This window comes from Arctopsyche grandis, chromosome 10 (assembly GCF_051622035.1).
Source record: "Arctopsyche grandis isolate Sample6627 chromosome 10, ASM5162203v2, whole genome shotgun sequence".
Taxonomy (NCBI): Eukaryota; Metazoa; Arthropoda; class Insecta; order Trichoptera; family Hydropsychidae; genus Arctopsyche; species Arctopsyche grandis.
The window spans coordinates 25,566,152-25,854,509 of NC_135364.1; the positions used below are offsets into that span (position 1 = coordinate 25,566,152).

The following is a 288,358-nucleotide window of genomic DNA, read 5'->3' on the forward strand; positions in this document are numbered from 1 at the left end:
TCCATTGTGTAAATCTACAGTATTTTCCTCTAAATTTGTTATGTTAAAAATTGGTTATTATTATTTAATATTATTATTTTTATTCAATCAATCAAAGTACACTCGTCATTACTAGACACCGGACCCACAGCTCGCCCTCCATTGTTTAATTGTTGTAAATGCTTTGTTTAAGGTTCGCGGAACCTTTTTTTTTTGCACTCTAGCTTTATAAATAGAGCTAAACCGCCCCGATTCCTGGAAAAAGCACGGTCTGTATTCGTGGTCTAGTCATTACTAGAGCCCCAATAACCAAGGTGCCACTTATTGTTCAAATGTTGTAAATGCATTGTTAAAGGTTTGCCGAACCTTTTTTACAAAGCATTTACAATAATTAAACAATTAGCGGCACTTTGGCCATCCGTACTCTAGTCATTACAGATCGCTCTAATGCGTGGAGTGTACTATACAAATCAAGAATTTATATATGTATATTTTTTATGTACAATTTTTTTTAATGTTTTATTTTATTTGTTTTATTTATTATTGTTGTTTTATTTTTTCTTTGTGTTTATATCTTTTATGTATTGTCTGGCCACAGTATCATATTGGGGTGACCTGTAAAGACACTGTGGTATACTTGTATATTAAAAATAAATAAATAAATTTTTAATGCGCAATCATTACATAATTAGAAACCATACATGAAATACACGGCCAGATATTTTTATTTTACATACGTACATGTATACGGCCGCAAGAACCATTGAATTAATTTTAAAAATTAATTAAGTACAGAATTAATCCTTTGAGGCATCTATGGATTTTTTAGATTTTGTGCACAATTATTACAATTTTTACACAGAATAAATACAGATGATTATTGAGACATCTATGGATTTAGATTTTGTGCATAATTATTACAAATTATACACATTAATACACAAGATCATGTATTATTGTGTATGTATGTATTAAGTTATGGAAAGGCTTCTTTTCAACGCCATTTATTTATTTATTTTATTTATTTATTTAATATACTTGGGGGAGGCGGCAAAGCCGATAGGCCCAAAGGGTTTGAATAAACATATTTTACAAATTATACATATATGCAATAAAAAAATGAGAAAAATTAAAATACATTAAAAAAAAACAATGTTAAAATAAAATAAAATAAGAGAAGAAAAAAAATATATAAACAAAAAAGATAAAAATACAGAAATATGATTATGGGAAAGAAGAATCACAAAAATCCTTTGGTTTTAAAAAAAGTATCAAGTTTATTCTTAAAAATATTAATATTAATAGAGGTTACTAAATCGTTGGGAAGACTATTCCTAACTGAAACCACTCTGTTAGAAAAGAATGTATCTCTGATCAATTTATTAGGTTTATCTTTTTGTAGTCTAAGCGAGTGACCTCTGAGGTGAGTGTTTGTGTTGAATGAAATAATATTAGACATATGACAATTATAGTGATTATTAAGAATTTTATAGACTTCGATTAAGTCACCTCTAGTTCTTCTCGTCTCCAATGTAGTGAGATTCATTATTTTCAATCTTTCATTATAAGTAAGTGATTTGAGTTCAGAAGGAATCTTTGAAATTCTCCTTTGAACCCTTTCAATACATGTAATATCCTTTTTAAAAATTCAGTATGAAATAAAATAGTATTTTTGAATGAAATAAAACTGTATACCATTCTCCATGTTGTAATTTATGCGTGGAAATTTTTATGACAGCCCTGAATGAAGTCATAATGTTGAAAGAACGCAACGCAAAGAAACTGTCTCTCAGGTGACAGTACGACTGGACACACAGTGGCAAGGTTGTTGAGTGACCGCAAAAAAATCCAGACAAACCTGTCGTCAAAACGCTCTATATAATTTCAGAAACTAGTGTGCAGAAATCGAAATCAATCCGAGAAGATATACCCCATAAATAATAATCGATTTTCATCGGGCGAGTTTTTATGCGCGCGGCTTTTAAGGGTATTACAATATCAACGATACAAAAACCATTTCATTATAAATTAAGCAGTGCCGTCGTTTCCCATTGCACTAATTAAATTTTAATAAAAAAGCGTTTTTCTCTTTGCTTTAAAGCACTAAAGTACATAGGTATGTCGTGGTAATTTCGTATGGGTATGAAACAATTTGTCACAATTGATATAGTGAGCGAGGTTTTATAAAAAGAACCAGTTCCAAAGATCGCTCGACTTTTATTTATGTACGGCTCGTTTTGATGCATGTCTGTAGTGCAGTGCTTCTCAGAATTTTTTTTGCGTATGTCTATAAATACTAGGAACACTCGATAGGTGAAGAAAACGGAAGGCTTCGTAGGAAAAGTATAAAAAAGTGAATTTTTTTCAGTACAACTTCAAAAGTTCAAAAATTGCCCGAAATTATGTGTCAGTATTAAGTCCCACTATCTGACATATCTCTTATTGAGAATCACCTCGCAAACCTAACCTATTTGTTATCTGTTGTGTATATATGTATGTAGGTTTTGTATATGAAAGTTTCACTTTTGTGGTGTATAGTGTAAAATATACGGTCGATTTTTTTGGAGACAATTTAAATGAGTATTTTATCAAACAAATGTACATTTATCTTATGCATTTCATAAACTTTGTGTGAATTAAAAAAAAATATTAATACATTTAAATATATAAATGTAGAATTTAAAAATTATTTCTTATATTTTAAATAAAAACAGCAATTGAAAAAATATAATTTAATTTTAAAACAAAAGAACGCATAAAAAATAAAACAAGCAATAGAACGAAAAATCTATAAAAAATAAAAAAAATTAGTCATCATTTGAAAAATTACAAATTCATTGTATTAATTAGGTCAGAATTTTAATATAAAATGCGGGTATTTGATAAGTTACTCTCACAACAGAAAAAATATAAAGCAACCTAAAATGGATTAAATGCGCATTAACGCTGCGCATCAAAGATCTCACATATAGGATTCGTAACGTCTCAACCGGCAACCATATACATACATACATGTTCTTTAGTCTTAATAACGAGTTAAGAATTTGTGAATTAACTTCAAATCTGTTGTAGTTGAAATCATGGTAGTTTTTCAATCCTAACTATAACTGCGCACTTTTGTTTATTATTAAATAATCGAAATATTTTTTTAAAAATTCATACTGCATTCAAAATATTGCTCAATGTAACATTTTTTGCGTAACAGAAATGTATAGGTCTGTTACCGAGAGTTGGCGCGAACAAATACGCTCGTATATTGTCTTTGAACAGGTGTATAGTTATTTGAACGCTGTGTCTCTTTCGCGCGCTTTTATGTGAGTACGAGAACGCGCCAACTCTCGGTTACAGACTTGTATTTATTAAATGCGCAAATGATTCGTTCTAGGGAACAAAGCTATTTTTTTAAATACACCGATAAATAGTACCCAATTTTTCATCAAAAATATGACACATAATAGATTTTCAGATCAGATATTTTATCCCATTACAAAACTATTCTTAATGGGTTCAATTAAGATTGAATGTTAGGTGTACAGTTAAGCTTGAATTTAATTGGTATGCGAACAAATATTAATTCGAATTCAATTAGTCTTTCCTACAAAATAAACAACCATTTCATCAATTGCGTTCAACATCAATTATCTATAGACCTAGGTATCATCACCACTTGCGACCTAAAATGGTCCTCTCATATTAACTATAATATAATGTGAATAAATGTTACTCATTTTTGTATGTAATAAAACGTGTAGTCAATTTTCAGAAATTAACTATATTATCAAAAATATACATAGTATAAAACTTTTATCGTACCTAAACTAAAATACGCTTTTAGAATATGGAATCCTCATTTCAAAAAATATGTTATATGTATCGAAAGGGTACAAAGGAGAATTAGAAAGATTCCTTCTGAACTTAAGTCACTTTCTTATAACGAAAGATTGAAAAGAATGAATCTCACTACACTGGAGACGAGAAGAATAAGAGGCGACTTAATCGAAGTCTTTAAAATACTAAATAATCATTATGTAGTATGAGTGGTTTCAGTTTGGAATAGTCTTCCCAATGAAATTGTAATTTCTGGTAACCTTAATGTTTTTAAGAATAAGCTTGAATGCATTTTTTAAACTTAAAGGATTACTGTTATTCTTCTTTCCCAATTTCGTATTTCTGTTTCTTGTTTACTTTTTTTCTCTCTTATTTTTATTTTAATACATATTGTCATTTTGAATATATTTTACTTATTTTCAAATTTAATTTACATATATGTATAAATCAAACTCCTTGGGTCTTTCGTCTTTGCCTCCTCCCTCAAGTATATTAAATAAATAAATAAAATTATCAATGCTAGTGAATGTAAAATAGCGTATCTACATATGTATGTTTTGGGAAACACAGATCTAAAATATAAAGAGTAAAAAATCACGCACAAAAACAAAATCGCCGCAATTGATAGGTATGTCGGAATTTTATCCCCACTTAACGAATTCGCTCTATACTTCAATTATTATAATTACAATGCATTTCAAAAGAGAACCTTGTTTATCGCACCACGACAAAGGGATGTGAATTTATAAATATATGTTCACTACAATAGCAAATTATTGTCTATTGATTGACGTGCTATAATTGGAGGAACTGTACGCACAAATAACTCAATCAGGAACACGTCAAACATATTCTATTACATATACATATATAAAATCAGATGACCAAAAACTTTTTAGCACTATTTTTAATATTTAATATTTATCTTTTACTTTATATTATTTACAAAATTAGAATTGTTATCAAAACTGAAACTCGTCAAAGTTGAAAGTGTTATTATTTTGACGGAAATTGGACATACATATGTAAGTAGTATTTATGCTAAAATGATGCTTTAACTATATGACTTATTGTACAATGTAAAAACAAATTTATATAAAATGCAAACGAGGCTTTTTAAAAATAAGCTGCAATTGTCAAAATATTTTGTAATTTGAATCTTTTACAGAATTGCAGAATTACTCAAATGTGTGCGTAGTATTTGAACATGGTACAAGAAAATGTGTCGATTCTAATCGCAGTGCATTTTAAATGGTATCAGAAATGAATATACCAGGGTTGAAGTCTTTTAAAGTGAGTGTGTTTAGATTATATTAAAATTTGTATTCAGTTAAGTTAAATAAAAAATATATCAAAACTTCAAACAAAAAATTGTGACGTTAAAGTACAAAAATATACAACTATTTTCACTTTTTATTTTCAATGAATACGCGGCATATAAAAAATTGTAGTATTTGCCTCGTAGTAAAATGTTCTCGAAAAAGGTTTTCATCTCTAGTGTTTATCTATTTACTTTATCTATGTACGTAGAAGCAATAGATGCAGTTTTGTGATCTTGCGAAAATTCGAACTCGAGATTTTGACTAAATCGAAATCAGAATCGATCACTGATCACGTTTTCATGGTCTATATAAGTTTTTGAACACCGTTCGTCCTATCAAACAGAAACTTAGCATCGGTTACTGAAATTCTTATCGATATCGGAAATGGTACCTCTTCTTATAGGTGTCCTCTTAAGTTTTTGAATTCAATTATCTCCCAAGCCGCCAACCGATTCAGACTGAAATTTTTTTTACATGTAATATAAATTATAAATTTTATATCCTAATATTTTTACTTCAACCGGAAGTAGTACCTTTACTTTAGTTATTTTCCCTTCTGAAGGAGAAAGAATGGAGAGCGTGATTAGATTGATGATTTTGGAGGTTGAATTTGATTTTTGGTTTATGAATCAACAATTATTGTACCAGTAAAACCTTTTTTGATTTTTAAATTAAAATAATCTTGCCAGAAAAATCATCTTAGATATATGTATGTAGGATAAATTATTCGACTTCGGCTGATATTTGAACAACCAAAGCTGTGTTTGATTTTGCAATATTGACAGTTCATGGATTTTCGTTGTATTTTGATGACTTTGGAGGGATTTAATTTTTGGTTTGATGTTTCAATAATTACTGTCAGATACTTATTGGCAAAATCTAACAGGAGATGTCCAATTTGGGTGTTTAAATTCAATCATCCAAGATATTAACAGAATCGAATAAGTTTGTCGAATAAGATCACGACCAACAATTGCTCAACCAGTAATATATGTACACTATGGTTAATTACGCGATACTGTCATCGAATGGATTTTAATGGTCTGTTAACAATATACAATACATAAATTGGTATTAAAATTAATGCATACTATTTATACTATCCACAGAGGTATCCATTAACACCCTTCAAGAAGGTACCAATGTTATTAACACCTCTAATGTTTTCAGGAAGGGCACTATATGTACATATATTTGAACACCTCTGTGGAAAACACCCTTTCTTAACTCTACCTATAGTTAATTTATTCCTATTTCTGGGTTTATTATTATGCATATATCTATTCCTAATTATGTTATTGTTAAAATATCTCTGTAATTTATTATTACTAAGCTTATATACAAATTTCAAAATGCTTACTTTTAGACTATTTCTAATATCCAACCATTTCAATTCATCTAAAATACTCTTAACATTCTTACGTTTCCTCACATTCAAAATTGTACGCAATACCCTATTTTGAACTTTTTTAATTAAGACGTCAATCTAACAGGAAATGGTCGATCTGGATATTTAAATTACAATCGTCAAAATCTTGCCACAAACAATTTCTCAACCATTAAGTTACACTATGGTTAATTACGCGATAGTATCATATATAATGGGTTTTCATTGTATACCAATATACATATGTATACACATAAATATAGAAATATATATTATTTTTATATTATTATTATTATATTTTAAATATTTTTAGACTATCCATGATGGAATTTTTAAAATCGAGAAAAAGAAAAACAGATCAAAATACAATTGATTTTGGAGTTATGTGTATTTTAATTTATTATTATTGATTACTGATTTTTTATTATTGATTATTGATTATTTATAAAGAATCCGATATATGTGTTATGGTTATTGGATTATTAGTCACACTGAGATCGCCCAAAAGACAATTTTTGCCTTGAAAATCGCGAATACGGAATATTTGGCTCTCAAGTTCTCGTTAGTATGATAGTTATCGTTAGTATGATTGACTTTTTGGCTGTCAGATATTCCGTTATAGAGATTTTAGTTACTTTTGGGCGAGCGCTTTGTGACCAATAATCACCGAACCATGTATTATTAATATCTACATTTCTGAACTCGTATTTTTCTGGCTGAAATAACTTAGCATTGATACTGACTTTTTTCTAAAGATACTGTCAATTTTATATAATTTAAATCGTCGACTTAAGAGAGTCTTTAATTAATATTATGTATTAGATTTATTATGAGCATTTATAAGAATTGTAAATAGTTTTTTGAGCTCTTTTTCTTATTATGCTTTACATTAACATTAGAACAATATAATACTATGATTATTAACAAAATTAAATTAATATTGTAAAATAGAAAATGATCAGTAGATCAGTAGCTAATAAGATAGATTTTTTTTTTATTTTGTTAGGAAAATTTATAGTTTTATTAAATTACAAAATTGATAACAAAAAAAAAATTATTAAAAGAAAAACCATTTTAAAAATTTTCGCATATAAGTGAAAGAAAAAGAGAATTTAAACATTAAAAAATAAAAAATAAAAATAACAATAAAGTAAGATAATTAGAAAAAACATAAAAATAAAAAATATTAAAAATAACAATATAATAAAATAATAATATAATAAAAATTCACAATCACAATTACCAATTTACAACAATGTTAAGCATCAAAAAACAAATTCGCAACAATCACTCTAGCTTGGTCTGTATTAATATTTAATAATATCAAAATCACAATTGGTAGAAATGAGTGTATTGATAGTGGAGCTTGCACGTCAGAATAAAACTATAAATATTTAAATATTAGAGATAACGAGAACCTATAGAGCAAATTTTATAAAATATAGAGTGAATTATAGGCGTTTAAACAATTAAAATCTGAAATAGCATATCAAGGCGAAAAGGTTGAAGATAGATTATGGTAGCCTTACGTACCGTCATAAACGTCACCGTATCCGAGATTCTGGATATTTGTTCCGCATTGTATACGATATTTTATCTCCAACGTAATGGCAGACGATACATTAACGTATGTTGATGACCAAAATGAGCAATATGGCAAAGTATGAAAACGATCGGATAAGAGATAAAAATGACCACTGACACGAAAGCCATGTGAAACCTAAAGGAGGTATGTAAAAATGAGCTTCTTTCATAATATTAGAAAATATATTAGGGACGTAAAGGAGCTCATTACACCTGGTCGTTCTACATATTAGGCACACGCAATGATAGTCTACTCAATAAATGAGGACAGTCAATCGAGTCGTAGAGGATGTTCAAAGTTGTTAAGATATCAGCTATATTCCCTCCTTTTGGCAAGTGGAAGCAGATGTTGACACCTAAACGGTGACAGATCCAAAACGGCTACCGATGTACCTCAAGAATCTTTTCCGGATGCGCTCCAATCTGTCCAATCTATTTTAATTAAAATTGTAAAATAGAAAATGATCAGTAGATCAGTAGCTATTCAAATAGATATAAGATGTATTGTGAACATAATTTAGTAATAATAAAAAGTATTTAAAATCAAAAATATAATATTTGTATCCTTGGCGGGGGGATATTTGTACGGGGGTTATTGTCCAGGGGGTTTTTGACCAGGGATACCGACCGGATGCGGTACGCGCCCTGTCGGAAAACTCAACGGGAAAATCTTCGTACATCACGACTCATACATCCGGGGGCGCACGACCGATAACGGCCGCAATCATCATCATCATCATCATCATCATCATCGTCGACGGCCGCTGCTAGAGCGACCGACCGACAATAGCAACAGTGGTAAGAGCGGCATTGCAGTGTATAAGGCAGTGTCTTGCTCAACAGCTCGCAGTCGCGAACGTAGAGCGTTGGTGAGGGCACGCGCCTCGCCGGAAACGCTCCAGTCACACCGGAAGTCTGGAAGTGACGCGCGGAAGTGGACCGGGGAAAACTCACACCCCCTCCCCAGTACACTTAGCGCGTTTTAGTCCACGACTTTTCCGCGAAATCGACCCGACAAGTGCTTCGACAAGTGAAACGAATTTGAGTGTTATTGAAATCTATACACACATATACATACATCAAAAACACGTCAAATTTCATACATGTTCAATCGTCCAGTGTCTCTAGTGTCGAAAATGAACGCCTCTCAGGAGAGGAAAATCGTCTGATAGTGGGAAATTGGGCGCCTCGCTTCAGGTGCAGCTAACTTGCAGCGATGCCCTCTAAAGAGGCTGTGATCACAGTACTTATCACTGCTGTAAGTACTTTGCTAATATTATTACATCATTATGTATTGTAAGTTTCGATACGCCTACGTTTACAGCCTTTTACTTATGACCGTATCGCACCGGTGCAACGCAATGCATTTGAAATGTTATCATGCGAATCGTACGCAGGTTTTGCACTGTTTAGATGATGCAATTTTTAAGTTTGTATTATTTATGATACGCTCTCGATATTATTTATGGTCTCGGGTTTTTTTTCTCGATCAAATGTCAAGCCAATTTAAATGCACTGCATTAGACTCGTACCGTCTTTATCCTTGTTTTGTTTTTAATTGGAAGACCTTTAAAAACATGTTAGTATATATTATAAAACAAACATAGGCGTTGTATTGTATTTTATAATATAAAAAAGAACTTAATCTAACCTAAATCTAATCAAAAGTGACAGCAATGCCCTAGATTAGATGTGAAATTTAATACCTTATAAAATGATCTTCTATAAGGATGTAAAAAGTTGTCTTTTTTTAAATTTGTAGATATTTAAAAGCATGTTAGAATTTATAAGGTATGTTATATAATACGTAAACGAACTTAACCTAACTTTAAACACAATCAAATATGATAACAATCGCGTACACTTAACGTTGTTTACAATTGCAGTTTTGAAGTGAAATAATTCATGTTACATTTTGAAATAATCACAGTGATTGTATTGAATCGTATAATTTTCTTGCCAGTTGGACTTAAGCGTTTCGTTTAAATTACACACCGTTTCAGATAAGTTTAAAAATAAAATAAGACGATTTCGGTCTGAAATAAGACATACGTACGTAGCTATTAAGGCCAACCTTCGTCCTTAATAATGACCCTATATCAAATGTCAATTGATGCAGAAAAAAAATCACCAACGAGTACAGATATTACAAGCAAATAACGAGACATTGCGTTTTAGGAGAAAGGATTTGCATGACATTGAGCCAATAGCAAAACGTTGTCAACTAAGTATGTGATTGCTGCAAAACTAACGTGTAATTTTGATTGACATTCGATTGGATTATCACTAATAGCACGTATAGCTTTTTTAAACAATTCCAATTCAAAAACAACGTATCTATTGACGATAAAATCTGAAGCAATAGCTTAAAAGTGTATTTAAAGTAAGACAAATGGGGATCACGTCGTAATTCATAACTTCGGAAGAGTGTGTAGGATTGAAAAAGAAAAAAATAAATGAAACACTAATCGTAGGTGGATCAAACGGCTTCAGATTGCAATTTATATCCATCTCGAATTAAAAAGATTTTTTTTTTGTTAAATCTGCATACGTTTTTTTGCGTAGAACTGTATCAGTCTGCGATATATAGAGACAACGGTTAAGTTGAAGGCCGTTCAAATTTAATTCTTACATCAAGTGTGCAAGTTTGACGTTATCCTGACTAGTTTTTCGACCTTTCTATTAATGACAGGGTTTTAATTGATGATTTGAATCCGACTATAGCGCGTCGAATAATAAATATATCAGATTAAAGATCGCTTATGATAATGTCATCCATTTTGTTGTACGTTTTGAAAGTTTCGCAGACAACGCGTATCAATTATGAAATCGTACAATTTTGAATAATTTACGTCAGCGATAAGAAACTCTAAATGCATGCATATAAAGCAATATTTAACCCAGTTCGTGACAATAATCGGCTTAGTTATGAAGTTAAATTAGTGACAGCTAACAAAAGAAATTATGCAATCTTTACTGATTTACTATTTGAATTGAACTTATATAAAAAAAACTCATGCTGTATTATGATATTAAAATATTTCGTAGTAAAATCGGTGATAAATTTAACGCTAATGATGTTCTGTTTAATGCATTGTTTTGAAATGAAACATTCGAGTGATTTACATGCCGGAACTGCATTTCAAATGCGGTTATCCGCATCGAATCAAAAATGCATTGGTTTTTTTGCACGGTTTACCTGCGGGTCAAGGTCGAAATATTTACCTCATAAATAATCAGAATTTCCTTATTACTAATAATATGTATATATTTTTTTTAAAATAAAAATACAGAAGCAAATAGCTGTTAAAATTTCAACGTGTCAAAATAAGATTCCTCCACATTAATATGAAAAAAGTTTTAAATTTTTCTTTTTTTATTGTTTTACGTCTGCAAAAAACCTCTTTTGATATGTTGAAAATGCTGTTTCAGGTTTTACGTGTATGTGATAGTAGATATTGACAATGTTTCTGAACAAAGTGAATTTTTTTATTGTTGCTAGCTGAGCGCTCAATGGGTGTGGAATTTTTATCCATGTTTCCGTATTGAAAGTTTAGTATTTTGAAAGGTAATATAAATGAAATCAATTTAGCACACGAAGAGCGACTGTCGTATATTTTAACTTGGTCTAATATTAAAAATATTAAAAAATAGTACAAGCGTCAAAAATCAATTTTTACAGATTGCTAAATACGTGCATATATGTATGTATTTGAAAGCGGCAAAAGTCCACTTTTCTTCATTTCGAGAAATATTTCGCCAAACATTAAATACAATGTTTTACATTTAACACTATTTAAAAATACTGGTGGCCTTTAATACGTTTATTCTGCTTTTCCGAGATTCTGGAAAAACCGAATTAAAATAAAATTTGTGAATTAAGTCAACATAAATAATCTTTTTGGAACTGAAAATTGGACTTTTGCCATTTTTATATATATTAGAAACTTTCTTACTAACACGGCTTCATTATGATACTCATTTGATATTCTGGTTTTTATTAAATTGAAAAAAATAATAAGATTCTTGGTAGCATCTTGCTTTGTTCAAAGATATGTACATACGTAAGCAAACTTGTCAGAGATTCGTTGTATGGAATTTTCGCCTAAGGCGATATTCAAAGATATAAATAAACCCGTCCTTTTATATGTAAATATAGATAGCCAGCAGTATGGCTCGGTGGTTGCATTTATGTTTAGCGCCGAGAGGTTCGATCCCGTGCTAATCTTTAATCGTTTCCCTTTCAGAGTTTGCCAATTTATCTGAATTCATTGTTGAAACGGTTCCTCAAATTGGCAAAAGTCATCCAACTTGCTGTCACAAATATCTGAATTTGATTTATGTACAATATGTAAAGTCTAAATCCATAGATGATGGATTAATTAATTGTTAACTTTGTGTTCTTCAGTCTCTCGAAATACAGCGATTTATGTGATAAAAAATGCTGCAATGTTTGTAATTAATTGTCTAGGAAGGCGCATTTAGGTTTTTCTGTTAGGCCTTCCTGATATATGTATATCTATGTAAAATTAAATTAAAACATTATAATACAGGGAAAGGAATATTCATTTCTTCAAATAGATAATTTGTTAAAATTTACGTACAAGTGCATAGATGTCTAAATCCATAGATGTCTCTATTAATCAATTAATTAATTAATTAATTAATTAAGTAATTGTTAACTTCGTGTTCTCTCGAACTTCGCCTCTCGAAATACAGCGATTTATGTGATAAAAATGCTGCAATGTTTGTAATTAATTGTCTAGGAAGGCGCATTTGGGTTAGGCCTTCCTGGTATACATCTGTATAAAAATAAAATAAAATATAAATTAAAATAGTAGTAACTCATTGATTCAATCAACGATAAGCTTTTGTCATAATAATTCAAATTTATTGCAAATTCGATCATCTCAAGCAACCGAATAAAAACTTTCATTTGACATTACTAGATAAATGTAAACGGCGTTTTAATACAACAATTTCATTAATCGTAAGTTTGAATGTCAACGCTTTTATAGGTTATAGTTCGCACATTATAATAGAATGCACTCTCGTTTCGTTCCATTATTATTATTTCAACTAACCTTGTTTCAATGCAAATGTTATATAATCGAACAGAGACAGTCTCCTTATTGAATAGAGAATGCGCGCTTTGAACTTGTACCAGATGCGCGTTTTACATACAGGCGATAAATCTCGATCATCTCGTTCGATCCCATTCATCACGGACGATTAGAGATGAAAATCCCGACCTTAAATCATCACACGATCTGCATGCAAATTGCGCCGCATTTAAATACCCACCCGCAATGCTCGAATGCAAACAAGATCGCTGACGCATTTGACTGGCAGCAAATGTTAAATGTTGGCAGAATACAATGTATGTAAATTGTCCAATAGAGTTAAATGCGAAAGCTTTTGTGAGAAGATCTCGCAAAAACACTTTAGGATGTTGCGTTGGAAGTATCATTATTGTGTGTACGAAGGAATTCATGCATCCTAATGAGATGGCGAAGCAACCGAGCGAGATGTCCGTTGCATTGGTTTTGAATGTCAGTTGAAAATTAAGGGTTATTTGCGAGAAAATGTTGCTATTAAATAAAATGGGTTTTATATTGGACGTATATTTAAAAAGAGCGGTTTGATTTTTTATTACTTGAAAAACCTATAATAAACTGATGAATTAATTAATTGAAATCGATTTCGTACCGATAAAAATTGGTTTACGATTTAATTGTATTGACTGGATGTTGGGAACTTATGAGCCGATATAGGGTCTAGATTATTTCATGACATTTTTTTTTTTTATTACATTTTATACCAGGAAGGCCTTACAGATAAACCCCCAATGCGCCTTTCTGGCCAATTACAAACAATGCAGCATTTTAATTACACAAGTCGCTGAATTACGAGACACTGAAAAACTCGCAAATCAACGAGACATCTATGAATTGTACATAAATTTTATTGTACATTAATCATAATCAAATAGTGGCGACTTAGTAGGTAGGAAGGTCTTCAGAAAATTTTAATCGGAAACGGTTTTAACATTGAAATCAGAGAAATTGGCAAACTCTGATAGGAAACTATCGACCTGAAGTCACAAATATCCAGGTCTGACCTGCAGCACTCCAGATATACTCTTTCTTTCTTTCTAAAATTCTTTTCAATCGAGGTCAGCTCATGGGATCGATCCCGGCACCTCTCGATGTTAGGCAGAAGCTTAACGACCGAGCTATGCTGCTGGCTATAAGAAATATAGACGAATCGCCCGGCGTTGCTCAAGCGAGCGAAAGTTTGAAATTTTGTGTCACTCCGAGCTACAATTTCTAATTGAGATCAGAAAGTATTTCAAATTTGGTGATTTTCAATTAAAAAAACTGTAGATTTGCATTTTATTTACATTTATAGACTAGACGAATCGCTCAGTATTTCTCGGGTGGCTTGAGGGCGAAAACACACAGCGATGAACGGCACACCATGTGCATGGCTCCCCGCTGTGGGTGGTCTCCTATATTTCTTAAAATATGGGATACACCGTTATCGATCACTGTCAAGCAAGGATACAATTTTACCGAAAACACTTCAGAGGGTAGTTTTGGGGCGGGTCATGCCGGGCGTTCCATGAATATGTGCAAGACACGGCCCATTTTATTCGCATATTTAAAAGTATCTAAAAAAACCACGTGCCACGTGCACCGCTGTGTATTTTCGCCCTAATTTTTCTTTGGCTTTGGGCAAGAACCGTCTAAGGTTTAAATTAAAAATACCGAAATATAGTGTATTATATACATATACATAGCTACAGACTAGTGCACTGGTAGAGCCATTTCATACTAGTAGAGAGGTCGTGGGCTCAAGTCCCGGCCAAATACGCTGCTGGCGAGATCTTGAAGTTATTAAACACAGATCAACCGTTTTCTGTTTTTTTTTCGATTTTTCTAGCTCAATTTATGTGGCGAATCCAATAAATCGGTATCTTCCACCTCACTTTTTCTCATTTGAGCTATTAGAATCTCGAATTTGTTGAATCTTATAAAATGCTACCTACATAATGCATTTCTCGTAAATTTTCTGTTTATCAAAATTTTGTTGATTGTCTATAGATGTCTCATATTATATTTTCATAAAATGTACAAAATTAATCTTACCATATTAGTCGCCTTGGGGTAATATTCCTTTCATGGCATATATGATTTACATATGTAAGTAATAAAATATATACTTTAATTTTCATATTTGAGTTCGATATAAATATTTTATAATTTTTAAATACTAAATAATTTGTACCTATACAAATATATATTTGGAAATGTGGACGAAATTTGATTTAAGATTATTAAGGTTTATGATTTTCCTATTTTTTTACATTGATTGGTTGATAGGATTTTGACATATGTACATACATACATATATACATACATACGTGAAACATTGAAATTAGTGAAACGTAAAATTATGTGCAATAATTTGAATTTATGAAAAAAAGTTAATATAAATATTTAAATTAGATATATGTATGTAATTTGCATTTCTATATAGCAATACATATTATTGAATTGAACTTAACTCAACCTTTAAACTGAATAAACATGGATGAAACAAACAATTTGGCTTTTTATATAAGCGATCACTTCCGGTTAATAAAAATATCATTGATAAAAGTATCATTGTTGCCGATTTTTAATTTGTTAAAAAGATCTATCTAGTATAAAACAATACAATAGGTATTTGATTCATATTTTAAATTTTCTACACTTAGCATATTTATTTCATATTACTTATTAGTTTGGTTACATAGTGATATGGGAAAAATTAGCACAAAGTTTTGGCTACTAATTTATAATATTTATTCATTTATTTTTACATATATACCAGGAAGGCTCGACAGGAAGACCCCAATGCGCCTTCCTGTACAATTAATTACAAACAATGCAGCATTTTATTATTACATAAATCACTGTATTTCCAGAAGCTGAAGAACACGAAATAACAATTAATTAATTAATTGATTACAGAATTAATCCACTGAGACATTTGTGGATTTAGATTTTGTACATATTTTTTACAAATTATACACACAATAAATACAGAAGATTTGTGACAACAGGAAAGATGATTTTTTGCCAATTTTGGGAAATGTTTCAACAATGATCAGATGCAATTGGCAAACTCTGATAAGAGACGATCGATTTGGAGTCACAAATACCCCCAAATCTAACCAGCAGTGTAGCGGATCGAACCCACTGATCACTTGGTGCTAAACCACATTAAGCCACACTGCCACCCAATATATATATATATATATATATATATATATATATATATATATATATATATATATATATAAGCTCTATAAAACACAAAGCACATTTTAGTTGACTTTTTTTCGAAAAACAAAAAAATGCAATAATACATTGTGATTGTGACCGTGAGGTCGTATAAAGTGCCACAATGGTTTGCCAAGAAACGTCGAGAACTGGATTAACTGGTAAATTTATCGGTTGATATAACCCTAGAAGGAGTTGATAGATTGCGTTCTACCCCACAGGAGGACCTCACTCCTTTTTGCCGTGGCATAATTTCCACAAAACGCAAATTAAATCGGACTCCCACAAAGGAATGCCTAATACGCGTCGACTAAATGTCAACTCAATTTTGACGGGATTCCACGCGAACCAACACGCAGATTTCGACGCTCTCAATATCCGCATACTCATACGAGGTATATTTTATGATAAATAATATATAAATTGTATTAAATGTTAACCTGAGCCGGTTATAATGTCCGGCCGCCCTTGGACCACGCCCGCCTCGTCACACTTTCTTGAGATTGTACCGAGCTCAGTGCGTCAGGCTTTACAATAATAATTAAACGGCGGATAAATATTTTATTATTATATTACACATACTCGTATATGTATGTATGTGTATCGATATACCATCGTCCTTGACATTTGATTTATTAATCAGATAAATATGCATTAATCAAGAATCCTCTCGGGCGCGTTGATTAACACGATTGAATAATCCTCGATAGATACTGATCTCTTTTGATGATCTTTATTTTTTATTTTGAAGGTAGGACACATTATCTTTTACAATGTTCATCTCCGGTGAAATTAATAACATTGTGCATTATTGCGGAAAGTCTGCAACATGTCGAAGACAGGCGTGCGACCTTCGTATAGCGAATTAACATTTAATTAATTATCCGTTAATTGAATGTTTGGGGCGTTTCCGATCTTTGGCTTGTCATAAAACAATATTAATGATATTCGAGTGAAATTAATTTCGATCTTAATATTTGTATACCGTGGGATATGTGTACATACATATAATGCGAAACTCGTTTTGTACATTAAATAATAAATAACCAGGTGAAGGGACTGTGCGAAATGATTGGTTGTTCGGTGATGGAAAAAAATGCATGATCAACGGTAGGTAATCATGATTATTATACGATGATAATTGAACGTGATTGTTTTATATCGGCGATCGATAACGTTTACAACGGACGCGGGTGAAAAAAATGTTTCGATTTTTATTTGTACATGATTTTTGACACCGGTGACTTACGCCGGTACATTATTTCTGATTGATTCGATTTGCATGATTGAAATGTGTGAACGGCACGTGTAACTCAATAGAAACTTATTGTAAAAAGTTCAAATAAAACGGAGGCAACTAAACGAAGGTTACCCTTTTCTTTTGCCAGTCCCTTATTTTTTCGGGTTGGACCCATAGATATAGAATAACATCTATATCTATTGTTGCAACTCAACACCTGTTGGGTCTGTGAGATCATCAGACTTTTCAATTAGTCTTTCAGTTTGTAAGTCCCTCTGGGCTACCCCTTGGGTATTTCCTTGTCGGTACGTAAAGCTTATCCTATTCAGGTTTTTCCATAGACATCAAACTCATAAACACGCCACACATGATAACTGTTTCCTCAAGGAAAACTTTTCACGACCTGTAAGAGAAGTGGAAATTATAATATAATAACTATCATAATTATCTGTTAATGCGAGTAGTTATCTTTGATTTAAGTTTGAATGCATTATATTTTTGAAGTAACTTTTAGAACGAATGTTAAACACAAAGTGCTGGTCATTGAAATTGCATCATCTTCAATTATTTAGCGATTTTTTTACTTTATCTATGTATGTATGTACGAAGTAAGAATAGATGAAGTTTTGTGATCATGCGAAAATTCTAAATCGATATTGTGACTGATTCAAACTCAGAATCGATCATTGATCACGTTTTTTACTTTATCTTATTTACGTAGAACAATAGATGAAGTTTTGTGATCAAGTATAAATTCGAACTCGACATTGTGACTGATTCGAACTCAAGTCAATTACTGATCACGTTTTCATGATCTAGTTTTATTTGAAACTATGTTTTTTTACAAAAAAGGTATTATTTATAATATTTTGAACCTATTATATTAAGTTCTTGTGAGTATTTCAAATGACTAACTTAATTTTTTCAGATATATAGTGTTTTGGCTTAATATGGCAAATGTCTTGTTATCTTTGAATAAAATATCTACAATTAAACTTGGGTTACATTGAGTTCTTTTTTTTTTAAATAATAAAGTGGAAGTGTAAATTGTCAGTCAAAAAGACGCCTCTCCAAGAAAATCAGATGTTGCAATGTTTGTATGAACTTTAGAATATGGTTTTGCCTCTAATTTGGAACGAATAAAATATTTAAAGGATAGTTAAATTACAAAAATATAATATAAATAAAGTTATAATAAAATCTTTCTGTTTGCGTAAAAATGTAAAATATTTGGATACTTTATATTAAGATTTATAACCGAGCAAATGCTTTTAATCCAAATGTAATAAAATAATTATGCAAAATTGACTTCTAAAATTGCCTCTCATAAACTGAGTGGTAAATGGAGGCATAAATGAATCGAATCGAATCTGAAGAATTATAGCTCTGAAGCGGTTAAGAGTAGAGATTTGGTGTAAAAGTGGGCGTACAAAATGCGTTGCCGTTGATGATGATATATGCCGATACGGTGCACGGTATGTTTTCGCGCGCAAAAGGTTAATTTTCCAATTTATAAAACCTTCTGTACGATTTTGCCACGTATGTTCGATCGTGTAAAAGATAATTCTTCACAAAGCTTTATTGTTAAAACGTGAATTGTTTCGTTTTTTATATTTATTTTTTTTTTTTCACGTACCGCGTATTATATTATCACTTCATCCTGTTTGAGATCAACATTACAATAAGTATAGCAATTGTATACAAACACGATTGATTTTTTTTTTATAAATACTAGGTACCTACAGACGATTCGCATACAGGTTCTACAGAGAACAATAGTCGATAAAGAAAATTGTCGAGTAAACTTGGGACAATGTTACGGACGATTGATATGTCCGTTCGTTTCGTGCATTCATTTATGTAAAAGTACAGATAAAACAGACAGAGATTAAATGAAACCATTTTCATGAAAGCTTACCTGTATGTAAAATTATACGGTTCACTTTGTCGGCAATCAAAAAAAATACGATTGTAATAAAGATTCACCGGTCCAAAAGCAATATCGATCAAAACCAGTTAGTTAGCCTGATCTACATAGTTAGACGTCCGATTTGCGATTGTTTATCATTGTTGATATCTGTAAATAAATGAACTCAATGAACTTGAAATTAAACTGGAAAATGCGTCGGTGGACTAATTTGCATAAGTTGATTTGTTTTGAACCTATTATAAGCCTCGTATCCGGTAAATCATTTTTACAATAAATTATAACGCAATCCGGATTTCGACCTATCGCCTGTCTGATCCTGTCAACTGTTTAAACCAGATGTCAATTTATTGACTAGAAATAAATATATTTATGGTACAAAGTTTCGAAAATATTTATTTTATAAAACATATACATAATTCCGAATGTGAGAGACTGCATAGCTTTGTATAGAATGAGGACGAAGAATAAACTCAAAGAAGTGTAATTACCGTCAAACTGAAAACCGGAATTTTAATCGGATACGAAGATGACAAAAATGACTGATGAAGTCACTGCATGTATTTTCAGGACTAACGAGAAGTCGTTGCACAAGTAAATTATTACAAAAATGTAACGCAAATAAATATACATGTATTTATGTAAGAATTTTTTCGAAGATGACAAGTAATATGTGGGTTAATATTTGTTTCCATATTGTAAATGCTTACTAAAATGATAAAATAAATATAATAACAATCATCATTATCTACAGCCATTCTCCAGGGCCTCTCCAACGCGCTTCTACTCCTCTATTTTGCGCAACTCTCATCCATCTCACTCCACAGATTTTCCTTATTTCGTCTACCAATCTTCCTTGTGGTCTTCCTTTTACCCTTTTGCATTCTCTCGGGTATTCTAGCACTTCGTATTTTGTCCACCTTTCGTCCATTCCAAGTCCAGTGGCCCGCCCATTACCATTTCAATGTATTTAATCTATCCACTATATCCACAACTCTTGTCATACTGCTCACCCACGAATTCCGTTTCCTGTCTATAATATTTTGTTACATAATATTTTACGTCATCACTGGCGTCATCACTGGCAAAACATTTTTTTCTTCAGGCTATGTATGTACATATTAAATATGTAAATAGTAGCTAGCAGTATGGCTCGGTGGTTCCGTTTCCTGTCTTTCCTCGATATGCCTAGCATACAACGTTCCATACTTTTTTGAGTGCATTGGATTTATGTAGCAACTTGGCGTTCCATATCTAAGTTTCACATCCATACGTCAGCACTGGCAAAACACATTGATCGAAGACTTTTTTCTTCAGGCAGAGTGGCATTTTTTATTTAAAAACAACATTCATTCGTCCAAATGCACTCCATCCTAATTTCATACGTCTCTTTATCTCTTCATCTTTACTACCAGACATGTCTATTATTTGACCTAAATATAAACAATTATTTACTCCTTATGTACAAAACTGCATTCATTCGTAATATACATATTATATAATAATTATAAATAATTAAATGATCGATTGACAAATAATTTATCCATCCATCGAATATACAGCGATGAATGGAAATGAGTAGTCGCAGCAGCAAGAATGTGACTTGACGACACAGAGACATAATAACGTAGGGAGGCCGCTTTCATCCCGAGAATGGCCTCAGAGAAAGGTACGTGCCCTTGCACAAACATTGAACTGCAACTCCTTGGTATAATGGTATCCCAAAAAGAGTGGGTTAGCATTTGTTGTATTGTACTTCTATTTTCTTCATTGTCTCCTGCTTGTATATCCATAGACTTCCCGCACGATTTCAAGATATTGTCCATCCAAAATTATGTTGGGAACAAAATGAGAACCTTGATCGTATCAGAAAACCAAGACAATTGTAACATTTCAACCAAAAACTTGAGAAATCAAAGTATCTATACACTTACAAATGAGTATACATATAATATTTCTTCTGTGTGTAATATTGACGTCAAATCGTCGTATTGAAAATGTGTAAGTCAAAAAAGTAAATGTATATTAAGTATGATAAACATAGTATTGCGAAAACATATAATCAGCAATTGTATATAATAATAGAGCCATAACCTTTGGGACATTTCTGATTAAGTGCACAACATAAATCTCAACGAGTTTGTATAGGCGCCATAAGAAAAATTTCTATATGTAAAAATCTTTTACGCTCAATTTCAATGCTGTAATAAATCACCCGCGACAAATAATTTATGCACGACACTTAAATTTAATGTGTGTTATAAATAAATCATTTCTTAAATTGACTACTAACATTTCTAGCTAATTTAGAGCAATTAAAGCCGCGCGCAAATACGCGTCGTAAGGAAGAGATCGATATATTAATCATGTACCGACAAATCATAAAATATAAAATTGACGTAATAAAGCTCATATTGCAAGGTATAAATTTGAAAAATATTGTGGTAAATTAATCGCATAAAATTAAACAATTTTATGTTACGATTATACGCCATCTGATGGTGCTAACTCGTTTGAAGCGATTCGCGGAAAGCATTTTATCTCGATCTTTAAAGTTCCAAACATTAATTTCAATATAATGTTAACAAATTAACACCGTTGCTTCGGCATGCTATAATTAAATGTAGTTTTATATGCAAACATTTTGTTCAGTAGTCGGAAATCGGCGGTTCTAGAGCCGATTCTTCTGATCACTATAGCTACATACATATAATTAAAAGTAAGCCAATGTCTCCGAATTTAATCATTAACAAAATAATTAGAATCAAATGTCAAATTGACGTGATGACAATTGGCTATCAGATGTACTGTCCCTATTTAACTTCATAGGTTACACAGTTGAACAGTTATGAGTATATACATATTATATAACATTCAAAGATGAATCTCAAAAATGCCTTCTGAACTTTGATCAATTTCATACGATGTGCCATTGAAAAGAATGAATCTCTCCACATTGGAGAAGAGAAAAATGAGAAGTGATCTATTTGAAGCTTACAGAATTATAAATTACCAATACAATTACCCTATGATTAGCCTCCTAACCTAACGTAAAAAAATCCCACAAAATCCACACACAGACACACACCCACATTTTTTCTAGATCATGAAAACGTCATCAGTAATCGATTCTGAGTTCGAATCAGTCAAAATCTCAAGTTACAATTTTCGCATGATCACAAAACTTATGTACATACATATATACATATATCAAAAATTATTTAAAATACTTTCAAGATGAAAACGTTATTTTTTGCTTTTTTTTATAATAAACTTTTATCAGGTTTTGAAACTACATATGAAACATATTTTGATTATTTAAAACACATATTGACGGTCTCCTGTTATCCGATTATCCGATTTATCTAGCTTAATTATTGTGACTGATTCCATAAATCGGTATCCTCCTCCTCAGTTTCTCGCAAATTCAAGTTACATATTAGCATCTCGAATTTGTTAAATCTTATAAATGCTACCTACAAATTGTATTTATCGCCAATTTGCTGTGTATCAAATTTTTTTGATTGTCCATAGATGTCTCTATTGTAAATACTTACAATGTTTGGAAAATTGTAAGTATTTACATAGAAAAATAATCTAACTATATGTATGTGTTCGCATAGGGTAATTCATTACATGGCACGTGATGTATTTATGTAATAAAATTACAAGCTTTCACACTTTCTCATATATATTTTCAATTCGTTAATAGATTATTATGGATTTTAAGTATGATTTAGATGTACATAATATATTCTGTTCTTTGCAAAAAAAATGTTCTCGACCATTGCTTTAGTTGGTTTATTTCGCACGTACAAGACTGCCTTTAATTAAAATCGTGCTTTAGAATAAAGACGACGAAAAAAAAAACACACATGGTTAATCGAAAATATAACACGGATTAAATATGCATATTTCAGAGCTGATATACATATATTATGCAGTTGTCCGACCAGTATTTGGTCATTATGGGAAATTTAATGAAGATCACATTCCGCAGTAAAACAAAAGGATTTTCCACAATTTATGTAAAGCTATAAAATCAGTTGATGTCGGTGAATAAAATTCGTACTATATTCGTTTAGCTTTCAGTGTATTCAGTTCTGTCAGGTTTTAATGAAGTTATTTTAACAGATTTTCCGGTTGATCGGGAATAAATCGATAATTGACCCTTACGCATTAATTTAACGCGGTAGACCTTTTGAAAAGTTGTTGTAAAAGTTTCAAACTGGAATTTTATTTATCGATAAGGGTAATTGCGTAGGTGTGAAATTAAGCTTAAGTTTCAATTAATCACGGCGATTAAGCTTCTTAATAGGGAAGGGGATTTCTCGAAGCGGGTCGCCCTTGCTAAATAAATTACAGGGACGTAGATATCTTTTACAAACAATATTTCAGGATATAAGATCTTATCTGCCGACGTTTTCTTCGGCGATGATAATTTTTTAAATGATAATCGACTTTTAATAGAACAAGTTTTGATGGTTTACTGTAAAACTGCATCGTTGGATTGATTTAAAAATGATCATTGAATTTATATATTTAATTTAAATAAAATTAATGCAAAAATAGACATTCACAAATCAATATTATGTTAATTGAAACTTTTAATTTTAAATTTTACGATATCTACATATGTATCTACTTATATATGTATGTACATATGTACATATATTGTATAATATGTTAGTTAGTACGATCATCAAATTAGTTATACTCACTCATGTAACTCAAAACTCAGTTTAAAGTAGGCTAGGACAGGCTTAAAAAAGGTTTGGAGCCCGGAATTGATGGGCTACCAAAAACATGTGTGTTTTTTATGAAATTTCAAAATTATTATGCAATTCCAAACCTGACGGTATACAAAGTTAGAATACAGGCAATGCCAACTAGTATTTTGTAGATTATTACCTTTTTTCAGAGTAATAAGGAAATAAATGTGCATGTGGGATTAAGAACGCATGTACATATGTATAAAGTTGGCACCCATGAGTAGAATTAATTATGAGGTTGGTTACATGTAACGCAACGGACAGTTCGTTGTGGCGCTCTAAATAATAAAATAAATGCTGTAAATTGCCCAACGAGTCTTATTTTATTCTACCGCATATGTCTTCTGGCAACTAGATCCTACATTTATAGATGTTTCTTTAGTGTCGTGCCCGTTGATATTTCAACGGATGGTCGAGGAAAGGAATCGATACTTGCCAGGCTCGAGGCTTTTGTCGCTAGTGGCTTAGCATGCACATATCTTGCATATCAATTTGCATCGACCACTCACTCCACCTCCTCGCCACCCCCCTTTTCCATCTTCGCATGCTCGCCTGACTGACCACGTACAAATGAGCATGTGTAAGTTTATTCGTCAGTGTTCACGGCACAATATAATAGCCAACGGTGTGGAATAGTAGTTAACATATTATGCTTTCGAGCAAAGTGGTCACGGGTTCGAGTCCCACTAGAGACCGCTGCTGGCCAGACCTTAGTTTGTGACTCCAGGTCGATCGTCTCTTATCAGAGTTTGCCAACGGTTCCTGTAAAATTGGCATTTCTTTTCACATCTCTCTTGCTAATCTTCTTTTCCCATCTCTCTTCAAATTGGCGAATCTAAGATTGCTGCATGGTAAACGGTACATACTCACTTAATTTGCGCGAGCAGGATACAACAGGAACAAGAGGAACATGCTTTTCCTCCCGTATTCTGCGCGCGCACATTAATTCGGGAGAAAAAGCCTGTTCCTCTTGTTCCTGTTGTATCCTGCTCGCGCAAATTAAGTGAGTATGTACTGTTTCCCATGCACCATTTTTTTTTGATTTTTCGACTTAAGATCTTTCGATTTTCGATCTTTGCCTTCCGATATTTGCGTTTTCTGTAATTTAACATTCTGTCTCGTCACGGAGACCGATATTGATTGTATTGTACATATCTGTATAAGTGCACTCGTCATTTTGAAGCGATCTGTAAAGGCAAATGTTCATGTTCTATGAAATCTAATATATAATTTCAAAAGAGACTTTGTATGTAAGTATGTATGTATGTAAGTATTTTTGGTTGGGAAAGTTTCTATGACGACGATTTTTTTTTCGATTCAAATAAATTTAATAAAAAAAAAAAACAAATGAATATTTACTATTAGATTCGGTATGTTTAAGCTTTTTATATTACAAATACTGAGCGAAGCCGGGTAAAAAACTAGTAAAAAAATAAAAATAATATCCCGCATCCTTTCGAACATTTTAATTTTAATTTTTGAAATCTCCATACTTGTCCATGCAAAAAAGCATACATACGTCTTTTCTGACTTTTTTTTTATGTACGAGTATTATATTTTTGAATAAATAAAACATTCCTAATACGAACAGTTATATTACAAATTTAACAGTTATATAACAAAATATAGAAATGAACAAGAATATATTTTCTTTGTACACGATTGATTACACAAATCGTAATGAGGTGTGTACATACGTAATGATGTATATTAAATAGTCGAAATACACATCGTCAATGTTTAAATGATTTTAAAATGAGCTTATACATATATGTATGTTTGTGGGATTTTATTCATATATCAAAATATCACACGCCTCATTATCGAAGTTAACGAGGCCCGCACTTGCATTATCTCGATGACGTTGCGATTAATGCGGCTATCTCCACGGACAATCGGCTCTACGGTGTCTATTTTTATTTGTTTTATTTTTCGCGAAACGCATGATCATAAATCGCGCAAAAACAGTGCAATTATTAATGTCGAGCGTGGAAAAAAAACACGACGTAAAATAAAAAACGCGCGCGCGAGGACATCGGCGAAATCGGCAGCTACTGGAATTCCTCGCGATAAACGCAATTAAAGTTGCCGCTTTGAAACGAACATTTGCATATGTATAGCTCGTTATGCAAGCTCCATATCTGCGTTGAATCCGTTGCCTGAGGTCTGGCTGAGGTTCAAAATCGAGAAAAGTTTATCTGGCTTTTCCGAAATCGACCGCTTTCGAGAGAGCGCCGATGATGTGGTTTCCTATAATGAAAATTCTCGAGAGCAGCATTTCTATGTAATATGTTTGATTGGACTTGCTGTGAAATCGTTCCTATTTGATGTTTTTATTATATCATGTCCTTAGAGCACTCCGTCAAATCAACTGGTGATATTTCCATAATACACAATCACTCAAGGAGATACAATACAAAAGTAATGTAGGATCTGGTTGTCAGGAGACTAGTAAAATGAGACCGTTTGGGGGTGAGCCACAACGAACTAAATTGTTTGACGCGTTACATGTCCAAGATGCCAACATAACCATTATTCAACGCATGCATGCCAATCTAATCAAGAAGATACAATACAAAATTAATGTAGGATCTGGTTGTCAGGAGACTAGTAAAATGAGACTCGTTGGGTGGTTTACAACATTGTTTATTTGACAGAGAGCCACAACGAACTAAATCGTTTGACGCGTTGCATGTCCAAGATGCCAACATAACCATTATTAAACGCATGCATGCCAATCTAATCAAGAAGATACAATACAAAAATAATGTAGGATCTGGTTGTCAGGAGACTAGTAAAATGAGACCGTTGGGTGGTTTACAACATTGTTTATTTGGCGGAAACCCACAACGAACTGAATCCTTTGACGCGTTACATGTCCAAGATGCCAACACAACCATTCTTCAACGCATCCATGCCAATCTAATCAAGAAGATACAATACAAAAATAATGTAGGATCTGGTTGTCAGGAGACTAGTAAAATGAGACCGTTGGGTGGTTTACAACATTGTTTATTTGACGGAGAGCCACAACGATCTAAATTTTTTGACGCGTTACATGTCCAAGATGCCAACACAACCATTCTTTAACGCATCCATGCCAATCTAATCAAGAAGATACAATACAAAAATAATGTAGGATCTGGTTGTCAGGAGACTAGTAAAATGAGACCGTTGGGTGGTTTACAACATTGTTTATTTGACAGAGAGCCACAACGAACTAAATCGTTTGACGCGTTACTTGTACAAGATGAAAACTCAACCATTCTTCAACGCATGCATGCCAATCTAATCAAGAAGATACAATACAAAAATAATGTAGGATCTGGTTGTCAAGAGACTAGTAAAATGAGACCGTTGGGTGGTTTACAACATTGTTTATTTGACAGAGAGCCACAACGAACTAAATCGTTTGACGCGTTACATGTCCAAGATGCCAACACAATCATTCTTCGACGCATGCACGCCGATCTAATCAAGGAGATAGAATAGAAAAATAATGTAGGATCTGGTTTTCAGGAGACTAGTAAAATGCGACTCGTTGGGTGGTTTATAACATTGTTTATTTGGCGGAAAGCCACAACGAACTGAATCGTTTGACGCGTTACTTGTACAAGATGTCAACTCAACCATTCTCCAACGCATGCATGCCAATCTAATAATTTGTTATTATAGGTTAAAAAACAGAATCCCACAATAATTTTATTCAAATGTATTATTTTAATATTTTTCCATGTACCAAATGTTTAATTTGGAGTCGCTCCTTTCTTAGCAATTTTCGTAAAATAGCCCCTTTCAAGACACGTCAGATTGATAATATGTGCATAGTGATGTTCAAAATTGTGTGTTATTGATGTATGTATGTAGATCAGTAACCATTTTCGAACAAAGAGTTGAATAGAGAAAAAAATGCGAAATCAACCAATTCTGTCGCATTTTATTCTAATTTGGTATATATTTTGAAATGTGATGACCAGAAATCGGCGGACAAGTTGCTTTTGACCACAAAAAATGGTTCACTATTGTCAATTACTATTGACTTACAAAGCAAGAGAGCAAAAAAAAGTTGACAATAGAAATTGAACAAAGTTGGTTAGAGCAACTTGTCCATCGATATCTGGTTATGACTAGGGACAAAGCTGACAAGATGATCGACGGTGAAAAAAATGTTTCACTACTGTCAACCGTTTTTTTTGCTGTTCTGCTTTCTCAGACAATGTAGAGGTCTATTGTTATTTTATGGCGGAAACTCGACCGCCAATCTCTAGTGATGACCAAAAATCAGCGCTGGGACGATATTTTTGGCACAAAAATGGTTCACTATTGTCAACCATGCTTTTTTGTTCTACTGCTTTCTAGCGGTCTATTATTATTTGACGAGCACCCAGCCAACGCCTAAGACTACTCATGACTACAGGGCGGCGACTCGCAGATGCTTTTCCAAATAAAATAGACCACTCCATTAGTGCTCAAAGCAAGAGGGAGAAAAAAGCATAGTTTTTCTAAGAAATTAATAATGGTGAACCGTTTTTTGTGTGAAAAAAATCCATCTACCGTCGAAGACTTGTCATGAGAAGTCACCCTAAATCGACACATATGTATGTACATACATATCCAAATACATAAACATATATTAAATTTAGACTAGCTGAATTAGCGGGGAGTGAATGCCGATTTATATAAGCCGTTACACATTTGAGTTAGATAAATTAGAAAACTCTAACAGGAGACGGTCGAACTGGATTAAATAACCATTCAGATTTTGATTAAATAACCATTCAGAAAATTGACTAAATGATTGAACCCACAACCTCTCTACTGGTAAACAATCGCTTAACCAGTGAGTTCCTTTGGATTTTAGTTTATATTAGTGCTTTGCCCGTTGACATTTCAACGAATGATTTTCGAAAGGAATCTTTAACTTTTGTACTTTGTTTTGCCAAAAATAAAAAAAATCTTGAGGTCGAATTTACTCACGACTATAAAACTTCATTTTGTAAACTTCGTATACATGTACATACATATGTATGTACTTAAAATATAAACTTCGTATACATATGCATATGTACATACGTAAATTAAAAAATCCACTTAAGTTTTACAATACACAATAAAGAAGTAAAAAAAAAACTCTACTACTGGTAAGAAGCTACATAGGTTTGTGAATTAATTATCAAGGGAGGGGGTAAGGGAGGAGGAATTGAGGCATTAGGGAGCCTTTTCCATCATTTCATAAAGTGCAACGCTTCGTGACGCTGACGTAACCATCAAAGCGATTTTCTATAATACCGGGTTGACACGATGCGAGTAGCTTGGAACAAATAGCTTGGACGTCCAAAAAGTTCAAAAACGTTTGGATCAACCGTTGCCACGCTGCGAGTAACGTCCAAGCTACTCGCATAATTTCAACCCAGTATAAATAAGTTTGTGAGGTTATTTTTAAAGTTGCAAAAATCATAGCAGCAATGTATTGGAAGTATCACTAATGTGCTCTAAGGACACAATATGTGTGCCTATGTAAAATTAAATAAATTAAATCTTATGACACGTGCATATTAGTGGCAATTTTTTATCGAGTAAGGATAAGTTCAGACGAGATGTGATCTGACATGACAGAAGGTGAGAAAATGATAGTTTGTTGATGGAATCATTGGAGTGTCCTTGTCGCGTCATGTCTCACTACGTCACGTCGATATGCAATACAAATTGATTGATAAAAACCGTCATTATAAAAGTCGTCTCGTTATGAAATTAAGCATAATATGTAATTTCGACTTGAATTGTAATAATCGACGAGAAATGTATGTAATATATACCTACATATATAGTGTGGTATAATAATACGAAAAGACGTATATTATGAAGTGTATAGAAAAGTTTGATTTGAAATCTTATAACTACGATTTTGAATTTCATTTTATTATTAATTTGATCAAATCGATCTTATTATGATTTTTTTCTGAAAATCTGAGCTGAACTGAAATTTCATATACATAAAAGTTTCAGCTTAATGTCAAGTAAAGTAATTCATTTATTGAAGATCAGCCATTATACTATTTTCTTCGACCCTTTAAATACACATGTGTGTCTTTCACGAGATAGTTTAATCCTTGTATCAATATCATGTCAAAATTAACACATATATGTATAAACCAGAAGTGGGATTATTTCCTTTTTAAAACAGTCAAAAATTTTGTTTCCATGTGATTTTTTCCACACTACTGAACTTATCGAGCTAAAAAATTATTAAAAACTTTAACGATTTTAGTAAGATCAACTTTTCTTGCCAATATATAAAATTATTAGTAACGATAATAATTAGAGGTAGGACCGGAAGCGTGTTGGGTCTATTGCTATGGAAAGAGGGCAAACTACAAAGCTAGAGAGCATAAAAAAAAGGTTCATCATAAAAATGAACAAAGCACGGCGAAAAATGAACAATGAACTGCGCAAAGTTGGTCCGCCATTTAATAATAATAGAATTATTCAAAATATAAAAAAAAATCAATAAAAATTGTCAATTTTTTAAAGTATTGGTAATTAAATAGGTACATATACATAAAAACTAATAAAAAATAACTACATTCATAGTGTATGTGTATGAATTTCATACACAAATAAATCTATTTAATAAAAAAAGAGTAAAAAGAAGTATGAGACGGAGGAAATAATCGGTTTTGGCCAAAATAATATTCAACGATTTTATTTATAATGTAATTTAAATTCATGATTTTCATAAAGAAATTATTAAATTTCAATTCATTAGTGAAGTTGCTTCAATAAAATTGAACATTCTAGTTGACACATACCGTAATAAAAAATATAATTAAAAACGGAGTCGGTCGATTTTTTGCGACTCTGATGGCTCCAACTCCACTTAAAACTCTCCGACTCCGACTCCACAGCCTTGGTTTCCATATCCTGGAGAAACTAAATTTCTGGGCCCCGGAAAATCATAGAGTTTTAAGAAAACATGATATATTTTTGCCAATTAGGGCTAAATCAAACGTGCTCATGAACTCCCCCCTCTCGAGAGCTGTTCGACTCCTTAACTTACTGGCACATTACTTGGACCTATTCGATGCCAGTTATGTTGAGTTGGTGGAACACATCCTAAATAGCACGATATAAATTTTTCAATCTTATTTCTTTGTTTTTATTTTGTGTACATATTTTTTACTTGATTTTTATTATTTTTTTATGATGTTTTTTTTTTATTTATGATTTTTATTATTTTTTATGATGTTTTTTTTATAATTTTTATGATTTTTATTATTTGCATTATAATCACATAGACGCTTTGGGGCAACCTGTCAACTCTCTGTGGTATTGATTTTTTTTAAATAAAATAAAATAAAATGTTAGCCCTCTAATGTTTGTTCTGATAGCCGGTATGTGTGTGTCATTACCGAATTTTATATTTGACACTTCTTAATTTCCTCAAATACATATGTATATATGTATGTAGATAAAGTCATGGGCTGGCCACACTTGAATTTTTAAAGTACAAAGCATTTGACTTGCACCGTCTATGAACTGAACATTTTCAAGTGAATGCGTATTATTTTATTTGTTCTTTTGTTTTGTTTTTGTAATTTTCAACGCCGCCATGTTGGACAGTTCGTGGTTCGAGTTTGCGTTCGCGTTGACATAAAAAGAGACATTAACTCGGGGTGAGTGATCTTTTCTCTTGACAGATTTCAAATATTCACCTTTTATCAAGTGTGCGTGTACACCAAATTGTTATTATATGTACGTACCAGTGGCGGATCCAAGAAATTTGCAGGGTGGGGGTCATTTTTATTACACACATTTTTTTTTTAATAAGAAAATCACAAAGACTTAGATTATTATACAAGTAAATTTATTCGCATTTTATGAAATTATTATGTAGATAAGGCCCCCAATTTCAATAGAGTAATAATTTTCAAAAACGCATTTTAAAATTTTCGATTTTACGTTGAATTTGTCAGTGCGCTGAATTGTCGGGCGCTTAGTTGTCGTGCGCCTAGTCGTCTGCACCGAAAGGTCGGCGCTGAGTTGACATGCGCCTAGTCGTCGGGATATCTGTAACATTATCTCGGAAACCGAATTTATACAGTAAAAGCGGAAAATCTCAGTGTAGGCGAAGGATCATGGATCAGCTGCATACACAGAGCTTTTATTCTCATGTAACGCCGTTGAATGTTGGTGGAACGGTGTTCCGGCAACTTTTTATCTCACCATTTTTTTATGTTTCAAACGAATATTCTATATAATATAATCTTTTCCAATAAAAAAGTGATTTCCGGCACATTTTTTTCAAAAAAATCCCTGATTATACACATTTTATACCTGAAGGGCAAAGTGGTCTGCTCACACCACTTTGATTCAATAATGTTACTTTTTGGACCAAAAAGGCGCGTTTGAATTGCGTTTTTAAACGCCGAATGCGAATTTTAATTATTATGTATATCTATATACATATGTATGTATATATGTATATATATACAAATTAATACCTGTCTGTGTGTCTCGAATAGGCTCCCAAACCACTAAACTGATTACGATGGAATTTTCAGGATTTGTTGTATACATGTTCGGGAAGGTTACTGTAAAAAAAATCGCCCAAAAACGGGAACGTAGACGGGAATGAGTGGCATTGCAACGCAATAATTTATAATGTTTTCGTTGCGTTGTTAGGGTAAAATTAGCAAACAATTAAATAATTTCAAATGTGTTTGAAATATTTGCCTGCATTTTTCCGAAAAATGGGAACGAGAACGAGAACGAGAACGGGAACGGGAATTGCATGCGTTATTGTGACTTTAACTCGGGAACGGGAATTGCATGCGCTATTTTTAAATATAAAAAGTTATTATTATTATTATTGTTGTGGCATTGCAACGCATGCCAGGTTCAGCTAGTGTATAATATTATGTAGTCCTTTAAGGTGGTGGCCATTGATCCGCCAGTAATATGTACGTATATATGTATGTTAAACCGAATCCATGAAATTGTCTATTACAAGCATTCGGCAAGAGAATTGCCGAATGCGTGAAAAATGCAAGCACGTTGCCCAGTTCACGGATTCCGTAAATTCTTTGCCGAATGCGTGAACTGGACAGCGTGTTATATTATAACCAAGTGTCAAAGTGACAGCTGAATAAGGATGTTTAATTTAGTTTAATTTACATATTATTATGTATAGTATGACTACATACATATGTTGCACTGTTAAAATATTGATCAAAATGTATACAAATGGCATTAATTTATGTATAAGTCATATGAGATGATCGAAACATATGTATGTAGTCATATTATACATAATAATATGTAAATTAAACTAAATTAAACATCCTCATTCAGCTGTCACTTTGACACTTGTCCACGCTGTCCAGTTCTAAAAAACAACGCCGGAGCGCTGCTGTCTATTTGCCGATTCCATGCTTTGAGCAGACAAATTCTTGCCGGGTACACGCATTCGGCAAAGAATTTGCCGAATCCGCGAACTGGGCAACGTGCTTGCATTTTTCACGCATTCGGCAATTCTCTTGCCGAAAGCGTGTAATAGACAATTTCACGGATTCGGTGTAACATATAGACTGGCCGCGCACTAGGCAGCCAGGCTGCCGCAGCCAATCTAACATACGGTGGCTCATTGGAGCCCGCGCACTAGGCAGCCAAGAATTTCTGGCTGCGGCAGCCAATAGATCGCGTACGATTGCACGGCAGCCAGCTGGCTGCACGCAGCCACAGCGTGCAAGGTAGAACTGACTGGCTAGTATGTGGCTGCCTTCAGTCTCCGCGCACTTGTCGTAGCAGCCAGAAGTATTTTACGCTCCGAAACTAGTTTTAACTTCTTTTTGAAAATGAGTTTCGATACAGAGAAACTAATTCGAGAAATCGAAAATCGTAAGGCAATATGGGATATGTCTTCAGAAGAATATAGAGATCGGGATGTGAAAATACGAAGATGGGAAGAAATCACAAATACAATGTGTGAGGAAAGCTTAGCAGAAAATGAAAATAATGAATTCTCCATTTATTTGCAAGAATGGAGATAATGGACGTCATACAAAGGGCACAACCGCAACCTATGGAAACTCAGCATTTGCAATTTGGTCTGTTTCGCCAAGGCTATGCTGATAATGAACCAGCAACATATAGCCGAAGATATACGACACAATCGAATTATGGAGCAGAAACTTCAGTTAATGGGCAATATCGCTAATACTCGACACCAAACCATGAACAGGAAACCTTCAGCAGTGGGCAATATCGCAATCGTACTACGGCATATAATGAGCGGCTATCACCAACTGATACAAATGTATCAGATACTCAGAATACTGAAATACTTGACTTGTTTCGGGAATCAGAATCATTCCAAGAAATGTAAAAAATAAAAAAAATAAATGCTTCTAAAAATAAACAAAATATATTTGATTTATGTACTCACCTCAAAGTAATTATCAATTTTTCTTCTGGAATTATACAAGCTCGCATACGAGTATTAGTACCCGTAATTGAATTTCTTATTTTGTTCAAGAGGTTATCAAACGATTTCACTGACATTCTTGTAAAGTTAAAAAAAACGTTACGAAGATCCATAAAATAATTATTAAATAAGCCTTTTGAGTGTCGTTCCAGAAGAAGAGGATGAATCCATGACTACCGGCCGTCGACTCTGGCTGCCGAAACTGGCTGCTCAATATTTTGGCTGCGGCCGCCTGGCTGCCTAGTGCGCGGCCAGCCATATAAGCACACTTTAAAGCCAACCAATAAAGTCCTCTACATGAGGCCACCACCCCCCCAACGAATACAGTCTGAGAAACCCTTTCGTCAGAGAACGAGACGGTTGTCCAGCAATATAGCACTAGAACAACCGTACATCACTGTTCTATTAAAAAAACGCAATTTATGTACCCACCAGTACCAGTACGTGCGTATAAGAAATCGGATTGATCGATATCGTGAACGGATCGATCCGCATGCCGCGATGGAACGGGATCGAAGAAGAGCAGGTGAGGCGTGCGGGCCGAAGGGGAACGCATGAGAGGGGAGGAGAGGGGACGAGTGGAGTGGAGTCGAGTCGAGTCGAGTGGTGATGTCGGGGTGCGTTCTGCGCAGGCGCACCTCCTCGAGAACGTGTGCTCCTGATGTTTTGTGCGCATGGCGGCTGCGCGGCTGAACACGCGCACGCGCAATCTCGCCCCTCACACGCGCACCGCGCGTTCCACGCATGCGCCAAACGCACCTCAAGATGCTCTTCGCCAATCGAGATGACATTTCTTCGTCGCCTTGTTGCTTCTTTGCTTCTGCCACTTGTGGGTTTCGTTGCCACTTGTGTACATATGTTTGTTGTGTTGTTTGGGGTTGTTTGCCATGTGAGTTGTTCGATTGCTCTCTGTTTATATGTATGTTCAAATGTGTGCGGTTGTTTGATAGGTTATGTGTTGTGTGTCGCGAAATTTTTCGATGTTTATTTTGCCAAATGTCTAATTTGGACTCGCTGCTTTCTTAGCAATTTTCGGAAAGTAGCCCCTTTCAAGCGTTTATCATGATTATGTGCATAGAGTGCTTATGTTCAAAATTGTGCGTGACTGATGTACATACATATGTACGACTGTATGTAGATTTTCGAACAAAGAGTTAAAGAGAGAAAAAAATGGGAAATCAACCAATTCTGTCGCATTTAATTCTAATTAGGTATGAATTTTGAAATGTGATGACCAGAGATCGGCGTATATGTAAGTTGCTTTTGCCCACAAAAAATGGTTCACTATTGTCAATTAGTGAACCATAGTGACTTAATGCCTTGTTGGAAAATAGTAATTGACAATAGTGAACCAATTTTTGTGCGTAAGGCATCGTCGGCTGCATAGATATTGTTATTCTATATCTATGGTTGACTGCCTATCTCTGGTGATGACTAGTCTTCGGCGGTGGAGCGTGCTTTTTCCAGGAAAGAGGACGTTTTGGGGCTATTTTCCCGGAAACAGGGCAAACTGCAAAGCTGGAGAGCAAAAAAAAGGTTCAGTGCTATAGTGTTATAGTGATGAGTAGTCACCGGAGTCTGAGGGGGCCGTGTATTGTTCAAAGGTTGTAAATGCATTGTTAAAGGTTTGCCAAACAATGGATAGCACTGTAACTATCCTACCTCTAGTGATGAGTAGAGGTAGGATAGTCACAGTACTATCCATTATTCGGCAAACTTTTAACAATGCATTTACAACCTTTGAACAATACACGGCCCCCTCAGGCTCCGGTGACTAGTGATGAGTCATCTGATGACTCATCACTGATGGGCAGAGATCGTTGGCTAGGATTATTTTCAGCACAAAAAATGGTTCACTATTGTCCTACAAAGCAAGAGAGTAAAAAAAGTTAACAATAGTGAACCATTTGTTGTGCTGAAAATAATCCTGTCCGCCGATCTCTGCCCATTGTTCTATTTCCCAGAAAAAAAGGGTTGATTATTATTGTTCTACAAAGCTAGAGAGCAAAACAAAGGTTCACTATAGAAATTGATAGTGGTGAACCCATTTTTTGGGAAAAATCACTCTGGCGCCGATCCTTAGTCATAACCATCACTGGTAACCAGAGACCGACGGGCACGATGGTTGACGGCTAAAATAGTGGTTCACTATTGTAAATTACTATTGCCAACCATTTTTTTGCTCTTCTGAGATGAAATGAGATGAATATGAGTTGTCTGAAACAGAGACGAATGGAAGAGAGGCCTTCATCCAGCAGGAGCTGTAAATGATGATGATTGATGACTATGACTGTTTTATAAATATGTATATATCCATATATTTGATTGAGTTCCATAAATAATAAAAATTTTTTTTTTTAAATAAAATAAAACTAAATAGAAAACAAAAGAATGTATTTTATTTTCTATACATCGAGTCTTACAAAATACAAATCTTTATATTACAATTTTTAGTTTTTTGGTAGAAAAAAAGTTCATCTCACTTCTGCATCTTGTTGCTGGATGTCAATGAAAATTTCCATCTTATACTAAATTGAATTTCAGATAAATACACACATATATTATGATTAGGTTTTGTATTACAAAGTGTACTTCAAAGAATCTAGATTTTTGACGGTTTTCCAAAGGGCTGTATTTGAATAAACCTATCTCTCTATAGCATTTTCACTATTGAACATTTATAAAGCATAAGACGCAAAATTTATCTCAAATAAATTATTTTCCCATCTTTTTCAGGGTTTCTGAGGCATTTTAAATTGAATCTAATATAATTCTTTGTGTATACAAATTCCACTATTTTATATTAGATTTTTAAGCAGAGCTTTATATAATGTGTGTAAACTTTTGAATTTCTTCGTATAATGTCTTTTTGAAAGATTTAATGTCATAAGACTTTTGACGGTAGAACTTTTACCCCATCGTGAATATACTTCAACTTAAAGCCAGTAGCTTTATAAAGTTTTTCTTTGAAACAATAAAATATGTATGTACATATACATACATATATGAGCCGTTATATTTGAAAGTTGCAAAAGTTCAATCTGCGGTTCAAAAAATGGTTGTCACTTATTTTAATTCAATATGTCCAGGAAAGGTAGAACAAACGTATTACAGGCTACCAGTATTTTTAATTATTGTTAAACGTAAAACATTATATTTAATGTTTTGCGGAATATTTCTCGAAATGAAGAAAAGTGGACTTCTGCCACTTTCAAATATAATGGCTTTACAATTAATTGGGGGCTTTGAGATGGATCATAAATTATTATATTTAAAAAACATATCATTTGAATACGATTATTTTTTATATTATATGGTTAAAATATTATTATTATATGGAATTATAGATTTCAACTCGAATTTGAATTTGTATTTGCGTACATATTTTTATAATTATATGGCACATAGTCAAATTACTTAATTGAACAAATTATATATATACCTACATACATATATCATGGCCGTACAAATTTGATTTAATTTGTTTATTTATTTTCTAAACCATTGCAAATGTAAGTTATAATTAAGTTGTTAATGCATGCATTTATTGAATACGCCGAATTTGAAACAGTCGTTTGTCTGGTTTTTTTCCCTCCATATTATATATTTTGAATTTGTTTAACCGTATTTTCTTTCGTGACCTATGATTCGTTTTGCAAAAAAAAAAAAATGAATTGATACAACGGTAGGAGCGGATTTTATTCAGCGTCAAGGACGATTCAAATTTATAGATTGGCTTATTTCGAACAACATATCGAACACAGTTCAGCGTTCTGGAAGCTTTGTTGTACATAAATTTCACAGTCAACACGATGCAACATTGGTCAAAGAGGCAATTTAAATTCTGGCTCGTTTAGAAATTTGAAAATAAGCAGTTGTGCTTATTCATGTGCCGGGTATACTTTCTCGTTACGAGGGTCTCGAGGACCATGAGCGAAGTGGGTAATTGCAAGCAAATTGTTCCCCGAACAGTGCAAATCGTGACGTGCCGTGGAATTTGCAAATTGTGGCCTCAGCGAATGCCGCCATCTAAGAGTGGCATCTTTCGACACTTTCGGTGCTCAGCAGACCAGAGAGACAGTAGACAGAACAGAGCACAATTGTGTGCGAAATCAGTTCTGCAATCGGGGGCGCCAAGGTTCTCCAATGATCATAAATTCACAGTGTTGGACTAATTAAGCCGAAGATACTCAGTGCGTGCATCGAACAAGCCATCTTTGGATTAATTTCGATTGTGTCTGGACTTTTTTTTAGGGCATTCCAGCTCTGCCGCGGTTTATCTCGCACGTACAGGTGGTTTGCACTTTATGGCGAGCCCAGCAACCGGTACTCGGTGTACATATATATTTGTCAAGTTGGAACAGTTTTTGTTGTCGTCTCATTATGTCGGTATGGCGGTAATGATGCTGGCATCGGCGAACATCAATTCATTGTTCGTTTTTAAAGGTTTCGAGTGTTCGATTTGCTCCAGGAGTTTACGGTAGGTCGCGTGGGTCCTCGAAGCGACCCACGCTTTTGTGCCGAAATGATGAATAAAATTTGCATGCGAATGGCTTCGAAGAACGGTACGGCAATCACACGTATGTAGATTCGCGTGCGAACTTCAATTGAAACGGTATAATGTAATCAGGGTTCGAATCTGTATCGATGTTAAGACAACAACGTCCCACTTGTAATTGTGGCAATATTGTATGTGAGGACCTTCACAATGAGCTGACTCATTTGTACTTGATTTAAAACATCGTCTCTCTTGTCTTCTTTTAGTACTTCTTCTATAAACAAGGTTGGAGATAATTATATTCAAATAGATACTAGAGACTTTGCATGAAGAAAAAGATCTTCGATCAATGTGTTTTGTCAGTGATGACGTATGGATGTGAAACTTGGACACTGAACGCCTAGTTGCTACACAAAGTCCAATGCACTCAAAGATGTATGGAACGTTGTATGATAGGCATACCAAGGAAAGACAGGAAACGGAATACGTGAGTGAGAAGTATGACAAGGATTGTGGATATAGTGGATAGAATGAAGATTATTTAAATGGCAATGGGCGGACCACGTGACTAGAAGAATGGATGAAATGTGGACAAAAGAAGTGCTAAAATGGTACACGAGAGAGTGCAAATGGTAAAAGGCAGATCGCAAGGAAAATGGGTAGACGAAATTAGGAAAATATGTGGGGTGAGATGGATGAGAGTTGTGCAAAATAGAGACGATTGGAAGCGTGTTGGAGAGTCCTTCATCCAGCAGTGGATGGTGAATGGCTGTAGATAAAGTTGATGATGATAATGAGATACTAAAGGTCTCATAGATAAAGGTATTTCAAACGTTTACTCTCTGCGTAGTGGTACCTTATTAGGGAAATACATACACATATGTAGTTTATTAGTTTTACTGCTCTCGTATATTATACATGTTTATATATTAACTCACAAAGAAGAACATAATACTAAGTTGAATGGTAGGAATTTCGAAATTATTTCGTGGAAGATTGAACCTTAAATATCAAATTCTTAGACAAAAAGTCATTGCGCTATGACTGTCTGATCTTTAGAAATGTATGACTACAATCTTTCGGATTTAACTATGATACAATCTTAATAAATTTATTCAGATTAAAACAGTTTTCTGTTGTTTTTCGAACGTGCTCTCATCCTTTCACATTTTGACTTCACTTGTGTCTTTTAACTACTTTCGGTCCGGAAAGGGTTATCGACTGTGAAAGGTATTTCAGAAATGCCAATTTTCGTTCTTATAACCATTTTTCACATACATATGTAGCATTAACAAATATATATATTCTATAGAAAAAGATATACTAAATCTTTCAATCAACAGTCAAATACAACCATTGAGCTCACATACTCACATACTCACATACTCACATACACAATTCGTTCTCAGTGAACCTCAATTAGCCATAATAGTCAGCTAAGCATGACGAATAGAATACTAAACCTATAAATTGTTAAAGAATTGTCTTAAATCAGGTATCACAAATGATGGAGGGTGTAAAACTGATTTTAAAAGACGTATAGCAATAGCCAAATATCCAAATCTAGAAGCACAAGTTTAATACCACATTGATGAAGGTTCTTCTAGTTCAAATTTAATTTTGTTCAATATTTCTTATGCCGTTAAATCTGGGACCATTAAGGCCAGAGGAAGAAAAGCTGTAAACTCATTTGAGTTGAGGTGCTGAAGGTGTTTGTTGAAAGTATCATAAGGCAGTCAGAAGAACTAATGAGTCTGTCCTCCAGGAAGCTAGGGCGAAAACACACTGAGTGGTATGGGACGTCATGTGTCCTTGGATTCCCGTTGTGCACGTGCAGTCGCACGTGTAACCGACAAGTTTCTCCTACATTTCTTCAAATATGGGATCCACAGTTATCGATCACTGTCAAGCAAGGATAAAATATCACCGAAAACACTCCAGGGGGTGACTTTTGGGACTGTGTACCATGAATATGGGCTAGGGGTGCTGCGTTTTTTTCGCATGTTTGAAAGTATCTAAAAAAACACGTACCACGTTCCACTCGGTGTGTTTTCGCCCTTAAGATCGCCAATAGACTGTTATTAGTGTGTTTTTAAAGCATCATTGACTTCTGGGGGCGTTAGAAAAGACGACTACTCGTGACTGGACATGTGAAGGGTTCTCGGGGGAGGTTGAGATCCAAGTTGCTACTGGTTCTTGTATGATTAGAGCCATTGGGCTAGCAGAATATAAAGAAGACGGAGACGATCAACGAGATAGCTGATTGTCTTGGAAGATCACGAGCCTCTGCACAGAGGAATAACGACTTAAAAAGAACCTTAATCAGTGAAGATTCACAAGTCAGACACTTTCAAATTTTTGATACGACCTTCCACATAATTTTCACATTTTTAAACCGTATAAGAAAAGCAAGCATTGTGCTATGATAATTTCCATTAAACCATTTTAGAAAGATAAAGATCACGATCAACAAACGTAGGCAATCGAAACACTATTTACGCGTAATCGTTGTTAGCTTTTATGATGCTAGTTATTTTGTGGAATAACGACGTGTCTCATTATGTAGACGAGGCGTCGAACCATTATGTGCAGCTCGAATTATCTCCGATGCATTTTTGCATAATTTACGTGCAATTTTTACACGTTTGCAACGACAGGTGTCGATAGCTCACTCGATCGGCTTCGCCTCGTGCCAAATTTGGCATGTAATTCGCGGTTTCGTTTAACAATTCCGTACACGAGATATATGTATATGTATATGTATGTGTGTGTGTACATTATTGCAATAGCCCAACATGTTCTACATACATATATAAATACTGTCTACATTCGAGATTCGAGAAATAAATCTCCGAGGTTCGGGGGATAATTATAAAGCCATTCATCATACGGCACTGTCGCCGCGTGTGTACGCTTTTTATTTGATTGATCGCTTGCCCCTCGTTGTCGTGTAAACAGGTGGTTTACCACTGTTCGATCGTGTCTGGTTTGGTTTGATTCGAGTCCGTATTCTAATGGTGTGCTGTAGCGAATAAAATCGAAAAATTGAAGACGATTTCTTATTGTTCTCTAATAATAAGGTGAAGGTCGACGCGAGACGTTCCGTTTTAGTATGCGACTGTTGCGGTTCAAGGTTTCGTTAATTTATTGGCTTTTCTGTCGGAGGAAAGGTGCAATTAAAAGTCGGATTCGTCTGCCGAATGCACCTTTTGAATGCGACTCGACTCGTGATGCAACGACAGTGCATTTCAGAATTATTGTGCAACGTTCGTCGAATCCAAAAGGGTATTTAAAACGCTCTCTATTACAGGCCGCGGATATGATCAAACTTTAACGGTTGTGTGGGTGTTTTTTGCCGTGGAATCCTAGCGAATCGAGGTTATTCGATATTAAAACAAAGATGTAAGCTTGCACTTCGATTTACGAGTATTTGTTTTATGCGATTTTAATTTGTTATTGTATTTTTGGAATGTAGCTCATGTGTAGATTGCTCTTGACGATTTTTTTTGTTGTTTTGTTTTTGGATCAGGTTTACCTATGGAAATAAACGGCTTCCTTTACTTTGTATCATTAAGAACCCATCTACATATTATTTTATGTACCTACACATTTCCGGTCACTATTAATGTATTAAAGACCAGACTATTATTTTAAATTGGAAATATTTTGCTTGCTTGGAGAGTTTTTCTTTACTTGACCATACTTTTTTTGACCCAGAACACCATTAAAAAAATAACCTGTTGTTTTCATTTAATTCAATGAGATAAATGGGATTGAAAAAATAACTGTTACCATTGTTTAATTGAGTTGTGAAGGGACGGCAGAATGCCGCGTTCGGATAGTTAGCTGTCACCTCTTCGATTTGATACAGGATTCCGATGTAATTTTTAAAGTGTTCGTTAATGATTTAACTCCTCTAGGTTAATTTTGGAGATATAATCATACTTCAATTTTAGCTAGCCCCCGCACGTCGGAAAATATCAAAGCGATCTAAAAAGTTCTGGAAGTGGTCTAAAATCAGAACAAAAAATTATGGGCAAGAATTTCGTAGAACTAACAGAACGAAGTTAATAAAAAACAATACATTGATTCTGCTTTAAAACGATCCTGTAATGATAATACTTGTATAAAGTTTAAATTATTTGTATATATGAACATATGTAGATTACCATAGACGTATGGAACGCTGTATGATTGGCATAACGAGGAGAGATGGAAAATGGAATAAGTGGGCGAGAAGTATGACAAGAGTAGTGGATATAGTGGATAGAGTGGAGATATTGAAATTGCAATGGGTGGGCCACGTGGCTAGAAGAACGGACGGAAGCCGAAAGGTGGACAAAATAAGTACTAGAATGGTACCCGAGAGAATGCAAAAGGGTAAAAGGAAGACCACAAGGAAGATGGGTAGACGAAATAAGGAAAATGTGTGGAGTGAGATGGATGAGAGTCGCGCATTGGAGAGGCTTTTATCTAGTATTGCTGTGCCTAAAGCCATCATCAGATGTAGATTACATTTTAAATAGATTTTTTGAGCTTAGAAATATCGAGCACAGATATGCAAAAAAGATCTAACCAACAAGAGTAATGTTTTAAAAGTTTGCGCTCGTATTGTAAAATTGTATATTTTTTGCATACATATGTATTTCTGGTTTCCAAAATAGTATTGATTACGTATTGTGGGTTGGATTTTTTTCGCAGAACTAATTCATTCAAATTCATTTCATTAAAAATCGTTCCAGCGTTAATTTATGTAAACGTTTGTTCAGTTTTTTCAATTAATTTTAAAAATTAGCGTACTTTCTATGTTTGCGTAACATACATACATACATGCGATCAGAGAGTTTTAGAATGAGATATAATTATAATAAATAGACAACCCACCTAAAAGAGATAAACATGTATATTTGTGGACATTTTCATATATACTTTTTCCCACGTATACATATGTATTTAATAGTTTCCATCGGTGTATTAAATGGAATTTCTTTATAGTTTAGTGTGTTAAGTACGAAATCGTGTTATAACAAGAATGGGACCATTAACGCTCTCAATCTTAGAAGTATTACATCATATTATACTATGATATCGACAATATTCGCCAATATTTGGGTGGGAACTTGCCCACTTGCCTCGAAACCAGTATCGACTCGGAAAAGCGCTTCAAAAAAGGTAGAATTGAATCGCAACTAGTTTGTTGCGTAATCGACTTCGAACACTTGCGATTGATATACGTCGATATTAAGTTAACGCGTAGATTGATAGATATACAATAGATAGTTGACTAAACACTTGTCATACCACATATTAAATTTTCTATTACACATACATACGTATATGTATGTACTGATTTTCATCGCGGTTGGCCTTCGTCTTTGTTTTATGTAATACGAAATTGGGCAGTCCCACCTATAATGCACAGAATGACGATCGAAAATCTCCAAGTGTAAATAAGACAAAAAATATGAATAGTATAAGTTTATATAACTAATATTATGCATATTAGAAAAGGCTATTTGATAAAATGTTCTCCAAGGTTGACGGTGTCGGCCGTATGAAGTGATTGTTTCAAGGATAAAGGTCACATTTCGCAAACGAGATAAGGTAGTTGCGATTTGTGGGAAAGCTTGCTAATCATCCACTCGTTGACAGTCAGAAATCAGTGCAAAATGGTGCAGATGCCCGTTTTACATAAATTTATTTTATTTTATTTGGTCGTCACGCGCGTCTCTGCTTTCGCAGAGAGATTACGTGCATATTGACACGACGCGACGTGACTTTCATCTAGTAAATTTGTTACTAGAATGACGTCATCGGATTTGGTTGGCAACTTGATATTGCGATGATAGTCAAACATGTCTGTTTTTTAGAAATTTCCGGTTGTGGTATGTATGTATATGGAAAATCGGACGCAATTTAAGGCAAGGTCGCCAATTAGTGACCGAATCAGATGCCAATCATGTAATAATATTGAATGTATTCTAAAATGATTTGACAATCTCAAAAGGCACACATACTATAATATAAACAGTGCTATCTTTTCAATGGACATTCGTTTTTTTTTTTCATATTTCTGTCCCACAAATGTGTATTGTATAAAATGTAAATATGAATTGAAATCATAATCGGACAATGGTGATAACTAAGCTGCGACGCGACAGTGCTATTTTCTAGGAAAGACGGTTTGTTTATTGTCGACCTACAAAGCTAGAGAGCAAAAAAAGGTTAACAATAGGAATTGAAAATAGTGAACCCATTTTGAACGCTGAGTGCCGATCTCTGGTGATAACAATGCGTAGGTATGAGCCGATTTCTGAGGAACAGTTTCGACTAGGGAGTCCAATTAACGTAGTTTCAATTTACCGGTAATCCGATATTTTTTTACAAATTACTGGTTCACCGTTAGTTACCAGATGTTTCAATCTCAAAAATTGATTCCTTTTTTTGTGCTATAAATATCTATATTTTACCAAACGCTAATAAACATTATTTTTTATAAACGAAGATATTGTTGCGTAGGGGTGGGTGGAGGATCCAAATAAAAGGCCAAAGTCGCTTCACAGCATTTATTGGTGATTAAGGAGATACACTCACAGCTAGTACTTCGTCTAGAATATCTTGATATCGCCTAAGTACCCATTTATAAAGTACAGGTCGCTCCATGCATCTTCGACGTCCGGTTACTTCCCTATTGTTTAGGCATGTACCAGGATATGCATTCCCACGACACTCAGTCCCATGCTATCGCTGTCAGTTCTGAGAAGGGACCGGGTGCCGTTACTAAGCCAATTTGGTGGTCATCGTTAAGCCTACTTGCACTTAGCCTGGAGATAATCCTCGAAAACCAATTATAACGGCGGATCCTTTTAGCATATGCTACAATATATTGCTAAAAAAATGTATGAGTGGTAATGAATTATTTATAATTTAATTAATCTTATACATATATAAAACCGAAACGGCGTCTGTAGTTCGTTTCATTTCTGAAGTAAAGTCATTTCTGATTGGCTGGATTGGTCAAAGACGTTTGTGATTGGTCGGTCGTTAAAGAATGTAATTTTTTTTCGATTAAAATAAATTTAATACAAAAACAAACGAAGACGGTATTCTCACTATTAGACTGCATTTTCATTTCAAGTTACTTTTATTATATCCGTGCTAAAACGGAAGAGATCGTCAAAAGTGGAACCGAGCGAAGCCGGGTAGCACCACTAGTAGTTTATAAATGACTAAAAACATATATTTTTTTATTCGTCGCTAAGGAAAATATCAACGAAGAAAACATAGTGTATTCACAACATTCTTCCGATATCTAGATGTGATATTATTTTAAATTTTATTTAATTTGAACAAAAATAGTAATTTCCTTTCTCACAATTTTATTATTTTTCTTCTTCTGGGTAGATTCCTTTCCCAAACTGACTTCTGTTTTATTTCTAATAGCTAACTGAAGCTTTTCTTTTACTGATAACAAACATTTAGTCATAGATGGAACTACTACGTCTAAATGATAAGATTTAATACACCTTTCTTGTAAATCAGTTCTATAATTTCTACTCTTATTTTTATTATTGTATGTAATTTTCTCCTGGATGAAGCACAGAGTCAATGTTGCCAGAAGATAAAATATAGGAGAGGAATGTGATAAAACGCAGCGAATATATTTTGTTGATTTACCGATAAAAATAATAATTTACCGATACATTTTCATTTACCGGTAATGGACTCCCTAGTTTCAACAGTCAAATCAAATAAATCTTATAGGAAACGATCAACTTGGATGTTATGATTATCCAAATATGACCAGCAGCACTATACAGATACTCCAAAACATACATACATATTTTTTAAATTAGGGACATTTCAGTTTAAAGCAGTACATGCTATCCAAGTGTCTTTTTTTTAATTGTAGCCATTTTTAAGTTGATCATTTTATGTTATAATGATTTATTTCCATAGTTTATCACTGTTTCCGTTTCGTAGTGGCGTTTTGCTCGTATTTTTCGGGGTAGCCTCAAATTGTAATTAATCAAAGTGTCATATTGAAAATTCAAAAGAGTCCATTCCCTTCGCAGGGCTGGTTTTATCAAGCAATTTCTTTTTAAATTGGCATAATGCCCCTTTAAATCGTCCAATTTCCACTTCGACCGTTCGCACACTTTAACACGCCCATGATATATTCGCATCGAACTGGTTTTTTTTTTCATTAATTTGCACGTCTTGACAATCAGAAATTTATTTTTTCCCACAGTAAAGTACGTAGTGGTTTCGATGGCATTTATCTTTCTTTCTTTTTAGTTTTTTTTTTTCTCCTTTTTTTGAGGTTTGTGGTAATAAAATGTCTGTTATTGTTCACGTTTTGGCTGTGGTGGAATGATGTCATGGCGTGATGCTGCACTGTAGCAGTAGTAAGCTGGTTCGATGATAAAGTTCAATAACTTGAACTTGAGCTCGAGAATAACGCGCTACCTAAACTGCTGTTCTACTTGAATATATATTGGAGCAACAATTGCTGGATATGTTTATGGTTGGTCGTTGCCTTTTTTGGCATGAAGTCCAGGATCAACTTCTCGGCTGGTGGGTGGAGATGAAATCCGCATTCTCCGAGTCATCAGTCAACTATGACAGTTGACTCACGTCCTGTGCGACTATCTCGTGCCCTCAGGCTCTGCTATGCGAAAGCTCCCTCATAACAATAGTTATATACACACATGTGCAATGGATGGTCGAATTTAAAATTTTTGCTCGTAAATCTAGAAAGTTTCGACGGTGAGTCTTCGTTGTTGACATAAATGGGTATTTTACCTTCGGAGGACGCTCGTAAACAATCTTGCATCTCGTCAGTGCCGTATCTCATGTAAATACTGAAACTTATGTCTCCGGTTCTTCATCTGATCGAACATAAATTCGAGTTTTGCTGCCTGTTGGGACGTTATCGACACCCAAGTTGGCACTAACTAAACTATGGCGTTTCCTTTATCTGATTGTTTGTACGGTACAGGTTAATAATTTCAGAACTTTATATAACCTACGCATTCTTTAGACTTATTACGCCGTATGTCTTTAGAGCTGTTACAAAAATTCAACAAGTATATATTTCGATTTTTGATTTTTAAATGCTTTTTATTATTACTAAATTATGTTCACAATACATCTTATATCTATTTTAATAGCTACTGATGTACTGATCATTTTTTTTTTTACAATTTTAATTTAATTTTGTTAGTAATCATATTATTATATTATTCTATTATTAATGTACAGCATAATAGGAAAAAGAACTCTAAAACCTATTTACAATTCATAACTCTCATTTATATTTTCCCTTCACTAATAGGTTATTAGATAGACCTTGTGAAAACCTATTTAAACCACCCAGTATATAAAAGTGAGAGAATATCATTATGAATTATAACTAGAGGTAGGACCGGAAGCGCGCCGTCTATTGTTCCATTATTGTAAATGCTTTGTAAAAAAGGTTCAGCAAACCTTTAACAATGGATTTACAACATGTGAACAATGAACAGCGCGCTCTGGGTCCGCTCTTTAATTATAACATTTCTTGAATATGCATCATTTAGTATTTAAGTTATATTTAAACGACTTTTATATGTACATTTATCATACATTTAATGTCTTAATTGCATATGCAAAAAGAAGCACAACATACCTAATATGTCTGGTATTCGTATGTACATGCACTTTATAACCTTCTCTTGTAACCGATGCCATGCTATTATGGCGAATCATTTATTACCGGTATTTCCTCGGTAATTGAGTGTTCACACGAGGTGATTCTTCACAACAGGATGTGCTCCCGTAAATTTAAAACATATTGCATTATAATTTAATAGTTAATTTTGACCGCTTAAACGCTCTTTTAATGCGCATTCGATGCACCTAACGTCATCTTTGCGGTTAAAACGAACGCACGATGCTGAAATTTACGACCATCATCATTAGGCAATGTGCCGCGCGATCATTTGTGTTCAATGGCATATAAATATCATTGATAAATTCGTATTGATATCGCAATAATGTCACTGTGTATATATGTATACATACGTCTGATTTTGTATTCATAAATCATGGCCTACATACTATCTATTCCACCGTGCAATAGTGTCGTAGTGCATGTGCCATTGAATGGCCTGCCTAGTGCTCAATTAAACGTTTCGCTATTTTTAATTTTATTCAATTCGATGGTAATTTGATATTGGGCGAATTTAGAAGCAGGACAGCCTTGGGATTATCCGGGTCTAGGTCGTAAACCTATGTACATACATACATAGTACTTACAATCCTGACAGGTTCAAATTCTAACCGGAAATCTTACCACAGGTTTGATTTCTAAAAGGAACCATATTTTAAAGTTTCACAAATGGCGCAATTTTATTATCGTATAAAATTAGTATTACAGATGAAAGTGAATTTTGTTTCATATATTCATGAGTTCAAAGTGCATAGGTTTATCAGTGTTTAGTCGGTATTGATGTACATATGTACGTAAATGTAATGCTTCATAACATCAAATATATGCTAAAGTATGGAAATACATATGTATGTAGGTATGATTGGAGTGACAAAAAGACATGGGAGAAGAAATACGTGGGTGACAAGCAAAGTAGGATATATTTACATATACTGGCCCGAGCTGAAATTCAGCCGATGGACATTAGTCCTAGTGAAATTTTTAATTGTTTAAATTTATTTCTAATTTGAAAAAAGCCAAATGTCCGTCAACTGGATATACAGATAAGCAAGTAAAAAGGTTAAAATGGAAATGTTGTCAGATAAATTGATGGTAAATGAACAAAGGAAGTCTAAGTAGTAATGGTCTATAATGATACAAAAGTAAAAGAAGGGCCAAGTAGATGATCAATTAATTATTTAAAGGAAATTTATTTAACAGACAGAAAATAATAACAGATTTCTTGACAGGCTTTTTGAATTTTACTTATAAAACTATCGAAGCGCTTTGATTTTCAAATGCTTTTTATTATTACTAAATTATGTTCACAATACATCTTATATCTATTTTAATAGCTACTGATCTGCTGATCATTTTCTATTTTACAATTTTAATTTAATTTTGTTAGTAATCATAGTATTATATTATTCTAATGCTAATGTACAGCATAATAAGAAAAAGAGCTCAAACATCTAAATTTTCATAATACATCTAATACATAATATTTATTAAAGACTCTCTAAAGCATAGGTACGTTTGATTTATCCATTTCATTGCCAGCAGTATGAATTAATGGTAGCGTGTATGTTTAGCACCAAGTGATCAGTGGGTTTGATCCGCCATACTGCTGGTTAGATTTGGGGGTATTTGTGACTCCAAATCGATCGTTTCTTATCAGAGCTTGTTAATTTTATCTGATCATTGTTGAAACGGTTCCTCAAAATTGGCAAAAAATCATCTTTCCTTTTGTCACAAATCTTCTGTATTTATTGTGTGTACAATTTGTAAAAATTATGTACAAATCTAAGATCTATGATGTCTCAATGGATTAATTATGTAATTAATTAATTAATTAATTGTTATTTTGTGTTCTTCGACTTTAGGAAATACAGCGATTTATGTAATAATAAAATCCTGCATTGTTTGTAATCAATTGTCCAGGAAGGCGCATTGGGGTCTTCCTGTCAAGCCTTCCTGGTATATATGGTAGCAGTTGATCTTTTGGAGAAGTTTTTTTTCTCATAATCTTGAAGCAGCATGCTGATGCAAGTTCTTTTCACCCATAATAAATAAATCTTAAATTGAGACTTTTTCAATCACTCTTTTATAAGATGAGCAAAAGCCCCTTCGAACATTGCGATCGGCGATTGCATGATAATTTGGAGGCGAACGTTTGAGAACGATCGATACGATCTATGTCATCTCCGTGCGACAATACTGTATTTCTTTTTGGGTCGGTCGCGGCAACAGGTTTCAATTATTAAACGAAATTTAAATAAATCCAAGGCGGTGCTGGCAGTCTCCATCGCCAACGTGAACTGGAGCACTTAACGTCGAAGGTTTGCCGAAGACTTCTCATCAATTTTCAGTGCGCCGTACTCGCGCATAACCCAGCAATTACTCATGAAACCCGAGGGGATTTCTGAAAAAAATTGCAAATAAAATATCCTGCCACCCGCCAGTCTCCTCGTGTTATTACGATAATCTCGATCGCTCGGAGTGGTCATTATTTTGTCATTATTTTCATTTAGTCGACGGCTGAATTGTTGTCACATTTGGACGTAATTGCTGCGGAATTTGTTTTACCATAGTAATAACGCGTAATTCGTTATAGTTTATCCGCGGAATGATACGTTGAAATCGTGGAGGTCTCACGCCCTGGATGAAAATGCTGTTTTATGCACTTTTATTTTTTGAGAGGAATGCATAAGTTGCTCAGTTGGATGGGGCATATTCTGTGGATGATTGAAGAGTAGTTTATTGAATATAATTAAAAGGGAAAACTTCAATAAGTTAGTACAGAAGGATTTGAACAAATCCTAGGAAAGCTGAAGGAACGAGTTCGGTGTTCGATTTGAGCATGATGAAAAAGTGTTTTTATTTATTTTAAAACGTTTCTTATTTTTACAAGGCTTTTAGTTTAGTCTAGCCTTTTTATTAGTTTCTCTAGATGTATGTTGGCACTGCAAAAATTGTGAGCTGCTTTTGAATTACATACTTCCACTATCACGATAGGTGTGATATTCTATCGAAATACGGGGCTAGCTATTAAGTAAGTAAATGTCTCCGAGATGATGCTCGAGGAATTTAATCATTAAAATTTCATCAAAATCATCTGTTCGACCTGATGAGAGCTTGCTATTCAGACGCGCATTCTACGCAACTTCACAGGTAAATCTACATTTATTTATGGATGCAAATGTAGATTCAAATTATACAGATTATTTATATGATGGTTATTAGGATATTATAGTATAGTATTTGATGTCGTATATATAATATCGTTATTCTGTGTGTCTGTCTGTGTATCTGAGATAACGCTCGCCGCACTATAATACTCATTTAGATTCCACATACATATGTATGTCACAGCTAAACCAATGTCAACAAAACGTAACAAACAAATAAATCCAAGGCGGTGCTGGCAGTCTCCATCGCCAACGTGAACTGGAGCACTTAACGTCGAAGGTTTGCCGAAGACTTCTCATCAATTTTCAGTGCGCCGTACTCGCGCATAACCCAGCAATTACTCATGAAACCCGAGGGGATTTCTGAAAAAAATTGCAAATAAAATATCCTGCCACCCGCCAGTCTCCTCGTGTTATTACGATAATCTCGATCGCTCGGAGTGGTCATTATTTTGTCATTATTTTCATTTAGTCGACGGCTGAATTGTTGTCACATTTGGACGTAATTGCTGCGGAATTTGTTTTACCATAGTAATAACGCGTAATTCGTTATAGTTTATCCGCGGAATGATACGTTGAAATCGTGGAGGTCTCACGCCCTGGATGAAAATGCTGTTTTATGCACTTTTATTTTTTGAGAGGAATGCATAAGTTGCTCAGTTGGATGGGGCATATTCTGTGGATGATTGAAGAGTAGTTTATTGAATATAATTAAAAGGGAAAACTTCAATAAGTTAGTACAGAAGGATTTGAACAAATCCTAGGAAAGCTGAAGGAACGAGTTCGGTGTTCGATTTGAGCATGATGAAAAAGTGTTTTTATTTATTTTAAAACGTTTCTTATTTTTACAAGGCTTTTAGTTTAGTCTAGCCTTTTTATTAGTTTCTCTAGATGTATGTTGGCACTGCAAAAATTGTGAGCTGCTTTTGAATTACATACTTCCACTATCACGATAGGTGTGATATTCTATCGAAATACGGGGCTAGCTATTAAGTAAGTAAATGTCTCCGAGATGATGCTCGAGGAATTTAATCATTAAAATTTCATCAAAATCATCTGTTCGACCTGATGAGAGCTTGCTATTCAGACGCGCATTCTACGCAACTTCACAGGTAAATCTACATTTATTTATGGATGCAAATGTAGATTCAAATTATACAGATTATTTATATGATGGTTATTAGGATATTATAGTATAGTATTTGATGTCGTATATATAATATCGTTATTCTGTGTGTCTGTCTGTGTATCTGAGATAACGCTCGCCGCACTATAATACTCATTTAGATTCCACATACATATGTATGTCACAGCTAAACCAATGTCAACAAAACGTACGAGTATAATAACAAAATTAAAAAACTTCTATATATACTGTTTGCTAACAATTTTTCCTCTAAGCTAATAGACAGCGCTATGCTTGAAAATTTATTTAATTAATTAATGTTTCTATTGATGTTTTATATTGTTTATAAATATGTAGATAGGTAGGTAGTTTTTACCATGCTTTTCATATTAAAACAATTAAATATAAATATTAAATTGAATATATTTAAAAGGTATTTGAAAAAAATCGAGCATACACAAGACGGAAATATTAAATTTAATTTTTATTTTGTTTAATAATAACTATGTGATGATATTTCATGTCATTTCATTTCAACAACCATGTGATGATATTTCATTGGGTATAACACTATGTAGTTATATGTAGTAGAGTTTTGTTAAAATGTAAATATTATAGATAGATTAATTTATTCTACTCTAAAGAAAGAAGGAAAAATACTACTCAAAGTTTTTTCATTTCGTAATTAATCTTCATTTGCACACTAAGTATGTAAGCTCGGATAAGCTTTTAGAATACCTACCAGTATATTCCAATGATAAACTTTCGAAAAAGTGCTAATTGTACTTTCAAACTTTGAGATAGTTTTAAGAACTACGTATCTACCCATTACAGATATATTTCGTATTATACATACAATATTAGATCTTTAATAATTTGTGAACTATAAATATTAACAACTACATATTTATTATTTGTGAAACTTATTAGATCTTAATTTAGGTTTGTACCTGTACAATGTAAAGGTAAAGTTAAGTATGCAATTTAGTAGTATCAGTAAACAGAAGCCACAGCATAATGTTGTTTACAGTCATTAACTTTTATGAGCCTGCTTTTATATTGAACAGAAAAGATTCATGAAGTTGTGGCGTACCAAAAAATTACTCAATAAAGCAAAACTACACGCTTGTCGAACTTTACGTTGAAATATAAAATATGTACATGCACATAACTTTTTCTTGAAATTACTTTTCGTATCATCCCTTGCACAGGTCGTACCTATGTATATCATTCTGAATAGACCTCCAGGCGGTAAATCAAAGCTGAAAACACCAACCGATGACGTAGAAGTGCCTTAGAGATAATAAAACAGACAGTTTATGTTTGTAACTTTGCCCATATACGGCAGTTGCAGAAGGATCGTGTTACATCGTATATCTTGTATGGGTTTTGTTCCACACCGCGTTTTCAGCACGAGGGAAGAAGCACTTGCCCACCGCGAATTTACGAACTCGATCGCGATAATAAAGGTGAGACAACTCAGATATTATCTTATTTCAGTATCCAAGACTTGTCGTGTTAAAGATAGCGACGGTCTCTAGAGAACGCGTGCAAAACGGTCACGGTTGCGAATTTCGCTCCTTGCGAATCCTTCAACAAGCCGTATGTTTCAATTTAATACACGCGTTGATCTTTCCGCGTTTGTGATTTTCGATGATCATGAAAATAATGAATATGTATATCAGACTGGTAATTGAACTGAATGCGATCATCGGGTGCTAATGGATTTGTGAATACCTACTTTTATATGCATATTTGCATAGTATTGTTTTACGATCGAAGTTTATAACTTAATAAAAGTTGTTTTCACATTTTGAATTAATGGATTGAGTCGTCTTGTGTAAATTTTCCAGATCATTTATGTAAAGTGAACGTGAATAATTTATTTGTGGTTTTATATATTCTCGTTTTGCATCTTACGTGTGCAATCCGCTTTAGATTAATAAATATGTACATATGTATGAATTTAATCTACTATTTTATGTTTAGGTGAATATTTTATAAGTTACAACTATACGTAGCTTTGTGCAATATGTTACGTATATAAATGATTGAAAAGTGTAACTAAATACATATTAATTTTTATGGCAAAGTCAGTTCAGCCATTGTCTAGAACCAAGTATAAATTTTGTCAAAATTTTGTGAACTATTATTATATACATATACTAGAGTTTTATACATGCTATAAAGTATACTTTGAAGTAAAAAAAGTTAACTTCCATTTGAATTGAGACTGAAATCAAATTAAAAAAAATTAAGGTGTATACACACAAATTGGTATGCGGCACATTTTTTCTACAAGATTTTTACTAGCTTCACTCTTTTACATGGTTCAGTGACACTGTGCGTTAAACATTTATCATTTGATTTTGAACTACTTCCAATTATTAGATCATATCTAACATTGAAGTAAGCAAAAGTCTCTGACATAAAACTAGAGGAGTTTTGATCGAAACGATGACAGCTAGATATCTAAACGCGGCTTTCTAAAGCCTCTCCACAACTTAAATAGTTCTTTAAGTTACTTTTTTCACTTATATTTATTTTTAGATAGTTTTTAAAAAAACCGCTGTTAGGTCAAATCTGTACCATCGCGTCTCTCCGCAAACCCCACACACACGTTGTTTTGGTGATATTTTATCCTTGTATTGACATGTTGGATTTTCCATATTTGAAAAATAAACTTTTCGAAATAATAAAATCGTAGGAATTAGCAATGATATGAAGATACGCCTATCTCAGATAGAAACCATGAGCGCGTCCCGTGTCGCAATTTTGAGTGTGTTTGTTAGTTACCATCTAGATCATAATAGTACTCTAGACACTCACCATCTACTACTGGATGAAAGCCTCTCCAACACGCTTCCACTCGTCTCTGTTTTGCGCAACTTTCATCCATCTTCCCTTTGGTCTTCCTTTTACATCCTCTCGGGTACCATTCTAGCACTTCTTTTGTTCATTCTCATCCCGCCCTTTTCCATTTCAATCTCTTTACTCTATCCACTACCCTTGTCATACTTCTGACCAACGTATTCCACTTTCAGTCTTTCCTCGTTAGACCGAGCATACAGCGTTCCATACTTCTTTAAGTGACCATCAAGAAATATTTGACCCAAAATTCCGACAAAACAGTCCACAAATATAATAATATAATACATAAAGTCCAAGATTTAAAAAACCTAATAAACATAATAGTGGAAATTTATGCCAAAAATGTCTTAAGCTAAACTGTTTATAATCTACTAATATTCAATATATTTTTTCAATACGAGCTGTTTTATTTTGAACTATTTTGTTGTGGACTATTGTATTCAATAAGAAACTTTTTTAACGTCGTTTAAAGGTATATTTAAAGACCCAAAGAGTGGTATTATTAACTAACAAACCGAATCCAATCTTGAATAGATTAGCTTGTAAAACTACTTTCAAATCATTGTGTTGTTTGGTTTGTAAGTTTTTTATACATCGTAAACACAATATGATATTGTCATGTTGAGACACTTTAGCATTTTATTATAATATAATATGTATATAATAAATAAAATGAACACAGTTTCGAAAGATGCGAACAAACCGCCAAGGAAACTCTCCGATGCGATATAATTTTATGCAAATAATAACATTTCCTCATCCACATTGTCCAAGTGTAAGAAACAGCCGAGATGCTTTACTCGCGGTCGTAAATTTCGTTTAAAATAAAATTTTATCTGCCGTTTAACTCAATCGTAACGCATTACTTCCTCGGAAACTGAAAATACAATCATTACGAGTGCGCGCGAATCGTAATTACCCCTTTGGAGTACTAATTTATGCACCTTTCGAGTAAAAAAATATTATAATCTGCATCAACGGAATGCACCTGCACACTCACTGCAGATCCAATATGGAGCTCGTAATTAACGCTATGGACTTTTCTTTCGCGTCTCTTTATGTCTTTTCGACCACTGTTTATAAACGAATTAACATATAATGCCCGGCCCGGGAGTCATGTCGCCGTCAACGTGCACAATTTATTTATTTAATAATTTATAAGCGAAATGCAACGCTCATGCTGGGCTATTATAAATGCACCATTCGCCGAATCTGTTGTGACTCGATCGTTGTCGTTGTATATTAGTGTGGTGTTTGCGATAATTTTTGTTGAAGTCGAAAATTTAACATGGCGATTGATTCAGGTCGAATTTTAGGTTGATTTTCCCGATTGGATCGATTTTATTTTGACTTAAAATAAAATCAATACAATCAAATAAATTAAAGCTTTTAAATAAAACAAATTTTTCTTATTAAATACATAGTCAGCAGCGTGGATCGGTGGTTGCGTTGATACTAAGCACCGAGCGGAGCCGGGTTCGATCCCGTGAGCTGACCTCGATTGAAAAGAATTTATTCCGAGTATAATCTGAAATGCTGCTGGTCAGACTTGGATATTTATGACTACTAGTCGATTGTTTCCTATCAGAGTTTGCCAATTTAACTGATTTCATTCTTTATTTTATTTTATTTTATTTTTACATATATACCAGGAAAGCCTTACAGGTAAATCCCAATGTGCCTTCCTGGCCAATTACAAATTACAATTACGATTAAAAATGCAGCATTTTTATTACAAGTCGTTGAATTACGAGACACTGAAAAACTCGTAAATTAACGAGACATCTATCTATTGTACATACATCAATCATACTTGAAATAGTGGTGACATAGTAGGTAGGGAGGATTTTTAGCCAATTTTTTTTCCGGGAACCGTTTTAACAATGAAATCAGAGAAAATTGGCAAACTCTGATAGGAAACGATCAACCTGGAGTCACAAATCCAGGTCTGAGCAACAGCATACTCTGAAAAATTCATTTTCATTCGAGGCCCGGGTCCAGGGATCGAACCCGGCACCTCTCGACGCTAAGCAGAAGCTAAACGACCGAGCAATGCTGCTGGCTAAGTTGTTGAAGCGGTTCCTCCATCAAATTGGCAAAAGCCATATTACCTACTATGTCCCAACTATTTCAATATTATTTCAAAAATTTATTGTCTATGTATGTATAACATAGATGTCTCGCTTATTCTTATATATGTATGTATGTAGGACATATTTGAATTATGCTTATATGTTTGGTCACAGTGACGCATTAGTAATTAATAAATAAATCATATGTCCCATGACATGAATTGCCCTAAGGTGACACGTATGGTTAAATTATTTTTGTAGATATCATAGTAGATAGGATGGTTTTTGCTAGTTTGATGGATGAACCGCTACAACACTGAAATCAGATAAATTGGCAACATCCGATAGGAAACTATCGACTTGGAGTCACAAATATCCGAGTCTGACCAGCAGCATTAAAGATTATACTCGGAATAAATTATTTTCAATCGATGTCAGTTCACGGGATCGGACCCGGTCACCTCTCAGTGCTTAGTATCAATGCAGCCACCGAACCATGCTGCTGGCTAATGTAGTAGATTTATGTACGTTTTCGATGCAAAAACTGAGATAGTTTTAAATCAATTCGTTCATACCAAAATAAAAAAAAATAAACGTAGTATAAATAAAGCTCATAAATTATCGTATAAGCCCATAAAAAAATGTGAAAAACTGCATCGAAATTAAAAAGCGCATAATTGACATGCCATTTGAAAATCTTGCTTATGTGGAAACATTTGAAAGTGTTATAAATGAGAGAAGATATATATCTGAATTTGAATTCAGATATTCAATTCGGACATAAAATTAATAGACTTAAAAAAATAGTAATCATACGTCTTACAAAAGTCAAATCAAATCAAGGTTGATGCTTCCGCATAGTATAATTTTCCTTTTGCACTACAAAACTATGTATAAAACTAGGTTCAAATTACGCGATGCAGTTTAAATTCCGATTAGTGCAAACCAAGTCGGATATTGACTCTTTAATTATACGATACTGCGATGAGTAAGTGACGCATTAGTTTTTATGGCGTTTGTAAAGGTTAAGGCGTTCGAACGTCAAATTATGTATAATTCATATACAATTAACCGTGTCAGTCATGCCAATGATTCAGCATGATCTAATCTAAATTTTATCGGGATAATATTCGGGTATTTATGTATGTGTATCGTTCGAAATGATAGACGCGTGACTAATGGAAATCAATGAGAAATTAACGAATAAATTTGTACGTGATCGTTTATTATACATACATTTACGAAGGATGTTATCGAAATGATGTAATTTTTGAGCTTTGAATGTTATGTTGATTTTTTTTCGTCGTTGTTGTTGTTATTGAGCTTCGGTAGTTTTGTCTATCGCGGCTAATTAATATTTAAACGTAAAATCTTTACAAATACCCTGTGGCCGAATGGCGATTATTATGGTTCGCTCTTGACAACTGGACCAAATAAAAGATCGCGCTTTAAATGTCATCGCAAAACAACTTCGTTGTGATATTTGCCTCAGATAAATGTGCTTCAATGTCATCGTACGTGTCCACATTTACGTATCGAGGTGAGTTCAGGTAATTTGTCATCTACGGACACACCTCGCGCCAGCCCTGAATAAATTAATTTTATAGATTAACTCTCTAATCTTCTGGATGGAAATAGTGTCATCTGTGTAGGAAGATCGTGATGGGTTTGAATAAAATTATATTATTACTAGTTGTAATAATATAATTTTATACTATTATACTATAACCCTTTGATATTTCGACGGGTGGTTTCGGAAATGAAACTGATACAGGAATTAAAATAAAGTTATGTGACAGCGCAATTGTAATATGACACCAATTCCATACATTTTTAGTCATGTCTATCACATATAAATATTTTTCTCAAAATATGATAAGTCCGATGAATTATCATCGCATGAGCCAGCAGCATAGTTCGGTCGTTAAGCTTCTGCTTAGCGTCGAGAGGCGCCGGGTTCGATCCCATGAGCTGACCTCGATTGAAAAGAATTTTTCTGAGTATATCTGTAGTGCTGCTGGTCAGACCTGGATATTTGTGACCCAGGTCGATCGATCGTTTCCTATAAGAGTTTTCCAATTTCTTTGATTTCATTGTTGAAACGGTTCCCGATTAAAATTGGCTAAAAACCTTCCTACCTACTATGTCACCACTGTTTGAGTATGATTATTGTACAATAAAATGTATGTAAAATTCATAGATGTCTCATTAATTTGCGAGTTTTTCAGTGTCTCATAATTCAGCGACGTATAATAAAAAAAAAGCTGCAATGTTTGTAATTGGCCAGGAAGGCGCATTGAGATTTACCTGTAAGGCCTTCCTGGTATACATAAAATGTAATAATAAAAAAATATATACATGTAGCATAATAAGTTATTCAATAAAAAAAATTAAAAGAATTATGTCGGTCATGTGTTCGATTCGCATCGCGTTCGTATTTTTTTAAAATGTCTTTAAAATATAATTAACTAGTGGTTTTACCCGGCTTTGCTCGGTGTTTTTAATATAAACCGCTTAAACATGACTCATATTATAGTAAACATATTATTAAATTTATTGGAATACCTTTATTTTATATAAATTTATTTGAATATTCATTTGTTTTTTGTATTAAATTGACTGTCACGATCAAACAAACATATATACTAAGTCTCTTTCAAAATTATATGTATACCAGAATCCAGCGCCAGTGCCCCGGGGGCGAAGGCCCGTCCCCTGTCCCCATGTCGTCATGGATACTTTGACTTGTTTACAAAGTTTCCAACGAATGTTACATAATACATACATACAAAGTCTCTTTCGAAATTATATATTAGATTTAATATACATATATTTAATTGTTTAATATGAAAAAGATGGTTCAAATCTCGATAAATCAAATTACCGTTATGTATTTATTTATGGCGGGACGTAAGCAATTTCTATTATAGGTCTGTTACTGAGAGTTGGCGCGAACAAATGCGCTTGTGTAGTGTCTGTGAATAGGTGTATAGCATGCTGTCACACTGCATTCAATGAAAAGACGCTGTGTCTCTTTCGCGCGCATGTGCGTGAGTATGAGAACGCGCCAACTATCAGTAACAGACCTGTAATATAGTGATATACCCGATGGAAATTTAATCAGGTGTAGGTGTACATATAAGTAAAAACTACCTACATGTAAAACAATATAAAACACCAATAGAAAAATTAATTATTTAATTTCCATTGAATGGCGCTAAATGCTCGTGTGACTATTTTCTTCGAGGAAACATTGGTAGCAAACAGTATATATACAGATTCGTTTTAATGTTCGTAGATTTTCTTGGGAGTGTTTTAACTGTGACGTACATATACATATACATACATTTATGCCGAATTGAAACGACTATTATACTACGGCGAGCGTTATCGCAAACACACAGACACACAGAATAGTGCAATTATATATACGGTGATATATATGATTATTATATTATGTGTATTTAAAATGACCCGTAAGAAGATATGATAAAATTTGATCTAAATACTTGTTTATAAAGTGTATGTGATGAAGTTGTATTGAATTAAATATTGTATGGGCGTTGCCTTTTTATTTTTATTTTTTGAAAATCTAATCATCATATATTAATTTGAATTAAATTGTATCTATGCATGTATGCATCGAGTCGTCGTAAACTATGCAACAAATTTTATCGAGGCCGAGATACATACTACATACATATATTTGTTCTGACAACAACAAGTTTCGTTGTAATAATTTTTATTTTAATATTTTTATTTTATTTAAAAAAATAAATAAAATGACCTTGACCTATTTCACATTATCTCTTCATAATATATACATAGTATTAATTGATCGATTGGTTACATAAAAGTCATAAGAAAATCCCCAAAAATACAAAAACACTATTATTTAGTTTAAATAATGATACTGTGTCACTTATTTGATATAGTTTAATGGTGTTGCTAATATAATATTTCGATAACCAGAAGCTTCATATGAAATTACTATAAAAACTAAGTCAAAAATATCGTTTATATTGCACCACATTCTCGTTTATCTCAAAGCTTGAATTACTACATGTTCGGCGAATCTTCAATTTACACGCTTAATTAGTTTTGCCAAAGTTACCGTGTTAATTAAATCATATATTGAACTTCATCTAATCTACCAACAGCATGATTAGTGGTTACCGTGCTTTCTACGTATCACGGGTTCATTCATTCCTAGATCATTCACAGTTCATCAACAAGGACCCAACTTCTATAAGTTCGAAATATATATTGTATATTCAAAACTCTATATGTATATAAATCTCTTGGATTCCTACTCCGCCCAACAAAACCATTTATTGATCCTTATGTAATTAAATTACTTTATTTTTCCCTTGTAAGATCTCACCTTGAATTTGCCTCAATTATCTGATCACCCTTTTATTTATCCCATATTAATTTTACTGACCAAAATTTATTAAATCCTTGCGCTACCGTTTTCCTACCTACGCCCATACTAATTACTGTTTCCGATATTTTAAAAATCCTATTCTTTAACAATCTTTCTGTCGGGCGACGACTCACTGATGCTACATTCTTTTTTAAGATCCTAAATGGTTTCCTTGATTGTTTCGATTTACTGAGTGAGGTTGGTTTCAGGATCCCAGTTAGGTATTCTAGACACGTTGCACTCTTATCACTTAATCCTTTCAAAATCACATTCCCTACAATATTCCTATCTACAGCGTGTTTATCGTATGCTTAACGGGGAGCTGAATGAAGTTCATCAATTCAGGACTGCCATCAGGAGAGTCTTGATTGATTGATCCATGACTATTTCTATTTCTATTATATATTCTTTATCCAATTATATTATACCACTTTATGTATAATTATGCATTTTCCAATTTAGTGATATTTTAGTTTTTATTATTTTCTTTTCCATTTGTTTGTCTATATGTACTAGATATATTATGTATTTTGTAAAAGTCTATAATTGGGCTCAGGTGCTATTTTGTTATATTTATTCTTTAATTTTATGAATTTTTACATCTGAGGCCTGTTGATTTTTCAATAAATAAAATTTAGACACAAAGAGGTGCACACGAATTCACCCATTTTATTATTTTATCTATCAATAGACGATGAGCAAAATCTAACAACCAGAAGTAGAGCTTTTGTCTCACTGAAATGTTAAGTTTGCCATACGTTAACGCTCAAATATAATCAAACAGTATATTCATTGTTTTATTAATACAATGTTTTTCAATTTCAATGCGCATATGATGTACATATTGTTTTAACACTATCAGATATGAAACATTCAAGCTGAATTTCATGTACATATACATACATACATATATGCTCGAACGTTTTTTGATTGATCATACAGGCAAGTACTTACTATTTTTAAATTTTTTGCACAACAACGTATCAAATCAACTTGGGATGGTATTTTTTTTTTTATTATTTATCCGTGTGAACCACCGTATAACAGGTCTTCGAGCGGGTATTCGCGCTCATCGAACGGCCACACGTCCGGCCGAGATATGCAATGGCATATGGGCCGGGCAAAAAAAATTGTTATCATTTAGTTTTGAGACGAGTTGGACGTTTTTTGTTATTAATTGAAATATTGCGAAGCGGTCGACCTTGCCGGGCCACCGCACAATTGCCTCAGATCGAGAACACTTAGAAAACGGGTTCAATTATTCAGAAGTGAGGCGCCTGAACGGCGTGTGGTTTGAGCACGCGCCGCCTATGTGATCCGAAGTGGATGTGGACAACCTTTTTAGATCCAATCTCCTCTTATGCCCGTGCAGACTGCTCGTTAGCCCTTCCGTGAGATGAGAGGTTGCGAGATAAAAGCGTACGCCTTGTCGTCGTGAGCTTTTCCGGGCGTTTTCTTTCATTGCGTCAGCTGGGAATTTTCAATGGGTCTTTTTATTATTTCGCTGTTTTCTGTTTTTTTTTTTAATCCACAGATTGCTTCCTCTATTCTTTGTATTCGTATAAACCTACATACAGCAGCAGTCACATAAAACGGAACGCTTAAGCGAAACATGTTTTTGCGTGAAATTTCGGTAATCTTATATAAAACCAAAACTGAAAGTTATTTAAATGATAGATTGTATCATAGTGCATTCGTGTAACACCAAACGTGAAAATAAAAAGTGATAAAGATGAGTTGGGGAGAAATTTAATGGAGGGCAGATTTTACGACCGTGCGTTGACTTCACGGTTAAATGAAATTTGAAATGAAAATAGCACTATACATATACATTTTTAATTTTATTACAGTCACATATTATTATTTACAACTTATAAAAAAGAAATTAATATTTTTTAGCGGCTCCTTTCGATTTTATAACTTCTTTTATTCGGTTTGGCATAGAATCTACTAAAGTTTTTAAATTTTCGATTGGGAGGTCTTCGTACCATATCTTTTCTATTATTTCTTTCAACGATTTAAGAGTAGAAACATTGTTCTTCCTTATCCTGTACTTGATACACATCCATAAATTTTCGATTGGATTTAAATCGGGACTATTGTCAGGTCATGGTAGTGTCTTTACACCCATTTCTTGTAAATAGTCCCGAATTTAAAAAAAAGTAAAAAAAAAAATTCAGTTTTTTGATTGAAATTTTATAATTTATATTCAATGCTATCAAATAAAATGAATACTCACCAATTTAGCTCGATGACAAGGGGCAGAGTCATCTTGAAAAATTATATCATCGGAATATGAAAGGTGGTTTTCCATCGATGGGACAAAGCTTTCTTCTAAAATTTTTTTATATTTTTTTCCATCGATGGCACCTTGTAGAAACTCCAATTGTCCAATGTTATGGTACGAAAAGCATCCCCAGACCATTTGACTTGGAAGATCCTTAACAGTTTTAAGGGTACAATTTTCATTATACCTTTCGCCAACTTTCCTTCGGACATACGGAAAACCATCAGGACTATAGAGGTTAAACTTTGATTCGTCGGAAAGTTTCACTCGTTGGCAATCTGATGGACTCCAATTTTCATGTGCTTTCGCCCATTCCAATCGATTGTTTTTCATTCTCTTGGTTAGTAATGGGTTTTTTTGCAGCTTTCCGACCGTACAGTCCAGCTTCTCTGAGTCGCCTTCTTACTGTTGAGTCGCTGATTTCCATGGAAAATTGTGAAGATGCATCTGTTCTTAATTCTACAGCAGTTTTGAATCGCTGCTGTAAAGATAATCTGGTTATTACACGGTCTTGCCTCTCCGATGTGCATCTTTTCAGTCCGGTCCCCTTCTTACGATCAAAACTTCCAGATTCTCTTTTTTTTTTCCAGTAATCTCGAAACAGTCGATATAGAACATCCCATTTTCTTGGAAATTGACCGAAAGGAAAATCCTGAACTCGCCAATGTCGCGATTTTTACACTCTTCTGCAATGATAACTGAGCTCGTTTTTCATGTTGACGTGTTAAAATTCGAATTTGATGCTTTCTCCTCGAAAACCCACACTAAACTGAACTCAAATCTTAGAAAACAATCATATTTAGAATATTTGGTCGTTAAAAACCCTACACATAAAGGGATAATCCTTTAATGGCCTCGAAGTCGTAAAATTCACAAGCGTTCCGTTTTATGTGACTGCCGGTGTATGTATATATATATACATTTATAGAGCCAACAGCATAGCTCGGTCGTTAAGCTTCTGCCTAACACCGGGTTCGATCCCATGAGCTGACCTCGATTGAAAATAGTTTTTTTGAGTATATCTTCAGTGCTGCTGGTGAGACCTGGATATTTGTGACTCCGGGTTGATCGATCGTTTCCTATCACAGTTTGCCAATTTCTCTGATTTCATTGTTGAAACGGTTCCCGATTAAAATTTGCTAAAGACCTTCCTATCTACAATTCATAGATGTCTTGTTAATTTGCGAGTTTTTCAATGTCTCGTAATTCAGCGACTTGTGTAATTAAAATGCTGCATTTTTTGTAATTGGCCAGGAAGGCGCATTGGGGTTTACCTGTACGGCCTTCCTGGTATAAAAAATGTAATATATATATATATATATATATATATATATATATATATATATATATATATATATATATATATATATATATATTTTAAAATTAAAAATGCCAAAATGTCACTTTGACCGAAGGAAAAGATCTTCAATCGATGTGTTTTGCCAGTTATGACGTGTGGATGTCAAACTTGGATATTGAATGCCAAGATGCTACACAAAGGCCCATGCACTTATTAGATGTATGAAACGTTGTATGCTTGGCATAGTGAGGAAAGACAGGAAATTGAATTTGTGGGTGAGAAGTATTACAAGGGTTGTAAATATAGTGAATATAGTTAAGAGATTGAAATGGCAATGGGCGAGCCACGCGACTTAATGTTGTTGTGTAGTAAACAGTATGGACAAATATGCATGTGCAAATGCATTATAAATTGAGCGTAAATTGTCGGAAATTACTCTAACCCATTTATCTGGTAGTCTGCGCTCATCATTGTTTTCATGATTGATTGTGATTTATGAGTGAAATTTTGATTAACTCTCTTCCATTTGGGCCTTAAAGGGATGTTTTGTATTTGTAGTTGTTTCTTACATATTTATTGAAACTGGCTGTAGGTGCAAGGCATTCCTTATGCTATATTTTATTTGATATTTTTACTTTATCTGTTATTATTAAATGCTATTTTTTATGTTTATGTATGGATGTATTTATGTTTATGTTCAAATGTATTTTTTTATGTATAATTGATGAGTATATTATTTTCGTTATGTATTAATTTATGTTTAATTGTTATTTTGTTTTTTTTTTGTGCTATATTTTTTGACCATTGTGGCGCTTTAGGAATTCCTGTTATGCCTCAATGGTCTGTTTAGAATAAAATAAATAAATAAATCATTTATTATATCAACAAATTTAAATCATATCACATATCTATAATACACATATCTATTTTCGAAACAATTTTTTAGTTAGTTTAGACAATTAAAGTTAATTTTTTTTCTATTTTTTTTATCATGTTTTTCTGTTTTTGCTTTTTTCTTTTTATTTTATATTTTAATTGTTTTATATTTGTATTTTACTTATTTCATCTTTGCTTTTTTCTTTATCAAATGTAGGCCATTGTGGCGCATTAGGTTCTTCCTGTAATGTCACAATGGTCCAAAACTATAAATAAATAAAATATACCAGTTTAAAGAAAAGTGGACTTATGCCACTTTCGAATATAACGTTTCATATTACATACATATGAAATACAGCATGTTTGTATGTATGAAATTAAATAAAAAAATATGTACAAAGGCGTTTCAACTTATCTAAACAGATAGATTATTGCTTAATTTTTAAGAAACTTTAATGCAGGCTTTAAGCAGAATTATTTTCAGTTATACATATACATACATACATATATAGATAATATATGTACATTTTCTGTATATTAATTTTAAATTAAACTTACTTGATTGTGATAATAACCGTTTGCTGCGTGTACATAGCGAAAAATCGAGTTTTAATGCGCTTTAAGCTCGCATAATTAAAAAGCGACTTTAAAAGAGGCTTTGCTCTTCGACTTCCTTTAATTTTTTTATTATTTCATTTATTTCTGTTTCTCACTTGGAGATATATCTATTAGCGAGGCGAACGGTGTATGCACGCTCTCGCCAGATACATCTAAATGTCAGTGGCGGCGACTTCGCGGAATTAATTAGTGCATCGGCATAATTAACGAGGGGCGATCACGCGACCAGTCCGGCCCACAACTTATCTCAACAAATTACAACGTTTAAATTAAAAGTGAGGGAGAAAAGGCCGCTAACGAGCGTCAAACGGACGGACGAGCTTTCGCGGCTCGCCGAAAGCTCCCTTTGCACATAAATTACACCAATTAGACTTAATTGATTCGATTTGCGCTTTTCGTCTCACGTGCCAGTACGATGGTGCACTTAATATTCTGCCAGATTAATATTCGAGGTGATAATCTTTTCGATTTGACTTCAATGACGCATAAACTCGTCAACCGTCGCGTAGCGTCGTTTCCGGAAGAGAAAATTTAGCATTGGTATGTTTGTATGTATGTGTTGTTGGAAAAAAAAATGGAGCCTTTTTTGATGAATTAATCAAGTCGGATCGGTCGGTATGGTAATCTAATAATATACAGTACTTAGCGTTTTATTTGCTTAACGGTTGTGTGCGTACATATTAGTATTTACGACTTTCGTCAATAAAATAGACATCTGTACTTTTAAGAAGCAATTACACGGCCATAATATATCATAGCGATCGGCGATTCGCCTTTTTTTTGAGGTTCACCTCGATCCAATGTTTCGTCATAAAATGTTTCTCAAACTTTTCGTAGGGCTATGTCCAAGTATTAAATATGTATGTATATTATATTATTTATTTACATACTAGTTGAACCCGGCATGCGTTGCAATGCTAGAATAAGGCATGCAATTCCCGTTCCCGTTCCCGTTTCAAGTGATGGTTGGAGCTCTACTAATGTTTCTTCAACGTCGTGTATTCGTAAACCAACTGGTAATGTGGTTGCCAACGAACACATTTCCTTGATTACACAATGGCGCTTTAACCTTTCGAGTCGGTAAAATCGTAATTACGAATATTATTATTAAGAGGTTTTTTCCCGTTTTTTTTTCACAGGAAGCTTCCCGGACATGCATACAATAAATCATGAAAGTTTGATCGTAATCGGTTGAGTAGTTTAGGAGCCTATACGAGAAAGACAGACAGACAGACAAACAGACATTCAATTTTATATATGTATGTACATCATTGATGTATAATACACTAGATGGGCCCTGACGTGTGATTTTGGTCGGAGATCTTGTCTTCACTAACTGAGGGGTGCGGGGGGTTTAACTAGCGGGGAAGTTGGGAAAAAAAAGGTTTTATTCCCTACGACGCAGCGGTACCTACCTACCTACTGAGAGAAACTATGCATGCGTCATGTATTTTGCATGCGCCAAAATGGAGACTAGTATAAAGCGTGAGGGCGGATCTATGTGTATTATATATCACTGTGACCAGATATACATACATATAAGTATAACACAAATACTATATTCCTATACATACAAGTGTAGTGCCAGTTGATTTTGGAAGGGAATTTATACACGAATTAAAATATATAAATATAATTTAAGGTAATCTGTAGGCGCGCGCACGTATTCATAGTAAAAAGCTGAGTGCGTGCATTATACGCTCGCCGATCTAGCACTTTTGGCACCCGTTTTAAATGATAAATTACACGTCTTCGTGGATGTGTGTATGTGTGTACGCCCCCGCGCATGTGACGCTGACGTCACCTGTTCCAACGCTCGCTCGGCCGGCGCTCAATATCAGGAGCACATGTCAGACTATCAGGTCTGTACTTCCCTGCGTCTTTTCGATACAATCGGTCGTTACGCCACATCCCTATAGCGGATTCTTAAAATGCACCCATTGGTCGGAATGTATCGTCGTTGCTCTAATTGGTCAAACGCTTAAGTCCACGTGGACCATTTTGCGCCTCATTTATTTATTTTATTAAATATCTCTAGGCACAACATATAGGTACTCCTGGCATTCTAAATTTTTTTTTTTGAAATCTCCATACTGGTCGACGCGTCCGCCACATACCCACAAATATACTTAATCACGTCGGTTTTTATTTTTAAAAAATCAATACCACATTGTCTGTATTCTATACATTTCTTCAAATATGGGATTCACCGTTAACGATCATTGTTAAGCAAGGATAAATATAAGGATAAAATATCATCGAAAGCTCACTCCAGGGGGTGACTTTTGGGACTGGGTACCATGTATGTATATGGGCTAGGGGTGCTATTTTGGATGTTTAAAAGTATCTTAAGAAAAACATTTTGATGTACCTGTTGGATAAAGTGGAAATTTATATATTTATTATTTATTTTTTACATATATACCAAGAAGGCCTTACAGGTAACCTCAATGCGCCTTCCTGGCCAATTACAAACATTGCAGCTTTTTTTTATTATACTTCACTGAATTATGAGACACTGAAAAACTCGCAAATTAATGAGACATCTATGAATTGTACATTAATCAATCTCAAATAGTGGTGACATAGTAGGTAGGAAGGATTTTTAGCCAATTTTACCGGGAACCGTTTCAACAATGAAATCAGAGAAAATTGGCAAACTCTGATAGGAAACGATCGACCTGGAGTCACAAATATCCAAGTCTGACCAGCAGCATTACTCGGAAAAAATATTTTTCAATCGAGGTCAGCTCATGGGATCGAACCCGGCGCCTCTCGACGCAAAGCAGAAGCTTAACGACCGAGCTATGCTGCTGGCTATGTACATATGTGTCTATGTATATGTATTTAAATTGTCAAAATAATAGTACGAACATCACAGTTGGAGAAGCGTTGTATATAGAGCATTGTGAGCGAAAACGAAACGTATTTAAATAATTGTACGTATGCGTAATAGACGCATATGAATAATTAACGGCATTCCTATGTTGATTTTTGTCTATGCTGAATTTAATTACAGAATATGGACTATTGATTTAGATGGCCGTATAGCCAATCAATTCCAATGATAACGTGTGTCGAATTTGACTTGACAGACCTCTCGAGGAAATTGCGCATATATCGATTCATAATAAACCATCGCACTTTAAATATACATACGTACATACTTACATAGACGAACATTTTTCCATCGATAGTCAAATATTATATGTGCAAAAAAATAAACAAATAAACGAAATCGAAGGCAACCGACAGGTGTTTCGAAATGTCACGAGTGAACGGTACATCCTTAGTCGTCGATACACAATAATAATTCGGCAATGGGGAATCCGAGGGTATTTTTTTTTTCGAATTTCGATTTCAAACTTGTATTGTAAAGTGTGGGCGCGAGTGCAAATTCATAGTATGCAAATTAGGCGAGAATTTGTAGGATGCGCTTCGTGAGAACCGCCATCGATCATTTTAAATGTATTCAGGTGTTTGTTGTTGAATACAATAAGTATAGTAAATTACAGAGAAGTTGGCCATCTGATGGATTTTATTATCGTACTTGACCTATATGTACTATCGTTTAAAATCAAGCCAGTCTTATATATGTACATATATGCATGCAACAAAGTGCATTGCATTGTAGAGTGGCTGATTCATAATAATTGTGTGGAATGTCATACTTTTATTACAGTCGATATTTCCTGAACTTTTGTTCTTTGATTTATTTATATTTGTAGGGTTTTTCCCGTCTGTAATTTTCCTGTTATACTAAAAAATTCAATCCCATTCGGTCGATGTGGAAAAAAATGAAACAAATCACGGATCGTTTGACTTTATACCTGATGTTTTTCGTTTAAAATTAAACCATAAAATCGCTATGCAGATCGTATAAATTTTAAAATAATGATTACTATTGCAACATCTTCAAATGAAAATTTGCATAAATTTCTCGTAAACGTTGTTAGTTTCGTCCGGTTTGCACGGAATTTCCTCAATTTCGATAGACAATAATCGATTTATTTAATATTTGCAATCTATATACATATATTATATTGTATTTGAAATGATTGGATATGCAAATATGAATGCTATATTTATGCATTGTCGTACAGGGTTGCCAAAATTAATTATGTTGATCTTTAAATATGTTTTAATTGATGTTATTGTGTTGTATTGGATATTTTTTTATATACATAGTGTTCTATTCTGTCTTGTGGTGAGTCAAATCTGGATTTTCTCGTTTTTTTTAAGCGCGTCTATTTCAGACTTTTTATACGATGAACTGTCCTGAAGGTTGGTGAACTATCAAGGACGTATGCGGATTCCGCTTCTCATTATTTTTTTCCCTTTTTTCAATTAAACCATTTGCAGAATTTTATAATGGCCAATTTCCGTTTCGGATCGTTTCATTTATGTAACATAACCAACAGGAAAAATCGCATACGCTCGAAAGAGCTTAAAGCTCAAATCGGTATATATTATACACAAGTAGGGATTCTAAAAATACCAAAATTTGTCTCTTCCGGTATTAAAGAAAAAAATTGCCCATATCGACCGTACCGTACCGACTATACCGTACCTACATATATCTACCGGTATTGATTTATTTAAGCTATTATTGTAATAAAATATTACAAAACTTACTGTCGGTTAATCATTAATTATTTCTATGAATTACTTTAAATAATTCTCAATTAATTGCTTTCTTAATAACAGAAAACCAGCAGAATAGACTATTGGTTAGTATATAATGCTTTGAACAGAGTTCAAATCCCACTGGTTTCTGCTGGCCAGACCTTGGATTTTTGACTCCAGGTCAATCAGAGTTTGCCTGTTTTGTCTGATTTTCATTGAAATGGTTCCAAAAAATTGGCAAACTTACCCATTTTCTCGCAAATCTTGAGTTTTCAGCAATCTCGAGTTTTGCTGAGTTGTATAAAATGCTGCCAATTTACAAATTTGACCGGGCTTACTACAAATGATTGCAAACCACCCGGTTGCATGCTCATTTCATTGAATTTTAGCTGTTTGAATTTCAGCATGTACGAAAGACGAGATATTCATGGGGTTGCGCAAATGACATTTCGATGTACATTGTTGATTGGCAATTCTTAAAATTGAGTTGGATCTTTCTGGCAAGTTTAAAATGGCAAAAGCCGAGACAAAAGTATGAAATGAGCATGCGCCCGCTTCTATGTGGATGTTAATTGATATGTATTTACTGAATTGTTTAAAATGTTGCAAATGTACAAATTTGACCATATATGTCTCTTTGGATATTAACTGATATGTACTTTGTATAATATTAATAATATTTGTATCAAATGTACAATGTTTCTGGCCAGGAAGGTTCATTGGGGTTACCTGCTAGGCCTTCCTGGTATAAATTAAAATATATAATAAATAGTAGGTATTGTAGGATGGATTTTCCAATTAGACGAAGAACCATTTCAACAATGACATCAAATAAATGATCTCCAAGTCTGACCAGCAGTACTGCTGCAATACACGGAATAAATTATTTTCAATTGAGGTCAACACAGGGCTTGAATTTGGCAAAATGTCGATGGTTAGCATTATTGGGACATTTTAGCATGCTGCTGCAGCATACCAAATTGCTACCCCAACGCCATTACACAGGAGATAAAATGTTTCCAACCAAATTATAGGAATAATTTAGAATAAAGTTATGTACTTTGTATAATACTAATAATATTTGTATAAAATGTACAATTTTTCTGGACAGGAAGGTGTTAGGCCTTAAAAAAAAACATTAAGAAGATTAGATTAGCAACGATTCAAAATGTTATTGTTGAATTTCAACGGTGCTTCTATGCCTTTTTGGTATTTTTTATCCTCTGATTAATATTGTCGTTGCGTAGAGGCGATTTTCTTACGTCGATTTGAACTAGACAATAGCATTCCGAGATGCAAAATCTATCATTAGTCGCATATTGTGCCACGATGGGATTTTGTAATAAGTAATTCCTATAGAATCGGCTTATGGCGGTCCATTATTAAAACGCCACCATAATTTATGAGCCCGTGAACATATCAAGTTAAGAAATTAGCGTCGAATGCAAACTACGTACATATATCCGCAGAGAATCGTGAATTATTCGAGTGGGACATTTAAAATGGTATATGTGACAGTTTTAATACGAATTATGTATATTCAAACTATCGTATGAAAAATATCGAACCTTACATTTCGCGATAAATTCCGAGCGCATTCTTTAGAGTTTCGTATTGAATTTGAGGAAATGCTAAAAAATAAGGTCGATTGTCAAAAAGACAATAATGTAATAATTACGAGTCTCAAACTATAATTTACAGTACAATTAGAAATTTGTTATTGACGTGTATCCGCTTTAGTATGATAGTTCTATGAATGTAAGGTCAAACGCTGTCTATTGTAAACTGGCATGTACGTTAATTTGAATTATTGCCGAATGTTCTTTATTTAACGAAATGCATATTTGGATGTTAAAATATTGATAGGAATTTATAATGTGATTGTTCGATTTTATTTTAAGTTTAAGTTTGGACCATTGTGGCATTACAGGAAACCCTAATGCGCCATAATGGTCGAAAAAATACAGAGAAATGAGAAAAATAAAAATATATACACAGACAAAAAATACATTTATAAATAAAAATAAATTCGGTAATGAAGACATTGAATTAAATTCAACAATGAATTGAAGAATTTTATAGAGTGACATTTCTTCTTTCGAATATGTTTGGTTAAGATATTTAATTTCGTGAAGCACATCCATTCCTGATATATGTACATATATGTACATATATGTGTATATATATATATATATATATATATATATATATATATATATATATACATATGTTTCAGCGGTATTTTATATAAGATACAATTCCAAATTACCATTTGTACTGACGACAGTTTGCTGTTTTACAAGTTTTATTCGTCTGTCGTTGATCTTTGACAGTCAACTTCCTGCGTTCCTTGTAAATTATAATATTTTACTATCAGCATTGTTAATTCGAGTAGAAAATTTAAGTTAAATATATATAGAACGTTTTATAAGTTGAAAGAAATTATTCTATTTATTTCTAAAAAAATAAAAATAAAAATAGGGGCGCCTCGTAGCGCTCCTTGTCTATGGCGCCCTAGACACGTGCCTAGTCTGTTGCACCTTTGAGCCAGCCCTGCTTGCATTTATAGCCAGCACCAATATATACGAACCAGTTGCAAATACAAAGCATCCCTGCAAGAACCAAATGTGAGAGATAATATCAAAATTCCGCTAATACATTTCATTCAATTATGAAAATAATGATGAGCGCAAGCTACCAGACAAACGGTTAAATTTATTTCAGATAACCTACGCTCACTGAGGTGGAAAATATCACATTCAAGCTCATCAGCAATGATTTCATTCGGTTAGTTCATGGAATATATGTACGTACATAGGTAGGTTTTATAGTCGATTTGTATTTGAAACTTTCGACACGATTCGAGTGAGCCTTTTATCCCTTTCACTACATAGTCAGGTTTATTGCAATGATTAATACGGAATTCGAACTCAAATTGATATATTCGCAAGGGTATTCTGATCATTGATATCACCACCGAACGAACAGTGGGTTGGTGACAGTTGAAAAATGGGATTGGCAGAATATATTACACATATTCACGGTGCTAAATCATCGTGCGAATCTTATATCATAATCTGGAACGGTAACAAGTAACAACGCCGAAGGGCACACACACTTGTAGTTTCATTTTTCAGTCTTATTATTTATTATTTGAGTACACGCGATTTTCGTATAAAGTTACGGCTGTTGGAAGGATTCACTCGACATGTATAATCATCAACTTTCGTTCAATTCGAGTGCTCTGATATCAATTTTCTCGCACTAATTGATCGCTGCCTTGCAGCGTTCGTTTAACGCGTTGATTAAATTGCTCTCGTGTGTCATATATAACTTGTTGACGATGCAAATATCGTATATTTCACTTTATATTAACAGCGAGTTAATAATATATTTACACTATTCGAACTTTAGAGAAATTAAAAAATTCGTGCGTAATGTATTGTAACGTACGCCGCGGATTAAGCGAATAGAATCCCAGAGACTATGTGACCGTCCAAGGGTTATCTGTTAACGGATTAACTAAGTGCTTGCACTTAGGATCAACGGATATCTGTTAACGGATTAACTAAGTGCTTGCACTTACTTCCAGGATTATATCTGGACTCTAAGTGCATTTAGGCTAAACAATGACCGTTATTAGTCCTTTCTCAAAATCGGTACGGGGAGACCTAATGTCGTGGAAATACATATCCGAATACGTGACTATACAATAGGTAAACAGATTAGACGTCCTGAGAGATCTACCCTTTATAAGGCGGTACGTAGGCGATATCAGGTCATTCTGGACTGAGCACTTCCAGTGCGTGTATCTCCTTAATCATCAATAAATGCTGTGAAACGACTGTTGGCCTTTTACTTGGATCCTCCACCCACCCCTACGCAACAGTATTATATGTACATACATTCAGAAGGTAAATTGACTTGTTGAAAACCTTTGAGCAACAAAAAGTCACGTTTTTGAGTTACCAGAGCGTAAACTAATTAATATTTACTAAGTTTGACCCACTAAAATCGAATACGATAATGATTTTTGTTGGTTAGTTCTGGTTTACGAGATATGAGCGCTTAAAAAATGCATAATTTTTTGGCCGTTGCGGTCATTAAATCAAAACCTAGTGTTTCTGTGTCCAAAATGAGTACTGGAATCAATTGTCAGGTGTTTTTCTATTGAGTGTGATATTTCATTGCTTTAAACTAGATTTTTTGATTTAGATTTCATTAGATTTTTTGTTCCGATATTCGTAAATTATTATTTATTTTTTGCCTAAATGAGAACCATTATATGTATAGGTAGTCTGATTTCGCTGTTTAATCCGATTTTATGCACAAAAAAATCAAAACCTTCCATATAGACAAATCGATGGTGTTTGAATGACGTCATACACAGGACGTATGAATGCAAATCGTGCAATCTTATGTCATTGAATTCTCAAAAAGTGTATTTACACATACACGGTTTGTTTTGTGAGAAGCAAGTTTATATTTTGGAGACCGAAAGGCTCAATACAATACATATTTTGAATTGAAATACCAATATTTACGGTTCACTTAATACGCCACGCTTTTCTTACATAGAACCTGTCGAATGGCATTTATTGTAAAATTTGAAAGTACGTCGTATATTATTATATTATCGTTGCATATAGCCGAGACGTGACCGAAGTTTTTACTCTGATTATCTCCGATCGTACTTTCCAATTTGGGCAGATGAAATTTCGCAAACGTGCCAGAACCCCCCTATTTTGAATATTTGATTTGAAATTATGAATTACTCAGCGTTTTAAAGCCATGAGAATAAACCGCATTTCCATAGAAACACTCGCAACACGTTGCCTAATATTTTATGTATTTGAATGGAATCTTAAAACAACGTTATACGCTTCGTGTCGATTTATCAAACCTTAAGAACAAATCTATATTTATTTTATTTAGAAAAAAAATGGTAGCAATCAATCATAGATATGCCACAAACTGACTACGGAAGAAAACATACATTGATTTTCCGACGTATCTACGTTATTCCTTTTGGAAAACATTTTCATGAAAATTATTACAAAGTATACAACAAAAATTGGAATAAAACTTGGCATTGATCTATCACGAATCTGCCTTTCATATAATATAGTAATAATAAAACAAACCAAAAATAAGGGATTAATTGCATGCGTGTTGTATCTATGTAGTATGTATGTTGTTAAAGATAAGTTCCGACTTTTATGAATCTCAATATAAATAAATAATTACGGTATTTTAAGGACAAGGATAATCAAAATGAACTTAACGAATAATAATACCTGACTCATATAGTTGAACGTCAAATAATACGGTTCAAAAAGTTAACCTTTTCGCATAATAAACATACGATTACTTATCCGTTCGACAGCTTCGCACAGCAGACATGATTGAATTTCGCTATATAAACAGACGTTACTTAATTGAGACGTGGATTCCATAATTATGCACCACTGACATAATTTATGACGTTATTACTGTGGGGAAAATTCGCGAAAGGAATACTTTGTTACCGATCGAAACGCGAAGCTCGCTTTCGGGCTCGTACATTGTAATTATTCCTTCAGACCGTCATTGAACGGTTTGATGTTTTTATCGTCGATTTCAAAAGTGCATACTGAAACAAGCTATGTAAGAAGAGGTATGTAAAAAATAGATTTCGACCATAGTAATAATATAGTCAATGTGTCCGAGTCGATTATGTGAGTATCCTTCGAGTACATATTTTGTTGTTGGTCTTATCGTGATTGCTGCGAGTCACGACGTGTGCAATAAACCTGCCGTTGAGGGTGCTTAAAATCTATTTTTAAGTCACTGTCCGTTTTGTTCACATTTATATCAAATGAATAAAAATAAAAATAAAACTGCAAATGGAACTTCCTTCGCCTTTTACATATAATAATGCAAGTCGTAAATTATTCGAATGGACCGCGATAAAACACGCACGATGTTCCGCTAATTCAAAATGTGATACCGAATTAAGATTGTTTATTGTTTTTACATATCTTCATTTTATTGGGAACATATTTTTAAATCCTTCCTGCAGAAAGATTTTTAATTTAGGTCTACGGCTTTAAGAGGGCTGGACCTCAGCGCCTTGTCCATACAAACGTATTAGACTTCTCCCTTCCTCAATTATGCCACTAGAGAAATTATTTTTTTAATATGCTATGGATATCCACCATAGGCATGGTTCTATTAATTGATTAATCAAGAAAATAAAAAATAGAACAATGCGAATTCAAACAAACATCATCCACAGAGACATATATGGAGAAATTTTTGCAGGATTTTATTATACAAATCGGCGAATCTCAAGACGTTGAATAATTTGAGATTTTTGTATATGTAATAAAAATTCTGCAATGTTTGTAATTAATTGTCTAGGAAGGTTAGGCCTTCCTGGTATCTATGTATCTATGTAAAATAAAAAATACGTATGTACCCATTATTCTTATATGTGCAATCTTCTTCCAGTTACATATTTTACATGTATTTAATATCTAAAATACATCTATGTACAACTTACTTTCAATGCTCAACCCCTTCTATTTAGAAGTACCAATTTTTATCATTGTCATAAAATACATATATTCTACTCTTTCTATCGTCGTTTTTCTCATAATATAGTCCAATTTTGAATATCTGCCCTATCTTCTTCAACAATAACAAAAAAGTGATCAATAGCTTCTTTAACATGTTTAAAACATCCTATCAATGATCTCTCAATACATCTCCATCCTTTTATGTTTCCAAAAAATACTAAACAACCCAGGTTATCATCCATACTAGAGTCAATGTATCTAAAATTGTTTATATATATTGTAAGTATCGCATTTTTGATCCCCAGTTATTTATTCCGACCTCGAATCTGATGTATATAAGTATGGAAAATTATCTAGTATATAAATATATATTTAAAATAATCTTTATGATGATATTAAAATATGCAGAGCATTCCTTAGAAAAGGAAAACACACACACACAATAATGTCAATGTATTCCAGCGATATCGATCGCAATATATAACAATCGAACACGTGTAAGACGTCCACATAAATCTCAATCGGAAAATTGTACGTCACATATGTAACATATTAACGCGACACGATGTAAATTTATAATATCGACATTTTATCATTATTGAAATATATGCGTTACGAAATGTTATTATTTATGTCGCTATTATTGTCGTCGAGAACAAAAGATACAAAGATATACAACAAAGTGACATTTTTCCCCCGACGACGATATCGTATCCAATTATGCGTCTAGATCTGATCGTTACATTCATTCACCATTTTAAATATTCAATAATAAAAAGTAATGGATTACATACATACATTGTACACACGTCGATAGTTATCGTCTGGTGACCTTTGTCGAGATAGTAAAGCTAATAAATCTAGACATGTAAGCGTACAATAGCAGTTTTGATTGAACATTAAGATTTGAACGGTGTAACGGTCCTATTATGTGTACCTATCAAAACATTGACAACGGGATTTTTTGTCGTTGAATCTGACCTACATTAATTTAAATCGATTTTTATCCAGGGTTTAATTTATTGTTATATTATACACAAACAAATGCTAGTATGTATGGGGAAAAACTAGCTCGATTCGTATTGGGTGACGTTTTTCGATACTAATGAGTTATTGTTTTCGTAGCAACGGGGAGCCTGTTATACAGGGTATATTAAAATTAAAGTGAATTAAGATTGAGATTGATCGATTAATTAACTAATTATTTTGATAGGCTCACATGTGGAGTATAAATTATAAAACTCGTTCATTGAGTTATTTATTGGGATTTTTTTTCATGTTGATTATGTTAATGTCAACTAATTATGTATTATTGATGCGTTTTTTTTAAGAAAAGTGCATTTTTAACAGTGGATAGATCAATATAGAATATATATATTATATATCGATGAGTGGATATGATTCGTCTTCCGATTAGTTGTACAGCTCATTGAGATGATTTATCGCTGGTAGATTATTGACGTACGATACAATCATCTGATATTATTGTTTGTCAAATATTAAAAAGCAGGAACGGTTTTAAATATTAAACAGACTTGTTTTTATTATGATTGAGACGTTTTTGTATTTTTTTTTGCTGATTTTTGTATAATCAATTGTAAACGTTTGCTTCCGAAATGAGTTTTAAAACTAATGTTGGGTGAATTATATTTTGATTCGGTGTATAAAAAACAAATAATCACACCCATCTATAGTTGAGATGAATTTTATGCATATTCTACATTAATATGTATGTATATTCTAAAATTAAAATGAGATATTAATGATTTAAGCTTATTGAAAAACCAAAAAAAAATATATATATATATATATATATAAATGAGTGAATCATTTTTATATTTTTTCAATCGAACATGTACACTCGCCTTAACGAATCGCTCCAAAGCGACGAGTGTACTAATACAGATATAGTACAATAGTACAATCAATACAAGCATTTTATAAAATGCGAATTCATACAAAAATCATTCACAGTGACATCTATGGAGAAATTTTTGCAACATTTTACTATCTAAAGTGGCGAGCCTCAAGATGCTGAATAACTTGAGATTTGCAAGAGAGATTGGAAAGGAGATGCCAATTTACATGAATCGTTTCAAAGAAAATCAGAAAAATTGTAAACTCTGATAGGAAACGATCGGCCTAGAGTCATAAACCAAGGTCTGGCCAGCAGCAATTAGTGGCTTTCGAACCCGTGACTACTCTACTCGAAAGCATAATATACTAACCACTAGTCCACGATGCTGGTTGGACTAATAAAACTAAAAAATCTATTTGAACTTTTGATCATTTTTATATTTACTTTTTGAAATCTCCATACTTGTCCGTGCAAAAAAGCATACATGTGTACTGTAAATAGGTTTTTGAGCTCTTTTTCCTATTATGCTGTACATTAACATTAGAATAATATAATACTATGATTACTAACAAAATTAAATTAAAATTGTTAAATAGAAAATGATCAGTAGATCAGTAGCTATCGAAATAGATATAAGATGTATTGTGAACATAATTTAGTAATAATAAAAAGCATTTAAAAATCAAAATCAAATACACATGTACGTCTATTCTGACTTTTTTTATGTCTAAGTATTGTACTTTTTAATACATAAAACATTCCTAATACCACAGATAATATTACAGATTTAACAGTTATATATTTGTAAGTAGTTTTTTTCATATGAAAATCCTTTAGACGTATTAAAAAGTTTATGTTATATCCTAATTGGTTTTCAATACGTACTAGGAATTGAACGTTTATCTACGTATTTTTTGTGTAAAAATTTCGATGTACATAATTTGATAGCAAAAGGTTTAAAATAAGTTTAAATAAACACTTAGCTATCGTTAGGTTGATATAAAAAAAAAACGAGTGAAAGGATTCAACATGAATCTAAACTGCACACAATGCCAAGCAAATATAATACATAGCAGTAAGAAGAATAAATTGCATTATATTGCACGTAGCAATATAATGCTATTTACAATACAATATAATTCATACGAGCAGCGAATGGTAGTTGGTCCCAAGTCGGCAATAATCTCTGGAATTACTCGGATTACAGACCGGGTATTCATACTGTAATGGTACGTTGCTCTATTTACCATAAAGGGGACACAAGCATACCATAGTTAACGACAATTTCGTATGTTAACGACCGAGATGTGCTCGATTTGCCCGACGATTCACCCTCGTCAACTTCAAACGTGAGCGTTGCAATCTGGAAGTGCAACGAGTGCATCTTCAGTGTGCTCGTTGCAGCCGTAGAGGCATTTGAATGGGGCTTCGTCGCTATGACTGACAAGGTATGTAAATTATGAATATTCGACGGTAATAGAATAAATAAAATGCATTGTTCGTTTGAGGATGCATTTTCCGTTCTATTGAAAAGATCCTTATGCACTCGTAAATATGTATATGTATGTATGTATTATATTATATATACGTTGGTGGTTAAATGTGAACTTTGTTGTGCTAAACACGCCCATGCAATTAATAAGGGCGGTTGCAGTATTCATTTCATCGTATTAAATTTATGAACTGGTGTTCAAATCGAGAATATGGATCTGTCAATTGATTTTTTCGCACGCTATATATGATGATGACCTTTTGCATTCTGAATTGATTAAATATAGGGAATTTTGTTCCGGAAAATCTCATTAATAAAAAAAAAGTATTTTAAAAACAAACCTCTTTTTTAGTTTTGTATATAATATTAAAATATATAAATTATTATTTTGAATAAAAATACCAATAATTTTATTTTACTACCGCCATCTATGTATAAAACTAAAGACTACATAGACGTCACCCAGATTTCAAATTTACAAACTTCAAACGCGTCTTAAACGATATTTTATCTCTATCATAATGGAGGAGGATCCATTTACTTATATTGATGACCAAAATGAGCAATATGGCAAAGTATGAAAACGATCGGATAAGAGGCAAATTTTTATCTGAATTGTAATCGGAAGTGAAACGTAAAGGAGGTTTGTACAAATGGGTGCGATTCAACTGTACATTGAGAAAAATACTTTTTATCTTAAAATAAATGTTTGTGCATTTAAAATTTGCATTATTTTCGGTGCATTAAACAATCTCGTATTGTGCATCGCATAAAATATTTTGGCATTATAAAGTCATCATTCACAAATATAATAATAACTTTTTATTCCAGGCGAAAGGGAGGATAGTGCAATCCCCAACGCCCATATAAATAATATATATGTATATAGAAAATAAAAAAACGTTATTGAAAAATAGTAAAGGAAAATAAATAAATAAATATATAAAAAATAATAATAAATGATAATAAAATAATAATAATAATAAGACCAATCAATTGGATATATGAAGACGTAGAGAGGCCGCTCCCACCCTAAGAATGGCCTCAAAGTGAAACGATCATTCGAAAAAATAGATTTTAGGTCATAGGTGTCGAAGGTCGCAAGCCGAAGAGTAAAAAAGAAAGAATCCTGTAGAGAGAAGCGTTTGTCGTTGTAGGTTCGTATTTTGGTATTCGCGACGTTGCCGATACAGTTCATTTGTCATTTTAATGCACATTTCATCCGCTTTTTAAGTAGCAAATACTTTTTCTCACTGATCAAAGCACAGTTTCTAATGCAATCTGTATCCGTCATTTAGAAATGCATACAATCCGATAAATAATTTGCATCTAAATGTCGAGATTTACCCATAGTGATTTGAAATCTGACAATGATTTGATGAACTTGGTTATTTTTAGTGATGCGACGGGTTACAGTTTCCTGTATCATTTCAAAATAATTAAAGCGAATTTAAAAAAAACCTTTTTACAGCATTGTAAATTTTCATCTCGACGCATAGCCGCATACCGTAATGAGAGCTTGTAAAATTGCGGAATTTTATCGGCACACATAGCGTTTTATGTCCGTACTTGGTATAAAATTAGGTTTGCGACAGTTTTAAACTCGAGTTTACCTTTAATAAAAAGTGACTTTATTCGAATACGAGGCATTGAGTTTGGCAAGCTAATTTACCACTCTTAGTGTCACTTTTCGAAGGAATATTGCGGACATAAAACGAAATATTCCGATTTTACGGTCGATGAATTTTCCCACCCATTCGCGAGGTGTAAAATGTCTTTACATACAGTGCTTACTGGAAATCGCTCGGTTTACTTTTATAACTCTTACTGCTATTGAATTCAATTATTTTTAATTGGAAATTTAATTAAAAACACTATTGCTACTGCTGTTTCGATTTAAATACAGCACAGTATTTATACTTCAACTTTTAAAACCTTTGAAACAGTGGTTATGAAAAGAAGAAATCTATCCAAAGTACGTCTACACGAAGTATTGGATCTATTATTTATTGCCCATTGCTAAATATAATACAAATCTTTCGTAAAGTTCACTATTTCGTTTACCAATACTAAATACTATTTAGTCCTTGAAATACCCGTTAATACCAGAAATATCTATTGGATAACCGTAATAAATTGTCCAACTAACTGTGCAAAATATTTTACTTAGGAAGACAAAGAAATAAGACTAAACAACGTTTTTATACATACATATGTACCATCATAATTTCTAAGCATTCATATTTTTTTATTCATTTATCCATCCGTAATTTCAAAACACCCGGTGAAATGTATCAAAAATTAAAAATTTTACATGATTTTTTATTATTATTATTAATTTATGATTTAACACAATATAACTAACTAACACATACTATATTTTCAAATTGAGCTCTCTCTTTTTAACATAAAAAATCCCATCAAATTAAAACCATAAAGTATACATATAATATGTGTCTGAAGAAGATAAGACTATCTCGAATTACTATATTTTATTACAAAATCGAACTTTTAACGAACACGATATAGGAATATATGTACATATGTACGTATTTATCATAAAATATATGTACATATATAGCCTGAAGAAAAAAGTGTTTTGCCACTGATGACTAGAGGTAGGATAGTCACAGGGCTATCCATTGTTCGGCAAACCTTTAACAATGCATTTACAACCTTTGAACAATACACGGCCCCCTCAGGCTCCGGTGACTACTGATGACGTATGGATGTGAAATTTCGTCATTGATTGCCAAAATATTATGCAAAGTTCAATACAGTCAAAGAAGTATGGAACACTGTATGTTGGTAGTGATAGAAAATGGAATACGTGGGTGAGACGTACGACAAGGGTAGTTGATATAGTGGAGAGAGTGAAGATATTAAAAGGGCACGATTCAACTGTACATTGAGAATAACGTATATTGATGACCAAAATGAGCAATATTGCAAAGTATGAAAACGATCGGATAAGAGATATAAAAAATGACCCCTTACACGAAAACCATGTGAACTGTATAAGAGGTAAGTAAAAATACTTCGTATCTTCAAAAAATGTTTGACAACTGTCAACTGTCAAAAGTGTTTACTTTGGTTTACGTATTACGTATGAATATGAATGATGATGTCAGGTCGCAAAGCAAAAAAAAAATAAGGAATCCAGTAGAGAGAAGGGTTGGTCGTTGTCGGTTCGTATTTTGGTCATTGTAATACACAATTAAGTAACAAACATCCGCTTTTTAAGTAGCAGACATTTTTTTCAATGATCAAAGCAAAGTTTCTAATGCAATCTGTATACGTCATTTAGAAATGCACACAAATTTTTTGTACAGAATGTACAGAGCCTTTTTTTAATGTATAAACATTTTTTACATACCTCCTTTACGTTTCACTTACGATTACAATTCAGGAAAAAGTTTGCCTCTTATCCGATCGTTTTCATATTTTGCCATATTGCTCATTTTGGTCATCAATATAAGTAAATGGATCCTCCGCCATTACGATGGTGCAAAAATATCGTGTAAGACGCGTTTGAAATTTGAATTTCTGAATAGTGACCGACGTCTATCCAGTTATTAGTTTTAAACATAGAATCAAAATAAAATTATTGGTATTTTTATTCAAAATAATAATTTTATATACAAATTATAGAAGGGGTATGTTTTTAAAAAACTTTTTTATTATTATTTTAAATGCACATTTATTGTATAAAATTGACGTTTAAATTGTTCCCCATATTAAAACGGCAATGGGCGAGAGAATTTAATATGGTGAAAATATGGCTGCAAGGAAGATATATGTGGATGAAGTGCATGGCTGTAAAATGATGATAGGAATATAAGATAATATTTTTTTGTGATAAAAATGACTTCTGATATATTTGTACACAATAGTGCAAAACAGCGTATATATAGAAGATAATGATTAAGTAGTGCGAATTGCTTTATAATTACGCGGTGAAATGAGAACAAGACCCTGTGAGATTTATTTAGCGATAGTGCGACTTCGTTTCGCGGTGCACTTGTTGCGTTTCCATTTATCACTACTCTATTTCACCTGACGTCTTCCACCTGTATAGAATAAGTAGCTGCAGGTTCCCTTTTACGTGTGTATGGTCAAAACGTTCATAAACAATGCGAACCGATAATGTAAATAACGTTAATGGTTATTTTTGCCCGGGAAAAATCTCGCACCGACACGCGCGTGCATCGAACCGCAAACGTCCATTACATTAATCTCGAAAGAATGGCGAGGAATTTTTCACCGTGGAGCGAAAATTGATAAGGGGCTGCAGAATGAAACTGCAGAATAATCAGTAATGGCAGATCGTAAATCGTGAAATTAAAATGGCATTAACGGAGACGGACGAGCTCGCGGTTTGGTTTCGCTTTCGAAGGTTCAATACTCGTACTGAATCCCAAGTGTTTGTTTATACAAGGTGGCTCGTATGCCATTGTTTCGTTCTAATTATTAGTTTTTATTACACTTTCAATTGATTTTCGATGATATTTTATCTTTCTGGTGAAAAGTATAGCATATTTATAATACAATTTCAAAGTGTTCACTTCACGAAGGCTCATTTTAAATAAGAGATTTGGCTTAAAATGTATAGGAAGCAAATATTATGTATGTACGTGAAAATTAGATGTTTATTATAAATCATATATGTATATAATATCGCTATTCTGTGTGTGTATCTGTGTAGGATAACGCTCACCGTACTATAATAGTCGTTTCGATTCGATATACATACATATTGTACGTCACAGCTAAACCACTGCGAATAAAACGTACGATATATAATATCGAAAGAAAAAAACTTCTATATATGTATATGTATATACTGTTTACTACCAATGTTTCCTCTAGATTAATAGACGGCACTAAGCAGAGAAATTTTATAATAATAGAAGATCCCTTATGAATAAATAATTGTTTTCAATATTAAGCGGTACGTCTCTATAAATACGCTACAACGCACGGAATACAATCGGATCAATTTACTTATAAAAATGTATCCCATGTTGTTTATTGTGTGTTTTTGAATGCATTGTGCAATTTTTACCGATGCTTGTGCCCATCTTGCGAGTAATATAAACAAACAGAGAAGTTTTTAGCGGATGTGAGTCGAGCACCAAGCATCAAATTCGACTGATGCTAAAATTATTTAGGATTATCTGTGGACAATCGTCACTTGACAACAATATGACGCCTAAAGCCACTTCTATTAATATAATATAGCATTTCTCTGGCGCTAAGTCTCTGAGCCTTTAGCGCCATCTATTGACAATTTATTTAATTAATTAATTTTTCTATATTGTTTATGTGTAGGTATGTAGGTAAGTAGATTTTACCTTTTTTTTCATATTAAATATAAATATATTTAAAAGGTATTTAAAAAAAAACGACCGTGTGCGGATCGAACACAGCACCGACACATTTATTTTTTTTTATTTTTTATTTAATAACTTATTATGCCAACACCCACGGGATGATATTTCATCGGGTACAACACTAGTATAATATAATAGTGGTTTTACCCGGCTTCGCTCGGTATTTCTAATATAAACCGCTTAAACGTGGCTAATTTAATAGAAAACATAAAATGTATTTGAATAGAAAAAATAATTTAACGTCAGCCAATCATAAATAAGAATTGGGAATCGGAAATGAAATAGGAATCGGGAATCAGAACTGAAAAAAAAATCCGGAACCAGAACTGAAAAAAGAATACGGATCTGGAACTGAAATTGGAATTGGATATCGGAAATTAAATCGGAACTGAAATTTTGTCGACTTACCGGTAAACGGTTATACCGGTGTTGCAATCCCTAAAACGTATAATATAAAGGTTTATATTATACGTTATCTATTTTTTTATCTTTTGGGAATATAAAGTAAAATAAAATGGGCGTAAAAATATTAAAATTTTCATCTCAATATTGATGATGATTTCAACTATTCAGTAAGAAAAAAGTATAAAACTTTCACTGAAGAAATGATTAGAATACTTTTAAGCTATGCGCAATTCGAATTTCAAGTCGCAGATCATTTTGTCAACGCTCTATCATTGCTTTATATAATTATACGTTTGTAGAAATTTGTCAAAATGTTAACATTATATAGTAAGTGTGAATATTCGCCATTTGTATCTGTGCCAAAATTTTGCTCTAAATAAGTCGTTGTCTGCTTCAGATGCCAAATCCGTAACTTAAGCCGTATAATTCCCAAAATATTACACGATTAAACTGAACTAACATTGACAATATTGTTTTGTCGTCAGTTATGCAATCAACGGTTTCAATTTGGAACCACTAAATTTAGTATACTATTATACATAACTAGCGGCACTCTAACATACACATGTATCATAGATAACAATAAAAGCTTTATGTTTTGTTTAAACATTTACTAAACGGCTTGTGTTGACTTAAATATGCAAAAATAGACGCTTACAATAAAACTTACAGACCACCTTGTGTTGTATCAAAGTACGTGAGGAGTCGCAAAGTTCGCGCTCGTGCCACTGCAGTCAGCAAATGCTATCGATTTTTAAGCTCCTTTCCTTCTGATGATTTTAATGATGCATTATTATTATCGCAGTCGTCGTGAGAGGCAGTGAATTTGACCCTTGCGTAAGACGTCTGACTGCATTGTGGATTATAATGAGACCTAGACCTTTGGTGGCACCACCACACCCACCAGTCCAGTATTGCAGCTCATTCCTGCGCCAAGACCATACATCATTTGGCGCCAACCGAACACCTCCGACATCTCAAATGGACCAGGCTTATCATTTAAATCAAAATTCACATCGATCGATTAAAAATGTACCTGTTCGTCGGCGCGAGCGTTGCATTCTTGAGACACCACTTCGATGACCTTTACCCGTACTCGGAAATCGGTATTGAATCGGCATGATGTATGAAGAATTCAAATATACACATCCTAAAGTTTTGTATGAAAGACTCTATTGTGTAAACATTTTATACATATATTGTACATGCATAAAAAAACGTTGGAGGCTTGTCGTAAAGTCTGACACCTCTCACATACACATAGAATGATCTTTGCTTTTTGAAATAATTCACAGTCGAAAACAGAAGCCTCAGCTATTTAAAACATGTGGGTTAAGTCACTCATCAACTTCCTTGTTCGATCAAAAAAATTAAGTTCAGTCGTGACCGGTGCTGTTATATCATTAATTGTGTCGAATCTTAGTCATGGGGCTTTTATCGAGGCTTTGCGTTGCAATTCGGCCGAACTAATGCATAATACAGGAAATTTAAGCTTCAAAATCACGTCAATGGAAATTCGGCATCAAGGATTATAAATATGAAAATTTTGCAAACATGTAACGGATATCGAGACGAACAATCGACAATTTCACCTTGGAAGCACACACATATTGTAATATGTATGTAATGTCACGCCCAAAATGTTGAGTCAGTCCCACAGTCCAAAACAATTATAATTGTGCGGTCTAAATAATATCGCCCCGCAGAATTGGTATTGACAAATCTAGAATTCGTATAAATAAATGATTGAATCGAATCATTCCGTACGAAAAAATGAAATTGTATCACGTACGCAATCGTTTTTCAATATCAACGCTCTGTTCGTGTTCAATTGCTTAAATTGTTCCGAATGCTAATTTAAATAGTTGTAATTTGACTTGTTTTATATGCTTTGTAACACTCACAAAAAATGATTGGGTATGTTGAATGGTTTAGCTTTCAATTACATAGTTTAGATATTGAACATGCTAAGATACATGTTGATATCAAACTCTATAACACCGTAGAGATGTGTTGATATTTATGACGCAATAACATGTATTATTCAATGGCATATTAAATCATTGAAAATTGCAAGATTTCTATGTTTGAAATGGATGCAAATGAAATCAATATTCTATGATTTAAATTTAATTACTAGAAAAATTATCTTTCAGTTCAAATTTTTTAGCTGATTTTGAATCACTTCCAATCTTCCAATCGCTTTGATCTTTTACCGATATATAAGCTCTCATTATAGCAAATGTGTCATTAAAGCAAATGTGCAAAGATATGATGCTAGTGGAATTTAACCATCGACTAATATGTACATTAGAATCGTCTGTCAGTAAATTTTTTCAAACTATCTTAACCACCAACATACATCAGTGGTTATCATGTAATGTTTTTGATTGTGTGGTCACGGGTTCTATTCCTGGCTTTGTTGCTTGTTAGACCTTTGATATTTGATTTCCATCGTTTCCTATCAGAGTTTGTCTATTTATTTGATTTCATTGGAATCGGTTGCAATAAATTGGCAATCCTGTCCTATTTCACTGCAAAAATTTGTTCATAGTCCTCTATGATGATTGTATATATTGACTAATGACTAACGTCTTATGAGGATTTATAGGTATATTCCAATTAAAGTTCAATTTAGAGTGAGCATGATTTTCTTGGAGATATTTGATTCTGAAACTATTCAATAACTCTATGTTTTTTTTCTCGAGATGTAGAATAATTGGCGTAAATTTTTTTATAAATAAAATTTAGCTCAAATGCTTGTATATTGTTTAAACTGTATAGTTTTTTATTGAAGCATAGTTTAAAAAAATACTGCAGAATTGATTTGTATGCATTAAGTTTAAAATCTCTTCGTCAGTTATTGATTTTTGGGTGCTAGTTAATTAAACTTTAATTTTGACAATATATTCACAAATATATGACACGAAAACTAATTATTCATTATAAGTTAATAATAAATTATTCCATCACTCAACAAATATGTACATATATGTATTGCATATGAGAAAAATTAATATCATTGTAATTAATTTATTTACACTTTAAATCACCAAATCACACAAATTCGTCAGTGCTTTTTTTAATCTTGTTTGTATTTTTCTTTTAGTAAAATTAGTTTTTGTTTAGTTAGGGTGTACCAAGTGAATAGTATATATTTTAAAATTAAAAGTATTTGAAATAAATATAAGGTGTACCTTGTGAATACCATATGTATGTATATCTATAATTTAATCCGAATTAAAGTACATAGATTGTTCATGTACATATATAGATTTTTTTTTTAAATATTGTTACAGTTACAGTTCCATACATAAAGTAAAATTAATTATAAAAAATGCTTCCGTTACTTATAACCGTCCAACTATGTAGTTAACAATGTGTAATTATCATCACACTGTTTTTGTTAAAAATAATAATTAAATACGCTTTAACACCATTGAAGTAATTGATTTAGCACATGCAGTCAAGGAACAGATTTTACCGGTAAGATAATTTAATAATAATTCACAAAACGTGCCAACAATTTTAAATTTTGCTCCATATGCAATTAAGTCATTATTTCAATCGCCTAATTTTATTTTTCATATTTAGCATATGCCACAGGTAAACAGGGATTGATTGGATCAAAATGTGAATCTACGAGAGTAATGAAAATGTGTAATATGAATCAGACACATGTTTCGAGACAAGACAATCGAACAGGTTTAAGGGAAACAGGATGCTGGCGCTGACAAGGTTACACGAGATATATCTTTAAAAAGATTGATTGTGTAAAAAAATTTTAATTTTCGTACATAATAAATCATTTTTTTGCCAATCGCGTATTACGCATTAAATTTTCAACTAATAGTGGGTTGTTGATTGATATTTTCAATTTAAATCAATTGCATTTATATATGTATGTCGAAATAAGGTTTTTAATAGCCATAAATACGTAACGTATAAAATGGATAAGAAATCCGTAAATGCTCATTAAGGAATATAATAATTAATAATTTAAAAAAAATTACAATAACATCCATATTTTAAATATATTTTAAACAATTTTGGTTCAATATTTTATGTACATTAATTGAACTTCTCAGTATATGGTTATGTAAGTTATAAATTTTTAACTATACTGTGTATTCAAAATCAACGGCTCTCAACCATTTTGTTACTAACCAATAAATGAGCCGTTATATTTGAAAGTGGCAATTCCACTTTTTTTCACTTCGAGAAATATTTCGCAAAACATTAAATATAATGTTTTACGTTTAACAATTTATAAAAAATTGGTTTCTTGTAAGACGTTTATTCTTCTTTTCCAAGATTCTGGACATATCAAATTAAAAGAAGTGATACCAATATGTGAATTAAGTCAAACAGAAATAGTGTTTTTGGAACTGAAAATTGGACTTGTGCCACTTTTCAATATACCCCCCCCTCTCTCATTTTAAATCTATTTTGCTTATATTATTTATAAACATATGTGGGATTTAGTTTTCTAGTCTAGAAAAATGCACGTATGAATGACTAGGTTGGCACGCTTGAGTAGAATAAATAGTGAGGTGGTAACATGTACATAATACGACGCTTAGATCGTTGCGGCGCTCCGAGTAGTAGACATTGTCTTAAAACCACTCAATGAGTCTCATTTTACACTACCGCCTAGGTCTCCTGGTAATCACATCCTACACACGACTGTCACGTGGACCTGTACCTGAAGGGTTTCTGAGATCAGAGTGATAGACGTAGTTATATGTAGTTTAATGTTCTTGATCCGTCAGCCTGCCAGCTCCGAATGAAGCACAGACTAAAACTACCTAATATTTATACCCCAGCGTTTTATTTATACACCTAATATTTATACATCGCTATCGCATTCACCCCCCACTCGACCCCTGATGGCTAATTACATTTCGTTTCAGTTTCGCATTGCATTTTGGTCAAGAAATACAACATTTTTCGTGCGTTTAGCAGTCAGTAGAATTTAACTTTTATATTTTGAGTTCGTGTTTTAAAATATTTACATAAATACAATTTTAATATAAAATACGTAAGTTGTTGATATTATCAATTTATTTATGGAATACGTATATATTTTATATTAATGGAAATTTATATTTTTTAGACGATAAAAGTAATTGCCAACGTCATGTTATGGACAGCAAAACTTACAGTAATATTATGTAAGACCTTGCATTGAATTATATTTTAATAATATTATATAGTTAAATAAGAAATAACTTAATAACAATAAATAATCTATTTTACGTCCTTACAATGTTACAATACATTGCACGAATGCGACAGCGTGTTTGGTTCTCATAAGTAGACTGCGGATAGAGACCGTGCTTTTTCCTGGAATCGGGGCGGTTTGGCTCTATTTACAAAGCTAGAGACAAAAAAAAGGTTGGGCGAACCTTTAACAAAGCATTTACAACAGTTGAACAATAAACGGCGCGCTGTGTGTCCGGTATCTACTCATAAGTCGCACGCTACGGTTCGGTGATTACTGGTCACAAAGTCACTAAAATCTGACAGTCGAAAAGTCCATCATACTAACGATAACTATCATACTAACGAGAACTTGAGTGCCAAATATTGTGTATTCGCGATTTTCATGGCAAAAATTGTCTTTGTGACCACCGCAATGTGACGAATAGTCCAATTACCCACACTACATTAATCGAATCGAGTGTTTGAGTATCTATACATAGGTATAAGGTAACATAGGGCCACATGTTGAGAGCCGCTGTTTCTAAGCACTTCACCGATAATTTTATAGTTCAAGAAAAAAGCTTGTACAATTAAACCTGTCTATCAGCAGACTTATCATATGCAAATGGATGCGACTGAAATCGAATGCACTTGTGTGCATCGTTAGCCACGCGGTCAATTTAATAACGTGATATGCAAAAGTGATCCATTTACCATCCAACGCCTCATCAAGGTTTATTGTCGGTGTGAGAAAACGATTGCGAAATCTGCATACCTTCGAGGGTATTTAAGGGCTGGAATTTGACCTCTGGGAGAACTGCTTCGTGTCCGAAATGCCATTTCGACGTCGAACGAACGTGTTCACTTGCATACTGCGACACGTCGGGGAATCTCCACAAACGACCTCATGCTGCTCCGGAAGATCACCTCTCAGATACCGACGATATCGTCTCCGTGCACGAAGAAACGTTCCCGGCAAATAAAAGTGTCATTTTTCAAGTAATTGGCGTCTGCGAGGGAGAGAGCGATCCGAGATAACTCTATTTAGCGGTAGCCGTTCCGTATTTATGAGGTTCGGGGTCGAACACGAAACGCTCGTCTCCAATAAATTCAGGATCAGATCGGATACTTCAGACCCTCGGGCGACTTTGCTGGTAAATACCGGCTGTCTGAGAAATGGCGTACGTGAATACGATATTACTAGGTCTTTACATGTTTGAAAGTATTATACCTATAGTACGTCTGTATGTAGAAGTTCTACAGAACATAAATTGATGGATGTCCTTGGGTTGTTCCTTAACCCTCCCTCACCGACGTGGGGTATGCAAGTGCCTCAATTTTTACTATTTTCGTAATAACTATGTAGTATTCTTTATATTTCTTGTATTCCTAGAATGAACTACAAGAAATTTATTTTAATAGATTTTGTTTGATTTAGAAAAGGGGTACATCGTAAAAAAATACATGTATATATTTCTACGTTCCAAAGTATGATTTAATGGTGGTAGCGATAAGTCATGTTTTTGACTGTTCGCTTGCATATTCTTGTTGATCGATGAATCAATGCGAGAGAAAGAGACAGCTATATTGTGGTAAGCTGTTGTTTTCGTCGCTTTTGGTGCGTGGCTATTGAGTCATGCAGTCGCCTGTTGGCCTTACCTATGTGCGTTTGCATGTCGATGGTTGTCGCTATTTTTTAATACAAAAATAGTCAAAAACATGCTATAGGACTAAAACTTTTTTATGTTGACGTATGAAATGATTGATAAGATAAGATTGATAAGATTGAACCCATTTGTATTGAAAAAAAGCTGTATTTTGATTTAAAAATACTGGGGTCTTACTCGACCCCGGTTCGGGACACTCGTTCGATCTTGACGCTCCGTCTTTCAAAGGTTAAATGGTTAAATCATTATTGGACATTTTATTTGAAACATATTTATTGTATTTTATTTTATTTTACATTAATTTATACCAGGATGGCCTAACAACTAACCCCAATATGCCTTCTTGGACATTGTAAATTTGATACAAATATTATTAGTATGATACAAAGTACATAAATACATTTCAATTAACATCCACAGTCATCTATGGAAATTCGAGATTGTCAAAATCTCGTTAATATTTTGTCCACCTTTCGTCCATTCTTCTAGCCAAGTGGCCTGCCCATTGCCATTTAAATATCTTCACTCTATCCACCATATCCACTACTCTTGTCACACTTCTCACCCACGTATTCCGTTTCTTGTCTTTCCTCATTATGCCAACCATACAGCGTTCCTTACTTCTTTTAGTGCATTGGACTTTGTGTAGCATCTTGGCGTTAAATGTCCAAGTTTCGCATTCATACTTCATCACTTGTAAAACGCAATGACCGAAAATCTTTTTATTCAGGAAGAGTGGCATTTTTGATTTAAAAACAACATTCATTCGTCCAAATGTACTCCATCCTAATTTCATACGTCTCTTTATTTCTTCTACATAACAAAAATTCTATTGATAACTAGCTTACCTCGATAAAATAAACGAATTTTTGTTATTAATCTACAAGAATAGCCAAAATACGATTTTTCTAAGTGGAATTTTATTTAATTCTCATATAAAGACAATTTAATACATTATCTCTATTAATTCAATTCAGATTCGTGTAAATACGAGTAAATACTAGTACGAGCTTTTAGCTCGCAATTTTACCGATTTAAAATTCAGCACACTTCCAATTAACTCTTTTAAACGAAAACAAAAAATAGTGTGGCCAGAACACTATCTCAATACACATCTTTCAATAGAAAATACTCAATATAAAATAGTATTAACAGTGGGAAAAAATCCCAAGTGAAAATACGTACTTTTGACTTTTGATTTGAACTGGTCGACTACTTAGATATATTTTAAAGCTGAAAAATACTAAAAATGAAAGATAAAATACCCAATTAAAGATAACAATATTCATTTTGAACAAGAAATTGACAGATTTTGAGACATCGACCGAACAACAGCAAGATATAGAAAAATCGCGCGATTTAAAAAACACATATGTATATCTCTGAATCTCGAGCAAATTAACATTTTTTATTACCAGATTCGTATTCACTGGGCATATATCTATAAGAAAAGTCATATTTCGTCTCTGTACCAAAAAAAAAATCGTCATTTGTCGAACAGTGTTATTTGGCCTAAATATTCTGGACACATCGTATTAAAATAAGTGATAACAATTTGTGAATTAGTTCAAACAGAAATAATGCTTTTAGAGCTGAAAATTGGGCTTTCAAATAATACGGCTCATATATGTATGTATTCATTTTACATTTGCATACAAAATTTCTATTGTATAAATTCAATTGTAAATCGCGCTAAGCATTCAACGTTAATTCGCTATTCATCTCCAGGGATGGAACCTTTGATAATAATCCAACCCGACGAATTCGATTAAACACCATTTTCCGAGGCTTTGATCCGTGACAGGACCCTGTCAAATCGCTTAATCAGTTGTAAAACTCAAACCCGTATTATTTTACAGGCTCGACCCCGATTATTCATTTAGCGAAGCACCGGAATCAAAAGTAGTTCGGGCGGGGAATATTTTCGATAATATATCACAATGGAGACTTGCGGTCGAACAGGACGCATTTTTTCGGATTAATGTGCTCGGCTGGGTGTGATCTACTCGGCTGTGGTTTAAGATACGATCTGGGTTTTTGTTTGAGAGCTAGGCTGGCATAATTTCGGAATGTGACATGTGGCTGAGAAACCAGCCAGCCTCAATCCTGACCTTTCACCGGAAGAACAACCAACACCCAGCGTGTTCCAATGGCATTGACAGTGATAATTCTCCCAAATTTATACGGCTTGTCAGCAAACGCGATGAAGAATGATGGTGCCGCTCACCAAAAATCATTGTAACAATTTTCTTGACGCGAGATATTTTTTCTGTTATTATTTTTCATTGGTTCTGCTGTTTTTTTTCCACTTGAAGATAGTCGTGATTTTATAACACATAAAGGAAATTCATCATGCGAATGATCTAAGTTTTTGATATCATACTCAGTTTCGCCTAATGAGACCTTGATTTCGATGGAAAAAATTAGGCGCACATACCAAAGCGGCGAATTTCATTATTTTATAGTACAATTCCCATACTGTAAGACGTAAAAGAACATTTTTTTTATTATATTTTGCTTTTTATTGTTCGTAAATTATGTTCAACGTACATCTTAGATCTATTCCATAATAATAGCTACTGATCTAGTGATCATTATCTGTACTTTACACATTATTTTGTATTGTTATTATTTATGGTATCATCGCATTTCAATGTTAGTGTATTAGCATCACAGGAAAAAAAAATCAAAAGCATATGTATATTATTTTTAACTAAAGACTACAGATAATATTACGAGCGTCGAGTCAACGTTGTGTGTTTGCCCCTTTTATAAATACAATAAATGTCTGGTTTATTAATAAATATATGCGAAGATCTGTCGGGTAATATATTGGACAATCTATCGGACAATCTGTTGGGCAATTGCAGTCACAATTGCAACGATGAAATAATAGGTAGCAGGTAGCAAACTTTTTAGCTTGATTAGGATTTTATTTTATACATACATATATATGTATAAGGAAGGCCTAACAGGTAAACTCCAATGCGTCATGGCTAATTAAAAACAAAACAATTTCACAGAGCATCATAGAGACATCTATGGACAAATTCGACAAACATTTTTATATATCAGCAAATTTGAGATGCTATAAACTCGATAGGGCAGTCTGCCAATTTTTTGAATCGTTTCAATGAAATCAGATAAATTGGCAAACTCTGACAAGAAATAATCGACCTAGAGTCACATATCCAAGGTCTGGCCAGCAACACCCGGCCAGGGAATGAACCTGTGACCACTGGTTTAACTGCATTTTTATATGATCTCAAAATGTCATTTAAGCTACATATATAATATACAAGAATTGATAATTTGTTTAATCCTTGAAAAACTTTTTATCCAATTAATCGAGATGATATAATTTGTCGCAACAAGTTGGAAGAAGAATTGCATCGTCTATATTTGGGCTCGTGAATACTCGTGGATACTTTTATACAATACATAACTTAATTTGACAAACAAAAAAAACAGTATTTCATTGTTGCTGTTGCTTACTATTTATTATATAAGCTTGTAGTTTGTATAAAAGAGCATTAAATTGTGAGTGTCAAAAAAAAATAATCATGAAGTCTTTACATTACAATACTATAATACAAACTTACGTTCAATTGTTGTTTTTTTTTTTTTTCAATTATAATCACGGCTATTGTTGTTATTACATATTAGTTTGAAAATTTAATTTTTGAATATTATTTGTCAAAAAAAAAATGTGCCGCGACCAAAATAAGTTTTGTAAATTGCTATTACTTAATAACGTCCGCGATTAATTTTATTTCTCAATGAATCGTATCTTTGGAATGCCGCCTCCGTTGCTAATATAATATATTATAATGTCGTGGTAAAATACATACTACTATATTTAAATTTCAACGTACATACATACGTGGTATCCAGCTAGACTACAACATAAATTCAATTGGCGCCTCCATTCTGCTGCATCGTCAGGATTCAATTTGTTTATCCCTGTCGAGATGTGTACTTTCATGCTGGTTCGAACCATTCCGTTGCATTGCTGCATTCCATTAATCATCGTTTCTGTTTGTTTTTCAGGTTGCAGTGTTTGCGATGATCAATAGAATAACTCCGGTCGGTGCTCTGCCACTTCAGCGAGATGCAGCAGAAGACATAATAACTGGACAAGAGTTCCTCACTCTTTTAGGTAGCCATTCAAACAAAGAACATTTAGTTTACGATATCAATAAGAAAGAAGCACCCAGAATACACGCTCAAGACGGCGAACTGTCAAATTTGCACGACGATGTAATATTGAGCGATTCGCAAGACCGTCATACGCCGATCAGCCGAAACTCCAGAAGCAACAAAGAGGAGTCCAGGGAGAATAGTTTAAAAAATGAACCGATCCCCATCAAAAAGGAGGACATTTCAGACGACGACGACTTGCACTTTGCCGGCTCTAGTTATTACAGAGAAAACGAAAACAACGAACGACTAAAGAATACCTATTCGTCTAGTGCTATTCCATCGCACTTTGACGATGACACTCCGAAGATCATTGGGGTGCGTGTAACATCATCCGTGGCTGTCGGTCGTGGGAACAAATCGCCCAGAATATTGATCAACCAAGACGTATCAGATCTGCCCAACGCTGACGAAATCAGAAAAAAATCCAAGATAATAGAAGCCGAAAACAAATACTCGAACGACAGCCCCACAACTTGGAGACCTCCTGCGCTACGATTCTTAAACCATGAGTATTACAAAGGTGCTTCGTCAAACAGGCATTCGATTTCAACCCTACCAGGACCATTAGGAGGTGCTAATGAAGACTACATCCAACAGCAGAAAGAAAGGGAACTAGCTAGAAAGAAGCCAGAAGTCGTACATCCTTATCAAAGATCAATAATATACCACGGCAATTCTAGAGATTCGCAAAGACCCCGTTCATTCTCATACAGTTCAGTCATTAACACTTTTGGCGATTCCAAACTGACTACGGTGAATGATTGGATCTCTTCGACCAAAGCTGATTCAGTCGCTACCGAGGCAACAGCCGGTTATGTCACTATTATAAACCACAACGGCGATAACAGAGTAGATGCCATCAAGGAGATAGTAGATACAGACATAGATCTGAAGAGCGGTAGCGAAGTCAAGGCTTCGAAGATCAACGCACCTGCCCAAATCATTCCAAGTTTGCCTATAGTGTACGGTGAGCCGGCTAAGATTTATTCAGAACCAGCTAAAATTTACAGCGAGCCAGCTAAAATTTACGGCAAGCCAGAGGAGATATATTCAGAGCCTGCGAAGGTGTACAGCGAACCGGCAAAAAACTACGGGGAACCATCAAAGGTGTACAGCGAACCGGCCAAAGTGTACGGAGAGCCGGCTAAAATATACGGAGAACCGTCGAAAGTTTACAGCCAACCTGCTGCCATATACCACTCGTTGCCGACTGTAGTCAACAAGCATGAGAGTCAAAGTAGCAAAACGGGTGAAACTAGTTTTGAGCAAAACGCGCCGGGAGCTGGAAGCGAATCTGACAATGCAAACTCGAGCCAAAACCAAACCAACGATACTAAAGCACCGCAAACTAGAGGAAGAAGTCGTGGGTCTGGCGAGCAGAATTATGAAGTCGACGAGTCAATCAGTGTGATGACCAATGGTAGGACGCATGGCGTTCAGGACAAAGCTGATGAAGATGGACAGAAAGTAGGCTACGTTGTCGAGGGTAATAACTATAGAAAGTACAGAGTTGAAAAACGTACTCCTGATGGGTTCATCGTTGGGGAGTATGGAGTTGTGAGTCACGACGATGGAAGCTTAAGAGGAGTTCGTTATACAGCTGATGGAACCACCAACCCTCGGCTCATACACGACGCACTGATGAAATTCCTCTCGTTATAAATAATTTGAAATGCCAACCTTTGATGCCATGATAATACTCAATTATCTTTAATTGAAACAAGTCATAATTTATAGTTTGATTTTATTATTAAATATATGTATACGATGAAATTTGTATTAAGGTAAAGTTGGCCCAACTGATAGAGAGATTTGTATGCAAACAAAATGGCGGACATGTCTTTAGTGATTCGTTTGTCGTAGCTGCTTCACAGCGACTTGCAACTTGTCAGCCAGCAGATTTAAGTTTTGTTCACAACCAGTGCCGGCCTTACACCCTCGGGCATTTTTTTCTAAACACCCTTTCGCCTTTAGCACTCTAATCTAAAATTTTGTATGGCTTTTGGCGCTCTAATTTTAAATTTTAGAGCGCCATTGGCGCATCGTGTGGCGCCCTAACTTATTTGGCACCACACGATGCGCCCCCCCCCTAAAACCGATACTGTTCACAACATAATATAATTGGTCTGGTGATCATATTTGCAATGGTTGTTGTCTTTCAATGACTTAAAATACTATTAAATAAAGAACCACACATTGTAATTAGACCGAAAAATCTTCAAGTCAGTGTTTACTTTCACATAAGGGTTCATTTGCATGTTTTGTTCATAGCGAGGAATTAAAAAAAAAGAAAAACAACTCTAAAAAAGTATTATTTAACTAAACGGAAAAGCTTATGTTCATCGTGCATTCGTTTTGGATTGTCGAGCTTTATATTTTGAGTAATTTATTGTATTTTTTTAAAATATTATTTACTTTGTGTAATTGTGAAAAATCAATGCGTTGGTTTTTATTGATGGTTTTACTTATATTGAGTAAATTTAATTACAAGGAATTGTGTAAAACAGTAAAATGTCAAAATATGTTTATTATCGATCGATAGTTGAACACAATATATTATATATATTCTAAGTTTTATTAGATAATATGTATTTTTCATTAAGTCTGGCCTAATCTACAAACTCATTTGAATCGTAAAGCCTAAAGCGTAGATTCCAAATGTTGTTTGTAGTAATTAGACACATTTTTATGAAGAATAATGTAATGTTAAGATGCGCAAATTCGGCCAAAATTCATCGGCCATTTTGTGAACTTCTGATTGTGAGTATTATTCAAAATGAAAGTTGTTAAGTCGTGCTTAATAATATCTATACATACTTTAGATCCTACTGCTTATTGAATCTTCTTTGTGAATTGTTTTAATTTTAAGCTATCCGTAGTATTGAAATTATATAAATGATCATTTTTGTATTACAAATTACAAAATTCATCACCGACACTCGAAATTGTTCAATTAGGACAGGAATAGTTTTGAAGCATATCTTTGACAAATAAAAGACTTTCGATTGTGTTATTGTATTTATTGAATCTTTCGGTATATTTATTTGAAATTAAATTTTTAAACATTTGCTTTTTATGTATGTATCTATATAATCCAGAAATAGTTAAATCTACCGTACCCAAGTATGCTTATGTTTCAGTCTTGAGATTTGGGTAGAGTGTGATTATAATAGTTACAATATATCTACATGTAAAAATTAATACAAATTTCACATCATTAAGTGGCAGTTTGAATTTTATTGTTTTCTTCAACGGGATAAATAATCAAAATTAATCCACTAATAATATAAAATTTGTTTATGCATACATATAAACGTTCGCATGAAGTTACAGACAATGCAATGGTGTAATTACAGATGACTCAAGATTTTTATATTATAATATTTAATATTATTTCGTTATTACACGTACATCGTTGTATAAATTTAAACATTTACATTTAACAAAATCTATGTATGTAGAATTTCAACATTTACGAATATTATTCAACGCTTTTCAGTTGATTATTATTACATATATTAGTGCTGGGTCAAACATGACATTTAATTTTCCTTATTATGAAGTAAAACGCAGTGCAGTTTTAATGCAAAAATATTATATATTGATACACATTTATTATATATATTCAAAATATTAGTTATTTTAATAAATACATGTATACTACGTATAAACTTTTTGAATGTATAGTAAACAATGGAAATTTTAAACTATATAATAAGTAAACAACAATTCAAATATGCAATAACATGTTTTTTTCTTAATGTATGTAATTGCAAAATTTTACAATAAACAACACTTCTTTCATGCAACATTTTGTGACTATTATTTTTATTCAACTTGAGAGTATTAAATATGTATACAATGATATTGAAATTTTTGTATAATGTAAGTATTCATCTAATATTAAACCGCAATGTTTTATAACAAATGATATTATTTGACTAATATGAAAACTTTTGAACATTCTACTATTTTTTTTCATATGAAGAACACAAGTTGTTATTCACAATTTATTTTTTAATGAAATTTTATATTAAAATTGTATCATTGGAATGTCTTATTTACACAAAATGCATTAATTTTAATTCAAAACTCATTACCGCAATTGTACCTATATATTTAATAATTAACTTCAGTAAAACTTAATTTTTTTCAACACTGCATAAGCCATTACATTAAAAATATAAGGAACATTATCATAATTTATAATATATTATACATAAATAACACCATAACATTGGTCATTAACAATGAATTAATTATCTCTAATGCAAATAACTTTTTATAGTGATTCGTAACCATCAACAAAATATGGATACATTTGAAAGTGCTAAAAGTATTCCACTTAAAATTATGGCTAATCTCAAACAAAACAAAACATTTTGTAAATCTTAATATTTTTGACATGTAATTAATTACGTCCTTTATAATTATACACCGGACACTTTAATAGAAGCTTATAAACTTATATATTACATAAGAATAATGTTTGTTTCAATATAATTGAATAGCCTTAATCCGAGTAAACTTTTCAAGTTCAAACAAAGTTGGTCAATAATATATAGAGATTGATAAAACTAGTAAATGTTTTAATGCTTATTCACTAGCAACTACATACAACGAAATGAGAAAGAATCCAAATATCACTCATATTAATCCTAAAACTTATAATATTATCACATTGATCAAACAAAGCAAAGCATTAATCACAAACAGAATTCTTTCGAAATACAATGGAAATCATCGGAGAAAAAATCGACACAGCCGGAAACGAAACTTTGAATTCAATCATAATTTTCAGACTCCTGTTGGACGAGTTTGAATCTTCGAGGGCTTTTCACACACATAGAACCATGACCATCAAACGAAATGCGACCTTTCATCTGAAGATACTTTTTAATGTAACGGCACACCAACTTAGTCGGACGTTGTTGCCATTCATCCAACACCTCTTTGGGAGCACATACCTGAGTAAAATAGATTGTTTAAGAATAAGATACAATTCAAAACTGTATGTAGTGTAAGTATCTATAATATAAATAACAAAAAAATTGAGATTTCCATACCTGATCACCTTTCAACCGATCCAAAAGTGTGACACAAACAATTGCAGCTTTTATACCAGCATGATGAGTGAGTGCAGCAAATGACAACGATTCCATTTCAATATTGATAACACCTGCTTTGTGGATGCGTTCTAAGTATTCCAATTTGTCCGTTTCGCTAAAGTCACAAAAGGCTCCGTCGATTCTTCCTTGACCTAAAATCATTTATAAAACACTCTTTGATATCTTGTAACGTCTATTGAAATCAATCACTTGAAACATTCATAACAGAATAATTCACCTTCATAAAAGTCATAAGTGCACATGGTCTTGCCGGAAACTGTATCGTACGGGTCATCGGAGTCGGACAAAGCCTTCAACTCTTTGACTAAACGACGATCCAGCTTAGATGGACGCTTCACGCTTTTACCCAAGACCAACTACAGATCAAAATATAATAAAATTAAAAATGATCCGGTCAATATACATATGTATAGGTATATGAATCAACGAAACGAATTTTCACAGCATTTAGGAATGATCATTCAATTGTAATATAAACCCACCAAATCAAGATAGCCATTAAGAGCACCATCCACAGCTTCTTCAGATATGACAACTTGGCCTCCTTCTAATCCAATTCCTCCGCATGTTCCGATGCGGAAGAAAATAGGATCCTTAGCACGTGCGTGATACATTAATTTGATGACTTCGTGAAGGAGAATACCTACTGATGGTATGCCCATTCCATGCTAAAGATCACAAAAGAAAAATTGATAAAATAGGGTGACTTACATATATAATAACACTTTTGAGGACATATTTTACTCACGCTGACACACAGAACGGGACCAACTTTGTACATCGAATATCTGTATGAATATTGACTGATGTCCAATAGAGTAGTTCCACATGGTAATTTGTGGCCAATTTCTTCCATGATGTGATATGCAAATTCTTTCATTCGTTTGGGTGTACCACCCATGCATACAAACTAAAAGTTTGAATAAAATAGTCACTAAAAGTATCTTATAAAATTACTATTCACGAAAATGAAACCAAAAGTACCTTAACGTCACCAAACATTTCGACCAAGTCGTGAGAACCACTCCCGAGTGCTAGATGGTATAGAATATCCTGGTCCATTAATTCTATGTTAGGATTGCGCAATCTGACGGTTCCATCTGGATATCTAATTGTGAACGACAGTTGTAATTAATATTGGATAATGCCACTTGAATTTAACTCGACTGCTATCTTCCATCCATTGCGTAATTGTGAGTAAATGAATATTCAATCAGCCAGTTTAAACTGGTTCGGAGCAAAAAAAGACAATGTCGCTTCACTAAGATAAACATTTATTCAAATGGTATATCAATTTGCGTAATTGCAAATAATGGCTCAAGTGGGAAAGGGCAGCTGTATTACAATATAAGACGGACAAGAAAAATATGAATTGAGATCGTTTGCATCCAATCAAGTTCATGACTGCACAATAAATACATATTTTAGCAGATATCCCGTGTCACCTGAATATATGTATGTATATAAAAGTTTTGCATGTTTAGTTTTAAGTACCTAATCAAAGTCATGAAGAATGCATTGATATATTTATAAAAATTAAGCTTCATATATTTTATTTCATACAAACATACAAATATAATGAAGATTTTTTAAATGGACAGTCGCGCTCACATAAAATGCGACACTCGTTATTTTACCGTGTTTTTGGGCAGTAAAAATATGATCCCTTTATGTATTGGGTTTTTAACGATCACATCTTTTGAATACGATTGTTTTCTAAAGTTTGGGTTCAGTTTCGTGGGTGATTTCGTCGTGTTAGCATCAAAATCGAATACGAAGTAATCAATATGAACAAACGAAAAATAATAATTGGAGCAAAAAGTGAAAATCGTGACTTCGGCAAGCACTGGATAATCATCTCGGTCAATTTTCAATAAAATGGGATGTTCTTTAAGTAATGTTTCAAGATTATTGAAAAAAAAAATAGAATCCATTATTATTAGAATTCGCTCGCAAGAAGAGAACCGTACTGAAACGGTTCACTTAAATGCTGCGTTTTATGTGAGCGTGACTGTACACGTGATACAAAAAGTAATAGTCGTGACTTTGGCAAGCACTGGATAATCATCTCGGTCAGTAAATATGTATGTCACAGTGAAATTACATCACATAAAATGCAGCAGTCGTTATTTTACCCTATTTTTGGCTAATAAAAATATTATCCCTTTATTTATTGGGTTTTTAACGATCACATCGTGTTAACATCAAAATCGAATACGAACTAATGAATATGAACAAACGCACCCAATTATCATTGTAACAGTAAGTGAAAATTGCAACTTTAGCGAGCACTGGATTATCATCGCGGTCAATTTCTGATAAAACGGGATGCTCTTTAACTAGTGTTTCAAGATTATTGAAAAAAAAAATCGAATTTGGAACCTTAGCTTGTAAAAAGGGGATCTTACTGAAAAGGTTTACTTAAATGCTGCGTTTTATGTGAGCGCGACTGTACATAAAAATAATAATAAGTCTTATTATATGTATTGGAAAAAAAAAGTTTTTTTTAAATTATAAACAATATAAATTATGCAATCTTTTATCATTATTAAACGATTTTAATAAGCTAACCGATGTAAGATTTGCATTTAAATCAACTTGGTTAAGTTACGATCAAAACAGCTTTTTGTTCAATATATGATGTTTTCACAGCAAAAAAGTATTTTTGAATAATATTTACATATGTATAATTACTGCAGTACAGTAATTGCGTCAGAGTATAAAATAAACAATATAGCAATGTCAAACTTATTATAATATAATATAATATTATATATAGAACAACTAGTTGTCAAACTGATTATATTATATTTTGCTAGATTAGCCTTCATATTTTTGATGCCGATTTGTTTTTATTGGTATTCCAACAAGTCTTATGATGAAAATAGCATAGTATGTATGTATATATTTTCTTTTGAAGCCGCATATTCTTTCTACATCGTGTCATATGTACATCCCCAAAGGAAAATATCAAATATATCCCACAAAATACGGTTCACTTTGAGACATAATACAGATATACACATGCATATATTATACATCAAACAAAGTAGTCCCAACTTTGTTGGAAATATATATTTTTTTGTTATTTCAATACAAGTTTTCTACTGATTCGTTTCCTTAAAAGGAGAAAAAACCAAAGAAAAATCGACGGCGGCTATGACAACGATGCATATTTAATGGAATAAAAAAAATGTTTGTCACCAAAACGAAGGTCACACTTATGAATTAATTGCAAAATAATAATTCGATTCACAAAAAAAAAAAATAAACACTTAAGATAAGCAGCCAAATATTTAGTTAAATTCTCACTTCAAAACTGTAGGTAAACATTAAAATACATATTGATCATATATTTATACTAGTGTTGTACCCGATGAAATATCATAGAATGGGTGTTGGAATATTAAGTTATTAAATAAAAAAAAAATTAAAAGAAACGTGTCGGTCCTGTGTTTGATCCGCAAGCAGTCGAATTTTTTTCAAATACTATTTAAATATATTTAATTTAATATTTATACTTAATTATTTAATATTTATACTTAATTATTCAATATAAAACATCAATAGAAAAATTAATTAATTAAATAAACTTTCAATACATGGCGGTAAACGCTCAGAGACTTAGTGCCGTATTTGCCTAGAGGAAAAATTGGTAACAAACACTATATATATGGTTCGGTGATTACTGGTCACAAAGTCACTAAAATCTCTATAACGGAACATCTAGCAGCCGAAAAGTTCATCATACTAACGAGAACTTGAGTGCCAAATATTGTGTACAAGTGTTTTTCTTTTCGTATACGTATTGTATAAATATCTACATATAAACAACTAGTGTTTTTATCCGGCTTCGCTCGGTATTTTTAATATAAACCGCTTAAAAATGGCCAATCTATGTAATAGTGAACATTTTATTGAATTTGTTTGAATAGTTTTATTTTATTGAAATTTATTGGAATATTCATTTGTTATTTTCTACGAAGCAAAAATAGTTACATACAAAGTTTCTTTCGAAATTATATAAACAATATAAAAACCAATAGAAAAATTAATAAATTGATTAATAAATTAAATAAATTTTCAAAAGATGGCGCTAAGACTTAGCGCTGTCTATTAGCTTAGTGGAAATATTCGTAGTTAACAGTATGTATGTATGTATATAGAAGTTTTTTCTTTTGTTATTACATTCGTATGTTTTGTTGGCAGAGTTTTAGCTGTTACGTACATATGTATGTATGTCAAATCGAAACGACTATTATACTAAGGCGAGCTTTATCACAGAATAGCACTATTTTATATATGATATGTTACAATTTGAAAATAGCTGTATAATTTATTATTTTATAGATGAAATGAGATTGCTTTTGCTAAAATAAGTAAGTATAGTAGTGATTGATCAAAGTAATAAACTTCACAATCAACTTAATTGTTTCAATATCGGACTATAAAAGATTTAATGGTTCAACTTCAGCCTGAAGGTATTTTTATTACATAAATCACTGTATTTCGAGAGACTGAATAACACCAAAGTAACAATTAATTAATTATTAAATTAATTAATTAATCCATTAAGACATCTATGGATTTAGACTAGTACATACATTTTTACATATTGTACATAAATCAAATTCAGATATTTTGTGACAGCTGGTAGGATGATTTTTGCCAATTTGGGGAACCGTTTCAACAATGAAGATCAAATAAGTCCACGTCGATCGTTTCTTATCAGAGTTTGCCAATTTTATCTGATGATTGTTGAAACGGTTCCTTAAAATTGGAAAAAAATATGCCTACCTGTTATCACAAATCTTCTGTATTATGTATGTATGTGTCACAGAGAAATTATATGTCAAGTGAAAATATATTTTCAATGACGTTTCAGTGAAATCATAAACAGTTACATTTTCAGGGTTGGTTTTATTAATTTAATATTAGATTGTTAGGTTTGGTATTATTATTAAGGGTTAGGATTGGTTAGGTTAGGTTAGGTTAGGTTAGGTTAGGTTACAGAGTTGGCCCTATTAATTTAAGATTGGGTTGTTACGGTTAAATTTATGCAGTTAAACGTTGTATATTCATTGTTTGATACATTTGAATTGGTGAAAATATATTTTCACTTGAAATATGCTTTCACTGTAGCATATGTTCTATTTGTAAAAAGTCTCAATGGATTAATTCTTTAATTAATTTAATTAATTTTTAATTTCATGTACCTCAGCTTCTCGAAATATATACAGTGATTTGTGTAATAAAAATGCTGCATTGTTTGTAACTAATTGGCCAGGAAGGCGCATTGGAGTCTTCCTGTATTTATATATCTATGTAAAATAACATAAAATAAACGCAAACAAAGAGCCATACCGCTAGTATAATATATACACCACTTATAAAACTATTCGAACAATTCCTCACAGTACTTACATACATACATATATCACACAAATTAACACTTCAAAGCAATAATTTCAATAGTAATGTGTATAAAACAATATATAAACCTGCACGACACGTTTCCATTTTCAGTAGTATGGTTGCTATCATCACCATTTTGCATCATGTTCATTTCGCAGCCATTGTAGTGAACGACATCATGATCCAACTCCATAGAATTACAAGTGCAAGGCATCGTAGATACTATTATGAGGATATAATACTATACTATATATATAATAGTAGGAAACGACAAACACACACGAAGACTAATCGACGACTGGAAACGAGTTGGCCATTTGCCCCTCCTTTTATAGACGCTTAGCAAACGGCTTATGTTTATTTTGAATTCGCATGACGTGGTTTGTTTGCACAATATTTTGGCAGATAATAGCGAGACACACCTCCACGGAGAACTACACATGTACGTCACCGTTAGAATTTAGCATAGTTGTTTGGTTGTGAGCAGTTAGAAAGTATATGATGAAATATCTTGAAATGTGTGTGTGTGTGTGTTGACGTTTTAAGGACGTTTAATTGAATTTCCTCGATCGTTCCGTTTGGCATCTTGTAATTGAGGCTTGAAATGGACCACTTGGAATTCTGTTTATGCGAGCTATTACTTGCACAAGTCTGCGTCAAGATTGATTTAGATTGAAAAATTAATATCATCATATATATGTATATAAGGTTAATTGGATTATTAGTCACATTGCGATCGCCCAAAAGACAATTTTTGCTATGAAAATCGCGTATACGGAATATTTAGCACTCGAGTTCTCGTTAGTGTGATAGTTATCGTTAGTTTGATGAACTTTTCGGCGGCCACATTTTCCGTTATAGAGATTTTAGTGACTTTTGAGCGAGAGCTTTGTGACCAATAATCACCGAACCATATATTGTAGTATAAGGGATAATATTTTTGGCACGCCTGTAAAATATACTACATGACATATGTCAAAACGACATTTAATGTTAAATTAACATCTCTAAAATAGCTCGCAAGATCCAATTGGGGTCCACCCAGCAAATCAAAGTCAAATGGGTTGTCAGCAACAAAAATAAAATTTTACGTTTCAGTGAAACCATAACCAGGTACATTTTCGTTGGGTATAGTTCAGGGAAATCATATCCAATTACATTTTCACTGGCCCCTATCAGTGAAATTATAATTTTTGACAGTTGAATGATAGTGCGTCGCCCCGCTCTTGTCCATTCCCACTCTCCTCATGGTCACTCACACATCGTAATATCCATCCAAACACATCGTAATATCATAGCAGCCAATACTTATTTATTTAAGGGTTAGGTTAGATTAGGTTAAGTTGGGGTTGGCTCTATTTATTTAAGATTAGGTTGTTATTATTTATTATTTTATCAAATATTATTTTTTTACTGGCAACCCATTTGACGTTTGATTTGCCGAATCTGTCGAGCGAGATATTTTAGAGTGGGGCACTCATTGTAGTTGCATGGCGAAATGTTTTAGAGATGGTCATTCGCATTATTGTCGTGATAAGTACCTGATTTGTCTGGAAATAGGGCTATTTTGCCGGGTAATGGTACCCTATATATAATATAGCTATTATGTGTGTCCGTGTGTCTCTGTATCTGTGCATCTGCGATAACGCTGGCCGTACTATAATAGTCGTTTAAAAAAGAACTAACATATGTACATACGTCATAGCTAAATCGCTGTCAACAAAATGTATGAATATGTACAAAATGTCTGCCACTGTAATGACACAATAAAATAAACCACTGCCAATAAGTACACGAATATAATAACAAAAGAAAAAAGCTTATATATATTAATTGGATTATTAGTCACATTGCGGTGGTCACATTAAAATCGCGAATACACAATATTTGGCACACAAGTTCTCGTTAGTATGATAGTTATCGTTAGTATGATGAACTTTTCGGCTGCCAGATGTTCCGTTATAGAGATTTTAGTGACTTTGTGACCAGTAATCACCGAACCATATACATATATACTGTTTGTTACCAATTTTTCCTCTAGACAAATACGGCGCTAAGTCTCTGAGCGTTTAACGCCATCTTTTGAAAGTTTATTTAAACAATTAATTTTTCTATTGGTGTTTAATATTGTTTCTATGTAGGTAGATAGGTAGTTTTTACCATTTTTTTTTCATATTGAACAATTAAATATAAATATATTTAAAAAGTATTTGAAAAAAATTAGACCGCGTGCGGATCGAATACACATTTCCTTTAATTTTTTATTATTTTATAATTTAATATGCCAACACCCATGCGAAGATATTACATCGTTTACAACACTAGTTATACAATAATATGTTGGGTATTAAATTAAGTAAATGAATGTATGTAAATTTATTTAATACATTTTTCCTCTGTAAAATGAACAAAAAAATATCTAAAATCAAGTTTATATATATATATATATATATATATATATATATATATATATATATATATATATATATATATATATATATATATATATCTAAGAAGATCTAATCTATTATATGTTTACATATACATCTAAGAAGATGTAATCAAAGTTCTATATAATGATCAAAACTTAACAATTGAAAACCGTTTTAAACGGTCGTTTGCAACAGCTGTTGCTAACACCTGTCCAAAAACTGTATAGAAATGCATTCGTTGCATAGTGAGATAAAAAAACCGCATTCACATATGTATGTACAATACATATATGTATATATGAGTGGAGTTATCGATGACTTAGATATGTACACATCATATGCAAACACTTTCTTCAAATATTTGGCGAATGCAAACGATAAATGTAAACATACCTGTCTAGCATTCGCAATTGTGAAAAAAATACATGTACACAAAATCCATCCGAGTAACCTTGATCGTGATTTTCGATTCCCATTCCACGGCATTTTATCCAAACAACGGACAAAAATATCCACTAGTGATTGTTGTATTATGTAAACCCACGTTTGGATGCAGCGAAACCGGACTTATCCGGATTTCAATGCTAAATGGAATTATATATATAGGCACACGCAATAGAAATCGATATTTATGTACAAGCTAGAAAACATATACTGATTTGTTGTGGTTAAAATCATGATAGAATTTAGCATTATGATAAAAATTGACCGTGATGTGAGTTGAATAAATATTATGTACGTACATTGGGTATGTTAATTGAAAATGTCACGTTGTCTTCTTTGGAATTTCCATTTTTTTTTTGTTATTTCTCGATAATGTTTGAATATGCCAAGTTGTACCTGGTACACACCTTACGTATATTAAATTTTTCTATAAATATTTATATTTGTACTGCTTTGAAAGATATGTATATCAGAAGCAGATGCTGCTTACAATTTCCAGGCATTGAAAAAAAAGCATACATAAAATCTTCATTATATTTGTATGTTTGTATGAAATAAAATCTATCAAGCTTTATTTTTATAAATATATAAATGGATTCTTCGTGACCCTGATTAGGTTCTTATAACTAAACATACAAAACCTTGGTTTGTGACTTCAGGTCGATCGCTTCCTATCATAGTTTGTCAATTTATCTGCTTTTCAATGAAACGGTTCCAAAAAATTGACAACCTTTACCCATTTATCGCAATTTTCAAGTTGGTGTTCGATTCGTATGAAAATGTCACAAATTTGTTCATAAATTTTCGGCATATAGAAATTTGACGATTTATATAAAAAAAATTATCCATAGATGCTTTGTTAAAATTATTCTAAAAATTGTATATCGATATTTGTAATTGGCCAGGAAGGCGCATTGAGGTTTACCTGTCAGGCCTTCCTGGTATATGTATATACATATTTATGTAAAATATATAAATATGTATGTCACAGTGAAATTACATCACATAAAATGCAGCACTCATTGTTTTACCCTGTTTTTGGGTAGTCAAAATATTATCCCTTTATGTATTGGGTTTTTAACGATCACATCTTTTGAATATGATTGTTTTCTAAGATTTGGGTTCAGTTTTGTGGGTAATTTCGTCGTGCTAACATTAAAATAGAATACGAAGTAATCAATATGAACAAACGCACCCAATTATCATTGGAGCAAAAAGTGAAAATCGTGACTTTGGCAAGGACTTGATTATCATCGCGGTCAATTTCCAATAAAATGGGATGTTCTTTAACTACTATTTTAAGATCATTGAAATACAAAATCGAATCCATAACCTTAGCTCGTAAGAAGGGAACCGTACTGAAACGGTTTACTTAAATGCTGCGTTTTATGTGAGCGCGACTGTACATGTACATATTGTGACGTTTTTGTATGAAAAATAATAAAAACTGTTGTTATATGTATTTATTTTATTTATTTATATAATTTTAGCTATCTAGCTAATTTAAAAATACATTCTTAAGAGGGCTGTACACCCGAAACCTTAATTTTGTTACCGTTCCTTTCTTTGATATATATATTGAGTGTATGTATATATTGAGTGAATGCGACAATATATATATCAATATATATATTGAGTGAATGCGACAGTAGCGCTTCGACCAGATAAAACGTGTTTTAAATTGACAAAATCGAGGTTTCGTATTCTACTATTTTCTCCTCCCAAACTGGACCAATATTTAAAAAAATTTCATCATCGGTATGAGAAAGATATTTTCTGTGCATCTATCAGCGTATTTTTTTTAAAATCGACCGTTAAATAACCACGCTAGACTCTTTTCGTGGGTTTAAAAAAGAGGCGATTTTATAGATGTTTGGCGGCTCCTAGCTCCTATAAAAAATAATTAATCAAAAAAATAAAACGATAGATGCACCCCAATGGTGGATATCCATAGCATATTAAAAAATAATTTCTCTAGTGCCATAATTGAGGTAGGGAGAAGTATAGTACGTTTGTATGGACAAGGCGCTGCTGTCCAGCCCTCTTAATTACTTAACTCTAAAAATATTGCAAAATAAAAATGAAAATCAGATAAATTGACAAACTCTGATAGGAAACAATCGACGAGGAGTCACAAACCAAGGCCTGGCCGGACGCAACCAGTGGAACTCGAACCTGTGACCACTATGTTCGAAAGCATATATGCTAATCACTAGTCTGCTGGTTTATAATATTGAAATATTAAAAATGCAAACTTTAAATATTTAGACTCAGTCGTTAAAATCACTTCTACATACATATAGGGCATAAGTTTTGATGGATAAAATGACCCTGAGCTGATGCAATGGTACTGCATATTAATCATCGAACGAAAATATGTTCGTTACAGCTCTTTGCCCTATAAATATGAATCAACAGTTTCATATATTTTACTCATAAGCTCAGATTAGATTAACGGATTATAAACAGCCGAAGCGGAAAGGGCAGAAACAGTTTTTCCACTTAAACTAAAGCGTCATAGATAAAAATACCCGAGATAAGGGGATACACACAAACATTAATGTAATGCAAATGGTGCTTTTCCGCAATGTTTGAATTGGTCTTCATTATGGCTATGAAAGTTCACGGTCATCTCCACAATGATTTATGTAAGTGTCTAATTAATTTCGAATATTACGCAGTGAGTCACAAATGTTTTGAATTTTTTTCGTCAGTATTCGGTGATGACATAATTGATCTTTTCATTGTTCGATGAACTCTGCGTACTCTGGGTGATGTTTTCGACTAATATATATATATACTATATATACATATTATACATATGTATGTATGTAGTAAGTTCAATTTATGTCAACGATGTTGAGTGGATGACTGTTTATTTGTTTAAATTAGTGCTATTGTAAACTTTCATTGAACGATTCTCTCTTCAGTGAATCGGTTATTTATTGGATACTTTATTTCACATAAATGCTATTGAATAATTGATATTCAATTCACAATTTACATTAGCATAAATCATTCTCTATTAACTGTTTAAAACTCTTCTGCCTATTGCTATTGAAAAACATATCAACTACCATAGACCAATGTGCTTAGATCAGTTGGCTAAATATGGGATTTAAGATGATTAATTTTTTTTATTTGTTACTATAATCCATTGCTGGATGCATATATGTATATGCATATGCACATACATATAATTGAAAAGATGAAATGATAATATTTTTAGCCCGAATTGCAGCAATTAAGTCTAAATAAATAGAAATGCTAGACTTTGAAGATAGTAAGTCATTGAAAATCTTGAAGGTTATTCTGGATATGCATAAATTTGATTAAAAAAAGTAGACTAAGCCTAGTAATTCATGACTTTATTACTTTTTGTCAGCATTTGTCCGTTTGATAAGGATAAAATAAATTAAAATGTAAAATGTGAAACACATATTATTACTCATTTAGATATTATTACTATTTAAGAATTGTAAATAGGTTTTTGAGCTCTTTTTCCGATTACGCTGTACATTAACATTAGAATAATACAATACTATGATTACTAACAAAATTAAATTATTATTGTAAAATATAAATTGATCAGTAGATCAGTAGCTATTAAAATAGATATAAGATGTATTGTGAACATAATTTAGTAATACTAAAAATCATTTGAAAATCAATACATATATTTATTTAAAGTTTGTACTAAATAAATATATGTATTCTTAATGCGCCACAGTGAGCGAAAATATGTATAAAAGAGAAGAAACAATAATCGTAAGGCGAAGTAAGAAGAGGTATGTAAAAAATATATTAACTATGTAGAAATTAAATAGCAGCAAAACAGTATAATAATAGTTAAATATAGCAGAAAAATTGGGAATGTCTTGCATCAACAGTCAGTACAAATGTATTAAAACCAGCTGTGAATAAAAAACATCTCAGTGAGTCCCAAATAGAAATTCAATCATAAATTACGATAAAATTATGAAAATAATGATGAGTGCAGACTACCAGACTCATAGGTTAAAATAATATGTAAATATCACATTCAGGCACGTCAGCAACGATTTTATCAATAAGTCGGATAGTTCTTGGAATTCGAGACATCCGATAAAGAGCTGTGCGGGCAGGAGGTACAACCACCAAATGACGTTGTCTAACACGCAAATAATTACTATAGACATAAAGTCCCAACTGTTGTCCCAACGAATAAACGAGAAGTTTCTCTGAAGTTCAAGGGAATTGTACCAAAGCATGCACAAAAAGAAAGGAGTAGGGTAGAGATATGAGTAATACCCATCCTTTTTGCTATGTAGGAAACAGACATGTTTTTTGCACTGTGTTAATCACTAGAGAGTAATTTTCTTCTTGCGGACTCCACACAATAGCATTATACTATAGATTACTTCTCACAAGCGAGTTGAAACATATGGATTCATTCACACATTTTCCCTATTTAGTAAATCAATTTGATTCGTGGACTTTTGTGGCTTTTAATCGAACACTTTTCGTGTATATATTTCGTCAATTATTATCTAGCCACATGTCCTATCTATGTATGAATGTATTTCCATCTCAACATCCTTACTTGATCCATTATTTAAAATGATCTTTTCCTAGCCAAATTTGATGCTATTGATGATTCAATTTAATAATCCAAATACAACTGCTTGGCAGTGGTGATATCGTTATAAGAAGGATGTGTTTCGCTATAGGAGCCATCAGCCATCCAATAAAGCTGTGTGCGGGAAGTGGAAGCAGACCAAATTCTGATGTATACCACACCAATTGTCATTTGAGACATAAATTCGCAACCATTTCAGCAATGAGAGGCATGATGTATTATTACGTAGGAGCAATGCCGGCCTTACACCCAATGGCGCCCTCGGACAATATTTTCTAAACACCCTTAGAAAGACTTTTTGCCTTTGGCGCTCTAATCTAAAATTTTGAATGTTTTTTGGCGCTCTAATTTTAAACTTTAAAGCGCATTTGGCGCATCGTTCGGCGCCCTAACTTATTTGGCGCCCTCGGGAGCCGTCTGACCTAGCCCTCCCCTAAAACCGGCACTGCGTAGGAGCTAGAGAATAAATCATATATGTATAAGAGATATATTTGGAACTATTCCCTGGGATGCCCACTAGAAATACATATATATTGTATTCACACTATTTACTTTATAAGCTTTTTTGAATTTATTAATCATTTAAGAATATCTATCTAGCTTCAAATTGACTCCAGACAATAGCAATCAAGTTTGCTTCTCGCTATTGTCTGTTTAGCACCCCCTTTTTGAAGTACAAGGGCTGGAGAATAGCTGATCAGCTCAAGATAAAACTGTCAGCAACTGTCATGTATCTACAAATTTATATGACACATTTTATATATGTACGTACTTTGGATGAAAACAACACGATGTTATTTATTTCCAAGAATAGTTCATATCAGTTGGAAATTCCAACAGTTATCTCGAAATTAGTTTTTTACTTATTCCTGAATTGAAGGAAATTTTTACTTATTCCTAGTTAAACGAAATAGAGTGTATGGTTTTCTCTCCATTTTTATATTTGAAATGATTATATTTTGAAATTTTAATAACTTTTCAATGTTATCAAAACACTGCGGTATTTTGATATACATATATATATACATTCATATATGCAAGGAATAAGTATTTATCAATATCAATTTGACTTTGGTAAATTTGACATTGATAAAAATTGGAATTTTATCACATATGATGCATTTTTTAAAAATTAAGCAATGCCTATAAATATGGATCACATATTTTTTGTATTGATAAATTGCTGCAATTACGTATGTATGTAGATAAATTACATATCGAGATGAGATATTTCATGATAGATTCAGAGGTCAAGCCTTTTGGAAAAAACTGACATACGTGTGCAAATATATTACTATGTATATGCAAATGCGTAATACAATATCGATATTTGGTCGTAAAAAATAAGGGTGCAATATCAATAGCGACACAGTTTCAACCAAGTGTACATATATATCTTGTTGGCCTACATTGTTGCGTAGAACTATTTAAATGCGGCTAAGCATATTGCACACAGCTGGCCAGGCGTGGTAAACCTTTTCAAGGCGAATAGAAATTGCCAATAAATAACAGGAGCCACTGGTGGTCTAATAATTGCCAATTATTGGCATTTTTCGAAGCTATCTGCCGTTCTAAAAATATACTGATAAAATATTTTATTAATGTGACCTTATACGATTTGATATCACACTAAATTAACACTTACCGCACGGTGATGGATTGCGAGTGATTCGTACTTAATTTTATTTTATTTCACTGAATATACTTAATTCAGGGTCTTCATATTTGGTGTATTCCTCAGCAAAACCTCTATGATTCAAATTATGTCATTAGGAAATAAAATCTTTGATCAATATCAACAGAAATGATTATTTTCGCGGGAAGCTCCTTGTGCACGTGCAGATGCGAGAGAGAGAGAGAGAGGGCGAAAACACACAGCGGTGCACGTGGCACGTGGTTTTTTTATATACTCGAAAACATGCGAAAAAAATGGGCCGTGCGTTGCACATATTCATAGAACGCCCAGCACGCCCAGCACGCCCCGGCCCAAAATTTATTTATTTATTTATTCTAAACACACCATTGTGGCATAACAGGAGTTCCTAAAGCGCAACAATGGTCAAAAAATATAACAAAAAAAAATAAATAAATAACAATTAAACATAAACATAAATACATCCATACATAAACATAAAAAATAGCATTTAATAATAACAGATAAAGTAAAAATATCAAATAAAATATAGCATAAGGAATGCCTTGCACCTACAGCCAGTTTCAATAAATATGTAAGAAACAACTACAAATACAAAACATCCCTGTAAGGCCCAAATGGAAGAGAGTTAATCAAAATTTCACTCATAAATCACAATCAATCATGAAAATAATGATGAGCGCAGACTACCAGATAAATGGGTTAGAGTAATTTCCGACAATTTACGCTCACTAAGGTGGAAAATATCACATTCAGTCTCGGCAGCAACGATTTCATTAAGAAGTCGGATAGCTCTTGGAATAGGAGCCATTCGAAAAAGGACTGTGCGGGCAGGAGGTACAGCCAGCAAATGATGATGTCTACCACGCACATAGTGATTAGGGACATAAAGTCCCAACTGCTCCAGCAACAACGGGCATGACGTATTACCACGTAAGAGCAGGAGAACGAAACGAATTAATGAGAAGTTTCTCCGAAGTTCAAGGGAATTATACCCAAGCATGCCCAAAAGGAAAGGAGTGGGGTAGAGATATGGGTAATACCTATATTCTTTCCTATATAGGAAACGAATAAATGCTTTTTGCACTTTCTCAATCATCAGAGAGTAATTTGCTTCATGCGGATTCCACACAATCGCATTATACTCTAGCTTACTTCTCACAAGCGAATGACCCTCTGGGGTGTTTTCGGTAAAATTGTACCCTTGTATTTATACTTGCTTGACAGTGATCGATAACGGTGTATTCCATATTTGAAGAAATGTAGGAGACCATCCATAGCGGGGAGCCATGCACACGATGTGCCGTTCATCGCTGTGTGTTTTCGCCCAGAGGGAATTCAGTACGTGCCGCGCTTAACGGTTAGCGTGAGAATGATATCCGCCTTGGAATGACGGCTCTGCTTCAGCCATTATTTTAAAGCTATATTCAAATAGATGTCGAATGAAACTTGTAGCTGTCAAAAATGTTTGACATCTAGAACAGCATTAAAACGTTGCTATGTACATATAATCTCCGTTTCAACTATATTTTATTTTATTGCAAACATACATACGAGTATGTACATCATATGTGCCATGATAGGAATTATTCAATGGACATATGTATAATGTATGTATAAGATTATTTTTGTACATAAGTACTTACAATTTTTCAAACATAACCAGCAGCATGGACTAGTGTTTAGCATATCTTGCTATGGTCAGTGTGGTTACGAGTTCGAGTCACATTGGTTGCTGTTTGCCAGACTTTGGTTTGTGACCAGGTCGGTCGTTTCCTATTAGAGTTTTCCAATTTTTATGATTTGCATTGAAACGATTCCTGAAAAATTGGCTCTCCCTCCCCATTTCTCTCGCAAAATCTTGAATTCTCTCCATAGATGTCTCTGTGGATGGTTATTGCATAAAAAAATCGTATTGTTGTATAAATATTCGTTGATCGTATTTTATACGATGTTTGCAATGCACTTGCCATGTTTGACCATAGATTATTTATTAATTTATAATTATGTATTAATATATAATTTAGTGTGTTTATTCTATTATGACGAGTGTACAAAAATTGATCGATTAAAATAAAATAACAGTAAATATGTATGTAAAATTTAATATAATAGAGACATCTATGGAAAATCAAAAAAAAAATTGATACACAGCTAATTTGCGAGAAATACATTATGTAGGTAGCATTTTAAGTTTGTTAAGATTTAACGAATTCGAGATGCTAATAACTTAAATTTGCAAGAAACTGAGGGGTAGGCACCGATTAATTGGATCCGTCACAACAATTAAGCTAAAAAAATCAGGAAACTCTTACAGGACACTTTGTGTTTTAATATCCAAAAGATCTCGCCAGCAGCGTATTTTGCCGGGACGTACAAAATGTACTATGTAAAAACACGTACATAGAGGATGGGACAAATGATTGAAAATACTCAAACGTATGCATTTTAATCTGTAGACGAACAAACTAGTTCGTTTGTCGATTGGTTTTGTTGTGTACACAATGACTGACCAGATTGGTTCGTGTACATACGAACAAATTAGTATGTCCATAAACGAATGCAATGCACAATCGGACTGTAACATATATACATATGTGCGTATACTTAATAATGTTAGTATAAAAACTTCATCATATTTATTTTTAAGATTGGAATGAAGTACTGAACATTGATTGATACAAGTGGCTCGCACACGTGGAAGCTTTGGTTGAAATAAATATACTTCAAAGAGGAGGTGCTGAGCCATCTTAAGTGTGTTAATATAGGGGATATAATTGCGCAATTTGTATTATGAGAAACATTTCATGCGAAAAGTGCTCGTCGAGCTCTCGGTCTCACGGTTGGTTACCGTAGTCTACGTATCGATTGCGAGAGCAGTCTGGCAACCCTGTTTCTCTCGCACACGCCCTGCCATTGTGCGGTACATTGGTGAGGGTAGGACTGGGGTATGGGCAGAGGGTTAGGGGGGGTTAGTTATCTAACGAACCCTATGCCTACCCACACCCTGACCCTGCACACCCCCTGCTAACGTGTAAATAAGTCCTCATTTTTGGCACCAGAAAGAGGTCACGCGACTTTGCAGATGGGTTGGGTACCCGAAACTCTGGCCTGAAAGGTCAAATAAGTATGCACCTTTGTTTCACTTCATATAATAGTCGTAAATGTGGGTACGTGTGTAAAGATTTTTCGGTAGATAGGATTCTACCTACCACCATTGTCATATCCGGAGACCCTACGACAGACTCTGTGAGAGACAAATCTTTTGACTTTGTTTCCGAGTGTCTTTTGTTAAATTAATTTGTCGCCGAAACTAATTCTCCTCGTTGCGTATTTATTTATTTATTTATATATTAGCTACAGTGACATTTCAGAATACTCTAACGCGTCACTGTGTGACCAGACATATAAGCATAATACAAACACTATATATAAAATTAGCGGCTTGCGAGATAATTTGATTCAAAAACTAAAAAAAAACACCTATAAGGAGAGGTACCATTTCCGGTCAACTTAAAAATTTGAAAAAAATTTAAGTCGTGTCGATAAAAATTTCAGTAACAGATACTAAGTTTCAGTTCGATGAGACTAACGGTGTTCAAAAAATCCCCAAAATACACAGACATGTGAAAACGTGATCAGTGATCGATTCTGAGTTCAAATCAGCCAAAATATCGAGTTAGAATTTTTGCATGATCGCAAAACTTCATATTTTGTTACTACGTACATAGGTAAAGTAAAAATAGTGAGACATCTATGTTATCGATGCTAAATTTTTGAAATCATGTTCAAATAATGGTGACATATGTAGTGGGTAGGAATGGTTTTTGCCAATTTGTCGGTGGCTCCCAAAAATGAAAAGTTCAACAATGAAATCAGATAAATTGACAAGCTCTGATAGGAAACGATTGACCCGACTATACATTGTATATTCATGGTTTGACCAGCAACACCAGGTATGGGAACGAACCCGCGACCCCTCAGTTAAAAGCATGTTGCTGGTTAAATATATAAATGAATGCATACTTGTTTGTTTGTCCGCTGTGCAAATCCACAATTATCGATTTAGTAATAACAAATTTGACATACTCTTTTGAATAGTAGTGTAATTTGGACCGTAGATGGTTTTAAGAAGGGTTCAGGGCATGGAACTATTGAAATTTTTTGAAAAAAAATCATTTCTTATTCATCCATTTAATAAACGTCATGAAATTCAGCTATTAATACATAAACAAATCGTAAACCATTGTTAGAAAAAGTATTGCGGCTAAATGTTCAATTTATATAAACAGGATAACCTAGTGGTAAGAACAAACTCAAAAGTGCGGCACGGAACGCGTGGATGGACTTCAATTGCGAGAGGCGTATCTTCATGTCATTATTAATTCGTACGATCTTACATTTCAACAAGTTTTTCCTATATTTCATCAAATATGTGAATTTTATATATACCAGGAAGGCTTGGCAAGAAGATCCCAATGCGCTTTCCTGAACAATTAATTACAAACAATGCAGCATTTTATTATTACATAAATCACTCTATTTCCAGAAGCTGAAGAACACGAAATAACAATTAATTACAGAATTAATTCATTGAGACATCTATGGACTTAGATTTTGTACATAATTTTTACAAATTATACACACAATAAATACAGAAGATATGTGACAACAGGAAAGATGATTTTTTGCCAATTTTGAGGAATCGTTTCAATAATGATCAGATAAAATTGGCAAACTCCGATAAGAAACGATCGGTTTGGGGTCAGAAATACCCCCAAATCTAACCAGCAGTATTGCGGATTGAACACACTGATCACTTGGTGCTAAACATACACGCTACCATTAAGCCATACTGCTGGCTTAATGGTAGCTACTACATATGTCAATATATGGATAAAATATCATCAAAAACACTCTAGGGGGTGAGGTTTGCGAAGGGACGCGACGGTGCAGATTTGGCCGACCAGCGTTTTTTTCATGTACCTCTCCGTGTGTCTAATCGATTTTATTTTTGGTGATCTTTGGTGATCAGAAATTTGGTGATGAATAATTCCGTGAAGTGAATGGAATCTGGGAAATCGTTACGACGGGCAAATTTGTCGGTAGATAATTCCGTGAAGTGAATGGCCACATTAATTTTCCGACCCTTAAAGTTAGAGGGTCGGAAAAAGCTACCTGTTGGTTTCGTCTTTGAAGTATCTTATCGCTAAAGTAGTATTCATGACATAACAAAGTTAGAATTTATAATTTGAAAGGGGACGTCCTTCAGTTGACTTTCACTTGGAAGCAAATACTCCAGAGGACGAAGTCATAATAAGATGTAAAAGGTTGTATTACGTTTTAGTCTGACTTGTTGGCTTTTATTATGCTGTATATAAATTAAATTCCAAAACAGTACGTTTAATATTAATTTGAATAAAAATAAATGAACACTTTTTACATTTTGCATTAAAAATTTTAATGTTTATATGGGTGTAAAAAACACAATGAAAAACTGAAATAAAGCCAGTTCAAAAATGTTTTTAATGTAGGTTTTTAATAGAGTTTGGGAAAAAATATAAAAACACTATTAAGTGCATGAGTTTATGACGGCTAGATCAATTAGGAAAAACTACATTTTATATGTATAAGAATACAATTATTAAATATTTATTTATTTATATTGGAGTCTGACCACCTATGAAATAAGATCACTCGGTTGTATAAATATTCAACATTTCTTATTATTTTAAGTAAATTTTAATATTATTCATTTCAGATATTCAGATCACATGAAAAAATAGTCTAATAAAACTCTCAAATGAGGCCCTCAAACCTGCGTAAATAAATGTTATTAAATCAATGCTGTATTTTGCACAAATATTCGTCTAAAAAGGTCTCAAATTTATCGAATACATACATATTAGTATGACAGTTAAGTCAATCAATTTTTACATACCTCCTTTACGTTTCACTTACGATTACGATTCAGGAAAAAAATTGCCTCTTGTCCGATCGTTTCTATACTTTGCCATATTGCTCATTTTGGTCATCAATATAAGTAAATGGATCCTCCGCCATTACGATGGTGCAAAAATATCGTGTAAGACGCGTTTGAAATTTGAATTTCTGAAAATTGCCTGACGTCTATCCAGTATTTAGTTTTAAACATAGATGGCGGTAGTAAAATAAAATTATTACAAGGTTTTTATTAGTTTCACTTCGTCAGTTAGTCTGACAAAGTTACTAAACTCTTCTAATCGCTTTGAAACTTTGCCATTTTGCGAGGTTTGGCCACCGATAGAGATTTGGTAAATATAATCGTAATAAACACGTTTAAGAACCCAAAAATTTTGGAGACGGTGACAGCTAACCCATTGCCAATAGCCTTGTTTGTTTGACTTTCCGCCCCCCACTCGTTTTGTCAGATTTTAATTGTTTAAACGCTTATAAATTTATCTTTTTCACACCATATCTTATAACATTTGCATTGTAGGCTTTCATTATCTGTCATGTATTTTTTACTTCACTAATAGATTGTATAATGAATGATAGAAACGTGTTTTTATAAAATTGAAATGGCCGATGCGGTGTTCATACTTAGGCCAAGGCTTTCTCGCCGCTTGTCTAACGTTTAAGTTATACAATAAATGTTAAAATGTTTATATTATAATGTTGTACACATGTTCGTGTTACGGCCAAATGTCCCATGCTACATTCTGACATTTTTCAGACTGGATTGATCTATTGAATGATTTCGACTTTCTGGTTTGATTTTGGACTAAGAGAATCTATTCGGAACTTTTATCATACATATGTATATATCGTTTATATTACACACGTATTGTGTTTGAGAATTGTTGAATCAACAAAATGTATGTGTAAGAAAACAGTATTGTTTTCAATCGTAATAAATATGCAAAGTTTATGATATACGGTTTCATTTGAATCATTGCGATAATATAAAATATAATCTGCAGTGTTAATTATAAGAATATATACCTAGAGTTTTTAAAACCGGCAGAATTAATCCAGAGAAAACAGAATGAATGGACGTAGTTTTGTATAATGAACTTGATTACCTCATTTAATAAGTTTTAGACCCAACTTCATGAATTTTTTGTGCGGTATAAAAGCAAACTCACAAAATTTAACGCCAGTAAACAACAGTATATTTTTGCATATTTTTACAAAAACGACATGCGAAATTGCAGATTTTTTAAAATTACTCACATCAGTCTGTTTTTTTAGACAAAACTCTACATATCAAATTTTTGCCACTTCCGAGTAGGCGTTCTGTTGCGATTTTTTTCACACAATTCACATGATATTATGCGATTTATTTTTTATGTCAATATGTTAAATAAGACTGTAATCACTCTAGAATATTTTTTGATTATGTGTAAAATTGTAAATATAAAGTGTGCATACATTTGAAATCATGCGACCGTCTTCAACGTATTTCCGGCAGTTTATTATACCGTCGTTGATTACCATCGTATTACTAAATTTAACAAATTTTCTTTTGCTATATCAAATTGTGCATAAGTTCAATAATCTATTATGAATTTATCAATTTTTTAACATTTTATTTACCATATATTTTATACAACATTGTAGTATAAGTAAGAGGAAGTTAAATTGTTACATCAAATAAAATACGTTTTTTTTAATATCTATTTTAATGTTTTGAAACAACAATACTCTGAAGGTGGAAAATTTAGATAACATTACATTTTCTATTATAAAGCGAACCGTTATTGACAATGTTGACTATTTTTTTTTTATTGAAACGGTATTTTTAACAGCTTTTCGACTCCGAAAATAGATGCCGTCTTTGGATTCATTTGCAATGTATTTATGCATTATAAATATCCGCATTATATAAGATTCACGTATACATGTTTACTTTAAGCTAAATTGTGTTGTGACGCAAATATCAAGGATGTTAATAAGCGGTTGAAATTTCAGAGCCATCATAATTCGCGACACGTTCGCCCCGTATTGCCTAAATGAAAAATTACGATGAATTTTCGCATAATTTTCCAGTTTTCTCGACGCCCACGGACATATTGATCCAACGTGTAAAATTAGCAACCTAACGAGGAAAAACTGGAGCACAGCCAGTTTAAATTTTATCCGTACAAGTTGATCATTTCGACCTTCGAAATGCACAAGTGTTGAGAAACGGCGATTGAAAATGCGGTTCAGTGAACGTACGGAATTTGAAAACGTGACACCTAAACGCTTAATACATGTTCAATGTCGATGTATTTTCTATATGATTTTCCACGGAGCCTTTGCAATTACTCCATTCATAAAATTTACGTTCATTCATACAATTGCACGCAAACAATTGTCTGTACGGTAATATAGATAAAATGGTTTGTATTAATATTACGGAGAATTATAATATGATGAGTGTTTGCGCGTGAAAGTATAATATATACATAATTTTACGGTTATGTATGATAAATACCGGTGTTTATATAATAGTGGAAAGCTGTGACTGGAGAAATTTTCCTTTGTATGTTGTTATTAGATTTTAAAGCTCATTAACGTTATTATGTGTACTGAGTGAGCATTTAACACGGTTTTAAAACGTTCAAAGGAAGTTGGTTGATTTTATCATAATATTTACACTAATGACGGTATGTTTTGATATATGTATGTAAGTATACTAAAAATAGTCAGTGTTTGTTGTTGGTGAGATAATTTTTAAGCTGATTAGTAAAAAAATTAAGATTTAAATTGAAAAATGAACAAATTTTGCGACGTAAGAAGTTTCAGATTTTTGCATGCTTTTTTCAATATATTTATAGCAGTCAGTAAACATATTTGTTTTATTTGTGATATGTACGTATTTCAGCTTATAAAAATAAAGAATATTAGTTTTAACAAATCAAATTTGAGCTGTTATAGAAGTATTGAACTACACTTCGTAAATAACAAAGAAGACTATTCTTTAGACCGGAGAAAAAAGCGTGAATTTTGGATTTCCATCAATAGACCTAATGGAAAATTATCTTCTTATTCGAATAATTTTATACAAATTTTTTTATTGATTTTATTCAATGTCCTGTGCCTTCACCCAATCAATTTATCTCGACGAAAATTTCGAAATCGGGCTTTTTTCATATATAATATCTCTTTTTATATAACATTTTAGATTTTTTTAGTATTTAAAAAAAATAAACAGTTAACAGTAATCTATTTTAGTATAAATCAGTCATTTGTGATTACTAGTTTTGGCTGATTGATGAGAATAAGTCGCCGTTTTGACCGAAAGTCCCCATACAAAGTGCGCCGCGCTCGCAATGGGTGTTTGTATGGGGGAAGCGTTTTTTTCTTCAGAAAATCGTAATTTCTTTAATGTTCTCGTGATTAATTTGAAATTTAAAGTCGTTAAAGGCTTCCTTGGGTTTATATTTTTAATATGAATACAAAACATTACGAATTTTATGATATATAAGGGGGCCAAAATGACCTGTTTTGTCGTAATTCATGACATTTTGCGTCAAAATAGGTCATTTCGGTCTCCTTATATTCCGAAAAATTCGTAAATTTTTGGGGTATTTTTGTATTCAAATTGAAGGTATATACTGTAGGAAACCCTATACAAATACCCATCGCGATGTGCTTTGTATGGAGACTTTGTATGGCGGGCGAAACGGCAATTTGAATTCTCGATGATTTTTTTTTAACTAACATTCCTTTGATAAGACAATAATTTCCCACTAAGTCTATCGATGAAAATTCATGTTTTTTGCACCAGCCTAATACACATACATTTACAGCTTAATTTTTTCGTAGAATTTAAGCTACAAATTAAATTTTCTTAGATTATCTGATTAATAAATTAAATTGCGTAGTGTGAAAGGAATTCCGATTGTTTTCAAGAAAAATAAACTATTTTGGATAGTAGTGATAATTTTCTATACATAGCCAGCAGTTTGGCTTAATGGTAGCGTATATATTTAGCACCACTGCGGTCGAAGGTTCGAGTCCTCGTCAAACTGCTAGTTAAGTTTGGGGGTATTGTGACTCCAAATCGATCGTTTCTCTATCAGAGTTTGCCAATTTTATCTGATCATTGTTGAAACGGTTCCTGAAAATTGGTATTAGTTCATTTCCTGTTGTCACAAAATCTGTGTGTATAATTTGTAAAAATTATCCACAGTAATCTGAAATCTATAGATATCTCTATAGACATCTTTATAGTTTCGTGTTTATTATATGTATAAAAATTGTAATAATAATTGTACACAAAAATCTAAAAATAATTCATAGATGTCTCTATGATTATTATTTCTGTACTGATTAATTGTTATATGCTATGTATTCTGATTGTATATGTATTATTGTATTTCTGACCGTTATCGTAAACTCGTCGCATTGGAGCGATCTGTAATGACGAGTGTATATTGATTGTAACAATAAAATAAAAGAATAAAATATATAAAATCTTATCCATAAATATGTAGTTAAAAATTTACTAAAAAAAACTTTTGATCCACAGTATATTTGGTGATAATATAATTATGTACAAATTAATTTATGTATAGCAATATTCTCGCTGCGCAGAAATTTAATCTTCTCTGTATTATTAAAACCCTCGCTTTACAAAATACAAAGCGACAATTTCATAAATGAAAGTATGTAGAGCGTCTAATGCATTTATAAAGTAATTTCAAAACGAACGAAACCAAAATAAAATAAATAAACCTTGTTCAAATTTTATTTCCATCACGATTTTATTCATATACTATACATACATAGGCAAAGAATACGAGTAACAAGAAATTAAAGCAAACTCGAAGTTCATAAACCGACCGTTGCAAACTTTGACGTTGAAAGTTTTAACTCAAAACTTTATAAAATACGTGTATAAAATACAAACATTTCGAATCGGCGAGGAAAGTTTCTCTTTCGTATACATATGTAGGTAAATATAATACACCGAGCAAATATCCAAGTGCTTAACGAAACGGACATTTTATAAATCAATCGATCAAATGGTAGTAAATGGATAATGGCCCGAATTTTCATTATTCTAATGGGGGTTTTCGAGTGGTGACGCAGAAAAGGGTCGCGTCTGTTGGAATTTTCCGAAACGGCGTGTTCTGACACAGAAATTTTCCAGCACAAGTAATTTTCCGGTCGAGCAATTTCTCTGTTGCAATGGCGTCTGTCCATCTGTCTGTCTGTGGCTGATATCCGGTTTGACACCTTTGTCTAACGTCAAACGAAAGCCGTAAATAATAAGCCTTGCAATTTCTCGTCTATTGAGACAATAGATATGCATCGTATCATTGATATGTCTGGAAAGCGTTTGAAAATTATCGACGGGAAAGTTTCATATATAATTCAACGCAAATTGAACGACGCTGTCAAGTTTATTTTTCATAAATAAGTGAATTGAATTGAACTAAGTGAATTGTCCGTTTCGTTCGAACCGTTTCATTTACGTATTTGCTTTGGATTCGAATGAAATTAAAATGCGGTGAACAAATTACTTCAAAGGAAATTTTATACTACAAGGAAAATTCTACCTTTTTCCTTATTTGCGATATAAATACGTAATTTTTCATTATTTATTCATGTCAATATCGGACACATGTATAAATGTATATTATACAATGAACAATATATATGATTATATCTCAAAAATCTAATATAAAACATGTAACATTTATGGTTGAAGTATTGATCAAATTGAGTTATTGACTTAAGGTATGGTTTGTACATAAGAAGTGTGTTTTTTTGAACAAAATTTTTGCAGATAGTATATATATAGATACACTTAAGATATTGCGAATTGGAAATTAATCTACGAAAGAATAAATAAAACTGATAAGGAATTTAGTAAAAAATCAATCCGCTCTTTTGAGTTTTTTTTATGTATGAAGAATTTACCGTTTTTAGTATTGTATTATCATTGATTTAAAATCATCGAATTCTTTCAATTTTTTTCAGGAAGCATGAATAAAACCAATACTATATTTATATTTATTTAAATATTGCATATCATTGAAAAATGAAAAGAAAGAAACGATTTAAGTAAGAGTCTAAAAAAACGTACCACATAAAATAAATTCTTTGTGACATTGAAAAATGTTTAGATATCTTTTAAAGCGATTTAAATTGTTAAAAATTGTTATATAGATACACATAAATGAAGATTAAAGAATTCTAAAACAAATACGCGTAATCAATACTAAGATTAAATCAAAATTTAGCACGAAAAGTTTCAGTTCTTCGAAATTAGTCATCGAATTTTTTAAAATAACAATCCTCTATAATTCGCTTTATTATTGATTCTATCATATTTACATAACATTATTGTCGATACAGTTTATCTAGATTTCCGTTGATTGAGCAAAAATAAACGTACAAATATGATTAAGCGAACATAACAAGCAATTGTAATTATCATCATTATGCAATACATTCCCATTTGATAAGCCCAAAGATTAAACAGTTCTTTGTTACGGTCATGAAAACCGTTGAACAGGTCAGTGAGAGCATTACGTAATGTTGTTTGTTGTCTGTTGAACGAACACGTTCCCCAGGTTGTTATTACTACAAAAAGTATAAAAGAAAATACAATTTAATACTCACTCATCGCGAACTTCATCATTGTCGAACGACATGGTTGGAAGTCTGTAGCAGTCTATTTTGTACGAATGCGCAAAAAAACGAAGATAAAATTATCTAAAGTAATAGACACACTAGCCAATGATACGCTGAACAAATAAGTATACAGTTCAGATATGAAATTCGCAACGGTAAAGTTTTGTGTTACGGGAAAATATTGTTATTGTATAGGTTGACTTCGTCGATATGTCGTGTGAGAAGGATGGGCGTGCTGTTTGTCGCGTGACAGACGAAAACGTCGTCGGGAAAATCGATTTTCCGACTTGGGGTAGTACGAGCGCGTGCACCCTGGTCGGGAAATTCGTCGAGACTGGACCGCGGGGGGTGATTTTTCCCGGAAAAGTGTCGGCAGCCCTTACGGCTCGGCGCAAGCGTGAGAGGTCGCTTCGTACCGCCACTCGAATAACGAGTTTGCCTCGTTAAAACCGAGACTATAAATATAAAACGGCAATTGTATTTTTGACGCCAGTTTTAAACTAGCTCAAATTGACACCGAAACTGCGAACTTCCGTAATGAATTTACTCCCAGTGTAAATATCATCAACACTCAACTCCTTATCGAAATAATAACTTTGTAGTTATGACGTACAAATATCCAATTATGTTATGAACATTTGAGAAAAAGGCTTAATCGTTCTCAGTTGTCTTTTTATATAATATTAGGTCACAACACGTGATAGGTTATCTCGTCATAATTTTGTAAATTTATGTATATATGTTCATCGGTTCAAAGCGTGTACAAATTTTTTATGTTTAAAGTTAAGATGTTTGTATAATATACATATAATTGATCTAGAGATATGCAGTTTGTATTTAATCAACTTTAATTGAACTAAACCACTTCAAAATACGCATATATAAATTATTAAGTCAATAACCTTTTATTTGAAGGTTAATAAGTCTGTATTTATATATCATATTGGTGATATTAATATAATAGATTTTTAATTTTATAACACTGTTCGACACGAAAAATGGTTTAGAGACGAGATATGACTTTTCTTATAGATTTATGACCAGTAAACACGAATCTGGTAATAAAAAAAATGTTGATTGGTTCGAGATTCGGAGATATACATACATGTGTTTTTTAAATCGCGCGATTTTTTTTTTATATATTAGTGTTGTTAGGTCGATGTCTCAAAATATGTCAATTTTCTGTTCAAAATGAATATTGAAATCTATAGTCAGGTATTTAATCTTCCATTTTTAGTAATTTTAAGCTTTCAAATATCTCTAAGTAGTCGTTCAGTTTAAATCAAAAGTCAAAAGTACGCATTTTCACTTGGGATTTTTTCCCACTGTTAATACTATTTTATATTGAGTTTTTTCTATCGAAACATGTTTATTGGGATAGTGTTATGACCACATTATTTTTTGATTTCGTTTAAAATGGTTAATTGGAAGTGTGCTGAATTTTAAAACGTTAAAATTTCCAACTAAAAACTTTTACTATTATTTACACGAATCTGAATTAATAGGGATAATATATTAAATTATCTTTATACGAGAATTAATTAAAATTCCACTTAAAGTCTTACCTCGATAAAGTAAACGACTACAGATTCCAATACCCATTTTGAACAGGAAATTGACATATTTTGAGACGAAGACCTAACAGCAATAAGATATAGAAAAATCGCGCGATTTAAAAAACACATATATCTCCAAATCTCGAGCCAATCAACATTTTTTATTACCAGATTCGTGTTTACTGGGCATATATCTATAAGAAAAGTCATATCTCGTCTCTGAACCAAAAAAAAGTCGTCATTTATCGAACAGTGTAATCAAACTGTACCTTAATTTTCCGCCAGAGATTTATTCTGTATATTACTTGGTCTGCAGCCAACTTTTTCATTTTTTATTATGGAAAAAAATGCTGAAAAGCGTTAGAAACTTGTTGATATCATATGTATGAAGTTCATTGTATGGAAAACGACATCGTTTTTAATCTTTGAAGATTTAATAGACGCTTCTAAGAAAAACTTCGATTAGTTAGTTGTTGTGTTATTGCATACATACATATGTATGTAGTTATATAAATAACTGCCGTTATATTTGAAAGTGTTATAAGTCGACTTTTCTTCACTTCGTGAAATATTTCGCAAAACATTAAATATAATGTTTTGTATTTAATAATATTTAAAAATACTGGAGGCCTGTAATACGTTTATTCTGCATTTTCGAGACTATGAACATATCGAATTAAAAGAAATGATAACAATTTGTGAATTAATTCAAACAGAAAAAGTGTTTTTGTAATTGAAAATAAGACTTTAAAATTTAACGGCTGACATATAAATATGTAAACTTGTATACTTGTATCAGGTAATTCAATACAAACACTTCGTCAGGTACTTTTGAATTTAAGCAGCATAAAACAGCATAGCTTTCAACATGTATGTAAGTGTTGGATGAGGCCTTTACGTATAATGTTTCTTCATTTTAGGTATTCAATTCCAAAATAAAAATTTCACGTATTATATTGTATGTTAAAAGGATCATATTTCGTAGCAATATACGCAAGTGTAATATTAATTACTTCTTAACAGCCGTATCAATGCCAAGTGTGAATATGATCATTGTTTCAAACACGACAATAAAGTGGTGCTAATGCGTCAAAAACCTCGTTTTCGTTTCTAGATGTTTCGCATTTAAGACAAATATTATAACAATGAACGTCTAGAGAGAAAAAGAAAAATAGAACGACAAACCTATTCGACCAAGAACTTCGATTGCCTAAAAATCAATCGTTTTGCTATAAAAACTGACCACTCTTTTCATTTGGCATCAGTCGCATTCGAGAATAGTTGAGTTCAGTAACAATAAAAAACACAAGCCAGTCAATTATAAAAATATTTAAAATGGCTAAAAGTACAACGATTCAAATTTTGGCACTTTGTTTCACCCTCGTGTCTTTTGTGATATCGAGATCGGTGGAAGCCAATGAAGAGCTACCAGCCAACTACAATTTCCACTATCAGAAATCTGGAGAGATGTTGAAGGCAGCATCTTCAAACGGGCCGTATTCCAGGTACGAAGTTGTGGAAAGTGCTTACAATCCTGATGATTACGCCGAAGCCGAATCAGCCAACTTTGGAACATACGACGTGGGAAGTTCAGGACAATTCGTAGGCAACGGATTCCAACAAGGAATAGGTGGCTTCCAGCAAGGACTTCAAGGAGGACTGCAATCAGGACATGGATTCGGAGGTGGATTGAATCAATTCGGAAGAATCGGAGCTGGAAATGGATTCGGAGGATATTCAGGAGGTGTTGGTTATTCAGGAGGTGCTGGTTATTCAGGAGGTGCTGGTTATTCAGGAGGTGCTGGATCTAGTTTAGGAGGAGGTGGTTACATTGGACAACAGGGAGGACTTTACTCTGGAGGCCACGGTGGAGGATTAGTCCAGGGTCCTTATTTAACTGGTGGATCTCTCGGTCATCAGGGTGGTGTTCAAGTCTCTGGTGGATATGTTGATAAGAATCAATTCGAATCGGCTAAGAAGAACGTCGGAGATGAAAACTTGGAAAAGGTCAGCGCAAATGCTGGAAGTACCGCAAATCAGGGCAGTCAAGGATTCAACCAAGGAGCAGCTGCTCAGAGCAGTGCCAAAGGAGATTCAGGATATTACAAAGACGAAACTGCAAATAAAAATCTAGCAGATGATGGAAAACAATATCAAGGAGCTACCAATTTTGATAAAGCAGGTAGGATTAATTATCTTCAACTTATTGTATTGGTGTTTGTTTAGTTGTCCGCTATTTAGAGTTGACCTTAAACTCTTATATCGTGTACTTTCAAATTTGCGCCATATTCTAAGTATTCTTGAACCAATTTATTAAGTGTGAATAATCAATTTGGCGCTGTTTCATTTTGACTCAATTTTTTTGTAATATTTAGGTAAAAATGGAGAAACTGAAAACAACCAAAAGAGTTACAAGAAAGGTCATGTAACGAAAGGTTTCAAATCATCCCACAAAAAAGACGAAGAAGAAAAGACAGAGACCTTCTATGACGAAGCGCACGATGAAGCTGATCGCAAGAAGTTTGGTGAAAATCAAGGATCATTCGGCGAAAACTCACAGGCGTCATTCAAGGGAGCTCAAGAGAAGGAAATTTTGGATTCAAAGGCCCAAGGAAAGGAAGGACACTTCAACAGTAACAATAAAATCGACGACACTAGTGCCAAGAAGGTAAAATTCATACTTGATATTGTGATGTATTGAATATTGGTATTAAAATGTGTTTCTTTCCTATCAGGACGAATTTGGACAAAAAGTTTACAAGGATAATGCTGAACAATTACACAAAGTGAATGGGTTGGGAGCTCAAACAATATTAGGTCAGCAAGAATCGTCTGGAGAGTTCCATAGCAAAAAGCCTTACGGTATTCTGCCGATACATGCTAATAAATGAAGCAATTATAACATCTGAAATTTGTGAACCAATGAAACGGAACGATATACATATAGCTATGTTTAGTATTATTATTATATTTAAGACTTTTGTACATTTGCATGACGAAAAATAAAATAAAAACTTTTAAAAGAAGCTTAGACTTTTGTTTTTGTTTCATAATATGATATAAAGTTTCATTGTTGCAAAGATGGAAAGCTTTTGTTTGAAACTTTGCTTTGAATCTGGTTTTTTTGTGTCGTATTTAAGTTATTTTGTTTTGTTTGCATTGAATGAGATTATAAAAGACATTTTAAAGTAATATGATATTGCATTTTAAATTTTGATTGAATTTCCATGTTACCATTTCAAAGCAGACACATGAACATTTTTAAATTGAACTATAGATGTCTCATTTATTTTAAAGTGAAATTGAAATAAAACATTGCATTAAATTTTAATATTTATTTATTTTAAATTATAAATTATTTAATATACAATCGGGTGAATTGTAGTTTATGGTTTGAATGTATGGTTTTTTTTATTTAATTTATATTTTATTGAAGAAACACACCACTTTTAGAAATTTTACCTAAAAATAAAATCGGTAGATGTCACTATAAAAACCAGACATTTATCAATTAATTAATATAATACATTTTCAATACTGCAATTTCATTTGTAATTTGTATTATATACAAAGAAAATGAACATATTTTTTCTATGAGAAAGCTTCGAAGAATGTTCGTTCAATTTTAGTACCCAGAATACGACTACCAAAGCAACACATAGTAATTACGAACGAAAAGCTCGAACAATAATTCATCAATTGTGCGATCAGATGAGATTCTTTTTATCTTCTTTTACGTTCTTGATATTGTTTTCGGTATTTTCGTATGTGGCGCCATTTGCGCTCGCGTTAGAACTCGCTCCGTTCTCCTTGTCACAAAGAGCTTTTCCGGCATGACTTTTCTTTGTTGACAAATTGCGGTCGTTTTCACATTTTTCGCTATCTGCGATCTGAGACTTGGGCGACACTGCTTCTTCTACTGCGAACGTCGCTTTATTATCGTTCACGTTTATTTCCATCGTTTCATTATCGTTGTCGCCGCTTTTGCTGACAGTGTCGTTAGCAGCGCACAAGCCTCCATACGTTGACGCCATGGGAACCTGAAAAGCAATATCAAAATATTACACACAATACGCTCGGCACATAATAAAGAAAAAAACATATTACGTTCGAAACTACGACAGAAATTTGAAATTCGCCGAGCGCTCTCGCAGGAAATGGAACCTTTTGTACTGCGGAATTGTCGATCATTTCAATGCATATATTCTGAAAGTTTCTTCGTTTCACATCTGCATGCAATCATCATATATATAATATCGTGATTTTGTGTGTCTGTGTAAGATAACGCTCGCCGTGCTATAATAGTCGTTTCGATTCGACATATGTACATATTATATATAGCCAGCAGTTTGGCTTAGTGGTAGCGTATATATTTAGCACCACTGAGGTCAAAGGTTTGAGTCCTCGCCACTGCTGGTTAGATTTGGGGGTTTTGTGACTCCAAATCGATCGTTTCTCTATCAGAGTTTGCCAATTTTATCTGATCATTGCTGAAACGGTTCCTGAAAATTGGTATTAGATCTAATCCTGTTGTCACAAAATCTGCCTGTGTATAATTTGTAATAATTATACACAGTTATCTGAAATCTATAGATATCTCTATAATTTCGTATTTATTATATGTATAAAAATTGTATACAAAAAAAAATCTAAAAATATCCATAATAATCCATAGATGTCTCTATGATTATTATTTCTGATTAATTGTTATATGCTATATATTCTGATTGTATATGTATGTATTACTGTATTTCTGATTGTTTATGTATTCTGTATTTCGTTAACAAAATCTGTAAATCTGTTGAGCAAATCTGTAATGGCGAGTGTATATTGATTTGTAACAATAAAATAAAATAAAATATGTACGTCACAGCTTAACCACTGCCAAATCGTATACGAATATAATAAAAAAAAAAAAAATATATATATATATATACTGTTTGTTACCAATCTTTAAGTCTCTGAGCGTTTACCGCCATCTATTGAAAATTTATTTAATTAATTAATTTTTCTATTGGTTTATTATATTGTTTACATGTAGGTAGGTAGGTAGTTTTATTTATTTATAGCAAATTTCTAATGAATATATAACAAAAGTAGCAACTATAATACAACATAATAACAAAAATACTATAATTAACAAAAATAACTATAATTAGTAACCATAACATAATATTATAATGCCAAACATTGCATTTACTTATAAAATTACATCTTCTACAGAGGTATCCAATAACACCCTTCAAGAAATCATCAACGTTATTACCATTTTTTTTAATTAAATATATTTATTTGAATTTAATAACTTAATATGCCAACACTCATGCGATGATATTTCATCGGGTACAACACTAGTCATTTATATATATATTTTTAAATCTCCATACTTATCCACGCGTCCGCCACATACATACCTACATACTAACATACACACATGACGTCCGTTTATATATATGTATGTATTATACGAGTGTTATGCCCGTTGATTTCAACGGGTGGTTTCAGAACGGAATTGAAACACGAATTAAAATAAAGTTATATATTATATATATAAATATAATGTAAGATAATTAATATTAATCGTAATGAAAAATGCGCGCATTACTCGCTCACAAATCCAACCCATTCGAAATGATGAATGAATGTGTGTGTATGTGTGCGTGTGACACCTGTCGCTCGGCCTGACGTCGCACATGCCTGTCGTCGCTCGACCTGACGTCACATGACACTCCACAACCCCTCACTTCCCCGCGTCTCCTCAACCACTTGACTCTGATTGGCTGTGTGTCCACGGTTTGGCACATACCCACATACAACGCGTCTGTATTTTATATATATTATTATATTATACAATAAATTTATTTTAATTATATTCCCAAAAATTTTCATCAATCATTTATTTGATTTGCAAAATACATTTTGACTGTTCCTAAATATAACTCATCAATTTGTGAGTGGTGTCTATTGGTATGAAGGTTTACTTCAGGTTTACGTTTTGCCTGAAGCATAATAATGTGCGGTTCAACTTCAAACGAATCAAAATGAGCATGCGGTTTCATGCAAAATTCGGCCGAACAACTTACTTCATATTTAATTATATGCTGTATTATAACGGCTATTTTCAAATATTTACCGCCATAAAATTTTCGAAAGTACGCTTTGATGTGTTTCGTATTTAAATTTCGAATTTAATATATTTCAATATGAGCGCCGTACACTGTTAACATTTTTAATTGAGAATTTCCCTTTAATATTCAAAAAGCCCTATATAATGTATTTAATATTCACTTTCTTGCGATTATTACGCGTTTTGCATTAATCAGCACTTTTAAATTAAACTTCTTCGGATATAAGGCTTTCGCCGAATATGTAAAATATTTGTTATTAAATTTTTTATAATGAATTCAAATATTTCATCCATTTAAAATCCTTCAAGCTGACATATAAAATATATGGAAATTTATATGAAACATTAAAATTTCAAGCACCGTAATGAAAATAAATCATTTGTATTTTTAGATGATATAACATTCTATATATGATCCGTTATATTTGAAAGTGGCATAAGGCCACTTTTCTTCATTTCGAGAAATATTTCGTACACTCGTCGCTTTGGATCGATTTGCAGAGTCGAGTATACATATTCGTTTTTTACATATATAGATGTTTGTGGGTATGCGGCGAGTGCTTCGACAAACATAGAGACTAATAAAAATATTTTAGAATTTTCAAGAGTTATTATATCGATTCCGATTCTGATTCTGGTTCTAGTTTCGATTCCGTTTCAGGTTCCAGTTTCAGTTTCGGTTCCGGTTCCGGTTTTGATTCCGGTTCCAATTTCAATTCCGGTTTTGGTTCCGATAAAGATTCCAGTTCCAGTTCTTATTTAGATTCCTATTTCAGTTCCGATTTCCGATTACTATTTTAATTCCGATTCCTGATTCCGATTTCAGTTCTGATTCCCGACTACTATTTCAGTTACGGTTACGTTTCCGCTCCCTATTTCAATTTCGATTTCCGGTTCTTATTTAAGTTCCGATTCCCGGTTCCTATTTATTTATATGTATATACGGTCAAGAAAAAATGACCATTTTACATAAAGAAAAAGGAGAAATAAAAAAAAAAATTACAATGATATACAATAAAATTAGTAAAAAATAAATAAGAATAATGTACACATAAATACATACACACCTACATATATGCACATACACTCGCATACATATGTACATATATATTTCAGTTTATATTCCCGATATATATGTATTTCAGTTCCGGCTCCGATTCCGATTCAAATTTCAATTCCGGTTCCCGATTTTTATTTCAGTTCCGATTCTAATTTCGGTTACGACTTCAATATTGACTTTGGTTCCGATTTCATTTCCAATTTCAGTTACGATTACGATTACGACGACAATTGTTGTAGTTTGTTATTTAAATTATACATACAACTTTATGTTAATGCATGTATCAATTTGTCTTTTGTCGAAACTATACATTGAAATATCAACGGGCACAACACTAGTCTTATAAATTAGTAACATTGGTTGAAGCCTTCTTCGAGATGAGAAAATACACCGTTTTATTAAACGATTTTGAATCATTAAACCACCGTATATAATATATAATATTCAAATATGCTTTCACATTATAACCATAGCCTTTGAGTGTAAAATACAACATAATTGGTGTTCAAAGAAAACATGTCGGCGCCAATTAATATAATTGAATTTACATTGCTAATTGAATCACACACGATACTCCCTGAATAGTCTGTGTACTTACTAAAGTAATTATGTATATTATACGTACCATGCTGACTGCAGTGTGTGATGAAGATCTAGGGCAACGATTGGGTCGCATAGGTCCAGAAGTAGGTGTAGGGCCATATATGAACCTAATTCGAACACCCATAGCAGCTGCAATTATAACACCACTAGCCAATAAAGCTTGAAGGGTAGCAACCCACAGTGAAGTATCACTCGTCACACTGAAAATCAGACAGTTTTTAACCGAGAATGATGTCAAGAACTTGTGGAGGTGGACCTTCATAGAAGGAAGCATCTTCTAGATGCTAGTAAGCTACCTGTCTCCGTGCTGTTGTCTCCTCAGTATAGTCCTCAATGCAAGCATAAGCAGTGCAAAGTGCAGTGAACAAGCAACGGTCCAGAGTATGCGATCGATCCATGCTCCTCCCCTGCGTCCTCCAGCATTGTGGTGAACACTTCTGTGTATGCTCCAAGCTGAAACGTGTAATGTGTTCTTGTCAAAAGGCTCATTTGCGACATTTCAAGCAATTTCGCCGAATCGAATTTGGACCGTTTAGCCAATTTTTCGTCTGTGCGAGTCTTCAGACGACGGCAAAATGCCCGGAATCTCATTAAGGTGGGTCTCTTTTGATGGGACAAAGGCGAGGATACGAAAGTTCGTGCACAGTTCGAATTTCAAGTAATTCGAATAAAGGATAGTAGCACTCGAAGCGAATCAACCCTCTACCCTCAAAGGCAGAGTGTTAAAAGCTCGCCAGAAGCTTTTCACTGTTCGCTGAAAGGCAACCGTTAAATATGCAATAAAGCAATACTCAGTGAGTAGTTGCTCAAAGAATGAAAATCGATTCGTTCTCATGTACGTGCGTTTAATACAGGGTGGGGCCGAAACCATTAGTTGACAATCATCGCTTTAGAACTTACCACACTGTAATGGATAGCGAGTGACAAGGACTTACATATATTGTATTTCATATTTTCAAATATAATGCATATATTTTCCACCTCACTGAGCGTAGGTTATTGGACACGATTTTAACTTTTTTTGTCTGGTAGCATGCGCTCATCACTATTTTCATAATTGAATGTGATGTAAGAGTGGATATTTGATCTTCTCTGTTTGCGGCTGGTTCTTATTTATTTTTATTTTTTATTACATTTTATACCAGGAAGGCTTTACAGGTAAACCCCCCATGTACCTTCCTGGCCAATTACAAACAATACAGCATTTTTATTATACAAGTCACTGAGTTACAAGAAACTCGCAAATTAACGAGACATCTATGAATTGTACATAAATTTTATTGTACACTAATTACATATACTCAAATAGTGGTGACTTAGCCAAATTTTAATCGGGAACCGTTTCAACAATGAAATCATAGAAAATTGGCAAACTCTGATTGGAAACGATCGACCTGGAGTCACAAATATCCAGGTCTGACCAGCAGCACTACAGATATACTCAAATCAAATAATAAAATACAAGGAGGGAATGTCCTGCACCTATAGCCTAACACCGAGAGGCGCCGGGCTCGATCCCATGAGCTGACCTCGATTGAAAATAATTTATTCATTATTTATATAGTGCTGCTAATCAGACTTAGATATATGTGACTCCAAGTTGATCGTTTCCTATCAGAGTTTGCCAATATGTCTGATTTCGTTATTGAAAAGGTTCCACATCAAATTGGCAAAAACCACGCTCTATTTGAATATGATTTGTCACCACTATTTAAATATGATTTGAAAATTTTAAATCTATTAATTTATATATGTATGTATACGTTTAATACCACGAATGTCGCTCAGGGAAAATCCGAAATGGCATAATTGGAAAATATAAAATTGGTTCAACCAGCAATGCTACCTTTATCAAGTATTAAATTATAAATTATATATATTTTTCTCCGACTCTTAGACTGTATTCGTTGGGGGGGTGGTGGCCTCATGTTGAGGGTTTTAAGGGTCAAATTCCTTGACCTTTAAAGCGGGCTTAGAATATATTTTTATTTGTTTTATTTTCATTATTTTGAATAGAGTTGTGTTTTTAAATTTATTATAATAATTTTATCATGCTATTGTTGCGTAGGGGTGGGTGGAGGATTAAAATAAAAGGCCAAAGTCGCTTCACAGCATTTATTGGGTAATTAAGGTGATCCACGCACTGCCAGTGCTCCTTCCAGAATGCCTTCATATGGCTTAAGTACCTGCTTATAAAGGACAAGTCGCTCAGTGCATCTTCCTCGACACGTTTGTTTACCTATTGTTATAGTCACGTACTAGATATGCAGTCCCACGGTTTTCGGCACGCAGTTACACGCTTTCACGCTGTCAGTTCTGAGAACTCAAGTGGGAAGTGGCTGGGTGCCGTTACCGACCACTAAGTCCATTCAGGGGTCTCTATTGTTATCCGACAGCATTTAAGCTTGGAGATAATCCTCGAAAACCAATTATAACGGCGGCTCCTTTTAGCATATGCTACACTATTGTATACTATTCATTAACAAATTTAGACTGTTGTTTATTTGTCCGTTGCCCACTAGTTTGTCGCCCAGTTGTAGCATTTGTGGTTTGTTTGGTTTTATTTTCCTAGTAAATATTTACTTCTCGGTTAACGTGTTCGCTTTCAAGATACTAATCGTCTAATTTGTTTCCGCCTCACCCTATTTACGTATGTATATGTATGTTCACGAGTTTTTTTTTATAACGTTGTAGGTTTTACTACTTAGTAAAAGCAGATCATTAGTGGGATCGTTAACCTTTTTCTCGACTGGATTACGCAGTTTGTAAAAATATAGTACCTGCTGCCAGAACGGTGATGGACCCAGCTGGAACACCCAAGCTTAAGTTAAAATGTTGCCGTTCTTCTATAGCTGCCACACTGCCCATCACCACAGCTGCGATTCCGCATACTATCTGTAAAAATAATTTAATGTAATATCATTACTTAATATTGCTAATTGAAAAGGAAAATGTTTTTCACTAACTTTCAACGAGGCGTACTAATGGTTAATTGAGAGACTTAATGAGTTTTACAGGCAACGTTTCAAAGAGTCAATTAGTAGAGGTCAAATCAATATATCACTTCTATGAAAATATTATATGGTATAATTAAAATGGAGAGTAAAAATGTATATACGTACATAAAAGAGAAAATCTTAAAATTTAATCAATGAAAATTTTTACGTATGAATTTTTTTTCTATGTACATATACATATAAGTAAGTTCAAACATAACATATATGTACACTCAAACCAGCAGCGTGGTCTAGTGGTGAGTATTGAATTTTTTCGTGCTCGGTGTCACGGGTTCGATTCCCACTAAGAGTCTCGTTGTTGGCCAGACCTTGGTTTGTCGAGGTCGATCGTTTCTTATCAGAATTTTCCAATTTTTCTGATTTTCATTGAAATTCATTGGGTTCATGTCCGAGCCATATACGCTGTTGGCGAGATCTTGTTGTTATTAAAACACAGATCGACCGTCTCTCGTGATAAATTTTTCCAATTTTTCTAGCATAATTATTATGACAGATATAATAAATTGGTATCCTCCCCCTTCAGTTTCTCACAAATTCGAGTTATTAGCATCTCGAATTTGTTAAATCTTAAAAATGATACCCATGGCACATACATGTACATATAACCAGCAGCGTGGTCTAGTGGTGAGTATTGAATTATTTCATGATTGATGTCACGGGTTCGATTCCCACTAAGAGTATCGTTGTTGGTCAGAGCTTGGTTTGTCGAGGTCAATCGTTTCTTATCAGAATTTGTCAATTTTTCTGATTTTCATTGAAACGATTCCTGTAAAATTAGCTTTTCCTTCCCAATTTTCTGTTGCAAACCTTATGTTATTGTTTTATCTCAGGTTTCGCCAGATTTTTCACCATGGATTTCTCTGTGGTTGTTTATCGAATTTAAAAATTCGTATTGTTACATGAAAAATGTTATTAATCGTATTTATACGATGTTCATAATATCTGACCATAGATGTCAGGTATTGTTTCGATTTACATGTGTATGTATGTAATAATTGTGTATTTAGATGTCTAGTTGATTATGAGTTTTCAATGTCTTGTAATAAATTAGCCATAGTGACGACCTGGAGCTAATCTGTAATGTCACTATGGCGAAATTGTAAAAAATAAATAAATATGTAATAAAAAAAAATACATATATATAATCTACGGCCTTAATATTGTGTTGTTATGTACATTTATACTGCCAGTATTGTAATACGCAGATCGTGAAGTACAAACATAAACAATATATTTCGAGTATTCTTGAATCGCTCCATGTCAGTTTTATACCAATTCGAAAACATGTATACATATATAGATTATGTAAATGTCGAATCGTTCCAGTCACAACTGCTGTGAATGAAACTTAATTCAAACCCAATTCAATTTGCTCCTCTTGTAGCAGAACCCATATCGTCGACAAAACTTGTCTCGCTATCTTATTTCGTATTGCGATCATAGAATAGTATCCCTCTCGCAGTGACACGAGTATTGAATTTTTTCGTGCTCGATGTCACGGGCTCGATTCCCACTAAGAGTCTCGTTGTTGGCCAGACCTTGGATTGTCGAGGTCAATCGTTTCTTATCAGAATTTGCCAATTTTTCTGATGTTCATTGAAACGGTTCCTGTAAAATTGGCTTTTCCATCCCAATTTTCTGTTGCAAACCTTGAGTTATTGTTATATCTCAGGTTTTGCCAGATTTCTCACCATAGTTGTCTCTGTGGTTGTTTATCGAATCTAAAAATTCGTATTGTTACATGAAAAATGTTATTAATCGTATTTATACGATGTTTGTAATATCTGACCATAGATGTCAGGTATTGTTTCCATTTACATGTGTATATATGTAATAATTATGTATTTAGATGTCTCGTTAATTGTGAATTTTCAATGTCTTGCAATAAATCAGCCAAAGTGACGACCTGGAGCCAATCTGTAATGTCACTATGGCGAAATTGTAAAATAAATAAATAAGATTTGCCCAACACAAAACATTGAATTGTGTTCTTACCATAAAACTCCTCACTACTTTGTTCAATATGCACCAATAAAGAATAAAGACTGTTTAAATCTATATGAGAAGTATGGGAACTGTAAAAATATCAGTAACAAATATATTTTTAACTACATATAAATATAAAATAAATTTAAAATAACCAATAATATTATTATAATAATACCATACACATATTATACGACAAGAGATGCTGAGAATAAAATAGTGGGCAAAATAGAACCAGATGGCCTTGAATGCTATTCAAGAAGCTGCAGAAGAATGCAATATAATAAATGTCTGACAGATGAAGCGAAATATAATAGCTTGAACGGAATTTGATTGGAGAGAAATGTATATACTAGACGATGAATAGTTGATGAAACAAATTACAGAGTAGCAACTGCTATTAACTAGTGTGATTGACAGTGGTAAATTGAATACGTCTTCAAAGTTTAACTACACATATTCACTGTACCTACATATGTATATGTTATTGTCTGAGGCTTTGAACAAAGCTCAACTCACAATTACAAGTTTGCTTTGTTCGAAAACTCCATAAATTGAGAGATCAAGACTGAATTCTCAGTATAAAAGAGTACATTCGTAGAAATTGACTCCTTCAATAAACGATTTAAAGTCGAAATAAAAATCAATCTTGAAGTTTTAAGTGAATACGAACTTTCCTTTATTAAATCAATAAAACTTTTTTTCGGAGTGCGGCAAGCTCCTCCAACAGAACTAATTAATTTATCCGTGCTCTTGACGTTTCTGCCAACAATGAAAGAGAAATGTGAAAGCTTTCCTTTCGCCCAGGTGGTATATCGCGGTCGTTTATAAGTCCTCTGTGAAAGGGACCGAGCATGAAAGAAAAGCACACGAGCGTGCAAAAATTTATGTACGATCGTGCAGTGACTGGTTATTTAGTAAGTTCTCGTCTCGAAAAAATAAAAATAATAAATGCCATCTTTGACGTAGTTAACCGAGACGAAGTTGACGTAAGTTTTCGCATTAAACGTGCATATATTGCAAACCTGCACGACTCGCAATCTCAGAACGAGAGCAAAAGGATAATCTCCTTTTGTATGGGGTCCTCCACCTCTGGAGCCGTTGCTGCCACCACTCGTCTCCACACTTGCCGTAGAACCTTTCCTCCAGCTCATGTCTCTGGAAAGATTGAAAATTTGCATACAGTATGTAGTGTGGAACTTTTTATACATCATCTCTTCTTAACCATAGATCCTTTCAAGCCCCGTGTAAAGATTTCAGGGGGTTCATGATCAGTGGTTGGTAAATATCAAATCATTATTTTCATAGCTTCAATCTGAAATTTAGTATTCATTTAACCCTGCCTCACCGAAGTGCCCCAATTTTTACGTTTTTTGTAATAACTACATATGTGATTTTCAAAGCTATAATAACCCGTATATTTCTTGTATTCCTTGAATGAACTACAAGAAATTTATTGTAATAGATTTTGTATGATTTAGAAAAGGGGTACATCGTAAAAAAATACATTTATACATTTCTACGTTCCAAAGTATGATTTAAAGGCGGTAGCGATAAGTCATATTTTTGACTGTTTGACGCTTGCATATTCTTGTTGATTGATGAATCAATGCGAGAGAAAGAGACAGCTATATTTTCGTAAGCTGTTGTTTTCGTCGATTTTGGCTCGTGGTTATTGAGTCATGCAGTCGCCTGTTGGCCTTACCTATGTGCGTTTGCGTGTTGATACTTGTCGTTTTTTTTTTAATACAAAAATAGTCATAGGACTAAAACTGTTTTATGTTGATGTATAAAATGATTAATAAGATATATATTGAACCCATTTGTATTGAGGAAGCGGTATTTTGATTAAAAAATAGTGGGGTTTTACTCGACCCCGATTCGGGACACTCGTTCGATGTCGACGCTCCGTCCTTCAAAGGTTAATATTTTTATTATTATTTTACATAGATATATTTTATATACCAGGAAGGCTTGACAGGAAGACTCCAATGCGCCTACAATTAATTACAAACAATGCAGCATTTTTACTAGCCTCTTATTAGCTCACTTTTAATTTTTTCGTCTGACAAAATTTGGGTTCGTATCCGATCGTTTTCAAACATTGCCATTTTGCTCGGTTTGGTTATCAATATATATAGAAATCGAATCCGCCATTATGATGGTGAAAAATAATCGTAATAGACACGTTTGAAAATACTTCATTATCGTTCTCGGTGACGTCTATTATCCACATTGCCGTATTTATCCATACTCTGCCAATCGTTTTTTTTCTCTTTTCGCCACCCTCTCGTTATGTCAGATTTTAATTGTTTAAACGCCTATAAGTTTTTCTTTTTTCACTCTATATTTTATAAAATTTGCACAATAGGCTCTCTTTATTTCTCTTATATATTTTTACTTCACTCGTAGGATATATAATGAGTGTTAATGAATTTTAAATATCGTGGTGTTAAGTTGAATAGCGTGGTGTTTCGACCAAAAGTCGAATGACGTTTATATTATGTATATCTCATTTCTATGCGCGTGCCGACAAATCCGACAAAATGACCTGTATGAAGTAACCTGATCCTTATCAGGTTACTCCATACAGGTTTACATATTATTAGTTATACTAAATTACATATCATCAAATACGATGGTATTTTTGAACAGTGCGGTTTTTTTATTGGGGTATTTATCGGCCTGGCAAATAAAAATAAGCCCCTCTCTAAAATAGCTCACACGAAAGATTCGGTTTTCGCCCGGCAAATCAAACGTCAAATGGGTTGCCAGTAACAAAAATATATACCGACCCTAACAACCTAATCTTAAATTAATAGGGCCAACCCTAACTTAACCTAACCTAACCTAACCCTTAAATAAATAAGATATTACGATTACGTTTGATGTTTGATTTGCTGGATGAAAGCCGATTCTGTCGTGTGAGCTATTTTAAAAATGTTAATTTGACATTAAATGTTAAATTAAAATTAAATGCCAAAAATATTATATAAAATATTAATAGACTATAATTTGAAAACGCACTATCACTATTGACGTTTTTTTTCCTCACGCGGTTTTTTTAACATTTGAATTGAATTTAATTTGGCTTCAATATTTTTTTAATATATGTATAACAGGCTTAAAGCTGAGTTTTAGGGCTATTATCATCTGAATGCGCTTTTGTGTATTATATTAATGTGGTCTAACAAATCTATATGTACATATGTACCACCTAAATGAGTCTGCCTCTCAAACATGTCATAAATCACTGGCTCTGAACCCTGCTTCACTTTATATAATACATATGTACATGTACATTTATTATTTACTATGTACATATGTATAATATATGTGCTCACGGATTATTAATCTACGTATGCTAAAGAAAATGTATTTATGACTGGGCTTGAATAGAAATTTCGTTATACAAAATTCTGTACAGCGAAAATTGACTTCGGAAAATTGACGTTCGGATTTAAAAATAATTTTTTTATATACATATGGTAGATGTGAATTTTGTGAATTTAATAAAAGTGAATGAAGCAACCCACTGAGACCCATAATCAACAGTAATAATGATAAAAACGACAAATTATACACGACAAGTTGGCGTTACGTTATCCAGATGTCAAAATTAATATAAACATGGCATACCTTAGCTGGCAGCAGTTAGTTTAATACGGGAATGAGTCAAATTTCGATGAGTTTATGCATTTTATTTTTTAACCTACTTTACAGGTGTGGACGATGTCATATTTTTTTATAAAGAAATACCAAAAAAAGTTTTAAATATATATTTAAATAGTGTTGTATATTATTTTGATTTTTAAATGCTTTTTATTATTACTAAATTATGTTCACAATACATATTATATGTATTTTAATAGCTTCTGATCTACCGATCAGTTTCTATTTTACAATTTTAATTTAATTTTGCTAGTAATCATAGTATTATATTATTCTAATGTTAATGTACAGCATAATAGGAAAAAGAGCTCAAAAACCTATTTGCAATTCTTATAATACATCTAATACATAATACTAACTAAATATAATAAAGTCGACGATCTATATAGTGTTGTATATGAGAGTATACATTCGTATTAGTTTCAGCAGGAAGTGCTAAGTTTTTAACTTTTCCATTTAAAGCTTCGTATAGTATGTATTTTAATGTGATTTTAAATGTATATGTACGTAATTCCAAACAAAGAAAACTAATTGGATTAAATTTATTTGCGAAATTGTGTATCCTTTATGTGCTCTTCGATGTGTGTTATTTAGGTTAATTACATGGATACTCGTTGGGAAAACAAATTTTTGTATCAGTATTTTCTTTGATAAAATGTGACGTTTATTTGAATATATAAAAATGAAAGCACAATAAATTTAGAGTAACTATCTGGGTATTGTACCCACGTAGTTTTGCATAATAGATTCAACTCTTATAATTACTATTTGACATTCAACATCAGTATATTACGGTCGTATTATCATTGTCTAGTATATTCTATTACTAAATTTTGTTTATTATATTGAATTCAATGTTATACAAACAAAACATTTATGACGGTTAGATCAATTAGGAAAAACTACATTGTATAAGAATGCAATTATCAAATATTTATTTATTTATATTTGAGTCTGACCACCTATGAAATAAGATCACTCAGATGTATAAATATTCCACATTTCTAATTATTTTTAGTAAATTTTAATCTTGTTTATTTCAGATATTCAGATCACACGAAAAAATACTCCAATAAAACTCTCAAATGAGGCCCTTAAACCTGCGTAAATAAATCTTATAAAATCACAGCTGCATTATGCACAAATATTCGTCTAAAAAGATCTCAAATTTTTCGAATACATATGTATATGTAAGTATGACAATAAAGTCAATCAATTTTTACAAGGTTTTTAATAGTTTAACTTCGCCAATCAGTCGAAGGGATTTCAATTGTTTTCGCTGGTTCGATGGTGAAATATAATTGTAATAAACACGTTTAAGAACCCAAAAATTAATTTAAAGCACATATACACCATGAATCCTGTATATATGTTTATTGAAACTAATATTTTTAATAGAAATTCAGTTATTTCAATTGAAATATATTTAACAAAACGTAAAATAAATCGTCGTTTTGCAAAGTATAACAATACAAATCCCAACACAGACAAAACAAAGATAAAACTTCATGACTGCGGGGAAAATTTTCATCGGATTTCATCTCAGCTTGTTCCACTTCCATGCATCGGACGATTCGTAAAATGTTGTATATGAAATTAAATAAGAAAAGCCGCCTGTCTCTGTTTGCTGTTCACTCGGAGGCAAACAAATATCTCGGGTATATTTTACGAGGCGTTTCGCATATTTTCAGCCTCTTTTATCTATGTACTACCGCAAACCGTTCGCTGGCGAGCTTTTCCTCTCGCGAATTTTCCGACCAGCCACCGAGAGCGCCATTTTCCCGTGGTCACCGCTCTAGAAACCGAGAATAGATTTGATGAGAGCTTTTTCGCGAAGCCATAAAACTTCGTCGGACATATACGGAGCAATAAAACATCAGTGTAAACGTTTCGCATAAAACAATGCGCAATTATTACCAAAACGCTCTCCCGTGCTGAATAATTGTAGCAAAAAAATAAAAGTGAATAGAGACAGAGCTGCTCCGTTGAACTTTTCTCATAAATATTATCCGGAAACTTTCCGAAAATATAATATTTCAGAATTGTGCGTAGAGCAGCACCTGTCCTATGTATTTTATCATCCCTCAGTGGAATTGCCGTAAACATCGCAAACAACTTTCGTTGTTCGAGTGAACTCCTCGAGTAGGTATTATATAATATAATAGTAAACTAATTCGTTTATTACTGAAATTTGTCTAATTCTCTATACATTTATTTTGTTGTATATGAGTTTTGATAATATTCTCGGATGTTTGCGAGAGTAAACGTGACGAAAAAGATACTATTAAATCCGGATATGAAAGCCGGGGCAAATCTTCAAAGAGGAAATTGCTTTTTATTACAGATAATCTCAAGTGTTGAGTGCTTTCGTTTATTGAATTTCATTTTTGTTTTGATGGCTTCAACTTTTATTTGAAAATATGTACATATATTATGACGTGTCTATTTATATTTTTTTATGTCGTATATAAAATTGTGTTTTAAAAATCGTCAATTTATATGCTCGTTATCACATGCTTCAAACCATGTAAAATTATAAAAGCATATTTTTTATGTTTATCTTCATAATAAATGAAATATATTATACGAAAATAACTCTGGACGAAAGAAAAATTGATGAAATTTCAATAACTGAGCTATTTGCCTGAAGGGAAAAACGAATTGATCTAATTTAGCTAGATAAAGTACCCAGCACAGGTTCAGTTAAAATTAAACTTTGACAAATTGCTAAATAAATTGGAGTTCTAATGAAGGTAAATCGTATTATGAGAGTTAGATATTGTTGATCTTAAAATGTATATCTAAATCTAAATCTGCCTAATAATATATATAAATATGTACCTTTTATAAAGATTGCTTCAAGAAAAGTAGCATTGGTTCTGAAATAAGTAGAATAGATCTGGAGAAGATGTAGCCTCATCTTCATTGATATATTCACCTTTTTTAAACAATATAAGAGCAAACTTATACAATTTAACAATCAAAATCATCATCACATCTGGAATTTTCTCTAACACGTTTCAATTTTGTTTAATTCTGAGCAACACTCATCCATTGGACCTCTATCCACCCATATTTTTTTCTCGTTTTTTTCATCCATTTAACTTGTAGCCTTTTTTCTCCTCTCGCACTCTCTTGGGTAGCATTCGAGGACTTTCTCCTAGTCCAAGCTTTTATTTTCATTTTCACTTGAATATTTTCACGCCTTCTTCTATATAAGATACTCAACTGTTTCAACATACATACAACGTTCTACTATTCTATAAATGCATTCTGCTTTATTGTATTTTGGACTGCAAAACAAATCGTAAATTATGTACCGGAGATCTGGGCTATTTCACTAGACTATGTATAGTGTTTGTACATTACTATAAAACGTGTGAGTAGCACACATGGGTCGACCAAATGATGTGAATAACATCCACAATAATACTATAGTCACATATTAACCTTAGGAAGTACGAATTTGCACTAGGCAAAATGAGGTTTTCAACTAGTACTCATGGGAATGCGAGAAAAGGGTCACAAACGAGATAAACGAGACTTGTTCAGTACGTGAAAGAACTATAGTCGCGTTTGAAAAGGATTTTGTCCAGCGACTGTATGTAATTTATAAACCATTCCATAGCATTAAATTAGACTCACTACATATATTTTTATTACATTACATATGTACGTATGAAAACTCGTGTCACTGCGAGAGGGATACTATTCGATGATCGCAATACGAAATAAGATAGCGAGACAAGTTTTGTCGACGATATGGGTTCTGCTACAAGAGGAGCAAATTGAATTGGGTTTGAATTAAGTTTCATTCACAGCAGTTGTGACTGGAACGATTCGACATTTACATAATCTATATATGTATATGTACATGTTTTCGAGTTGGTATAAAACTGACATGGAGCGATTCAAGAATACTCGAAATATATTGTTTATGTTTGTACTTCACGATCTGCGTATTACAATACTGGCTGTATAAATGTACATAACAACACAATATTAAAGCCGTAGATTATATACATGTATATTTTTTATTACATATTTATTTATTTTTTACAATTTCGCCATAGTGACATTACAGATTAGCTCCAGGTCGTCACTATGTCTTATTCATTACAAGACATTGAAAACTCATAATTAACGAGACATCTAAATACACAATTATTACATACATACACATGTAAATCGAAACAATACCTGACATCTATTGTCAGATATTACAAACATCGTATAAATACGATTAATAACATTTTTCATGTAACAATACGAATTTTTAAATTCGATAAACAACCACAGAGAAATCCATGGTGAGAAATCTGGCGAAACCTGAGATAAAACAATAACATAAGGTTTGCAACAGAAAATTGGGAAGGAAAAGCTAATTTTACAGGAATCGTTTCAATGAAAATCAGAAAAATTGACAAATTCTGATAAGAAACGATTGACCTCGACAAACCAAGGTCTCGCCAACAACGATACTCTTAGTGGGAATCGAACCCGTGACATCAAGCATGAAATAATTCAATACTCACCACTAGATCACGCTGCTGGTTATATGTACATGTATGTGCCATGGGTATAATTTTTAAGATTTAACAAATTCGAGATGCTAATAACTCGAATTTGTGAGAAACTGAGGGGGGAGGATACCAATTTATTATATCTGTCATAATAATTATGCTAGAAAAATTGGAAAAATTTATCACGAGACGGTCGATCTGTGTTTTAGTAACAACAAGATCTCGCCAACAGCGTATATGGGTCGGATATGAACCCATGACCTCTCTACTGGTATGAAAAAGCTCTATCAGTGCACTTAACTGTTAAACAATTAAATATAGACTACATATTAGCCAGCAGCATAGCTCGGACGTTAAGCTTCTGCTTACCGTCAAGAAGGTGCCGGGTTCTATCCCTGAATGAAAATGAAAATGAGTATGCTGTTGGTCAGACCTGGATTTGTGACTCCAGGTTGATCGTTTCCTATCAGAGTTTGCCAATTTTCTCTGATTTCATTGTTGAAACGGTTCCCGGAAAAAAAATTGGCTAAAAATCCTTCCTACCTACTATGTCACCACTATTTGAAATTTGATGGATGTACAATAAAAATTTATGTACAATTCATAGATGTCTCGTTAATTTGCGAGTTTTTTCAGTGTCTCGCAATTTAACGACTTATAATAAAAAAAATGCTGCATTTGTATTTGTAATTGGCCAGGAAGGCGCATTGGGATTTTCCTGTAAGGCCTTCCTGGTATATATGTAAAATAAAAATAAAATAAAATAAATAAATATTATTGAATAAAAAAATCTTCCTTTAAATCATGACGAATCTATTGATTATAAAAAACATACGCATATACAAATTTGATATTTCACTTTTCACAGTAGAGTTGTTGACTGGCAATTGAATTATTTTAACTTTGTTGAAAAAATATATTTTTCTTATAAAGTACGTCTCAAATTTTTATTTTTTACTTTATCTGTATATAATATAATTCTGAAATATTGACTGATATTTTTAAGCCTATATTATCAATAATAAGCAAAATAATGTATGTGTATTGGTGTTTCTTCTTTCGGGTATGTATGTACATATAGAATAAAAATACATCAAAAATTATATATCAATCCTTAAGGGGTATAGTTATTATTAAATTTATTGGAGATGCTTAAAAACGTTCTCTATTTTTAGACATAAATATTCTACATAAAGTTTATTTTTTATGCAAACATTTATTCTCTTAAATATTGTAAGCAGTACATTTCAAAAAATAATGATACCTTGTTAACTCACTTTTGATTGGAGGATGCTGGGTAGATCGGTTGATTTCTGTGACTAAATAATAAATAGCTACATATAAGTGTAGACCGTTATGGATTTATAAACTCATTATAATAAATTATGTATATTTAAAGTAAGAAGCTTCTTCATATAATATAAATATCTTCAATATTTTCAAAGATTAATACATCTCACTGTTTGTTGAGATTAAAATGAGGATTCGACTGATTAAAGCCGGGATAAAAATACTCGAAAAAAGACTGGAAAAATCTATGCGTTTACTATATATGTATATATTACTTCCCGGAGTTTGTTTTTATACCATTTCGTTGAACTCTTTCATCTGAATTTTTCGATAATATATCTTTCAAGACAGAGCGAAATATTCTTACAAAAAAAAGCGTAATGATTTATACGAATATTTTTATGAATACGCAATAAAAAAACTCTTTGATTTTTCTAGACGGGTAATCTATCGATTTTGCAAGTCTACGAAACGGCTTTCGGATCAATTGAAAAGCTCTAACGGTGTTTTGCAACTGTACAAAGACACAACGCAAACATTTTCCTAGAAATAGCCTTGCTATTAAACGGTACAAGTTTGAGTTTCCACACTAATAATCCCCACATATGTATGTTAGGAGATCGCCGTTGACTTTTTTTAGTGCTTAATACTTTTATCCTTATAGGCTTGACTATAATATTTTAATATTTTATACATAATACACACACACTCCTCAATAAAAGAAAAAATACATCAAAAGTGAACTTAAAACGAAAAATAAATGATTTTTTTTGGAATATGAGTACCACTTTAATGTTCGTCTGATCATTCTAATCGCTGAGCGAAGTATATTACAATACCTGCCACTAAATTACTTATACATTTTTGTATATGTGTACGTTTATCTTTGATCGTGGGATCACGCTATTAATAAAGATAACGTATCATACATAGTATACCATGAAAATTCTATATATATATATGTAATTATGTGGATTCGTTCCTATCAATGGAAAATTTATTACGAATGCAGCATGTGGTTCGTTCCTCGTTTGAAATACATTTATTTCTATTTATCTACGTTGCAACGAATGCTGGAGACCATTGTGCAAGATAAGCGTAAAAGAAAATGAGGAAAATACGCCAAGTACGTCGTAAAAGACGTGTGCGGTGATGTTTGATGAAAAGCTCCAGCTGAAATTCTATTGACGTTAAAAATAATCCAACAGTCTATTTATGGACATAAATATTAATAAAAGCTTTTGGTATGTTCATAATATAGCTACTGGTACATTTACTATTATCTATTTTATAATCTTTTTATACATTCATAGTACATATGTAGCCACAGTGTAGTTCACTGTAGAGCACTGCTACTCAAACTTTTTCAGCTGGCGGACCAGTATATATTTTTCAGTAATTCTCACGGCCCAGCATCTTTTTTCAAAATTAAAAGGTTATGTCATCTGATGGATGATGAATTATTTTATTTAGTTACTAGAGAAATTTATAAAATACTATATATTTAAAAAATCTAAATTGATAAATAGTTGATTGAAAACTTGTAAACAAATAAAAATAAAATAAATATGTAATATTTGGCACTAGAGTTCTTGTTAGTATGATAGTTATCGTTAGTATGATGGATTCTTCGGCTGTTGATGTACCAGATGTTCCGTTATAGAGATTTTAGTGACTTTTGGGCGAGGGCTTTGAGACCAATAATCACCGAACCCTAATATATACATATATGTTAGATACAATACAATAATACAATGAATACTAGAATTTCTTTTAATACATTGCAAATTCATACAAACATCATCCACAGTGACATCTATAGAGAAATTTTTGCAGCATTTTATTATAGAAATTGGTGAACCTGAAGACGCTAAATAACTTGAGATTTTCAATAGAGATTGGAAATGAAATTCCAATTTACAGGAACTGTTCCACTGAAAATTAGAAAAATTAACAAACTTTGATAGGAAACGATTAATCTGGAGTCACATATCCAAGATCTGGCCAGCAGCAACCGGGGGGAATGAACCTGTGACAACTTTGTTCGAAAGCATTGTATGCTAACCTATGCTAATCTATGCTGCTGGTTAAAATTGTACTCAATTTTTTGGAAATGTTAGTACGCATGTGTGTCGATTTGGGGTAATTAATTTCATGGCAACTACATCTGATAAAGAATAGAAACATATGTAATAAAATAAAATTCAATATGATAATGCAGCGTGGACGTGTAGAGGGGTATCTGAGATCGAAGTGAAAGACGCAGCAGTAGTTAGTCCTTGATCCGTAGGCCTGCCAGCTCCGAATGAAGCACGGACCGAACCCGCCGAATATTTATACCTATTTGGTACTTTCCGTACACAGATCATTGGTCGATGGGTCGCGAGACCTACATATATTGCTCGTTTATTCGCCAAGGTCTTTTTGGCGCGAACGCGAGATCAGTAAACCAGTGGTCGACGAGCAGCAACCTAATCTCTAAATTAGATGACTGAATCTACATATATGTATGTATATATAAAATTGTTTGTCTGTTTGTCTGTTTGTCTGTTTGTCTGTTTGTCTGTTTGTCTGTTTGTCTGTTTGTCTGTTTGTCTGTCTGTCTATCTCATATAGGCTCCTAAACCACTCAACCGATTACGATGGAACTTTCAGAATTTCTTGTATGCATACTGGGAAGCTTACTGTGAAAAAAAAAGTCTTAATAATAGTATTCGTAATTACCATTTTACCGACTCGAAAGTTTGAAGCGCCATTGTGTAGTCAAAGAAATGTGTCCGTTGGTAACCACGATACCAGTTGGTTTATGACGAAACGGCTTAGAAGAAACGTTAGTTGAGCTCCAGCCATTACTTGAAACGGGAACGGGAACGGGAATTGCATGCGTTATTGTGGCATTGCAACGCATGCCGGGTTCAGCTTGTATAACATAAAAGTAATCTGATAATTTGTATACTTGAAATTAATTACACAGACTTTTCATTGATTTCTTAGTGTGATTATTGGTGATCTTGTCATAGTTTAATTTGCTTAATTTGTTAGTGACTAAAACTTTTGAAATTTTGTTATTAGAGTTTTTATTTATTTAGCACCTGAACCTGGCATGCGTTGCAATGCCACAATAACGCGTGCAATTCCCGTTCCCGTTCACGTTCCACAGCCATTCAATTTTATATATACATAGGTATAGATATATTTGTTGACGTGGGCCATCCGCTGTGTGTTTGTGGTACAGCCCTGAATGGTCAGTACATTCAAGTGCGAGGTAGGCGTGGCGCGATTATTGTTACACTCGCGGCGTGATGCGTTGAAGGCGGGATGGATAGCTTTACTTTCGCGTCAGTAAAATCGTAATTACGAATATTATTATCAAGAGGATTTTTCCCGTTTTTTTTATCACAGTAATCTTCCCGTAAATGCATACAACAAATCCTAAAAGTTCCATCTTAATCGGTCCAGTGGTTTAGGAGCCTATACGAGACACACACACACAGCCATTCAATTTTATATATACAGATTTTTGAATTTTTAGATATTCGTGTACCCAGTGTTGAATGCATAAGCATATGTATAATATTTTGTAAAATAATCTTAAAAGCATAAGCGATATTTTTGGTCGACTTTTAAAGGTTTCCTGTCACATTCACCGCCACTTGAGAGGCTTTTACGTTCCTTTGTCATTCTTTTATATACATATATTACTATGTACACGCAGTGTAAGAATACCCAAATTGCCATCAATTTTATGGGGATCGTATCTCAGCTGTGACAAAGAAGTTTTATATAATTTTTTCGACACAACAAGAAATTAAATAAAATTGCTTATTGCAAAAGCCGTATAAGACAGCGTTTCTATGCCGATAGTTATAGTGGCTTATATATATAAAAATGGGTTTAGGGGCTCCTGAGTTTTACAGCCGCAGACAAGCCTTTATTGCCACATTGTGTCGACACGATAAGCCGTTGACAAAAGTCCCTGCCTGCAGAGAATTCGACATGTAAGATTTTCAGGATAAAACATCGAAGCAGAGGCAATCTCATACGTGCTCGAGTAACAAGCATCGATACAATTTTTTTTTACGCAAACACTCACAAAAACCTCAAAATCAAATTTTACACGATCGAAAACAACCCTTGTCATTTGTGAGATTTTCCTCTCGGATTTTCCTCTCGCATTTCGTCTGCGGCGATAAACAAAGGATTATATGAGGCGTGCAATTAAATATATTGGAGCGAGTGAACGTTTGATTAAAATTGAGCGCGGTCGTTTGAAGAGATCGCTTGAATAGTCATATTTACTTTCAGTTTATATCAGCTATGACGAACCTTTTGGGGATTATATACCAAAAAAGCTAACAGCAATAACCAAAACTATCTATTCATATTATACAGCAGTAGGGGAGAGTGGTGTACTTGTGGACAATTTTCGCTTTTTCACTCATAGCTCAGCAACTTTATTGTTTTATGCAAACTTTTTAATGTCATTAGATAGGTTGAATATTCAAGATTAAAATTAAAAAAGAAAAATTAATGATAGAATAACACTTTTTTATTTTTTGCAAAAATAATAGAGACAAAAAAATTGTCCAAAGGTTCAACACTATGTTGAACCTATGGACAGTGTATGTTGTACCTTTGGACAGATATGATAATTTATACAAAGTAAACTATTTCATCCAATGTTGAAATTCTCAACGTCTACATTAAATTCCAACTGTGATTTGAGTCTCCCAGACTGGCCTACCACTCGAGGAGGAGGCAATTTCCCAGAAATTTCCTCTTGACAAATATTATAAATTTTGTCATCGACCACAAGAAATCTGTTTGTCGATATTTTCTTGTAATACTTAATTTCAATATCATTTTCGATTGGATAATACATAACTTCAGCAACATAATACTTGAAAGTCTTTTTGGTTGTTAATTTCACAAGAACCTCTAACCTTAACCTCTGGACGCGTCCAGAAGTACAACCAAATAAATGTCCAAAGGTACAACAAAACTAAATATTCAACTAATATTAAAATACACTTCTTTGTGGTTCCGTTCTAACACAGATATCGTCGTTACCAAATAGTTAAATAACCACTATACAAAACTAAATGCATATCTTGTATGAAAAGTTATTTTAATAAATATGAAAAAACAAACAGTTCGAAATTAAATAGGAAAAATCAATAGGAAAAACATCTGACTATTGATTCCAATACTCACTTTGAGGACAACAATACTAGATTTTGAGTTAAAGACCGCAAAAGCCAAAAAACTGTAAAAATCGCGCATTTTTTTAAACGCTCATATCTCGTAGACGATCAACAACCAACAAAAATCATTATCATATTCAAATTCAGTGGGTCAAAGTTAGTAAAGATTGGCTAGTCTTCGCTCTGGTAACTTGATTTTTTGAAAAACGTGATTTTTTGTTGCTCAGTGTTATTGGTGATTCAGGAGATCCACGCACTGCCCGTGCTCCGTCCAGAATGCCTTCATATGGCTTAAGTACCTGCTTATAAAGGGCAGATCGCTCACTGTATCTTCGACTTCGTCCTATTGTTTAGGCACGTACCCGGATATGCAGTCTCACGGTCCAAGGCACTCAGTCCCACGCTATCGCGCTGTCAGTTCTAATCCATCCATTTAGTTCATTCGGGAGTTTTGATTAATAGCCGAATGTACTTAAGCCTGGAGATAATCCTCGAAATCAATTATCTCAAACGGTCGCACAGTGTCAAGGATGCGCCGTCTCACGCTGGTTCGGGTTCTGGGAAAAGCGGGGTGCTACTCGGCCTAATCCGATCCGAAAAATAATACATAAGAGAAAATGAACAAAGATGTAAAAATCAAATATAAAATCTTCAAATCCTATTCTTAGTTTCACATATGTATATGTATGAACATTCTAATGGAAATTTTATATCTTTACAGTATATTAAATTCAGTTTTTTGTCGAAATTTCTCAAAATCGAATACTGAAACTGATATACAGCCTTTGCCGCAATATTAGCTTAAATTATTATAAAAGCTGTTGTTTCTATTTCCATTTTTAATGGTCTTCGTATGACAATAGTCATTTGCCAAAGGTTTGCCACATGTGTACTAGATATTACATATGTTTGTATTATATATACAGATGGGTTTAGAAATTGTCAACATGTTGTAAACCGCAAATCATTGTAAACCGCAAATCATATTAGTCAGTATTACAATAAAAATCTTTGGAAAATAATTTGAAATCAAATTGAGATATTGAAAATGTATTTACATATGTTTCATTTTACAAAATAAGTCTTCTTATCTGCGAATTATTTGTTTGGGGCGTTTAAAATGAGGTCTGAAAATATACATATGTATATGTGAGCGTAAACAAATCTAATATTATACACATGTTTACATCGAAAATATTTATGTATTATGTTTACAAGATATATGTATATAAAACGAAACAATAATATGCGAAGTTATGTCGTTCTTAAATGTGAAATCGACTAGAACAAAGTCTGATTGTTTCTTTTTATATATTTTTATCTACAAACATACACATACGGACTACGGAGGCTGAACAGATATTCCTGCTATTTTTTACAGACGAAATGTCATCGTGAAAATTGGTTTTTCTTCTAAGAAAATAAACAATAATTTAAAATACTCATACAATTTTGAAATATCTACGAAGGAAACAAATGAATGGTTTTCAATTTGTTTTTCTTGACAATTCAATTATTTTAGTTTTACATTTTTCAGTGAGTCAGTTTATTCAAGTGCTGTTTTCAATAGTTTTCATTGAAGAAGATAGTTTTTGAAGAGTTTGTTGAAGTTCCAATGACAAGTACATATGTACGTACTGGCCGAATTAAAGGTTTGAAATTATAACTTACAAATTTGAAACGGTTTATTAACGATTTTCCATAGGATATACGATATATATTATAACGAAAAAAAAAATACAATTTCTTCAATAGAAATTTGACAAAGAAAGCTCAGCCCGTCTATAAAATATCATTTATATTTTCAATGTATTGAAATCAAACTGGACCATCTTATTCACATCCTTTCGGTGGATTTTCACCAAAGCGTTGTGATCTCATCATTTATGTATAGGCACATATAGTATTCATGTTTCTTTTACATTTTATATTTTATGGGAAAGCCGACCAAACTTTATCATATTATATAATATGTATAACTTAACGAATTAGGCATACATATAAAGATACTAAAAACAAATATATACCATTTGTATATATGTCCATATCTGCATTAATGATACGTTAAAATAAAATTTATATTTCACCATGATGCAATTACGACTTTTACCCCTGAGTCACATCTACATATGGTATTAAACATGTGTAAATTTAAAATCATATTCAAATAATGGTGACATACATATACATATGTACGTATGTAGTAGGTAGGATGGTTTTAGAAAATTTGATGAGGAACCTAGATCTTGAACCCAGGAATCTTTCGGTAGTTATTATTAACGTAACTTCCGAGGTATACTGATATTAATTACTTACACAAGTTAGTTCTTTTAGGTAAAACATCCACGACAATTGCTTCAAATTATTTAAGGCGTTCAGTGATATACATATGTACATATGTATAGAGGTATTTTATTTAGATTTTAGATTTTAGATGTATTTTATTTAAATATATTTCTTATCTAAGCATATTGAATAGGAGTTGCTATTTTAGTATCTATGTACCTTAGCATACGATCTACCTTGGAATAGCAGTCGACTATTTCTTTATATTTGTATTGTAGCAACGACCTGTTTATTATCATTTTTGTTTTTTCCTGCCGCCCCATAATGTTGTCGAAGCATTTCTATCAACATATCTTCAGCAGCTAAGAAAATACCGACCCTAACAACCTAATCTTAAATGAATAGGGCCAACCCTAACTTAACCTAACTTAACCTGACCCTTAAATAAATAGGTGTTGGCTGCTAAGATATGTTTTTTTTAGTTTTATTTCGTCAATATTTTCACAAAAAAAACTTATCTTAGCAGCCAACACTTATTTATTTTAGGGTCAGGTTAGGTTAGGTTAGGTTAAGTTAGGGTTGGCCCTATTCATTTAAGATTAGGTTGTTAGGGTTGGTATTATTCAGTCTTACTGTCACACGCGACAATTGAGACAGTGAGACCGCATTTTAAAGTAAAAACGTGACGGTAGACCGCATACTAAAGTAGCATCGAATAGCATTGTTTGTTTTTTTTTATTGAAACGCTGCTTACTTTTTCGTGTGGTCTTTAATATAAGCCGTATGCAAATTTGAAATCATGCGACCGTTCTCATCGTATTTTTTCAGCTTTCAAATACTTTCAGCTTTAAATACCCAGATAGAAGCTGGGTCGGCGACTATCACATCACAGTCATGAAAATATAATTTTCCTGCAGCGCGCATATATAATATTTTGCGTGATAAATTTGCATAAGCCTTGTCAACTTTTCGCCATATCAAAAACCAACGAGGGTAAAAAATGTCGTCTACATACACAGGCCAATATATAAATTATCGAATTCGAGCCGAAATAGCCTATTAGGGATATCGGAAATCTGCGGTTCAACTGCCAATTCGAAATTGCGATAAATTTTGTGTACTGCGGCTAACCGGGAAAACCGCATAGCTAACAATTTGGCGAACGCCGCTTGCTCCTGATCGACTCGACTTTTTGCATCTCGACAAAGATGAAGTTATCGCAAACGAGTGGGCGACTAAGCTCTACGTATGTTCGTTTGCATAAAGCAATATCGACGGGTATCAACCATTCGGGTTTGAGTGTTTTGTTTATTTTACCGTTTATTTTTGTGTAATAGGATCGAACGTGCCGTGCCGTTTGTGTGTTGAACGTGTTTTTCCTCTCTCGGTTTGTTTATCACGTTTTGTCTCTTGGCAATAGAGAGTGTTTAGAAAAATGTAACGAGCTCTCTGTATATATGTTAGTATGTATGTGTGTGTGTGTGTTTGTAGAATTGGCAATATACGAGAGACATTTATGAATATTGCGAAAGCTACACAGTGCCCGTTTAATAGTAATTAATTTGGTAGCTGGGAATGTATCCCCGAAAGTCTAATAAGTCTGGTCTCGGACGTGCCATTTCGCCCCCTATACTCTGTAAGTCCGTAATTAACCATTATTACTAATTTACTTACTCGTTAAGTACCAGTGTTGAGACCGAGTGAAGGCGGATGCTTTCAAAGGACGCCTAAATGCTAACCTTGCGTATTCAAATTTCAGAGTAAATAAATTTTGCGATGTGAACTATGTATGTACATATGTATATGTATTGTTGTGTGCTCTGTTCAAAGTTTCTATAGCTCGAATTTCAGGTGTTGTAAAACTTTGTTTCGCCTTGCATTTATACATATGTAAATTTTTTTTTATAGCAGACCATACGGAGAATTTTTGATTTTTAAATGCTTTTTATTAGTAATAAATTATGTTCATAATACATCTTATATATATATTTTAATAGCTACTGTTCTACTGATCATTTTCTGTTTTACAATTTAAATTTAATTTTGTTAGTTATCATAGTATTATATTATTCTAATGTTAATGTACATTATAATAGGAAAAAGAGCTCAAAAACCTATTTACAATTTTTATAAATGCTCATAATACATCTAATACATAATATTAATTGAAGATTCTCTAAAGCCGATGACCTAAAGCAGATTGTGTTCAGGTAATCTGTGTGTTATACCTGAAGGGTATAGACATTTTGTTGTAATCACCGAGACTCTTTACAAGTGTTTTAGTATGGTTATTAGTGATTCGTTGTCATATAATCTACTGGTTAGTTTGTTTATAATGTCTGTATCAAACGGAATATTATTTATGGAATGCAGTTTTTTCAAATGCGTATTATGGGTGTATTATAAATAAGTTTTAGGGATTTATTTTGTATTATTTGGAGCTTGGAAAGGTTAGTATTCGAGGCGTTTATGGAGAATAGTGTAGATAATAAGCAAGAAACAATATATGTAGATAATAAGCAAGCTAGAGTATAATGCGATTGCGTGGAATCCGCATGAAGCAATTTACTCTCCAATGATTGAGAAAGTGTAAAAAGCATTTCTTCGTTTCCTATATTGGAAAGAGAATGGGGTATTAACCATATCTCTACTCTTCTCCTTTCTTTTTGGGCATGCTTGGGTATAATTTCCTTAATTCACTTTGGAGAAACTTCTAATTATTTCGTTTTGTTCTCTAGCTCCTATTTGGTAAAACGTCATGTCATGCCTGTCGTTGCTGGAACAGTTGGGACTTTATGTCTCTAATAATTATGTGCTTGGTTGACATCATCAATTTGTGGTTTTACCTCCTGCTTGCACAGTTCTTTATCGAATGGCTCATTCTAAGAGTTATCTGACTTCTCAATGAAATCGTTGCTGCTGAGTCTGAATGTGATATTTTCCACCTCGGCAAACTTAGGTTATCGGAGATTATTTTAACCTATTTGTCTGGTAGCCTGCACTCATCATTATTTTCATAATTTAATGTGATATATGAGTGGAGTTTTGATATTGTCTCTTCCATTTGGGTCTCGCAGGTGTGTTTTGTTTTTGCGGCTAGTCGTTATATATTGGTGCTGGCGATACGTGCAAGACATTTCCTACTTTGTATTTTATTATTTATTTAACACTAGCGGTTTTACCCGTCATCACTCGGTATGTGTAATATAAACCGCTTAGACAAGGATAATCTAATAGTAAACACTTTGTTGCATTTATTTGAATGGTTTTATTCAATTTAAATTTATTTGAATATATTCATTTGTTTTGTATTAAATTTAACGTCACAGATTCTACCACCCAAACCTTACATACATTAAACCTTACATAATAACATACACACAAATTCTTTTTCGAAATTATATATTAGATTTACATATTATATATATGTATATATCGTCAGTAGATAGTAAGCAATAGTTTTCTGTATTTTAAAATATTGTTTATTTTTTACAGAAATGTATTTATGATATGAATGATTATATGTATAAAATTAAATTTATAGTTTTATAAGTCTGTTTGAAGCTGGTTACTTTCATTGTTTGAAATAGTCTTTAAGAGGAAATGTTTCATTACGTAGAAGAATCGAAGCATATAATAGAGGATTCACTTTGTATTAAGTATTATATTATGATCGAGAAAGGCAGTTACTTTTGCATTATGGAATACTTTAAGACTTGTTTGAAACTTGTTTGTTCAGTAAAATCTTTATACAATTAATATACATATTAAAGATATAAATGATTGATGAACTACTCTTATTTATTATTTTCAAATTAATTATAATTTTATTTAAGAAATAATGAGTTTTTCCTACAATGTACATATGTACATTGTAAATTGAATAATGTTCATGAAATAATATTATTTCGCAACAAACATTCCATCTAAATTTAAAGCTTATTTAATCAAAAGGGATCACAGGGGTGTGTAAATTGGAGAAATGTTCGCCGACGAGTATCTCTCTAAAAGGGAAAAGCCCAAATTAAATGAGTGCGAATAAGAGTGAATTCGTTTATTGAATTATACGGCTTCGTTTATTGAATTCTAGGAATTTTCTAACCCAATATTCAACAACTTGTTTCATTTTACCTACTGATTTACATATAATTAATTTTTGAAGCATTTGCTTATGTAGTGTTTTGAAGTATAAATTTGTGTATACATATTGAATATTCATAAAACATTAAGACAGTATTTTCTTTGAAGGCGAAAAAGAGGGGGGTGGGGATTCTGAAAATTTAATTTATTTATATGTACTTATATTATATAAACAAATCGTAAGAGGTTAAGTGGAAGGTATCGAACATTTCAAAACAACTTTTCGTTATATTCGATCCATTGTTTGAAAAATAAATTAACAAAGCATTACCCGTCGTGCATTGGGTGCCAGAAAACTTAAGGGCTTTCGCATGTCAGGCCGTGTTATAAGACGTCGACGGGGTCGTAAAGGTGTTAAGCCGTGTTAGATAACGTGGACGCGTTGCTAACGCTGAAGTATGTAAGAACTTAACCCTTTATATGCCCGAAGGGACGAAGAGGACTCTTGTAAAGTGGGTCTGAGCAATTATGCCCGCGGTAATAAAACTTAAGCGGGTCGTCGACTCGGGCAATTTTCCCCGGAAAATTCGGCGCTCTTGCACACGCCCCACAACGCAAAAGTATAATGGAGCCGAAGGATTAAAAGCGAAATAAACATACGCCCATTAGAGGTTTAGGCGAATGTAAATTTGACCGTGGTCTTTGTTTAACGATTCACAACGAGCCAATCGTCAAATGACCGTTTGATATTTGATCTGGGGTGCTTGTGTAATCCTATCGATATATGTGTGTATGTATTTGAACTCGAGAGCTTGATTGTCCCTTGCATATATATTTTACTAAATTTAAAAGAAAAAAATCGGATGTGACCAACCTATGACTTTATCTATGTATTTGAGGAATATAAGAAGGTCACAAAACAAAATTCGATATTGAACCGTACAGACACATTCACACATTCCGGCAGCATTATGAAATACTATGAGAGCATTTTCGATACAAATTGAGCGCAAATGTATGGAAACTTGCACAAGATAAAAGTTCTACTTCTGCTTGTCGGATTTTGTTCAACATTTTTTTATTACTTAAAATCACTGTAATTATTATATACATTAAATATCAAGAAAATAAAAAGGATTTAAAAGGTCAAAATAAAATAATGAAATATTGTTTAAAAAAAAATACTACTTGCTTACGAATTCTGACCGAAACCTTATCAGATCTAAGTTAGAACATAAAAAATACAAATATAAATTTTCAGATTGATACGTTCAGGGGAGTGGACAGAATTTTTGACCTTTCTAAGGGGAAGAAATCCCACTTCCGGTTTATTAATTTTTATTTTTATCACATTGATACAAGAATTATAGTTGAATTTTTTCGTGAAGAGCACGCATCTTTAAGGGGTCGAAAAAAATAGTGGAAGAAAAATCGAACAAGAGTAAACTGCCACTTCTGGTTGATGGATGATTCCCAAATTTTATATAATACATAACTTGGTATTAAGCTTAAAATTTTAGTTATGAAATTTCAGTTCAATAAACCAAATGTTTCTGAGAAAAACATAATAAACCTCGAAAACGTAATCAGTGATCGATTATGAGTTCGAATCGGTCAAAATCTCGAGTTCGAATTTTCGCATGATCACAAAACTTCATCTCTTGTTACTACGCACATAGATAAAGTAAGAAGTAACTACGAAAGTATTATTTTGTTTATTTTAATGAATTTTCTATTATGCCATATTTACTTTATCTAAGTGTTAAGAATTGTTACTTTGATAAAATTCGATATTTTACATACATTTTCGAGCTACTTAATTAAAATTTTGCAAACATAAATATTTCCGATGACAATACAATTTTACATCAAACTTTGAGTCTATTTTAAATTCAAAAATTTCATTTCAGACCCAAATATGTATTTATTAATCATGCACTCTCAATATCTCAGATAGGTATAAATACATATACGTAGGTATTCTATATGTAACATTACATGTATCACGGTTAATGTCCCCGTCATCGTGTCATGTGTCGAAAGTTGACGTCGGTGTTCGGTAAACATCATCATTGACGAGGACACATCCAATTTGGTATTGTAGGGATACCAAATTGTATATATAATATATCGATACATATGTATGTACATATATATGTATATATATATATATATATATATATATATATATATATATATATATATATATATATATATATATATATATATATATATATATATATATATAAGAATATCTTGTTGTTATACCCATATATGTGTATTCTATTCTATTGACAAAGTCTCGAGAGTGTAATAAACGTGTATATTACGTACTATAATATAATATATGTGCATATGCATACGTATTATATTTGAACTGGTGCCACAATAAGTCAAGTGTAATTACACGTCGGTCATAAATCAGGACCATCATCGAGAATATAATATTGCACGTAAATAATAATAGTGCGTGTTCAATTTAATATATAATAGACGTAGGTTTATGGTGTTATCATATTCGCGAAAATGTTGGTAATAAACACAGCGTGTAGCTAACTATCTCTCTAAGGGTAAATTTAATAAAATTTAGGCACAAATTTAGAGTTTAATATTAAATAATATATACATATATATATATTTTTTTTTGGAGTTCAGATAAGTTGTCGTCGTATAAATTTCATTTTATGAGTTTTGGTATTAAAAAAAAAGGAAAATGGGCGAACAAAGTCCTCTCCAACTTGCCTTTAGATTCAAAGAGAATTCAATCGAGTTTTCCTCGTAGTAGAAAATCATATTTATTTTTGTTTTATTTAGTACTCGAGTCCAAAACGTATCTAGCTGACTGGAAAAGGAGAATATTGTTTTTTTCTGCTACTTTAAGTATGGAACAATAAAGTGTGAATATATGTAATATGTCACAAAAAAAGGGCTTCAAGATTTTCAATTGATTCTGACTAAATTGTTCTTTTAAAATTTATTGCAATCCCTTTTAGGGGACGCTATGGTTGAGTGATTTTCATTGTAATTCACAATAGCCAGTTTCCTTTGAAAGGGGTTTCAATTGACATCACAATGATGTGATTCTGTTCAGTGTGCGAAGTATTTTAAAATTCATATATGCGAGCCAAAAAAGAGCTTCAGGTACAATTCGGTGGGAAATATTCTTCGATGGAAAAATAAACATCTCTTCGAATGGAATTTTGCGATAGTGAAATTAACGTATTTCCATTCGAGAGCATCCGGTTGAATGCGGTGACAGCTTCCGGTCGCGTTGAAATGTACACAACCTCCCGGAGACTGCTTTTCCGGAAAACGAACGGATGAAAATGGATTTTCCTGAACGTGATAGTAAAATCTTTCAGCATGTACCTCCATTTATTACAATAAAATATAAATAACTTCTTAGATATATGCAAATATGTATGTATGTACGTATGTAAATATGTATGTACATATATATTTATTTATTTATAATAATAATAACAATAATGATGACCAGATACATATATGCACATATGAAATTGAATTAACAGTATTATATCAAAAATATTTTAAATGTTTTAGTAGTTATTTTGAAAATAAAATTCATTCAAAAAATGCTACATTTCAAAGGTAGCCAATGTAGACTTTTATGTTTAAAATAATTACTTGAACATGAAAAAAACTACGATTTAGTGAAAAAATCGCTTTCTCCATATAAACACCCAATTTGAGCGTGTCATCCTTTGTATGGAGACCTTTGAGCGAAACGGCGACTTTGAATTCTCACTAATTTGTCAAAACTTATCATAATCGACCCAAACTTCAATAGGAACACACTTCAAACACACTTCTATAGGTAAATATTGAGTGTTTATTTTTTTTTAATTCTAAAAAAATTAAAACTATTTTCGAAAAAGAGATTTTTACTATTTTAAAAAAATTTTGTCGAGATAAATCTATTAGTTTATTCGACAAAAATTCTATTGATAGTTTTCAACTAGGTCCATCGATGAATATCCAAAATTCATGTTTTACGCTCCGGCCTAATAATATTTTACCCTTTAACACTAAACTATAATTGTATACTGCTTAGTTCTGACTGAAAATTTGTCAGAACTAAGCAGTATGCAATTATATAAAAGGAATTATTTTATGGTTTATATATGTAATTAAGCTTTAGCAATGTAAGCTTTAGCCAGAAGTGTGGCTCGGTAGTTGTGTTGATACTGAGCACCGAGTTCGATCCCACGAGCTGACTGCGATCGAAAATAATTTATTCCGAGTATAATCTTTAATGCTGCAGATCAGACTTGGACATTTGTGACTCCAAGTCGATCGTTTCCTATCATAGTTTGCCAATTTATCTGATTTCATTGTTGAAGCGGTTCTTCCATCAAATTGACAAAAACCATCCTACCTACGATTTCACCACTATTCGAATGTGATTTCAGAAGTTTGATATCCATCAAATATAGATGTCTCATTAATTCTTATATACATATATATATAGTATTTTTTCTATGCTTATACGTCTGGTCACAGTGACGCGTTAGAGTATTCTGTAATATCACTGTGACAAAAATGTAAATATATAAATAATAATAATGTAGCATATGCCAAAAGGAGCCGCTGTTATAATTGGTTTTCAATGATTATCTCCAGGCTTAAGTGCCGTCGGCCAACAATGGAGATCCCCGAATGGACTTAGCGGTCGGTAACGGCTCCCAGCCACTTCCCGCTAGAATTCACAGAACTGACAGCGCGAGACCGTGGGATCTGGTACGTGACTATAACAATAGGTAAACAAACGTGTCGAGGAAGATGCACTTAGTGACCTGCCCTTTATAAGCAGGTACTTAGGCCATATGAAGGTATTCTGGAAGGAGCATTGGCAGTGCGTGGATCTCCTTAATCACCTAATAAATGCTGTGAAGCGACTTTGGCCTTTTATTTAGATCCTCCATGCACCCCTACGCAACAATAACAAATCCCGGCGACGCTAGTATCTAAACGAAGCCTTAAATTTAAAGTCTGTAAATCCCAATTCCGCTTGTAAAACTTTTAATGCAAGTTGAATTCGTGAGGATTTCCGTTTTCGCGACGACTCGTTCAAGTTTGACTAATGTACGGATGAACGGTATCGTTTTCTGGTCCAACTTTTTTCGATTGTTTTTAATCAAACTTTGGACGTTCGTGGTCCATTAGGTTGATGTTCCTGTTGTGGAAAGTTTCGATATTCCGGGTGAAGCACTTCTTAAATACCCCTCAAACTCGGCAGGGGTGTATTTTGCGAAATGCCACTATTGAGCTGTAACAATTGTGTAACGAGGAATGGCAAGTACGAAGATAAATTATTGCCGGTGGAAAGTTTCGCAAATTGCGATAAACCGAGCTCGTTCTCGACGCGACGTTCGTTTTAATATTCCTAATAAATGTAATATATAAAGTATGCGTCGGGGGAAAAAAGTGTACAATGTATGTGTGTGAAAAAATGTTGATGACGTGGTGATTTGTCATCCGATATGGAGCGTCTAACGTAGGGAGAGCGTTTTTTTTTTGTTAACGTCGTACAAATTTTTTGGGTAAGAAGGATGGTGATATTCTTTATTTTTTCAATATTAACGTCTAAACTTTTCGTGCGTTTAATATTCTTTGAGATTTTGTAATTTTAAAGTGTGAAGTGTTTTTGAAAGAGTCGCATTTTCTTAAAGAGCGGTTTGTTTGTGATAAATGACTTCAATTTGTGCTAAGCCTATTTTACCTATACATACATACATAGATATATAGAATTTAAACTGTGTTTTTCTATAAGCTTTTATTTAGTTTGTCTGGGTTAAATATTTTAATCAATTTTTGACCCATTTCTGATTTTCATATCCATTTCCAATGACAACATTCTATCAAAAGTTTTGATGAACCTCTCCTCCTCTAATAAAGATATTTTAATCGAAAGCTTAAAAGACTATTCATGTTGATTAAATGGTATGTGTTTATTTCAGTGGTTTCAAACAAAGAGTTCGATAAAAAATGTCGCGAAATTAGCAAATTTTGGTCGCAGCATTACAAAAGTATTTAATTGATATGTGAATTAGTGTTAAATCGTGTTTTATATTAATTTCAATTCAAATGTAATATAAATTTCATAGTTTCGTCACATATCAATTACAGATCTAAAAATCTATTTACAAATGATTTTAGAATTTTATCGATCATCTCTGTAAAAAAATTGAAATATATGTTTATATTTGCGTAAAGAAATCATGTTTGTAAAATTTAGTCGATCATATATTACAAACAAAAAAAATACGATTTTAAATACATTAATCATTTTTGTTAAATCTGTTTTAAATTTTAGCTGAATTTTGCGAACTTATTAAATTACAACAAATTTGAAATATTATTTAAAATATAACTACTAAAATAAAAAATCAATATAATACACAATATAAGACACACACACACAGAGAGACACACACACACATTTTTTTTAGACCATGAAAACGTGATCAGTAATCTATTCTGAGTTCGAATCAGTCAAAATCTCGAGTTTGAATTTTCGTATGATCACAAAACTTCATCTATTGTCAATCAAAACGCTTCATCTATTGTCAATCAAAACGCTTCGATAGTTTTATGAGTGAAGTTCAAATAATCTGTTATTGTTTTCTTTCTTTTCCACACATTTTCTTTAAATAATTAATTGATCATCTACTTGGCCCTTCTTTTCTTTTGTATCATTATATTATAGATCATTACTACTTAAACTTCCTTTGTCCATTTACCATCAATTTATTTGGCAACATTTCCATTTTAACCTTTTTACTCGTTTATCTGTATATCTGGTTGACGGACATTTGATCGAATGCACACTCGACCGACGGACGTTAGGATGATGGACGTTAGTACAACGGACTTTTGGCCGCACGAAAATTAGGGCGAAAACACACTTAATAAGTGATTAAAATAATTTAATAAGTGTTTAAAGTGGGTTTGCATATTTATTTTTTTGATCATAATATGGATCTTCCGACATTGTTGGATGAAAGATAAGTTTAGTTGTTTTCGATTGTATTATTATTGTTATTTAGATTGTTCGATGGGGTCGTTATGCTTGTTGATGTAACAAATTTCGGAAAATGTAAAGTTTAAGTGTTTTTCCCTTTTGTCAACAGAACTTTTTGGCTAAAAAGCTCCGAAGAAAATTGAGCGTATAAAGGAAATTCAAGTTAAAACAAAGAAAACGCCCTTGTTCGAGTGGGTAATCGAATTATTCATATTGTTTTTCAAATTATGTTTCATTTCGTTCGTTCAAATCTGAATTAATTCAATATAAAGCGTAAATTCGAATAAGCTCAACGGAATATTTGAAATTTGAATGTACAGAATAAAAAGTGTTATCGAATTTCTCTCTTGGTTTTTTCCCGTTTTTCATGTTTGTATCGTCTACCGGGAAATAATTTTTGCGACGTATCTACCTACCTTAACAGGGGCAATTTTTCATGGCTTTTGATTAATCCTACCTTTTTTTCAGAAGGAAAATTCAGTTATATAGATTTGACACATCTAATTTAAATTTTGACGAAAACGAATTTATTAAAGAAGAGAATGTGCGTGTCAGTTGAAAAATGATTAAAATCGTACTAGAGAGAAAAAAACCTTCTTGGTAGAAATCAACTGACTATTTCATAAATATTATTATTGAGAAGGCATATGTATATTATGAAGTTTTTGATATTTATACAAAAGATAGTTTTTTTTATATGTATGGGATTTTCTTTAGATGAAAATTCCGAAAGATTTTGTTTTGTAATAGCTTTGTTTTCTTCGGAATGTCCTCCCTTTGAGTATTTGGAATACGCCAAGGGAGGACACTATCGTCAAAAATATATTTTCTCGGAAAATCCATGGTGTATTTAAGAACGATGACGATAACGATACGGCAAGCAGTGAACTCGCTTTTGTCGTAAAATTCTCTTAACCATCGTCCAAGTGGAGACTTGGAAGGAAAATAATAATATTTAAAACTCCCTTCTCGTTGAATATGGCTTAACTTGCATATAAATTTTCATTAAACCTCTTTTGCAGGAAAATTTAAAAAGAAAAGCGAAAAATAATCTTATTCAACGTTGTTTTCTTAAAAGAAAACTTTTAGAAATACATTAGTACACGAGGACGTGATATTTTTTTTATTCATTTTGTTAAATTGTGCAAGTATTTTGATTCGATTTTCAAACTACATATCATTGTACGTATAGTATTATATTTTATGTATTCGTAATTTAAATTGCAATCCAGTTGGTATATTTCCCTAGTGCGTTTGAATTTCAGGAAATGTTATTCTCATACGCAATTCGCGCAATAGTTTTTGACGTACATATTTATGTATATAAATACATACATACATATATAGCATGATTTAAAATTTGTAGATTTTCGAACAATCAAATATTCATACATATGTGATTTCACATCCGTAAAATACAATTGGTATTCAAATTCATTTTGTATGAAAATTTTATGCATTAAAAAAAAAGCTGTGAGTTTATAACGTTGAATAAATTAAAATTTGTGCGAATTTCGAAGTTTATTATTCTTGATTGGGCTTTTGTGCGAAAATTATTATTCGACTACATATGTATGTGAAAATATTTAGATGAAAATTCCGGGAATACATAATTATATCAAATCGCGTTTCATTTTCACATTAGCACATCGTAAACAAACATTAAATGTGAGGAAATATCTTTAATATATAAACCGGCTTTATATAGATTTGTTTTCGTTCTTGAGAAACGACGTTTCAATTGGATATTGTTCGTATTCAAAGTAAACGTTTCTGTATACAAGTTCAAGTATTATATTTAGTCAAAATGTACATAAAATATATTCTGCTCAACGATCTGTTAATACAATATATTAATTTATTATTAAATATCTTCGTGCTACTATTTTTGTGTATTATTGAATATACATATAATATTTGTAGACACGCAGCAGGTTATAAAATATTACTGATTGCAAAAAGTTTTATGAGCTCCCAAATAATGGTGTATCAGTTGACAGGTTCATTGATATTTTTTATCGCAGAAAAAAATAAAACTTCGGATATGTACATAATGATATTCTTTATATAATGTTGCATACTATACCTCGAGAAGTAGCATCCAAACTTAATATAACAAGATTATATCACAGTTTCATTAAAAAGTTTAACGCGCTCACTTTAGACGGGAGTTTCACATGTTGAATACATTTTAGCGATTCGTTTAAAGCGTACGGTTAATTTAGAAAATTTGCATAATTAAACGTTTATTAATGAAATATATTTGTGAATGTTTCTCTAGTTTATTTTAAATATTTTCCTCGATATTCGCACTAGGAAAGTCTGTCGGTTCAACGCGTCTGACCCGAACGAACGACTATCGCACACTGAAACGTTTCAGCATCTCTACGTAGTATGTATGTTCGTAGTCACACATTTATAAATATATACACATGTGTATATATTTTCAAATGCCCAAATAGCCTTTGTTGGATTCGGAGAATCGTTGTATTTTGTTTAAAATCTAATTACTGTAGCAAATTAATTATGAGCGCATTTGAAGCTTTCAATTATATAATGCAAGTACTCGTATGTATTTGAGTTGAAATTTTAAGATTTTTTTTGATTTGCAATAAATGTACGTATTTTAATAAAACGCTTCAAAGTCATTTTATTCCTTTTTCTCTTAAAAGGGTATCATAATAGTTTGAATGTGACCAACGCATGATTTTATATATGTATGTATTTGAGGAATATAAGGTCAAAAAACAAAATGCGATAATTAAACGTACACGTTCACACATCGGTTATGGGTGCGTTTTCGATACAAATTGAGCGCAAACTTATACAAGACAAAAGGGAAACTTATACAAGACAAAATTTCTACTTCCGGCTGTCGAATTTTATTCGAAATTTTTTTATTACTTAAAATCACTTTAATTATAATACATACACTTTAACTATCAAGAAAATAAAAATGATTTAAAAGCTCAAAATAAAATAATGAAATATTGTTTAAAAATAAAATTCTACTTTCGGATTACGAATCTCAACTAAAACTCGCTTAGACTCCAAAAAGATAAATCTAATAAATTGATCAGAGATACATTCTTTTCTAACAGAGTGGTTTCAGTTTGGAATAGTCTTCCCAACGATTTAGTAACCTCTATTAATATTAATATTTTTAAGAATAAACTTGATACTTTTTTTAAAACCAAACGATTTTTGTGATTCTTCTTTCCCATAATCATATTTCTGTATTTTTATCTTTTTTTGTTTATAAATTTAATATTTTTTTCTTGTCTTATTTTATTTTATTTTATTTTAATATTGGTTTTTTAATGTATTTTAATTTTTTTCATTTTTTTATTGCATATATGTATAATTTGTAAAATATGTTTATTCAAACCCGTTGGGCCTATCGGCTTTGCCGCCTCCCCCAATTATATTAAATAAATAAAAAAATAAAAAATAAATAAATAAAACCTTATCAGCTCGAAGTATGTATATAAAGAACACAAATATAAATTTTCTGCCTGATACTGGGTGGAGGATCCAAATAAAAGGCCGAAGTCGCTTCACAGCATTTATTGGATGATTAAGGAGATCCACCCACTGCCAGTGCTCCGTCTAGAACGCCTTAGTATGGTCTAAGTACCTGCTTATAAAGGGCAGGTCGCTCAATGCATCTTCCTCGACACGTTTGTTTACCTACTGTTATAGTCACGTACCAGATATGCAGTCCCATGGTCTCGCGTTGTCTAGTGGGGATGCTACTCGGCCTAATCCAGGGTCTCCATTGTTGCCCTCGTAACCACTTAAGCCGCCTGATAATGCCGATTGCACTTAAACCTGGAGATAATCCTCGAAAACCAATTATAACGGCGGCTCCTTTAAGCATATGCTACAATACGTTCAGCGGTGTGGAAAAAATCGTGGTCACAACATTTTTGGCTTTTCTAAGAGGAAAAATTCCCTTTCCGGTTTATTAAATTTAGTGATTTTTTTTTATTTTCATCACATTAATAATAGAATTATACTTGATTTTTTTCGTGAAGAGCACACATGTTTAAGGGGTCGAAAAGAATAGTGGAAGAAAAATCGAACAAGAGTAAACTGCCACTTGCGGTTGACGGATGCTTACCAAATTTTAAGCATAACTTGGTATTAAGCCTAAAATTCTATATATGAAATTTCAGTTCAATAAATCAAAAGGTTTCTGAGAAAAACATAATAAACCTCGATTCTCTAGAGTAAAAGTACTATTTCCGGCTTAGGAAAAAATATTAGGGTATACAATTTATAATTTCTATTACATTTAAAAAAAATTCAGTAAGATTCAATTAGCTTTTAAATTTGGGACATTTCCGGTCAACTTAAAAATTTGGAAAAAATTTACGTCGTATCGATAAGAATTTCAGTAACAGATACTAAGTTACAGTTCGATAGGACTAGCGGTGTCCAACAAATCCCCAAAATACACAGACACACACACATTTTTTCTAGATCATGAAAGCGTGATCAGTGATCGATTCTGAGTTCTAGTCAGTCGAAATCTTGAGTTCAAATTTTCGCTTGATCACGAAATGTCATCTATTGTTACTACGTACATAGATAAAGTAAAAATATATATTTTGCAACCTTAAAAGTATACGAACTTAAGTTGAAGTCTGTTTATTTTACATTTTATAAAGAAAACAAATAATCTGGCCTGTTTTTGGTTGAGGTTTAAATTTTCAAATTATTTATGCTTTTACTACAACTTCAGAAGGAAAAAAATGATTGTCAAGTTTTCAACAAGCGTCTTGTGTTTATTGTAAAATTGGCAAAATCAAAGTATTTCGGCAGATTGAGGATCTCTCAAGTATGTATGTACGTGTGTATGAACGAATAGAATTTGCATGCATGCGTGATTTGTATAATTTATGGAAGTACCTACTGTGTGAATTAATTATAATTTACTTGATTTAATGTCGTAAAGCTTTGGTACGTTGAAAGCGTGAAATTTATGCTAATTTTAATTTAAATTCGCGAAGATTCTTTTTCTTGCGCAAATTTTCAGTCATCAATCACAGAGGTTGATTTTTTTCGTTATATTAAAAAGCTCAATTTTGTCTTTGGTTCTGATGAGATTTTGATTTAGTGATTCGTAATTTTTGCGTGAAGGAAATCAATTATGTTTCGGAAATATATAATAATAATGTGATTTCATTTTTTAGTTTATATAATATGGCTATATATAATATGTACATACATACATGCATATGTATTATATGCAGGTTTCTTCAGTGTGAAACTATGGCTAGACAGATACAAAATAGATGTACACTATTCATCAGCATATTGGTTTTGGCCTTACGTGCGGGAAAAGGGTTCGTGACCGAGATTCCCTATGCTGTAATTAAAAAATTCCTCTATCTTAATTAAAATACTCACTTTTCTCTATTTATTTTTATATATATTTTAAGTTACATACTCTTCGATATAAATTTAAATATTTGATTTTAAATATGCCCATGCAATTTCGAATAAAAATTGTAAAGTTCAAGTCGAGGCACATTTTACTATTTTTCAGAAATGTATGATCTAAGTCTGACTATTAAGATGTAGTATACCAAAATTTTTGGTTTTAAATTTATCTAAAAACTGTAGATTTACACGAACAAACAAATATTCATATTTATATGTTATATGACATATTATAAGCCAGCAGTATAGCTTGGTGGTTGCGTTAATGCCAACCACCTAAAGGTTCCCGAGTTCAAGCCCTGGGTTGACCTCGATTGAAAAGAATTTATTCGGAATTATTTCTGCAGTTCTACTGGTATTTGTGACTCCAAGTCGATCGTTTCTTATCAGAGTTTGCCAATGTATCTGAACTCATTGTTGAAACGGTTCTTCATCAAATTGGCAAAACCATCATTTATTTATTTTATATCAATTAATCATGTACACTCGCCTAACAGATTGCTCCAAAGTGACTCCAAACAGATTAAGAATAGAAGAAAAAATACATGAATTACAGAAGAATTATAGAATGGATTCGTTTATTTTATCGAGGAAAGCCAGTTATCGATAGAATTTTTGTTATTGATCCACAAGAATAGTCGAAATATGATTTTTCTGGGTGGAATTTTAATTTATTCTCATATTAAGACAATTTAATATATTATCCATATTAATTCAATCCAGATTTGTGTAAATACGAGTAAATAATAGTACGAGTTTTTATTTGGAAATTTTACCGTTTTAAAATTCAGCACATTTCCAATTAACCTTTTTAAACGAAATCAAAAAATAGAGTGGCCAGAAAACTATTTCAATAAACATTTTTCAATCGAAAATACTCAATATAAAATAGTATTAAAAGTGAGAAAAAATCCCAAGTGAAAATACGTACTTTTGGCTTTTGATTTGAACTGGACGACTACTTAGAGAGATTTGAAAGCTGAAAAGTACTACAAATGAAGGACAAAATACCCGAATACAGATTCCAATATTTATTTTGAACAACAAATTAACAGATTTTGAGACATCGACCGAACAACACCAAGATATAGAAAAATCGCGCGATTTAAAAAACACATACATACACTCGTATGTATCTCCAAATCTCGAGACATTCAACATTTTTTACTACCAGATTCGTGTTGACTGGGCAGAGATCTATAAGAAAAGTCATATCTCGTATCTGAAAGATTTTTCGTGTCGAACAGTGCTATTATTTCATCACTATTTGAATATCATTTAAAATTTACAATCTATAAATTTATAAACATACATATGTACAAGTTTAATATATTATTTGTCACTCAGGGTCAACCTGGAATTGCTGCATGGGAAAACATTTTTTAAATTTATTTATATGTATATATATTGAGGATCCGATCCGGATGTGAATGATTCTCAATTATACACTAAGATTAATTGACGTTTTGGGGAATAGAGAAATTGGCGTTTATTATGCATCTTTACATCAGTCCTGCCAAAGTACATAGATAATTTCCAAACGCTCTGCCCATACACAGTATGCACGTTCAAAAATCTTTCCTACGTGTTTTAAGTAAAAGAAGAATTATCAAAGAAGAAGACCATCATAAATTTTCGGAAAATATACGAAAAAGTTAGTTCCGAAGCTACCATAAAAATTCGTCATCAATTTTAACGACTATAAAAATGTTTTTAGCGTTTTCAATTTCATTTTTTTCAGTCGTTTTTGATCGAACGCTCTTTTTGGCACGTATGAGTGTCCCCGATGTGCTATTTTCGCGGTAGCGTTTTGTCTGTCGGAAAATTAAATCCGCCCGACACGTCTGTAATGAAATTCGCAGCTCGCTTTCTTCCCTATTACTTCCGGTGGTGAAATTTTACGACATCCGGCCGTTGCGTAAACACGGACAATTAACGTCGCGCGAAAATTAAGCTTGCGGTTTCTGTTTTATTTCGACCGCAGTTTTGCCAATCGCAAGATTCACCGAATTCGCGGATCCAACCGTTAAAATATTAATTTTCTTTTGTCCCGGTCGTTCGAAAAACAAGCGACTCGGGAAAAGCCGGTGTAATCCTTTCGCGTAATCGTTTCGGAATGCAAAACGTTTAATGGGTCAGTAAAACGCTCGCATAAATATGCATGGGATTATTATTAGCATATTTCATGTGAAGAGGAATTTTTTCTGTACGTGTACGGTTTTATTGGATTTTAGGGAATTCGATACGTTGAAAGGTGTGTAGAATGTGAGGGAATAATTTATCAAAAAACCGCTAAAGGTTTCGGTTTTTTGGGCTTTAGATCAAATGCGATAAATTATTCACTGAGAATGTTCCACAACACGAAACATCGATGTTTTTAACTCGGTCAATTATTCAGTGTTTTCAAGTAAAATATCGACTCGAATGTTTAAGCGATGTGTTGGGAAAACTTCAAACAGGTGCAGGCTTTCAGACACCATAAATTCAATCGTGTATTATTGCTTCGTAAATTACTATTTTGTTCGAGCTGTTTTTATGATCAAATCAATCATTATAAGCCATCAATTAATTCTATATGTGATAGCAGATATGTGTATAATATATGCACAGGATTTTTATTTTTTTTCAAGATGAAATCTACAAACTTGAAATATTTACTATACAATTTTCATAGCATACATACATACATGTATTACGTCATGTATGCCATTTGTCAGCAGCATAGCTCGGTCGCTAAGCTTCTGCTTATCGTCGAGTGCACCGGGTTCGATCCCATGAGCTGACCTCGATTGAAAATAATTACCTGAGTATATATATAGTGCTGCTGGTCAGACCTGAATATTCTTGCTCCAGGTCGATCATTTCCTATCAGACTTTGTCAATTTTTCTGATTTCATTGTTGAAACGGTTCCCGATTGGATTGGCTAAAAACCTTCCTACTACTACATATGTCACCACTATTTGAGTATGATGTACAATAAAATGTATGTACAATTCATAGATGTCTCCTTAATTACGAGTTTTCAGTGTCTTGTAATTCATCGGCTTTTGTAATAAAAATGCTGCATTGTTTGTAATTGGCCAGGAAGGCGCATTGGGGTTTACCTGTAAGGCATTCCTGGTATAAAACGTAAAAAAAAAATGGCAAACTCTGATAGGAAATGATCGACCTGGAGTCTCATATCCAAGGTCTGGCCAGCAGCACCAAGCAGGTATTGAACCCTTGACCCCTTGTTTTGAAAGCATTACATGCTAAACACTTTGCTACGCTACATTATGCATACATTTGTACATACATATATCCTAAACAAACACACATACATATATAGATATTATCTGTTATAATGGTACATATGTACATATCAGCCAAAGAACTGAAATACTGAATCATTTGTTTATTTGATTTAAAAAAAAAAATTGCTTGACATTCTACATATGTATGCGTATTTCATCGATGATACGAAGTATTCCTTCTCTTAATGTAACGAAATAAAACTATTTTATAAATAACAAAGCCAAAGTGCATATTAAGTTGAACGAAGCATATAAATGTCTTCCGTACAATAAAATATTATATTTAATCTTCCGTATATATATGTTTGTATGTACATATGTAGATCGAGATCGGAATTTCAATTTGATTTTATGAATAAAAATGGCGGAATTCGTTCTAGGAATATTATATTTTATACGTGTCGTCATATACGATAGAAGATAATCGTCTTTTGTGACGGTTTTCACATTTCAGGCTTATATCTTTCGCTATTTTGACCACTAGTGATAAATGGCTTTTCTTCATTGATTTATCATCTTTAAACCTTCTTGCTTCCGCATCAATCCTTTTCTTTACGCATTTTTCCGAGAAAAATTGATTTAGTGCAACGGCGGTTCGTACATTTACGGACCAATATTGATCAAAAGTATTTTCAGAGAATTAATCATACTTACTGTAAGACTCGTATTAGTAATAACACTGTCAGTAAAACGCTGAATTATATATATGATGATGATTAAGTCGGATTGGACACAGCATAATTCTTAATGTAATACTCGCCTATTTACTTTATCTACTTTTTCAAGACAGATAACAGTCGATGGATACAAATTAAGGAACGAAGCTTTATTTATATATTAATTCGATTTAGTAATTGATTTTTTTTGTGCCGACATCGAAACAAGTATGTCAATTGTTACTGTTTAAAATTCAATAAACGTGCCAGAAACACGTGCCTTTTATATTAAAGGTGTGTTTTCCTTTAATCAAAGTGACACGTTTTATTTACCTCACTTTTTCCTTATTTCATACAAGTACAGAGATAATCATCGAATTATACGTAACGTATATTTACAGTTACTACATATATTGTATTGGAGAAAATAAAGGACACATAAAGAATCGTCTTATAACTTGTCTTAATCGTTTTAAAATGCTTTATAAGTTTATAGCAATTATTATAAAAAATTTCGAATTTTTAACAATTATATTTACTATACATTATTGAAATTTTAAAGACATTTAACGCTAGAATAAGTACGTTTGGAAAAAAAATATTGAGATAGAAAACTAATCTTTATAAATGTGGTAAAGTGAAAGTGGTAAGCTGAAAAAAATGTGAAAAAAAGTGTATTTTTGACTTTTAAAATTCTCTATATAATCAATTATAAGTATTTTAAAGCATTTGAAAGTCACAATCAATAGGAAAAATACATGACTATTGATTTCAATAATCACTTTTGGCATAACAATACTGTATTTTGAATTAACGACTCTTAAAGCCGAAAAATTGCGTATTTTTTAGGCCCATTTAAGGCCCACATCTCATAAAATAAAAACCAACAAAAATTATTTTCATATTCAAATTAAGTGGGTTAAATTTAGTAAATATTGATTAATCTCCGCTCCAGCAATTATTTCTTTTACAGTTTTGATAAAATATATGAATTGCATCTTTAAATATTTCGGCGTTAATATTATCAGCGATAGTCGACATTACAAAATAAAGGACAAAAGGGAAATTTTAGAATATAAATAAATCTAAAGGACAGAACTGTGAAATAAAGGGCTGTCCTCTGAAATAAATGACGTATGGTCAGCGAAGTCAGTATAAGTTGAAAAATGTAATGGGTTTTTAAGGTTTCTTGTATTTGGTTTACAAGTGGTATTTTCATGCGTTTTAAAATCTCAAAGGACTCTGTTTAGACGGAAATACATAGAATGGCAAAGTAGGGTTTTCTTAGTAGTTTTGTATTGATATCACGTCCTTGCTAAGAATCCCTTCAAACAAAATATGGCTCGTGGGATCTGAAAGCTGATCACGGATCCACTTCCTTTCTCCGAGCAATTCGACGAAATATTCCGATCACGATATTTTGTAGCAAATTACGCACTATACGACAGTTTGCATCTACATAATAGTTGGAAAGTTCCATTATAAATGACGTGAAAAGTAAAGCCTACATTGTAATACATTCTATAAAACAATTGTTAAATTTTATTGATAATAATTATTATTGTTGACCAGAATAAAGGGCGTTTTGTATATTTTGCGAATTACGATGATGAAAGGCATTAATTTCCAATGAAATAAGCGGTTATTGAATTCAAGCAAAAGCATTAATTGTGAGCTTATTATTTGAAGTGATCTTATTTATGATTTTATGGAAAGCTTTGTAAGATTTCGATTGATTGCTCTTTGAAATATATAAATAATTCATTAGCTGAGTAATTACGTATTCAATAAAACGTGGTCAATATTCTGACACTTGTATAGTATTTTAGTAGCTTTTAGCATTATCAGTCGAATATAATATAATATTATTCGTAAAGATTTGATACTTTGATACTATACAATGTATGTTCAGTTATTAGCTTTTGATATTAACCAGACATTTGGCTTGTTTTCAATTCTAAATCATGACAATAAAGTGCTTTTGATGGCCTAAATTAGCTTTATATTTTTTGATGTATATATGTATTTATTATTTATAGTTGGTTCAGGGTATTTATAGATAATATGCTAGACGGGTTCTAAAATATATTTTGTTTGAAAGGTTTGTCTCGATCTAAAAACTTCAAATGAACTTCACCATAGCCGTTTAACAAAGTGCAAATCCACTTAACTTGATTTAAATTTAAAAACCGTTCAAGACCGAAAAGTTTTGAATTAATAAGTTCTGTCCGCAAAAATTTGTGAAAATTGTCGCAAAACTTCGTAGCGATTAATCTCTATTGCTTTTCTTCGTATAAATTTCTTTTATGTGAAATTTTAATAGCAATATTCATACTTTATAAATACGAACCTTATGTGCAAACTTTCCGAGTTTTTTACTTATTGTATTATGAAAAGGCTATTTATTTTCAAATCGATGACATTATGTATATGAATATTATTTTCTATCCTGAATATAGGAAGAATCAAAAACGTGTTACTTGTGCGGTGTTTTATTCATGAAATATTCATGAATTCAAACGACAAATATAGCAGTGAGTAGTTTAGTGCGGAAAATCGTGCAGTGGAAAATATACGAGATGAATAATTTTCCGAGAGGATCAAAATATATTTTTATGGATTTTTATATGAATAACCTTTTATGTGTTCGCATCTGTCTTTGAAACGTTTTCTATCTATATACAGAGTTGCATTTAAATGCAACATCGAACGCTAATTGAAAGCAGTAAAATTTAAAGAGTACAATGTAGTGTTCAGCTGTGAAACTTTTATCCATTTAGTGCATATATAAAGGTAGCTAAAATGTTTTGTCGCAACTCTATTGCTAATAATACTTTCAATTGATGTACTATAAGTGCAAAAAAGTGCGCTGATAATTTTATGATACACATATATATTGGCTTTTTTCTTTTTTAATATAATATAATGTATCATGAGCGATATGCAACACTTCAAGATAAAGTGCTTTGTTGCAAAATATGATGAATGGGAAAATTATTTTGATATGATGCCGCGTGCAATATCGATTTTACGTCTATGCATGTAATATTGGCAAAAATAAAATGCATTTTTTTATATTGAGCGAAACCTTTGTTGGTTATAAAACACAGTGGGAACTCCACAGCCTGGAGCCCAATTCAATTTAGAAGGATCTGTTAGGGACAGTTATGACTGTCGCTTTAGTCATCACATTTACATACATATAGAATATTCGTTCGATTGCTGTTTTTTTTTAATTTTTGTGATTCAATATATTTTCATGTCGTTTCAGCACTCGTCTGATTAAAAAAATATTTGAGTCTTTATTCAAAACTGGTATTATACGTACATATGTATATATTTCCGTTTCGTTTCAGTACTCGTTTTGATTAAAATGTATTTGTATGTATGTAGATATGTTTCGTATAAGAGTTTAAAGTTCATTGTAAATCTACATATATACATACATATGTATTTTGATATATAATAATATCAAAGCTAAAAGCATGCATAAGTCAGTGAAACCCGGTGCCATTGGAAAATTTTTGTATGAAATTCAAATATTTGCACTTCGTAACGCTTAGGTGGGTGAAAATTTTTTCAATTTCTATTTTGGAATGTTATTTTTATTACAATTATTGTTCGAAGAATTCGTATTGCGAGTGATTGATTTATCTAGAACTAATTACACTGATAAACAGAAAAAAATCGGAGCTTATCAATACTTATTTAGAAACTTATCAATATTTACTAAATTTGACCCTGTTAATTTGAATATGACAATGCTTTGTGTTGGATTGTTTTGGTTTAAGAGATACGAGCGTTTAAAAAAATGGGCAATTATAGATTTTTGGCTTTTGCAGTCTTTAATTCAAAATCTACGATGCGGTGCAAACGATCGAAAAACGCCAGACAGACTGAACCACAGATTAACGACACGTGTACCTTATGCGTGCGCACTGCTCGCACTTACACTAAGCGAAATCTACCCGAAGTCTCGAAATACCTACCCTGTATACGTTCTGTGCTTCTGATACTATAGTTCCGAACTTTTCCTGATTAAATTATTAAAACTCGCCAGAAAGATCCAACTCAATTTTAGTAATTACCATTTTTAAAATTGCATCTGTGCACATTATTAAAATGGTAATTACTAAAATTGCGTTTAAAGCAGCCATCTAGTTAATCTGTGGTTCAATCTGTCTGGCGCTTTTCGATCGTTTGCACCAAACCCCAAAATCTAGTATTGCTATGCCAAAAGTGACTATTGGTATCAATAGTCAGATGTTTTTATTTTATCTATTATATGTTCGTAGTAACAATAGATGAAGTTTTTTTTTAATGATTCTGATTTTTTATTGCTTTAAAATATGTACTTTATAAGTCAAAATTTGGTTATTTTCAACACATTTTTACTTTATCTACGTACGTAGTAACAATAGATGAAGTCTTGTTTTCCGTAATATTATGAGCTAATTTCACTTTATCACGTTTATAAGGATTGTTTTTTATTTGATTTTTTTTTATTTCATTGGCATTTAATTTATTTTTATTTTTTGTCATTAAAAATTCGCTAAATAATTAACTATGCATGTTTCAAAGCAATAAAAATTGCACATATTTTAAACGCTTATATATTTTAAACGAGAGTAAGCCCACAAAAATTATTGTCATATAGTAAATAATATTGTTGTCAAATAAATAATTGTCATTAGTATCGATCTCCGTGACCAGCCCGAATGTGAAACGCCGGAAAACGCAAATATCGGAAGGCAAATATCGAAAATCGAAAGATCTTAAGTCGAAAGATCAAAAAAAAAGGGTGCATGGTAAACGGTACATACTAACGTACATACTCACTTAATTTGCGCGAGCAGGATACAACAGGAACAAGAGGAACAGGCTTTTCCTCCCGTATTAATGTGCGCGCGTAGAATACGGGAGGAAAAGCCTGTTCCTCTTGTTCCTGTTGTATCCTGCTCGCGCAATTTAAGTGAGTATGTACCATTTACCATGCACCCTTTTTTATCTTTTGACTTAAGATCTTTCGATTTTCGATCTTTGCCTTCCGATATTTCCGTTTTCCGGCGTTTCACATTCGGGCCCGTGAGGTAGACCCCATTAGTATACATATAATATATTTGATAAACACATATTTTATGTATTATACATATGTACATATATATTGCAAAAGGAAAAAAATAGATTAAATTGCCTAGAGACCCATTATTTATTGGAATATCGTGAAAATCAAAATTTTCCCACAAAGTGTATACCAAATGTACAAAAGTGTACATTTTCCGAGTAAAAGTAACGGTGTCCCAAATAAAATATTGATGATATCGCTCAAGGAGGTGCTTACGTATAATTTATTCATACATATATACGTCTTTAGAAAATTTAGAATTGGAATTTATGTTAATGTGCTCTTTAAAATTTATAGAGCACGGGTAAATGGCTTTTTGCCTAGAAACAATTTATTGCGCGGAAAAAGGGAGAGGAGAATAAACGATCTGGAAAAAATATACCACTCTATATAAAAAGAAGATTTTAAATTTCCCATATAAACTCCAAATAAGTGCATGAATACTCTTGAAAACGTATATTTAAAAAAATCCAATAGGTATATAAGCATTTACAATACACAATAAAAATTGATTATTAATTTAATTTTATCAAATCTTTAGAAAGGCCTCGCGTCGAAACCAATGTCTAGACATAGAATAGACTCCTCTTCTGTGGTCCAATCCACGTGTATTTTATCCATGGCGTATATGAAATAGTGATCCCTTAAATACTCGGCTTCCTTTGTCACATTTATGGTTAAGTATTCTGTGCCCTGTAAATTAATAATTTGAGAATACCAATTGTTGCTCGAATGACGATTGAACTTTCTCGAAACTTACTTCAATTAATTTGCACATGTTGTCGATCACTCGAAGATTTTTAAAAGGTAGTTTGTAAAAACCGAATCCGCATCCGGATACATTTATTGGCGGTAGATTGCCTTCTTCGTGTATATCATCTGTAGAAAGATATTGAGCAAACATCTGTAATTGAAATGGATTGGAAATTTTATTTGGATTATTGTATAAAATTTTATAAATTTACATTATAGATATAATAATCTATGCATATAACCGTGACAGGTCCAGATGTTTTCAAAATGTTAAGACTGACGTCGATGATGATATTTCCAAATGGATCTTTTGATATTTCTTTTTTGATTTTTGTGATGTGGTTTTTATCTGAAGTGTCGCAGAATGATACGGATGTTATTTTCACTGAGAAGTTCTCCTAGAAAAATTAATTGGATTTATGTATTTATGTAATTCAAAATTCGATCTTAAATATTTGCGGAAATAACTTACGTTGAGTTCCACAGAATTCGAAACAGTTTCTTGATATTTTGCAGACATTATTAGCACCATTAAATGAAACGCTATTAAAAAGCGACTCATTGTTTCTGTTTAAATCGATTTAAAAATCGTGGAATTTGTTCAAGCGATCTAAGAGCACTGATTTAAATTTTTTAAAAATGACAACCATTACGCGAAAATATCCGAAGGATTAAAATCAGTAATCAATGTGCAAGCAATTTTGAGCAATCATATAATTTTTTATCCGTAAATTGTTCCTAAAATATTATTTAATGGTGCTGTGTTTTGCCAATAGATAATTTTACATACCTTTATTACTATCTTGATCATAATTATTTTTGACAATGAGAAATTTAACCGAATTGATGATGCTTGACTTATAATATAATATAATATGCATATTTTATGTATATAATATATAAAATTATATTTAATGACATAAAAATATATGATTATGGTTTTATTGAATAATAATAAAAACTTAGAATGTATAATAATATATTTGAATTTGTTTTGATTTGATTATGTCAAATCTTAGGTATTAGGTATTGTTATACCTAAGGCAATACTTTTCTTTTGTATATTGTGAGATATCAATTTATATATGTATAATATGTAATGGTATATTTAACGTTATCGCAAAAATAATTAATACCTTTTTTATTTCTTAAATATTATTTAATTTATAATTTGGGGACATACATACATACATATATTCATGGCAAACATTTACAATGGAAAGATTCACATGACAATTGGTCAAAATCAGAAAAAAATTTTAATTCTGTTAACAGTACGATAGGTTTAATGAGCACACAATTTGGTGAATTATATGTAGTTTTAACTAAGGAAATTTATGTAAAATAATAATATCGTGATTCTTCAATTTCAATTAATTTATCTGTTTTTTATTTATTTATTTAAAGTTTGGACCATTGTAGCATTACAGGAATTCCTAATGCGCCACAATGGTCAAAAATATAACAGAAAATAACAGAAACAAAAACAAAACATATATGTATATACACAAACAACTAATAATAATTTTTGACAGCCATCGTCAATTTTTAGGAGTTAGGGATTTAAATTTTAACAAAATTTTCAATAATTGGACAAATAATTCTCTAAATATTATACTAAATATTCGGAAAAGGAAAAATGAAAAAAAAGTCATCAAATATTAAAAAACCATAACTTTATATTTTCATATAAATTTACATAATGAAATATAAGTGAATAATCTATTTTTATTTCATTTGCTTTAAGCTGGTGCTATATCAATTTCACAATCACCACACATGACCGTTTCCTTCTTCGTAAACCATTCAAAATGAAATTTAAATCTGCCAAAGAAGAATTTCGAGCCGACAAAGGTGTGTAGAATCTTATCCGAATTTATATTTTTCACAACGTGGCTTTGCTGTAAAATTACGAAAGCATAAAAGTTTGTATAAGTAACAGAAAACAACGATTAAAAAACACACCTTTTCGAGAATACATTTATCATCGGCCATCAATCTGTTTGGAAGAAGTTTCATCGCTTCAAAATATGTGCACACATTGTCTTGATTATAGTTAAAAGACAGTTTATATTTTCCATCGGTCCATTTGAACACTCGAATCCTTCCCTTTTGTGAATGTTTTATTTGGTATCAATGTATTGAATTAATTTCATATAATGTAAGATGTTAGTTTTACCTTCACTGGGCCAACTGGTCGAGTTATTGTAAAGTTACAACTTATCGTAGTGAATTTTTCTAAATCGAATAAGATAACGGTGCTATTTTGAGGTCTTGCAGGCGATGGACATTCTTTCAGATATGTCATGTTCACCTTGAACGATCCCTAAAATATCGAAAAAATAATCGTATGATTTTCAAATACTGCATATAGTAAAAACATTGAAATTCATTCGCTTACATATTTTGCTTTGTCAGTTTGAAGTGAAACTAAGCACGTGTAATGTAATAATATGAAGAGTGTGCATAAACCGCGATAGATAGTCTTCATGTTGATGTTATGATTGGAAGTTTATGAGACCTACGAATTGAGTCGACTAAAATTTAAATATTCGGATCAATTGTGAAACGTTTATCTGGTAATTAGTATCTAATATCATTTTTTTCGGTTTGCTGCCATGTGCGGATTTGATCGCTTATATTATTATATATTCAAAATGTCTCAATTGAAGTGTTGAATTTTTTTAAATCGAATTATAACTATATTTTAAACTATGCAAAACATTTTTTGTATGTAATGATAATCGATTATGAAAATTACCTTAATTTCGATAAATGCAATATAATTTTCGAAATAAGAATTATGTATAATTGTATTTATTTTGATGATTTGTTATCTAGGTTCATTTTGAATGGGGTGCGGTATAATATATTGTCTTTATTCTTTATCTTTGCTTCATTACTCACTTTATTGATTGCAACACTCGTTATATATGTACGTATATCTATGTTATCACATGAAGGTGGATTTTTAGTTATACATATGTATAACCAACAGCATATAATAGTGGTTAGCATATAATACTTTGAACAAAGTGGTCACGGGTTCTAATCCTACTGGTTTCTGCTGGTCTGACCTTGGATTTGTGACACCAAGTCTATCGTTTCCTATAAGAGTTTGCTAATTTATCTAATTTTCATTGAAACGCTCCAACCAATTGGCAACCTTATCTATTTTCTCGCAAATATCGAGGTTTCAGTAATCTCAAATTTCGGCGAATTGTAAAAAAATGCTGCATATTTACAAATTTGACTATAGATGTGTCTGTAGGTGTTAATTGATATGTATTTACTTTGCATAATACTAATAATACTTGTATCAAATGTACAATGATTTTGACGAGGAAGGCGCATTGGCGTTATCTGTTAGACCTTTCTGGTATAAATTAAAAAAAATATATAAATTAGTAATAGGGACACGTTTTAATCCTCCAATAAAAGTCTTGAACTTTTGCAATCATACGTATGTATATAATTATTGGTCTTAAATACAATTCGATTAAACTTGTGTTGGTTTCCTATACCTACGTTATAAATTTGCACCACATTTCCATGGAAATTTCTAATATCACAAGAAAACCACATTAAAATCGGTTCAACCATTTCCTAGTTCAAAAGCATTAGAATTCACAGACAAATTTGTAATTATTGATATTTCATCAAACAAGTCGAAATATAATGAAGTATCAAAATTTAATTGACATTTTGATTAGCTGTGTTATCTGAACAAATTTAGCAGTGTATACAATATTTATTTCAGACAAATATAAAACATTGTAGAAAACTATTCTCAAACGTTGTATATTTCATGAATAATAATTTCGTTTTTTTTCGATAGCGTAGTCCACTGGTAGAGCTATCACTTACCAGTAGATAGGTCTTGGGTTCAAATCCTGGCTTAACATGCTGTTGGTGAGGTCTTGTGGTTAATAAAACACCTATCGACCGTGTCCTCCGATTTTTTCCAATTTTCCGATTTTTATAGATTAATTGTTGTGACAGATACAATAAATTGGTATCCCCCCTCAGTTTCTTGCAAATTCAAGTTATTAGCATCTCGAATTTGTTAAATTTAATAAATGCTACCTACATAATGTATTTCTGGTAAATTTGATGTGTGTCAAAATTTTGTTGATCGTCCATAGATGCCTCTAGTTGTACATACATATATTCTATGTTTGTACTGTTATGTTTGAAAAATTGTTAGTATTTCTGTACAAAAACATTTTATTTTGAAATAAATTTGAAATATATATGTATACAATATGTATGCATTATAAGTATATTTTACTGTTCTAAATTTCATACATTCCACGTTATTATACCTATAGTATGTTTTATTATATTTATTTGACTTCTATAAATTCAAATTCAACATCCATTCGAAGTATTGTAATTTTTTTCGTAAACCATATTATATTTACTTTGAATCGACCATAAAAAAACTTTTCTCCAAAAAAAGTGTGTGATATATAATCTGAATTCATATTTTTCGCCACGTAATTTTGCTAAAAATTTTAAACAAAAATTTTTTTTAAATAAATATATTTATATGTATTTAATATCTCAATATTATGTAATAATATTATGCATTTAGATAATTAAATTTAGGAGAGTACCTTTTGCAGAATACATTTATTGTCTGCAATAATTTGGAATGGCAAAATTTTCATCGAAGAATAGTACGTGCAGATATTATCCATTTTGTAATTTACTGTCGGTGTGTATTTGTCTTTAGTCCACTTGAAAGATCGTACTTTCCCCTGCAATCCATAACGATTAAAAACATAGAATAGACTTGTAAAAATACATACAAATTAATTTAAAAAAATGAAAACACAAACAATATACATATATTACCTGAACTGGGCCAACTGGTTTCAGTATTGATAAATTTGTGTTCATCCAATTATTTTTATCAAGTTCACAGGAAGCGTTTGAATAATTTTGTGATTTCAAATTTTGTGCACAAGTTACGCTGATGATAATTACTTTGTAAAGACCCTAAAATGTAGTGCTTAAATTGTCAAAATCAACGAATTAAACAAAATCAGTAAAAGTTTATATTAAAAAATGTTTACAAATTTTGGCACAAAGTCTTTTGCTGCTATCAAATATACAAATTGTATGAATATAATCCCAAAGTAATTAAATTTTCCCATGTTGTTTAAGACCAATTTTAAATTCAATCTACAGTCTTGTGTCGATTCTGATGATGATGGAGTGTAACTATGTATGTACATAAATATACATAATTTATACATTTAGGTACAAATTATATCTGATAATGATCTTAGAAAATTACATCGATGTTTAAAGTATGATTAAATATTATAATTTCCTAATCATGTATATGAATATTTTTACCACAAGATACAATTCCATATATGTATGTACATATGTTAGATGTGGAAATATGTAGATAAAATTGTTTTGCATACTCATAATCGTGTCAGTTACAGTAAACACCTTTTTTTCGAGACGAGATTTGTCGATCACAACCTCTATCTGTAAGTATTAATTGATATGTATTTACTTCGTATAATACTAATAATACTTGTATCAAATGTACAATGATTTTGGCTAGGAAGGCGCATTGGGTTTACCTGTTAGACCTTTCTGTATAAATTAAAAAATATATAAATAGTCCACTGGTAGAGCTATTACTTACCAGTAGATAGGTGTTGGGTTCAAATCCTGGCTAAACATGCTGCTGGTGAGATCTTGTGGTTATTAAAACACCTATCGACCGTCTCCTGTCAGAATTTTCCGATTTTTATAGATTAATTGTTGTGACAGATACAATAAATTGGTACCCCCCCCCCTCAGTTTCTTGCAAATTCAAGTTATTATCATCTCGAATTTGTTAAATCTTATAAATGCTACCTACATAATTTATTTCTGGCAAATTTGATGTGTATCAAACTTTTTTTGATCGTCCATAGATGCCTCTAGTTGTACATACATTATATGTACATATGTACTGTTATGTTTGAAAAATATGTATGCATTATACGTATGTTTTATTGTGCTTAATCTCATACATTCCATGTTATTATAGTAATAATATTTATTTGACTTCTATAACTTCAAATTCAACATCCATTCGAAGTATTGTAATTTATTCGTAAACCATATTATATGTATTTTGAATCGCCCATAAAAAAACTTTTCTCCAAAAAAAGTGTGTGCTATGTAATCTGAATTCATATTTTTCGACATGTGATTTTGCTGAAAATTTTGAACAAATATTTTTTTTAAATAAATATATTTATATGTATTTAATATCTCAATATTTATATGCATTTAGATAATTAAATTTAGGAGACTACCTTTTGCAGAATACATAGTAATTTAATTTTTCCATGTTAATTTAGACCACTTTTAAATTCAATCTACAGTCTTGTGTCGATTCTGATGATGACGCAGCGTAACTATAGTACATATACATATATGTAATTTATACATTTAGGTACAAATTATATCTGATAATGATCTCAAAAATTTGTATCGATTTTTAAAGTATGATTAAACATGGATGTTTAAATATTATAATTTCCTTATCATGTATAGGAATATTTTTACCACGAGATAAAATTCCATTTACATATGTATGTAGGATGTGGAAATATGTAGATAATGTTGTTTTCCATACTCATAATCATGTCAGTAACCGTAAACCACTTTTTACAAAGCTCAGGCAATATTCTTACATTCTTCCGATCGGTTTGAAACTTTGCCATTTTGCGCGGTTTGTTCATCGATAGAAATTTAAATCGAATCTGATATTTCGATAGTGAAAACGAGAAATGAAATGATATGTAGTATTTATTTTTTTAATACTGTTACAATTTGAACAAATCATTTCTTTCAAATTATTCATTAATCCAATTGTTAAAAAAAAACGGGTCTACCTCACGGCACCGAAAGTGAAAAGGTCGAAAAAGCAAAGATCGAAAATCGAAAGATCTTAAGTCGAAAGATAAAAAAGGGTGCATGGTAAACGGTACTATGTATATATTATATAATATATATATGAGTGGCATGCGGTGAAATTATCTCTCTTTTTGTCATACAGCCTTGTTTAATGTGCGCGCGCAGGCAACGGGAGGAAAAGCCTGTTCCTCTCGTTCCTGTTGTATCCTGCTCGCACAAATTAAGTGAGGATGTACGACGGGGGGAAAGAGACTTTTACCACACGCCACTGATATAATATATACTAACCGTTTTTCATATGTTTGCATAATAATGTCCTTAAAAAAATCTTTTCACTAAAAAAGCGTATGATACTAGATTTAAATCAACTTTTTATTTATTTTTTATTTCTCTTCAAGCTTTCGGGACACACATATACATATGTAGTATGTGTACATCTAGATTTGATAATATTTTTGCACGGCTATAAAATTAATTACACGGCAAATGTCAAATCGACATTTAATGTCAAATTAACATCTCTAAAATAGCTCGCACAATCAAACGTCAAACGGCTTGCCAGTAATAAAAATAAAATTTGACGTTTCAGCGAAATCATAACCAGTTATATTTTCACCGGGTAATCGTAATATCTTGGCAGCCAACACTTATTTATTTAAGGGTTAGGTTAGGTTAGGTTAAGTTAGGGTTGGCTCTATTCATTTAAGATAAGGTTGTTAGGGTGTTGGTATTTATTTTTGTCGAATTTTATTTTTGTTACTGGCAACCCATTTGACGTTTGATTTGCCGAGTGAAAATCGAATCTGTGCTGGGTGGTATTTTATATTGGGGCATTAATTTTATTTGCCGATAAATGGTACTCTATATAAATTATTGATAAAAATATTTATAATTTTTATTTATCATCCTTGTTTTATACCCATTTCGTTTATACCTATGTATATATATATATATATATATATATATATATATATATATATATATATATATATATATATATATATATATATATATATATATATATATATATATATATATATATATATATATATATATATATATATATAAAGTAAAGAAGGAAACATTGAGACTTTGTTCGAACTGTTTATTTATTATTCAGAAGCGGTCACAGACAATGTCGCTAAAAAAATGTTCGCAAGACATTTTGGAAAGAAGGTTGGGAAGTTTTGGTTGACAACGACCTAAAATATTGATTCAATTTTACTTTTATGAAATTCGAGAGTGTTGTAAAAATATTGAAATATCATATTTCTAACCATTATTTTTGATAACAAAGAATGAGCGAAAAACGATTTTAAAGTACATAATATTTTACTATGTACATATGTATATACATACATACATACATGTAGTCATTGAAATTTCACGAAATCCAATCACCGAATCGACCAAAAATATAATGATCAAGAGAGTTTTGAATCGCTTATCTGGTGATTAACATGTAATTCAGAAGTAAGGCCTATTTTTTTAATATTATGTCATGTTTAATATGGATTTTACCACTCGTATAATATTTAAAATATCACAAAAATACAAAAAAAAAATCTTTTGAAATAGTGACAATTGATGACAATTATTTTATATACCATGTAATTATACATAAATCTAATACAATGTGTATATATTTCAGAAATCATTAAAAATATTCAATCCTCAAATTTTTTATTGTTTATTATTTAAAGACTAAAAATATTAAAATTTAAACCAAAAGCTCAATCTGAGCTTAGTTTTGTCCTTGTCCATTGTAAAATGGGAGAAATAAGAATATATTTATTTATAGTACTATTTTTTTTTATTTCCAGTCTTCATATGACATCAAGTTTTTTATAAAAAAATGTGATAACTGAGTACTTAAAAATAAATTTTTCACAATTTCATACAATTCATATACTTTATACATTCATATATCCTTATTAACAAAATACCAAACTACCTAATTCTCATCATCAAATCGTACCCAAATCGTAGAAAGCTAGTGGTTAGCGTAAATAATGAATTATCGTCTCCAAAAATAATCGCAGCTGGCGTTCCGCAGGGGAGCTTGCTTGGCCCACTCTTGTTCTCCATATATATAAATGACATACCTATTCCAAAAAACTGTCACAAAGCACTATATGCAGATGATACCGCTTGCTTCACAAGTAGCAAAAAACCAGACACTATTCTTAAAAATCTTGAATTTGCAATTAAAACAATGACTTAACACTTCAATAAGTGGAAAATTCAAATTAATCAAACCAAAACAGACGCCATATGATTTAGTGTTATAAAGCATAAGCCAAGTTCAGATCTGAAAATCCCCTCTGGAGAAAGTCCGAAATGGCAGTCAGTAATAAAATATTTAGGAGTAACGTTCGATATAAGAATGAGATGGGCACCTCACATTGAGGCAGCGAAATGCAAGGCGATGCGGGGTATATCTTCAATATATCCAATATTTAATCGCCATAGTTCTTCATCAACTCAAAATAAAATAAAATCGTATCGCGCACTCATATTACCATTATTAACCTATGCTTCACCCGTATGGAATAACGCCTCGAATACTAATCTTTCCAAGCTCCAAGTAATACAAAATAAATCCCTAAAAATAATTTATATATAAACTTGAAAAAACTGCATGACATATATAATATTCCGTTTGTTACAGACATTACTAACAAACTAACCAGTAGATTCTATGACAAAATCACTAATAACCATACTAACACACTTGTGAAGAATCTCGGTGATTACAAAAAAATGTCTATACCCTTCAGGTATAAACACAGATTACCTAAACACAATCTGCTTTAGGTCATCGACTTTAGAGAGTCTTTAATTAATATTATGTATTAGATGTATTATGAACATTTATAAGGATTGTAAATAGGTGTTTGAGCTCTTTTCCTATTATGCTGTAGATTAACATTAGAATAATATAATACTATGATTACTAACCAAATAAAATAAAATTGTAAAATAGAAAATGATCAGTAGATCAGTAGCTATAAAAATATATATAAGATGTATTGTGAACATAATTTCGTAATAATAAAAAGCATTTAAAAATCAAATACATTCATATATAAAAGACGGTAAATATAAATAAATACAATTATTTGATCTCTACAATGTACATATCTATTATCTCAAATTCGACATACATACATGCTCATTATAGTTTAAAAAATCTTTTCGTCGAAAAAAATGTGGGATATATAATTCGAATTAATATCTTTCACTTCGTAGCTTTGTTGAAAAATTCAATCTAACTTTTTTTTTATTACATTATTGACTTTTTATGTATAAATGTATTTTTGTCTGTGTATATGTGTATATATTTTTGATTTTTCTAATTTCTCTGTATTTTTCGATCATTGTGGCGCAATAGGGACTCCTGTAATGCCACAATGGCCCAAACTTAAATAACTAAAATAGCTTCTGACTTTTTACTATAAACACTGACAAATAAAATACAGGCCATTTAAATATATGTAGGTACACATTGAGTCAACGAAATGTTGATGTTTTTAAAACGAGTTGTAGGTATTATATATTTTTATTAAAAAAGGAAACACGTTTATTGTGGAAGTTAAATTTTATTTATAATAATTTTAGATAAATCTTTAAAGAATTTGTTTCATTTTTATAGGCCAACCTCTCAATCATTGGATAAAGTGCGCAAAACCAATTATCAGTACAAGATGAAGCTTAAGCAAGATATTTACAAATGGGAGTAAACCTAACCCAACCTAACCTAACCATCACCGAAATGAAAGAATTGGACATTGCAAAAATATACACAAATCGTGCTAGCTTCACGAAACCTAACCCAACCTAACCTAACTATCACCGAAATGAAAGAATTTGACATTGCAAAAATATACACAAATCGTGCTAGCTTCACAAACCTTAACCCAACCTAACCTAACCATCACCGAACTCAATGAATTCGACATTCCAAAAATATACACAAATCGTGCTTGCTTCAAGAAACCTTACCAAACCTAGCCTAACCATCACCGAATACAATGAATTCGACATTCCAAAAATATACACAAAACGTGCTAACCTCACATAACCTTACCCAACCTAACCTAACCATCACCGAAATCGAAGAATTCGACTTTGCAAAAATATCCACAAAACGTGCTTTCCTCACCAAACCTAACCCAACCTACCCTAACCATCACCGAAATCAAAGAATTAGACATTATAAAAATATACACAAAACGTGCTAACTTCACGAAACCTAACCCAACCTTACCTTACCATCACCGAAATCAAAGAATTTGACAATGCAAAAATATCCAAAAAACTTGCATACCTCACCAAACCTAACCCAAACTTAACTAACCATCACCGAAATCAAAGAATTCAACATTGCCAAAATATCCACAAAACGTGCAAACCTCATCAGACCTAACCCAACCTAACCTAACCATCAGCGAAATGAAAAAATTAGACATTGCAAAAATATACACAAATCGTGCTAGCTTCACGAAACCTAACCCAACCTAGCCTTACCATCCCCACAACCAATGAATTCGACATTCCAAAAATATACACAAAACGTGCTAACCTCACCAAACCTAACCCAACCTAACCTAACCATTACCGAAATGAAAGAATTGAACATTGCAAAAATATACACAAATCGTGCTAGCTTCACGAAACCTAACCCAACCTAGCCTTACCATCACCGAAATCAATGAATTCGACATTGCAAAAATATACACAAACCGTGCTTACTTCACTAAACCTAACCCAACCTAACCTAACCATCACCAAAATGAAAGAATTGGACGATGCAAAAATATACACAAATCGTGCTAGCTTCACGATACCTAACCCAACCTAACCTTACCATCACCGAAATGAAAGAATTAGACATTGCAAAAATATACACAAATCGTGCTAGCTTCACGAAACCTAACCCAACCTAGCCTAACCATCACCGAAATCAATGAATTCGACATTCCAAAAATATAAACAAAACGTGCTTACTTCACGAAACCTAACCCAACCTAACCTAACCATTACCGAAATCAATGAATTCGACATTCCAAAAATATACACAAAACGTGCTAACTTCACGAAACCTCACCCAACCTAACCTAACCATCACCGAAATCAAAGAATTCGACATTGCCAAAATATCAACAAAACGTGCTAACCTCACCAAACCTAATTCAACCTAACCTAACCATCACCGAAATCAAAAAATTAGACATTGCAAAAATATACACAAAACGTGCTTACTTCACTAAACCTAGCGCAACCTAACCTTACCATCACCGAAATGAAAGAATTGGACATTTTAAAAATATACACAAATCGTGCTAGCTTCACGAAACCTAACCCAACCTAGCCTAACCATCACCGAAATCAATGAATTCGACATTCCAAAAATATACACAAAACGTGCTAACTTCACGAAACCTCACCCAACCTAACCTAACCATCACCGAAATCAAAGAATTCGACATTGCCAAAATATCAACAAAACGTGCTAACCTCACCAAACCTAATTCAACCTAACCTAACCATCACCGAAATCAAAAAATTAGACATTGCAAAAATATACACAAAACGTGCTTACTTCACTAAACCTAGCGCAACCTAACCTTACCATCACCGAAATGAAAGAATTGGACATTTTAAAAATATACACAAATCGTGCTAGCTTCACGAAACCTAACCCAACCTAACCTAACCATCACCGAAATCAATGAATTCGACAATGCAAAATTATACACAAAACGTGCTTTACTCACCAAACCTAACCCAAACTAACCTAACCATCACCGAAATCAAAGATTTCGACATTGCCAAAATATCCACAAAACGTGCTAATCTCACCAAACCTAACCCAACCTAACCTAACCATCTACGAAATCAATGAAATCGACAATGCAAAATTATACACAAAACGTGCTTAACTCACCAAACCTAACCCAAACTAACCCAACCATCACCGAAATCAAAGATTTCGACATTGCCAAAATATCCACAAAACGTGCTAGCTTCACGATACCTAACCCAACCTTACCTAACCATCACCGAAATGAAAGAATTGGACATTGCAAAAATATACACAAATCGTGCTAGCTTCACTAACCTTAACCCAACCTAACCTTACCATCACCGAACTCAATGAATTCGACATTCCAAAAATATACACAAATCGTGCTTGCTTCAAGAAACCTTACCAAACCTAGCCTAACCATCACCGAATACAATGAATTCGACATTCCAAAAATATACACAAAACGTGCTAACCTCACATAACCTTACCCTACCTAACCTACCAATCACCGAAATGAAAGAATTTAACATTGCAAAAATATACACAAATCGTGCTAGCTTCACGAAACCTAACCCAACCTAGCCTAACCATAACCGAAATCAATGAATTCGACATTCCAAAAAAATACACAAAACGTGCTTACTTCACGAAACCTAACCCAACCTAACCTAACCATCACCGAAATCAAAGAATTTGACATTCCAAAAATATACACAAAACGTGCTTACCTCACAAAACCTAACCCAAACTAGCCTAACCATTACCGAAATCAATGAATTCGACATTCCAAAAATATACACAAAACGTGCTTACCTCACCAAACCTTACCCAACCTAACCTAACCATCACCGAAATCAAAGAATTAGACATTGCAAAAATATACACAAAACGTGCTTACTTCACTAAACCTAACCCAACCTAACCTAACCATCACCGAAATGAAAGAATTGGACATTGCAAAAATATACACAAATCGTGATAGCTTCACGATACCTAACCCAACCTTACCTAACCATCACCGAAATGAAAGAATTGGACATTGCAAAAATATACACAAATCGTGCTAGCTTCACTAACCTTAACCCAACCTAACCTTACCATCACCGAACTCAATGAATTCGACATTCCAAAAATATACACAAATCGTGCTTGCTTCAAGAAACCTTACCAAACCTAGCCTAACCATCACCGAATACAATGAATTCCACATTCCAAAAATATACACAAAACGTGCTAACCTCACATAACCTTACCCTACCTAACCTACCAATCACCGAAATGAAAGAATTTAACATTGCAAAAATATACACAAATCGTGCTAGCTTCACGAAACCTAACCCAACCTAGCCTAACCATAACCGAAATCAATGAATTCGACATTCCAAAAAAATACACAAAACGTGCTTACTTCACGAAACCTAACCCAACCTAACCTAACCATCACCGAAATCAAAGAATTTGACAATCCAAAAATATACACAAAACGTGCTTACCTCACAAAACCTAACCCAAACTAGCCTAACCATTACCGAAATCAATGAATTCGACATTCCAAAAATATACACAAAACGTGCTAACCTCACCAAACCTTACCCAACCTAACCTAACCATCACCGAAATCAAAGAATTAGACATTGCAAAAATATACACAAAACGTGCTTACTTCACTAAACCTAACCCAACCTAACCTAACCATCACCGAAATGAAAGAATTGGACATTGCAAAAATATACACAAATCGTGATAGCTTCACGAAACCCAAGCCAACCTAACCTAACCATCACCAAAGTCAATGAATTCGACATTGCAAAAATATACACAAAACGTGCTAACCACACCAAACCTAACCCAACGTAACCTAACCATCACCGAAATCAAAGAATTAGACATTGCAAAAATATACACAAAACGTGCTCACTTCATTAAACCTAACCCAACTTTACCTAATTATCACCGAAATGAAAGACTTGGACATTGCAAAAATATACACAAATCGTGCTAGTTTCACGAAATTTAACCCAAACTAACCTAAACATCACCGAAATCGAAGAAATCGACTTTGCAAAAATATCCACAAAACGTGCTTACCTCACCAAACCTAACCCAACCTACCCTAACCATCACCGAAATCAAAGAATTAGACATTATAAAAATATACACAAAACGTGCTAACTTCACGAAACCTTACCCAACCTTACCTTACCATCACCGAAATCAAAGAATTTGACAATGCAAAAATATCCAAAAAACTTGCTTACCTCACCAAACCTAACCCAAACTTACCTAACCATCACCGAAATCAAAGAATTCAACATTGCCAAAATATCCACAAAACGTGCAAACCTCATCAGACCTAACCCAACCTAACCTAACCATCAGCGAAATGAAAAAATTGGACATTGCAAAAATATACACAAATCGTGCTAGCTTCACGAAACCTAACCCAACCTAGCCTTACCATCCCCACAACCAATGAATTCGACATTCCAAAAATATACACAAAACCTGCTAAACTTACCAAACCTAACCCAACCTAACCTAACCATTACCGAAATGAAAGAATTGGACATTGCAAAAATATACACAAATCGTGCTAGCTTCACGAAACCTAACCCAACCTAGCCTTACCATCACCGAAATCAATGAATTCGACATTCCAAAAATATACACAAAACGTGCTTACTTCACGAAACCTAACCCAACCTAACCTAACCATCACCGAAATCGAAGAATTCGACTTTGCAAAAATATCCACAAAACGTGCTTACCTCACCAAACCTAACCCAACCTAACCTAACCATTACCGAAATCAATTTAATTCGACATTGCAAAAATATACACAAACCGTGCTTACTTCACTAAACCTAACCCAACCTAACCTAACCATCACCGAAATGAAAGAATTGGACATTGCAAAAATATACACAAATCGTGCTAGATTCACGATACCTAACCCAACCTAACCTTACCATCACCGAAATGAAAGAATTGGACATTGCAAAAATATACACAAATCGTGCTAGCTTCACGAAACCTAACCCAAACTAACCTAACCATCACCGAAATCAATGAATTCGACATTCCAAAAATATACACAAAACGTGCTAACCTCACCAAACCTAACCCAACCTAACCTAACCATTACCGAAATGAAAGAATTGGACATTGCAAAAATATACACAAATCGTGCTAGCTTCACGAAACCTAACCCAACCTAGCCTTACCATCACCGAAATCAATGAATTCGACATTCCAAAAATATACACAAAACGTGCTTACTTCACGAAACCTAACCCAACCTAACCTAACCATCACCGAAATCGAAGAATTCGACTTTGCAAAAATATCCACAAAACGTGCTTACCTCACCAAACCTAACCCAACCTAACCTAACCATTACCGAAATCAATTTAATTCGACATTGCAAAAATATACACAAACCGTGCTTACTTCACTAAACCTAACCCAACCTAACCTAACCATCACCGAAATGAAAGAATTGGACATTGCAAAAATATACACAAATCGTGCTAGATTCACGATACCTAACCCAACCTAACCTTACCATCACCGAAATGAAAGAATTGGACATTGCAAAAATATACACAAATCGTGCTAGCTTCACGATACCTAACCCAACCCAACCTAACCATCACCGAAATGAAAGAACTGGACATTGCAAAAATATACACAAATCGTGCTAGCTTCACGAAAAATAACCCAACCTACCCTAACCATCATCGAAATCAATGAATTCGACATTCCAAAAATATACACAAAACGTGCTAACTTCACGAAACCTCACCCAACCTAACCTAACCATCACCGAAATCAAAGAATTCGACATTGCCAAAATATCAACAAAACGTGCTAACCTCACCAAACCTAATTCAACCTAACCTACCCATCACCGAAATCAAAAAATTAGACATTGCAAAAATATACACAAAACGTGCTTACTTCACTAAACCTAACCCAACCTAACCTTACCATCACCGAAATGAAAGAATTGGACATTTTAAAAATATACACAAATCGTGCAAGCTTCACGAAACCTAACCCAACCTAGCCTAACTATCACCGAAATCAATGAATTCGACAATGCAAAAATATACACAAAACGTGCTTTACTCACCAAACCTAACCCAAACTAACCTAACCATCACAGAAATCAAAGATTTCGACATTGCCAAAATATCCACAAAACGTGCTAATCTCACCAAACCTAACCCAACCTAACCTAACCATCTACGAAATCAATGAAATCGACAATGCAAAATAATACACAAAACGTGATTAACTCACCAAACCTAACCCAAACTAACCCAACCATCACCGAAATCAAAGATTTCGACATTGCCAAAATATCCACAAAACGTGCAAACCTCATCAGACCTAACCCAACCTAACCTAACCATCAGCGAAATGAAAAAATTGGACATTGCAAAAATATACACAAATCGTGCTAGCTTCACGAAACCTAACCCAACCTAACCTAACCATCACCGAAATCAATGAATTCGACAATGCAAAATTATACACAAAACGTGCTTTACTCACCAAACCTAACCCAAACTAACCTAACCATCACCGAAATCAAAGATTTCGACATTGCCAAAATATCCACAAAACGTGCTAATCTCACCAAACCTAACCCAACCTAACCTAACCATCTACGAAATCAATGAAATCGACAATGCAAAATTATACACAAAACGTGCTTAACTCACCAAACCTAACCCAAACTAACCCAACCATCACCGAAATCAAAGATTTCGACATTGCCAAAATATCCACAAAACGTGCTAGCTTCACGATACCTAACCCAACCTTACCTAACCATCACCGAAATGAAAGAATTGGACATTGCAAAAATATACACAAATCGTGCTAGCTTCACTAACCTTAACCCAACCTAACCTTACCATCACCGAACTCAATGAATTCGACATTCCAAAAATATACACAAATCGTGCTTGCTTCAAGAAACCTTACCAAACCTAGCCTAACCATCACCGAATACAATGAATTCGACATTCCAAAAATATACACAAAACGTGCTAACCTCACATAACCTTACCCTACCTAACCTACCAATCACCGAAATGAAAGAATTTAACATTGCAAAAATATACACAAATCGTGCTAGCTTCACGAAACCTAACCCAACCTAGCCTAACCATAACCGAAATCAATGAATTCGACATTCCAAAAAAATACACAAAACGTGCTTACTTCACGAAACCTAACCCAACCTAACCTAACCATCACCGAAATCAAAGAATTTGACATTCCAAAAATATACACAAAACGTGCTTACCTCACAAAACCTAACCCAAACTAGCCTAACCATTACCGAAATCAATGAATTCGACATTCCAAAAATATACACAAAACGTGCTTACCTCACCAAACCTTACCCAACCTAACCTAACCATCACCGAAATCAAAGAATTAGACATTGCAAAAATATACACAAAACGTGCTTACTTCACTAAACCTAACCCAACCTAACCTAACCATCACCGAAATGAAAGAATTGGACATTGCAAAAATATACACAAATCGTGATAGCTTCACGATACCTAACCCAACCTTACCTAACCATCACCGAAATGAAAGAATTGGACATTGCAAAAATATACACAAATCGTGCTAGCTTCACTAACCTTAACCCAACCTAACCTTACCATCACCGAACTCAATGAATTCGACATTCCAAAAATATACACAAATCGTGCTTGCTTCAAGAAACCTTACCAAACCTAGCCTAACCATCACCGAATACAATGAATTCCACATTCCAAAAATATACACAAAACGTGCTAACCTCACATAACCTTACCCTACCTAACCTACCAATCACCGAAATGAAAGAATTTAACATTGCAAAAATATACACAAATCGTGCTAGCTTCACGAAACCTAACCCAACCTAGCCTAACCATAACCGAAATCAATGAATTCGACATTCCAAAAAAATACACAAAACGTGCTTACTTCACGAAACCTAACCCAACCTAACCTAACCATCACCGAAATCAAAGAATTTGACAATCCAAAAATATACACAAAACGTGCTTACCTCACAAAACCTAACCCAAACTAGCCTAACCATTACCGAAATCAATGAATTCGACATTCCAAAAATATACACAAAACGTGCTAACCTCACCAAACCTTACCCAACCTAACCTAACCATCACCGAAATCAAAGAATTAGACATTGCAAAAATATACACAAAACGTGCTTACTTCACTAAACCTAACCCAACCTAACCTAACCATCACCGAAATGAAAGAATTGGACATTGCAAAAATATACACAAATCGTGATAGCTTCACGAAACCCAAGCCAACCTAACCTAACCATCACCAAAGTCAATGAATTCGACATTGCAAAAATATACACAAAACGTGCTAACCACACCAAACCTAACCCAACGTAACCTAACCATCACCGAAATCAAAGAATTAGACATTGCAAAAATATACACAAAACGTGCTCACTTCATTAAACCTAACCCAACTTTACCTAATTATCACCGAAATGAAAGACTTGGACATTGCAAAAATATACACAAATCGTGCTAGTTTCACGAAATTTAACCCAAACTAACCTAAACATCACCGAAATCGAAGAAATCGACTTTGCAAAAATATCCACAAAACGTGCTTACCTCACCAAACCTAACCCAACCTACCCTAACCATCACCGAAATCAAAGAATTAGACATTATAAAAATATACACAAAACGTGCTAACTTCACGAAACCTTACCCAACCTTACCTTACCATCACCGAAATCAAAGAATTTGACAATGCAAAAATATCCAAAAAACTTGCTTACCTCACCAAACCTAACCCAAACTTACCTAACCATCACCGAAATCAAAGAATTCAACATTGCCAAAATATCCACAAAACGTGCAAACCTCATCAGACCTAACCCAACCTAACCTAACCATCAGCGAAATGAAAAAATTGGACATTGCAAAAATATACACAAATCGTGCTAGCTTCACGAAACCTAACCCAACCTAGCCTTACCATCCCCACAACCAATGAATTCGACATTCCAAAAATATACACAAAACGTGCTAAACTTACCAAACCTAACCCAACCTAACCTAACCATTACCGAAATGAAAGAATTGGACATTGCAAAAATATACACAAATCGTGCTAGCTTCACGAAACCTAACCCAACCTAGCCTTACCATCACCGAAATCAATGAATTCGACATTCCAAAAATATACACAAAACGTGCTTACTTCACGAAACCTAACCCAACCTAACCTAACCATCACCGAAATCGAAGAATTCGACTTTGCAAAAATATCCACAAAACGTGCTTACCTCACCAAACCTAACCCAACCTAACCTAACCATTACCGAAATCAATTTAATTCGACATTGCAAAAATATACACAAACCGTGCTTACTTCACTAAACCTAACCCAACCTAACCTAACCATCACCGAAATGAAAGAATTGGACATTGCAAAAATATACACAAATCGTGCTAGATTCACGATACCTAACCCAACCTAACCTTACCATCACCGAAATGAAAGAATTGGACATTGCAAAAATATACACAAATCGTGCTAGCTTCACGATACCTAACCCAACCCAACCTAACCATCACCGAAATGAAAGAACTGGACATTGCAAAAATATACACAAATCGTGCTAGCTTCACGAAAAATAACCCAACCTACCCTAACCATCATCGAAATCAATGAATTCGACATTCCAAAAATATACACAAAACGTGCTAACTTCACGAAACCTCACCCAACCTAACCTAACCATCACCGAAATCAAAGAATTCGACATTGCCAAAATATCAACAAAACGTGCTAACCTCACCAAACCTAATTCAACCTAACCTACCCATCACCGAAATCAAAAAATTAGACATTGCAAAAATATACACAAAACGTGCTTACTTCACTAAACCTAACCCAACCTAACCTTACCATCACCGAAATGAAAGAATTGGACATTTTAAAAATATACACAAATCGTGCAAGCTTCACGAAACCTAACCCAACCTAGCCTAACTATCACCGAAATCAATGAATTCGACAATGCAAAAATATACACAAAACGTGCTTTACTCACCAAACCTAACCCAAACTAACCTAACCATCACAGAAATCAAAGATTTCGACATTGCCAAAATATCCACAAAACGTGCTAATCTCACCAAACCTAACCCAACCTAACCTAACCATCTACGAAATCAATGAAATCGACAATGCAAAATAATACACAAAACGTGATTAACTCACCAAACCTAACCCAAACTAACCCAACCATCACCGAAATCAAAGATTTCGACATTGCCAAAATATCCACAAAACGTGCAAACCTCATCAGACCTAACCCAACCTAACCTAACCATCAGCGAAATGAAAAAATTGGACATTGCAAAAATATACACAAATCGTGCTAGCTTCACGAAACCTAACCCAACCTAACCTAACCATCACCGAAATCAATGAATTCGACAATGCAAAATTATACACAAAACGTGCTTTACTCACCAAACCTAACCCAAACTAACCTAACCATCACCGAAATCAAAGATTTCGACATTGCCAAAATATCCACAAAACGTGCTAATCTCACCAAACCTAACCCAACCTAACCTAACCATCTACGAAATCAATGAAATCGACAATGCAAAATTATACACAAAACGTGCTTAACTCACCAAACCTAACCCAAACTAACACAACCATCACCGAAATCAAAGATTTCGACATTGCCAAAATATCCACAAAACGTGCTAGCTTCACGATACCTAACCCAACCTTACCTAACCATCACCGAAATGAAAGAATTGGACATTGCAAAAATATACACAAATCGTGCTAGCTTCACTTACCTTAACCCAACCTAACCTTACCATCACCGAACTCAATGAATTCGACATTCCAAAAATATACACAAATCGTGCTTGCTTCAAGAAACCTTACCAAACCTAGCCTAACCATCACCGAATACAATGAATTCGACATTCCAAAAATATACACAAAACGTGCTAACCTCACATAACCTTACCCTACCTAACCTACCAATCACCGAAATGAAAGAATTTAACATTGCAAAAATATACACAAATCGTGCTAGCTTCACGAAACCTAACCCAACCTAGCCTAACCATAACCGAAATCAATGAATTCGACATTCCAAAAAAATACACAAAACGTGCTTACTTCACGAAACCTAATCCAACCTAACCTAACCATCACCGAAATCAAAGAATTTGACAATCCAAAAATATACACAAAACGTGCTTACCTCACAAAACCTAACCCAAACTAGTCTAACCATTACCGAAATCAATGAATTCGACATTCCAAAAATATACACAAAACGTGCTAACCTCACCAAACCTTACCCAACCTAACCTAACCATCACCGAAATCAAAGAATTAGACATTGCAAAAATATACACAAAACGTGCTTACTTCACTAAACCTAACCCAACCTAACCTAACCATCACCGAAATGAAAGAATTGGACATTGCAAAAATATACACAAATCGTGATAGCTTCACGAAACCCAAGCCAACCTAACCTAACCATCACCGAAGTCAATGAATTCGACATTGCAAAAATATACACAAAACGTGCTAACCACACCAAACCTAACCCAACGTAACCTAACCATCACCGAAATCAAAGAATTAGACATTGCAAAAATATACACAAAACGTGCTCACTTCATTAAACCTAACCCAACTTTACCTAATTATCACCGAAATGAAAGACTTGGACATTGCAAAAATATACACAAATCGTGCTAGTTTCACGAAATTTAACCCAAACTAACCTAAACATCACCGAAATCGAAGAAATCGATTTTGCAAAAATATCCACAAAACGTGCTTACCTCACCAAACCTAACCCAACCTACCCTTACCATCACCGAAATCAAAGAATTAGACATTATAAAAATATACACAAAACGTGCTAACTTCACGAAACCTTACCCAACCTTACCTTACCATCACCGAAATCAAAGAATTTGACAATGCAAAAATATCCAAAAAACTTGCTTACCTCACCAAACTTAACCCAAACTTACCTAACCATCACCGAAATCAAAGAATTCAACATTGCCAAAATATCCACAAAACGTGCAAACCTCATCAGACCTAACCCAACCTAACCTAACCATCAGCGAAATGAAAAAATTGGACATTGCAAAAATATACACAAATCGTGCTAGCTTCACGAAACCTAACCCAACCTAGCCTTACCATCCCCACAACCAATGAATTCGACATTCCAAAAATATACACAAAACGTGCTAACCTTACCAAACCTAACCCAACCTAACCTAACCATTACCGAAATGAAAGAATTGAACATTGCAAAAATATACACAAATCGTGCTAGCTTCACGAAACCTAACCCAACCTAGCCTTACCATCACCGAAATCAATGAATTCGACATTCCAAAAATATACACAAAACGTGCTTACTTCACGAAACCTAACCCAACCTAACCTAACCATCACCGAAATCGAAGAATTCGACTTTGCAAAAATATCCACAAAACGTGCTTACCTCACCAAACCTAACCCAACCTAACCTAACCATTACCGAAATCAATTTAATTCGACATTGCAAAAATATACACAAACCGTGCTTACTTCACTAAACCTAACCCAACCTAACCTAACCATCACCGAAATGAAAGAATTGGACATTGCAAAAATATACACAAATCGTGCTAGATTCACGATACCTAACCCAACCTAACCTTACCATCACCGAAATGAAAGAATTGGACATTGCAAAAATATACACAAATCGTGCTAGCTTCACGAAACCTAACCCAAACTAACCTAACCATCACCGAAATCAATGAATTCGACATTCCAAAAATATACACAAAACGTGCTAACCTCACCAAACCTAACCCAACCTAACCTAACCATTACCGAAATCAATTTAATTCGACATTGCAAAAATATACACAAACCGTGCTTACTTCACTAAACCTAACCCAACCTAACCTAACCATCACCGAAATGAAAGAATTGGACATTGCAAAAATATACACAAATCGTGCTAGATTCACGATACCTAACCCAACCTAACCTTACCATCACCGAAATGAAAGAATTTGACATTGCAAAAATATACACAAATCGTGCTAGCTTCACGAAACCTTATCCAAACTAACCTAACCATCACCGAAATCAATGAATTCGACATTCCAAAAATATACACAAAACGTGCTAACCTCACATAACCTTACCCAACCTAACCTAACCATCACCGAAATCAAAGAATTTGACATTATAAAAATATACACAAAACGTGCTAACTTCACGAAACCTAACCCAACCTTACCTTACCATCACCGAAATCAAAGAATTTGACAATGCAAAAATATCCACAAAACTTGCTTACCTCACCAAACCTAACCCAAACTTACCTAACCATCACCGAAATGAAAGAATTGGACATTGCAAAAATATACACAAATCGTGCTAGCTTCACGAAACCTTATCCAAACTAACCTAACCATCACCGGAAACAATGAATTCGACATTCCAAAAATATACACAAAACGTGCTTACCTCACAAAACCTAACCCAACCTAACCTAACCATCACCGAAATCAAAGAATTTGACAATGCAAAAATATCCACAAAACGTGCATACCTCACCAAACCTAACCCAACCTACCCTAACCATCACCGAAATCAAAGAATTAGACATTGAAAAAATATACACAAAACGTGCTAACTTCACGAAACCTAACCCAACCTAACCTAACCATCACCGAAATGAAAGAATTGGACATTGCAAAAATTTACACAAACCGTGCTTACTTCACTAAACCTAACCCAACCTAACCTTACCATCACCGAAATGAAAGAATTGGACATTGCAAAAATATACACAAATCGTGCTAGCTTCACGAAACCTAACCCAACCTAGCCTAACCATCACCGAAATCAATAAATTCGACATTCCAAAAATATACACAAAACGTGCTTACTTCACGAAACCTAACCCAACCTAACCTAACCATCACCGAAATCAAAGAATTTGACATTCCTTAAATATACACAAAACGTGCTTACCTCACCAAACCTAACCATCACCGCAATCAAAGAATTTGACAATGCAAAAATATCCACAAAACTTGCTTACCTCACCAAACCTAACCCAACCTAACCTAACCATCACCGAAATGAAAGAATTGGACATTGCAAAAATATACACAAAACGTGCTAACTTCACGAAACCTCACCCAACCTAACCTTACCATCACCGAAATCAAAGAATTCGACATTGCCAAAATATCAACAAAACGTGCTGACCTCACCAAACCTAATTCAACCTAACCTAACCATCACCGAAATCAAAAAATTAGACATTGCAAAAATATACACAAAACGTGCTTACTTCACTAAACCTAACCCAACCTTACCTTACCATCACCGAAATGAAAGAATTGGACATTTTAAAAATATACACAAATCGTGCTAGCTTCACGAAACCTAACCCAACCTAGCCTAACCATCACCGAAATCAATAAATTCGACATTCCAAAAATATACACAAAACGTGCTTACTTCACGAAACCTAACCCAACCTAACCTACCCATCACCGAAATCAAAGAATTTGACATTCCTAAAATATACACAAAACGTGCTTACCTCACCAAACCTAACCCAACCTAACCTAACCATCACCGCAATCAAAGAATTTGACAATGCAAAAATATCCACAAAACTTGCTTACCTCACCAAACCTAACCCAACCTAACCTAAACATCACCGAAATAAAAGAATTGGACATTGCAAAAATATACACAAAACGTGCTTACTTCACGAAACCTCACCCAACCTAACCTAACCATCACCGAAATCAAAGAATTCGACATTGCCAAAATATCAACAAAACGTGCTAACCTCACCAAACCTAATTCAACCTAACCTAACCATCACCGAAATCAAAAAATTAGACATTGCAAAAATATACACAAAACGTGCTTACTTCACTAAACCTAACCCAACCTTACCTTACCATCACCGAAATGAAAGAATTGGACATTTTAAAAATATACACAAATCGTGCAAGCTTCACGAAACCTAACCCAACCTAGCCTAACCATCACCGAAATCAATGAATTCGACAAAGCAAAAATATACACAAAACGTGCTTACTTCACTAAACCTAACCCAACCTTACCTTACCATCACCGAAATGAAAGAATTGGACATTTTAAAAATATACACAAATCGTGCAAGCTTCACGAAACCTAACCCAACCTAGCCTCACCATCACCGAAATCAATGAATTCGACATTGCCAAAATATCCACAAAACGTGCTAATCTCACCAAACCTAACCCAACCTAACCTAACCATCTACGAAATCAATGAAATCGACAATGCAAAATAATACACAAAACGTGATTAACTCACCAAACCTAACCCAAACTAACCCAACCATCACCGAAATCAAAGATTTCGACATTGCCAAAATATCCACAAAACGTGCAAACGTCATCAGACCTAACCCAACCTAACCTAACCATCAGCGAAATGAAAAAATTGGACATTGCAAAAATATACACAAATCGTGCTAGCTTCACGAAACCTAACCCAACCTAGCCTTACCATCCCCACAACTAATGAATTCGACATTCCAAAAATATACACAAAACGTGCTAACCTCACCAAACCTAACCCAACCTAACCTAACCATCACCGAAATGAAAGAATTGGACGATGCAAAAATATACACAAATCGTGCTAGCTTCACGAAACCTAACCCAACCTAACCTAACCATCACCGAAATCAATGAATTCAAAATTCCAAAAATATACACAAAACATGCTAACCTCATCAAACCTAACCCAACCTAACCTAACCATTACCGAAATGAAAGAATTGGACATTGCAAAAATATACACAAATCGTGCTAGCTTCACGAAACCTAACCCAACCTAGCCTTACCATCACCGAAATCAATGAATTCGACATTCCAAAAATATACACAAAACGTGCTTACTTCACGAAACCTAACCCAACCTAACCTAACCATCACCGAAATGAAAGAATTGGACATTGCAAAAATATACACAAATCGTGCTAGCTTCACAAAACCTAACCCAACCTAGCCTAACCATCACCGAAATCAATAAATTCGACATTCCAAAAATATACACAAAACGTGCTTACTTCACGAAACCTAACCCAACCTAACCTAACCATCACCGAAATCAAAGAATTTGACATTCCTAAAATATACACAAAACGTGCTTACCTCACCAAACCTAACCCAACCTAACCTAACCATCACCGCAATCAAAGAATTTGACAATGCAAAAATATCCACAAAACTTGCTTACCTCACCAAACCTAACCCAACCTAACCTAACCATCACCGAAATGAAAGAATTAGACATTGCAAAAATATACACAAATCGTGCTAGCTTCACGATACCTAACCCAACCCAACCTAACCATCACCGAAATGAAAGAACTGGACATTGCAAAAATATACACAAATCGTGCTAGGCTTCACGAAAAATAACCCAACCTACCCTTACCATCACCGAAATCAATGAATTCGACATTCCAAAAATATACACAAAACGTGCTTACTTCACGAAACCTAACCCAACCTAACCTAACCATCACCGAAATCGAAGAATTCAACTTTGCAAAAATATCCACAAAACGTGCTTACCTCACCAAACCTAACCCAACCTAACCTAACCATTACCGAAATCAATGAATTCGACATTCCAAAAATATACACAAAACGTGCTAACTTCACGAAACCTCACCCAACCTAACCTAACCATCACCGAAATCAAAGAATTCGACATTGCCAAAATATCAACAAAACGTGCTAACCTCACCAAACCTAATTCAACCTAACCTAACCATCACCGAAATCAAAAAATTAGACATTGCAAAAATATACACAAAACGTGCTTACTTCACTAAACCTAACCCAACCTAACCTTACCATCACCGAAATGAAAGAATTGGACATTGCAAAAATATACACATATCGTGCTAGCTTCACAAACCTTAACCCAACCTAACCTTACCATCACCGAACTCAATGAATTCGACATTTCAAAAATATACAAAAATCGTGCTTGCTTCAAGAAACCTTACCAAACCTAGCCTAACCATCACCGAATACAATGAATTCGACATTCCAAAAATATACACAAAACGTGCTAACCTCACATTACCTTACCCAACCTAACCTAACCATCACCGAAATCAAAGAATTTGACAATGCAAAAATATTCACACAACTTGCTTACCTCACCAAATTTAACCCAAACTAACCTAAACATCACTGAAATCGAAGAATTCGACTTTGCAAAAATATCCACAAAACGTGCTTACCTCACCAAACCTAACCCAACCTACCCTAACCATCACCGAAATCAAAGAATTAGACATTATAAAAATATACAAAAAACGTGCTAACTTCACGAAACCTAACCCAACCTTACCTTACCATCACCGAAATCAAAGAATTTGACAATGCAAAAATATCCAAAAAACTTGTTTACCTCACCAAACCTAACCCAAACTTACCTAACCATCACCGAAATCAAAAAATTCAACATTGCCAAAATATCCACAAAACGTGCTTACCTCACCAAACCTAACCCAACCTAACCTAACCATTACCGAAATCAATGAATTCGACATTCCAAAAATATACAAAAAACGTGCTAACTTCACGAAACCTCACCCAACCTAACCTAACCATCACCGAAATCAAAGAATTCGACATTGCCAAAATATCAACAAAACGTGCTAACCTCACCAAACCTAATTCAACCTAACCTAACCATCACCGAAATCAAAAAATTAGACATTGCAAAAATATACACAAAACGTGCTTACTTCACTAAACCTAACCCAACCTAACCTTACCATCACCGAAATGAAAGAATTGGACATTGCAAAAATATACACATATCGTGCTAGCTTCACAAACCTTAACCCAACCTAACCTAACCATCACCGAACTCAATGAATTCGACATTTCAAAAATATACACAAATCGTGCTTGCTTCAAGAAACCTTACCAAACCTAGCCTAACCATCACCGAATACAATGAATTCGACATTCCAAAAATATACACAAAACGTGCTAACCTCACAAAACCTAACCCAACCTAACCTAACCATCACCGAAATCAAAGAATTTGACAATGCAAAAATATCCACAAAACGTGCATACCTCACCAAACCTAACCCAACCTACCCTAACCATCACCGAAATCAAAGAATTAGACATTGAAAAAATATACACAAAACGTGCTAACTTCACGAAACCTAACCCAACCTAACCTAACCATCACCGAAATGAAAGAATTGGACATTACAAAAATTTACACAAACCGTGCTTACTTCACTAAACCTAACCCAACCTAACCTTACCATCACCGAAATGAAAGAATTGGACATTGCAAAAATATACACAAATCGTGCTAGCTTCACAAAACCTAACCCAACCTAGCCTAACCATCACCGAAATCAATAAATTCGACATTCCAAAAATATACACAAAACGTGCTTACTTCACGAAACCTAACCCAACCTAACCTAACCATCACCGAAATCAAAGAATTTGACATTCCTAAAATATACACAAAACGTGCTTACCTCACCAAACCTAACCCAACCTAACCTAACCATCACCGCAATCAAAGAATTTGACAATGCAAAAATATCCACAAAACTTGCTTACCTCACCAAACCTAACCCAACCTAACCTAACCATCACCGAAATGAAAGAATTGGACATTGCAAAAATATACACAAATCGTGCTAGCTTCACGATACCTAACCCAACCCAACCTAACCATCACCGAAATGAAAGAACTGGACATTGCAAAAATATACACAAATCGTGCTAGCTTCACGAAAAATAACCCAACCTACCCAAACCATCACCGAAATCAATGAATTCGACATTCCAAAAATATACACAAAACGTGCTAACTTCACGAAACCTCACCCAACCTAACCTAACCATCACCGAAATCAAAGAATTCGACATTGCCAAAATATCAACAAAACGTGCTAACCTCACCAAACCTAATTCAACCTAACCTAACCATCACCGAAATCAAAAAATTAGACATTGCAAAAATATACACAAAACGTGCTTACTTCACTAAACCTAACCCAACCTAACCTTACCATCACCGAAATGAAAGAATTGGACATTGCAAAAATATACACATATCGTGCTAGCTTCACAAACCTTAACCCAACCTAACCTTACCATCACCGAACTCAATGAATTCGACATTTCAAAAATATACACAAATCGTGCTTGCTTCAAGAAACCTTACCAAACCTAGCCTAACCATCACCGAATACAATGAATTCGACATTCCAAAAATATACACAAAACGTGCTAACCTCACATAACCTTACCCAACCTAACCTAACCATCACCGCAATCAAAGAATTTGACAATGCAAAAATATCCACAAAACTTGCTTACCTCACCAAACCTAACCCAACCTAACCTAACCATCACCGAAATGAAAGAATTGGACATTGCAAAAATATACACAAATCGTGCTAGCTTCACGATACCTAACCCAACCCAACCTAACCATCACCGAAATGAAAGAACTGGACATTGCAAAAATATACACAAATCGTGCTAGCTTCACGAAAAATAACCCAACCTACCCTAACCATCACCGAAATCAATGAATTCGACATTCCAAAAATATACACAAAACGTGCTTACTTCACGAAACCTAACCCAACCTAACCTAACCATCACCGAAATCGAAGAATTCGACTTTGCAAAAATATCCACAAAACGTGCTTACCTCACCAAACCTAACCCAACCTAACCTAACCATTACCGAAATCAATGAATTCGACATTCCAAAAATATACACAAAACGTGCTAACTTCACGAAACCTCACCCAACCTAACCTAACCATCACCGAAATCAAAGAATTCGACATTGCCAAAATATCAACAAAACGTGCTAACCTCACCAAACCTAATTCAACCTAACCTAACCATCACCGAAATCAAAAAATTAGACTTTGCAAAAATATACACAAAACGTGCTAACTTCACTAAACCTAACCCAACCTAACCTTACCATCACCGAAATGAAAGAATTGGACATTTTAAAAATATACACAAATCGTGCTAGCTTCACGAAACCTAACCCAACCTAGCCTAACCATCCCGAAATCAATGAATTCGACATTCCAAAAATATACACAAAACGTGCTAACCTCACCAAACCTAACCCAACCTAACCTAACCATCACCGAAATCAAAGATTTCGACATTGCCAAAATATCCACAAAACGTGCTAGCTTCACGATACCTAACCCAACCTAACCTAACCATCACCGAAATGAAAGAATTGGACATTGCAAAAATATACACAAATCGTGCTAGCTTCACAAACCTTAACCCAACCTAACCTAACCATCACCGAACTCAATGAATTCGACATTTCAAAAATATACACAAATCGTGCTTGCTTCAAGAAACCTTACCAAACCTAGCCTAAACATCACCGAATACAATGAATTCGACATTCCAAAAATATACACAAAACGTGCTAACCTCACATAACCTTACCCAACCTAACCTAACCATCACCGAAATCAAAGAATTTGACAATGCAAAAATATTCACACAACTTGCTTACCTCACCAAACTTAACCCAAACTAACCTAAACATCACCGAAATCGAAGAATTCGACTTTGCAAAAATATCCACAAAACGTGCTTTCCTCACCAAACCTAACCCAACCTACCCTAACCATCACCGAAATCAAAGAATTAGACATTATAAAAATATACAAAAAACGTGCTAACTTCACGAAACCTAACCCAACCTTACCTTACCATCACCGAAATCAAAGAATTTGACAATGCAAAAATATCCAAAAAACTTGTTTACCTCACCAAACCTAACCCAAACTTACCTAACCATCACCGAAATCAAAAAATTCAACATTGCCAAAATATCCACAAAACGTGCAAACCTCATCAGACCTAACCCTACCTAACCTACCAATCACCGAAATGAAAGAATTGAACATTGCAAAAATATACACAAATCGTGCTAGCTTCACGAAACCTAACCCAACCTAGCCTAACCATAACCGAAATCAATGAATTCGACATTCCAAAAATATACACAAAACGTGCTTACTTCACGAAACCTAACCCAACCTAACCTAACCATCACCGAAATCAAAGAATTTGACATTCCAAAAATATACACAAAACGTGCTTACCTCACAAAACCTAACCCAAACTAGCCTAACCATTACCGAAATCAATGAATTCGAGATTCCAAAAATATACACAAAACGTGCTAACCTCACCAAACCTAACCCAAACTTACCTAACCATCACCGAAATCAAAGAATTCAACATTGCCAAAATATCCACAAAACTTGCAAACCTCATCAGACCTAACCCAACCTAACCTAACCATCAGCGAAATGAAAAAATTGGACATTGCAAAAATATACACAAATCGTGCTAGCTTCACGAAACCTAACCCAACCTAGCCTTACCATCCCCACAACCAATGAATTCGACATTCCAAAAATATACACAAAACGTGCTAACCTTACCAAACCTAACCCAACCTAACCTAACCATTACCGAAATGAAAGAATTGGACATTGCAAAAATATACACAAATCGTGCTAGCTTCACGAAACCTAACCCAACTTAGCCTTACCATCACCGAAATCAATGAATTCGACATTCCAAAAATATACACAAAACGTGCTTACTTCACGAAACCTAACCCAACCTAACCTAACCATCACCGAAATCGAAGAATTCGACTTTGCAAAAATATCCACAAAACGTGCTTACCTCACCAAACCTAACCCAACCTAACCTAACCATCACCGAAATGAAAGAATTGGACATTGCAAAAATATACACAAATCGTGCTAGATTCACGATACCTAACCCAACCTAACCTTACCATCACCGAAATGAAAGAATTGGACATTGCAAAAATATACACAAATCGTGCTAGCTTCACGAAACCTAACCCAAACTAACCTAACCATCACCGAAATCAATGAATTCGACATTCCAAAAATATACACAAAACGTGCTAACCTCACCAAACCTAACCCAACCTAACCTAACCATTACCGAAATCAATTTAATTCGACATTGCAAAAATATACACAAACCGTGCTTACTTCACTAAACCTAACCCAACCTAACCTAACCATCACCGAAATGAAAGAATTGGACATTGCAAAAATATACACAAATCGTGCTAGCTTCACGAAACCTTATCCAAACTAACCTAACCATCACCGAAATCAATGAATTCGACATTCCAAAAATATACACAAAACGTGCTAACCTCACAAAACCTAACCCAACATAACCTAACCATCACCGAAATCAAAGAATTTGACAATGCAAAAATATCCACAAAACTTGCTTACCACACCAAACCTAACCCAAACTAACCTTAACATCACCGAAATCGAAGAATTCGACATTGCAAAAATATCCACAAAACGTGCTTACTTCACTAAACCTAACCCAACCTAACTTAACCATCACCGAAATGAAAGAATTGGACATTGCAAAAATATACACAAATCGTGCTAGATTCACGATACCTAACCCAACCTTACCTTACCATCACCAAAATGAAAGAATTGGACATTGCAAAAATATACACAAATCGTGCAAGCTTCACGAAACCTAACCCAAATAACCTAACCAACACCGAAATCAATTAATTCGACATTCCAAAAATATACACAAAACGTGCTAACTTCACTAAACCTAACCCAACATAACCTACCCATCACCGAAATGAAGAAATTGGACGTTGCAAAAATATACACAAATCGTTCTAAATTAACGAAACCTAACCCAACCTACCCTAACCATCACCGAAATGAAAGAATTGGACATTGCAAAAATTTACACAAACCGTGCTTACTTCACTAAACCTAACCCAACCTAACCTAACCATCACCGAAATGAAAGAATTGGACATTGCAAAAATATACACAAATCGTGCTAGCTTCACGAAACCTAACCCAACCTAGCCTAACCATCACCGAAATCAATAAATTCGACATTCCAAAAATATACACAAAACGTGCTTACTTCACGAAACCTAACCCAACCTAACCTAACCATCACCGAAATCAAAGAATTTGACATTCCTAAAATATACACAAAACGTGCTTACCTCACCAAACCTAACCCAACCTAACCTAACCATCACCGCAATCAAAGAATTTGACAATGCAAAAATATCCACAAAACTTGCTTACCTCACCAAACCTAACCCAACCTAACCTAACCATCACCGAAATGAAAGAATTGGACATTGCAAAAATATACACAAATCGTGCTAGCTTCACGATACCTAACCCAACCCAACCTAACCATCACCGAAATGAAAGAACTGGACATTGCAAAAATATACACAAATCGTGCTAGCTTCACGAAAAATAACCCAACCTACCCTAACCATCACCAAAATCAATGAATTCGACATTCCAAAAATATACACAAAACGTGCTAACTTCACGAAACCTCACCCAACCTAACCTAACCATCACCGAAATCAAAGAATTCGACATTGCCAAAATATCAACAAAACGTGCTAACCTCACCAAACCTAATTCAACCTAACCTAACCATCACCGAAATCAAAAAATTAGACATTGCAAAAATATACACAAAACGTGCTTACTTCACTAAACCTAACCCAACCTAACCTTACCATCACCGAAATGAAAGAATTGGACATTTTAAAAATATACACAAATCGTGCTAGCTTCACGAAACCTAACCCAAACTAACCTAACCATCACCGAAATCAATGAATTCGACAATGCAAAAATATACACAAAACGTGCTTTACTCACCAAACCTAACCCAAACTAACCTTACCATCACAGAAATCAAAGATTTCGACATTACCAAAATATCCACAAAACGTGCTAATCTCACCAAACCTAACCCAACCTAACCTAACCATCTACGAAATCAATGAAATCGACAATGCAAAATTATACACAAAACGTGATTAACTCACCAAACCTAACCCAAACTAACCCAACCATCACCGAAATCAAAGATTTCCACATTGCCAAAATATCCACAAAACGTGCTAGCTTCACGATACCTAACCCAACCTAACCTAACAATCACCGAAATGAAAGAATTGGACATTGCAAAAATATACACAAATCGTGCTAGCTTTACGAACCTTAACCCAACCTAACCTAACCATCACCGAACTCAATGAATTCGACATTCCAAAAATATACACAAATCGTGCTTACTTCAAGAAACCTTACCAAACCTAGCCTAACCATCACCGAATACAATGAATTCGACATTCCAAAAATATACACAAAACGTGCTTACCTCACATAACCTTACCTAACCTAACCTAACCATCACCGAAATCAAAGAATTTGACAATGCAAAAATATCCACACAACTTGCTTACCTCACCAAACTTAACCCAAACTAACCTAAACATCACCGAAATCGAAGAATTCGACATTGCAAAAATATCCACAAAACGTGCTTACTTCACTAAACCTAACATAACCTAACTTAACCATCACCGAAATGAAAGAATTGGACATTGCAAAAATATACACAAATCGTGCTAGCTTCACTAACCTTAACCCAACCTTACCTTACCATCACCGAACTCAATGAATTCGACATTCCAAAAATATACACAAATCGTGCTTGCTTCAAGAAACCTTACCAAACCTAGCCTAACCATCACCGAATACAATGAATTCGACATTCCAAAAATATACACAAAACGTGCTAACCTCACATAACCTTACCCTACCTAACCTACCAATCACCGAAATGAAAGAATTTAACATTGCAAAAATATACACAATACGTGCTAGCTTCACGAAACCTAACCCAACCTAGCCTAACCATAACCGAAATCAATGAATTCGACATTCCAAAAAAATACACAAAACGTGCTTACTTCACGAAACCTAACCCAACCTAACCTAACCATCACCGAAATCAAAGAATTTGACATTCCAAAAATATACACAAAACGTGCTTACCTCACAAAACCTAACCCAAACTAGCCTAACCATTACCGAAATCAATGAATTCGACATTCCAAAAATATACACAAAACGTGCTAACCTCACCAAACCTTACCCAACCTTACCTAACCATCACCGAAATCAAAGAATTAGACATTGCAAAAATATACACAAAACGTGCTTACTTCACTAAACCTAACCCAACCTAACCTAACCATCACCGAAATGAAAGAATTGGACATTGCAAAAATATACACAAATCGTGATAGCTTCACGAAACCCAAGCCAACCTAACCTAACCATCACCGAAGTCAATGAATTCGACATTGCAAAAATATACACAAAACGTGCTAACCACACCAAACCTAACCCAACGTAACCTAACCATCACCGAAATCAAAGATTTAGACATTGCAAAAATATACACAAAACGTGCTCACTTCATTAAACCTAACCCAACTTTACCTAATTATCACCGAAATGAAAGACTTGGACATTGCAAAAATATACACAAATCGTGCTTGTTTCACGAAATTTAACCCAAACTAACCTAAACATCACCGAAATCGAAGAAATCGACTTTGCAAAAATATCCACAAAACGTGCTTACCTCACCAAACCTAACCCAACCTACCCTAACCATCACCGAAATCAAAGAATTAGACATTATAAAAATATACACAAAACGTGCTAACTTCACGAAACCTTACCCAACCTTACCTTACCATCACCGAAATCAAAGAATTTGACAATGCAAAAATATCCAAAAAACTTGCTTACCTCACCAAACCTAACCCAAACTTACCTAACCATCACCGAAATCAAAGAATTCAACATTGCCAAAATATCCACAAAACGTGCAAACCTCATCAGACCTAACCCAACCTAACCTAACCATCAGCGAAATGAAAAAATTGGACATTGCAAAAATATACACAAATCGTGCTAGCTTCAAGAAACCTAACCCAACCTAGCCTTACCATCCCCACAACCAATGAATTCGACATTCCAAAAATATACACAAAACGTGCTAACCTTACCAAACCTAACCCAACCTAACCTAACCATTACCGAAATGAAAGAATTGGACATTGCAAAAATATACACAAATCGTGCTAGCTTCACGAAACCTAACCCAACTTAGCCTTACCATCACCGAAATCAATGAATTCGACATTCCAAAAATATACACAAAACGTGCTTACTTCACGAAACCTAACCCAACCTAACCTAACCATCACCGAAATCGAAGAATTCGACTTTGCAAAAATATCCACAAAACGTGCTTACCTCACCAAACCTAACCCAACCTAACCTAACCATCACCAAAATGAAAGAATTGGACATTGCAAAAATATACACAAATCGTGCTAGATTCACGATACCTAACCCAACCTAACCTTACCATCACCGAAATGAAAGAATTGGACATTGCAAAAATATACACAAATCGTGCTAGCTTCACGAAACCTAACCCAAACTAACCTAACCATCACCGAAATCAATGAATTCGACATTCCAAAAATATACACAAAACGTGCTAACCTCACCAAACCTAACCCAACCTAACCTAACCATCACCGAAATCAAAGAATTTGACAACGCAAAAATATCCACAAAACGTGCATACCTCACCAAACCTAACCCAACCTACCCTAACCATCACCGAAATCAAAGAATTAGACATTGAAAAAATATACACAAAACGTGCTAACTTCACGAAACCTAACCCAACCTAACCTAACCATCACCGAAATGAAAGAATTGGACATTGCAAAAATTTACACAAACCGTGCTTACTTCACTAAACCTAACCCAACCTAACCTTACCATCACCGAAATGAAAGAATTGCACATTGCAAAAATATACACAAATCGTGCTAGCTTCACGAAACCTAACCCAACCTAGCCTAACCATCACCGAAATCAATAAATTCGACATTCCAAAAATATACAAAAAAGGTGCTTACTTCACGAAACCTAACCCAACCTAACCTAACCATCACCGAAATCAAAGAATTTGACATTCCTAAAATATACACAAAACGTGCTTACCTCACCAAACCTAACCCAACCTAACCTAACCATCACCGCAATCAAAGAATTTGACAATGCAAAAATATCCACAAAACTTGCTTACCTCACCAAACCTAACCCAACCTAACCTAACCATCACCGAAATGAAAGAATTGGACATTGCAAAAATATACACAAATCGTGCTAGCTTCACGATACCTAACCCAACCCAACCTAACCATCACCGAAATGAAAGAACTGGACATTGCAAAAATATACACAAATCGTGCTAGCTTCACGAAAAATAACCCAACCTACCCTAACCATCACCGAAATCAATGAATTCGACATTCCAAAAATATACACAAAACGTGCTAACTTCACGAAACCTCACCCAACCTAACCTAACCATCACCGAAATCAAAGAATTCGACATTGCCAAAATATCAACAAAACGTGCTAACCTCACCAAACCTAATTCAACCTAACCTAACCATCACCGAAATCAAAAAATTAGACATTGCAAAAATATACACAAAACGTGCTTACTTCACTAAACCTAACCCAACCTAACCTAACCATCACCGAAATGAAAGAATTGGACATTGCAAAAATATACACAAATCGTGATAGCTTAACGAAACCCAAGCCAACCTAACCTAACCATCACCGAAGTCAATGAATTCGACATTGCAAAAATATACACAAAACTTGCTTACCTCACCAAACCTAACCCAACCTAACCTAACCATCACCGAAATGAAAGAATTGGACATTGCAAAAATATACACAAACCGTGCTTACTTCACTAAACCTAACCCAACCTAACCTTACCATCACCGAAATGAAAGAATTGCACATTGCAAAAATATACACAAATCGTGCTAGCTTCACGAAACCTAACCCAACCTAGCCTAACCATCACCGAAATCAATAAATTCGACATTCCAAAAATATACAAAAAAGGTGCTTACTTCACGAAACCTAACCCAACCTAACCTAACCATCACCGAAATCAAAGAATTTGACATTCCTAAAATATACACAAAACGTGCTTACCTCACCAAACCTAACCCAACCTAACCTAACCATCACCGCAATCAAAGAATTTGACAATGCAAAAATATCCACAAAACTTGCTTACCTCACCAAACCTAACCCAACCTAACCTAACCATCACCGAAATGAAAGAATTGGACATTGCAAAAATATACACAAATCGTGCTAGCTTCACGATACCTAACCCAACCCAACCTAACCATCACCGAAATGAAAGAACTGGACATTGCAAAAATATACACAAATCGTGCTAGCTTCACGAAAAATAACCCAACCTACCCTAACCATCACCGAAATCAATGAATTCGACATTCCAAAAATATACACAAAACGTGCTAACTTCACGAAACCTCACCCAACCTAACCTAACCATCACCGAAATCAAAGAATTCGACATTGCCAAAATATCAACAAAACGTGCTAACCTCACCAAACCTAATTCAACCTAACCTAACCATCACCGAAATCAAAAAATTAGACATTGCAAAAATATACACAAAACGTGCTTACTTCACTAAACCTAACCCAACCTAACCTAACCATCACCGAAATGAAAGAATTGGACATTGCAAAAATATACACAAATCGTGATAGCTTAACGAAACCCAAGCCAACCTAACCTAACCATCACCGAAGTCAATGAATTCGACATTGCAAAAATATACACAAAACGTGCTAACCACACCAAACCTAACCCAACGTAACCTAACCATCACCGAAATCAAAGATTTAGACATTGCAAAAATATACACAAAACGTGCTCACTTCATTAAACCTAACCCAACTTTACCTAATTATCACCGAAATGAAAGACTTGGACATTGCAAAAATATACACAAATCGTGCTTGTTTCACGAAATTTAACCCAAACTAACCTAAACATCACCGAAATCGAAGAAATCGACTTTGCAAAAATATCCACAAAACGTGCTTACCTCACCAAACCTAACCCAACCTACCCTAACCATCACCGAAATCAAAGAATAAGACATTATAAAAATATACACAAAACGTGCTAACTTCACGAAACCTTACCCAACCTTACCTTACCATCACCGAAATCAAAGAATTTGACAATGCAAAAATATCCAAAAAACTTGCTTACCTCACCAAACCTAACCCAAACTTACCTAACCATCACCGAAATCAAAGAATTCAACATTGCCAAAATATCCACAAAACGTGCAAACCTCATCAGACCTAACCCAACCTAACCTAACCATCAGCGAAATGAAAAAATTGGACATTGCAAAAATATACACAAATCGTGCTAGCTTCACGAAACCTAACCCAACCTAGCCTTACCATCCCCACAACCAATGAATTCGACATTCCAAAAATATACACAAAACGTGCTAACCTTACCAAACCTAACCCAACCTAACCTAACCATTACCGAAATGAAAGAATTGGACATTGCAAAAATATACACAAATCGTGCTAGCTTCACGAAACCTAACCCAACCTAGCCTTACCATCACCAAAATCAATGAATTCGACATTCCAAAAATATACACAAAACGTGCTTACTTCACGAAACCTAACCCAACCTAACCTAACCATCACCGAAATCGAAGAATTCGACTTTGCAAAAATATCCACAAAACGTGCTTACCTCACCAAACCTAACCCAACCTAACCTAACCATTACCGAAATCAATTTAACTCGACATTGCAAAAATATACACAAACCGTGCTTACTTCACTAAACCTAACCCAACCTAACCTAACCATCACCGAAATGAAAGAATTGGACATTGCAAAAATATACACAAATCGTGCTAGATTCACGATACCTAACCCAACCTAACCTTACCATCACCGAAATGAAAGAATTGGACATTGCAAAAATATACACAAATCGTGCTAGCTTCACGAAACCTAACCCAAACTAACCTAACCATCACCGAAATCAATGAATTCGACATTCCAAAAATATACACAAAACGTGCTAACCTCACCAAACCTAACCCAACCTAACCTAACCATTACCGAAATCAATTTAATTCGACATTGCAAAAATATACACAAACCGTGCTTACTTCACTAAACCTAACCCAACCTAACCTTACCATCACCGAAATGAAAGAATTGGACATTGCAAAAATTAACACAAATCGTGCTAGATTCACGAAACCTAACCCAACCTAGCCTAACCATCACCGAAATCAATAAATTCGACATTCCAAAAATATACAAAAAAGGTGCTTACTTCACGAAACCTAACCCAACCTAACCTAACCATCACCGAAATCAAAGAATTTGACATTCCTAAAATATACACAAAACGTGCTTACCTCACCAAACCTAACCCAACCTAACCTAACCATCACCGCAATCAAAGAATTTGACAATGCAAAAATATCCACAAAACTTGCTTACCTCACCAAACCTAACCCAACCTAACCTAACCATTACCGAAATGAAAGAATTGGACATTGCAAAAATATACACAAATCGTGCTAGCTTCACGATACCTAACCCAACCCAACCTAACCATCACCGAAATGAAAGAACTGGACATTGCAAAAATATACACAAATCGTGCTAGCTTCACGAAAAATAACCCAACCTACCCTAACCATCACCGAAATCAATGAATTCGACATTCCAAAAATATACACAAAACGTGCTAACTTCACGAAACCTCACCCAACCTAACCTAACCATCACCGAAATCAAAGAATTCGACATTGCCAAAATATCAACAAAACGTGCTAACCTCACCAAACCTAATTCAACCTAACCTAACCATCACCGAAATCAAAAAATTAGACATTGCAAAAATATACACAAAACGTGCTTACTTCACTAAACCTAACCCAACCTAACCTTACCATCACCGAAATGAAAGAATTGGACATTTTAAAAATATACACAAATCGTGCAAGCTTCACGAAACCTAACCCAACCTAGCCTAACCATCACCGAAATCAATGAATTCGACAATGCAAAAATATACACAAAACGTGCTTTACTCACCAAACCTAACCCAAACTAACCTAACCATCACAGAAATCAAAGATTTCGACATTGCCAAAATATCCACAAAACGTGCTTATCTCACCAAACCTAACCCAACCTAACCTAACCATCTACGAAATCAATGAAATCGACAATGCAAAATAATACACAAAACGTGATTAACTCACCAAACCTAACCCAAACTAACCCAACCATCACCGAAATCAAAGATTTCGACATTGCCAAAATATCCACAAAACGTGCAAACCTCATCAGACCTAACCCAACCTAACCTAACCATCAGCGAAATGAAAAAATTGGACATTGCAAAAATATACACAAATCGTGCTAGCTTCACGAAACCTAACCCAACCTAGCCTTACCATCCCCACAACCAATGAATTCGACATTCCAAAAATATACACAAAACGTGCTAACCTCACCAAACCTAACCCAACCTAACCTAACCATTACCGAAATGAAAGAATTGAATATTGCAAAAATATACACAAATCGTGCTAGCTTCACGAAACCTAACCCAACCTAGCCTTACCATCCCCACAACCAATGAATTCGACATTCCAAAAATATACACAAAACGTGCTAACTTCACCAAACCTAACCCAACCTAACCTAACCATCACCGAAATGAAAGAATTGGACGATGCAAAAATATACACAAATCGTGCGAGCTTCACGATACCTAACCCAACCTAACCTTACCATCAACGAAATGAAAGAATTAGACATTGCAAAAATATACACAAATCGTGCTAGCTTCACGAAACCTAACCCAACCTAACCTAACCATCACCGAAATCAATGAATTCGACATTCCAAAAATATACACAAAACATGCTAACCTCACCAAACCTAACCCAACCTAACCTAACCATTACCGAAATGAAAGAATTGGACATTGCAAAAATATACACAAATCGTGCTAGCTTCACGAAACCTAACCCAACCTAGCCTTACCATCACCGAAATCAATGAATTCGACATTCCAAAAATATACACAAAACGTGCTTACTTCACGAAACCTAACCCAACCTAACCTAACCATCACCGAAATGAAAGAATTGGACATTGCAAAAATATACACAAATCGTGCTAGCTTCACGAAACCTAACCCAACCTAGCCTAACCATCACCGAAATCAATAAATTCGACATTCCAAAAATATACACAAAACGTGCTTACTTCACGAAACCTAACCCAACCTAACCTAACCATCACCGAAATCAAAGAATTTGACATTCCTAAAATATACACAAAACGTGCTTACCTCACCAAACCTAACCCAACCTAACCTAACCATCACCGCAATCAAAGAATTTGACAATGCAAAAATATCCACAAAACTTGCTTACCTCACCAAACCTAACCCAACCTAACCTAACCATCACCGAAATGAAAGAATTAGACATTGCAAAAATATACACAAATCATGCTAGCTTCACGATACCTAACCCAACCCAACCTAACCATCACCGAAATGAAAGAACTGGACATTGCAAAAATATACACAAATCGTGCTAGCTTCACGAAAAATAACCCAACCTACCCTAACCATCACCGAAATCAATGAATTCGACATTCCAAAAATATACACAAAACGTGCTTACTTCACGAAACCTAACCCAACCTAACCTAACCATCATTGAAATCGAAGAATTCGACTTTGCAAAAATATCCACAAAACGTGCTTACCTCACCAAACCTTACCCAACCTAACCTAACCATTACCGAAATCAATGAATTCGACATTCCAAAAATATACACAAAACGTGCTAACTTCACGAAACCTCACCCAACCTAACCTAACCATCACCGAAATCAAAAAATTCAACATTGCCAAAATATCCACAAAACGTGCAAACCTCATCAGACCTAACCCTACCTAACTTACCAATCACCGAAATAAAAGAATTGAACATTGCAAAAATATACACAAATCGTGCTAGCTTCACGAAACCTAACCCAACCTAGCCTAACCATAACCGAAATCAATGAATTCGACATTCCAAAAATATACACAAAACGTGCTTACTTCACGAAACCTAACCCAACCTAACCTAACCATCACCGAAATCAAAGAATTTGACATTCCTAAAATATACACAAAACGTGCTTACCTCACCAAACCTAACCCAACCTAACCTAACCATCACCGCAATCAAAGAATTTGACAATGCAAAAATATCCACAAAACTTGCTTACCTCACCAAACTTAACCCAACCTAACCTAACCATCACCGAAATCAAAGAATTTGACAATGCAAAAATATCCAAAAAACTTGCTTACCTCACCAAACCTAACCCAAACTTACCTAACCATCACCGAAATCAAAGAATTCAACATTGCCAAAATATCCACAAAACGTGCAAACCTCATCAGACCTAACCCAACCTAACCTAACCATCAGCGAAATGAAAAAATTGGACATTGCAAAAATATACACAAATCGTGCTAGCTTCACGAAACCTAACCCAACCTAGCCTTACCATCCCCACAACCAATGAATTCGACATTCCAAAAATATACACAAAACGTGCTAACCTTACCAAACCTAACCCAACCTAACCTAACCATTACCGAAATGAAAGAATTGGACATTGCAAAAATATACACAAATCGTGCTAGCTTCACGAAACCTAACCCAACCTAGCCTTACCATCACCAAAATCAATGAATTCGACATTCCAAAAATATACACAAAACGTGCTTACTTCACGAAACCTAACCCAACCTAACCTAACCATCACCGAAATCGAAGAATTCGACTTTGCAAAAATATCCACAAAACGTGCTTACCTCACCAAACCTAACCCAACCTAACCTAACCATTACCGAAATCAATTTAATTCGACATTGCAAAAATATACACAAACCGTGCTTACTTCACTAAACCTAACCCAACCTAACCTAACCATCACCGAAATGAAAGAATTGGACATTGAAAAAATATACACAAATCGTGCTAGCTTCACGAAACCTAACCCAAACTAACCTAACCATCACCGAAATCAATGAATTCGACATTCCAAAAATATACACAAAACGTGCTAACCTCACCAAACCTAACCCAACCTAACCTAACCATTACCGAAATCAATTTAATTCGACATTGCAAAAATATACACAAACCGTGCTTACTTCACTAAACCTAACCCAACCTAACCTTACCATCACCGAAATGAAAGAATTGGACATTGCAAAAATATACACAAATCGTGCTAGATTCACGAAACCTTATCCAAACTAACCTAACCATCACCGAAATCAATGAATTCGACATTCCAAAAATATACACAAAACGTGCTAACCTCACAAAACCTAACCCAACCTAACCTAACCATCACCGAAATCAAAGAATTTGACAATGCAAAAATATCCACAAAACGTGCATACCTCACCAAACCTAACCCAACCTACCCTAACCATCACCGAAATCAAAGAATTAGACATTGAAAAAATATACACAAAACGTGCTAACTTCACGAAACCTAACCCAACCTAACCTAACCATCACCGAAATGAAAGAATTGGACATTGCAAAAATTTACACAAACCGTGCTTACTTCACTTAACCTATCCCAACCTAACCTTACCATCACCGAAATGAAAGAATTGGACATTGCAAAAATATACACAAATCGTGCTAGCTTCACGAAACCTAACCCAACCTAGCCTAACCATCACCGAAATCAATAAATTCGACATTCCAAAAATATACAAAAAAGGTGCTTACTTCACGAAACCTAACCCAACCTAACCTAACCATCACCGAAATCAAAGAATTTGACATTCCTAAAATATACACAAAACGTGCTTACCTCACCAAACCTAACCCAACCTAACCTAACCATCACCGCAATCAAAGAATTTGACAATGCAAAAATATCCACAAAACTTGCTTACCTCACCAAACCTAACCCAACCTAACCTAACCATCACCGAAATGAAAGAATTGGACATTGCAAAAATATACACAAATCGTGCTAGCTTCACGATACCTAACCCAACCCAACCTAACCATCACCGAAATGAAAGAACTGGACATTGCAAAAATATACACAAATCGTGCTAGCTTCACGAAAAATAACCCAACCTACCCTAACCATCACCGAAATCAATGAATTCGACATTCCAAAAATATACACAAAACGTGCTAACTTCACGAAACCTCACCCAACCTAACCTAACCATCACCGAAATCAAAGAATTCGACATTGCCAAAATATCAACAAAACGTGCTAACCTCACCAAACCTAATTCAACCTAACCTAACCATCACCGAAATCAAAAAATTTGACATTGCAAAAATATACACAAAACATGCTTACTTCACTAAACCTAACCCAACCTAACCTTACCATCACCGAAATGAAAGAATTGGACATTTTAAAAATATACACAAATCGTGCAAGCTTCACGAAACCTAACCCAACCTAGCCTAACCATCACCGAAATCAATGAATTCGACAATGCAAAAATATACACAAAACGTGCTTTACTCACCAAACCTAACCCAACCTAACCTAACCATCACAGAAATCAAAGATTTCGACATTGCCAAAATATCCACAAAACGTGCTTATCTCACCAAACCTAACCCAACCTAACCTAACCATCACCGAAATGAAAGAATTGGACATTGCAAAAATATACACAAATCGTGCTAGATTCACGAAACCTTATCCAAACTAACCTAACCATCACCGAAATCAATGAATTCGACATTCCAAAAATATACACAAAACGTGCTTACCTCACAAAACCTAACCCAACCTAACCTAACCATCACCGAAATCAAAGAATTTGACATTCCAAAAATATACAAAAAAGGTGCTTACTTCACGAAACCTAACCCAACCTAACCTAACCATCACCGAAATCAAAGAATTTGACATTCCTAAAATATACACAAAACGTGCTTACCTCACCAAACCTAACCCAACCTAACCTAACCATCACCGCAATCAAAGAATTTGACAATGCAAAAATATCCACAAAACTTGCTTACCTCACCAAACCTAACCCAACCTAACCTAACCATCACCGAAATGAAAGAATTGGACATTGCAAAAATATACACAAATCGTGCTAGCTTCACGATACCTAACCCAACCCAACCTAACCATCACCGAAATGAAAGAACTGGACATTGCAAAAATATACACAAATCGTGCTAGCTTCACGAAAAATAACCCAACCTACCCAACTACCCTAACCTAACCATCACCGAAATCAATGAATTCGACATTCCAAAAATATACACAAAACGTGCTAACTTCACGAAACCTCACCCAACCTAACCTAACCATCACCGAAATCAAAGAATTCGACATTGCCAAAATATCAACAAAACGTGCTAACCTCACCAAACCTAATTCAACCTAACCTAACCATCACCGAAATCAAAAAATTTGACATTGCAAAAATATACACAAAACGTGCTTACTTCACTAAACCTAACCCAACCTAACCTTACCATCACCGAAATGAAAGAATTGGACATTTTAAAAATATACACAAATCGTGCAAGCTTCACGAAACCTAACCCAACCTAGCCTTACCATCACCGAAATCAATGAATTCGACAATGCAAAAATATACACAAAACGTGCTTTACTCACCAAACCTAACCCAACCTAACCTAACCATCACAGAAATCAAAGATTTCGACATTGCCAAAATATCCACAAAACGTGCTTATCTCACCAAACCTAACCCAACCTAACCTAACCATCACCGAAATGAAAGAATTGGACATTGCAAAAATATACACAAATCGTGCTAGATTCACGAAACCTTATCCAAACTAACCTAACCATCACCGAAATCAATGAATTCGACATTCCAAAAATATACACAAAACGTGCTTACCTCACAAAACCTAACCCAACCTAACCTAACCATCACCGAAATCAAAGAATTTGACATTCCAAAAATATACAAAAAAGGTGCTTACTTCACGAAACCTAACCCAACCTAACCTAACCATCACCGAAATCAAAGAATTTGACATTCCTAAAATATACACAAAACGTGCTTACCTCACCAAACCTAACCCAACCTAACCTAACCATCACCGCAATCAAAGAATTTGACAATGCAAAAATATCCACAAAACTTGCTTACCTCACCAAACCTAACCCAACCTAACCTAACCATCACCGAAATGAAAGAATTGGACATTGCAAAAATATACACAAATCGTGCTAGCTTCACGATACCTAACCCAACCCAACCTAACCATCACCGAAATGAAAGAACTGGACATTGCAAAAATATACACAAATCGTGCTAGCTTCACGAAAAATAACCCAACCTACCCTAACCATCACCGAAATCAATGAATTCGACATTCCAAAAATATACACAAAACGTGCTAACTTCACGAAACCTCACCCAACCTAACCTAACCATCACCGAAATCAAAGAATTCGACATTGCCAAAATATCAACAAAACGTGCTAACCTCACCAAACCTAATTCAACCTAACCTAACCATCACCGAAATCAAAAAATTAGACATTGCAAAAATATACACAAAACGTGCTTACTTCACTAAACCTAACCCAACCTAACCTTACCATCACCGAAATGAAAGAATTGGACATTTTAAAAATATACACAAATCGTGCAAGCTTCACGAAACCTAACCCAACCTAGCCTAACCATCACCGAAATCAATGAATTCGACAATGCAAAAATATACACAAAACGTGCTTTACTCACCAAACCTAACCCAAACTAACCTAACCATCACAGAAATCAAAGATTTCGACATTGCCAAAATATCCACAAAACGTGCTTATCTCACCAAACCTAACCCAACCTAACCTAACCATCTACTAAATCAATGAAATCGACAATGCAAAATAATACACAAAACGTGATTAACTCACCAAACCTAACCCAAACTAACCCAACCATCACCGAAATCAAAGATTTCGACATTGCCAAAATATCCACAAAACGTGCAAACCTCATCAGACCTAACCCAACCTAACCTAACCATCAGCGAAATGAAAAAATTGGACATTGCAAAAATATACACAAATCGTGCTAGCTTCACGAAACCTAACCCAACCTAGCCTTACCATCCCCACAACCAATGAATTCGACATTCCAAAAATATACACAAAACGTGCTAACCTCACCAAACCTAACCCAACCTAACCTAACCATTACCGAAATGAAAGAATTGAATATTGCAAAAATATACACAAATCGTGCTAGCTTCACGAAACCTAACCCAACCTAGCCTTACCATCCCCACAACCAATGAATTCGACATTCCAAAAATATACACAAAACGTGCTAACTTCACCAAACCTAACCCAACCTAACCTAACCATCACCGAAATGAAAGAATTGGACGATGCAAAAATATACACAAATCGTGCGAGCTTCACGATACCTAACCCAACCTAACCTTACCATCACCGAAATGAAAGAATTAGACATTGCAAAAATATACACAAATCGTGCTAGCTTCACGAAACCTAACCCAACCTAACCTAACCATCACCGAAATCAATGAATTCGACATTCCAAAAATATACACAAAACATGCTAACCTCACCAAACCTAACCCAACCTAACCTAACCATTACCGAAATGAAAGAATTGGACATTGCAAAAATATACACAAATCGTGCTAGCTTCACGAAACCTAACCCAACCTAGCCTTACCATCACCGAAATCAATGAATTCGACATTCCAAAAATATACACAAAACGTGCTTACTTCACGAAACCTAACCCAACCTAACCTAACCATCACCGAAATGAAAGAATTGGACATTGCAAAAATATACACAAATCGTGCTAGCTTCACGAAACCTAACCCAACCTAGCCTAACCATCACCGAAATCAATAAATTCGACATTCCAAAAATATACACAAAACGTGCTAACTTCACCAAACCTAACCCAACCTAACCTAACCATCACCGAAATGAAAGAATTGGACGATGCAAAAATATACACAAATCGTGCGAGCTTCACGATACCTAACCCAACCTAACCTTACCATCAACGAAATGAAAGAATTAGACATTGCAAAAATATACACAAATCGTGCTAGCTTCACGAAACCTAACCCAACCTAACCTAACCATCACCGAAATCAATGAATTCGACATTCCAAAAATATACACAAAACATGCTAACCTCACCAAACCTAACCCAACCTAACCTAACCATTACCGAAATGAAAGAATTGGACATTGCAAAAATATACACAAATCGTGCTAGCTTCACGAAACCTAACCCAACCTAGCCTTACCATCACCGAAATCAATGAATTCGACATTCCAAAAATATACACAAAACGTGCTTACTTCACGAAACCTAACCCAACCTAACCTAACCATCACCGAAATGAAAGAATTGGACATTGCAAAAATATACACAAATCGTGCTAGCTTCACGAAACCTAACCCAACCTAGCCTAACCATCACCGAAATCAATAAATTCGACATTCCAAAAATATACACAAAACGTGCTTACTTCACGAAACCTAACCCAACCTAACCTAACCATCACCGAAATCAAAGAATTTGACATTCCTAAAATATACACAAAACGTGCTTACCTCACCAAACCTAACCCAACCTAACCTAACCATCACCGCAATCAAAGAATTTGACAATGCAAAAATATCCACAAAACTTGCTTACCTCACCAAACCTAACCCAACCTAACCTAACCATCACCGAAATGAAAGAATTAGACATTGCAAAAATATACACAAATCATGCTAGCTTCACGATACCTAACCCAACCCAACCTAACCATCACCGAAATGAAAGAACTGGACATTGCAAAAATATACACAAATCGTGCTAGCTTCACGAAAAATAACCCAACCTACCCTAACCATCACCGAAATCAATGAATTCGACATTCCAAAAATATACACAAAACGTGCTTACTTCACGAAACCTAACCCAACCTAACCTAACCATCATTGAAATCGAAGAATTCGACTTTGCAAAAATATCCACAAAACGTGCTTACCTCACCAAACCTTACCCAACCTAACCTAACCATTACCGAAATCAATGAATTCGACATTCCAAAAATATACACAAAACGTGCTAACTTCACGAAACCTCACCCAACCTAACCTAACCATCACCGAAATCAAAAAATTCAACATTGCCAAAATATCCACAAAACGTGCAAACCTCATCAGACCTAACCCTACCTAACTTACCAATCACCGAAATAAAAGAATTGAACATTGCAAAAATATACACAAATCGTGCTAGCTTCACGAAACCTAACCCAACCTAGCCTAACCATAACCGAAATCAATGAATTCGACATTCCAAAAATATACACAAAACGTGCTTACTTCACGAAACCTAACCCAACCTAACCTAACCATCACCGAAATCAAAGAATTTGACATTCCTAAAATATACACAAAACGTGCTTACCTCACCAAACCTAACCCAACCTAACCTAACCATCACCGCAATCAAAGAATTTGACAATGCAAAAATATCCACAAAACTTGCTTACCTCACCAAACTTAACCCAACCTAACCTAACCATCACCGAAATCAAAGAATTTGACAATGCAAAAATATCCAAAAAACTTGCTTACCTCACCAAACCTAACCCAAACTTACCTAACCATCACCGAAATCAAAGAATTCAACATTGCCAAAATATCCACAAAACGTGCAAACCTCATCAGACCTAACCCAACCTAACCTAACCATCAGCGAAATGAAAAAATTGGACATTGCAAAAATATACACAAATCGTGCTAGCTTCACGAAACCTAACCCAACCTAGCCTTACCATCCCCACAACCAATGAATTCGACATTCCAAAAATATACACAAAACGTGCTAACCTTACCAAACCTAACCCAACCTAACCTAACCATTACCGAAATGAAAGAATTGGACATTGCAAAAATATACACAAATCGTGCTAGCTTCACGAAACCTAACCCAACCTAGCCTTACCATCACCAAAATCAATGAATTCGACATTCCAAAAATATACACAAAACGTGCTTACTTCACGAAACCTAACCCAACCTAACCTAACCATCACCGAAATCGAAGAATTCGACTTTGCAAAAATATCCACAAAACGTGCTTACCTCACCAAACCTAACCCAACCTAACCTAACCATTACCGAAATCAATTTAATTCGACATTGCAAAAATATACACAAACCGTGCTTACTTCACTAAACCTAACCCAACCTAACCTAACCATCACCGAAATGAAAGAATTGGACATTGAAAAAATATACACAAATCGTGCTAGCTTCACGAAACCTAACCCAAACTAACCTAACCATCACCGAAATCAATGAATTCGACATTCCAAAAATATACACAAAACGTGCTAACCTCACCAAACCTAACCCAACCTAACCTAACCATTACCGAAATCAATTTAATTCGACATTGCAAAAATATACACAAACCGTGCTTACTTCACTAAACCTAACCCAACCTAACCTTACCATCACCGAAATGAAAGAATTGGACATTGCAAAAATATACACAAATCGTGCTAGATTCACGAAACCTTATCCAAACTAACCTAACCATCACCGAAATCAATGAATTCGACATTCCAAAAATATACACAAAACGTGCTAACCTCACAAAACCTAACCCAACCTAACCTAACCATCACCGAAATCAAAGAATTTGACAATGCAAAAATATCCACAAAACGTGCATACCTCACCAAACCTAACCCAACCTACCCTAACCATCACCGAAATCAAAGAATTAGACATTGAAAAAATATACACAAAACGTGCTAACTTCACGAAACCTAACCCAACCTAACCTAACCATCACCGAAATGAAAGAATTGGACATTGCAAAAATTTACACAAACCGTGCTTACTTCACTTAACCTATCCCAACCTAACCTTACCATCACCGAAATGAAAGAATTGGACATTGCAAAAATATACACAAATCGTGCTAGCTTCACGAAACCTAACCCAACCTAGCCTAACCATCACCGAAATCAATAAATTCGACATTCCAAAAATATACAAAAAAGGTGCTTACTTCACGAAACCTAACCCAACCTAACCTAACCATCACCGAAATCAAAGAATTTGACATTCCTAAAATATACACAAAACGTGCTTACCTCACCAAACCTAACCCAACCTAACCTAACCATCACCGCAATCAAAGAATTTGACAATGCAAAAATATCCACAAAACTTGCTTACCTCACCAAACCTAACCCAACCTAACCTAACTATCACCGAAATGAAAGAATTGGACATTGCAAAAATATACACAAATCGTGCTAGCTTCACGATACCTAACCCAACCCAACCTAACCATCACCGAAATGAAAGAACTGGACATTGCAAAAATATACACAAATCGTGCTAGCTTCACGAAAAATAACCCAACCTACCCTAACCATCACCGAAATCAATGAATTCGACATTCCAAAAATATACACAAAACGTGCTAACTTCACGAAACCTCACCCAACCTAACCTAACCATCACCGAAATCAAAGAATTCGACATTGCCAAAATATCAACAAAACGTGCTAACCTCACCAAACCTAATTCAACCTAACCTAACCATCACCGAAATCAAAAAATTTGACATTGCAAAAATATACACAAAACATGCTTACTTCACTAAACCTAACCCAACCTAACCTTACCATCACCGAAATGAAAGAATTGGACATTTTAAAAATATACACAAATCGTGCAAGCTTCACGAAACCTAACCCAACCTAGCCTAACCATCACCGAAATCAATGAATTCGACAATGCAAAAATATACACAAAACGTGCTTTACTCACCAAACCTAACCCAACCTAACCTAACCATCACAGAAATCAAAGATTTCGACATTGCCAAAATATCCACAAAACGTGCTTATCTCACCAAACCTAACCCAACCTAACCTAACCATCACCGAAATGAAAGAATTGGACATTGCAAAAATATACACAAATCGTGCTAGATTCACGAAACCTTATCCAAACTAACCTAACCATCACCGAAATCAATGAATTCGACATTCCAAAAATATACACAAAACGTGCTTACCTCACAAAACCTAACCCAACCTAACCTAACCATCACCGAAATCAAAGAATTTGACATTCCAAAAATATACAAAAAAGGTGCTTACTTCACGAAACCTAACCCAACCTAACCTAACCATCACCGAAATCAAAGAATTTGACATTCCTAAAATATACACAAAACGTGCTTACCTCACCAAACCTAACCCAACCTAACCTAACCATCACCGCAATCAAAGAATTTGACAATGCAAAAATATCCACAAAACTTGCTTACCTCACCAAACCTAACCCAACCTAACCTAACCATCACCGAAATGAAAGAATTGGACATTGCAAAAATATACACAAATCGTGCTAGCTTCACGATACCTAACCCAACCCAACCTAACCATCACCGAAATGAAAGAACTGGACATTGCAAAAATATACACAAATCGTGCAAGCTTCACGAAAAATAACCCAACCTACCCAACTACCCTAACCTAACCATCACCGAAATCAATGAATTCGACATTCCAAAAATATACACAAAACGTGCTAACTTCACGAAACCTCACCCAACCTAACCTAACCATCACCGAAATCAAAGAATTCGACATTGCCAAAATATCAACAAAACGTGCTAACCTCACCAAACCTAATTCAACCTAACCTAACCATCACCGAAATCAAAAAATTTGACATTGCAAAAATATACACAAAACGTGCTTACTTCACTAAACCTAACCCAACCTAACCTTACCATCACCGAAATGAAAGAATTGGACATTTTAAAAATATACACAAATCGTGCAAGCTTCACGAAACCTAACCCAACCTAGCCTAACCATCACCGAAATCAATGAATTCGACAATGCAAAAATATACACAAAACGTGCTTTACTCACCAAACCTAACCCAACCTAACCTAACCATCACAGAAATCAAAGATTTCGACATTGCCAAAATATCCACAAAACGTGCTTATCTCACCAAACCTAACCCAACCTAACCTAACCATCACCGAAATGAAAGAATTGGACATTGCAAAAATATACACAAATCGTGCTAGATTCACGAAACCTTATCCAAACTAACCTAACCATCACCGAAATCAATGAATTCGACATTCCAAAAATATACACAAAACGTGCTTACCTCACAAAACCTAACCCAACCTAACCTAACCATCACCGAAATCAAAGAATTTGACATTCCAAAAATATACAAAAAAGGTGCTTACTTCACGAAACCTAACCCAACCTAACCTAACCATCACCGAAATCAAAGAATTTGACATTCCTAAAATATACACAAAACGTGCTTACCTCACCAAACCTAACCCAACCTAACCTAACCATCACCGCAATCAAAGAATTTGACAATGCAAAAATATCCACAAAACTTGCTTACCTCACCAAACCTAACCCAACCTAACCTAACCATCACCGAAATGAAAGAATTGGACATTGCAAAAATATACACAAATCGTGCTAGCTTCACGATACCTAACCCAACCCAACCTAACCATCACCGAAATGAAAGAACTGGACATTGCAAAAATATACACAAATCGTGCTAGCTTCACGAAAAATAACCCAACCTACCCTAACCATCACCGAAATCAATGAATTCGACATTCCAAAAATATACACAAAACGTGCTAACTTCACGAAACCTCACCCAACCTAACCTAACCATCACCGAAATCAAAGAATTCGACATTGCCAAAATATCAACAAAACGTGCTAACCTCACCAAACCTAATTCAACCTAACCTAACCATCACCGAAATCAAAAAATTAGACATTGCAAAAATATACACAAAACGTGCTTACTTCACTAAACCTAACCCAACCTAACCTTACCATCACCGAAATGAAAGAATTGGACATTTTAAAAATATACACAAATCGTGCAAGCTTCACGAAACCTAACCCAACCTAGCCTAACCATCACCGAAATCAATGAATTCGACAATGCAAAAATATACACAAAACGTGCTTTACTCACCAAACCTAACCCAAACTAACCTAACCATCACAGAAATCAAAGATTTCGACATTGCCAAAATATCCACAAAACGTGCTTATCTCACCAAACCTAACCCAACCTAACCTAACCATCTACTAAATCAATGAAATCGACAATGCAAAATAATACACAAAACGTGATTAACTCACCAAACCTAACCCAAACTAACCCAACCATCACCGAAATCAAAGATTTCGACATTGCCAAAATATCCACAAAACGTGCAAACCTCATCAGACCTAACCCAACCTAACCTAACCATCAGCGAAATGAAAAAATTGGACATTGCAAAAATATACACAAATCGTGCTAGCTTCACGAAACCTAACCCAACCTAGCCTTACCATCCCCACAACCAATGAATTCGACATTCCAAAAATATACACAAAACGTGCTAACCTCACCAAACCTAACCCAACCTAACCTAACCATTACCGAAATGAAAGAATTGAATATTGCAAAAATATACACAAATCGTGCTAGCTTCACGAAACCTAACCCAACCTAGCCTTACCATCCCCACAACCAATGAATTCGACATTCCAAAAATATACACAAAACGTGCTAACTTCACCAAACCTAACCCAACCTAACCTAACCATCACCGAAATGAAAGAATTGGACGATGCAAAAATATACACAAATCGTGCGAGCTTCACGATACCTAACCCAACCTAACCTTACCATCACCGAAATGAAAGAATTAGACATTGCAAAAATATACACAAATCGTGCTAGCTTCACGAAACCTAACCCAACCTAACCTAACCATCACCGAAATCAATGAATTCGACATTCCAAAAATATACACAAAACATGCTAACCTCACCAAACCTAACCCAACCTAACCTAACCATTACCGAAATGAAAGAATTGGACATTGCAAAAATATACACAAATCGTGCTAGCTTCACGAAACCTAACCCAACCTAGCCTTACCATCACCGAAATCAATGAATTCGACATTCCAAAAATATACACAAAACGTGCTTACTTCACGAAACCTAACCCAACCTAACCTAACCATCACCGAAATGAAAGAATTGGACATTGCAAAAATATACACAAATCGTGCTAGCTTCACGAAACCTAACCCAACCTAGCCTCACCATCACCGAAATCAATAAATTCGACATTCCAAAAATATACACAAAACGTGCTTACTTCACGAAACCTAACCCAACCTAACCTAACCATCACCGAAATCAAAGAATTTGACATTCCTAAAATATACACAAAACGTGCTTACCTCACCAAACCTAACCCAACCTAACCTAACCATCACCGCAATCAAAGAATTTGACAATGCAAAAATATCCACAAAACTTGCTTACCTCACCAAACCTAACCCAACCTAACCTAACCATCACCGAAATGAAAGAATTAGACATTGCAAAAATATACACAAATCATGCTAGCTTCACGATACCTAACCCAACCCAACCTAACCATCACCGAAATGAAAGAACTGGACATTGCAAAAATATACACAAATCGTGCTAGCTTCACGAAAAATAACCCAACCTACCCTAACCATCACCGAAATCAATGAATTCGACATTCAAAAATATACACAAAACGTGCTTACTTCACGAAACCTAACCCAACCTAACCTAACCATCACCGAAATCGAAGAATTCGACTTTGCAAAAATATCCACAAAACGTGCTTACCTCACCAAACCTAACCCAACCTAACCTAACCATTACCGAAATCAATGAATTCGACATTCCAAAAATATACACAAAACGTGCTTACTTCACGAAACCTCACCCAACCTAACCTAACCATCACCGAAATCAAAAAATTCAACATTGCCAAAATATCCACAAAACGTGCAAACCTCATCAGACCTAACCCTACCTAACCTACCAATCACCGAAATAAAAGAATTGAACATTGCAAAAATATACACAAATCGTGCTAGCTTCACGAAACCTAACCCAACCTAGCCTTACCATCACCGAAATCAATGAATTCGACATTCCAAAAATATACACAAAACGTGCTTACTTCACGAAACCTAACCCAACCTAACCTAACCATCACCGAAATGAAAGAATTGGACATTGCAAAAATATACACAAATCGTGCTAGCTTCACGAAACCTAACCCAACCTAGCCTCACCATCACCGAAATCAATAAATTCGACATTCCAAAAATATACACAAAACGTGCTTACTTCACGAAACCTAACCCAACCTAACCTAACCATCACCGAAATCAAAGAATTTGACATTCCTAAAATATACACAAAACGTGCTTACCTCACCAAACCTAACCCAACCTAACCTAACCATCACCGCAATCAAAGAATTTGACAATGCAAAAATATCCACAAAACTTGCTTACCTCACCAAACTTAACCCAACCTAACCTAACCATCACCGAAATGAAAGAATTGGACATTGCAAAAATATACACAAATCGTGCTAGCTTCACGATACCTAACCCAACCCAACCTAACCATCACCGAAATGAAAGAACTGGACATTGCAAAAATATACACAAATCGTGCTAGCTTCACGAAAAATAACCCAACCTACCCTAACCATCACCGAAATCAATGAATTCGACATTCCAAAAATATACACAAAACGTGCTAACCTCACATAACCTTACCCAACCTAACCTAACCATCACCGAAATCAAAGAATTTGACAATGCAAAAATATCCAAAAAACTTGTTTACCTCACCAAACCTAACCCAAACTTACCTAACCATCACCGAAATCAAAAAATTCAACATTGCCAAAATATCCACAAAACGTGCAAACCTCATCAGACCTAACCCTACCTAACCTACCAATCACCGAAATGAAAGAATTGAACATTGCAAAAATATACACAAATCGTGCTAGCTTCACGAAACCTTACCCAACCTAGCCTAACCATAACCGAAATCAATGAATTCGACATTCCAAAAATATACACAAAACGTGCTTACTTCACGAAACCTAACCCAACCTAACCTAACCATCACCGAAATCAAAGAATTTGACATTCCTAAAATATACACAAAACGTGCTTACCTCACCAAACCTAACCCAACCTAACCTAACCATCACCGCAATCAAAGAATTTGACAATGCAAAAATATCCACAAAACTTGCTTACCTCACCAAACCTAACCCAACCTAACCTAACCATCACCGAAATGAAAGAATTAGACATTGCAAAAATATACACAAATCATGCTAGCTTCACGATACCTAACCCAACCCAACCTAACCATCACCGAAATGAAAGAATTGGACATTGCAAAAATATACACAAATCGTGCTAGCTTCACGATACCTAACCCAACCCAACCTAACCATCACCGAAATGAAAGAACTGGACATTGCAAAAATATACACAAATCGTGCTAGCTTCACGAAAAATAACCCAACCTACCCTAACCATCACCGAAATCAATGAATTCGACATTCCAAAAATATACACAAAACGTGCTTACTTCACGAAACCTAACCCAACCTAACCTAACCATCACCGAAATCAAAGAATTTGACATTCCAAAAATATACACAAAACGTGCTTACCTCACAAAACCTAACCCAAACTAGCCTAACCATTACCGAAATCAATGAATTCGAGATTCCAAAAATATACACAAAACGTGCTTACCTCACCAAACCTAACCCAAACTTACCTAACCATCACCGAAATCAAAGAATTAGACATTATAAAAATATACACAAAACGTGCTAACTTCACGAAACCTAACCCAACCTTACCTTACCATCACCGAAATCAAAGAATTTGACAATGCAAAAATATCCAAAAAACTTGCTTACCTCACGAAACCTTACCCAAACTTACCTAACCATCACCGAAATGAAAGAATTGGACATTGCAACAATATACACAAATCGTGCTAGCTTCACGAAACCTTATCGAAACTAACCTAACCATCACCGAAATCAATGAATTCGACATTCCAAAAATATACACAAAACGTGCTAACCTCACAAAACCTAACCCAACCTAACCTAACCATCACCGAAATCAAAGAATTTGACAATGCAAAAATATCCACAAAACTTGCTTACCACACCAAACCTAACCCAAACTAACCTAAACATCACCAAAATCGAAGAATTCGACATTGCAAAAATATCCACAAAACGTGCTTACTTCACTAAACCTAACCCAACCTTACTTAACCATCACCGAAATGAAAGAATTGGACATTGCAAAAATATACACAAATCGTGCTAGATTCACGATACCTAACCCAACCTAGCCTTACCATCCCCACAACCAATAAATTCGACATTCCAAAAATATACACAAATCGTGCTTACTTCAAGAAACCTTACCAAACCTAGCCTAACCATCACCGAATATAATGAATTCGACATTCCAAAAATATACACAAAACGTGCTAACCTCATATAACCTTACCTAACCTAACCTAACCATCACCGAAATCAAAGAATTTGACAATGCAAAAATATCCACACAACTTGCTTACCTCACCAAACTTAACCCAAACTAACCTAAACATCACCGAAATCGAAGAATTCGACTTTGCAAAAATATCCACAAAACGTGCTTACCTCACCAAACCTAACCCAACCTACCCTAACCATCACCGAAATCAAAGAATTAGACATTATAAAAATATACACAAAACGTGCTAACTTCACGAAACCTAACCCAACCTTACCTTACCATCACCGAAATCAAAGAATTTGACAATGCCAAAATATCCAAAAAACTTGCTTACCTCACGAAACCTTACCCAAACTTACCTAACCATCACCGAAATGAAAGAATTGGACATTGCAACAATATACACAAATCGTGCTAGCTTCACGAAACCTTATCGAAACTAACCTAACCATCACCGAAATCAATGAATTCGACATTCCAAAAATATACACAAAACGTGCTTACCTCACAAAACCTAACCCAACCTAACCTAACCATCACCGAAATCAAAGAATTTGACAATGCAAAAATATCCACAAAACTTGCTTACCACACCAAACCTAACCCAAACTAACCTAAACATCACCAAAATCGAAGAATTCGACATTGCAAAAATATCCACAAAACGTGCTTACTTCACTAAACCTAACCCAACCTTACTTAACCATCACCGAAATGAAAGAATTGGACATTGCAAAAATATACACAAATCGTGCTAGATTCACGATACCTAACCCAACCTAGCCTTACCATCCCCACAACCAATAAATTCGACATTCCAAAAATATACACAAATCGTGCTTACTTCAAGAAACCTTACCAAACCTAGCCTAACCATCACCGAATATAATGAATTCGACATTCCAAAAATATACACAAAACGTGCTAACCTCACATAACCTTACCTAACCTAACCTAACCATCACCGAAATCAAAGAATTTGACAATGCAAAAATATCCACACAACTTGCTTACCTCACCAAACTTAACCCAAACTAACCTAAACATCACCGAAATCGAAGAATTCGACTTTGCAAAAATATCCACAAAACGTGCTTACCTCACCAAACCTAACCCAACCTACCCTAACCATCACCGAAATCAAAGAATTAGACATTATAAAAATATACACAAAACGTGCTCACTTCACGAAACCTAACCCAACCTTACCTTACCATCACCGAAATCAAAGAATTTGACAATGCAAAAATATCCAAAAAACTTGCTTACCTCACGAAACCTTACCCAAACTTACCTAACCATCACCGAAATGAAAGAATTGGACATTGCAACAATATACACAAATCGTGCTAGCTTCACGAAACCTTATCGAAACTAACCTAACCATCACCGAAATCAATGAATTCGACATTCCAAAAATATACACAAAACGTGCTAACCTCACAAAACCTAACCCAACCTAACCTAACCATCACCGAAATCAAAGAATTTGACAATGCAAAAATATCCACAAAACTTGCTTACCACACCAAACCTAACCCAAACTAACCTAAAGATCACCAAAATCGAAGAATTCGACATTGCAAAAATATCCACAAAACGTGCTTACTTCACTAAACCTAACCCAACCTTACTTAACCATCACCGAAATGAAAGAATTGGACATTGCAAAAATATACACAAATCGTGCTAGATTCACGATACCTAACCCAACCTAGCCTTACCATCCCCACAACCAATAAATTCGACATTCCAAAAATATACACAAATCGTGCTTACTTCAAGAAACCTTACCAAACCTAGCCTAACCATCACCGAATATAATGAATTCGACATTCCAAAAATATACACAAAACGTGCTAACCTCACATAACCTTACCTAACCTAACCTAACCATCACCGAAATCAAAGAATTTGACAATGCAAAAATATCCACACAACTTGCTTACCTCACCAAACTTAACCCAAACTAACCTAAACATCACCGAAATCGAAGAATTCGACTTTGCAAAAATATCCACAAAACGTGCTTACCTCACCAAACCTAACCCAACCTACCCTAACCATCACCGAAATCAAAGAATTAGACATTATAAAAATATACACAAAACGTGCTAACTTCACGAAACCTAACCCAACCTTACCTTACCATCACCGAAATCAAAGAATTTGACAATGCAAAAATATCCAAAAAACTTGCTTACCTCACGAAACCTTACCCAAACTTACCTAACCATCACCGAAATGAAAGAATTGGACATTGCAACAATATACACAAATCGTGCTAGCTTCACGAAACCTTATCGAAACTAACCTAACCATCACCGAAATCAATGAATTCGACATTCCAAAAATATACACAAAACGTGCTAACCTCACAAAACCTAACCCAACCTAACCTAACCATCACCGAAATCAAAGAATTTGACAATGCAAAAATATCCACAAAACTTGCATACCACACCAAACCTAACCCAAACTAACCTAAACATCACCAAAATCGAAGAATTCGACATTGCAAAAATATCCACAAAACGTGCTTACTTCACTAAACCTAACCCAACCTTACTTAACCATCACCGAAATGAAAGAATTGGACATTGCAAAAATATACACAAATCGTGCTAGATTCACGATACCTAACCCAACCTAACCTTACCATCACCAAAATGAAAGAATTGGACATTGCAAAAATATACACAAATCGTGCAAGCTTCACGAAACCTAACCGAAATAACCTAACCAACACCGAAATCAAAGAATTTGACAATGCAAAAATATCCACACAACTTGCTTACCTCACCAAACTTAACCCAAACTAACCTAAACATCACCGAAATCGAAGAATTCGACTTTGCAAAAATATCCACAAAACGTGCTTACCTCACCAAACCTAACCCAACCTACCCTAACCATCACCGAAATCAAAGAATTAGACATTATAAAAATATACACAAAACGTGCTAACTTCACGAAACCTAACCCAACCTTACCTTACCATCACCGAAATCAAAGAATTTGACAATGCAAAAATATCCAAAAAACTTGCTTACCTCACGAAACCTTACCCAAACTTACCTAACCATCACCGAAATGAAAGAATTGGACATTGCAACAATATACACAAATCGTGCTAGCTTCACGAAACCTTATCGAAACTAACCTAACCATCACCGAAATCAATGAATTCGACATTCCAAAAATATACACAAAACGTGCTAACCTCACAAAACCTAACCCAACCTAACCTAACCATCACCGAAATCAAAGAATTTGACAATGCAAAAATATCCACAAAACTTGCTTACCACACCAAACCTAACCCAAACTAACCTAAACATCACCAAAATCGAAGAATTCGACATTGCAAAAATATCCACAAAACGTGCTTACTTCACTAAACCTAACCCAACCTTACTTAACCATCACCGAAATGAAAGAATTGGACATTGCAAAAATATACACAAATCGTGCTAGATTCACGATACCTAACCCAACCTAGCCTTACCATCCCCACAACCAATAAATTCGACATTCCAAAAATATACACAAATCGTGCTTACTTCAAGAAACCTTACCAAACCTAGCCTAACCATCACCGAATATAATGAATTCGACATTCCAAAAATATACACAAAACGTGCTAACCTCACATAACCTTACCTAACCTAACCTAACCATCACCGAAATCAAAGAATTTGACAATGCAAAAATATCCACACAACTTGCTTACCTCACCAAACTTAACCCAAACTAACCTAAACATCACCGAAATCGAAGAATTCGACTTTGCAAAAATATCCACAAAACGTGCTTACCTCACCAAACCTAACCCAACCTACCCTAACCATCACCGAAATCAAAGAATTAGACATTATAAAAATATACACAAAACGTGCTAACTTCACGAAACCTAACCCAACCTTACCTTACCATCACCGAAATCAAAGAATTTGACAATGCAAAAATATCCAAAAAACTTGCTTACCTCACGAAACCTTACCCAAACTTACCTAACCATCACCGAAATGAAAGAATTGGACATTGCAACAATATACACAAATCGTGCTAGCTTCACGAAACCTTATCGAAACTAACCTAACCATCACCGAAATCAATGAATTCGACATTCCAAAAATATACACAAAACGTGCTAACCTCACAAAACCTAACCCAACCTAACCTAACCATCACCGAAATCAAAGAATTTGACAATGCAAAAATATCCACAAAACTTGCTTACCACACCAAACCTAACCCAAACTAACCTAAACATCACCAAAATCGAAGAATTCGACATTGCAAAAATATCCACAAAACGTGCTTATTTCACTAAACCTAACCCAACCTTACTTAACCATCACCGAAATGAAAGAATTGGACATTGCAAAAATATACACAAATCGTGCTAGATTCACGATACCTAACCCAACCTAGCCTTACCATCCCCACAACCAATAAATTCGACATTCCAAAAATATACACAAATCGTGCTTACTTCAAGAAACCTTACCAAACCTAGCCTAACCATCACCGAATATAATGAATTCGACATTCCAAAAATATACACAAAACGTGCTAACCTCACATAACCTTACCTAACCTAACCTAACCATCACCGAAATCAAAGAATTTGACAATGCAAAAATATCCACACAACTTGCTTACCTCACCAAACTTAACCCAAACTAACCTAAACATCACCGAAATCGAAGAATTCGACTTTGCAAAAATATCCACAAAACGTGCTTACCTCACCAAACCTAACCCAACCTACCCTAACCATCACCGAAATCAAAGAATTAGACATTATAAAAATATACACAAAACGTGCTAACTTCACGAAACCTTACCCAACCTTACCTTACCATCACCGAAATCAAAGAATTTGACAATGCAAAAATATCCAAAAAACTTGCTTACCTCACGAAACCTTACCCAAACTTACCTAACCATCACCGAAATGAAAGAATTGGACATTGCAACAATATACACAAATCGTGCTAGCTTCACGAAACCTTATCGAAACTAACCTAACCATCACCGAAATCAATGAATTCGACATTCCAAAAATATACACAAAACGTGCTAACCTCACAAAACCTAACCCAACCTAACCTAACCATCACCGAAATCAAAGAATTTGACAATGCAAAAATATCCACAAAACTTGCTTACCACACCAAACCTAACCCAAACTAACCTAAACATCACCAAAATCGAAGAATTCGACATTGCAAAAATATCCACAAAACGTGCTTATTTCACTAAACCTAACCCAACCTTACTTAACCATCACCGAAATGAAAGAATTGGACATTGCAAAAATATACACAAATCGTGCTAGATTCACGATACCTAACCCAACCTAGCCTTACCATCCCCACAACCAATAAATTCGACATTCCAAAAATATACACAAATCGTGCTTACTTCAAGAAACCTTACCAAACCTAGCCTAACCATCACCGAATATAATGAATTCGACATTCCAAAAATATACACAAAACGTGCTAACCTCACATAACCTTACCTAACCTAACCTAACCATCACCGAAATCAAAGAATTTGACAATGCAAAAATATCCACACAACTTGCTTACCTCACCAAACTTAACCCAAACTAACCTAAACATCACCGAAATCGAAGAATTCGACTTTGCAAAAATATCCACAAAACGTGCTTACCTCACCAAACCTAACCCAACCTACCCTAACCATCACCGAAATCAAAGAATTAGACATTATAAAAATATACACAAAACGTGCTAACTTCACGAAACCTAACCCAACCTTACCTTACCATCACCGAAATCAAAGAATTTGACAATGCAAAAATATCCAAAAAACTTGCTTACCTCACGAAACCTTACCCAAACTTACCTAACCATCACCGAAATGAAAGAATTGGACATTGCAACAATATACACAAATCGTGCTAGCTTCACGAAACCTTATCGAAACTAACCTAACCATCACCGAAATCAATGAATTCGACATTCCAAAAATATACACAAAACGTGCTAACCTCACAAAACCTAACCCAACCTAACCTAACCATCACCGAAATCAAAGAATTTGACAATGCAAAAATATCCACAAAACTTGCTTACCACACCAAACCTAACCCAAACTAACCTAAACATCACCAAAATCGAAGAATTCGACATTGCAAAAATATCCACAAAACGTGCTTATTTCACTAAACCTAACCCAACCTTACTTAACCATCACCGAAATGAAAGAATTGGACATTGCAAAAATATACACAAATCGTGCTAGATTCACGATACCTAACCCAACCTAGCCTTACCATCCCCACAACCAATAAATTCGACATTCCAAAAATATACACAAATCGTGCTTACTTCAAGAAACCTTACCAAACCTAGCCTAACCATCACCGAATATAATGAATTCGACATTCCAAAAATATACACAAAACGTGCTAACCTCACATAACCTTACCTAACCTAACCTAACCATCACCGAAATCAAAGAATTTGACAATGCAAAAATATCCACACAACTTGCTTACCTCACCAAACTTAACCCAAACTAACCTAAACATCACCGAAATCGAAGAATTCGACTTTGCAAAAATATCCACAAAACGTGCTTACCTCACCAAACCTAACCCAACCTACCCTAACCATCACCGAAATCAAAGAATTAGACATTATAAAAATATACACAAAACGTGCTAACTTCACGAAACCTAACCCAACCTTACCTTACCATCACCGAAATCAAAGAATTTGACAATGCAAAAATATCCAAAAAACTTGCTTACCTCACGAAACCTTACCCAAACTTACCTAACCATCACCGAAATGAAAGAATTGGACATTGCAACAATATACACAAATCGTGCTAGCTTCACGAATCCTTATCGAAACTAACCTAACCATCACCGAAATCAATGAATTCGACATTCCAAAAATATACACAAAACGTGCTAACCTCACAAAACCTAACCCAACCTAACCTAACCATCACCGAAATCAAAGAATTTGACAATGCAAAAATATCCACAAAACTTGCTTACCACACCAAACCTAACCCAAACTAACCTAAACATCACCAAAATCGAAGAATTCGACATTGCAATAATATCCACAAAACGTGCTTACTTCACTAAACCTAACCCAACCTTACTTAACCATCACCGAAATGAAAGAATTGGACATTGCAAAAATATACACAAATCGTGCTAGATTCACGATACCTAACCCAACCTAACCTTACCATCACCAAAATGAAAGAATTGGACATTGCAAAAATATACACAAATAAATAAATACAAATAAACACAAACCCAACCTAACCTAACCATCACCGAAATGAAAGAATTTGACAATGCAAAAATATCCACAAAACGTGCATACCTCACCAAACCTAACCCAACCTACCCTAACCATCACCGAAATCAAAGAATTAGACATTAAAAAAATATACACAAAACGTGCTAACTTCACGAAACCTAACCCAACCTAACCTAACCATCACCGAAATGAAAGAATTGAAAATTGCAAAAATTTACACAAACCGTGCTTACTTCACTTAACCTAACCCAACCTAACCTAACCATCACCGAAATGAAAGAATTGGACATTGCAAAAATATACACAAATCGTGCTAGCTTCACGAAACCTAACCCAACCTAACCTAACCATCACCGAAATCAAAGAATTTGACATTCCTTAAATATACACAAAACGTGCTTACCTCACCAAACCTTACCCAACCTAACCTAACCATCACCGCAATCAAAGTATTTGACAATGCAAAAATATCCACAAAACTTGCTTACCTCACCAAACCTAACCCAACCTAACCTGACCATCACCGAAATGAAAGAATTGGACATTGCAAAAATATACACAAATCGTGCTAGCTTCACGATACCTAACCCAACCCAACCTAACCATCACCGAAATGAAAGAACTGGACATTGCAAAAATATACACAAATCGTGCTAGCTTCACGAAAAATAACCCAACCTACCCTAACCATCACCGAAATCAATGAATTCGACAATGCAAAAATATACAAAAAACGTGCTTTACTCACCAAACCTAACCCAAACTAACCTAACCATCACAGAAATCAAAGATTTCGACATTGCCAAAATATCCACAAAACGTGCTTATCTCACCAAACCTAACCCAACCTAACCTAACCATCTACGAAATCAATGAAATCGACAATGCAAAATTATACACAAAACGTGATTAACTCACCAAACCTAACCCGAACTAACCCAACCATCACCGAAATCAAAGATTTCGACATTGCCAAAATATCCACAAAATGTGCAAACCTCATCAGACCTAACCCAACCTAACCTAACCATCAACGAAATGAAAAAATTGGACATTGCAAAAATATACACAAATCGTGCTAGCTTCACGAAACCTAACCCAACCTAGCCTTACCATCCCCACAACCAATGAATTCGACATTCCAAAAATATACACAAAACGTGCTAACCTCACCAAACCTAACCCAACCTAACCTAACCATTACCGAAATGAAAGAATTGAACATTGCAAAAATATACACAAATCGTGCTAGCTTCACGAAACCTAACCCAACCTAGCCTTACCATCCCCACAACCAATGAATTCGACATTCCAAAAATATACACAAAACGTGCTAACCTCACCAAACCTAACCCAACTAACCTAACCATCACCGAAATGAAAGAATTGGACATTGCAAAAATATACACAAATCGTGCTAGCTTCACGAAACCTAACCCAACCTAACCTAACCATCACCGAAATCAATGAATTCGACATTCCAAAAATATACACAAAACATGCTTACCTCACCAAACCTAACCCAACCTAACCTAACCATTACCGAAATGAAAGAATTGGACATTGCAAAAATATACACAAATCGTGCTAGCTTCACGAAACCTAACCCAACCTAGCCTTACCATCACCGAAATCAATAAATTCGACATTCAAAAAATATACACAAAACGTGCTATTTTCACTAAACCTAACCCAACATAACCTACCCATCACCGAAATGAAGGAATTGGACATTGCAAAAATATACACAAATCGTGCTAGCTTAACGAAACCAAACCCAACCTAACCGTACCATCACCGAAATCAAAGAATTTGACAATGCAAAAATATCCACAAAACGTGCATACCTCACCAAACCTAACCCAACCTACCCTAACCATCACCGAAATCAAAGAATTAGACATTGAAAAAATATACACAAAACGTGCGAACTTCACGAAACCTAACCCAACCTAACCTAACCATCACCGAAATGAAAGAATTGGACATTGCAAAAATTTACACAAACCGTGCTTACTTCACTAATCCTAACCCAACCTAACCTAACCATCACCGAAATGAAAGAATTGGACATTGCAAAAATATACACAAATCGTGCTAGCTTCACGAAACCTAACCCAACCTAGCCTAAACATCACCGAAGTCAATAAATTCGACATTCCAAAAATATACACAAAACGTGCTTACTTCACGAAACCTAACCCAACCTAACATAACCATCACCGAAATCAAAGAATTTGACATTCCTAAAATATACACAAAACGTGCTTACCTCACCAAACCTAACCCAACCTAACCTAACCATCACCGAAATGAAAGAATTGGACGATGCAAAAATATACACAAATCGTGCTAGCTTCACGAAACCTAACCCAACCTAACCTAACCATCACCGCAATCGAAGAATTTGACAATGCGAAAATATCCACAAAACTTGCTTACCTCACCAAACCTAACCCAACCTAACCTAACCATCACCGAAATGAAAGAATTGGACGATGCAAAAATATACACAAATCGTGCTAGCTTCACGATACCTAACCCAACCTAACCTTACTATCACCAAAATGAAAGAATTAGACATTGCAAAAATATACACAAATCGTGCTAGCTTCACGAAACCTAACCCAACCTAACCTAACCATCACCGAAATCAATGAATTCGACATTCCAAAAATATACACAAAACATGCTTACCTCACCAAACCTAACCCAACCTAACCTAACCATTACCGAAATGAAAGAATTGGACATTGCAAAAATATCCACAAAACGTGCAAACCTCATCAGACCTAACCCAACCTAACCTAACCATCAGCGAAATGAAAAAAATTGGACATAGCAAAAATATACACAAATCGTGCTAGCTTCACGAAACCTAACCCAACCTAGCCTTACCATCCCCACAACCAATGAATTCGACATTCCAAAAATATACACAAAACGTGCTAACCTCACCAAACCTAACCCAACCTAACCTAACCATTACCGAAATGAAAGAATTGAACATTGCAAAAATATACACAAACCGTGCTAGCTTCACGAAACCTAACCCAACCTAGCCATACCATCCCCACAGCCAATGAATTCGACATTCCAAAAATATACACAAAACGTGCTAACCTCACCAAACCTAACCCAACCTAACCTAACCATCACCGAAATGAAAGAATTGGACGATGCAAAAATATACACAAATCGTGCTAGCTTCACGATACCTAACCCAACCTAACCTTACCATCACCGAAATGAAAGAATTAGACGTTGCAAAAATATACACAAATCGTGCTAGCTTCACGAAACCTAACCCAACCTAACCTAACCATCACCGAAATCAATGAATTCGACATTCCAAAAATATACACAAAACTTGCTAACCTCACCAAACCTAACCCAACCTAACCTAACCATTACCGAAATGAAAGAATTGGACATTGCAAAAATATACACAAATCGTGCTAGCTTCACGAAACCTAACCCAACCTAGCCTTACCATCACCGAAATCAATGAATTCGACATTCAAAAAATATACACAAAACGTGCTAACTTCACTAAACCTAACCCAACATAACCTACCCATCACCGAAATGAAGGAATTAGACATTGCAAAAATATACATATATCGTGCTAGCTTAACGAAACCTAACCCAACCTAACCTAACCATCACCGAAATCAAAGAATTTGACAATGCAAAAATATCCACAAAACGTGCATACCTCACCAAACCTAACCCAACCTACCCTAACCATCACCGAAATCAAAGAATTAGACATTGAAAAAATATACACAAAACGTGCTAACTTCACGAAACCTAACCCAACCTAACCTAACCATCACCGAAATGAAAGAATTGGACATTGCAAAAATTTACACAAACCGTGCTTACTTCACTAAACCTAACCCAACCTAACCTAACCATCACCGAAATGAAAGAATTGGACATTGCAAAAATATACACAAATCTTGCTAGCTTCACGAAACCTAACCCAACCTAGCCTAAACATCACCGAAATCAATAAATTCGACATTCCAAAAATATACACAAAACGTGCTTACTTCACGAAACCTAACCCAACCTAACATAACCATCACCGAAATCAAAGAATTTGACATTCCTAAAATATACACAAAACGTGCTTACCTCACCAAACCTAACCCAACCTAACCTAACCATCACCGAAATGAAAGAATTGGACGATGCAAAAATATACACAAATCGTGCTAGCTTCACGAAACCTAACCCAACCTAACCTAACCATCACCGCAATCGAAGAATTTGACAATGCGAAAATATCCACAAAACTTGCTTACCTCACCAAACCTAACCCAACCTAACCTAACCATCACCGAAATGAAAGAATTGGACATTGCAAAAATATACACAAATCGTGCTAGCTTCACGATACCTAACCCAACCCAACCTAACCATCACCGAAATGAAAGAACTGGACATTGCAAAAATATATACAAAACCTCACCAAACCTAACCCAACCTAACCTAACCATCACCGAAATGAAAGAATTGGACGATGCAAATTATACACAAATCGTGCTAGCTTCACGATACCTAACCCAACCTAACCTTACTATCACCAAAATGAAAGAATTAGACATTGCAAAAATATACACAAATCGTGCTAGCTTCACGAAACCTAACCCAACCTAACCTAACCATCACCGAAATCAATGAATTCGACATTCCAAAAATATACACAAAACATGCTTACCTCACCAAACCTAACCCAACCTAACCTAACCATTACCGAAATGAAAGATTTGGACATTGCAAAAATATCCACAAAACGTGCAAACCTCATCAGACCTAACCCAACCTAACCTAACCATCAGCGAAATGAAAAAAATTGGACATTGCAAAAATATACACAAATCGTGCTAGCTTCACAAAACCTAACCCAACCTAGCCTTACCATCCCCACAACCAATGAATTCGACATTCCAAAAATATACACAAAACGTGCTAACCTCACCAAACCTAACCCAACCTAACCTAACCATTACCGAAATGAAAGAATTCGACATTGCAAAAATATACACAAATCGTGCTAGCTTCACGAAACCTAACCCAACCTAACCTAATCATCACCGAAATCGAAGAATTCGACTTTGCAAAAATATCCACAAAACGTGCTTACCTCACCAAACCTAACCCAACCTAACCTAACCATTACCGAAATCAATTTAATTTGACATTGCAAAAATATACACAAACCGTGCTTACTTCACTAAACCAAACCCAACCTAACCTAACCATCACCGAAATGAAAGAATTGGACATTGCAAAAATATACACAAATCATGCTAGATTCACGATACCTAACCCAACCTAACCTTACCATCACCGAAATGAAAGAATTGGACATTGCAAAAATATACACAAATCGTGCTAGCTTCACGAAACCTTATCCAAACTAACCTAACCATCACCGAAATCAATGAATTCGACATTCCAAAAATATACACAAAACGTGCTAACCTCACAAAACCTAACCCAACCTAACCTAACCATCACCGAAATCAAAGAATTTGACAATGCAAAAATATCCACAAAACTTGCTTACCACACCAAACCTAACCCAAACTAACCTAAACATCACCGAAATTGAATAATTCGACATTGTTAAAATATCCACAAAACGTGCTTACTTCACTAAATCTAACCCAACCTAACCTAACCATCACCGAAATAAAAGAATTAGACATTGCAAAAATATACACAAAACGTGCTTACTTTACTAAACCTAACCCAACCTAACCTAACCATCACCGAAATGAAAGAATTGGACATTGCAAAAATATACACAAATCGTGATAGCTTCACGAAACCCAAGCCAACCTAACCTAACCATCACCGAAGTCAATGAATTCGACATTGCAAAAATATACACAAAACGTGCTAACCACACCAAACCTAACCCAACGTAACCTAACCATCACCGAAATCAAAGAATTAGACATTGCAAAAATATACACAAAACGTGCTCACTTCATTAAACCTAACCCAACTTTACCTAATTATCACCGAAATGAAAGACTTGGACTTTGCAAAAATATACACAAATCGTGCTAGTTTCACGAAATTTAACCCAAACTAACCAAAACATCACCGAAAACGAAGAATTCGACTTTGCAAAAATATCCACAAAACGTGCTTACCTCACCGAACCTAACCCAAATTAACCTAATTATCACCGAAATCAAAGAATTAGACGTTGAAAAATATACACAAAACGGGCTTACTTCACTAAACCTAACCCAACCTAACCTAACCTTCACCGAAATGAAAGAATTGGACATTGCAAAAATATACACAGATCGTGCTTGCTTCACGAAACCTAAGCCACACTCACTTACTATCACCGAAATCAAAGAATTTGACAATGTAAAAATATCCACAAAACTTGCTTACCTCACCAAACCTATCCCAAACTTACCCAACCATCACCGAAATCAAAGAATTCAACATTGCCAAAATATCCACAAAACGTGCTAACCTCACCAAACCTAACCCAACCTAACCTAACCATCACCGAAATCAATGAATTCGACAATGCAAAAATATACACAAAACGTGCTAAACACACCAAACCTAACCCAAACTAACCTAACCATCACCGAAATCAAAGAATTCGACATTGCCAAAATATCCACAAAACGTGCTAACCTCACGAAACCTAACCCAACTTAACCAAATTATCACCGAAATCAAAGATATAGACGTTGCAAAAATATACACAAAACGGGCTTACTTCACTAAACCTAACCCAACCTAACCTAACCATCACCGAAATGAAAGAATTGGACATTGCAAAAATATACACAGATCGTGCTAGCTTCACGAAACCTAAGCCACCCTAACCTAACTATCACCGAAATCAAAGAATTTGACAATGTAAAAATATCCACAAAACTTGCTTACCTCACCAAACCTAACCCAAACTTACCCAACCATCACCGAAATCAAAGAATTCAACATTGTCAAAATATCCACAAAACGTGCTAACCTCACCAAACCTAACCCAACCTAACCAAACCATCACCGAAATCAATGAATTCGACATTCCAAATATATACACAAAACGTGCTTACTTCACAAAACCTAACCCAACCTAACCTAACCATCACCGAAATCAATGAATTCGACAAAGCAAAAATATACACAAAACGTGCTAAACACACCAAACCTAACCCAAACTAACCTAACCATCACCGAAATCAAAGAATTCGACATTGCCAAAATATCCACAAAACGTGCTAACCTCACCAAACCTAACCCAACTTAACATAATTATCACCGAAATCAAAGAATTAGACGTTGCAAAAATATACACAAAACGGGCTTACTTCACTAAACCTAACCCAACCTAACCTAACTATCACCGAAATGAAAGAATTGGACATTGCAAAAATATACACAGATCGTGCTAGCTTCACGAAACCTAAGCCACCCTAACCTAAATATCACCGAAATCAAAGAATTTGACAATGTAAAAATATACACAAAACTTGCTGACCTCACCAAACCTATCCCAAACTTACCCAACCATCACCGAAATCAAAGAATTCAACATTGCCAAAATATCCACACAACGTGCTAACCTCACCAAACCTAACCCAACCTAACCTAACCATCACCGAAATCAATGAATTCGACAATGCAAAAATATACACAAAACGTGCTAAACACACCAAACCTAACACAAACTAACCTAACCATCACCGAAATCAAAGAATTCGACATTGCCAAAATATCCACAAAACGTGCTTACCTCACCAAACCTAACCCAAATTAACCTAATTATCACCGAAATCAAAGAATTAGACGTTGCAAAAATATACACAAAACGGGCTTACTTCACTAAACCTAACCCAACCTAACCTAACTATCACCGAAATGAAAGAATTGGACATTGCAAAAATATACACAGATCGTGCTAGCTTCACGAAACCTAAGCCACCCTAACCTAAATATCACCGAAATCAAAGAATTTGACAATGTAAAAATATCCACAAAACTTGCTGACCTCACCAAACCTATCCCAAACTTACCCAACCATCACCGAAATCAAAGAATTCAACATTGCCAAAATATCCACACAACGTGCTAACCTCACCAAACCTAACCCAACCTAACCTAACCATCACCGAAATCAATGAATTCGACAATGCAAAAATATACACAAAACGTGCTAAACACACCAAACCTAACACAAACTAACCTAACCATCACCGAAATCAAAGAATTCGACATTGCCAAAATATCCACAAAACGTGCTTACCTCACCAAACCTAACCCAAATTAACCTAATTATCACCGAAATCAAAGAATTAGACGTTGAAAAATATACACAAAACGGGCTTACTTCACGAAACCTAACCCAACCTAACCTAACCATCACCGAAATGAAAGAAATGGACATTGCAAAAATATACACAGATCGTGCTTGCTTCACGAAACCTAAGCCACCCTAACCTAACTATCACCGAAATCAAAGAATTTGACAATGTAAAAATATCCACAAAACTTGCTTACCTCACCAAACCTATCCCAAACTTACCCAACCATCACCGAAATCAAAGAATTCAACATTGCCAAAATATCCACAAAACGTGCTAACCTCACAAAACCTAACCCAACCTAACCTAACCATCACCGAAATCAATGAATTCGACAATGCAAAAATATACACAAAACGTGCTTACTTCACTAAACCTAACCCAACCTTACCTCACCATCACCGAAATGAAAGAATTGGACATTGCAAAAATATACACAAAACGTGCTTTCTTTACTAAACCTAACCCAACCTAACCTAACCATCACCGAAATGAAAGAATTGGACATTGCAAAAATATACACAAATCGTGCTAGCTTCACGATACCTAACCCAACCTAACCTAACCATCACCGAAATGAAAGAATTGGTTATTGCAAAAATATACACAAATCGTGCTAGCATCACGAAACCTAACCCAACCTAACCTAACCATCACCGAAATCAATGAATTCGACATTCCAAAAATATACACAAAACGTGCTTACTTCACGATACCTAACCCAACCTAACCTAACCATCACCGAAATGAAAGAATTGGACATTGCAAAAATATACACAAAACGTGCTTACTTCATTAAACCTAACCCAACCTAACCTAACCATCACCGAAATGAAAGAATTGGACATTGCAAAAAAATACACAAAACGTGTTTACTTCACTAAACCTAACCCAACCTAACCTAACCATCACCGAAATGAAAGAATTGGACATTGCAAAAATATACACAAATCGTGCTAACTACACCAAACCTAACCCAACCTAACCTAACTATCACCGAAATCAAAGAATTTGACAATGCAAATATATCCACAAAACTTGCTTACCTCACCAAACCTAACCCAAACTTACCCAACCATCACCGAAATCAAAGAATTCAACATTGCCAAAATATCCACAAACGTGCTAACCTCACCAAACCTAACCCAACCTAACTAAACCATCACCGAAATCAATGAATTCGACAATGCAAAAATATACACAAAACGTGCTAAACACACCAAACCTAACCCAAACTAACCTAACCATCACCGAAATCAAAGAATTCGACATTGCCAAAATATCCACAAAACGTGCTTACCTCACCAAACCTAACCCAAATTAACCTAATTATCACCGAAATCAAAGAATTAGACGTTGCAATAATATACACAAAACGGGCTTACTTCACTAAACCTAACCCAACCTAACTTAACCATCACCGAAATGAAAGAATTGGACATTGCAAAAATATACACAAATCGTGCTAGATTCACGATACCTAACCCAACCTAACCTTACCATCACCAAAATGAAAGAATTGGACATTGCAAAAATATACACAAATCGTGCTAGCTTCACGAAACCTAACCCAACCTAGCCTTACCATCACCGAAATCAATGAATTCGACATTCAAAAAATATACACAAAACGTGCTAACTTCACAAAACCTAACCCAACATAACCTACCCATCACCGAAATGAAGGAATTGGACATTGCAAAAATATACACAAATCGTGCTAGCTTAACGAAACCTAACCCAACCTAACCTAACCATCACCGAAATCAAAGAATTTGACAATGCAAAAATATCCACAAAACGTGCATACCTCACCAAACCTAACCCAACCTAACTTAACCATCACCGAAATGAAAGAATTGGACATTGCAAAAATATACACAAATCGTGCTAGATTCACGATACCTAACCCAACCTAACCTTACCATCACCAAAATGAAAGAATTGGACATTGCAAAAATATACACAAATCGTGCTAGCTTCACGAAACCTAACCCAACCTAGCCTTACCATCACCGAAATCAATGAATTCGACATTCAAAAAATATACACAAAACGTGCTAACTTCACTAAACCTAACCCAACATAACCTACCCATCACCGAAATGAAGGAATTGGACATTGCAAAAATATACACAAATCGTGCTAGCTTAACGAAACCTAACCCAACCTAACCTAACCATCACCGAAATCAAAGAATTTGACAATGCAAAAATATCCACAAAACGTGCATACCTCACCAAACCTAACCCAACCTACCCTAACCATCACCGAAATCAAAGAATTAGACATTAAAAAAATATACACAAAACGTGCTAACTTCACGAAACCTAACCCAACCTAACCTAACCATCACCGAAATGAAAGAATTGGACATTGCAAAAATTTACACAAACCGTGCTTACTTCACTAAACCTAACCCAACCTAACCTAACCATCACCGAAATGAAAGAATTGGACATTGCAAAAATATACACAAATCGTGCTAGCTTCACGAAACTTAACCCAACCTAGCCTAACCATCACCGAAATCAATAAATTCGACATTCCAAAAATATACACAAAACGTGCTTACTTCACGAAACCTAACCCAACCTAACCTAACCATCACCAAAATCAAAGAATTTGACATTCCTAAAATATACACAAAACGTGCTTACCTCACCAAACCTAACCCAACCTAACCTAACCATCAGCGAAATGAAAAAAATTGGACATTGCAAAAATATACACAAATCGTGCTAGCTTCACGAAACCTAACCCAACCTAGCCTTACCATCCCCACAACCAATGAATTCGACATTCCAAAAATATACACAAAACGTGCTAACCTTACCAAACCTAACCCAACCTAACCTAACCATTACCGAAATGAAAGAATTGGACATTGCAAAAATATACACAAATCGTGCTAGCTTCACGAAACCTAACCCAACCTAGCCTTACCATCACCGAAATCAATGAATTCGACATTCCAAAAATATACACAAAACGTGCTTACTTCACGAAACCTAACCCAACCTAACCTAACCATCACCGAAATCGAAGAATTCGACTTTGCAAAAATATCCACAAAACGTGCTTACCTCACCAAACCTAACCCAACCTAACCTAACCATTACCGAAATCAATTTAATTTGACATTGCAAAAATATACAAAAACCGTGCTAACCTCACCAAACCTAACCCAACCTAACCTAAACCAATAAATTCGACATTGCAAAAATATACACAAATCGTGCTAGCTTCACGAAACCTAACCCAACCTAACCTAACCATCACCGAAATCAAAGAATTTGACAATGCAAAAATATCCACAAAACTTGCTTACCACACCAAACCTAACCCAAACTAACCTAAACATCACCAAAATCGAAGAATTCGACATTGCAAAAATATCCACAAAACGTGCTTACTTCACTAAACCTAACCCAACCTAACCTAACCATCACCGAAATGAAAGAATTGGACATTGCAAAAATATACACAAATCGTGCTAGCTTCACGATACCTAACCCAACCTAACCTAACCATCACCGAAATGAAAGAATTGGACATTGCAAAAATATACACAAATCGTGCTAGCTTCACGAAACCTAACCCAACCTAACCTAACCATCACCGAAATCAATGAATTCGACATTCCAAAAATATACACAAAACGTGTTTACTTCACTAAACCTAACCCAACCTAACCTAACCATCAACGAAATGAAAGAATTGGACATTGCAAAAATATACACAAATCGTGCTGGCTTCACGAAACCTAACCCAACTTAGCCTAACCATCACCGAAATCAATAAATTCGACATTCCAAAATTATACACAAAACGTGCTAACCTCACCAAACCTAACCCAACCTAACCTAACCATCACCGAAATCAATGAATTCGACAATGCAAAAATATACACAAAACGTGCTAAACACACCAAATTCACCCAAACTAACCTAACCATCACCGAAATCAAAGAATTCGACATTGCCAAAATATCCACAAAACGTGCTAACCTCACCAAACCTAACCCAACTTAACCTAATTTTCACCGAAATCAAAGAATTAGACGTTGCAAAAATATACACAAAACGCGCTTACTTCACTTAACCTAACCCAACCTAACCTAACCATCACCGAAATGAAAGAATTGGACATTGCAAAAATATACACAAATCGTGCTAGCTTCACGATACCTAACCCAACCTAACCTAACCATCACCGAAATGAAAGAATTGGACATTGCAAAAATATACACAAATCGTGCTAGCTTCACGAAACCCAACCCAACCTAACCTAACCATCACCGAAATCAATGAATTCGACATTCCAAAAATATACACAAAACGTGCTTACTTCACTAAACCTAACCCAACCTTACCTAACCATCACCGAAATGAAAGAATTGGACATTGCAAAAATATACACAAAACGTGCTTACTTCACTAAACCTAACCCAACCTAACCTAACCTTCACCGAAATCAATAAATTCGACAATGCAAAATTATACACTAAACGTGATAACCTCACCAAACCTAACCCAACCTAAAATTATACACAAATCGTGCTAGCTTCACGAAACCTAACCCAACTTAGCCTAACCATCACCGAAATCAATAAATTCGACATTCCAAAATTATACACAAAACGTGCTAAACACACCAAACCTAACCCAAACTAACCTAACCATCACCGGAATCAATGAATTCGACATTCCAAAAATATACACAAAACGTGCTTACTTCACAAAACCTAACCCAACCTAACCTAACCATCACCGAAATCAAAGAATTTGACAATGCAAAAATATCCACAAAACTTGCTTACCACACCAAACCTAACCTAAACTAACCTAAACATCACCAAAATCGAAGAATTCGACATTGCAAAAATATCCACAAAACGTGTTTACTTCACTAAACCTAACCCAACCTAACCTAACCATCACCGAAATGAAAGAATTGGACATTGCAAAAATATACACAAATCGTGCTAGCTTCACGAAACCAAACCCAACCTAACCTAACCATCACCGAAATCAATGAAATCGACATTGCCAAAATATCCATAAAACGTGCTTACCTCACCGAACCAAACCCAACCTAACCTAATCATCACCGAAATTAAAGAATTACACAATGCAAAAATATCCACAAAACTTGCTAACCTCACCAAACCTAACCCAACCTAACCTAACCATCAGCGAAATGAAAAAATTGGACATTGCAAAAATATACACAAATCGTGCTAGCTTCACGAAACCTAACCCAACCTAGCCTAACCATCAGCGAAATCAATGAATTTGACATTTCAAAAATATACACAAAACGTGCTAACCTCACCAAACCTAACCCAACCTAACCTAAACATCACCGAAATCAATAAATTCGACATTGCAAAAATATACACAAATCGTGCTAGCTTCACGAAACCTAACCCAACCTAACCTAACCTTCACCGAAATCAATGAATTCGACATTCCAAAAATATACACAAAACGTGCTTACTTCACTAAACCTAACCCAACCTAACCTAACCATCACCGAAATGAAAGAATTGGACATTGCAAAAATATACACAAATCGTGCTAGCTTAACGAAACCTAACCCAACCTAACCTAACCATCACCGAAATCAAAGAATCTGACAATGCAAAAATATCCACAAAACTTGCTTACCACACAAAACCTAACCCAAACTAACCTAAACATCACCAAAATCGAAGAATTCGACATTGCAAAAATATCCACAAAACGTGCTTACTTCACTAAACCTAACCCAACCTAACCTAACTATCACCGAAATGAAAGAATTGGACATTGCAAAAATATACACAAATCGTGCTAGCTTCACGATACCTAACCCAACCTAACCTAACCATCACCGAAATGAAAGAATTGGACATTGCAAAAATATACACAAATCGTGCTAGCTTCACGAAACCTAACCCAACCTAACCTAACCATCACCGAAATCAATGAATTCGACATTCCTAGAATATACACAAAACGTGTTTACTTCACTATACCTAACCCAACCTAACCAAACCATCACCGAAATGAAAGAATTGGACATTGCAAAAATATACACAAATCGTGCTAGCTTCACCAAACCTAACCCAACCTAACCTAACCATCACCGAAATCAATGAATTCGACAATGCAAAAATATACACAAAACGTGCTAAACACACCAAACCTAACCCAAACTAACCTAACCATTACCGAAATCAAAGAATTCGACATTCCAAAAATATACACAAAACGTGTTTACTTCACTAAACCTAACCCAACCTAACCTAACCATCAACGAAATGAAAGAATTGGACATTGCAAAAATATACACAAATCGTGCTAGCTTCACGAAACCTAACCCAACTTAGCCTAACCATCACCGAAATCAATAAATTCGACATTCCAAAATTATACACAAAACGTGCTAACCTCACCAAACCTAACCCAACCTAACCTAACCATCACCGAAATCAATGAATTCGACAATGCAAAAATATACACAAAACGTGCTAAACACACCAAATTCACCCAAACTAACCTAACCATCACCGAAATCAAAGAATTCGACATTGCCAAAATATCCACAAAACGTGCTAACCTCACCAAACCTAACCCAACTTAACCTAATTATCACCGAAATCAAAGAATTAGACGTTGCAAAAATATACACAAAACGCGCTTACTTCACTTAACCTAACCCAACCTAACCTAACCATCACCGAAATGAAAGAATTGGACATTGCAAAAATATACACAAATCGTGCTAGCTTCACGATACCTAACCCAACCTAACCTAACCATCACCGAAATGAAAGAATTGGACATTGCAAAAATATACACAAATCGTGCTAGCTTCACGAAACCCAACCCAACCTAACCTAACCATCACCGAAATCAATGAATTCGACATTCCAAAAATATACACAAAACGTGCTTACTTCACTAAACCTAACCCAACCTTACCTAACCATCACCGAAATGAAAGAATTGGACATTGCAAAAATATACACAAAACGTGCTTACTTCACTAAACCTAACCCAACCTAACCTAACCTTCACCGAAATCAATAAATTCGACAATGCAAAATTATACACTAAACGTGATAACCTCACCAAACCTAACCCAACCTAAAATTATACACAAATCGTGCTAGCTTCACGAAACCTAACCCAACTTAGCCTAACCATCACCGAAATCAATAAATTCGACATTCCAAAATTATACACAAAACGTGCTAAACACACCAAACCTAACCCAAACTAACCTAACCATCACCGAAATCAAAGAATTCGACATTGCCAAAATATCCACAAAACGTGCTAACCTCACCAAACCTAACCCAACCTATCCTAACCATCACCGAAATCAATGAATTCGACATTCCAAAAATATACACAAAACGTGCTTACTTCACTAAACCTAACCCAACCTAACCTAACCATCACCGAAATGAAAGAATTGGACATTGCAAAAATATACACAAATCGTGCTAGCTTAACGAAACCTAACCCAACCTAACCTAACCATCACCGAAATCAAAGAATTTGACAATGCAAAAATATCCACAAAACTTGCTTACCACACCAAACCTAACCCAAACTAACCTAAACATCACCAAAATCGAAGAATTCGACATTGCAAAAATATCCACAAAACGTGCTTACTTCACTAAACCTAACCCAACCTAACCTAACCATCACCGAAATGAAAGAATTGGACATTGCAAAAATATACACAAATCGTGCTAGCTTCACGATACCTAACCCAACCTAACCTAACCATCACCGAAATGAAAGAATTGGACATTGCAAAAATATACAGAAATCGTGCTAGCTTCACGAAACCTAACCCAACCTAACCTAACCATCACCGAAATCAATGAATTCGACATTCCAAAAATATACACAAAACGTGCTTACTTCACTATACCTAACCCAACCTAACCAAACCATCACCGAAATGAAAGAATTGGACATTGCAAAAATATACACAAATCGTGCTAGCTTCACCAAACCTAACCCAACCTATCCTAACCATCACCGAAATCAATGAATTCGACAATGCAAAAATATACACAAAACGTGCTAAACACACCAAACCTAACCCAAACTAACCTAACCATTACCGAAATCAAAGAATTCGACATTCCAAAAATATACACAAAACGTGTTTACTTCACTAAACCTAACCCAACCTAACCTAACCATCAACGAAATGAAAGAATTGGACATTGCAAAAATATACACAAATCGTGCTTGCTTCACGAAACCTAACCCAACTTAGCCTAACCATCACCGAAATCAATAAATTCGACATTCCAAAATTATACACAAAACGTGCTAACCTCACCAAACCTAACATAACCTAACCTAACCATCACCGAAATCAAAGAATTCGACATTGCCAAAATATCCACAAAACGTGCTAACCTCACCAAACCTAACCCAACTTAACCTAATTATCACCGAAATCAAAGAATTAGACGTTGCAAAAATATACACAAAACGCGCTTACTTCACTTAACCTAACCCAACCTAACCTAACCATCACCGAAATGAAAGAATTGGACATTGCAAAAATATACACAAATCGTGCTAGCTTCACGAAACCTAACCCAACCTAACCTAACCAACACCGATATCAATGAATTCGACATTCCAAAAATATACACAAAACGTGCTTACTTCACTTAACCTAACCCAACCTAACCTAACCATCACCGAAATGAAAGAATTGGACATTGAAAAATATACACAAATCGTGCTAGCTTCACGAAACCTAACCGAAATCAATGAATTCGACATTCCAAAAATATACACAAAACGTGCTAACCTCACCAAACCTAACTCAACCTAACCTAACCATCACCGAAATCAATGAATTCGACAATGCAAAAATATACACGAAACGTGCTAAGCACACGAAACCTTACCCAAACTAACCTAACCATCACCGTAATCAAAGAATTCGACATTGCCAAAATATCCACAAAACGTGCTCACCTCACCAAACCTAACCCAACCTAACCTAACCATCACCGAAATCAATGAATTCGAGATTCCAAAAATATACACAAAACGTGCTTACTTCACTAAACCTAACCCAACCTAACCTAACCATCACCGAAATCAATAAATTCGACAATGCAAAAATATACACAAAACGTGCTAAACACACCAAACCTTACCCAAACTAACCTAACCATCACCGAAATCAAAGAATTCGACATTCCAAAAATATACACAAAACGTGTTTACTTCACTAAACCTAACCCAACCTAACCTAACCATACCTTACTTACGTGCTTAGTGGGCTTTATAATTACAATGATATTTTTATACTAATTTCTTTGTTTTTATACATTTTAATAAATCAAGAATATTGTGAAATTCTCATGCAGTTCGAAAAACTTCATCTAAGTGAAAATTTAGATTAATGTATCCTAAAAACTACTACATATATACATACATATGAATAAAGTTGATATATAGTGTTATTTTCTTCTAAATTTGCGATATATATATTTCACAATCGCCACAAATGACAGTCTCTTTTTTCGTAAACCATTCAAAATGGAATTTGAATCTACCATAGAAGAATTTCGAGCCGACAAATGTATGTACAATATTATCCACATTTAAAGAATCCACGAACTGAGATTGCTGGAAAATAATGAAGATTTATTTAAAATTTAACAATATATGTACATATGTATATATAAAAAAATTTAATATATGATTTTACCACTTCGAGAACGCAATAAGCGTTAGCCAGCATTTTGTGTGGAAGCATTTTCATGGCTTCAAAATATGTGCACACGTTGTCTTGATTGTAATTAAAAGATTTTGTGAATTTTCCGGCAGTCCATTTATACACTCGAATCCTCCCCTTTTATGGACGGTTTTTGAATTAACGATTTTGTAATTGATTTAATTTGATTTCAAATATACGGTGAAATTTTTACCTGTATGGGGCCAACTTTTTTTAATACTGTAAAATTCGAATTTATTGTTTTGTGATTAAATAATTGAAATCGGTTGTAAGTGCTATTTTGAGGTTTTGCAGGCTTCAAACATTCTTTAAAATATGTCATATTCACCACGTACAGTCCCTAAAATATCAAAATTACAATTATATCGGAATTCAACGGTATAATTTAAATATACATAAAAAGATTTTCGCTTACATATAAAGATCCATCATCTGTGAGCTCGACAAATCGTGTGTGGTGTAATAATACGATTAGCGTGTATATTACTCAAACTAACCTAAATTTGTCAGTCCGGATGACAAATTTTGAAACTCTATCTGGTGAGGACTTATGGGTGAGAGTTGATTTTATATTTTTGAGAATGTTTATATGTGTGGTTTACATTCCGCCTGCTGCGAAAGTGGACGTATACGAGTTATTGTTTGTGAATATGATGAATGTGCGTGATTTTATGAATGAACGTGATATATTGTTAATAATGGGTGATTTTAATCTACCTAGTGCTAATATTCATGTCCGCAATAAATTTAATTTTGTGATTTCCTATTGCGACATAATACAGATTGGTTCACCCATTAATCCAAGTATGCTTGATATTATGTTAGTGAATGAATGTAATGTGTCAGCAACGATGATCCAATGCCCAAAAGGAACTGCGATCATCCCTGAGGACCTATATCATGATGCATTACATATTGAGCTTTTGTTTATTTCTTCTGTGAGAGCTGCTTCAGCTTGTTCATCGGTTGGGGTTTCCTCACTGCGATGGAATTTTGCTCGTGTTGATTCTGAATTGGTTTATAATGAGGTTCGTTCAATTGACTGGCGCCAAATGTACCTCATGAATACTGGTGATGCTGTTGAATATTTGTATTATACACTTTATAATATTTTTGACAGTCATGTTCCTCGGTTCATCAGTTATCCTAATTCGGAACAACATCGGCGGGTATTTCCGCCGTGGTTTTGGTGCAAACTTATAGCTGATGTTCGTGCAAAATGGTTGTCTCATAGAAGATGGAAACGTAGCCAATCATTTTGTGACTATGAGAAATTCCGGACTCTTAGGAAAATCGTGAAACGTGGTGTGAGTGAGCGATATACTGTCTATCTTAATGAGATGGAGAGGGCTATTGCGGTTAATCCTAACCACTTTTTCAGATTTATTAAGAGTAAGCATATTTCACATGGTCTTGAGCATTCATTCTCATTTGGTAATAAAAGTTTTGACGGTCCTGAGATCGCCAATGCTTTTGCTTCATTTTTTAGCTCTGTCTTTGACCAGAGAAAACCATCCCTTAATGCTAGTTTGGCTTCACAAATTGGTACTGAGGGTGTCGGTATAGACATTCCGCGGGTATCGCTGGGAGATGTTAGGATGGCTATTATGAAGCTGAAGGGGTCTGTTGGGCCTGACGGTGTTGCTGTAATTCGCTTTTAGAGCCTCTTCAGTTTATTTTTAACCTTATTCTTGCTTCTGGTAATTATCCTGAAAAATGGAAATTATCTAGAGTCATTCCTATTCATAAGAGTGGCTCTAAAAATGAGGTTGAAAATTATAGACCTATTGCTATTATCTCGGCTATTCCCAAAATTGTTGACATCATCCTTCACCGTTTGATTCTTGCGCAGTTTAAAAGATTATTGTGTGATGAGCAACATGGTTTTACACCCTGTCGTTCCACTACCACTAATCTCGCCTGCTTCACACATTTGATCATGTCTAAAGTTGACGTTGGTCAGCAAGTTGATGTAGCCTACTTTGACTTTCGTAAAGCCTTTGATCAAGTCAATAATGACGCTCTTTTGATCAGGTTAGCTGAAGTGGGTTTTTCAACGCGTCTTCTTAAACTCTTTGCTTCTTATCTTAGTGATAGGAAGCAATTTGTTAGATATGGTCTTTATGAATCTCCTTCATTTTTTACTCGATCTGGTGTTACTCAGGGGTCCACTTTAGGCCCATTACTATTTACAATTCTTATTAATAACCTCCCTAGAGTTTTATGTAATGCATCATGTCTCTTGTTTGCTGACGACGTTAAATTATTTTTTGCTGTCAAGGATGAGAGGCAAGCCTCTCTCCTTCAAGCTGATATTAACGCTGTCTTGGAGTTCAGTTCTAGTTTAGGCCTTGAACTTAATTTAAACAAATGTGCAATTATGAGCTATGGACGTGCACATTCACTCTATTGTCACGGATATTCCATTAGATCCGTCTTGTTGAAGCGTGTGGAATCTATTGTCGATTTGGGTATCACTTTTGATCCTCAGCTCACCTTTCACAACCATATCAAAAAAGTCGCTGACGTTTCCTTTCGTCGACTTGGATTTGTTTTGAGATATGCAAGATTATTCTCCAATCCTTTGTCTTCTCGCTTGCTTTTCAATTCGCTTGTGAGAAGTAAGCTAGAGTATAATGCGATTGTGTGGAATCCGCATGAAGCAAATTACTCTCTGATGATTGAGAAAGTGCAAAAAGCATTTCTTCGTTTCCTATATAGGAAAGAATATGGGTATTACCCATATCTCTACCCCACTCCTTTCCTTTTGGGCATGCTTGGGTATAATTTCCTTGAACTTCGGAGAAACTTCTCATTAATTCGTTTCGTTCTCCTGCTCTTACGTGGTAATACGTCATGCCCGTTGTTGCTGGAGCAGTTGGGGCTTTATGTCCCTATTCACTATGTGCGTGGTAGACATCATCATTTGCTGGCTGTACCTCCTGCCCGCACAGTCCTTTTTCGAATGGCTCCTATTCCAAGAGCTATCCGACTTCTTAATGAAATCGTTGCTGCCGAGACTGAATGTGATATTTTCCACCTTAGTGAGCGTAAATTGTCGGAAATTACTCTAACCCATTTATCTGGTAGTCTGCGCTCATCATTGTTTTCATGATTGATTGTGATTTATGAGTGAAATTTTGATTAACTCTCTTCCATTTGGGCCTTACAGGGATGTTTTGTATTTGTAGTTGTTTCTTACATATTTATTGAAACTGGCTGTAGGTGCAAGGCATTCCTTATGCTATATTTTATTTGATATTTTAACTTTATCTGTTATTATAAATGCTATTTTTTATGTATGTATGGATGTATTTATGTTTATGTTTAATTGTTATTTTGTTTTTTTTCTTTTTTGTGTTATATTTTTTGACCATTGTGGCGCTTTAGGAATTCCTGTTATGCCACAATGGTCTGTTTAAAATAAATAAAATAAATAAATAAATTACTGGAAAGAAGGCCTTCATTTCGATTACGATTGGGAGTCTAGCACTGAATCGACTAAAAATATTATATGCAGCTGAATTTAATTCATTTATCTGGTAATTAGTATCTCATAAGTGGATAAGTAACATAGTTTATATAATATTTTTCATAAGCTTATGTAACTTTTTTATATAGTACGATAACGATTTAATGGGTCATCAATGCTACCATACGTATACTTTATTTTAATTATATGAAATCGATTTTCGATGAACATTAAGATAATGAAAATTGTTATAATTTATTATTGCTGGTATCTACTAATACCAGTATTGATATATTTAAGCAATTTCTGCAATGAAATGTAGTAAATTATCAATAAAATGTTAATTAATCAATTGTAGGATAAATTTTAATTAATTATTTTAATTTATTTTTGATTTTGTGTCGAGTCCTTCTACACCACACGAATTGCCGATCAGCGAGTGTCAAAAAAATATTTTTATGCGTGTTGAGGAGTTTTTGTGTGGAAGGGATGATTTTGGCCTGAATTGTATGTATTTAAATAACTGATAAGACCAAACTAATGTGCAATAGTTATTGCATGCCTGATAGCATGTCATTAGATGATTAACCAGTATAAGTAGTAAATAATTATTTGTATTTAAGTCAAATAAATGACGAGATAAAGAGACGTATGAAATTAGGGTGGAGTGCATTTGAACGATTGAATGCTGTTTTTAAATCAAAAATGCTGACGTATGCATGTCAAACTTGAACACTTGGGTGAAAAGTATGATATAGTGGACAGAGTAAAGAGATTAAAATGGCAATGGGCGGGTCACGTGGCTTGAAGAATGGACGAAAGGTGGACAAAAGAAGTGCTTGAATGGTACCCGAGAGAATGCAAAAGGGTAAAAAGAAGACCGCAGGGAAGATGGGTAGACGAAATTAGGAAAATGTGTGGGGTGAGATGGATGCGAGTTGCGTAAAACAGAGATGAGTGGAAGCGAGTTGGAGAGGCCTTCATCCAGCAGTGGATGGCGAATGACTATAAATGGTGATGATGATGATGAAATAACTATCAAATGAAAAAATATGTTTCCGAAAAAATCGGAAGGCTACAAGAAAGTTATAAAAAAGAATATATGAGCCATTATAATTGAGAGTGGCATAAGTCCACTTTTCTTCATTTCGGAAACATGTTTTGCGTTTTGCGTTTAACAATTTTTGTTTTTGTTTTTGTGAAAACACGTTTTGCGTTTAACAATATTTAAAAAATACAGATGGTTTGCAATACGTTTATTCTGCCTTTTCAAGATTCTGAACATTTCGAATAAAAATAAGTGATAAGTATTTATGAATTAAGTCAAACAGAAATAGTGTTTTTGGAAATGAAAATTGAACTTCTGCCACTTTCAAATAAAACGGCTCATATGTAAATATAGTTTTATCGGAAATAGTTTTAAGTATAACAGTTGGGCTGAAAAGTTCGTAGGCTAGCATAGAAAAAATATTTTTTTGTTAGAATTTGATTTTATTATTCAATATAGTTGCCTTCGAGGGCGATACAACGATTATAGCGGTCATACAATTTTTCGATACCATTTTTATAGTACGATTTGTCTTTAGCCTCAAAATAGGCTTCAGTTTCGGCGATTACCTCTTCATCGGCGCAAAATTTCTGTCCAGCGAGCATCCTCTTGAGGTCTGAGAACAGGAAAAAGTCGCTGGGGGCCAGATCTGGAGAATACGGTGGATGCAGAAGCAATTCGAAGCCCAATTCATGCAATTTTGCCATCGTTTTCATTGATTTGTGACAAGGTGCATTGTCTTGATGAAACAGCACTTTCTTCTTCTTCAAATGGGGCCGTTTTTCCGCGATTTCGTCCTTCAAACGCTCCAATAACGCTAAGTAATAGTCGCTGTTTATGGTTTTTCCCTTTTTAAGATAGTCGATGAAAATTATACCATGCGCATCCCAAAATACTGATGCCATAACCTTGCCAGCCGACTTTTGCGTCTTTACACGCTTTGGAGTCACTTCATCACGTGCAGTCCACTCGGCTGACTGTCGATTGGACTCCGGTGTGAAATGATGGAGCCATGTTTCATCCATTGTCACATATCGACGCAAAAATTCGGGTTTATTAAAATTGAACAGCTCCAAACACTGCTCAGAATCATCAATTCGTTGTTGTTTTTGGTCGATTGTGAGCTCGCGCGGCACCCACTTTGAACAGAGCTTTCGCATACCCAAATATTCATTCACGATATTTCCAACACGTTCCTTTGATATCTTTAGGGTCTCAGCTATCTCAATCAATTTCACTTTACGGTTATCCAAAATTATTTTGTGGTCTTTTTTGATGTTTTCGTCGGTACCAGCCTCTTTGGGGCGTCCACTGCGTGCATCGTCCTCGGTTCTCATTTCACCTCGTTTAAACTTAGCAAACCACTTCTCAACGGTTGATTTTCCTGGTGCAAGGTCCGAATAATGTTTATCAAGCCAAACCTTGGCTTCAATAGTATTTTTTTTCGCCGAAAAACAATGCTTTATTAACACACGAAATTCCTTTTTATCCATTTTTTCAAAATAATAAAAGTCGCTTCACTCAAAATGCTATAACTCACAAACTAATAGTACGACAGCTGTCAAATTTATACACGTGTCTTTTGAAGGTTAGGGCTAACTAAAAATCATATGGATTTAATACTAGTAGCGCTATCTATGTGTCAGCCTATGAACTTTTCAGCCCACTTAATACATATGTACATAAGTTCACTTTTGAGGAAGTTTATTTTTCTCCTTTGAATAGCAGGCTCCTTTGAATACCAGATCGAAATGATGTTTAGTGTTGATTCATTCTGTTGACGCAACGTTTTCTTCTAAAATCAAAACAAAAAATGTACATACATATACGTATATGTACATAATATCCTGATAATGATCTTATGAAATTGTGATTAAAATATTTCGTGACTACAGATGCTAATATGCTCAACAAGTTTTAAAAACTAATATATAAAAAAAGTTTTTTAAAAACATACCTCTTGTATAATTTGTATATAAAATTATTATTTTGAATAAAAACACCAATATTTTTTTTTACTAACTCCATCTATGTATACAATTAATGACTACGACTGTCACCGAGATTAAAAATCTTCGGACCTGAAATGCTTCTTATACGAAATTTTATCTTTATCGTAATGGTGGACGCTCCATTTACTTGATGACCAAAATGAGCAATATGGCAAAGTATGAAAACAATCGGATAAGAGGTAAACTTTTTCCTGAATTGTAATCGTAAGTGAAACGTAAAAGAAGTATGTAAAAATAGGTTGATTTCGGAATAGTATTGGATGTTTAAAAGGATAATATATGTACATATATTAATAACATGGTAATAAATTGACTTAAGTTTTATATATAAATATATATACATATATGTATATATATATATATATATATATATATATATATATATATATATATATATATATATATATATATATATATATATATATATATATATATATATATATATATATATATATATATATATATATATATATATATATATATATATATTAAGTGTAATTTCGAAGCACATACATGTATAATTGAAGGTCAATATTTGGCTTCCAAAAATCAATTCAATATGCATAATAATAAAATATAACTACTTATACCGAGATGATACCAAACGACGCTAACGTTAGTCGGACGTTGGCACGTTACCAGTAACGTTCCAGTGTCAAAGTTAGGGGACTCGGTCCGAGTGCACTAGTATCGTGTCACCTTCGGTATCAGGTCAAATAACGAACAATTTTATATAAGTACTAACTTTTAATTATAAAATACTAACTGAACGATGTATTTACGTATATAACTGACGGTTTATGATCGTAGGTTATCGGAGATTATTTTAACCTATTTGTTTGATAGCCTGGGCTCATAATTATTTTCATAATTTGATGTGATATATGGGTGGAATTTTGATCTTTTCTCTTCCATTTGGGTCTCAAAGGGATTTTTTGTAATTGCAGCTGGTTCTTATATATTCGTGCAAGACATTTCCTATTTTGTATTTTATTATGAGATATTTTTACTTTATCTGCTATTATAATAATGGTATTGTTTTTTTATGATTATGTATAAATGTATTTTTTTTCTGCGTATATATGTATGTATATATTTTTCGACCATTGTGGCGCATTAAGGGTTTCGGTAATGCCACAATGGTCCAAACTTAAATAAATAAATAGCTACTGACTTTTTACTGTAATCATTGACAATTAAAATACAGGCCATTGAAATATACACATATGCAGGTACACATTGAGTCAACAAAATAATGGTGTTTTTAAAACGAGTTGTATAACGATATATTTTTATTAAAAAAAGAAAACACATTTATTGTGTGAAGTAAACTTATATTTATAATAATTTTAGATACATTTTTGAAGAATTTCTTTCGTTTTTAAAGCCGCTTTCCTCCCCCCCCAATCTTTGGATAAAGTGCGCAAAAGCAATTATCATTACAATATGCTTTATAATTATAATGATTTTTTAATACTAATTTATTTGTTTTTATACATTTCAATAAAACAAGAATATTGTGTAATTGTCATAAATTTCATCTAAATGAAAATTAAGATCAAGATATCGTAAAAACTATATATGTACATATGTATATATGTATGTATTTAAGGTTCTCCCATATATCGTGTCGGTGACAATAGGTGAAATGAAAAGAAAATTCTCGAGTTAGAATTTTTGCATTATCAAAAAACTTCATACATTGTTACTACGTATATATGTAGATAAAGTAAAAATTTAAAATATAATTTCCATTGTTTTTTATAACATTATTCCAACGTCCAAACAATTTTTGGATACGATATTTATAAAATTCCTTAAATTTCGATTGGAAGAATGAAATAAAAATTAGACATATTTTTCATTTTGAAATTTATTTTTGGCCACAGCATTTTTAAAGGACCGAAACAGGTAGAAATCAAAATTCAAAAATGTTGTGTAATAATTCTATCCACAACCCTGAACGTATCAAGCTGAAAATTTATATTTGTATTCTTTATATAATAACTTAGAGCTGATAAGCTGATATTTAATGTGTATAAAAATTATAGTGAATTATAGTGATTAAGTAATAAAAATAATTTGAACAAAATCCAACAACCGGAAGTAGAACTTTTGTTATGTGTAATTTTTTTCTTTGAGGTCAAAATCTCCAGCACGATTTTTTTTATTCACCGAAAACATGTGCGAATGTTAATTGCATCATTTTTTTCAGTGTTTTTTTTTTGCGTCCTTGCCTTTTCTGTAGTAATGAAAGAATGCGTGTCAAATATGCTCCGGATCATCCTGCATGTTTGAGTGGTAAAATATTTTACAAAAAGTATCCGTTTCTTGAAAAAAAAGCACCGAGATGTAAGCTTCTGAATATCCCAAAGGCAATTGAATCCAGTTTGGAATTATTTTTATTTAAATGTGTAAAAATATGAAGCCACAAAAAGACGCACCAAAAATCACTGACACGATATATGGGACAACCAATATAAATATATGTATATATGTATGTATAATGATGAATATACATATAAAGTTGATACAATTTAACTTTCTGCTAAATTTTTGATATATGTATTTCACAATCGCCACAAGTGACAGTCTCTTTTTTCGTAAACCATTCAAAATGGAATTTGAATCTGCCGTAGAAGAACTTAGTGCCGACAAATGAATGTACAATACTATCTATATTTAAAGAATCCACAGAATAAGATGCCTGTAAAACAATAATCATTTTGAAATATGCATATTTTTATGTTAAGCTCAACAGAAAAAAAATTAATATATGATTCTACCACTTCGAGTACGCAATTATCGCTAGCCAGCAATTTGTATGGAAGCATTTTCATGGCTTCAAAATATATGCACACGTTGTCTTGATTGTAATTAAAAGATTTTGTGAATTTTCCGGCAGTCCATTTAAACACTCGAATCCTCCCCTTTTATGGACGGTTTTTGAATTAACGATTTTGTAATTGATTTAATTTGATTTCAAGTATACGGTGAAATTTTTACCTGTACAGGGCCAACTTTTTTTATTACTGTAAAATTCGAATGTATTGTGGTGTGATTATATAATTGAAATCGGTTAAAAGTGCTGTTTTGAGGTTTTGGAGGCTTCAAACATTCTTTAAAATATGTCACATTCACCACGTACAGTCCCTAAAATATCAAAATTACAATTATATCGGAATTCAACGGTATAATTTAAATATACATAAAAAGATTTTCGCTTACATATAAAGATCCATCATATGTGAGCTCGACAAATCGTGTGTGGTGTAATAATACGATTAGCGTGTATATAACTGGAAAGAAGGCCTTCATTTCGATTACGATTGGGAGTCTAGCACTGAATCGACTAAAAATATTATATGCTAGTGAACTTACATACATAATTCATTTATCTGGTAATTCGCATCTCATAAGTGGATAAGTAACATAGTTTTGTATAATATATAAAATAGCATTTGTAACTTTTTAATACCGCACGATAACGATTTAATGGGTTATCAATACTACCATAAATATAGTATGTATGTTCTTTATTTTAATGACGTGTAATCGATTTTTAATGAACAAAAATTATGAAAATTGTTACAAATTATTATTGCTGGTATCTACCACTGCCAATATTGATATATTTAAGCAATTACTGCAATGAAATTAAATTAATTGCCAATATTAATTAATTACACTGTTTGACACGAAAAATGGTTCAGAGAAGAGATATGACTTTTCTTATACAAAGATCTATGCGCAGTAAAGATGAATCTGGTAATAAAAAAATGTTGATTGGCTCGAGATTCGGAGATATACATGATTTGAATCGCGCGATTTTTCTATATTTTCGTGTTATTCGGTCAATGTCTCAAAGTCTGTCGTTTTGTTTGTTCAAAATGAATATTGGAATCTATAGTCGGGTATTTTATCTTTCATTTGTAGTACTTTTCAGCTTTTAAATATCTCTAAGTAGTCGTCCAGTTCAAATCAAAAGTCAAAAGTACGTATTTTCACTTGGGATTTTTTCCCACTGTTAATACTAATTTATATCGAGTATTTTCAATTGAAACATGTTTATTGGGATAGTGTTCTGGCCACACTATTTTTTTGTTTTTCGTTTAAAAGGGTTAATTGGAAGTGTGCTGAATTTTAAATCGGTACAATTGCGAGATAAAAGCTCGTACTAGTATTTACTTGAATCTGAATCGAATTAATAGGGATAATATATTAAATTGTCTTTATATGAGAATTAAATAAAATTCCACTAAAATTCCAAAAATAATATTTCGACTCTGAACCAAAAAAAAGTCGTCATAAAATCCATATTTCATTCCAAAAATTTCATATTTCAACTATTCGTTTATTTTATCGAGGTAAGCCAGTTATCAATAGTATTTTGGTTATTAATCCACAAGAATAGTCGAAATATGATTTTTCTAAGTGCAATTTTATATAATTTGTTTTAATAAAATACAAAATAATCTGTCGAGTCCTTCTACACCTCACAAATTACTGATCAGCGTGTCAAAAACATTTTTTTTGCGTGTTAAGTTTTTGTATGGAAGGGATGGTTTTGGCCTTTAAGTATGTACATATGTATGTATTTACATAACTGTTGAATCAAAAAATGTTTTAGAAAAAATCGGAAAGCTACAAGGTTACGTTGCTAACAGTTAGTTATCAATGAATATAATTCCACTTTTGTTTATTTCGAGAAATATTTCGCAATACATTAAATATAATGTTTTACGTTTAAAAAAATTTAAAAACACTGATGGTTTGCAATACGTTTATTCTGCTTTTCCTAGATTCTGTACATATCGAATTAAAATAAATGATAAAAATTTATGAATTGATGCAAACGGAAAAAGTATTTTTTGGAAATGAAAATTCAACTTCTGCCGCTTTCAAATATATCAGCTCATATGTACATAGAGGTAGGATAGTCACAGTGCTATCCATTGTTCCATTGTTGTAAATCCTTTGTAAAAAAGGTTCGGCAAACCTTGCATTTACAACCTTTGAACAATACGCGGCACTTTCTGGGTCCGGTGACTACTCATATGTATTCAGAAATAGTCATAAATATAAGTACATTTTTGGTGCAGTTTATTTTAGAATTTAAGTTTATGATACGCTTAGCGGCGATACATATTATATGTACATATGTACATATGGACATACATAGCTATATGTGCTTAATCATGAAATCAATTTCAGAGATAAAGTAAAAATAAGATCTTGGAACTTTGCTTTATTTCCTTCTTATTCATCTAATTTTATTTATTTATTGGGTTATTAGCTAAAAAAAAAGTACTGAAATTTATATTTTCAGAAATATCAAATTAATGTCCTGGCATATTGAATCTAAATGCATGTCTTTACAATTTATTTATTTATATCATTTTAGCTAATTTAATTTAATTTAAAGAATTGCGTTTATATTTAATATATCTTCTGTTTCATACTATTTTTATGTATGAAAATCAATTTATCCAGTAGTTTCAATTCATTCCAGTTATCTTATTAATTTATAGGCTTAATCTCAAATTCGGTAGCCACACATAAAACGGTTTGTTTTTTCGTGAACCATTCTGCTGTCATTTTAAATCGACCGTAAAAGAAATTGTCCCCGAGGAAATTGTGCACAATAAAATTTATGTCGACATTATTCATATAGTGATGTTGCTGAAACATTAAAGTACATATATTTAATTATACATAAGTATATAAATATTCAAATTCAAGTTAAAGATTACCACTTGTAAAATGCATTTATTATCTGCGATTATATCGAACGGCAAAAGATTCATTGTAACAAAATAAGTACAAACATTTTCCATTTTATAATTTAAAGTCGGTTCGTATTTTCCATTTTTCCACTTGTTAACACGAACTCTTCCCTAAGCGTGGAATAAGTTTAAAATCACAAATGTAGCATTTAAGAGTTGCTGATATATAATTTAAATCTCTGTAAAATCTCACCTTGACGGGACCAATTGGTTGCAATATCTTGAAATCGGCCCATATCTCTCCTTTTTTATCAATTTCAGTCATCAAATAAGAACTATTTTGTGGTTTCGAGGCTTTTTGGCAAATATTTAATGATAATGGCACCACTTTAAAAGGACCCTGAAAAGTGATGAAAAACATATGTCATAATATATGTACATAATACGAAATATTCCATACCAATTGTTATTAAAGGTAAATTACAAAATTTTGAAACTCATTTTTTGCCAAAATCGAATATATGGCTGTTAAAACCAAAAATAAAATGCAACAAGTTTGCTTCATGTTGAACGTGAATACAAAGGAATTTTTTAGAGCTCAAAATGCATTATGGAAGTCGAAAACGGTATATTTATACCTTTGGTTCAATGATAAATACATACTTTGATTTGTTAAAAAAAAAACAGACAAAACTATGTAAATATTAATTTTCATGGTCTAATAAGCATTATCGTACTGTATAATTGAGATACGAATGTTGTATCATTTCCACAAGTTTTTGGAAATGGTGCACAGACAATGGAGGCTAAATTGTTTTAAAAAACGGTAAAAAATATAATTTTGGTATTCGAAAATAGCAATAATTACGCTGAGCACCAAAAAACACGTTTTTTTTTACTTACCGGAACGGAGACTAATCAAACCTTACTGAATTCAAATATGACAATATTTTTTGTTGCTTTATTCTC

At 33.8% G+C, this 288,358-nt stretch overlaps 4 protein-coding genes across 6 annotated transcripts; 2 read left to right on the top strand and 2 right to left on the bottom strand.

The window, feature by feature from the left end:
* The first annotated feature begins 8,885 nt into the window (after window positions 1–8,885).
* Window positions 8,886–101,541, top strand: LOC143917631 (uncharacterized). The gene is made up of 2 exons (XM_077439210.1): window positions 8,886–9,358; window positions 99,062–101,541. Exons 1-2 carry the CDS (start codon window positions 9,317–9,319, stop codon window positions 100,874–100,876), a joined length of 1,857 nt encoding a protein of 618 aa, XP_077295336.1. The 5' UTR covers window positions 8,886–9,316; the 3' UTR covers window positions 100,877–101,541.
* Window positions 101,542–102,238: 697 nt separating this feature from the next.
* On the bottom strand, window positions 102,239–131,570 carry LOC143917697 (uridine phosphorylase 1). 2 transcript variants are annotated; one of them, XM_077439277.1, is made up of 7 exons: window positions 131,510–131,570; window positions 105,328–105,451; window positions 105,092–105,253; window positions 104,826–105,011; window positions 104,561–104,699; window positions 104,281–104,474; window positions 102,239–104,181 (listed from the first exon to the last, which is right to left on the bottom strand). In XM_077439277.1, exons 1-7 carry the CDS (start codon window positions 131,539–131,541, stop codon window positions 103,999–104,001), a joined length of 1,020 nt encoding a protein of 339 aa, XP_077295403.1. In that variant the 5' UTR covers window positions 131,542–131,570; the 3' UTR covers window positions 102,239–103,998. The 2 variants fall into 2 exon arrangements, with proteins under 2 accessions (XP_077295403.1, XP_077295402.1); XM_077439276.1 differs by lacking the exon at window positions 131,510–131,570 and adding an exon at window positions 109,845–110,062.
* On the top strand, window positions 105,718–136,105 carry LOC143917696 (uncharacterized). 2 transcript variants are annotated; one of them, XM_077439274.1, is made up of 4 exons: window positions 105,718–105,798; window positions 134,192–135,259; window positions 135,453–135,745; window positions 135,813–136,105. In XM_077439274.1, exons 2-4 carry the CDS (start codon window positions 134,413–134,415, stop codon window positions 135,966–135,968), a joined length of 1,296 nt encoding a protein of 431 aa, XP_077295400.1. In that variant the 5' UTR covers window positions 105,718–105,798; window positions 134,192–134,412; the 3' UTR covers window positions 135,969–136,105. The 2 variants fall into 2 exon arrangements, with proteins under 2 accessions (XP_077295400.1, XP_077295401.1); XM_077439275.1 differs by having other exon boundaries at window positions 134,101–135,259; window positions 135,813–136,075.
* A 404-nt stretch (window positions 136,106–136,509) lies between these two features.
* LOC143918046 (uncharacterized) lies at window positions 136,510–176,338 on the bottom strand. The gene is made up of 6 exons (XM_077439712.1): window positions 176,057–176,338; window positions 146,896–147,028; window positions 143,648–143,762; window positions 141,164–141,320; window positions 140,890–141,067; window positions 136,510–137,117 (listed from the first exon to the last, which is right to left on the bottom strand). The coding sequence occupies exons 2-6, from the start codon at window positions 147,022–147,024 to the stop codon at window positions 136,785–136,787; spliced, it is 912 nt and encodes a 303-aa protein (XP_077295838.1). The 5' UTR covers window positions 147,025–147,028; window positions 176,057–176,338; the 3' UTR covers window positions 136,510–136,784.
* Between the last annotated feature and the right edge of the window lie 112,020 nt (window positions 176,339–288,358).

Coding starts and splice junctions, on each gene's coding strand:
- LOC143917631 (XM_077439210.1), top strand. CDS start 9,317: ATGCCCTCTAAAGAGGCTGTGATCACAGTACTTATCACTGCT. Junction 9,359..99,061: donor TCACAGTACTTATCACTGCT/GTAAGTACTTTG, acceptor TTTGTTTTTCAG/GTTGCAGTGTTTGCGATGAT.
- LOC143917697 (XM_077439276.1), bottom strand. CDS start 109,972: ATGCCTTGCACTTGTAATTCTATGGAGTTGGATCATGATGTCGTTCAC. Junction 105,452..109,844: donor AATGGAAACGTGTCGTGCAG/GTTTATATATTG, acceptor GTTCACAATTAG/ATATCCAGATGGAACCGTCA. Junction 105,012..105,091: donor GTCCCGTTCTGTGTGTCAGC/GTGAGTAAAATA, acceptor TGTGATCTTTAG/CATGGAATGGGCATACCATC.
- LOC143917696 (XM_077439274.1), top strand. CDS start 134,413: ATGGCTAAAAGTACAACGATTCAAATTTTGGCACTTTGTTTCACCCTC. Junction 135,260..135,452: donor TACCAATTTTGATAAAGCAG/GTAGGATTAATT, acceptor TGTAATATTTAG/GTAAAAATGGAGAAACTGAA. Junction 135,746..135,812: donor ACGACACTAGTGCCAAGAAG/GTAAAATTCATA, acceptor CTTTCCTATCAG/GACGAATTTGGACAAAAAGT.
- LOC143918046 (XM_077439712.1), bottom strand. CDS start 147,024: ATGAGCTGGAGGAAAGGTTCTACGGCAAGTGTGGAGACGAGTGGTGGC. Junction 141,321..143,647: donor CATCACCGTTCTGGCAGCAG/GTACTATATTTT, acceptor TACACGTTTCAG/CTTGGAGCATACACAGAAGT. Junction 137,118..140,889: donor CACACACTGCAGTCAGCATG/GTACGTATAATA, acceptor ATTGCTTTTCAG/GTTCCCATGGCGTCAACGTA.